General features: G+C 35.3%; 2 protein-coding genes across 5 annotated transcripts; one reads left to right on the top strand and one right to left on the bottom strand.

Annotated features, from left to right (window-relative positions):
• Positions 1–12,184: 12,184 nt before the first annotated feature.
• LOC106663512 (GPI ethanolamine phosphate transferase 1-like) lies at positions 12,185–14,939 on the bottom strand. Its single transcript, XM_014388393.1, has one exon. It carries the CDS (start codon positions 14,888–14,890, stop codon positions 12,206–12,208), a length of 2,685 nt encoding a protein of 894 aa, XP_014243879.1. The 5' UTR covers positions 14,891–14,939; the 3' UTR covers positions 12,185–12,205.
• Positions 14,940–126,840: 111,901 nt separating this feature from the next.
• On the top strand, positions 126,841–273,690 carry LOC106663505 (protein apterous-like). Of its 4 annotated transcripts, XM_014388379.2 has the most exons (6): positions 126,841–127,078; positions 142,387–142,500; positions 175,330–175,736; positions 247,617–248,044; positions 259,473–259,696; positions 272,587–273,690. In XM_014388379.2, exons 2-6 carry the CDS (start codon positions 142,453–142,455, stop codon positions 272,770–272,772), a joined length of 1,293 nt encoding a protein of 430 aa, XP_014243865.1. In that variant the 5' UTR covers positions 126,841–127,078; positions 142,387–142,452; the 3' UTR covers positions 272,773–273,690. The 4 variants fall into 4 exon arrangements, with proteins under 4 accessions (XP_014243865.1, XP_014243866.1, XP_024085999.1 ...); XM_014388380.2 differs by lacking the exons at positions 126,841–127,078; positions 142,387–142,500 and adding an exon at positions 168,893–169,018; XM_024230230.1 differs by lacking the exons at positions 126,841–127,078; positions 142,387–142,500; positions 175,330–175,736 and adding exons at positions 185,890–185,936; positions 210,846–210,885.
• Positions 273,691–288,358: the final 14,668 nt, after the last annotated feature.

The raw sequence follows: 288,358 nt of genomic DNA, 5'->3' as shown, positions 1-288,358 counted from the left end.
GTGGTTAGAGATTCCACTAAAATCGAAACCGTGCCGGAGCGGATCAGGAGGTTTCGACGCCAGCGGAGTCCCTACACCCAGGGAGATAGAGTTGTCGTCTCTTTCTAGAGAGTGCGTGGGAGATTTGTCGATGCATTTCGACCCTTTTTTGGTATCCCTTTACGCGCGGCACATTGTTAACCAAGCCCTCGGAAGGTACAAGAGGGAGAAGTCGACATGTCGTCAGAATGCTGCAGGATGATGTGTGGGCTTCTACACCGAACCTCACAGTTTAAGCAGATTTTCCGTGCGCGGAGGTGAGTTGCTCCTAACTTGAGAATCTAAACGTGTGATAAGGCCTATGTGCCAGGTGCGCTCCTCAATGTTATAAGATATTGCGACCCCAGTTGGAAACATAATAGTCCTCAACAGCAGACCTCATGTGCTATTTCTCCCGGTTATAAAGACGACTCAGATTTTCTTAATCCCGGGCATTTTATAGCGGGAGTTTCCTAACTCGCTCCGACTGAACCGGAAGCTTGTCAGCACAAGAACTACGATTCAGAATACTTAATTTTAATGCGACTCCTCTGGAACTTTACAGGCCAACGAAGAAAATTATATATTACAAAAGTACTGTTATATTCATATGTAAATGCTCTACAACTTGTTTAGGTTGAGCGATCAGTTACAAAAGTGCATCTGGCAGGATAAAACAAAAAAATCTCCTTTATATACTAATTTGTTTTAAGCAATAAAATACTTGAAAAATAATGCATAGATCATTTTGACAAATGAACTTTCCTTGTATAAATTTCCATTTAATTTGGTACATACGTGTAAAACAGTAATAAAGTGTGAGAACCTTGGCAGGGAATCGGCCGTGGCGTCAGCGTTCATCTCGATAGGCAATCGGGAGATCAGCTTTCATGCTTTTGCCATTACGAGCCGTCTTATCGGCCGAGTCCTCCTAATAAAACTGACGTCTTTCTGCACTCGATGCAACAACGCCGGCGGATTGTTCTGGATTAATAAAATGCCTTTGTGGGCTTTAATTTAATGGACGATATAATTATAATGGAGAGGCCGGCTCCGATTAACATCTCACTAAGAGAGGGAAAGGGTTTTTTTATGTTAATGCCGGCATAAAAATTTTTATTTTTACGCTTACACCGTTCCTAGGGTTGGTTTCTCTGGCGTGCTCGACATTCCAAAATAATCCGGTTACTCTTACATTTTTAAAATCTTCAGAAGAAATTTAAATTTTACACACAATACATAGTATTAAGAAAGCATTCCACCATTTGGCATTTAGTGCAAGCCGGATTACGTGCGAGACGGCCTGCCACTGATTCAGAACTTCTGACAAGGCACAGAACAGCTAAGAAATCACATAATTGGCGTGAACAAGATTGCACTAAAGTCTTGTTTTCGGATGAGTCAAGGTTTTGTTGAGGTCTTCAGGCATTACCGGTCGCACTAACTTGATCTTAATCGAGGATTCCCTAACGGCTGCGCGATACATAGAAGATGTGTTATCAGGAGAAGTTAGCCCTTATATGCCACCAATTGGCGACGGTTTTATTTTTATGCTTGATAATGCAAGACCTCAGACAGCTAGAATCGCTGGTGACTACTTGGCTTCAATCCAACGTTTGGCTTGGCTTAAATAACTTAAATCCTATCGAACATCTTTGTGAAGAATATTCAAGGAAGGTGAAAGGTCGCTCAATGATTCCAGAAGATTTGCAGAAATTAAAAATGGCGCTGTTTGAGGAGTATGAAAATCTATCGGAAAAAAACACATCATAACATCGATGCTACGTCGAATGCAAGCGGGGATCAAGAGGAAGAAATACTCGGTACTGAATTGCATATTTTCTTCATTGTTTCCAAAACATTTTTGCTAAATTATTCTTTCAATGTAAGGTCTTGGTTGAGATAAAAAAAGTCAATGTCACGAGCGGGATTCGAACCCACGACCTTCGGCTAAATACGCCGGGAAGTTGTTGTCGAGTGGATCGAACTCACGATAGCTCAAGTGGAGGAGCAGCGGCGTAAGAAAAATTAATTGAAAGAAGTAACTTGGTCAATTGACCACTAATTCGTAAATGGATTTTTGCTATAATTGTTTTACTCTATTTAAATTTTTTAAATTAATTATATCTTCTACTTTTCTTCAAAAATATCCAGTTATAATCTAATAAAAATTATGATGATTGCAAATATTTACTAAAACAACGAGGGTGGCCACTTTTTTACCTTTGATTTTAGTAATGATCTTAAAGAATGGAAGGTTATTGATAAAGAGAAGAAACAGAACGAATCCAAGTGTGATCCCTGAGGAACGCCAGAAGGAGCATCAAGTTCAGAGGAGTTCTAAACCTATTGTAATTTTTTTTAGTCATTTGACTCTCGACCTGGTCACTAATTATTTGCTTATCATTGATGACTTGTTTATGAATAATCCATTGAATTTAGTGGTCTATTGACCAAATTACTTTTTTCAATTAGTTAATCGTTTTATGTAAGGTGTTTGGGTGAAATGAAAAAGATAGTACTACGAGCGGGGCACGAACCCACGATCATCGGTAAAATACGCCGCTGCTCTACCACTTGAGCTATTGACTCCTTTTTGCCACTTTTCAAATGTCGTGTAGCAGCGGCGTATCTAGCCGAACGTCGTGGATTCGAATCCCGCTCGTGGTACTGACTCAACCAATACCTTACATAAAAACCTTACATAAAAATTAATTAATTGAATGAAGTTATTTGGTCAATCGGACCATGAAATATAATGGTTTAATAAGTAAAACGAAGTATATTTTCACTAACAGCTCTCCGTGGCCACTTCATATGTCGCCGAGAATCGAATCCTGATTACACGACATTTCAAAAATGGCAGGATGGAAAAATCGAAAGGTTGTAGATTGAGATGAGTTGGTGAAGTCACGATAGCTCAAGTGGTAGAGCAGCGGCGTATTTAGCCGAATGTCGTGGGTTCGAATCTTGCTCGTGGCACTGACTTTTTTATCTTAACCAGTACTTTATAAATAATGTTAATCTTTATTTAAATCTCTAGGTTGGTATTTGCAACTAAAAATAACGATCGTTAAAAATCATCAAGAAAATAAAGTCATAATTAAAGAAATGATTCAGGATAGTTCAACTACGGATCTCTCGTCAAATTTCACGACTGCTGCGTAAATAACGATCTTTGTTGTTAATTTTATAAGAAAGTAACACAGTTGAATCTAATAAAACAGTATTTCAGATTTGCGATAATGCTGGAGGCAATTTATCAAGTTTAGAGTCGTGGTAAAGTCAGCGAAGTTGTAAACTAAGTGGACAAGTTATGGTATAAAGGCGAGAACGGTCCGTTACACATCTAAAGAGAGAAATTACGCCGGTTAAATACTGAAGTGAACGGCTCATTTAATCCGCTTTGTAACAGCGGGTACAAGTGTAAGCGGGTATCTCATTCACCAGGTTGCACATCCCACTCGCGGAAAAAAGAAAAACAAACCCGGGCGAGCGATCCAGAGATTCAACCTTTGATCGTAGATAACATTGTTTTTCGTATAATTTTACGAAAGGCTACACTATCCGGTGGCGAGGACGATATTTGAAAGGAATTAATGAATAATTCAGCAAAAATTATTACTAAGGCGCGCAGACCGGCCGGGGGATGGACGTGTCATGTACTGTATGGCAGTTAGTTTATGGGTTACGGTCAGCGGCGAAACAGTACGCTATACCGCTTTTACAATTACGACTACTGTCTTGTAGCAAGTCGTATTTAAGAAGTTTAGAAAGTCTTACGCTAATCTTTCCAAAACCTCAATTTAAATGCAACTAAAAGTTACTAAGAGAAATAAGTCATTACTTTATCTGTGCCACCAAATTTGCAAATCACTTCTCAAGGAAAACAGTCAATTCTTCTCAGTTCATACATGAATTCTTGTATATTTCATTAATATACAACCACTTCATCCCATTATGTAACACCTTGACGAAAATCATTTCGAATAATTAATGTCACTCATTTTTCCAATTGGATATTCAACCATGTAGAAATGCGCGCTACTGGCACTTCGGCTTCATATATTCCTACAGATTTTTGTATATCTGACGACATACTACTATATATCACAGCGATATACTATATATCATCAACAGCGGTATTGACGATGTTTGCTAAATGTTAAATCGTGTTAACTCGAATAGAGAAATGTTCAATAAGATCGTCTATCCCCTTCTTTTCTAAGCATGTTAGTTTTTCCGCAATGCTGGGCGTGGCAATTGGTAGAAGCAAAAATAAAGCTATAACAGTCCTTGAAGGCTTGTTGTTGTTTATTTTGTGTTAAATTTGAAGATGCCAGAAGTTAATAAAAAAGGAAAATTAATCAACGCTTTCATTCACTCGAAAAGTGCACAAATGACACGCTTCTGTTCGTGCCGACGTACGTAACTCGTATCCTAAACTACTTTATAAGATATGTGATGTATCAATTATGAGAGTATAAGTCAGGTGAGAAATTAACAAAAGAAATGTATTGGTATTATTTAATTAATGCGTATTTAAGAATAAAACTACGTGTAAATAAAAAACAGCTGTTAAATTCATGGCTGCCATGTTGGTTACCTATGCCCTACGGATAGCAATGTGACTACATTTTCGACCTAACATCTAACATTGGCTCTGGCCTGTTAGATCGACCAATGTTAACTAGCCGATTCTTACAAATCGTGAATACCCCTGGTAACAATCATAAAAGGGAAATTCAATGTCATTCTGTCAAATCAGATGCAAAATGCTGTAAATCTTATTAAGCGGTCCGCTCCCTTTCGTCCCCAAACCCAATTCACTAAAAGTAAATTTGGGTAATGACGCAATAGTTCAGGTAAATCAAAGAACAAATTGAAAAAAAATCAAAAGGACGAGGACAACCAAAAATCTTTTCAGGCGCATCAGCAAGGGAAAAAAGATTTGTTTAAAAAACTTATACTTCAAAAATAATGACACAAAAAAAAACCAGACGACATTTTCGGTTAATGATTATTCTGAGATCGCGAGATGCGGTTTTGTGTGACGTAGGTTTTAGAAAAACATTTTCTTTACCGTGCCAACGTTTCGAGCTTTATTGAGATCATCTTCAGAGCTCAATAAAGATCGAAACGTTGGCACGATAAAGAAAATGTTTTTCTGAAACCTACGTCACACAAAACCGCATCTCACGATCTCAGAATAATCATCGACTAACGGTCACTAATCACCACACATTTCGGGACAATATTCGGGGAGGGGGTTCCGTAATGTTGTAGCTAGATGGTGTGTGAAAATGAATTTAAACATAAACCATAAGAAAACAGATCTCATACTTTTTACAAGTAGAACGAATGTAAATCTAAAAGAATCCGCTGTAAACGATAAACCCTTAACTTTCTGAAAAGAAACAAAGCACTTAGGTATAACCCTTGACCAAAGCTCAAATGGTGAAAACGCATAACTACATTCTGTACATAGCCAAGGCTCTACTAAGTATTGGCCAAAGATTATGCGGCAAAAACTTGGAGTAAGCCCCAACGTGGTGTATTGCCTACAGACCTTTAACTGTGAGACTCTGGCCACTCAAGGAGCTCTAGTTTGGTGGCCAAAACACGGAATAAGGGGATACAGAACAAGCAAATGTCTACAGAGACTTACAAAGATTATCATGTCTTAATATAACAGAGGCAATACCTGCTCCATTACGGCAATGAAAATCGCACTCTATCTTCAACCCTTTTATACGTGGATTTTGAGAGTGTCGACATACCCCTGAGAGACAGAGGAGCCACTACAAAATTCTGGAGAGAATTAAAACAAATGAGATGGCTATAACTGTACCTGATAAAAAGCGAGAGCAACTAAACTCTGACAGATCTTTCGAAGTGATCATAGAAAAATGCCCTTTGGAAGAAAGGTAGCCCCATGTTTTAGAAAGGGGCCTAGGCTATAATAGCGTATGCTTTCAACTTTCAACAGTCTGGGAGTGCGTCAATTGCCTAATGGCTGTTGGAAAAGACACAAGATTACATAAAATTGCGTTCCCGGACATGGAGGTGTAGAAGGAAATGAACAGGCTGACCAACTTGCTAAAAAAAGGGGCATCCTTCTCACCCATGGGACCAGAACCACAACTAGGTGAATCGGAGTGTGTGCTTAAGTTGGAAATGGAAAATAGACTACTCAAGCACTAGATAAAAGCACCAGGAATGAGGAAATCTAAGAGATTTATTAATCTCTAAAAAATGAAGTTCAATAAATTTTTCTACCTCAGCAGACAGGATTTGAGAAAAATTGTAACCTTCATAGCGGCCACGGCCCTTTTAACTATCAGCTATAGATGGGTAAAGGGAGATGGAAACTTGCCGACTCCGACTCCTACAGAAGGAACCAGAGACATCGGCTCATAAGAGTTGGAAGCATTAGTCCGGTTGGCCAACTACTTCGGTAATGCAATTCTCACACCAAAAGAGGTGCGCGAAGTGACACCTAGGAAAGTGCTAGTTCCACGATAAATCCATATAGGCAGCAGTGGAGAAAATGATTTTCAAAATGGTTATTCAAACCCCCAAACACCTAAAAAAACAACCTTGTTTGAAATTGTTTTAAAATGAAAGGCTTAAAACATTTGATTCATTTTTTGAGTTCACTTTAGAGTGTACTCAGATGTAACAGCAAAATAGGCTTTATACTTGACATTAAGAGGAGTAGATAATCGTGGTATCCTAGTGGAGTCTAATTGGGGTAATGTTGAGTTAGTTCGCAGATGTGTATCGGTGTGGAGGAAGGGTTCAAAGGGAACTAGACCACATTTCACCGTGGCTCGGCCGGGCGGAAACACAGTCTGTCTGCCTCGGGGAAATTAAGTGCTCCGAGATGGCCTTATCTCTGAAACGAAGGGGGGCGGAGATAGCCAGAAAGGTGCAAAGGAGACGTCTCATCTCCACACAATCCTTGAGGAGAGGAGGAAGTGAGCCGGATCTTGATGGAACTGCAACTAAATAGGTGAGCTATCTGGGCTTGGGAAAATTCTCCGCAGGTTCAGACTATCTTAGTGCCATTGTCTGCCACCCTGGAGACAAATATCATCTTCCCACACCAATCTGCATAAATTGAGAGCTGTACGACTATAAAGCCGCATTCGTAAATTTCCTGTCAATAATTTTCTAAAGTTCATTGATATAAAGATTTCTTATGTAGAAAACTATTGAAAGCACAAGAATGAAATAAGACACAAAACACACAAGAAAGAGAAGAGTACGATACTAATACAAACTGCCTTATGGAAAAATGAAGTTCCTTTTTACGTAAAGGTTCTTTGCATGTTTAAAAAACAAACTCAAGCGGCCCGTAAACGGTCAATATTATTGTACAATATAGATTGCACAATAATTTGACGGTTGCCCCTAAACGTTCAATAATATTGTTCAAAATTATGTTTGTGCAATGAACTGTACCACATGTGTTGATACTTCACAAACTGACTGATATTGCGCAATAATGCCAACAGACGGTGCAATATTTTCCAGGTTGTACAATATATTTTCAACTTTTCGTCAATCATACAATGTATTGCACAAACTTTCAATATCGTCTACCCACGATCAATTAAATTGCACAACCCAAAATATTGTGCAATAATATTGATCGTCTATGGGCCGCTTCAAGACTAACATGGAACCAACTAAAACGACCAGAATTAAACAAAAATTTCGTATCATTCTAAAGTCTATTGTCACGCAAATCTGTCGTTTCAACAAAAAACAAACATTTTACAAGGCAATAACCGATCTGAACGGATTGGAACTGTGGGGTACCCCTAAACCTTCCCATCCAAAGTCCTCAGAAGCACAGGGCTCTTTATTACGTCTCCAACCTCACAATGACCTCAAAATCCCTGACGTGCGCAAAACAGACCCAAAAACATTTTCCATTTTTTGTCAATAAACTCACCTCACCGAGTTGCACGTTCCTTATTCAACAAAATCCACCCTTATAATCCCACCAGAGACTGCTGATGAAGAAAATTTCCATGAGGACTCAAGATGTCATTTGTATTATTACCATACAACCATGAAACAGATTGTAATAAATATATTTTAAAAAATTGTAAAACACGTTGTGTTTGCAATAAAGTTGTTTGTTTCAGATGACTGTCCGAGCTGTTCAGACAGGGAGGTGGAACAAATTTGACATGGGAAACATTACCGCTTATTCGCTGTTTACTCGTGATCTACATTTTCCTTTCATAAATTCATGAAATTTGGTGATTAAGCTTTTAAACCGTAGAGTGACGAAGATAACAAAAACCAAATAGCTTAATTTCCTTAATTGTACAATGTACGAGTGGATGTTTAACGAGCAGAACCGGTAGTTTATGATCGTTTTTCGGCCACCTGTATGCTGTGCACTTGGAGGGTCGATTCTTAATAATACACACTTGAAATATGCACCCAGGATGGTGCTTTTTTTTAATGCGATGTGGGAATCTATAGATTTTGTGTGTTCAGATCTTATCTTCAGAATTCTTATCACTTATCAGTATTTCTCAACTTATCTTTTCGCCGCAGCTTTCTACCTTTAAGAAACAGACGGTGTTCCAAGATTCGAAGTCCGCAATAAGAAACGAACTTAAAAGAGGTTTTCTCAGCCATTCATAAAAACAATGCAGGGAGGTCTCAACTTTGATAAATCCGAGCATTGGAATTTCCACGTTTTTTACGCCCCGTCCGTTATTTACTCATCTTAATTAGTTATACGTGAAGGTTATCTGGGATTATTCACATCAGCCTGCGGCTTTCGGGTCTCATTCCCTTTTATAGCGCTACAAGCAACTTTATTATCTATATAAATTTCGTATAAAAAAAGTAATATGAACTAATATAAGTAAAAAAGTAATAAGAAGTAATGCATTAATTACACTCTTATCAAATTACTGTTCGTTTTTCTCACTTGGGAGGTAAACGCGAGGACCTTGGTACTTCAGGCGTCTTAAAAGATTATTAGGAAGAGTTCGGGATCAAAAGTATTTGGACTATATTTTACGGAGGTGTATTTAAAGACTTTTCGGGTTTCGAGAACAAATAGGATGTAGCGGTTGGATATGAGCATGGTTCTTGGTGGCTCGAACGAATTTGGACTGGGTTGACTGAATTCTTCGGATGTTTAAGACTTAGGGGATTGGCGGGTACGTAGAAAAGTGGCTGTGTCTCATTCGTGGCCGTGGACCGTAGAACTTGCGCATGACCTCCGATTACCTCCCGACTTCGTGGGTATCGGATGGATCGGATTTCCGAGAGCGCATAGCCAGCGAGAAGCTATGACTACGCTGCCGGCGTCCCTCGAATCTTTGGACGGAGGCGGGTGCTTGTCGGTGGCGGTCGTCAGGGTTGCCTTTACCGTAGGCATGGTACTACTCTAGGGGCTGGTTAGAGATTCCACTAAAATCGCGGTCGGAGCGTATCCGGAGGTTTCGACGCTAGCGGAGCCCCTACACCCAGGGAGATAAAGTTGTCTTCTCTATCTAGGCAGTGCGTGGGAGACTTGGCTGATGCATTTCGGCCACTTTTTGGGTATCTCTTTACGCGCGGCACTGGTTAGTGTACAATGTTAGTCCAACCTCGGAAGGGGCAAGTGGGAGAAGTCGGCATGTCGACAGTTTGCAATAGGATGATGTGGGCTTCTACACCGAACCTCGCGGAAGAAGTAGATTTTCCGCGCGCGGAGGTGAATCGCTCCTAAGTTGAGAATCTAAGCGTGTGATAAGGCCTAATCTGCCAGCCGCGCCCGCTAATGAATCTCAATGTTATATGACATTGCGACCCCAGTGGGAAACAATGTCATCAAGGGTTCGGGAAGAAAGAAGTTGGTCTAGGACAGTGGTCGGCAAACTTGTAATCAAAAAGAGCCAAATATAAACAATAATACAAAATTGAAGTTTTTCAGAGCCATTTTTTAAACTTAAGTATTGCTTTAGTAGACATTTTTATGGAAATAATTAGAATTAAAAGTATACTCTCTATCTTGCCTTTGCTGAATATGTCTTAGTTTAATTAAGGTACTTTAAATAAAACCTGGTATCATTCTTATATCGTATAAAGATAATATTTATTTAATGTAACAAGTTAAATAATATAAAAGGTATTCATAAAAAACTACAAATATTCCACTAATGTGAACAATGGCCTTGTATTTCCCTGGAAAGTAAGGGTAAGTCAGGTTTGTATGTTGTTTTTAATTTTAGGCACGATTCCAAGTTCTCGTCGAAAAGCTGATTTCTTAATCAACTCTTGATAAAGTTCATGCTTGAAAATGATTGTTCGCATAAATATGTAAACTTAAGTAAGGAAAGAACAGCAAACGTTAGTTTCTTCAGTTGATCATCATCATTCAGGTGTTAAAACTCAACATATCTTCCCTCGTCAGATCTTTCAAAGCAAACATTTGTGCTGTAATCTTAATTCACATTTATTTTTCACCAATAGCTGTAAATCGGTTTAAAGACGCTCGAATTTTGAGCTCCAAAATCCTTTATTTTTTAAATTCAGCAACTGCATTTCAAAGCTTCCATTATCAATATTAAAGGGCAAAAAATTAATTTACATTACCGTGGCATCCAGAGGTTTTTTTAAACAAAGGCTAGTGTCGCTTTGTTGTTCTTAAAGTCTTGAACCTGCTGAGCAATTTTTTTGCAATTGCAATTTTTTCTGTAAAAATAGAGACAATCCCATTTCTTGCACCTGTAGTACTTTTTGCTCCGTGTCTGCACTAAACATTCAGTGAAATAGCCGCATCCAAGAAGTCAAAGAGCCGCGGTTTGCCGACCACTGGTCTAGTGATTGGTATGAAGGTCCAGAGTGGAGGTGTCTGTATCAACTTTTTCCGGTTTCGAGGACTAAGGGGATGAGGCGGTTGTATATGAGTACGGTTCTTGGGGATTCTAAGAAATTTGGACTTGGTTGACTGATTTCTTCGGATGTTCAAGACTTAGGGGATTGTCATGGAGAGTTGGGGAAGTTGGAGTAGGGAGTTGGTATGAAGGTCCAGAGCGTAGGTGTCTGTATCGACTTGTTCGATTTCGACAACAAATGGGATTTGGCGGTCTGTATGTTGATAAGTTTGGATACGAAGTAGGGTGCTTAGGGGTTCGAAGAAATTTGGACGGGATTGACTCACTTCTTTGTAGGTTCAGGTCTTATAGCATGAAGCAGCATTTTCTCCCCATGGGAGTTCATATTGAAAACCGCTCTGGGGATTTGCACTCACTGCATCGCTCACGTCCAAACTTTCTTTGTAAAAAGATAGTTCCTACTCTTAGTAAGTTGTTTTTAACGATCCGGATTTTGAGCTTATAGTTCATCATCAGTTGTTGAGTTCTACAACCAGATGAGCTATAAACTCGAAATTCGTATCGTTGAAACCAACCTACTGTGAGTAGGAACTATCTTTTGAAAAAGATTGATCAACACACTCACAACACCATTTATCATTTCTACGTCGTATCGTCATGATCTAATTAGGGAAATCAATTATGATCAATAGTCCTTTTCTTTTTTAAATTAGTATTATTGTATTATTATTTATACATTTTTGATGGTTGCGGCCTCAACCTCCGGCAGACGGTTTTTATCCATGCCGTTATTTTATGTTGTGGCGTATATTTTTGTTTTGTAAACATTTTGAATTAATAAAGTTTTATTGTTATAGAATTACGAGACCTCCTAGGAGGCCTCTGCCCTTTCCCTGATGGATCAGGGGGAGTCACCTATCTTGGTGCCTTAGCGACTCCCAGGGTGGGCTCTGATCGGGCTGACTTCTTTGGTCATTTCGGCGCCCTTATGTTCCATAAAACTAGTCATTCTCACATTCACTCAATTCAATAAATACGTACATACTTCTACATACAAACCCAATCATGTATATCCTCTGTCTAGAATCCGGGTCGGAGGGTACTCGTTATTCCGCCCCGATCCGGCTTGGCGGAGCAGCGGTGGAGCCTTGAGATGATATGATGCTCCGCCGCCCAGAAATTATTTATTATTATTATTCGTTGTCTGAAAATCATGAATATTGCTCAATACCTATTTTTTTGGAAATCTCAAGCACAATTACGCGACATTAGGTATTAAAAATAAAGCTGTACATATTAACTTGAGGTGCAATTAATAATTTTTTTAATTAGTTTCTTCTAAAAAATCGTTGCAAATCGATACCATTATAAACTTCGAGTATTTTACTCAGGAGGATCACAGCGATCGGGATGATGTGTGAAAGTGCTAAGTTAGTTATGCTCTGGAATATTTCACCGAGAGGGTATTCTTCGCCTTTCGCGTTTATTAGAAGGTGAAAACAAGCTACGTTATTTAGATAAAGGAACCATTCTAGCATCTGATTCATGCTGTAGTTCAGCTGTTTGTAAAGAAGTCCGAACATGGAACATGTGATAGCGACTGGAATCAACATTTTGTAAGCTAGAAGTGCGATTACGGGTCCCAAGTGGTCGAAGTTTTCGAAGAAGTTAGAGGTCCACTTTTGTTGTAACAGTTTCGGATAATTGCCGGTGCTTGTCAGGATGTAGCCGGACCATATAAGTACGAACAGAAAATAGGCCATTTTTATGTCTACTTTGTTTAAATGTTCTCTCTTTTTTGTTACACGCTGTTCCCTGGCGAGAATTAACATGTCCGCATTGCGGACTTCCATACAATACAATATCATCAGAAATGTGGAAAAGACTAGAAGGCCGGTCACTTCGTTATACTCGCTTAGAAGAATGAAAGTGGCGCACAGTCCGAATCCGACATGGCAGAACCTTTTGATCCCGTGCTGGGTGGAGAGCACGGGGAATATCGGCCCGATAGAAAGCATAATCCAGGATATTAAAAATTGTATTGTTTTCGGCTCGTTTGTTCGCATGCTGCGGATGTTAAGGGCGTTCCAAAGGCTTAAACCAGTGGAGGTACAATCTAACGCAACGACGCCGAAATCCCGTAAGGGTCCTGGATTGTAATATATATAAAATCCCATTGATATTATCCAGGAGATTGTTCCGATGGTCAGACCCGAGGTGTCCATGTCCTCGTCCATAACTCTGAAATTGAGCAAGAACACAAATACGGCCGAGGTGACAACGAACAGAATGAGCAGAATATTTTCCACCCTTGGGTTCAATGTGAACACAACGACCAAGACAGATATTCCGAAGAGAAACTGTCTGACTAACGGGAACGAGATGCCAAAAACAAACCAAATCGTACCGATCAGGGAACCTATCATCCACGGCCCTGTGCTTTCCACCAATTGCCTTTGAAAGTTTGTGTTTATGAGGTATTTTACGTTTTTTAACACCCTCCACCAAATAAACGTAGCTAGAAGAAACGAAAGGAGAAGGAAAAATGGGAAACCTTTAAAGAAAAAGAAAGTGCCTACCGTGCAAGCAACAGCTGCGACAGTGATGTCGTAAATGGCATTGTGAATAACCCTTTGCTTTAGATTGGCCTTGCTTAACTGGTGCCAGAAACTGAGCTTGGGTGTATCATCTTCTTCTTTAATTATAGTATTAAAAATTGCTCTCTGCAGAGTCCAAAAAGCAAAACCAAGATACAAGTTGATAACCAGCGTCCAGATCAGCGGCTTTAAGAAACTTTTATAAAGCCGAATTTGTTCTTGGTGCATTGGGAACAAGCGTTTGGATATTTCTGCGACCTCCGAGTAATTCCTCTCTGTTATTTTATCCTTCAGCTGATTCCTGAGTGTTGTTATGTTCAAATCGACGTTAGGCAGTGCCTCCATATAATCGTTGTTTCCCGTCTCTTGGGCGTACACCGTGGCTATGTCATTGAGAAGAAGCTCGTTGCAGTAAAGTGCGCCAGCAAGCTGATTTTCGTGAATGTTTACTATTTTCCAAGGAATGACGCCGATCGAGTTATTCGGACTATCGTTGCCGAGTAGGACTGAAACGAGAGGAGCGACGTCTTCATTATTAATCTCCATTCGGCCGCTACCTTTTCGACCGAATCTTTTAATGCCCGCACCCCACGCCAAGAATGGGATATTTTCAGGATTGCCAGATTTACGTCCAGTTTTCCAGCGTTTTATCATATTCCGATCCGACGTCAAAATGAAACTCGTACTCGAATCGTTGTAGTAAGATTCAAACAGTCTAACTGTCTTTTCGATCTGTCTGTCTAAATTGACTAGCGTGTTTACACATTCTTGGAACAAATTGGATTGCCGTACACAGGCATTCACACCAGATAAGAAGAACACGTAAATCGTTTTATTATCGGTTTTGCGTGTTTTATCGGTGAACAATTCTCCGAGATTATCTATAGCGAAGTCGTCGTAAGCGAAGAAATTACCGCCCGAGTCTATCTCCTCTTTAAACTTGCGGGTCCAAGTTTTGACTAGCCAGTTCTTCTTCTTTTTGCCTTCGAATATTTCCGGAAAATAAGGGTCTCCGATGATGTAGACTTGGTCCACCCGAGAAAAGACGTTGTCCAGTTTTAATCTGACAAGCTTGGCGTAGTAGAGTACGATCGAAGGGTCGTACTGCGTGCCGCTGAGTAAAGCCATGATCCCCTGCATTGAGCCTTCTTGTGAAAAACATTTCGAAACGCCCCAGGCTCCTTCTCCTTCCACGACCCGTCTCAACAGAGAACGTTCCCTTCCGTCTTCCGCAGTCACGTTGAAAAGGAAATCAGAGCCGAGCCCTTCTGATACGAAAATGGCGACCCTTCTCGCCGACGGTTCGATTTTTATATCGCATTCCTTTCTTTTAGTAAGAGTGAATGTTTTAAAGTGAAGAATGTATACGAAGTAAAGAAACACTAGATTAACAATGACCGAAAAATAAAGAAACATTTTTGTAACATTAGGAATGATATAGTTTACTCAAAACATGTGTTCTTAATTCCAGAGATTAAATAGTAAAGGGTAAAAGCACATGGTTGTACAAATTACGTCAGCACTAACTGTGGTACAGAATTTTTTTAAATTAATTAACTAATTTAGGTAAAATTAAAAAAATTACAAAACTGACCCTACCGATTTAATAGTTTTACTTTTTGAGAGTCAAATGCACTGAGCGAAAGACCACGGATGGTCTGAAACGGAAGGAAGTATCGTGCTCATCCCTTTGAGGATAAGGCCATACTCGATTGACACACGGACACCTTGAAAGGTTACTCCATGTGTCCCAATTATCCGAGGAGTGCTATCCTTGGCCTCTAACAGGGAGCGAGTAGGTACGGCACATGATACAAAGGCATTCCAGGGACATGAGAGTGGCCCCTTGTTTCGATTTTATAAAGGAGAGTGTTTTCCCATCTTTAGAGTGTAAATATTGTATAAAATGTATGATTTTTATTGACCGTTAGTTAATGATTATTTGGAGATCGTGAGATGCGCTCTGGTGTGACGTAGGTTTTAGAAAAACATTTTCTTTATCGTGCCAACATTTCGATCTTTATTATTATATTACGTATAATTGTACAATTGTTGTATAGGCCAACAGTGTGTATATGTATATTTGTTGTTATGAATGAGTAGGAGGACCGATGACGAAACATCGCCCCTTACAGTGCATTGGTAGCTGGTATGATTCCATTGTCGGTAGCCTGCCAATAAACCAATAAATTTATTTAAAAAAAAAGATAGTTGATGGTAACAAGAGAAATGTGGTAAGTTTTACAAGGAAGTTTGTTCTATGGTTGCGAACCTTTTTTGTTATATGATATGCAGGTTGAAAAGCCAAGTTAAATAGTCAAAATATACGAGTGTCGGGCACACCTAGCAATTAGGAACTATAGTTATCTTTAAAAAAAATTAAGATTGTATTCTCAATGACAACCGGAAGCCTAATATGTAGTGACATCTCACTTTCGTTGATGTACGTTATCCAGTGTTCAATATCCGATTTGGATATTTTTTTAAATCTCCTACCGTTGCAAAGAAAATTATTTCCGGTAAGTTTAATATGGAGATTTGTTCTGGATGTTGGGTACCCTTTGTTAGCGATCTCGAAGAACTTTCCTTCTGCAAAACGACCAGGAAGATATCATAGTCTGTGATCTTGTTATCGAGCTTGTTGCCTCCCTTTCGGGTGCTCTTTGAGATTTGTGTAGATCCCCGCCAAGACGCGGGACACGCTCCGTCGCCGTAAAATTTCAGGCATCAGATAATACAGAGAGCGCCTCTATGAAAACTGCATAATTATTAAGTTTAATTACGTTTAATTGAGTTCAGATAAGTTGGCTCACGCAAGACAATGGATCTAGTGCGGCCCACATTCCCCACCACTAGTGTATCTCAAGCGTGCATCTTATTTTTTTATATTAATTATAACCTTGCCCCGCTAATTGCTACCTTCCAGGCTGGGCTCACTTCCTTCCGTTCACGGGACATCTTCCTTTCTCTTGTCTTTGACTTCTTTCTCTTCTCTTGTCAACCCAACAAAAGATCGTCTTCAACGCACATGCCAGCCTTGGAGGACCTTCGTAAAAAAATTGGACTTAAGGACCGTTTAACCGGATAAAGTTTGCTTTCGTTTCACAAAACCACCAGTGCAGCATTTCTTTTTATTGAAAAAAAAGTACTACCTTTTGTTGCTCAACAACCGCAACGTGTCCCATTATCTTAAAGAAGCAGTCGTCAAAATCAGCCATAGTCCTCGCTCCTCCCCTTATGAGCTTTGTCGATATGAATCGTTAACGTAAGCAAGTGTTAATTGAAAAACAAATAAGATGCATGACAAGTTGAACCAATAAAAAATTAATTAGCATACATTTTTTAAGTTAGTAAAAATAAAAATCATGATTTAATAAAGAAGAAATTTAGTAATTTTTAATTCTAGTTTCCTACAAAATACTACTATACTACTGACGTAGAGGTGGAAATGACCTAGCTGTTCAAAACTTCTAGAGCCCAACTTCACATTCAGATGCGGAAGGAAAAATATGAAAATTTGACCCCTGACAAATAAATACCCCGAGGTGGGCAGTTCAGCTCAATTTTGTACCAATTTGCAGCATTGAGCTTACATAAATCAATCAATAACAATATTTCGATTGCTTTATGATTTTGTTAGTCGGTTGCGATTCTGTTATGTAATCGTATTTAAATTCTATTTTGTTATGTCCTATTAAAATTTTTGTTTGGTTTTTAATAATGTTCAGATTGACACAACTCATCAGTTGAATGTTTCAACTCGCTTGTCAACACTGTCGACAGTACTTCCACAGACCACCCAATGCAATTACACAATTTATGACCTGTGACCGCTCCTTTTATTTCATAGTTAGGTAAAAACGTTACCAGAGCTTGAAGCCTGTGTGAAAATTTAATTAAAGAGATAAAAACGCATGAACTATACTACACTGTATATAACCGTCAATGTAATCAGAAAGCGTTCAATTACAATTAAAATTGATTTACTGATCACATGTGCAACAAATTGAGAATATTGCAGAACCTGTTAACATTTGGAGAAAAAAATATGTAAACCTGTTGGTAGTTAGGTAAAAATACCATTACCTGAGCATGAAGCCAGTGTGAAAATTTGATTAAAGAGATAAAAAAATACGAGCTATACTACACTGCATATAACCATCAATATGATCATAAAGTATTAAATTACATTTAAAATTGATTCACTGATTACATGTACAATTAATTGAGAATATTGCAGAACTCGTTAACTTTTGGAGAAAAAAAATATGCTAAACCTGTTGGTAGTTAGGTAAAAATACCATTGCCTGAGCTTGAAGCCAGTGTGAAAATTTAGTTAGATTAAAACATATGAGCTATACTGTATATAACCATCAATATGATCATAAAATATTTAAAATTGATTCACAATACAATAGAATTGAGAATATTGCAGAACTTGCTAACTTTTGGAGAAAAAAAATATGCTAAACCTGTTGGTTTTTATATTAAGTTAAAACAAACTTTGGTTTTGAAAATTCACCTGATTGCTTGTCGTGTTAATTAAAGATTTTATTATTGCACTTTTGTTTTCGCTGTTGGCCCGTTGTCGGTTAATTAATCATAATTTTAATTGTATGTCCTTCTTCGTCTCATTAGTAAACATCATCAATGAATTTCCATAAAATACAGATGTACTTTTGCGATTACCTCCTGACGTTATTCAACAGTGGTAAAACAATTTTACGGAATCATAATTAATTAGGAGTTAATTATTATTAATGTTTGTTTGTTTTTCTTTATCATAACTTACTATTTGAGCGGCTTGTTAATTCTATTCAAATAATGTTTTACAATCGGAATATTTTGAAGATAAATTTAATGGAGAGATTAACTCGTTAATAATACAGGTTTATTGCCTTTGGGGTTTCTTTCTAATTTCACAGTTATAATGATGTTGGGACGTTATGCTAAACACAATTGTATAATTTAACTTTTTAAGAAAAAGAAAAAAAATCATTGTTTTGGAATTCAGAAAATCAAGTAACTGAAGCATGGTGTTTTAATATACTCCACTGGTCCCTTTCATAATTTAAAAAAAGGAGGGAAAAACTAATTTGACTACACAATTGAATAAGCTTTTTGTACAATTGTACTTCCGATAACCACAACATCAAAAGCCGCCGCTAAATTAAATAATCACAAGTTAAGTAAATTTGAATTAAAAATTCATTAATTATCCTCTGAACTGAGGAGGGATGAAAAATTAAATATGTTTAATTAATCAATTATAGACAACGGTAAAAAAAGTACAACCCATTATACACTTACAAGCTAACGGTTAATGAAAATTAAAATAAAAAACGCTTACTATCAACACTGGTTTTTATTTATTATCCATATTTTAAGATAAGCAGGGTGATTCTAAAGTGCGATGAATATAAATTTTAATCATCAGGCTTAAAGTCACTTGGCGGAAAATCACATACGTTGCAAAATTTTATAACATATCTTCATTTGGTAGGCTCATAGATTATAGTAAAATATAACTGTTCAACGTGAACCATATAACTGCATGGTATCATGGTACTTCATGGTGCCTGTCTTTCAAATCTCATAAAACACATCAGGTAGAAGATGAAAAATAAAGGTTTAGCTGGGAGTATTAAATCTTTTATTAAAGAAATCAAGGGTAATGATGAACCAATAGTTAAAAAAACCGAATTGTTTTAATGATGAACTTTCTAGGGGATGGTCAAGTAAGGATTCTAACCTTTTCTCCACTTCGACTTATGTAGGTCTATTGTGGAACCCCTATGATTACGACCATAACCTTTTTTTCCCATAATGCTAAGCACTTTTCTCTTTTAAGCCTTTTCGATCACTTCTTTTGACGGAATTACCAAAATGTCTATACAGTGTACGGGCTTGTGGCTCACATTCCTGAAGGACATTGCATTTGTAACTGGTTTCTCTTGCCGAGCCGGCATGTTTCTGTTTCTGCTTTAGACGGTAGTTAAAATGTAAGTGGCATATAACTTGCCTAAATTCTGGCCCGCTGAGAAAGAAGAGTTCCTAGCCTTCCGAGATATGCCTCTTACATGTTGCCTCACCTATTGTTCCGGAACCGTTTTGTGGCATACTAAACTACTAAAAACAAATTTCCATCTGACAATCAAGATCAACGAAACCAAATCAACAAAGAATATTTACGCTAAACAAGAAAACACTCCCACCAGTAGACCCCAACAACGTTCCCATCCCAATTGCGAACCATGTACGATTCCTCGGACTCTACATGGACAAACGACTGACGTGGAACCACCATACACGAATTAAGCGCACAGACTCTAATATACGATTTTTCATGCTTAAACTACTCGACAGACGATCAAAACTCTCACTAACAAACAAAAGAAAACTTTACATTGCCCTCCTGGCCCCCATTAGGACATACGGACTTGAACTTTACGGGACTTCTAAGCATTCCAACCTCAATCGAATCCAATCCCTTCAATCTAAAATCCTCAGAACAATAGTCAACTACCCTTTCTATGTATCCATCCATACCTTACCTAAATGTCCCTTTTGTTACCGAGCTAGCCCAATCCTGCTAGAAAACGTTCCATTCAAAACTACCCTATCATCTTAATAATCCCAACAGAAGACTGAAGACGGAACAGAAGCGTCGGTGGCCCCGCGACAACCTTAACAGTTGACATCGGTCTCCTACGACGGAGTACATCTCGCTCATCTTATTGATTTCCTAACGGCTACCATCACTGGATGGAAAGAAGGGTGGAACATCTCTGCCTTTTTAAAAGGTTTTGGGGTTTGAATAGAATCTTTCAAAATAGTGCACTTTTTACTATAAGACAAAGTTCATACCCAAGTGTATCTTCGCGCTCCTCTTTTGTGTGAGGTGTGAGAATTGCCTTTCCGAAGTAACCGAGTGCTTTACATTCACAAAGGACATGGACCGATGTCTCTGATTCCTCCTGACAGAGTCGACACTTTTCTTTCTCTATTTTGCCCACTTTATTTACGCGGTAGTTAACAGGGTTGGAATAGAGGCCTATAATTTCCCTCACAACCTGCCTGTTGAGAGATCAGTTCCTTCGTCTTCCTTTTTGAGAGATTTATAAATCTCTTTACTTTCCTCATACCCGAATGTCTTGTCCAGTGGTTCAGGTTTCCCTTCTCAAATCATTTTTCTGTTCCATGGAAAAAATAACCATCGTAACATTTACCGAAGCTGCTCTCAGTCGAAAAACAGCGGCAAAGAATTTGGTCTAACTAAATAATGCTGGAATCTCAAAGATGACAATAGTTCTAGCAGGGCATGAAAGATACCGGTCGTAGTCTCTCTTCAGAATCATCGACGACTCGGATTGCCCATGCGGTCAACAAACACCTTTATTTAATGCTGTAATCTTTTTGAACGAGAACGCGCAATATTTATCAAGAAGATCTTGTTCGATGGAGGAACATGACTCTTGGAAGAAAAATACATCTTCAGTTCATATTATATGCATTTTTCACATCAGTAGTATTCCATATTTTTTTTAGTTGATCCTAAACAATGAACTGATTATGAATAGTTTGCATATGTCAAATTTATATGAACTTCTCTCAAAAAAACTACCTAAACTCCGTAGCATGCCACCTTCTATATAGTCATCACATCGTCAGATGACTGAAGAAGACAAAGTCATTTGGGTTAATTCTGTAAAAAGTTACGAGATGAACTCAACTAGGTAAACTATGGCACTAATAAATAGACTAAAGTGCATTTATTTTGTGTACACTACTTAATTAGTCATAGTAAAATTAATAGATAATCTTATTTGACCAGTTTTAGTAAATAAAATCATCAAAAAAAGATTATTCAAGTTCTAATTTTTTGTTATTACGGAATCTGGACAATCTGAAATATTTTATGATATACTGTTATATTTGTTACGTCAGAAATTATATAATTTTTGGAATATTTATTTCGACCGGCTAACAGCTACCACACACGCAAATAAATACATTTACACAATTGGGTAGTCATCAGGGTGTTTGCTGTCACGCCAGTGAACCCAACTTATCACCCTGCAAACGTGTAAAAATCAAATACCTAGGCTACTTTGTTGTGTTTGTACTCGATATTCCATCATAAACACACGCAAACATACTATAACGTTCACGCTAACAAATACATTCACTAAAATTAATGATATTATTTCAACTTATGAATGGGCTTCCTATAAGTAACGATATACGATTATCTGCGTCAGGTATGGATTGAATTTTTTTATACTGTGGTTTAGAAGTTTTTTGAAAAATGGAGGTTGGCCACAGCTTTCTGTGGCGAGAATGCCCATGAGTCAGCCTGGTGTGACCTATCTGCAGGCGAGTCAATATGATTCTTTTGTTTTCTATTTCCTCCATGGTCACGATTTTACCGAAAGTTTTATTTCATGTAGTTTTCGGTGGTCCAGCGGTTCTGCCATTCTTTCCAGAAGTGGATTTTAAGGTAAATTTTCAAATCCCCTCGACTCACTGGTGTTTCCGGGTCGCACGGCCTCCCCCTGGTCGGTGGTTTCATTTTCATCTATGCTAACATGGCCCGGGATACAAGATAGAATTATTTCTTGCCCTTGTTCTTTTAATATCTTTTGTCGCAATGTGTGGAGGGTGTAATGGACCTGCAGTTTCAGGAGGCAACATCAATTTTTTCTAAGATGATACAATAGTTAATATTTTGGTTTTGAATATGTAATACCGAAAAAGTGTGTCAAAACTTGATTTGGTTGGTGAACCAGAGTAAATTTTTTTATATGGGCAATTAATTTTTACAACGCGTTTTCCAACAATCGTTTACCTATTTTTTGCTAAATGACAGTATAAATTGTTTATGAGGTGTTTTGTTTTAAAGTTTATCTAATGATATAATATAATGGAAATTTCAAAACCCATATGGAATTATTTCTTCATAATTATTTCTTTATTACTTCTTGTGCCGTAGGGAAACAATGGAAATGATATTCTACAATTTCGTGCTCAAGTTCGAAAAAAAAGACTCATGTGCGTCATCATTATAATTAACGACATAATGTGGGTAATACAAACTTTCAAAGCTGCTGTGTAAAGGACTATTTTGGATGCAAAATCTGATTTCCAAATATTTCCCAGATTTTCAGATAAGAGCGGCACGACAGATCAGGATGAGATTGACATCGTTACTATTTATAATGGGGCTGACAAGTAGAAGACTTCCTTTTCATAAGAGATGTAATATATTAAACGAAGGAAGCGTGGGCAAGACCGTTACACATTTTTACGTTTCCGGGGGGAAAAGGCGTCTTGGAACCCTGTTCCTATCTCATCTCTTTCGATGATCTCACACCTCTAATTGCGCCTACCCCGAATATGCATTATCAAATTCCTCTTAGGTTTTAATTGGTCTTTTAATAGCGGTTAAAGCGGGTTTCCCACCCTCTAATTGCACAAGTTGAACCCGAGTATAACAGATGAAAACAGAAATTATGTACACCTCCAGCTCCCATGAACCTGATTCAAATATGTCAATGCCACTCTCTTAACCGATCCGTTTTTGTTTTATCGATTAACGAACGAAGGATGAATCGACTGTCAGGATATCAATAGTAAGTTCGAGATCAGGAGTGCGGTCAACAAAAAAAGTAAGTTTTGTAACTCATACCAAGCTTACCTTTACTGAGGTCGTCATCAGGGCTCTACAAATAATAACAACGTTAACAATTAATAAATAATAAATAACACAATAATTCTCAGATTACAATGGATAACTTACTCGTCACAACATTAAAAGTAAAATATTATAATGATAGCGGTTAAAAAGACAGTTCACATATTTTTTATTTAAGTTTTTTGGTCGAAATGAAAAAGTTAGTGCCACGAGCGGGATTCGAACCCACGACTTTCGGCACAATACGCCGCTGCTCTAACCACTTGAGCTATCGTGACTTGCTTGTTCTTAAGAATCGTGATCTTGCTTCTAGAATGTCCTTCCCACGCTAAACTAGGAGCACTCGAGCTATACCCTTCTATGTAGCCAGTCTGCCCTTTTTTTTATGGTTACTGTTAAATCTTCATTCTAGTACAATTCTTTAAATTCTGCGTACCTACAGGACGCGCAAATGTCGTTTATACTGCCGGCCCAAAAATTGCCAGAAGAAGAAGAATTATTCTTTGTTATTCTTCTACGGTGAGGGTCCACGTTTCCTACCCATATGGTCTAGGTGACTCGCTGTTTTGGAAATTTATTTCGGAATATTCTCCTTTGTGGTAGTAATCATGCATTTCCTGCCGTTAGCTTACTTCTTATATCATGTACCATATCAATTTTTGAGGTTATGACATCGCGAAGATACATAAAAGCATTCAAACCTTCTAACTGGAATTCATTCACCTTACATTCCCTAAGCATCCTAGCTCGCCCGGTGGTCTCTATGAATTTATTTTTTCCTTCATTAATTTTTACTGCCAAGTGGCGCCGCTCCATCCTCCAACGTCATGATTCTCTCAGCGCAGCGGCCGTCCGATCCACAATGGCTATATCGTTGACATAAGCCAAGTGCTGTAGCATCCTGATACCTTACGGATATATTTCTCATTAATAACTACAGCCATGAATTGAAAAGGGTTGGGGAAAGTGGATCTCCTTGTCTGTAAAAATCATAACAAAATTGATCTATATTATTCAAAATATACTAATGTGTTACTATTGGGTGTGGAGCCAACTTTGAAGCCCACACTAAAGAGGTGAGTAGAGTTGTACCCAAGTACTCCCAAATAAGATCAATAAGTGGACCAACGTGGGCTATCACCTAGCCACCTTATGATGTACATATCAATATGTGAAAAAATTATAGAATTATAGCGGCATAAAAAAAACCAGGTTGGGCACAGCTCACAAAAGTGCAAAGGAAAGCATTACAGCTGGTCACGCATGCCTATAGGACATATCGATGGAGGTATTACAAGTTATCTCAGGACAGATGCCTATAGATTTGCTAATGAATAAATGCAGTATGGGACATTAGAAATGATAAACGGCGGAGTATCAATGCTACAAACGTCCAAGAAGTCATCAACTGGGCAACGTCGGAATGGCAATGTCGGTGGGACTACCAAGGGACGCTATACATACCAGATATTCCCTAGCATAAGACAAAGAATGACAATGAAGCACTATTTCATATCTCAAACAATGACTAGCCATGGGGACTTCACAACAAAACTGTTCACATTTCGTCTAAAGGAAGACCCATCGTGTTCTTGTGGAGCACCTCAGGAGTCATACTCTCAATGAATGCACAAATTTTGATGCGCTAAGACGTAATTGGAAAAGAGAAGCTTAAAGAGGAGTAGTGTTCACATTAAAAAACATGTTTGCCACAGAGAAAAATTTTATAGCTAAAAAAAATATTTAGAAAATTATGGAACACAAAGGTGGCACCCAAAAAAATCGCGAGCGATAAATCTGTTTTAGTTGGAGTGCGTGATAGCTACGAACAAATTGTAATTCCGCCGTCCCGACCGGATACCGCTTAAGCGTGACAAAGTTCCGGAGGAGCGGAAAAGACTGCTAGGCACAACCAATTGGCCGAGTAAAGATAGATCCTGATAGAGCGCTTTGGGCGAAGGTGCAGGAAGAAAGAAATACCTAGCAGGGTGTTGGTGTGCGAGTCGGGACTTCATGCTGAATCGGCATTGGCACTTCCTCACTGATGATGTCGCATTGCCGAACGCGTTTGAGTAGTTCAAATAACGAGTTTAGGCGGACCCGATAAAGGACCATTTGGCATGATAAAATGATTGCAAATTCCAAATTAACTTGTTCTAAAGATGTCAGAAATTCACCAGTTTGCTGTTTAACTTTTTGAATAGGACAATTATTTGTCAATCCAATCAATTTATAACCTTGCCACGCATTGAAATGTACTAAAAACTTTACTCGACATTGTCCGTGTACAGAGATCGTAGAGGATAAAAACACTGTCACAAAGGAATATGATTTATTCATTACTTGTTGAACGTTGATCTTTAATACCGGATTCTAATTAATTGTAACAGCCCGACTTATCTAAATGTCTGACTTCTATATCTTGTTTCAGAAGTAATAAGTGAGCTTGAAGACGAATATCTTAATCACATTATGTCTCGTTTACAATGTCATTAGTGGACTATTACTTCCCTGCCCATTAGGGCGCCCGTTTAAATCAACTAAAATGTTTTGTTTTTTTACTTGTTTTCATTCCGAGATAAAAGAACCAACCCTATTTAACACGTCAGAAAGTCATCGTTTCAGGCTCGTTTATTCTATGAAAAAAATGTACTAGTCTATTGTCTTATCTGCAACTTCAAAGCATTTATTTCCTTCAAGTTGAGAAGGAACAATAAAACGAATTTTTTTGGTAGTCATTCAAAAGTTTTATCAATGTCTTCATTGTTGTACAATTGTTTTAATAAGAAAATAAATATGTTACATGTCTTACGACAATGTATAAATTAAAGGTTTAATTTAATTAATTCACTATGCATTTATATTAAATCAGAAATATAGAAACATATATAATTACAAGTTTTCAATATATTGGGTTGTCCGGAAAATAATGCAGGATTTTAAGTTTTCATTAAAAAAAATCTATATAAAATATTCTGTTTACGTTTACAGGATTANGAGACAGAGACGGAGAGAGAAAGAGAAAGAAAGAAAGAACGAGAGATAGAGAGAGAGAGAGATGGAGAAACATAGAGCTAGAGATAGAAGTAGAAAGCAAGATAAAAATATAGAGGAAGACCTAGAGATGTAAATACAGCCAGAAATAGAGAAACATAGAGACAAAGATAGAAATAAAGAGCAAAATAAAAAGATATAGGTATAAATTTACGTGTGTGTATATATATATATATACATGTATATATCATATATTATTAACTATCATACGTTATATATATTACTACTTACTATTATGATATTCCACTTTTTCCGAATTTTTAAGATTTCACGACCTTGCTCCAACTAAACAATGATAACTCCAAAATTAAAACGTTTTGGACAAATCCGTTAATACCATTGAAAACTACGTTAAATTTTCAATAAGATGCTATCAATGCTAAACTTGTAAACCTTCTTGAAGTAAGCGTTTTAGTAGCGAGAACTTCGAAAAATATTTTTTTTTTCCAAGTTGAAAAACTTACTATGGTAATTGTAAACTACTCTTTCCTAACCTAGAGACCAGCAAATTTAAGAAAACTTTCTCTGTTTAATATCCTTTTTAGTGGTGCGATTGCTTTTTTAATTATTTCTTTCAAAGATGAAGAAATTCAAGAAGGACAAGAAAAACCGTGTTTGAAGGATTGGTAAGGTGGAAAAAAAAATACTTAAGGAAAGTTTCAATGAAATTATTAAACGTGTTTTAATTTTGATTCGAAATGCTCTTCACCCTCCGCAATGTATTTTCGATTTGCTGCCGTCGCATTAATCCCCCAAAATCCGTATATGTAAATATCATCTTCGGTATTTAGTTTTAGTACCTTTATAGATAAAAAAATCAGGATTCGCATAAGTAAGTTATAAGCAAATGAAAAAAAACACGTTTTGCTTTTTCAACGAGCGGTTAAAATTTTTAGTTTCCCGGAAATTGAAAATATGGGTAAGTATCGGACATAAAAGTAGATTTCAAGGTGTAATCTGAACTATTAACCATAATCGTATTCACTTGAGGAGATAATCCGGTTGGCTTTGTCAAAACTGAAAACAGTTTGATCACCCATTCATTGTCTTGAAGCATTGTACCTCGTACTGTTGGGAAGTAGTGCTCAAAATATCTCCAAACTTCGAAGGAATTCACATATTTCATCAATCAACAAGTTCGTAAGCTGCAGTTTGTTTTCTTTTAAAAAATCATTTAACACATGAAAACAACCCTCCTCTTCCTTCCCCTTTCCCTTGCAAAAAAACGACTCATCTCATTCATTTTAATGAAAATATCTGATAAATACAACAATATACATTCCCATTCCCTATTATTGGAGACTTTGGCCAATTTGATATTGTGGTCCATAAACAGTGATAAGACTTCAGAGTGTAATTCTTGTAATCGTAAAAATGCTTTCCCAAGAGACAGCCTCTTCAATTCTATATGGAAAAGCGGAGAATGATGAAAGCTGTATTGTCTATATTGTCACATAGTATTGTGAAAAGTCTTGACATCAATGGCCGTGACTTGAACGGACTCATCTAACACTTTCTTAAACGAGGCTGGCATTTTTTTCATAGCTAAAGCTGTCTGTGGAGGAGAATATCAGTAATCATTGTTTAGATTTATTTATTCATTCTACGTTTATTCTTGTAATTATTAATTTTTCTTGAAGTTCGCCGAGAACCCCCTAGTTATGGTCTGCAGACCGATATTACTAAGCCGATATTACCATCCTTGGTCTTGGAGGAAAATATTGTCCCTGGTGGGAGTACGAAAATAAAAAAAATCATGATTTTCCGTTGGCAGAGATTGGCAAGATTAATGATGTTTCGTTTGTTCATCATATGTGTTTATTCCATGTAAAGGAAATTACCCAAACCTCGACAGACGGTAGAATACTTAATGCCATTTAACGTATTGCAAATTATTTATATTATCTCCTCGCTTAAATAAAATTTTCTTAATTTTTTTAAACATCGTCCCAGAGCTTTTTCTCGGTGATTAAGGTAACGAAATTTCATACAGGATGGCTTAACTTTCAAATAATTGTTGGGTATTGAGGATGAAGAGGACTTTACTAGCTTTAACTCTCGTGTTCAATCTCAGAAACAGGACGAAAAGTTTTTGTCAAAAGAAAATTAAACCAAATGGGACGAAGTCAAAAGCTGAAATTTTATATATTGCGACTGAAAACACGTAATGAAATCAGACTAGTATGCCAACTTTTTATTTCGCCTTTTCTGATCTTATCACAAGTGGAAGTCGCGGTGTTTCAATGACTGCACAACATCGAGATTTGCCCGATTGTCTCGGACTTATGAGTCCAAGGTTTAAATACATAAATGTATTTTGTAAATAACAACTGGATTGACGTCAAAGAAGTTCTTCCCCAAACTGCAAAGTTTAACAAAAATATTTTCAATAATCGGATATTATCAAACGCGAGTGAACTAAAAATTCAACTCAATTTTTAACTGCGCGGTTCTCATAAATATATAACCTAGATTATTAATTAACTTTTTAGTTCAAATTAAGCCAAAATATTTATTGTAGACAAGTAATATTAAATAAAATTAAAACATCCGACAATATATTTTAAGTATTACTCTGAGGATTTTTACCTATAGCATGTTCTAAACCGAATTTCTTATTAATGATCGTTGTTTCTACTTAATAATAATTTGAGAAATTTAAGTTTAATATGTCCTCCTAACCCGGGAGGTCCAACACTTCACCGTTGATTTCAATGTTTAAAAAAGCCATTTTAAAAAGAGTAGCCTGCCATTTGAAATAATTAATCTACTATTCGTATCCCTATACCCTGGAGAGTTAGATAAAAACATTTTGTTTCATGATAAACTAGACAAAAAATAATTTTGGGTATTTCCCATAAAATATTGTGGGAATGGGAATTACTCACCCTGTATATTGCCTGAACAGACTACTGTTTTTATTTTTAAAAACACCGAATTTTGTTTATGTGGTTATGGTTGTTTATGTTGATGATGATGTTAAGGGAATACTAAAAGGCGAAGGTTTTGTTTTCTCCAAACATTGTAGCCTTCTGGCTTGTACTTTTTTTTTCCTTATTTCGTTTTGAAATAGTAAGTCATTGGCTGTCATTGCGGTAATTCTTTTTTCCGGGTTTTCTTCGTAGCCTAGGTTGTCTTTATCGAACGGTCGTTTCGCCATCGAAGACGATATGGTTAGCAGTTTCATCCTCCTTATGCATAATTTACAAATGGGTTCATAAATCTCTGGAGGCTCTCAAAGAATTCCTCCTACTAATTAATTCTCTACACCGTAATATAAATTTTACATTGGAAATTGGCAAAGATGATTGTTTGAACTTTTGTCTGTCCATAATAAACAACCTAGTAGAAATAGACGTATTTAGAAAACCCACAACTACAGACACCATGATACCAGCGGATTCTTCCCACCCATGGTCCCAAAAGGCTGCTGGTTTCATTTGGCTCACAGACCGGATGTTAAAACTTCCGCTAACACCTGATAACTGTAAAAAANTGAGTTTATTATGTCTGTCTACAGCTGTGGGGTTCATCCAATTCTCCTTTTGTATTTTGAAGAACCATTCTGAGATGGAATCAATGTTTGATCTTGTTACAAGTACTTGGAAAAGAGAAAGTTCTGGGTCTGTACATTGTCTCGCATATCGATTTTTGTCTGGCGGGTTTTTCTGGTTGTTCACTACTTAGTACTACTTTATGTCCTACTACCCAAGATATTGTCAGGTTCATATGTTATTTTAGGTTTTGAAGAGTTTGTGTATGACATTAGTACTTGCAAATGCTTTTCTGCGATTGTTACAAAATTTTCGACAGCGTATCCCCTTCTAAGTTTTTCTACAGCACAAGGGGTTCAGTGGTTATAAAGTATACAGCTCAACTTGAAAGCTACTTAGGCTGGTTAGGATTGGTTAAGGATAGTTAGGGGTGGTTAGAATTGGTTAGGAATGGTTAGGCTTGTTACACAAAAAAGTTTTTTTTGAAAACGTCACCGCCAAAACGTAAAATTGCATTAACATTAAATTCGATAGTTTTAGTTTTTCAAATTTTTTTGTTGATAATATCTCATTGCTTTTTGCAATTTAACTCGAAAATAGAACTACTATAGGGAATTAATAAGTTTTAACATCTGGAAAAATTACTTCTCCGAGCCCATGGCAATTCCAGCTTTTGTCATTTACAACAGACGCAATCATTTTCTAGATCCAAATCCACTCGTTTTTAAATACATTCATTCCTATTTACATACAATTCACTCAGAGTAGTGAAATACTTGATATTCCTCCATCACTATTAACACTCGTTATTATATAATTAACATAATTGAGGGTCAATGGGGTCTCAATATTCCGTCATAGACCTTCTCGCACGGCGCTAATAAATTCTCTCTCAACACACCCAATGGAAACAAAACTATCAGCATTATATACAATAAAACAGCCCTATTTCCTCCAATACGAAGCCAAGGAATTGCACCCTTCAACTACTTGGGACAAATTCAGCAACCTTTTTCTACATGCAACATCACTTTAATCATGATAACTCAGAATTTTTATACTTTTATTACACAGATAAGTTTTAATATTGCTATTATTTTAATCATAAAAGCTACAAAGAACAATTGTACATAGTTTTTAAAATGTAGTATACGAAAGAATTTCTTTGGAGGAGTTTCAGTGTCCATTTCCAAGCTCTATACTTACACATAATTAGTATAAATTAAACGTATCCTGAAAATTAAAAAACAATTAACTTTATATCAGATTATTTTATGAAAATGTTAAAGCCTTATAGCGGGAACATCCGGTTCCTGATTTTGATCAGTAAAGGCAAAATTCCTTATTATCTAAAACTCATAGTATTCATGTTTTGGACAAAATAAATACAGAACAAAAATTTTTTCTCGGCTTAAATAGAGATTAATTAAACACTATCACTTCTACTTTGTTCACAGTTGGAAATACTGCTTAATTAAATTTTTGTATTGCATAGCCTGACGGAATCCCGACGTAAACGGCGGCCATTAAAATTTAGCCAGGGCTATTTATTTAATTAGGCTATTTTAATAAACGCCACTAATGCCCGGCGTTAAAACGTTGGTAATTCCAATGAAAAATAATTCAAATTTGAATCTCGGCCTGCATGAAAACGCTTAACCCAGTCAAAACGAATTCAGTTAGCAGATCCGATGCCTGTCGTGCTATCCAACGCGCAAGATTTAATAAAGTAAACCAATTATGAAAATCTGACATGCTGAACACTTCGGCTCCAAGACAATAGACAAGAAGAAAAATAGATCTCAGGGCAAGGGAAGAAAGGCAGACAAGGAGCAGATAAATACAAAACAACCGTACACTCGTGTGTTGTTTATTTCAAACTATATGCATTTTTATCGTCATAGCAAACACAACATACTTATTTTAATGTAAACCGAACTAAACTAGAAAAAAAAGATAGATTAAAAGTGTCCGAATTCTTCGTCAATATGGTAGTTTATTAATAACCATCGGAAAAGTTTCTTCATTCTGTTTAGTTTGGCGTTAGTTAGTTGTCCGTCTGAAAATTTGTGACATCATAACTGTTCTAAATATATGCATTCTTTGCGGTTATATTATAAAGCCTATTCAATACGTCTCAACCTTATTTAATTAAGACTAAATCTCTCCGCAATAAATTAATGAGATTATTGTGTTATAAATATTGACTTTTTTTGGTGTATCAGTGTTTTGCTAGGATGTTTGTGGGGTTGTTTTCAGTAAATATAATTGTTTGTTTGCATTAATTATACATCTTTGTTGAAGTAAAGTGATCAGGGATGAAGCCATGTAGGTGGAAAAACCAACTTGTTTTTCTGTTGTCCAGCTTTCGGCTGTATTTGACGCCTTCCTCAGGACTCTATTTAATTACAATCAGTGTGTGTATGGATGGGTTTTCCTTAATACTGTAACACTTTACTAAGGGAATTTATTTTCTGTATGCACCAATTACATAAATACACGCATTTAACAAATCACTTCAGTACAATTCATTGGTCGTGAGTGTACTATATTTGTATTCAATACATAGATAAATAGAATGAGAGAGAGAGAGAGAGAGAGAGAGAGAGAGAGAGAGAGTGAGAGAGAGAGAGAATGAAAGAGGGTGAGGGGTGAGAGAGAGATTAAACGTTTATTTAACCACGCGAAGTTAGGTCTCGTGGGCCTTTCTTCCACTTAACGTGAGTTGTACATTTTATATTATACATACATATTGAAGTAAATTGATCAGGGATGAAGCCATGTAGGTGAAAAAAAACCAACTTGTTTTTCTGCTGTTCAGCTTTCGGCTGTATTTGACGCCTTCTTCAGGACTCTATACAATTACAGGAGTGTTTCGTTACAGATTCCATATATTAAAATTATAATGATAATTCAACAACTTACTTGAAAAACTATTTAAAAAAAACTTAAAAATCAGTTCGGACATGTGGTCCACATAGAAGGGGCCAGATAACAACCCAGACCACCAGGAGAGATAACAAGTTATCAATCTCACACAACAATGATGCCAATGGCTTACAAATTGTCCCAAAGTAATCTTCTTTGGTCACAGAGATTTATCAACGCTAACAATTTCACATATAACAATTACCATTTATAAATAATAACAATAAATAAATAAATTACTAATAAACAAATAAATTAAAAAAATAAAAACAATACAGCAAAACAACCAACAATGACTATTTTAGTTAAGAATTGAACTATAAATAATACTCAAGTCAGAGATATTGTTATCAAATTACAAGCTTTATTGTCAGCTTTTATGTAGAACATTTCTTTAATTAACCTCTTCCCTAATTGTTGATAAGGAGCGTAACCCAGGGAAAAATTTTTGGTCCTTCCAGAATCGCAATCCAAAAAGATGGGCTCCAGGAGTTTGCAGTTATTAACAGTTACCAATCCAACATTAAAAAAATTCCAAATTTTTTTTCTGAATTTTCGTGCAGAATTGTTTCATCAATTCTGCAATGTAAGTAGGTTTCCCTAAAGAGGATTCAATGTTCTTTTAGATGGCACAAACCAGCTTTTATTACAATCAGTAATTCTGAAGTTTATAATCAACTTAGTAGACCTACGAAAACCCCCCCAAAAAAAAAAAAAATAAATAAATAAAACCTTAAATTATTTCTTTACCGTTGAGATTTGGACAGGGGTTTACAGGAGGTTTTTTGTGGCATATGGTGAGTAAAACCGCCTTCTCAAATTGAAATAAACTTTGATGGGTGTGGTTGACAGGGAGAAAATCTTATTAAAAGAAATGCTACACGTCATTAAATCTGTTGTCAATTAACTAATAAATTCAATAAATTTGAGAAGTTGAGAAGTGAAATCAATAATCTTGAATACTCTTAGCGCCCTCTACAGCTGCCTAATTTAGTCCTTTCTGTTCCTGTTGTGTCATTCTGTGTCTATAACCACCATATATATATATANTCTGTTCAATTTGATTTTTGTGTTCAGAATTTTTAAAATAAAGTTAAGTATGTGAATCTAATGTTTGTTTTCATAGTGAGATCTCTTCATCACCTAATTAGGAATGATCTGGCTAATTTATAAAACTAATTCATTAAATATATTACAAGTAGCTGATTTTACGTACTCGAATGCCAAGGGTCCGTCCTAGATTTTGTTCTGTGAAACGAGCCTGCTGGCTAAAAGGTTTGGAAAGCCCTGGCGTATAGTAAGTAATCTTGAGATAACTATACTCGCAATTTATACAATTGGTCGACAAGGTCATTAATAAACAGGAGGGAAGCGGAGGGCTCAAAGGACATTCTTCCTTCACTCCAGTGTTTATTTGAAGAAGGATCTGTTTCTGGGCACTTACATCGACGAAACCTCCGGAATTATATTCTTTTCAAAAATTGTCAGTTTTTAAAGACTCCCAAATTGAATAATTTAATTCCCTATTAGCGGTGTGAAATGTTAAAGTCGTAAATTAAAACAACTTGTACTTTTTTTCTTTAAGATCTTCCATCTTTTAAAATTATAATTGTCTCTGTATGCTTGTTATGTAGTAAATTAAATTTTATGATGAGTGTCGATCTATTGGTAAGCTCTCGAACCAGCGACAAAGGGCCGCTTAGTTTTTGTCGACGGGAGATAAATGGTATCTTTCCAAAAGGAAGGAAACCGACTAAGAGGTTTTTCCGATATGGGGCGTAATTTACTTAGGTTATATTGTCAACAGAGGCCTAATTACCCTTAGGGTTAAACCGCTAAACTTCACCTGTTTTGGCTTTATCGTTCAAACTTCCTGCCCTTAATTGTTACCGACCAATTCCGAAGTCTCCTCCATCAAATTACCCCCATGGAAAGTTCAATTCCGCAAATTATTCACTGGAAAATTAGTCCTGGTGTCTGAAAGAAGATTTTTTTAAATTTTCTTTAACAAAATTAATAATATTCACATCCCTTCACACTACTCTCTCACCAGCATTCCAATAGACAGCACAGAACATTATTAAAGATAAATGTCCCAACATAACACCACACACCATTCTATCAAAAAACACGTTCGACACTGCTGTATTAACGGATATTTTACATATAACAAGCAATTTTACAAACTACCTAGGCCCGATACTTTCAGAAATAATTATGACACATCCACTATATCTTATGATTCTTCCTTCTTGAAGGTGGGATAATAGGTCATCTCAAAAAACCACAACCAGTTTTTATCCACAACGTTTCGGATTTATTTGAATCCTTCCTCTAGGAGGATCCTTCCTAGAGGAAGGATTCAAATAAATCCGAAACGTTGTGGATAAAAACTGGTTGTGGTTTTTTGAGATGACCTATTATCCCACCTTCAAGAAGGAAGAATCATAAGATTAACTGTTGAAGTCAAAATATAAGAAAACATCGTTACATCCACTGTACACAGTTATACTACAACTTCCTTTCACATTACCCTTCCTCACTAAATACGTAGATCATATATTGACAGTAGTTCCCACAGATCAGATTCAAACTATATTAAATACATTTAATAGACTAGAAAACAACAAAACAATGCCATTTATAGATACACTCTTAATAAAACAATCCGATGGCAAATTAATCACAGATTGGCATAAAAACCAAGAAACACAGATCGCCACCTCAAATTTACATCACGCCATCTTCAATAATAAACACGGCCAAAGGGCTACTTCACAGAATTATTACCCTAAGCCATGGATCTTTTCACCACAAAAACATAAAGATATACAAACATACAACACATAATCAACAGAATAATCAACAACTACAACTCAACCCTAACACCATCTACTAGATAGATAGATAGATAATGATGTTTATTTACAAGAAAAATTATTTTACAAAAAATATTCAGTACATAAAACATCCTAGACAATAGCCCACAGGCTGTCTGTCGAGTTGCCAAAAGAAAAACATAGAATAAAATTAATAATGTTAATAATACGAATACTAATACTAACAGTACTAATACAAATAGTCATAATTTACACAATACTTTATTAATAATTGAAATTATCGATTAGGAACGCTCTGCATTTTAGGGAGTACAAAACATAATTGTAGAGACTGTGCCAGTCCTGCCCATTCAAAAATAAAATTACTCCATTTTTTCTAAAAACAATTTGCCAAACCACCTAAGTCTGAATTCGTTCAATATAGGGCACAACGTCAAAAAATGGAAGCCATCCTCATACACACCTTAATTACACAAAGCACAACGGTACGCTTCCTCATTTCTGTGGACCGAGTAATTAAAAGACAGCAACTGACCTCTTGCTTTCATTATCACACTTATCATATTCAAATTATAATTTTTATTTAAATAATGGTGATTTTCTCCTAATTCCAGATTCGGTTCTTTGTATAAACCATGGAAGACAGACCGTTGTGCTCTTAATTTTAGTTTATTTTTAAAATCAGTTCTTAAAACATCTACCAAGCTTTCCATACTATTTTTATTTACGTCGGAGTAACTCAAAAGGGTTAAACCGTGTTGTAGACACAAATTGTCAAATTCTTTTGCCAATAAATATTTTTTGTCTAGTATTTTCAAGGCCAAAATTCGAAGAAGTCTAGCAGAAGACAATGATAAAACTTTTTGGATGTGTGTCAGATACGGGCTTAATGTGTTGAAAAACCATCTACTACTACTATCTACTATTACGAATAATATAACCAATATCACCATCTACTATTACTAATAATATCACATCAAATCAAATACAGACAAACCAATACACCTTTTCATGTCATTCATTCACGACCTTTCACATAAATTAAAGACATTTCTCTCTTCTGATAAGTAATAAAAAGCGTTCAAAAACTATAAAACAATTCGCAAACTTTTTTTCCAAAATTAGTCACACTAGTAGCAAATAAGTCTGACGTAATTATCAAATATATAATCAATTGTTGAAATTGTCCGGCAACTTACATAGGAATAACATCCCAAAATCTGGATAAGAGGGTAGAGGTAATCTTTGATTGCAAAAAAACCAAACAAAATCCTACAGCACTGGCTGCCCACAATTTTGAATACCAAAAAAATTTCAACTTCACCAATCCAAAAATAATACACACAGAACAAAACAAACATAAAAGTAACTTTTTAGAAATGGTTTACATCAACAGGGATAAACACAACATCAATTACAGAACAGACACATGTAAACTCAGTCGCAGCTACGCTAATATCATTAATCAAATTCAATATCGATATCATACATATATCATCATCAAATCACACAAGACATATAAAACAATCATTACATTCCTCACCTCATTTCTACATAGTCTAATTTTTCAACAATTTAGCTTTCCTTTCCCCAATTATCCCCGCCTATATAATCCTGAAAGGATAATCAGGTCGAATCATTATCCATTCTTTTTCCATTGTCGGCTCCTTTTACCTCAAAGAAGCCGATTCCTAATATAAAAATGTTTTCTGTCCCGACTTCCTTCCTCACCCCTTCAAAATCCAACGTACATAAACATAAAACACCAATATCTATTGGCACTCAAAATATGACACCCAATAATAACACAACTACACAGAAAACACTTTGAGGGAGTAAAAATATTTTGATTGAGTCTAAAATTTCTAGCATTGTATAAATTAATTACTTGTATTATTTAAACAATATTTATAAATCCCAGGCCCTGAAGATGCAATAAAGATCGAAACGTTGGCACGATAGAGAAAATGTTTTTCTAAAACCTACGTCACACCAGACCTCATCTCACGATCTCCAAATAATAATTTCTTCATGTTCTTACATAAATAAGTGAGAAACGCTAGAATCGAGAAATTCCACAAATATCAGTTTATATTTTACGATTAGTTCTGTCCGTCTGTTCAGGCTTTTCAAATACAAATTTACAAATACAAATATTATTACCTTAGAATTATAGTCTATTCTAAGGTAATAATAACATAATCATTTAGTACTTAATTTTCCAGGCAGTTTGCTTGAAGATCGTAACTTCTTATCTTTAAAATGGCAGTTTTTGAACCATAAGACATAGCAAGATCAAGAGGACAACTTTTCACCGGATCCCTTTACTGGAGGTAATCTATCATTTAAAAAAATCAGCGTTTCATCATTAAAGGTAGCTTTCCAAAATTATTTCGTTTAATTTAAAGGGGGTAATTAAGACCGTTTAGTTGGACGTGGGGCCGATCGGATATCATGAATCGGTGTAGTTAATTCCAGAGTAAAGATGGACTTCGAGTGACGCGAGGATAGAAAAACCCCCAATTCGTTAATTGCCGGCCAGCAGAGCCGGTAATGACTGTGAAATTAGGTGGGATCGATCCAACGGGAGATAGCTACATTTTGAACCTTCCTAAGTCAATTAAAGACCCGCGGAGTCAAAAAATCATTAAAGTCCATGGAAACCCACTTGAGACTAGCCGGTCGGGACTAGTCAGACACGATACTCTTGATTTTTCTGTAATAACCATAGTGCATAGGAGGTATCAGAGGTGTAAAGCGCGTAACGTCCAACGAGCTTTCGGCCTTCAATTTACGCCTTGCAAGTGAGGAATGTTTTGTTTGAGAACGTTTAAGTTGTTATTATTTTTCATGATTTATTTATTTTTTTCCTTGAGTTAATTGTAGTTTTGGGGCACCGCCCACGTCCTGAAATTGAGTTAATTTAATTAACAAAAGTCGACTCGGTTGAAACGAGCAATTAATCATCGGTTTAGACCGGAAAACATTGGCATCACCAGGGTGGAACTTGTTGAACCTAGAAAATTACATTCCCGCTCGTGGACACAATAATCAAACCTCAGCTTTTTTAAAACTTTCATTCTTCCAGCTAATCAAACGGAAAAATGTTAACATATCATTGACTGTAAATTGAAAATGGCGTGAAAAGAATGATAATTGAAGTTATATCGTTTGAAGACGTTTTGCCACAACGTGTACGCTTTTACATCTACTGGTGAAAGTTTTATTGTTGTTTTTACTACTGCTACTGGCACTAACGTTGCAACTATTTTCATAACTGGAACCGCACAATTACAACTGGTCCTCCAAATACTACTGCTATCTACATTAAAACTTAAAATAATGCAACAAAAAATCATCTAAAATAGTGTACCTAGAGATAAAATTCAAAGGTCTAATTTAGAAGATGGACAGGAGATATGTGAAGCATTTGCCAAGCATTTTGCATAAATATATGAGTCAGTATTAATATCTAGTCAAACAACGATCGTTGATAGTAATGTAAATTGCGTAAATAAATCTAATTTATTTTGCTCCTATAATTAAACAATTATTTAAAAAGATATTGAAGATAAAATTAAAAAATTAACAAAGAACTGTAGTTCTGGCCCAGATAATTTATCATCTATATCGTAAAAAAATGTGTAAACACCTTATCTAAACCTTTAGCATTAATTTTTAATTTTTCCTTATTGAATGGCCAATTGCCTAAAGTTTGGAAAAAAAGTTATATTACCTTTGTACAAGTCGGGTGGCGCTGATAATGTTCAAAACTAATGACTGATATCAAATAATTAAGTTATACCAAAAATTATAGATGATATAGTTTGTTGCAAGTTATCTACTGTTAAATCCATAAGATTTTCTGGTCCTTTGACCAAATAAAATCTTTCAATTAATTAATCTTTATGTAAGGTATTGGTTGAGATAAAAAAGTCAGTGTCACGAGCGGGATTCGAACACACGACCTTCGGCTAAATACGCCGCTGCTCTACCACTTGTGCTATTGTGGCCAATCCTTCGAGCAGGAAGTTCGAACATGATATGTGATTAATAAATAACAAACCAAATTGTGTATTTTTTAAAATTGTTTGTCTTAACTTTGCCTCTTTTTCAGATTCTTCTCCTTTCTCTCCAAAAAATGTAGGAGAATCGGATAATATTATAGGGCTGATGACCGGATTCGTTTCCATTTGACACATACTGCTACACATTTGACACAAATTTGGATAAATGGAGAAAAGGTCGGTGCTTGTGTTATTTTACTGATCAACAGTGAAGATAAGCTATCTGGAAAGTTCTATATAGATATTATCACGATAAATTGGCAGTTACAGGGAAGACAAATCAAAAAACCGACCACCTGGTTTTTGCACGAAAAAATGGTCTATTTTTAAGATGAATATGTTCTCAGCCTTTTAAGTCACAGACCTGCGCTAGGTATAATTTTTTAGAAAAATTTTCGTTGAACAAGTTTTTTTGTTAAATATTTCCCTAGCTTCAGTTATCCAACAATAAATTCAAAAAATGTTAAAATGTCTCTCCTCTCTCTCTCACTCCTCCTCTCTCTCTCTCTCTCTCTCTCTCTCTCGCTCTCTCAATTTTAGCATTCATAAACCTATTGTTTCGATATGTTATTCGAAGCCAAACTACCACAACACTTGTGACATGGGAAGGAAAAGTTGAATTTCCGTAATGAGGTAAACAAGTGGTAATCGACAGCAGGAGCATTCCGCTTCCCAAAAGGTTGTCGTTTCCCTGTTTACATTTTTGAACAAATCCTCGGAACAAAAGTTAACGGAGTTAAAATTTGCGAAAACATGACAGTCCAAAAGTTACGCATTCCTGAAAATCGGGAGAGAAAGTGATCGTTTTTTCTTTGATAAAAACCACGATTTTTCCAAAAATCGCGAATAACTCGAAAACTGTAGAGAAATCGAGCAAAGTAGAAGGTGACTAATTGAAAGAGTACTAAAATTTCCTATCGATAGCTGTAGGACGGGACGCCGCGCCAGGACGATGACTTGGCTTTTCAGCTGAATTTGAACTTTTCGTAAATAATGCAAAAATTGACATGTTCCCGAATTTTTGAATTTACTAATGAATCTCTGAAGCTAGGAAAACATTTAAAAAATCCAACGTTTACAGCATAAAATTTTCTAAAAAATGAGACCTAACACAGGCCTGTGACTTAAAAGCCTGAGAAAGTACGCAATTTCAAATTTGGCCATTTTTTCGTGGAAACCCAGGTTACGGTTTTTTTGATATGTTCATCATCCAGCAGACCGCAAGAAGAAATCTCACTTATTTTTCTAGAGCAGATGTTTGTAATATTATATTATATATGAAAGTTTTTATTTATTCAGGTACACGAAAATTCAAAATAATACTTATAAAATGAAGAATGGGCAACCGAAAACTTCATGACGGGATTCTTCGTCAATCGTGTAGCATATTAATAACCATCGGAACAGTTTCTTCATTCTGTTTGGTGTGCCGTTAGTTAGTTGTCGGTCTGAAATTAACCAGGCACTCACACAAATGTGTCGTCGGTATCAGTCAGACACCCTTGTGACAAGAGGAAGGGTTGACTAAAGGTAACGACCCGTGAAACTGTTTCACTTTGATGTCACACGGATTCGGGCGATTAGGAGACCCCGGATCCTAGGCAATTAGGTGCCCTTCAAAAGTTCCGACTTCACCTCGGGGCGGACACCCCATTCTGAACCGAACCGACATAATTAACACCTGTGTGGATGTTTTTTTATGAGGGGAGCAGAGATGGCAGTCAAAAAATAATCCTTGACTAACTGGCATTTATCGGGCGAACGACACTGATCCTCGTCCTTTCCGGGAGGAGCTTAATTGCCTCTTCGGGATGAAAATAGTTCGTTCAAATATATTCCACCTTGCGCAGAGGATCATTCGCTGTATTATGTGAAACAATACACTTCGACAAGAAACTAAACATATATTATAGATATTGAATTGTATGGGTTTATTGGAGAAACAATTTTGTTTTCTGGTCCAATTTCTTTTGACTAACATTGTTATAACTGTGACTCACCAATGATTAATGACAAATGTTGATGCTATTAGATCCATTATGAGTACCCCCATTCGTAAACAATAACCTTACTGCATTACGTAAACCACAAACTTGGCAAACGACCCAAACTGACACTACTAAACATGAAAAACTGTACATAGACCTTCATATTCCAACCTTAATCTTATCCAATTTCTACAATCCAAAATCCTGAGAACAATAATTATCTCTCGAATACGGTTTCCAACCACATGTACCACCTGATCTTATTCCATTTGTCAAAGACCTTGCCCGATCCCGTTATTGGATACCCCGATCCGAATTAACCTACCATCTCAATGCTTTAATTCATATCCTCTACTAAAAAATATTTGGAGGGATAATTTGGAACTTCTAGATTGTGCTTACTCACAAGCACAGTGTGGGATACCATCCAGTGAAAAGTGATTAAAAGAAATAAGAAGAAAATAATACTATGTACGTTATAGATGGCTCCAATACTAGTGAAGGAACCTGATCTTGGGTGTCTCAAGCTGAATACATGCTGTGGCTTGTGCCATAGATAATTTTAAAATTGGTTACCCTGACAAAAACTCATAATATCAGGGAGTCAAGAAGCACTAAAAGCATTTGCATGTAAAAATGTGACATCCAAAATATTTGAATGCATCCAAATTATACCAAACCTTGAAAAACACAAGAAACTGATGATATCTTGGGTGCAAGAATACAAAGTGTTCTGGGTAATGAAAAAGTGGACAAACAGGTCATATGACGATCTGCAAGACTTTTTGTAAACACCAGAGCCTCTACTTGGAATAACATGATCAAACATGGACTCTTCCAACTCAGAACTCCAAACGAACTACAGAGTTGCAAGACATTCTTAAGTCAACAAAATTGGCATGCAGATGGCTCTAATTAAGCTGGATAAAACTCAAGGGAGTGAAGGAGCACTACAGAGTGACCTTTTAAGATGGCCCGGCAAAATTTCTCTAGAACCAACGATGCTATCAAAAAAACAAAAAAATCGCATTTCATATTTTTTCGCCTAGTTTCAAATGTTTACCATTTTTTGGAGAAAAATTATACTGGATACATCAGGCCAAGTTCAACATCAAAATTTCAAATACGATCCTATACATTCTGACAGATCATTTTAAAGTAATCTTTAACCTGAAGACATTGGTATAATTCGAATTTAAATTAGTCAAAAAGTGAGAAACTTATGGTAAAAAGTTAAAAAAAAAATCAACCATGTGGTTTGCTATTTCAGGTTCGAACTGGCTGCCTTGCGTAAAGATGCAAATATTTGCTCTTTTTAACTACTCTTCATCGGTGTTCAGAGCAATAGAGTTTGGGAAGAAGGGTTGACAAGCATTTTCGATCCCTAGCTGCAGTTCTTCTACTGAGGTTGCCGGGTTATGATTGGCGTAGACACAGTTTTTTAAACGGCCCCACAGAAAATACTCAAGTGGAATTAAATCGGGTGATCGAGGAGGCCAATATTTCGGGCCGTGAAGTCCTAACCACCTATCCTTGAAGTGACTTCAAATAACGTCTCACCTGCAAGGAATTGTCTGCGGAGCACCCATCAAGCTGCAGAATCATTCTTTGTAGCTGTTGCAATGGAACATCATAATATGATGTTAAAACCACCCTCAAAAATTGAGGAACTGCGCACCATTTAAGTTATTTTCGTAGAAATAAGGCCCAAGTAATTTATTTCCGAGAAGTCTTTACCAAAGTTGATAATGTGAATCAACTGACGACCAGAGTACGAAATTGTCGGACTTTCCTCAACGGTTTAGTATTCTATTAGAGGTAAACATGGATTCATTCATCAGTCCATAGGATGTATCGAGGAACGACATTTGTGCAAGGAACGATAAATGTCTGTCATAATCAGAGTCCCGAAGTCCCTTGATCCCCCCCCGGCTTGTAAATTGTAAGTCCGGAGTACATTTCTAATTTTATTTTAGAAAAAACTAAAACCTCTCCAACATTTCGGAAAGAAGAATTGGGATTTTTGCGAACACAAGTAAAATTTTTCAGTTAATTAAGGTTTTTAGTTGAGAAGTTATTGTCACGAGCGGGATTCGAACCCACGATCTTCGGCTAGATACACCGTTGCTCTACCACTTGAGCTATCGTGAAAAGGTGGGGTTGAGATGGGAAGTTAGTGCCCGAGTGGATCGAAGTCACGATAGCTCAAGTGGTACATCGTGGGTTCGAATCCCGCTCCTGACACTGACTTTTTTAGCTCAACTAAAAACCTTAATTAACTGAAAGATTGGTCAAGCGAACCACGAAAACTAGTGAATTTAATACAGGAAAATATTCAGCTCCTCGTCGAAATTACGCTGCCGGTTTCTTGGTAATGGAACAGTAAGTGATCCTTATCTCCTCATATTGCTAGCACCACGAATTGAGTCTTGAGATTTACTCGGGGGCGATCAGGTAATTTTCGGGAGCACAAGTACCATAACCAAGATTTACAATCCGAGGCAATGTTTGTACTCAGTCGGTTTTCAAGGAAATTTGAGATCACCTGTAAAAACTTAAAAAATGTCAATCTGTTGACAAATTTAAGATTGTTTTGCCGTGATGACCTTAAAATAGATCGAAAGCTTGGCAGTAGCAACTAAATTTGCTTGTTACTTCAGGACCATATCTTGATCCAGAGTTCTCGTAACTTATACTAATGACTAGTGACTAATTCATGTTAGCTCAAACTACGAGTGTAAGCGATTAATATATTTCGGTAAAATTTTTCTATTTTTTATTTTATTCCTACACCGTGCCTTTATGTCTTTATTTTTCCCGATTGAAACTATGACGATGCCAGTTGCAGGGATATTGATAATTGACGTTTACAAACGTAACCCTTCCGAACGGCCGTTAGCAGGACCGAAAACCACACCTGATCCTAATTAAAAGAAAAACTTGTTTCATATTTTTTTCACAAATACCCCTGGAATATAAAGCCGCAACTCTACGTTCAACAGTTTTATTATTGTTATTAGTATTAACTTGTTTGTGGAAGCAGGTGCACAAAGGCGGTCGCACGCGATGATCTAAGTAAACACAAAACGCTCCCGTTTCATCGTCAAAAGCCAATAATTACATCACGAAAGCAAGCCTAGGAGCTGGCACTTCACCCTGAAAACAGTGTTTAACCCAAAAGTCTACTGCTCATAACACCAATTAGTTTAGATTGGGCGTTGGGCAACTTCCTCTTCTTCTTCGGATCGTACAAAACTATTGGCTTTTGTTTTCAAGTTTTCAAACCAAATGTACAATTAGGTCTGTCGTTTACAAATATTTGTTCAAAGGGGGTTACAACATGGGACGGAGAAAACTTTAATTATCGGCATGCAGCTACAGGAATAGGCCAACTGGTTTTTCGACCTGGTTTTGCTCTTTGAAATAGGCATTCGAACATATGAACCTTAAAATATAGTCAATTTTGGGTTAATGAATCATCGTAAATTTTTAATTCATTTTTTGGCCGCTATAAGAACATTTTAACTAATAATATCAAAAAGACTAAAAATCTTAGAATAGTGAAAATAACAAAGAAAATTAAGTGAGACATCTTCTGTCCCCTATAATTAACAATTACACTTTATATACCTACCTTTTAATTTTAAATTAACCATTTTTTAAACTTCAAATTGATCCTTTTTTAACACTAAATTAACAAGCTTTAACTTCAAGTTAATTCTTTCTTTAAAGCATTAAAAAAATCAGGAGATGGTATAAAATATCGGCAAGTAAAGTAAAATCCCCAATTGTAGAAGTTTTTTTAAATATAAAATTATAAGGTTCCTTCAAGACCATATGAAAATTAATTGCAATTAATAATTGTATAAAAGTAAATATAAAGCCAAATGGTTCTTCTTTCAAATTGAGATTTTTTAAAAATATAAAGTAATTGGGCTCAAAAATTATAAAATTTAAATTTAAAAAAATAAAGTTTTTCATTTAATTTGAGAAATACGAGAAATTGTGGTTTTTAAATGTCCCAGAATTTTAAATATCTCAAAATAAAAGAAAAATCTTTTATAATTATAGTTAATTTTACATAATTTTAAATTTTAATTGTAATAAATTTTCATAGTTTTCTAAAAAACAATTTTTTGAAGCAGGAATTTTACTTTATTTGATTAAGTATTTTAACTCCTAGGTATATAAAGTTTTAAAGAATCCGTTAATTCGAAAATAGAAATGGTTAATTTGAAGCAATAATTGGTTATTTGAAATCAAAAAGAGTTATTTTGTAGGTAAAACAGACTAATGTGAAGTTAAATGAATTTTTGAGAAATTTTTTTAAACATAAAATAAATGGGTTCACAACTATATGAAATTACAATTTACATATAAAAAAATGAAAAAATCTCATTTTTAAATACCTCAAATTAAAAGAAAAATCATTTAATTTTAATAATCAATTTAATTTTAATTAATTTTCATATTGTTTTCTAAAAAAACCATTTTTTCAAATGCAGGAATGTTTTTTTAAATTTTATTATGTATTTTAACTCCTAAGGATTTAAATTTTTAAAGAATGCGATAATTGGAAAATAGAAATAGTTAATTTGAAGTAATAAACGGTTAATTGAAATCGAGTTATTTTGAAGGTAAAACAGATAAATTTTAAGTTAAACAAATTTTTGAGAGGTTTGTTTTAAATATAAAATAATAGGGCTCATAAACTACATAAAATTTCAATCTACATAGTAAAATGATATAAAAAAAAATATTTTCTTTTAATTTGAGAAATATTAGAAATTGTGATTTTTAAGGGCCCAATTCGACTGTAAAACAAATCGACGAGGAAAGTTATTAGAATATTTCTTTCTCTCAAATCAGCTTTACATAATAAATGGTTACGATGGAAAACCTATTTTACAAAAATCAAAAGGAAGGAGTAAAATTGACCATACTATCACGTCGGACGCCGTGCTAAAACATATCAATTGCTAGCGAAACAGAGATGAAGATGAAGACACTTTAGATCATAGATATTTAACATTGTCCATTCAAATTCGAGAAAATACTGAAAACTCAAATCATAAACGTATCCAAAATTTAGACAACATCCATAAAGCAGACTGGCCCAAGTTTGAAAAACGCTTGGAGAAAAATGTAGGGCAAATTTGAAAAAAACCTCCGTCCTCATTTTGGGCAAACGAAAAAATAGACAAGGGTTTTAAAAACTTGGAAAATTCCAACTGGTGTAGGTTGAGATGATGAGTTTGTGTCCGACGGAATCAAAGACAAGTGGATAGAGCTGTGGCCTATAGAGCCGAAGGTCGTGAGTTCGAATCCCGTTCGTTACACTAAATTTCATCTCAACCAAAAACCTTAGATAAAAAGAATAATTAATTGGAATAAATAATATGGTAAATTATGACTACTAAGCAAATATGGTTTCAAAAACTTGGTACTTATTTGGCAAAATTTGAAACAATTTTGGTTGCGTTAGTGGAATACTTAAAAAAAGCATGATGCTACCCCAAAGTACAACAACAATCCAACACGAATGGAAAAGTCTGTTTACTAGTGGAATCACGACTTAACAGAGAAGAGGAAACACCTAAGAAAACTAAGAACTAAAGAAGCTAAAGTTTGTTTTTTAAGAGAAATCATAAAAACTAATATCATAATTTCAAAGCACAGCATTCAGAACCTATCAAAGGTAAACAACAATCTTGGATGGAATAGTGCAATACTTGAAATCTTGTTTATAAATCATGTGCTGGAAAGTTAAAGACCCCAGTAAGCATTAATTGTATTAAGAAAGAAACGAGTTTTACACAGGGAATGAATCTCCAGGACCAGATTGCATGGTAAAAGAAAGAATTGTAAAGGCTTTCCGTTTTCGTCACCTATACCAGCTAATTTTCTTGTATATTTAATGAATGCCTTAAAAAGAGAATGTTTTCTAAAAGGATTATTTGGAGATCGTGAGATGCGGTCTTGTTTGAAGTAGGTTTTAGAAAAACATTTTCTTTATCGTGCCAACTTTTCGATCTTTATTGAGATCATCTTCAGGGCTCAAAGTGTTTATTTTCTGTGTAGATCTGATGTGTCATGCACAACTACACAGAAAAAAATAAGGTACAGTCGAATTTGGGGAGATCACTATCCTTGAAAAAAACTGAAAAAGGCCGAAAGCTTGGCAAGTGATTACAGAGTCTACTTCTTTCTCTACCTGACCAGAAACAATTTAAACAATGTTTGTAAATCCTAGGCCCTGAAGATGATCTCAATAAAGATCAAAACTTTGGCACGATAAAGAAAATGTTTTTCTAAAATCTACGTCATACCAGGCCGCAGCTCACGATATCCAAATAATCATTAACTAACGATCACTAAACACCATGTTTTTCTAAAATATGGACGGAAACAAAATTAGTCCCATTAGTAAGGAAACATCTCGTGCCGTGGGCAAATATCGGCTAATTAGACTCATCCCCTTTTGTGGAAAATGGTTGTATAATCTGTTCATAGAACGAATCCTACTTTTTCATCGAAGTATATCTTCTAAGTTATAAGTAGTTTATCTTTATAGCTCAGCCTAGCACTACGTAATAATGAAGGCCAAAAATTTTATAATATCCGAAGCAAAGAAGAAGTAATGATATCCCTAGATGTGAAAGGATCTGCCCGGTGCCTGGTATACGAAGTGAACTTAAAAGTAACAACTGTCCCAGAAATTTATATATACTCGCAGAAAATTATTTTGAAGGGAGGATCGCAGATCTGGCTACAAATTCTTCCGTAACAAGAAGAAAGAAAACCAAAGGCTGTCCTCAGGGATCGTGTTAAGCCCCTGGCTTATGGAATCTTTTATAACTTTTTCTCATGGGAAATCCACGTGTAACGGGAAATCAGATTCAAAAACTTTCAAGCTCGTTAAAGAATGCAAGTCGTGAAGTAGAAGTGATGCCCACTTAACAGGTGCTTCCTTTAAACAGTTGTACGACGCTAATTAACGTTGACCGTAAAGCTTATTATTAATACGCCAGGATGTTTATGCTGAGAGATGACGCCGCATCTCAGGCGCCATGAATATAATTTGCTAGACGAATTAAAAAATTATATGTTTTACCTCCTAGAACATTGAATCGAATAACATTTTAAAAAATGGCATGATTATTTCCAGTCTCCGCTTTATAATAATTCGCTAAATACTTAGACAAACTTAGAAACGTTGACTTAGTGATGTCTTACGGATTTGGACAAGACAATTGATCAAATAATTTTTTATATTGTTATTTACGAAGTTTTTTTTAAGGAAGTTTAAAATTACGATAGTTAAGTCGAGGTAATTTATTATTTTTCGTTGAAACATTCTAGAACTGTTACTCTCAATAATGGAATAATAAACACTCAGAAATTCCATCGTTGGTTCCTCACTGAAGATGGTACAATGCCGGACAAGTTTAAACTAGTCAACAACCCCACGAGTGAAGACGGACCCAATGCCGGTTCAGCGTGATTTTTACTTTATTTACTGAATCGGCTTTCACACTCTCTCAAAGATGTCATTAACTAATAAAAACCTGATTGGCCCAATGGGCGCCTAATTTTGAAGAAAGGGGCTCCCTTTAAGTGGATTAAGCCATAAAACAATTTAGGTGTTGTCAAGCGGGTCTTAAACATTTTTATTAGTGCGATCGCGCGGAACGCGGCCCATCAACGGCTCGAAATTTTTTTAACCCCTTACTTGAAGAGCGCAGTCGTAAAAATTAATGTTATATAATTAAGGGTCCACACCGCAAATTACGACGATAATAGGTTCCAATTTTTTTTCTTTGACGTGCCATTTATCAATGGTGTGAAACTACTAGCAAAATTGAAAAATAAAATAAACAAAAATAAGACGTACTCGTAAATGAATAATAGAAACAAATCAAATATAAAAGTACAATATGCCGAAATCACCAAAAAATAACTTTTAGACTACAAACAGATTGATAAAAATATACATAAAAATATATAATAAAATATATTTCAAGATGTTTTACCATTGACCGGGGGGGAAGTGATAAGGGCATGTAACTCACCTGCAATTATAAAATGTACTTCAGGATTTCGCCTAATAACGAATGTAGCCACCCAAATTCACAATTCCTGGTACAAGGAGGGAGGTAGGCTTCAACCAGTAAAATAGGGCCATCAGGGTACTTCGATAAAACCGGACTATCTGGACTCTATTGTAATTATAACACAAAGGACACATAATAAATAAAAAGCAAAACAACGACCTTACGTACGAAAATTAAAGCAGCCAAACTGCAACGCCTAAATAAGCATACTTACAGACCGCTTATAAATAGAGTAATAAATCAAAAATAAATATTGTGTAGTAATAAAATACATATATAAACAGATTAATGTACTCTTGGGGTTACTGCTGAATGTGAAAGTTTCGACGACAATCTGTCTGGGTCTGGAGGTAATGAAAACGCCGACGAGACCCGGGACGTTTCCAACCTCTGGATTTAACCATCCCTTTGGCTCAAAAATGCAATGAAAATACGATTAAAAGGGGGTGGCAGTGGCAGCGTCGGTGGGCCTGGCAGAGAAGAGTCTCACTGTCGATATGGAGGATCTGATTCGTAGAGGATCATCGTCATCCGATTCAAGATATGCCTGAGAGTTTGACATACGGAACTTTTGTGTCCGACATGTAGAGAAAGGTTGCTCGATGTGACGATTATGGGTGCAACTCCTTGGTTCTATATAAAGAGCGTGAAGAAATGCCAATCGATATGCTTTAGAAAACGTTCTTGAACACGGCACCGAATATCTGGGTCTGCTGTTCCGAATGTGGAGAGAAACAGGTTTATTTTATTGTATATATTAATGATGGTTGGGTGTTCTTAGCGTGTGTTGAGAGTGAATGTATTTATTGGCTTGAATGTGTATTATGGGTCGATGGCAGAATATTGAGTACCCAACGACCCAAATTGAGTGAGGTATGAATATAGGTATAAAAATAGAAAATGATTTATATAAGAACGAGTGAAAGGGTTTGAATTTAGGAACTGCATGTGTTGGGTGCTGAAATGATCTAGCTGTCGACCGAGGTCTGATCCTGCCAAAACCTGAGATGGCTGATTCGAGATGTTTGCCGGTAATTTACCGTAAATTACAAAAGTTGGAATTGCCGGTGGACTATGAAAAGTGATAAGCTAGACTCTGTATATGAGTATATATACGCAGTATACATGCACGTGCCGATTTGAGCTTATATAAATCAAATTAATCAAACAGATCTATTTATAGAAACAAACATGCACAGTGAGACATGATTTTATTTTGCTTGGGGAGGTGAAAAATTATGTTACATAATTAACAGGTCGGTCAAAAACAAAAAATAAAGACAAAAAACAGGATAGCAAACAAAAGAAAGTTAAGTAATTAGGAGAAACAACAAGCAAAAACGATTACACATACCAACCGAATCACTAACAAACCGCCATGCAAATATCACACAGCCTTAGAAGCTCTAAAAGCCCGAATAAAAAATCTAATTGGATGGATTCTTTTCATTCACTGTGGGTAATCAAAATTTTAGATAAGAGAGGAAAAGAAAAGGTGTCGTTATAAATATCATGCGTTGGCATTGCGCATTAACAATTGTAAAAATGAGAATAGATTAAGACCGCCGTACTAAACTATTCCGTTTTCATTTTTATAACGGCGTGATAGTGATCTCTTTGGATACGCATACCAAGGATGGCGGGAGGACATTGTCTAAAAATATGCAAATACTGTGTCCTTTAGTCGTCTTAACTCACCTTATCAGATGGAAGTAATTAATGGTAATTTAAGCCCCTTGAAAAGTCTCTGGAAATGAAATATCATTGTGTGCACACTAATGTAAACACGTTTATGATGCGTACTCATTTTAATTAACCTTATAAACAATCGAAACTGATTTTATTTATATCATCCTCTCTCTGAGACAATAATAATGAATGACGTTTCGATTGCTGGTCTTAAGGTTGATTTTTGGTTTCAGCATTGTGCTGTTATAATGTATCAACAGAGTCGGTGAGAAGTTAATTAAAATTATTTCAATTAATTATTCTTTTTATGTAAGATCTTGATTGAAATGAAACCGTTAGTGTCACGTGCGGGATTAGAACCCACGATCTTCGCTTAATTAAAATATTGCTATATTAGGTCTTCATAAAATATGAATTTTTTTCGAGTCGGCTGTAAAGAGTGGAATTTGACCGTTGATTTGAGTTTATGATGTTTAGAATAGAGGGAAATTGAGTTCTTTATTGCGCTGGTCATTTGAGGTGAGGATTCATGAATATAACTACAACATATAGCTCACCATGACTAGACCATGACTACTCACCATGTTTCTCTCAAAATCTCCATAGCAAAAGAATTGCCATAAATAAAACCTGGTCATCACTTAGGCATATCGCAGGATGTCAAACAATAAAAGTGAAATACAGTGTTGGATGCAACTTATATTTTGGATGCTAAATTTGGGCATGACGATAGTTCTGGTTAAGCATTGGTTTAAAAGGAGCAAGTACCTTTTTATGCTGGGCTGTAAATCGGTCGGCTCACCAAACCAGTAGCAATAAAGTAACTTTTCCAAAAGCCAATGTTTGTAGAAAGGCGACGACAGAAAATAACAAAAAAAAAGACAATGAGTTATTCATTAAGAGGAAGTTTTCATCGTGGCCAGAGTTCATAAAGGTATAATGGAAAAAATTAACTTTCGAGAGTCAGAAGGAACAATAACGGACATGGAAGAAGGGAAAGAAAAGATGATAATGGTCCCGATGCAAGTGAAGTCCACATCGACGAGTCGATTGAAGCCCGAGTAACAAGTATAGTTCCGAAGGAAGTCAAAACTCGGAAGAGTTGACTTAAAAAGGGGCAATCGTGGTGAGGGAGAGTCGAGTCCCGAAAGGGCAGAGAAGAGTCAAAAAGAGTACCGAAGGAAGTGGAGTTGGTACCCAGGGAAGTTGTCTGATGAGGAGAGTGGAGGCAAGTTGAGTAAAGAGTATAAAGACAAGACCCAAAGACCCAACTAAAAAGTATAGAAGTATCGAGGAGACCCTTGGCACGGAAAGTCGAGGCCAGGGAGACTGGAAACCTGAGCGTGTCGAGACATACGTAAAGGACATAGAAGAATTGGGGAGGCCTAAGCAAGGACAGAGACCCAAGAAAGAGCATAGAAGTGTCGAGGACGTCTAGGGCAAGGAGGGTCTAGACCTAGTAGTGTCGAGACCCAAGTAAATGGCATAGAGTAGTCGAGACCCAAGTAAAGGGCAGAGAAAAATTCAGTAATGTCAACTGACCATAGATTCACCTCCTTTCACCCACATCAGAGTCATCTGATTTCGTTTTCTCAGAAGTTGAAGTTTGGCATTCCCAGATAGTTTTGAGGTGAAGGTGTAGAAAGGTTTTCAGTGCTGCTTGGTTGTCTGAGAATATATCTGTACACATTTTATTCCCTTTTTAGGCATTTAACGTGTTCAGAGTCTATTGCAAGGAAGTCAGCTGGAAAAACTGATGAGACCTACAAGTTTCGGTAGGTCAAAATTGGTCCTTTATTCCTTGGTCCAATTTGGATCCATTCATGTGTCATACTAAAACTCCTCGATACGATTCGGCTTTTTAAACATCTCTTGTTATGTTTATATATATTGCAATATGTAAATTTTTTAAATTGATAGCATGGCTTCTTTTCCAAGCTTTTTGTCACCATACCAGGGCTTCATGAATGACCAGAGGTCCATAGGCAGGATTTATATCCCATGTTTTACTGTAAAATCTGTGATCTTTTCTCAAGTATATTAAGTAACAACCTAATTCTGTTTCGCAAAAAGTAAAAACAAACACTTTTCAAATTGCCGTTTTGTATCGTTCGCTTGATAAACTGCCTTGACTACTTTATTTAAAAAATAAATAAATTGTTTTTAGACATTCACAGCTTAATCATAGTTCTCACTGGCGGAATTCGCGTTGTTTATGCACCAAATGAACATGCAATCACGGAAGATTCAGAAGTCCTTTCAGTATGCACGATTCGGTGTGGCATAACACTAGGGCGTTTTGTCACATTATGCTGACAAGATATATCTAAATCTAAATTTGATTAGAGAAAACTTCGAGAGAGTTTCTTCATATTTAAAAGGTAAATTTTATAGAAAGTTTCCGAGTGCAATTATTTGTACAGAGTGGTTTCACCAGGCCATATCTGAAAATCCAGCGATCGTATTTGCCAAGGCCTACCCTTCGAAAAAAATAATTTACATAAATTACAATAAATTTTTTTATACGTAAAATGAGTATTTTTATAACATGCATGGTTGGGTGCACTCATTTCGTCTAATGTTGCATTATGCATTATAATCACGGCAAACATTTTACACGTTTATTCAACTCTCAACAATTTTATGGATATTATCCAAAAAGCTTTTATTTAAATTATACAACAAATTTTACAATTTAATGTTGTGAGCAATCCTCTTGTATTATCCTCTACCGACAACAATGTTCACCAATTAGTACTCTACATCGACGTCTCACATGGAATCCACCTACTTGATTGAACGAAAAAAAAACTTAGTAGATGATTCAAAATCTTCTTTTTAATACAGGCTACTCAAACGTATGGTACGGACACATGGGGATATGGCAAAGCATCCAACTCCTGTAGAATCCAATCCTTTCAGGTCAAAAACCTTCTATAGCAAACTGTACGTTCGATGTGTCCAAATTTTTACCATCCCTCTCTTGTTATATGCCATACATTGCCGATATAATAAATGCCACTCCTCATCACTGGTTATCCCAGTCCTCCCAACTTGCTGATTCTGTTCCCAATGCTGAGATGGAAGATGGCGCCATGCAAGTGAAGACAGACCCAGTAAGTGACCCTGTGCCGGTTCAACATGAGTTCACCGACTCGCACACCAATTGATTCAATCTTTCAATCTACTCTAATTATTTGTCGCTTAAAATTACTTTCGTCTTGTATAATTTTGTCAATGAAAATCCATTATATGAGTGTTAATATGGGTAGTTTAAACTATTTAAAAAATTGAAGTCACGAAAGCTCAAGTGGTTCGATCAGCGGCGTATTGAGCCGAAGATCGTGGGTTCGAATCCAGCTCGTGAACTAACTTTTTCCTCTTAACAAAGATCATACATAGAAAGAATAATTAATTGAAATATTTAAAAAATGTTTTTAAGCATTGAATATATGATTTTTAAGGTATACAACAAGTTAAGTATCCTTTTTTTATTTCTTTGGTGTCATCATGACATGTTTTTATCAATGCAGATTTTTGATGGTACGGCTTAGGTGATATTGTTTGAACATCAATCATCCCGAAACTGGTTTGTTATGCTCAAGAAGGCGGATGGCAAAAGTAGAAATGGTTCGGCGTGAAACATAGCATGTGGTGTGGGCCTTGGTAATAATAACATGGAGAGCACTTAGCATGAATGCTATCAGAAGCTCAGATCGAGACGGCTTTTGTATTCATTACCATAGTGAGTGCCTCCGAGGGGTACCGTTGTTTTTCCTTCTCATAGAGTCTTCTAGTGGACTTTTTAATTACCCAACAGATAAACTCAGAAGCCGGTATTCCATCTGGAAATGATAGATTCCGCCTTTATTTACAGGGTTTGAGGACGAAAACATATTCTCGGCCAGAATCCGAATAGTTAGACCTAATCTAGTCTGATTAGATTTCGAGGATGTGAACCGTACGACACAAGATTAATGACTTTCAGAAGCAAAAAAGACTTCCATGAACCTTTGAAAATTTTCAAATTATGCAACCTCATCGCTGCAATTAAAACCTTCAAAACCAATAAATTCAAGCATGGGAAAAAGTTGTTATTAGAAGATGTGATGTTACTTAAAAGAAATATGATAGTTGAATTAAAGAAACCAGAAATATAAAAACAAAGAAAGCAGAGAGAGAGAGAGAGAGAGAGAGAGAGAGAGAGAGCAAACAAACAAGGGAATAAAGCAAACAGATATAAAATAAGACACATTCAGCCATTTAGATTATATTATTATAAAAAATATCACAAAGAGGGAGATCAAAAGAAGTAAATGGGGAGGAGAAGTATAAGAGAAAGATAAACAAAAATTATTGCAAAAAAAATAGGTACAAAGATAGTTAGAGTTAGAGATTGATGGACTGATAAATAGGTATATANAGAGAGAGAGAGAGAGAGAGAAAGAGATGGAGGAAGAGAGATAACAATAGAGTGCTAACTTACAATTCACATGCACAGTAAGGTAAATATAGAGAAAGAGGTAGAGATGGATAGATGAAAATAGATAGAGATAGATAAAGACAGAGATAGAGATTATTATAGGTAGAGATGTGTAGATAGATCGATCGATCGATAGATAGATGAATAGATAGATAGAGATTCTTGATAGACAGATAGAGATACAGTTAGAGTTAGAGATTGATAGATGGATAAATATACATATAAAAAGATAGATAGAGTTAGAGATTGATAGATAAAGAGAGAGAGATGGAGAAATAAAGAGAGAGAGACAGAGAGAGAGAGAGAGAGAGAGAGATGGTGAAATAAAGAGAGAGAGAGAGGGAGAGAGAGTGAGAGAGACAGAGAGACGGTGGAAAGATAAATTCAAAAATGGATAGATAAATAGAGATATAGTTAAAAATTGATTGATTGAGAGATAGATATATTAAAATAGAGGCAAGATTAGAGATGGATATATATGGAGAGAGAGAGAGAGAGAGAGAGAGAGAGAGAGAGAGAGAGAGAGAGATACTTTCGTCTAGTGTTTTAATAAAACCGCAGAACAATAAAATAAAAAAATTGCCGAAAATACGTTTCTTAAGTCCATTTCGGCCAGGTGACAGTTAATCTATTAGCCTGTGTCCCTTTTCTTTTCTATAGTTGGTCGCAGCAGATGTTCATACCACGTCGGATTCTAATCATTCTCTTCTGAATTAGCTGTACTACAAGGTTCGAAGTCGAAGAAATTATTAAAAGCTAATAATTATAGGTGTCTGGTAGCAGTTAAAGAAGTTTAATGTTTTGTTAGGTTTACTGACTTGATAACATCGAAGTGTCTAATCGCCAAGCGTGTTGCTGTCGGTCGTTTTGTAACAAACGCAATGTTTAATTTTTTGATTGATTACTTACAAGTCTTAATATTGGGTCGTATTCAATGGCTTTACTTGATAATAATTGATCGATCTAAATTGAGACAAGATTCATGTTGAAAATCGAAAATAGGTATAACTGTAAGACACAAGAGATTCGAGTTAGCTTTTGTGATATGTTACATTTTACATAGATTTTTATATTTCTATAATAACATTAATAAAAGACAGATTTTTTGTTTGTAAAATAAATCTATTTATTAAAAATCAACGAATTACTAGAGAGTAGAATGTTTGGACAAGATTGCAATCGAAGCTTTGTGAAATGTACATTAATTAAACCCCCATTAAATGTTTTATGATTCTGAACAAAATATTCGAGCGTTACACTTACAATTAGGGAAATTGGGTAAAAACGGGGAATAGGGCAGACCCAGGGAAATTATTACGTTATCGCTTCCAGGTGAACTTTGAATCTTTTATTTTGTGAAGTGAAATTTTAAATAGTTTATTGTATCAGTGCTAGCGTTTAACCTTTGCCGGTCAAGGTGCAATACAAAGTGGTTTACTGCCAGTCAGGGTCGACCGAGGTTATAAAATTAAGAGGAACAAACCAAATTCTCCAGTAAGGAATGAAAAATGCACACTCTCGTCGTCGAAAGATTAAAAACGGTTTTACGAGAGAAACGGTCGTTTAAAACGAGATACGTATCACAAAGGGCTGCCCAAATGAACTAAACCGAACAAGCTTATCTAGATTGTTATAGGGGTGAAAGCCTTGTGACTTAATCCTTCGACTTTTGTCGAAAAAAAAACAAAACATAATGGCCTGTTAATATTGTAACAGATAATTAATATTCCACTTCCAGTGCGAAATATTATTCCAATAACAATCTGGTTAGAAAACCTGAACTGTTGAACATTAATGCAACACAATCTCACGTACATAACAGATTCGCGATTTCCATCTACAGAGGATGCGATCCCTTTAAGAAAAGAATAAGATTAACATTACCTTGTGAGCTTTGTGTAGATAACATTGTAAAATGTACCTACTGCTTTTATTATTCTTAAGATGCTATCGCACAGGTGAAATCGTTTCCCTTCCATATGAATGGTGTTATTATATTGCATTAACAGCTTTCGAAATTTTATCTGGCGTATTTGTTCAACGCCAATTTAACATTATTACAATTAATTGTGGTAGAGAACCGTTTGCTTTTACTTTTACAAATATTTAATTGTTTTAATGATAATTGCGTAAATGCAATCAATAAAGAAAAATCATATGCACTCCTCGTGTAATATTTCTGTTTCTTTCTGACTTAGTAGCTACGATAGTCTACATATCTGTCTGTCTGTTTCTCCCTCTCACTCTCTCTCTCTCTCACTCTCTCTCTCTCTCTCTCTCTCTCATGCCAACTTTTTCTTAATTACCAGCAAAAAGATGTTTAATAATGTTCCAAATAGTGTTTCCTCTGAGAGCAGTTTTCGTACTTTCAAAAGAAAATATCTAAAACATCTCATAGAAAATCACTAAAAATATCATAAAATCGTGGAATCATAAATTAATTAATATTATGTTTTATATTATGTGTTTTTTATTCTCTAAGTAACTATAATAATAACGAATATTAAAAAAATTAATGGTTAATTTAGGTTAATATCTAACCATCAAAAGTTCTTGTTAAAGCTTTTATTGTTTATACCTATTTTTTTTTTATACTTTTAATTGTTGTTCATTGATTTCTTTCATAGATAAATACATAATGGCTGTACGTAAAAAATATGTAAAACTTTATTTCTTCTTGTATTCTATTTGTAAAACAAATTGTAAAGACCAAAAGATTGTGCATAATTTGTATGTATAATATAAAATGTACAACTCGCGTTAAGTGGAAGAAAGGTTCAGTAGATCTAACTGTGCGTGGTTAAATAAAACGTTTCTCTGGCCGTCTGTCTGTCCCTCTCTTTCTGTCTGTTTGTCTGTCTGTCTGTCTATCTGTCTGTGTCTCTCTCTCTCTCTCTCTCTCCCTCTCTCTCTCTCTCTCCAAACTATCTATAAAGAAAAATTAAAACATTAAATTTAAGACTAAACAATATATTCGAATTTCCAATTCATAGAACTACAACGTACCTCAACTCTTTCTTAATTACCAGCATAAAGTTGTTTAATAATGTTTAAAATAGTAGTTCCTCTGAGAGAAATTTTCAAAAGTTCACAAGAAAATATCCAAAACATCTAAATAATAGAAAATAACTAAAACCTTCATAAAATGATGGAATCATAAATTAATTAATATTATGTTTTTGCATTCTCTAAGTAACTATAGTAAAACGAAAATTAAAAAATAAATGGTTAATTTATTTAAAGTAATATCTAACTATTGTTTGCCTTTTTTTATATTGTTATTCATTGAATTTTTACAAAGATAAATACATATTGGTTTTTGAATTTATAAATCAAAAATTGTTTTATTGTGAAATATTTAGTAAAAAATATTTAAAACTTTATTTCTTCTTGCATTATATTTGTAAAATAGATAGTAAAGACCAAAAGAGTCTGCATAAATTGTATGTAAAATGAACAACTCACGTTAAGTAGAAGAAAGGTCCGCATCTGTCTATCTATCTGTCTGTCTGTCTGTCAGTCTGTCTGCCTGCCTGTCTGTCTGTCTCTCTCTCCCTCTCTCTCTCTCTCTCTTTCTCTCTCACTCTATTTATCTATGTATTGAATACAAATAGAGTACTTTCACGACCATTGAATTGTACTGAATTGATTTGTTAAATGCATGTAATTATGTAAATGGTGCTTACACAAAATAAACTCCCGTAGTACAGTGTTTCTGAATTAAGGAAATACACACACACACACGTGTTCGTATGGCTGATCCTCTCTCTTTCTCTGATTTTCCATCTATGTCACTTTCTGTCACTTTCTCTTATCACTCTCTATATTTCTATTTAATATTATATAATATATGGTTTAATTAAAAAAATAACCATCTTTTTAGAATTAAAAAATATTGATTATTAAATATTTCAACTGGTTCATATTTGTTTAGCGGTCTTAATTGACCATATTAATTATTTCAATTAATTATTCCTTTAATTTAAGTTCTTGATTGAGATGAAAAAGCCACAAGCTGGATTCGAACCCACGACGAGTCAAGGCCACAGTCGACACCAGTTGTTTCATCTCAATCAAAAACAGATAAAAAGTATAATTAGTTGAATTTTCAACTAATATTTATGTATGGCTGCAGGTGAAACAAAGTCAAATAGATGGTTATTTTGGAATTTATGAATTCACTGCCTCTATTTTATATAAGTCTTTTCCGTTTCTCGCTTTTTTCCCGTGCTCTTTTGTGAAAGATAAAAAGAGACGAATAGATAGTGGCCTCTATTTATCTCTGACAATATTTCTCCACTTCTCATCTTCTTTTCTTCACCCTATGTCATTCTTTCAGGTCTTGTTTTTCCACTGAAACTTGATTTCTCCATCTTTATATCTCATCATCCTCACTCTTTAAATTTATTCAGGTCTATCTTACTTACCCGCTCCCATTTTCTCACTCATACTGATTCGTCTTAACCCATTCAAACAATGAAATTTTCTAAAATATTCAGTGAGCCAAGGTACATAACAAACGGCATCATAGCATTGTCCACATTATTCCTTATTGTAAATGCTCAATCAATCATGCTACCTAGTAAATTCTGTTTTCAAATTTAACATCATGTAGACTGTGTTTATATATAGGTTGTACCTATGTTTATCATTTTTACCATGGTCGATTATTAAATAAAATAAGTCGGCATAAAATTTGCGTCATGTAGTGGCTCACCTTGTACAATTTCACCTGTCGCACTGTGTGCGAGGTTTCTTCAAAAAACACCTGAGCGAGAACATATGACAAAAAAAGTGTCGTACAACACGGTGAATATATAATTCAGGACGAGATAGATGCAAGGGGCAATCTTTTGTTTAACAAAACTCACCGAAAAATAATGGAATAATAACTTTCGTTCAATAAAATTTTTGTTATTGTTTATGATTTTACATTTCTTTATTTAACAAATGGCGATTTCAAAATTACATTACATAGACACGAGAGTTAAGAAATTAAGTATGTTAGAAGATTTTCAGAAGCACATCAGATTATATTTTAATGACGACGAAAGGGAGAAAATTTGCCTAAAAGTATGTGCTACGTATTTACCCTATCAAACTAAACAAAATAAATTATAAAATAAAAATTAGGACAGGATGTTTAGTAAGCAGAGAATATCATGGCATCCTATGGGGGTTATTAAACTGGCGTAGTTTATACTTATCGATTGTATGTGTTTTTATCTAAGCTGCTTGCAATATAGACAAAATTATTCGACACTAAATTAGTTAGTTAAATTAAATATTAAGTTCAAATAGTTTTTAAATCTATTTGAGTACTTCTACGACGACCTACACTTGGTTTTGCTTTTAATAGTAATGTTCTATTACTTATTATGATGTGAAGAGCAGGAAAATGTTTATACATTTATTGCAAAATTTATGTGTGCCTTAAGACCAACCAAAATTGTATGATTGGTAAAACAATAAGTTTTTTATGAACTTATTAACCTCTATCAACATTATTACACTACCAGTGATTAACCTCTCTCTCTCTCTACTTCTTGTTCTTCTTCTCTCTCTATGAATATATCGGCTAGTATTTTAGAAATAAAACCAGATAAGTACACGTTGCGGTGCTTTGCATAAGAAATAATTATATACTCAAAACATGAAGTTCACGTCTCTTTAGTTTACTCGGTTCTCGCTGCTCTCAAGAAGGAAAGGGAAGGAGATAGATAGAGAGATATGGAGAAAGAGAGAGAGAGAGAGAGAGAGAGAGAGAGAGAGAGAGAGAGAGAGAGAGAGAGAGAGAGAGAGACAGATAGAGAGAGATACAGACAGATGATAGACAAATAGAGAGACATGGAGAGAGAGAGAGAGAGAGAGAGAGAGAGAGAGAGAGAGAGAGAGAGAGAGAGAGAGAGAGAGAAATGATTGGTAGTGCTATAGTGGGGATAGAAGTTAATATTTACATTAAAACATTTTGTTTTTCTAATCCTTAGTTTTTCGTTGGAGATTGAGTGAGGAAAGGCTTTTATAATCCCTAGGCTTCTTTGCTGTTAGAACTTGCTTGGATAGGATTCGGGTTGAAGACAGAGTTGCGGTGTCATCTGCATATGTGATAATGATAGTGTTAGGTTGTATAGAAAAGTCAGCCTTGCAAATTGTATACATGGTGAAAAATGTTCACTAGCAAGACGCCAGGTAGTATTGGACAGACATCTGAATCAGCGGGCAGTTAGGAAATAGGAATCCACCTAGGGAGTTATTGCCCACTTAATGTGGAACTACAATGACAACGATTGGTACAGTGGACAAGGCCCTGAAAGATACACCTCGTGTCCTCGTTCACGTCCCTTTCTCAATCCGGGTTCCTTCATTCTTCCTTGCGACCTCTCCCAACCCTTGGTTTCAAGAGGGGGGGGGACCAAGGGCAAAATAATGGTGCAGCCTTGAGGGAGTGGCAACCTCTCTAAAGTACAAGCTGTACTCGTCTCGGCCTCGGGTCGGGATGGGGCGGCTTTATCAGAGTCACACGAGGGTTAGGGTACCAGATCCTGTCTGTATAGACAATCGAAGGGTATAGCGTTGAGGACGCTCAGACTACGCTGACGGAGTCCCTCGAATGCGTAAGAAGTGGCGGATGGAAATGGGTAGAGAATCGGTTGCGGCTACTCGAGTGCGCTGTACATGCAGGTATACGTCATGTATTCGACTGGCGGCTTTTACTGTAGGCAGTCTCCTGTAGGGGGTGGTAAGCAATTCCATTTTAAACGAAACCGCGGCCGGAGCGGATCCGGTAGTTTCTACGCTAGAGAAGCCCCGATACTCTGGGAGCAGATTGGCCTTCTCTATCTTGGGAGTGCGCGGGAGACCAGACTGATGTATTTCGGTTTAGGTAGCCCTATGCGCGCGGCATACGGTCTGATGCTTAATGCAGAGCCGACCACTCGGAAAGGGCAAGCTGGGAACGAGGTTGACTAGGGCTTTCAGGGCTGAGCTGCCTCTAAACCAATCCTGCGGCAGTAACACGCACCGTAATGTGCCAGGTGCGGACGTTAAAAATCTTAATTGTCCTTTTAAGGACGACCGAGTATACGGGAAAGCAAAGTTAGGAAATAGGAATGTAGAGTATGATAATACGGGATAAGTAGGAACATTTTCAAGTTCATAAAGGAAGCCTGGGTGCCAGGCTCTATCAAAGTGTGGGCCAGTTCCAGGAATTTGATTAAATGTTATGTTTTCACATCGATTTTTAATTTGACTGAAGAGTGCCCAGTTCCAAATGTTGCCTTTTATCACAACCGTTAGCGTGAATACAGTCAATTACAGAAAAAAATCGAGAAATGAAAGATACGTTTTTATTTGGAGATTTCCCCGAGAAGATTAGAAGAAATAAAAGGGTTGGTGTTATAATTTTCTGATTCGTGGTAACCGATAAGAGTTAAACATTATTCCGACATGAGATGATGTCCTTTCTGGGTCCTGCGTCACGGGCCGACGCACGCTTCCACAACAAAACCATACAAACCTAGTCGTCACTCGTTTCAAATCTTAGAATCAGCCTGGATCTTTGCCCCGTTTGGGTGTGTGTACGGTATACGGTTCCACCGTATTATTGCCCTTCCTATTCTATTCAGCTTTTAATTGTCACTCAACTCTCTTATTACCTCCGACAATTAAACATAGCTCGGCGGAGAGCTGATCTCTATCGCGGGGTCCCCCGCCCGAGAATAACTCCTTCGACAACACGCAAACCTACAAAAACGTAAAATGGGCATTGGAAAGGAAGTGTGGGAGATTTTGATGCGACTTCAACAAGTGCGCCCCCTCCCTATGAATTATTTATTATTCAAACCAGAAATAAATCACAGTTTCGTGATAGCGAGCATTGGACACAGCGGAAAAAATTGGCGTAGAAAACACTTTTAAAAATTCCTGTATAAGTAATTAGACGACTTTGAATGTATTATGTTTTTTTTTATATCCGATGATTTATTTCGCAAAATTTTTAAGAAACGATACATATCAAACCAGCAAATTTTCGGCTGTTTACCTTTGACTGTGTAAAACTGGTGCCAAAATGCAATTAAAAAACGACCATGACATCTTGGCTAAATCACGCCAAAAGAAATATTTATAGGTCTTTCACACATAAATTTCTTATTTTAATCTGAAATGTAAAATTTATGTATGCCAATTACATATGACAAATTTATTTTTATCAATTATCAAGTTACTCGGGGTAATGTTGTCTAATATTATTACACAAATGACTTTAATTAACTAATACATGATACATAATTATGAAAGAAACCTTTTACAGTCAATTCAATAATATCCCCCTTCCACTGCAGAACGTTTGACGTCGAATCCCCACTCACGACTAAAGCGTCAAGAGGTTATGACCAGTAAGAGAGGAACTAGAGTGACGAGTGTAAAAAATTACCCATGTGGTAGGCCACGGTTTTTGTTATCTTGATGTAAGTTCATATAGGCAAGTGATTTAGTTATAGTGAATAATAGAATATAATAATATAGTTTTATTTTTTAGTTAGAATAATAGTTTTGATTTAGTTACAGTGTGTGGATACTGATTCAACTTTAAAGTGGATATATGTGTGTGGGTCTCTCTCTCTCTCTCTCTCTCTCTCTCTCTCTCTGTGTGTGTGTGTGTGTGTGTGTGTGTGTTTGTGTGTGTCAATAGAAAAGAAAAAAAAAACAGAAAATGTTGAGGGAACAAGTGTTTTTTTTTTCAACGTCTTCTTAAGGAACCTGACCTAAAAGAAAGGTAGATTCCAGCAAGCAGGAGAAACAATGGCAAACCATCTAATTTAGTCGTATCATCATATCATCATGATTGATTATTATTATTTATTGATTTATTTGTGATCATTCATAATTTCAAAGAGGGTGATTACGATATTTCTTCTTCTTTTCGAATATATTGAAAAAAAAAGATCCAGAAATATTTACAACATTTTCACCGCATTTACAGCCAGCAGCATCCACTTAAAAAGGTTCGGCGAGTTCCACCTTCAATACCCGTTAAGATAACAAAAACTTGCAAAAACTGCAGAAAAACCCGACAGAAACTAACTGAAACAAAAGTTGACAAATTTGTTTAAAATACGAATTAGTATATACTAAAAATTTGATTACAAAACCCTTTTTCACAGAGTTAAAACCACTAACCTTAATACCAAAGTTGAATGAGGATAAATGCCTTGAAAAACCAGCCAATGCTGGCAATCAGTCTGAGTGATTAATGGATAAGGAGATCTCTCGAACAGTAGGCTATGAATCGAGGGTACAAAACTTTTGGATCGAAAACGGGTCAATATGTTGGAAAAAGAAATTTTGAAGACTTTGTGGGTAGTGAGGTCAGAGACGTGGTAAGGAGCTTTGACGATTTGTCTTGTATGTTGGATGGGCTAGCAGAACCCCTCAGTTTCACAACAAATGTCCACAGTGGTCGTAATAATATCTAGTTAGTTTAGTGTTATGGTCCTACAAATCTTTCTAGAGCCTAAATCTTCTGTTAAGTTTTTGGCCCTTAAGCCTTGGGGTTTCACGTCAGTCTGCTGTCTAGGTATATTCCGAAGTATTTGCCTTGAGTGGAAGTCGGTATCGGTTAGGAGTAGTGTAAATATCATACATGTTAGAAGATAAAATTCTTCCGTCGTCCGCTTGACTATGCTATTAGGATGTGACGGTAGGTCAGAAGTATGAGTGATATAAAGGATGGGATGGGGTCCCTTGTAGAGTGCCGGTTTTATTTGTCTATCTTCCGAAAATTCGTTGCTCCACCTCTGCAGCAAAGGTCGTATAGATTTATCAGAATAAGGTAACAGCTTTGACAGCACATTGACGATTGGAAAAAGTTGTATTCAATGCGAAAATACTGATGAGTGTACGAGCCCTGATAGCCAATGAAGGGTTTGTCATACATCGTCATACATGAGTCAATTCGTTGTGGAAGATACATCTCGGCGAGACATTTATTCTCTGCCATCTCCATGCTTGCAACTTCTATTAAACTTCGAAGTTGCCTCAGCCACTTGTGATGTACGTCACCCAATGTTTCTTCTTTCATAAGATTTGGTTGTAATTTCAAAGACCCGAATCCCTGCTGACACATTTGGAAATCATAATGTCTATGTTTATTAGACCCGTCCCACATGCTAACACATATTATACCAATTCCATAATTGTTACCAAAATATCACATTGTTTTAACAGTACTGTGATATAGTTTGTAAAAATAATATAATATGTTGTGGTGCCCTAATGAAAGAATACCCCTAGTATAACATAAATTAAGTTTTTTTAATGTTAAATTGATCAAAATTTATATCAAAATTAGCTACTTATAATATACAGGGTGAATTGCTACTCGTGCTACAAACTTCTCCAGTAGATTCTTCACCCTAAAATGAACAAAAAAGTTCATATTGTCCATGGTCCGATTCTCAACCATTTCAGAGTAATTTCGCTTTTTATCGATTTTGAAAGATATCACGTCCTGGCGTCGGAAAATCGTGATATCTTTTAATCTAAACATTTCTCTGAAAATCTAATAGCACCGTTGAAATTCCCGTTAATTTTTCAATAAGAAGATGACGGTGGCAAAATGTTTGGGCTAATTTTTTGTGTTTTATTTCAGCCAGAACTACAAAAAGAGTGGAAAATTGTGTAAATCGGAAAGTGTATAAAGTAATCCAGAGTTTCTAATTTTAGTCTCAGAAGGCAGCAAATTTGAGGAAAACTACCTGATTTAATAACGCTTCCAACGCACTCGTCATTTTCTTATTTAGTGGTTGTGAGACCAAGATGTTGATTTCAACGGTGCTTATAGATTTTAAGAGAAATGTTTAGATTAAAAGATATCACGATTTTCCGACGCCAGGACGTGATATCTTTCAAAATCGATAAAAAGCGAAATTACTCTGAAATGGTTGAGAATCGGACCATGGTCAATATGAACTTTTTTGTTCATTTTAGGGTCAAGAATCTACTGGTGAAGTTTGTAGCACGAGTAGCAAGTCACTCTCAAACATTAGCAATCCTTGAACCACCATTTTTTCTCTTTTTGTCATCAACATCTTGGTCTCACAACCACTAAATAAGAAAATGACGAGTGCGTTGGAAGCGTTATTAAATCAGGTAGTTTTCCTCAAATTTGCTGCCTTCTGAGACTAAAATTAGAAACTCTGGATTACTTTATACACTTTCCGATTTACACAATTTTCCACTCTTTTTGTAGTTCTGGCTGAAATAAAACACAAAAAATTAGCCCAAACATTTTGCCACCGTCATCTACTTATTGAAAAATTAACGGGAATTTCAACGGTGCTATTAGATTTTCAGAGAAATGTTTAGATTAAAAGATATCACGATTTTCCGACGCCAGGACGTGATATCTTTCAAAATCGATAAAAAGCGAAATTACTCTGAAATGGTTGAGAATCGGACCATGGACAATATGAACTTTTTTGTTCATTTTAGGGTGAAGAATCTACTGGAGAAGTTTGTAGCACGAGTAGCAATTCACCCTGTATATAGTCTACCTTTGGTGATAGCTTTTTTTAGTAATATGGAAGCAGAAATGATGTAGAAAGGCCTTTGCCTTGAAGTAATAAAGAAAAAGAGACATTATTTACTAATTAAAAATTAATTGGTAATTAAGCTTCATTAATTATGTAAACCAAATTAAAAACAAAATAATCAATATAAAAGTATGTGAATCCTTACATCAATTTTGGTGCCGCTTTGAGCTATAATTTTGCCCTCAAAGCTGACACTTTGAAAATTAGTTTTGTTTTAATTACCAGGCCAACTGCCGTGGTTCCTAGGTGCTCGAGTTATTAAGCTTTTTCGATTTTCGACCTTGAGGGCGGACAACTTAATTTTAAGCCGGGTCAGACTAATTGAAACTTCATTCATAACGGTGGAAGGCACGCCTTCCGGTGCATTTATAAAATATGCATAAAACCCGGCCGAATCAGATCGCTTCTGCAGCGTAACAGACGTCTCACGCATCACCGGCCGCCGAAGAAACATCCAATTTGTCATGCCTGTCAAGTTTGTAATGTTCTACTTAATGTAAACCGAAGTCCTGCCTCACTGGCGAGATCAAGTTTTACAGTTACGCACTATCGTTCAAATATGTGAACTATTGGCAAGTTTACATATATTCAACGACCAATTTTTTGTCATTGGCCAACATTCTACATTTCTTCATTTGTCATTGACAAAACAAATGACATTCTTGTAACTACATACAATAATTTCTGTAAGTAAGTAAAAAAAAGTTTTCTTGACATAATAATTTGCATAGTAAAACATTTTTACAAATTTATACTCTACTCTCCCCATATCTCTATCTATCGGTCAAACTATCACTAACTCTAACTCTATCCCTTTCTATCTATCAATACATCTATTTATCAATCACTAACTAACTCTATCCATTTCTATCTATCTATCGATATATCTATCCATCACTAACTCTAACTGTAACCTTTATATCTATCTGTATATCTATCTATCAATCACTAAACCTAACTCTATCTCTTTCCATCTATCTATTTATCAGCATGTCTATCTATCATCACTAACTCTAACTGCGTACCTTTCTCACTATGTAACTAACACAAACCCAAATGTTATCCCTTTCTATCTATCTATCATTATATCTATCTATCAATCGCTAACTAACTATATCCATTTCTACCTATCTATCAATATATTTATCCATTACTAACCGTATACCTTTATATCTATCTGTACATCTATCTATCAATCACTAAACCTAACTCTATCTCTTTCCATCTATCTATTTATAATTACATCTATCTATCAATCACTAACTCTAACTGCGTACCTTTCTCTCTATGTATCTATCACAAACCCCAATTTTATCCCTTTCTATCTATCAGTATATCTATCAATCCGTCATTTACTCTAACTATATCCCTTTATATCTATCTATCCATCACTAACTCTAACTATATCCCTTTCTATCTATCTGTATATCTATCTATCAATCACAAACTCTAACTCTATCCCTTTCTATCTATCAGTATATCTATCAATCCGTCATTAACTCTAACTATATCCTTTCTATCTATCAGTATATCTATCTATCTATCTGTCTATCTATTATCCGTCTTTTTATCACTCTCTAACTTTAACTTTATATCTATCTATCTACCAATCTCGAACTCTTTATATCACTCTCTAACCCTAATCTCAGACTCCCTCCTCACTCTCTCTCACTCTCTCTCTCTCTCTCTCTCTCTCTCTCTCTCTGAGCATATATATGTGTGTTTGTGTTTTTGGGATAAAAGAGGATAAGGTCACGTCGTGAGGAGATCTTTTTTCCGGACTTGTTTCTTGTTTATCAGTATATCTGTTTCTATTTTGATGAACATCTTTTAATCCTCCGGTCTACGTTACTCTAAATCTTTTTGCCCATCAGCGCGGCTCCCTTGACTACAGGGAGATCCTATATCGGTGGACCGTGCCAATAAACCAAAATTTGTGGAAATGGAACAATTTATCTTGACTCCTTCCTCAGTCTTTAAATGTGTAAAGGTGCGGCTTGAAGAAAGTAAGTGGTTGTTTCTTTTTTTCATTTGTCTTTGATTAAGTTAGTATCCTAAGTGGGGTTTCCCATCTTACTTTATCTAAGAAATAAACAGTTAATATATTTACCTCTTGTTTCAAATTTTGTATTTATATCTTAAATGTCACCTTCCTATACTAGAGTTAAAACACTAGAAAGCACGTACTGTCTGAAATGTAATGCGAAAGAGTTAGATAAAATCTATTGGACGGATACTTCATTGCATTATGTCATTTAATTGGTTTTTAACTAATGAATAATTTTTGGTCACTTCAAGCGGACATAAAAATAATAAAATCATTTGTAATACTACTCAATAAAGAATAAACTGTCTTAAAAGGTAACAACTTAACTATTATTTAAAACTTAATTAAGAAGCGTTTGGATGCATAATTGCATATCAAAGCATGCAGTTGTTAAAAAATCGACTTCCTCAAGGATACACGATTGTAAAACCGAGATAGCTGATTTATTTTGAATACGTATATTTTTATTAAATTACCACTTGTTAAAGTTTGTTGTCGCTGTTTTCGACCTTTTAGGAACAAACTGAAAAAGTGCATTTTGCATAAAACACAATTAATTTTTTTTAACAACCATATTTTTAAATTTACTAGAAATACTAATTATTCCAATTTAAACTCATAAAAGAGTATAGAGGTCTTTCTTGCATTAAAAATGTAAGAAACAATATGTAAAAAATTAATAACAAACAAGTAAAATTCACAATTTTTGGGGACGTATTCAACCTTCCCGAGTCGATTAACACCAAGCCATAAGAAGAAAATAAATTTGATTATTTTTTATTTTTTTGATATAAAAAAATATAAAATTTGGCACAATGCTTGACAAAATGAATAAATAAAGTATAAAAATAAATGACTCATTTATGTCAGCATTCTGACACCCATTTCGACCTACAGTATTGAACTTCATGGCTCAACCAAACGCGCCAACTTGCAAAGTATCCTTACAATCCAAAATCCTCCGAACATCGAAAATGCTCCTTTCTAAGTAGCCAATTTTACCATTCACAATGACCTCAATATTCAATATACTTGACGTAGCAAAAAACAGCTAGAGGGAGTTTCACCAACAATTATCCGGTCACACAAACCTTCATGCCAGAAACTGTTCTTCCTTCATCCTCCCCATTGCCAAGTTTGTTTTTTAAAATTTACATATTCATTCAAATTTATATTAAATTTATTTAAGCTTAGCAATTGGTGCAGGTACTATTAAACAAATAAATAGAAACTTTTTATAAGGATGCGCCTACATCAAATCTATGCGCCATGGTCCATACTTGACGGCTAAAAATTTTTTTAAATAGAAATATGTTTGTATGAAAGTCAGGCGTTCCGGTGTCTTTTCACTGGAAGAGCTCATTTGGAAGTACGTTCTTCCATCTCAACTGTCCCAAATTCTAACCCTGGACCATCCAGCGATGAGTCGCTGTGTAGTCACCGTACTTTTTATAAAAAGCACCATTCTCAAAATTAAAAATCTGTGAAGTTAGTTGGCCATAAGTTTTTCCTATTTTCCATTCCTTTAGCGAATAAACAAAAAGTAAAGTTTTTGAATTTAAACATTAATTTGTTAAATAAAACTATTTATTGGTGAAGTAAAAGACAACTTTTTATGGTAATTTACAATTATTTTAATAATGGACGTTTCAGGGGTCAGCACCCTATTTTCAGAAAAAAAATCCCAAAAATAATTATAACCAGCATTCAACACTATAATTATATAATTATATATATAATCTACATTACGTTATTATAATTTTTCGGCATTATTTCAAAAACATCGAGTTAATTATGTATCCACACCAAGTTGAATTGTTTAAAACTTTAAAATCACAAATGTCGATATCTACATTGGAAATATATTGTGAATAGGAGCTTGGTCGATCACTTGTACAACATAAATAAAAATGGTTCTTTAAACTTTTTAGACTTAAAATTGAGAATCCATATATGTTTGGTGGTCATAATTGTCTAGATAAATTATTTCAATTAATTATTATTTGTATCTAAGGTCTTGGTCGAGATGAAAAACTGCCACAACCGAGATTCGAACACACTCATTTGAAAAACGGCAAATATAAGGAAAATTCGAGGGTTGTAGATTGAGATGAGGAGTTGGTGTCCGAGTGGATCGAAGCCACGATAGCTCAGGTGTTTATAGCTGCGGTTTAGCCGAAGGTCGTGGGTTCGAATCCCGCTCGTGACACTTTTTCATCTTGACCATTTTAGATAAAAAGAATAATTAATTGAAGCTGAGTAGTATATTGCGCCATGTAGGAGCTATTGTATCTGTATTTTATCTGTTCATCAGGGTACTTGATTAGTAAGCCGGTTCAGTGTTAGAATTTCTCCTACGGTTATACATTGCAAAATACTTTTACCTTCGGGCAAATTTTTAGATTTTTAGTAGGCGTGTTGATGTCCCATCTGCTTCTTTGCAGAATGTTCACGTGCATGTTGTTATACCAGATTTTTCAGAATCTCAGATGCAGTCCTGCTAAGAATCTTGTCCGGATTCGACATGTTTTACTTCTTTCTTGATGCATTCTGTTGTTTCTTTCCTTTCAAAATTTGCTAGAAAATTCATGGATTGTGTACGTCCAATGAATGATGATCACTGTTTTCTCATTTTCATTTTGTCGTTTTGTTTAAGATCTCGTTGATATTGTGAATTCCTTTGTTACAGAAGGGCTCAGGACCTATAAGCGGTTTAGCAGCCTCTTTCCTTGGAAAGGGTCTGCTTTCTCGTTGCCTCCCACATGTCCTGTGACAGAGCAGCGAGTGACTTTATTTTACATATTTAATCAGTTTAGTTTACTTTTGTTATTCAGCACAATCTTTGAGCTAATTACGTTTGAAAGCTCTTACGGCTTTTTGACTGACATGATAGCTACATTCTTTTTTTGTACCATTTTTTCTGATTGAAAAGGGTATATCTCTCAATTGCATGTAGTTCAGGCTAAAATATATTTTTCCATTGGTTTTGAGCATTTGACTCCCGTACTTTCCTGCATTCCAGATCCGTCAGCGTATCAGCAGATGCTGCCGTTCTCAGACCGCATTACTTTTTCAACTTTTCGGCATTCAGATAACCAAAATGAAACTCTAAGGACAAACCTGAGAATCGTAAAATACTAACATTAGACGTTCAAATCATCTTGGACTTTTTCAACATTATTTTGATTAATTTTGTCTTAAATATATGTATTTTTCAAACTCTTCTTGTAACTTTGTTCTTAAGCCGAATTTCTGTAATATTGTGTTACAATTGAGATGCTTCATAGCTTACGATATCAATCAAAAAGTGAGACCGGGAATAATCTCAGTGGGCGAGATATGGACAGGGATTAATTGCCGTCTTAACTGCTCCTTTCGCTCCTGTGCTTGGAAATAACAAACACAACGGGTCGTTTTGTATAAAAAAGTTATAAATTTGTCTAATTAAACGAATCCCGCTTGAATGAATATGCAAGAGTGGTGCCACCCGTCGTGAACTGCCGTAAACGGGTGAACGTTTAGCACCTTGTTTCACCAAATTAATCGTACCGTCATTTGCACACTTTCATATAAGGATCTCGGTGAATCAATCGGTTTTACCATCGTTAAAAGATAAATTGACACGAATTTCAAGCCTAAAGAAAGAAACCAAAGTCCGACAGAAGAAACGTTTATCTAGACTTATTTCACTTGAACAGGTGCTTCCTTTTTTTTTGGCTTTAAATTTTGTAACCGCCGTTAGGAAGGAAATGAAATTCCAATTGCTGTATCAATATATCTTTATTTAAGCTACTTTGCGAAAGTATGAAAATGTTCATCTCCGGCCTCATTACCAGATTAGTGTTAAACGTGGCATGGCATGTATATGTTTTCCTCCTATCTCATTAGCATCTAACCTTTGTAGGCCCATAATTATAATAGGAAATATGAATAACAGCTTCTTAACGAAGACGGGGGCTGGCTGCTTGAACATTAAAAGCTCGGCACAAGTGTTTGCACCAACAAACGGCTTACTACTCCTTTTAAAAGTTAACCTATTTGATTCAACCGTCAAAATGATATTCCAATATTATGTACATTACGCCTATAGACATTAGAAGTAAATATATATATATATAATTAGATAGATTGATAGATAGAGGGAGAGGGCGAGAAACATAGATAAAGGTATATATACATACATATATATATATATATATTTTNTGTGTGTGTGTGTGTGTGTGTGTGTGTGTGTGTGTGTGTGTGTGTGTGTGTGTGTGTGTGTGTGTGTGTGTGTGTGTGTGTGAAGTAATGCTTCAATGATTTTATTCGACAAATTATAAGTGCGCAAAGGTGAACGAAGAACACCTGGTTGATTAAATTTACAACAATGATTTGATTAAAATTTATCTTCGATTTAGATGCCGGTTTAACGTGTGACGTTTGAAACAAGATGAATAACGAGAACAGGCGGACCGGAAGATTTGAAACTGCTAATAACTATATAATTTCTCATGTGGAAGCTATGTACAGAGAAAGGGTGCGCGGAATTTCGTATGAAATATATTCATTTTTTTAAGAATCAGAATTTTTTCTGTCAAGTTTCAAAGCCTGCTTAAGTATGAATTTGGGCGAGTTGATGCTGAAATCGGGAGGAAAGGACCTGTGATTGCTTTGCATGGATCGATTCACGATCTGGTTTTTGTCTAATATTTTGCGTTGCATATTTACTATAACTAACTTCCCTATTTGTGACCGACACCCTCTACTACGTGTCAGCGAGAGTTTCTTGGCACGTCTTTTCTTTGAGTTTGTAATAGAATATTTTTCCCCAAGTATGAGTCTTTCACTCTATCCTTTTACCGACTTGTATGGTAGTTCGAAATTTTACAGAAAGGAAATTTACTTTGAAATCTGCTATTCCTTCAGCATGGCATGGCATCTCGAGCAGTGTAAACGCTGTGTAAATAAGTGGTCGATTGTGACTACAGCATGAATTCGAGAATTAAATACCAAGAATTTACCGTAGGATGGACATGTCGTTTTTTTTCTATGATAGTCCTTAAGAATATATCATAATATTAATTTTTATAGGTTTAAAATTTCAGTATAAACATTCAACAGGAAATCGTAAAACAATTAACGACCTACTGTAGTTTTTAATCACCTACGAAAAAAGCGTATATATTATTATTTTAATCAGCTAGGTAACGAAGAAAATTCGATGTTTTAAAGGCTCTACCTTTGTTCAATACTAAATCAAACGATAATATCGGTTTTGGGAACAGGTGTCAGAGGGGTAGCTAAGCCCTAAGCCACCGAAGTTCGTTGCCCTTGGTATTTAGGGCACTTCTAAAACGGATAACACTGCACACCATCATTACACTAATAATCATCAAGATGTCAAATTTTTTTGCGGTTGTTGAACCTTTTAAGAGTTCGCCAACCAGATTTTCATTCATTTTTAGGAATGAAAACCTAAGAAACTGTAAAAATTACTAAGCTGTTAGTTTTATTATCCGATTTATTGTTTATTTTATGATACAATGATTTTAATATTTCATTCGTCTTTTTAGTACTAATGCCATAATAAAATTCAAATCTATTACAACAAGAGGCCTAGAAATGACCGAGCATGTAGTAGTTATTTCACTAAATGTAAAGGGTGCTTTTTGATCGTTGACCGTAAACGTTAAATCAGCTCGGATCTTTTCAAAATCTAATAATGTTAACCAACTAAGAGAAATTACTTCTCAAATCATTGGTTTTCAGTGACAATCTCGAATATAATAGGTTGTCCTTAGGGTTCTTGCTGTACACCAGGTTTTTGGAGTGTGCTTTATGGTTCACTTTTAAAAATTAAATTACCTGAAATTTAAAGAGTTTGCAGACGAATAAGTCCTTGTATGGGCTAAATGTCAGCTGAAAATTCAACGCCTCTAATGAGCTTTATTAATTAGTCAAAAAATTAACGTGGATAATATTGACAAATTTGGGAGTTTGAAAAAAACAAATTAGTCATTTGGTTTGCTATTTATTAATCACATTTCATGTTCGAACTGCATAAAGATGCAATGATTTCTTCGTTTTATCCACTCTTCATCCGTGCTCAGGAGCGATAGAATTTGGGGAGAAGGATTGACAAGCATTTTCTATCCTTTGCCGCAGTCCTTCAACTGAGGTTACTGGGTTGTAATTGGCAGTCACTGTTTTTTAAATAACCCCATAGAAAATAGTCAAGTGAAGTTAAATCGGATAACCGAGGAAGCCGTGAACTCGGTGATCGAAGTCCTATGATCAGTTGCAAAGAATTGTGTGCGGGGCATACATCACCTGGAGAATTTTTTGTCGTTGCTGCAGAGGAGCATCATCTAATTGGTTCGTAAAACCTCCCTCAAAAAATTGACGAACTAAGCACAATTTAAATTATTTTTGTAGAAATAATGACGAATTAATTTATTTCCGAGAAGTCCACACCAAACGTTGATACTGTGAACCACCCGATGATGAAAAGAGTACGAAATTCTCAGATTTTCTGCCCACGTTCAAAAATTCCAACGGTTTAGCTTTAGTATGCCATTAGTACTGAACGGATTCATAAGTCCGTAAGGTGTATGGAAGAACGTTTTCTTCAGACTCCCAAATCGACAGTTCTGCAAGGAGCGTTAGATTCTCGTCATAATCAGTGTTCCGAAACAAATGAGACGATATGGCATAAAATTGGAAGTTCGGAGTACATCTCTAAAGTTATTTTTTGAAAAATCTAAAATCCTCCAACATTTCGGAGAGAGGAATCGTATTTTCGTTAACGTACAGTAAAATATTCAGCTCCTAATGAGAGTCATAAACAATTGCAGAAAGTAAACAGTAAGGGTAATTAATGTTTACTTTAGTGAGGAAGCCAATTATTGAAATTACCAACGAAACAAACGAAATACGTTTTTTCATACTTTGTAATTTTTTGACCAATTTAAAACCAGATTGTACCATTGTTTTCAGCGTAAAATATCCTTTAAAATGATGTGCCAGGCCGAGGATTGCAGACCTGAGGTACCCTATATATTTTTTCTCCAAAAAAAGTTAAAAATTTGAATATAAACTTATCTAAACTAAAAAATATTAAACACGTATTTTTTGTGTGTTTTTTTCATAGACAGAAGAGATATGCAGCCGTGCCATCAAAAAAGGACACCCTGCATATAATGACAAGCTCAAATTTTGACTGATTCAAGTCATGTCTCAATGAGTAGTCGTCAACATCAGAAAACCACTATTAAACCTAGATTCTATATCAGCAGTCTGTCTGTCTGAATGTCTATTTTGTTTATTCAAACAATTAAGCAATAGAAGATTTTCAAGACAAAAGCTTAAAATAATTTCGAGTAATAGTGCCACCGAATACAAAGTCTGTTGGAATTAAGCTTTTTTGAATTCACCTAATTAATAACACATAAACAATAACACATAAACTAGTGTATTCCCATGTTTCAATCTTTTCATGTTCAAAAACAAATTTTCTACTGTTGAAGGAAAAAAATGCTGGCCTGATTCTATTTTCAATTTTCTTTTATAAATGACCATCAATGTCATTGAAATGTGGCAAACCATCGAAAAGAAGGTGTGATAGATTTAATAATATATTTATTGGCAAAATTCTCGCTGGTGCCTTTCATGTCAATAAAGCTCAATCCACAAATCTAATTTATGGGTTACAATAAATATATTTAGCAGTTTTCTTTTATACAAAACGTGTGGTGATTAGTGACCGTTAATCGATAATTATTCAGAAATCGTGAGATGCGGTCTGGTGTGATGTTGGTTTCAGAAAAACATTTTCTTTATCGTGCCACCGTTTCGATCTTTATTGAGATCATCTTCAGGGCTCAAAGTGTTTGTCTTCTGTGCAATTGTGCCATTCTTGCGTGTCGTGTTGAGAGTGCCCACACACGACTGGCATTCTCAACACGACACGCAAGAATGGCACAATTACACAGAAGACAAACACTTTGAGCCCTGACGATGATCTCAATAAAGTTCGAAACGTTGGCACTATAAAGAAAATGTTTTTTCTGAAACCTACATCACACCAGACCGCAAGAGTGAGGACCTGCTAAATGTAATATATGTATAGATTTGTGTCGAATTTATTTTTACGAATTTAAACTTGGGCAAAATGCGGCCCAAACGCGCGTAACATCAATACAGTTTGGGGGGAGGGAAGCGTCAGCGATGGTTTCAGAGATTTAAAGGTCGCGGTAGGCCTTCCGTTGTGAACGATGGCCAACTCAAAACGTTGATTGAAGGAAATTACGTAAGACACCACGGGAAATTGCGGAAAAGATTAATGTTGACTATTCAACGTTGTTCGCCATCTGGAGAAAATTGGTAAAGAAGCTCGATTGGTGGGTGGACCGCATGAATTAACCAAAGCACAAAGAAATCGACGCTTTGAAATTTGCATGTCTCTTCTTTTGCGACGCCAAAATGATCCATTTCTCGATCGAATCATCAAGTGCGATGCGAAATGGATTTTGTAGGATAACCGGAGACGTAAAAGTTAGTGTTGGACAATGATGAACCGAAACCAGATCCCAAAAGAGTTATGGTGACTGTTGGCTGTTGTCTGCTGTGGTTACTATGATTTCCTGACTAATGGTGAAACTATCACAGTAGGGAAATATTACCAAGAAATTGACAAAATGCCCGGGAAACTGCAACGTCTTTGTCCAGCGTTGGTAAACCGTAAGGTGCCGATTCTTTTTCTCGATAACGGCAGACCAAATGTCGCAATGCCAACCCTGCGTAAACTTAAGCACTTAGGATATGAAAGCTTACCGCCCTTCAATATTCTCCCGAACTCTCGCCATTTTAGTTTTCGAAGGCATTTCGATCGTGTCTTGATTGATAAAATCTTCAGAGAACGCGGTAAAGACAAAACGCCTTCCAAGATTTTATTTGTGAGTAGAAATGAAGATTTTTAAGTCAGCAGAATAAAAGCGCTTATTGTATGTTGGCAAAGATGTATAGATTGTGATAGCAAATATTTCGAATAAATTTTATTTATTTTTATAAAAATAAAAAATAGTTTTGTCTGTCATTTTAAAACCTGCATTATTTTTGCACCGGCCCACTATCAAACCTGCGAGCCAAAATATTTCTCCGTGATTTTCTTTGCAGGATCGTATTTAACCAAAACCGAAAAAATTTCCTTGGCCGGGAGACGGATAGTGGTTTTGGCGGCTCCTTCCTCCTGAGGATTACCGTATATACCGCAGGCTCCAATTACATTGTCTCAGCTAATTAAATTAAACAAATGGACAGAAGGGATAAGACCTTACGAGATTCCTCGTTTTGCTCGGGCAAAAAAGGGTTAAAAAGTAGATCGGCCTCCGACGCTCTGTAGATTAATGTGGTCTTCCTTTCGAGCAAATAGAGCAGGTGTCTTTTCCCACCGATTCCTTTAGTTTAGATAATAAAATAAGACCAGCTTCTAGATCTTCCCCTTATGTGACCTGCCAAGCGATATGTGGCGGTTATTTATTGTTTACATACAAACTAAAAGACAGGATCAATTTAATTCTCAACCGGTCGTTCAGTTCTCCTCCTCTAAAAACATGGTTAAAACTTACTATTTTATTCCATTCACTAGTTTCGTGGTCCGCTTGACCAATTAATATCTTACAATTAATTAAGGTTTTCAGTTGATATAAAAAAGTCAATGGCACGGGCGGGATTTGAACCCACGATCTTCGGTATGATACGCCGCTGCTCTACCACTTGAGCTATCGTGACCTCGATCCACTCGGACACCAACCTCCCATCTCAACCACATTGTGTCAAGTGCCATTGACTTTTTTATCTTAACTGAAAACCTTAATTAATTGTAAGACTTACCATTTTATATGAACAATATTAAGAATTCAATGTAAAGTGGTAGAGCAGCGACGTATCAAGCCGAACATCGTAGGTTCGAATCCCGCTCGTGCCATTGACTTTTTTATCTCAACCAAAAACCTTAATTAATTGTAATAATAAGAATCTAAGCAAAAGAGTATGCAACAGCAATGAGGAAAGAAAGAAAAATTTCAACATTAATAATAGTAATTAATTAATAATATTAATTAATTAATGTTTCTTTTTCTGTAAGGTCTTGTTTGAGGTAAAAAAGGCAGTGTCATGAGCGGGATTCGAACCCACGACCCTCCGTTAAATACGCCGCAGCTCTACCACTTGAGCTATCGTGACTTCGATCCTGTCGGGAACCAACTCTTGATCTCAACCTACAATTTTCCCTCTTTTTGACGTCACGATAGCTCAAGTGGAATGATGTTATCAGTTTGAGAGTTCACTAAGTTTAGTGTATAGACCGGTAAACGCTTTAAAAAACCCATTTTTAACCTGTAATGACATTAGCATTCCAAACCGGCGAAAAAACACCTGTTTTCTGCAATTCATTATAAACGTAAGGAGATAATGTGTTGAAATAGTATAAAATCGACAGGTATAATGTTCAAAATCTCCGCACATTTCGAATATAATATTTAACTTTCAAATGACTTAGGATATAATTAAGCAAATGTGCCAGCCGTTGGCGCTTGTACGCCCAGTGGAAATAATAATATAACATAAGTATACGTTACGCCCTATAAACCGACTTACATTTTAGCATCGTGAAGGGGCTTGCTCGACCGGCTCGTCAATTATTATAAATAGCCGTCAATTAAAATCGCCGGCGACTGACTCGGAGCATTTTTGAGTGTCAAATTATATAAAACCATAAAACAATATTACTATTACTTGTACACATTAACTTTGATAACATTTTACCCGCCACACCCACCCACTATCAGGATCCAAGGCATGACAGCTATATCATGGAGGGCACTTTGCAAGATCTACCTGCTGGATACTCGTGTGTTAACAGCTCAAGACTTATCCTCAGTCGGATGAAGAAGATTTATTCAATAATTATTAATAACCGACATTTAAAATAGCCGGCAACTGATAGAATCTTTTCTATCCGAGTATGAAATTTTACATCGTAAAATCACTTTGATCTGATACTTTTTATAAAGTTGCGTTTTCCTCGGTGGGACTATTGTCGATTAAACACTGTACACTGATCATTGGTTACCATTTTGCCATAAACTTTGAAAAAATGTTCTAACGTTAAACAACTTGGTTTAAACTCATTTCAGTACTGAACTGAGTTCAACTTAAAATTGGCCGTTTTTGCGATTGAAGTTAACGCATATCATCTCGCACATTCATTTATGCCCATCAAGTCGTGTCATCATTACACCGAGAAGTTCATATAATCGTAAGTTTTGACGTACAGACTTTAATTTTTCAATAGTAGACCGGCCATTTCCATTTATTTGATTATAGAATTTATTAAATTATTCAGAAATCGTGAGATGCGGTCTGATTGAATATAAAAAATATATTTTGCATTGTATAAATTCACTTTTTTCACACCCTACACGTATTTGTTAAATGAAACAATGTTTGTAAATCCCAGGCCCTGAAGATGATCTCAATAAAGATCGAAACGTGGACACGATAAAGAAAATGTTTTTCTGAAACCTACATCACACCAGACCGCATCTCACGATTTCTCAATAATTATCGATTAACGGTCACTAACCACCCTCATAGAACTTATTATTTTCCCATCGCCCATCTGAATTTCTTATATGTATATTATATTGTTATATAAGTCGTTGATTCCAAATGAAATAATGCTCATGATAAAATTCTATTGGTTTTAGTAAAATTTTTCATTACTACTTTACTACTATCACAAATGTGAACAACTTTTTTTTTCAAACACGCTATTTACATCGCCTGGTAAACCGAGGCAAAAGACAACATCTTGATTTTGCAGTGATAAATCAGGAAATTCAAAAGTTAAATAATACTTAAATACTAATAATTTTAGCATCAACTTCAAATACAATTATGGCTTATCTTTGTTTAGTTTTTTAACTATTTTACAAGCAAAAACAACTAAAAACTAGTTGAATTAAATCTGAAGAACAAAACTTAAATCATAAGATGGTGCTTTAATAAAAACCCGTTCGTTAGTAAACGAAATTTCATTTGGATAATAGGCCAAGGGTGAATGGGTGAATTTTTACAAATGTGTGTAGATGAACAACAGACGTCGAAGAATTGGTAAATGTAATTGGTAGTGCACAAAAAAAGGGTTTCTGTAACCAACAAGACCATTTTCACGAATGAGACAATGATAGATTCTTTAATAGATGCAGAAATTCAACAAAAACTTTCTGCAGTATTCAAGTAAAAAAAATTGAGGGAAAAGTGGAAACACAAAAATACTATACAATAGTCTTTGGAAAGTGGTACAACAACCAATGGGAACAATTAATGAACGCTATCAATAGTTATAACCGTACAAAGATACTACAATCTGTTCTACCAACTAGTGGTCGAACTAGGATCGGTTGAACGATGGTCCCCAGATGGTGCAATGCTCCCTTCGCAGAACTTGGTTCAAATTTTCGTGAACACGGTTTTAACCCGCCCTTTTGAATTCTAAAAAAGTGAACAGGTTGAACAACCCTCTTGGATATTAGCGGTATTCACGATCTCTGTGTTAACCCTGTTAAGTCTGTTAGGTCCTGTTAGATCGAGAAAAATGATGATGTAGACTTGTAAGAGTTAACATTGTTCGATCTAACAGGACAGGGCAAATGTTAGATGTTAGGACGAAAATGTAGTCATAATACTGTCCGTTAGGGCGTAGGTAACCAACATGGCAGCCATGAATTTATCAGCTGTTTTTTGTTTACACGTATTTTTATTCTTAAATACGCATTAATTAAATCAGACCAATACATTTCTTTCTTTGAATTTCTTACCTGTCATTATACTTTTATTCATTATAGATACATCCCCTATCCTAAAATGCTGTAAGACGTTACGTGAGGTTATATGTTAGGTATGTCAGCACGAATTGAAGCGTGTCATTTGTTAGTACTTTTCGAGTGCACAGATAGCATTTTGAATGAAAGAGTTGATTAATTATCCTTTTTAGTAACTTCTGGCTTCTTACAATTTACCACAAAACATAACCATAACGAACAACAACAAGCCTTCAAGGACTGTTATAGCTTTATTTTTGGTTCTAACAATCGCCACGCGCAGTATTGCGGAAAAATTAACGTTTAACATGCTAAGAAAAGAAGGGGGCGTTCACGATTTTACTGGACATTTCTCTATTCGAGTTAGCACGAGTTAACATCTTATAAGCATCGTGAATATCTCTATTGTTTGCATTTTTTACAGGCAAAATTTGTATAAAAAGAGGGGGCCCATGTCTTTCCTCATCGTCAACCCTTACAACAAAAAACTCCTAGAAAAGGTCTAAGGTTATAGGTGATTATACGATCCGCAGGAGATGACGGTCTAAAGATTGTAAAAAAACTTTGTGCTATATCTTTTTATATGTGCGCCGAAGGATGGAAGGATCGTTTTAGCAGTCGTAAATTTTCATTAATTTGCAATTTAATTTACAAAGAATTTTCGGTCGTTTCGTGTAATGTGCGACTGGAGCGATACGTGGGGCACGCTCGAATGCGGCATCCTTATGCTAACATTTAAGGAAACGGTAATGGCCACAGGCCGCCACCCCGTCGCGTGGATGATGTTGTTCAATTTATGGTCCACGGGGTAAATAATGCGCTTTTAAAGGCCACTACTGTTTCTTTATTCCAAATTAGTTTCAATGAGTAGGTTTTATTTCCAAGCTCTCCATCCTAAAGCGATCCTTGCCCCACGAATTGGAGACACACGAAAAGAGTTTCACATTACCACCATTAAAACTCATAATAAAGTAAAAATGGCCTTAATTTACGTATTTTGGATCCTCTCAGGCTTCATTATATGCTCTTAATGTCTTCCTTATTTTTTAATTAGTATTAAATTTATTCATAATTATTCATTAAGAAGAATTATTGTTGGAATGGAATGTGTAAAACATTGTAAAACAAAAACATTATTTTTTTTAAAGGCAACTTCCTTTTACGAAACGTGCATTCCTTCGCGTTCAAAACTCTTCTAATAGTTGTTCTGATTGGAACTTGGATCGACATATAGATCTAAGAAATATTTTTATTAATCGACCTAGTAGATGTGTCTGTTCTGTATTGATGCTGTGTTTATCCCTGTTGATGTAAACCACATCCAAAAAGTTACGTTTATGTTTGTTTTATTCTGTGTGTAATATTTTTGGATTGTTGAAGTCGAAATGGTATTGGTGTTCAAAATGGTGGGTAGTCAGTGTTGTAGGATTTTGTTTGGGTTTTTTGCAATCAACATATGTTGTTTTACTTTGTTTTACATTTCACTCAATGTCACTCTCAACACGACACACAAGAATACCAGAAACACTTTGAGTGAGTACAAATAAGCAAGCTTCTTTTCTTCACGGACTTTCACAATAATAAGATATATTTATGGAAAGAATTTTTTTTTAAAATTTGATATTACAGATATAAAAAAGGGCAAGTTCTTTCATCTAAGACATGTTAGTAGCGTTGATAGATCAAACGGTCCGCCACTTGTTCAAATTGCGCGAAACATTGCGTGAACCGTCTCAGATTCAGTAAAATTATGTTCACGTCTATTTATGATATGGGATAAGCAGGATGTATGTTGCTGAATATTCATTGATGGTTTCAGTTCTATATGTATCCTTACTCAGTACAATAAACAAGGATTTACACACCCGAGTGAGCTAATTACTAATAATGGCTAATTAAATTAGTTTATGTTCCGCGTGAATTAATCGACTGAGCGAATCTCCTGAAATCCCTTGCATTTACTTGCTAGAATGGCAAAGCGAAATAGTTCTCGTTAGAAAATTTTCCTCATGGCTGGCGACATACGTTATAGTGGTATTCACGATGCTTATAAGATGTTAACTCGTGCTAACTCGAATAAAGAAATATCCAGCAAAATCGTGAACGCCGCCTTCTTTGCTTACCATGTTTACGAACGTTAATTTTTCCGCAATGCTGCGCGTGGCGATTGGTAGTGCCAAAAATAAAGCTGTAACAGTTCTTGCAGGCGTGTTGTTTGTTTTGGTTTTATTTTGTGTTAAATTGTAAGATGCCAGAAATTAATAAAAAAGGAAACTTAATCAACTCTTTCATTCAAAATTCTATCTGTGCACTCGAAAAGAACTAACAAATGACACGCTTCAATTCCTTCCGACATACCTAACTTGTATCCTGAACTCTAACAGCCTACAACTTTATAGGATATGGGATGTATAAGGTCAGATCGGAAATTAACATAAGAAATGTACTGATCTGATTTAATTAATACGTATTTAAGAATAAAAACATAAAAGCTGTTAAATTCATGGCTGCCATGTTGGGTACTTACACCCTAACGGATAGCAATGTGACTAGATTTTCGACCTAACATCTGTCTAGCCCTGGCCTGTTAGATGGAACAATGTTATCTAGCCGATTCTTACAAGTCAACGTCATCATTTTTCGCGATCTAACAGGACCTAAAAACAGGAGCTAAAAGACTTAGCACATAGATCGTGAATACCCCTAATATTCCAAGAAAGAGTCAAGGTAAAAATCTCGTTCTGGCGCATACCGTAATAATCTGAATTACATTTTATTTACTGAATCCACCATGGCAGTATCGACAACATTTAACTCTGTATAGACAGTTGCATAAATGGAAATGTACATATTCCTTACAATATACCCCATATACATCCAATACATAAATAAGTATGCATTTGTGTGACACAGTCATAAAAAACTATGTTAAATATAGGAAAATACAAGATAATGCGATCATAAAATAATTCATTTTATATTAACATTCTTGCATTTTGTTACAACAGATACTTTTTGATAGTCCATACCATGCCAGACTACAAGATATATAAGAGTTTTTGACTATACACCAGCTGCTATTCGATGTAAAAGCACGAAAAATTAATCAACTGTTTCATTCAAAATAATTTATATGCACTAGAAAAGTACTCACCAATGTCAAGCTTCAATTAGTGCCGACATACCTAATTTGTATCCTGACCTCCAACAGCCTACAACTTTATTGGATATGGGATGTATCTAGGTACTATGAATGAAAGTATAAGATCAGATCGGAAATTAACAAAAAAACTGTATTGATATGATTTAATTAATGCGTATTTAAGAATAAAAACAAAAATTAGCAGTTAAATTCATGGCTGCCATGTTGGTTACCTACGCCCTAACGGATAGCAATATTACTACATTCATTCGAGGTCACGATAGCTCAGGTGGTAGAACAGCGTGTTGGTCACTGTACGGAAGGTTATAAACTAGTCGACTGCTAGTAACTCAAATCTAAACCTAACAATTTCCTAATACACAAGACCCAAGAAACAAAAGGTATACCTACATTCTCGAATGTATTAGGACATTACGGTACATTTTTATTGAATTATAAACAGTCATTCGACACCTTGCAGTTCGGGTAAAACCTATTTCATGATGCACGGGACCAGGTAATTTATTCGCTTCGCGACTCCTTGGCATGATTGTTTTGTTAATTCCCACACGTTTCTGATGCAGAAAATGATTGTTTGGACCAGCTTAATTACTCGAGTTAAGTACAAAAAATTACGTATATGTTTATCGTCTGACTTAACAGACAAAAAAATTCAGTCCGGGCTTATAACAAGATAATTAAAGTGTTTAACCACACCTGCAGAAATTTCCGTTTTTTGTTCATTTTTCAACTTGGTACCGTTTATTGAGACGCAATTTATTATATATGTATATTTCTTGCTTTTTATATAAAATTTTTTTCACATTTTTTATATTTATGTTATAACGAGTTTCATATTGTCTGACACGGTTTATCATGAAAATTAAATTTATTAGACTGCAGCGTAATAAAACGGTAAAGCTAGGAACACACTTACCTGATGCTACGCCATGCAACGCTACCCGATGCTACCCGACGCCTTCCTANGACACACAAGGATGGCACAATTACACAGAAGACAAACACTTTGAGCCCTGAAGATGATCTCAATAAAAGATCGAAACTTTGGCACGATAAAGAAAATGTTTTTCTGAAACCTACATCACTCCCGACCGCATCTCACGATAACTGAATAACTATAGATTAACGGTCACTAATCTCTACACAATTCTACAGCATGTTCAATATCACGAGTGTAGTACTACATAAAAAAAATCACATCTGCCAAAGAGCTTTAATAACTTCTAGGCTGTGTTTATACTAGTAATTTAAATACCTCTCTCTCTCATTATTGCCATTGTTATAAATAAACAACATCAGATTTAAATTATTAGAGAAAAATTACGCTTTTGTCGTAACATATTTGCAAGTAATGAGTTGTACTGGGGTAATAATGTGCCATAACTAAACGACAACGTCTGGCATTGTTCTCTTTTTTCGCTATTCAACTATTCATTTATTGAACTATTCAACAGATATTTTATGGTTTACATGTCTTTAAAAGTATACATGTTTTGTTTTTAGTCGAAGCAAGTTAATGTAAATAGAATAATTAACTAGATTGAACGAAACTGTATAGTTGAACTTCCAGACCTATACCAACGCGATACGGCCGTCTGACGCTAAAAGTTCAATATAAAAAAACACGATTAAAAGAAAATGGCCGCTTCGGTCGACCAGATGCGTGAAGAGCATTGTCTGTAAGTAGCCCTCGAAGGATCTGCCAAGAAGAAGTATCATCCTCACCCATATTAAGGATAGCCCATGCTATGTTGACCCAAGGACATAATTTTCACCAAGGCCCGCTATGGGTCGAGTATGTAGAGAAACGTAGAGCGATGCGTCTCACCTAATTGAAGAGTGTGATTTCTTGTCCATATAGAGAGGAATGCCTCCATATGTGAGAATAGTGCTTGACCAAGCAGAGACTGTCTAGGTCACCTCTTCCGATACTTGGAAGAAACAGGGTTGATTTATTGTATACGATAATGATAACTTGTGTCACTATCGCGAGTTGGGAGAAAATGTATTTATTGGCAAAAATCTGTAGTGTAAGAAGGCCGATAGCGAAAAATTGAGTACCTCATCGACCCTCAATTAGGTTAGTTATAGGTGTGTGGGCCGATGGAGAAATATTGAGTTCTTCCCTGAGTGCAAGGTAAGTAAAAGGTAAGAAAGTATTTACGTAGGGGTGAATGTGTGAATGGATTTAGGAACGGATTTTGTTGGGGGCTGAAATGACATAGCTGTTGTTAACCTCGGCGGCGGGTTTTTTCGTCGACTGTTCGGAGGGCGATGTCGCGTTTATCTTTACCGTGTGTTTGGTTTTACGCGGAGGGGTCTAAGTCCAAGAGAGCATAGCCACGAGCGGCGGCCGCCTCGCCCACAAAATGCACAGATTGTCAAAGTGAGGAGGCCGGCTGCTCCTCGGCCTCCTCCACTTCGGGTTCGCCCTCTTCCTCGCCTTAGGACGTCTCATTCGGCCGTTGTTACGCCTCCTCCATCTATAGGAAGGAGCTTTACAAAAGCTGGAATTGCCGGCGAACTACGAGAATTTATAAGCTCAACTATGAGCATGCGTGTATGTATATAGCTTATATAAATCATTATAGTAAAACCCCTTAGAAGCAAGGGGGGTTTCCAAGCACAAAATAATGGTGTAGCCTTGAGAGCGTGGCAAACTCTGTAAAGCACGAATTGCATTCTTGTTTCCATGTGCACATGATCTCCATATGTGAATATGGAAGATCGGACGAAAGATGATTAAAGCATGCTAGGATGCCAGGACTCTACAGAGTTCCTCGAATGCGAACAGGAATTGTTGGCTTTTGAGTCAGCCGCAGACGGCGAGTGCTCAGTCAGTACCACAGGAGGGCTAGAGTATCCTGTTTGCAAAGACGAGGGAGGGTGCATACCCAAACCGAACAACGGGGTAGTTCAAGAAGTTCCAAGTTCAGAAGGGTGCTACGTGAGAATGGAATCGTGGTTGGTCGATGATGAAGCCTCCGGCGGGTACTTAGAGAAGAGCCTATTGTTCTGTGCTGCTTCATAGGCTTCCTTTACCGAAAACAGTCCTCTAGGGTTAGAAATTACACTTGAAACAAAACCGCGCCCGGAGCGGAGCAGGTAGTTACAACGCTGGTAGGGCCTTTACACTCAGGGAGATAGGGTTATCAGGGGGAGTAATCAGCTGATGCATTTCAGAACCAAGTGAACGGTTTTCCAACAGCTATGCAGCACTTGGTCGGGTGCATAGATATTGATCCACCCCTTCGGAATGGGCAAGCGGGAGAAGTCACTATAATCTGTGGATAAGTGGCTTCTAAACCCAACCTCACGGTCCAACACTGGACCCACTTGTGAGAGGAGCTGTGCGCACGTTAATGAACTTCAGTGTCTTGATGACATTGCGACCCCCAATGGGAAACATATATGGTAAAACACCATCGACTTTAGAGATGTAATCTACTTAATTTTCTTTTCGTAGTTAGCATAAATTAAAAATAATCACTTTATACAATTTTATTAATCTCGCTAAGATAAAGATCAGCTATAGTTTAGACTCAGCATAACCGATTAGTTTTAAGAAACATTAGTTGCGGTAAGTCGGCAGCGTTTAACCAGCACCGGAAGAAGAATACGAAGATATACTAACTTGATTTTTCCTCGGTGTAATTTTCTACTCAATTTCAAGTTGAGCTGTGCAGATCGTTCCTCGCCTATAAATATCAACATCCTCTAGGCGAAGAATTTTCGAGGCCCGCTTTTAGGACCGTCGGTGGCGCTAAACGTCGGATGTAATTTAGCAATTACGTCCAGATCCTGTTACATGTGATACCCTCGGGATAGAAAAGGAAAAACTTGCCCCACTAATGGCATTCGCTCCGCATAACAGATTCACAAACTGGCTCAAAAAACATAATAATTCAGCGGAAAAAATTGCCCAACTTGTGTTAGAGACCATGGAGAGTGGACGTTAAATATTACCAGCGAAGCATTAATTTATGTTTATGGAATCACAATGAGAGTAATAAACAAGAGATATTTTGGTAAGTTATGGGTTCATACTTTAGAAATAACTTCCAAATTATTCCAATATAAAAATTCCTTTTATGTAAAACTGGAGTCACGTACCTCTTTCGCCATTTACGCTTTTTAATGTTTCAATTCAACATTACAATGTTTATTTCATGTTGACATGACATAGATCAGTGAAATCAGCTTGTTTGAATTCAAATCAGGTGGGAGATATGTCAAAGTATTGAAAACAGTAGAATTAGAATAAATTGGAAGTAAATATTAAAAGGTTTAGTATATTTTGTGTTATAAAAAATCATGCTGAATAATGTAATTTCAAGGGTATTTATTTCAAGGTTATGCGGTATTGTTACATTATGTCATCATGATGCTTAAAGCTGTAAATAACAGCCTAACTACTCCTACCAAGTTAGATAAACTTACGTAACCACACCTAATCAGTTTAACCATATCTAATATCTAACAAGTAAGATCAAAGTCCCAACATGTGAGATCCAAAATAACCAAACCAAATAAACCACGACCACCAACTTAAATCAACCATCTTAGCAACCAACACCTATTTTACATGTCATTGAATAATTGCAAAACAAACAAAAAAACACAAGCATCCCACCGAATACAAAATAAAAATGAACATTTAAAAGGTTTCATTGAAAGACTGCTGAACTTCACTCCTCGGTTGGAAAACTTGTAACACAACCGTGGTAGAAGTATATTAGGGTTATCTTAGTATACTGTAAGTAGCAGAACATACGGCAGCTCTTGAGGTGGTTCGTCAGAAAGCCAGACTCAGATTGGCTTGACCATCCCTAACTCCCCAAAAACATTATTTCATTATTGGGAAGAGATCGCGAGGGAAGCTGTTTTACAAAGATCGGAAATTGGTGCGGAATTTTTGTAGTTGGATTTTGCAACTACTTTTATAAAAAGAACATCTAGATTACTATGGACGGGTCATTAATAATGAATCTAAGAATTGGTGATTGAAGGGTACGCATTTTGTGGAGAATGGATAGTTTGGTTGGACCAAATAGTACAATGTTGATTTCAGTCGCTGGTCAAGATAGCTGATTCGGTAGGAAAGAAAGGTGATGTTAAAATAGATTGGAGGTGGAATGCTGCGTCTGAGTGTAAGGTTATGTTTTGAGAGTTTAAAATTTGTTGATGAAAACATTAAAATGCCGTAGGACGATCGTGACCTTCTAGAGCAATTCCACGTGCCTGCAAATCCTCGATCGAAAGCCAGTTCATCAGAGGGAAATACGCCTGAGCAGCATTCCTTCTCCGCAAGGAAGCAGGGATGATGTTACATGTTGAACAGTATAATGGGGATGCCTCCGAATTGAAGATTCGAGGATGGGAGATCTGACCACGCTTTTCAAGTGGTTTACCAAGATTGTTACTGGCACTGTATTGCTTTACCTTCTGTACAGGAACTATATATGAAGGGCTCAAAAATGAATTTGGATATTGCCAAATTCGTACTATTTACTTTCCCTAGCTTATTATTTTATTTTTCTTTTTTCTGAAGGAAAATTTAAATAAGGGATTTTGAAAAATAGCAAATTAAAAGATTTTAACTCCATAATTTTGTTTATTTACCAAATAATTTTTTAAACAATTAAAACCGTGTATAATGCCCTTTGTTCGCTAAAACCTCTGTATGTTAGGCATACAGTTAATAAGGTTTTCACTAATTTCGTAAAAAATTTCACCCCTCATGTTGCAAGCATTCGCTTGTTGTAGGCCAACTGGCTGCGGATGCTGATCGAAAAGCCTTCTCTGCAACGCATCCCACATGGGCTCAATGGCGGAAGGGGTAGATGGGAAATTCTCAAGTTTTCTAAACATTGATGAACAACTCTGTCCCTATGAGGTCTGGCATTGTCATCCAGAAATAGAAAATCACTGCCAATGAGATGCCTGGTTTAAGGGATGCATTCCTTAATAATTTCTTGGACATGATAGACTGCGATGAGGTTGCCTTCAACAATATTGGGTCCAGTTCGTCCTCCATTGTAAATTCCAACCATTACACCGCCTCCAAGCTGCACTGAAGGGAGCATGACCTTGGGCACTGTGCCCATCCCCTGTTCTCGGTAGACTCTTCGGCACCAGTTATCACTACACAGACAGAAACACGTCTCGACAGTAAACATAACAGCCTTCCAATTGGAGTTCTCTTCTAGGAGCTCGTTGCACCATATTAAAAACCATATTCTGAGATGCTGGTGGTGGGCTATTGCTGCAGGTCGTCCCAAAATGGCATACGATGTGAGACCAACTTCCCACAAACCATTACCAATCGTTTATGTTGATAAAGTCTTTACCAAAACATCTAGTACTTCATTTAGTATCTGGCAGGGACTGTAGAAAGGTTTCTGTCTCCAGCCATGACAATATTTCTATACTCCGTCCGCGACGTAATGCTCTGAGATACCAGGCCTCCTATTCACACTTCCAGTCACACATAATCGGGCTAAAGCCTGGGAGACCACACTGTGAGAATCGCCAATCTGCGATATCCACTTGTATGGTATGGTAAAAAAGGATACTAGGAAGCGGGGTTTGCGCAGGGTGACCTGGATGACTCAATAATATTGCGAACTTCTGGTCTAAGATAATGTCCCCTTCCATGGTTAAAGAGAATATAACTGGATTAAAATTAGAAAAGACGAGAAAAAGTGTTAGTCAACACAAGTCTATGTTGATGTTTGCTAATCTTAAGTAAATCCGTTATTAAAAATGAGGATTAACATTTGTTTGACTTGGTTTGTACTTTCTATTTTGTTTTATCTAATTAACAACAATATATCGGTTAATTTAATTGAAATTAATGAATGAGAATAAATTAGAAATATCCCTATTCATTTTTTATCAGTTTAGAATTCTCTTAAGATGAAGCGTGATCATGGTGGACAAGGTATTGTTTTCAACATATAAGATATGTCTTGTTTCGTTATCGCCGTGTTTCGTTATGTTGACGCCAAATGAGCTTACTCTATTCTCGGCATTCAAGACTATGCTCGTTTTACACCGTTTGAGGTATTTAAGTTGCAATTTTGTGATAGAAACTGGTTTACGACAGCCAGATGCATATATCAATATCAGTATCTAGAGATTTATAATATATCTGATCAGCAATTTTTGAAAGAAAAGCAATTGGGAACTGCTGTGATATAAGATTGAGACGCCATACACTCTCAGCGTCGCGAAGAATAAAACAATTTTTCTGAACAAACATTTTTGTACCAATTTATTTTATTTACTATTGTTTCATTTCACCTCTTCGAATGAATCACCATCCAATGATTTTAATTGTGTACCAATAACCTTGAAAATATTGCTGTTCTCATCTAAGAAAATTATTCAAGAAAGCCTTGATTTCTTAAGGCGAATTCCTGGGATTCGCACTGACTGTTTTCAAGGCTTGAGGCCCGCTTCCTCCCGAGGTGTACGGATGCAATGATGATGTATATCAGCTGAGCTTCCGCGTTTTCTCGCTTTCCCTTGAAATTAATTATCGCGTACTTGTCGAACCGTACGTTATTCTTCCGTTACCAAGGACAGGCGATCAGTTTACATAGGACGCTCCTGCGACGTTTCAAACGACCCAATTGTTTACCAACGTTCCATTATTGGCTAAAGTTTTCTAATTTTCTTTACTACGTTCATAATTAATTCTTTTTGCAGAAGTGTACAGTATGCAGAGTACAGCTATAGAGATAAGTGAGGTGGGGTGGGTCGATTCACTTTGTGTAAAGGGTTGTTCTACTTACAGAATTATTGTTAGCAACTATCTTCGCATTAAACGCACCCTATCAGGTTGAAGAAATTTCAAACACATTTCTATGTACACACATGAAGGTATAGAGATAGGAATAGAAGAGGCGGCCTCAAGGCCTATTACACCTCGACCTGAATAGATCTATTGTGCTCCTCGGCAATCAGCCTCCACAAATTTGCCAGTGGTTCTTTAGTGTAGGATCTTGCTTGTGGTTTTTCTTGTCCTAGTTGCAAGGACCTTCACCCACATAGACCTTCGCAGAAACATAAAATGTGTTCTGCGGTCTCTTCTTCTTCATGGCAGTATCTGCAGAATGTTTCTTCTGTCTGTATCCTATCCGGTGCATGTGCTTTCTTAAGCACCCGTGCCCTGTCAGGAGTGCCAACCAGAATCCTGGTTCGGTTGTGGTTGCCTTCCAGTAAATGTTTTGTAATTTTTGGGGATGATCCTACTATGAATCTCTTCGCGTGCCTCATACCTGTGGTATTGTTCCACCAGGTTTTGGACTGATTAAGACATGACACATTTTCAGATGTGGCAGGCTGCTAGGGTTCTGGGCCCGAGAGACCATGTTGGCTCCCTTTTTGGCCAACATGTCAACCTTTTCGTTGCATATATGCCCCGAATAGCCAGGGACCCGGCCAGGATCAGGTCATTTGTATCACTGACTTCCGTCAGGGCCGCCATGCAGTTCCAAACACTTTTTGCCTTCGCCTCGCAAGAAGCCAGATCCGTAAGTGCTGCCTGGCTGAGAAAATGGCTTCCAGGAATGCATTCCTAGCCTTTTTGTTTCTCTGGGGCATTGTTCAATCGCTATAATTTCAAACTGAAAAAAGTTTACCTATGTTTACTGTCAGTTCGGTCCTTGGGTTCATCCCGAAAGTTCCAGTTCTCCTACGTGAAATGTACGAGTGACTTGTAATTCCACCGCTAACCCGACGTTAAAATGAAAGTTGATGGATTTTCATGTCAGTAAATTTTTGATCGTGCAAAAACACGAATTACAAAACAATTAAATATTACCTTAATACATAACGCGAGAAAAACGATTTTAATCTAGGGATTAATTTGCACGTTGAATATTATTTAGGTAAATGTTTAAAATAGAAGGTAAATCAAAATATTATTTGTGCTTTTATCTCCATGTTTAATTTTACATTTTTTACTTCAAAATTCTCAAACCAATCTAGTCCCCTACCTTTGTTGAAACTGTAACACTGACGTATTTAAATTTAAATTTATATTCAGAAAATTTGTTCGAACTAGGCAAGTGTTTTTAACTCTCGCTTAATCATCACAAGTATGTTGGTAAACCCCGCTTATTGACAAAATTTCAGTCTTGTTTTAGGTTTGGTAAGGATGTTTCTAAGAGAATACAAGCTGTTGCGTATCAAGAGCACTGTCGATTGATGGTCCTCGGAGGATCTGATTCGTACAAGAAGGGTCACCCTCACCCGATTAAGAATAGGCCAAACGACGGTGACACACGGACACTTACTTTTGACCAAGGCCTGCGACATGCTGAGAAAGGTTCCTCGATCTGCCCCACCTAATTGAAAGGTGCAGTACCTTGGTTCCATACAGAGAGCGCACAGGAGAATTGTGTTGTGTATGAGAATTGTGCTTGAGCACGGCAGCGAGTATTTGGGTCCCCTGTTACGATTCTTGAAGAAATCGGTGTCGTTCTGTTATATACAGTAATAATAGTTTGTATACCTAGTTTGTGTTGAAAGTGAATGTATTTATAAGCGTCAATGTGTGATATAAGTCGGAATATCGAGTACTCCATCATCCTAATTAAATAAATGGTATGTAAATAGGAGAGAATTGATTTAAGAATGAACGTGCGTATGACTGGGTTTGGAACTGCATACGTTGGGTGGTGAATTGACCTGGCTGTTGACACCGACCTCGTTGGTTGGTGGATAACATTGAGATCTGTCCCAGGAGTGCCAACACTCGAGGTGGGTGATTCCGGCAATTTACTGTAAATTGCAAAAGCTGGAATTGCCGATGGACTACGAGGTGTGGCTCAATGTTGTATTTACGTACGTACATGTGCGGATTTAAGCCTACACAAATCCAAATCCAAAACCTAAGTGAACTGAGTCATCTTAAAACCATTCTCTACCTCTAAAGCCTTCTCGTTTAAGAAGATCACCAATGTACAGCAAACAACTAAAACCTAAGATTCATTGTTAATGGGGTGGCTGAGTCAGATTGTAGCTTCTTTTAAAGTTATTTTTTTAAATTCTTTTTATTAACAGCCCATCAATAACATTTATTGTTATCAGACAACGTATTCATTGTTTGTAATTCTTTCTTATAATTAGCGGATGTAAATAGGAGTTTCACAATACGATCCATGAGCCAAATAAATCCAACAACTTTATGAAAGTTTGGATGAGATGAATCTGTTGTTGGGATTTTTCTATATATGTCTACTTCCGGTTATTTATTATGGACACCTTTAAGGCGAAAAAGTTTAAACAACCTTCTTTTTTAATTTCTAATGTAAATTTTATATTATGTCATTTAATTATACTTTTTATCTAAAATCTTGGTTGAAATGAAAAATGTTGCAAGCGAGATTCGCACCCAAGACCTTCGGCTCAATACGTCGCTGCTCTAATTAATTTAGCTATCGTGATTTAGTATTGAGCCGAAAGTCGTGGGTTCGAATCCCGCTAGTGACATAACTTTTTCATCTCAACCAAGACTTAAGTTAAAACGTATAATTAATTGAAATAATTAAATAGGTCAATTATAACCGCTAAATATATATGGGTTTATATTAGGGTGTAAACCATTAAATAGTTGGAGGAAATCAAATTTTTCTAATGTTACAGACCATATACATACAATATTGTCTAATGCGTTTCGAATAAAATATTTAATTAATGCGTTATTTGATTAAGAGAATTTTTTCAAAGAGATCCATGATTATTTCGGCACAAAGTGAGAACGTCGCGTTGGCGGTGGATTTACAAGTCACTCTTACAATTCACGTCGAGAGACGTGTTTGCAATTTCTTCAACTTGATGAGCGTTTTATGCTCGAAATCCGAATAGTTGCTAACAACAATTCTGTAATTAGAACAATCCTTTACAAACAGAGTCCTGCTTGTCTCACATAGATAAATGTTACCGCTTATCAAGCCCGTTGCTAATTATCGTGTAAATGTTGTTTTAACCATCTTCATCGTTCTCACTGGTAATTAATTCAGCCAGAGAACGCCAATTGAATTAAAAAATTTTTGTTTCTAATGGTTTCGATTTAATTTTGTGTAAGTGACCGGATACACCGTTGAACAATAATTGTTTAAAGCCTTGTAATTAATAACAAAAGTTACAATGTAAGATGCGCTTTCTATTCGCTTTGATCAGATAAACATCTGAGTTTCCTTCTCTTCAATTTAAAATTACATGGTATTAACTCTTAAACTGTCAATTATATTACAAATTCAAATAGAATTGTCTCAGGGAATTGGTACCTATACGGTACTAACTTCTACAATAATTTTTACACACGTTAATTTTTTCCGCTTGTCTATTTCACACGGAATAGAATTATACTGTTGCTTCTAATAAAATTAATTTGGGGTGGATGTGAACGATGTTATCTTCGCTGATTTTTGTTAGTCCAGACGGGTTTCGACATTTCGCCATCTTCAGTGTTAGTGAAAAGCCCTACTTAACCCATCAAACACACTGACAAACAAAACCAATACCGACACAGCCCAGGACCATCCATGGCCCCGTAACTAAAAATTCACTCCACAGAATTCAACTAATAAAATAATTATTTAAAAAATAACCTGAAATGTCAATAGTCAAATACATTGAATGTATACTGCTATCACTGTTAAATATATGTGTTTTTTAATGTAACCTATAAAACTATTTGTGATCTCACAAGCACAAATTAAACTTGCTGAGGGCAGACCGTTTATTTTATATTAATTTGTTCTACATTATCATTTAATTTTTTCTCAGAATAATATATTAAATGCACAGAAAATAAAATCATTTTGAAAAAAAAAATCCCTCAACAGAAATCATCTAACAAAATATAAATTTAAAAAATTACCTAAAATGTCAATAGTCAATTGAATTTATACTACCTCCACTAGTTTGTAAAAATCTTTTTTTTTGTAATGTATAAAACAATTTGTGAGCTCACAACTACTACACTCAAGCACAAATTAAACTTACTGAAAATAAACTGTTCATTTTACATCATTTTGTTCCACATTATCATTTAATTTTTTCTCAGAATAATGTATTCAATGCAGGGCAAATAAATCAATTTTTGTCTTGTCTAAATCACTCAAACACTGAAGATCGTTCACCCCTTCATTACCCTTCATCGGGAACAGGCAACCTACTGAGGTCGTTCCTCATCTGATTAATTGTTTTAATCGTTTTCTATCTCATTTTTCGCCGTCAAATACGATGATTTATTGGAGAAAGCTGCTATTTCATCAGTGATTTGCGCAGATAGGATAGTTTTTTGGTTATTTGGAGGTCATTGCCGAGGAACATCCTCTAATATTGTTGGTAAACGCTCCCTCAAAACATTGAAGAACTAAGCACACTTTAAATGATATTCGTAGAAATAAGGACGAATTAATTTGTTTCCGAGAAGTCCACACCAAACGTTGATACTGTGAACCACCCGATGATGACAAGAGTACGAAATTCTCAGATTTTCTGCTGCCCACGTTCGAAAAGTCCCACGGTTTAGTACGCCAATAGAAGTGAACTTGGATGGAAGAACGTTTTCTTCAGGCTCCCAATCGACAGTTCTGCAAGTTGCGTTATCCCCACTGCCGGCACTCTCAAAAATGACACATCTACACGGGAAACAAACACTTTGAGCTCTGAAGATGATCTCAATAAAGATCGAAACGTTGGCACGATAAAGAAAATGTTTTTCTAAAAACCTACTTCACACCAGACCGCATATCACGACCTCCAAATAATCATCAAGTAGCGGTCACTAAACACCACACATTTTTTTGGATTGAAATTAATGTAGAAAATGTATTCAAAGATTTAAAGTGACTATTTGGTTGGTAACTTCTGAAAACAAACTGATCCGAGAACATTACGTGCCCAACACTTCATGTGTTAAACAAGAAGGGATAATTTAAAGTTTTTAGTTTGACAGTTGTTGAATTATATATCAAAGACCTTTGTTACAACGTGATAATAATAAATATGCCCTTTACCCCGCTTTGGTCGGGTGGTAAATGTAAGCTTTAAAATCGTTTTTAAATAAATAGTGCTGGCGTATAGTCGTATATCAAAGGATTTGAAAGGGCGATCACGAAGGAGGCAACGAGAATAAAGTTGGGTATTTCAATTAGCTCCGAGGATTGTTAACGAGTGGTAAATCATTGAATGTTGAATGAAAGAAATTCGCTCCGGGGCAAACCGACATGAATCACGACGAGGAGTCACTCTGTCCTCCATTTCATCACCATAGTCCTTTTGTTTATTCAGCCACTAAACATACTCGGATCGTTCCCCGACGCCATAATTCTTCCCGCCAATTACTCAGTGGGTAAAAAACAAAAACGAAAACGAAACAATATCTAAAATGAAATGATAAATCTTCTTCAACCCCTCGGCGCGGATGTCGTCATCCAGAGCCCTCGAGATAAATAAATCATTAGCCGATATCGGACATATCGGATTTATGTTGGTTTTGAAACCGAGGAAAGCCCTCGCTCTTTGATTTACAGCTTTCAGGGCGAGATATGCTTTTTGTTGAGATAAGAAACGTCTCTCCTCCTCGGTGGGTTCACCTCCGTGACCCCCGGGTATCTCCGATTCGTTTCGACCTCTTGTCTCTACAGTCGAGATAAACCTAAGCACTTCACGTTCTATTATCGCATAGCTAAATAATCCTCGCTTTGATACTAAAGCAGGATTTACGTCTTTACGGTTGGTCAGTCGTTAATAACGTCAGACATAAAAAAAATGCAAAGTATTTATAATAAACTAAATATTTTTTGTCAGACGACAAATCTGATCCTCCATTCCAACTTACTCCAAACAAAATAGTTGTTAAGTAAAGGAATTTAGTTCGACAACTGACCTTTTCCTAAAATTCTTAAGGAAAAATCTTCAGGAATCAAAATTCACCAAATATAATAACTTTCTTTAACATGTATAAATTTTGTTTTTGTTGTTTTGTGGTTTTTAGTGACCGTTAATTAGTGATTATTCGGAGATCGTGAGATGTGGTCCAGTTGAGGTAGGTTTAGAAAAACATTTTCTTTATCGTGCCAAAGTTTCTATCTTTATTGAGGTCATCTTCAGGGCCTGGGATTTACAAATAATATTTAATTTATTTGGGATCTGGTTTCTGGTCAGGTAAAGAAAGAAGTAGACTCTGAGATCACTTGCCAAGCTTTCGGCCTTTATAAGACCATCATCAGGGCAGCATCCTATTCTCATATTAAAATTACAGAATGACGAAAAAACCACAACGGCATCGACTACGAGGTCTCGAAGTACATGAGGCTGGTTAAGTTGAAATTACGACAAGTTTTTTTCAGTTTTTGTCAAGGATAGTTTCCTTGACTATCGACTGGACCTGCATTTTAGGGAGACCACTATCCTTGAAAAATAAAAACTGAAAAAACTTGTCGCTATTTCAACTTAACCAACCTCATGTACTTCGGGACCTTTTACACAATGTCGTCGGAGTTTTTACTCATTCTGTAATGTTAATATGACAAATAGGATGCTGCGCTGATGATGGCCTTATAAAATCCGAAAGCTTGGCAATTGATCACAGAGTCTACTTCTTTCTCTACCTGATCAGAAACCAGATCCCTAACACATTAATCGTCGTAGTAATTTTTTCTTCATCAACATTGTTTAAATTATACAAATACATGTAAGATGTAAAACAATAAATTTATACAATGATAAAAATTTTATACCCAATCAAAATATTTGTATTCACAAAGTGTTTGTTTTCTGTGTATAAATACTTTGATTTTAGAAAATGTTTCTCTAAACCTACGTCACACAAGATCGCATCTCAGGATCTCCAAATAATGTATAAAATATTTAAAGAAAATACTTAAGATGATGAAAAGGTTATCATTTTAGGGAATAAACATATTAGGATGTATGTAAATTTTGGTGTTCTATGAGTAATATATGTATATGTGAATGGTGGAATCCTTGCTGAATGATCTGCGTGTTGATGAAGGGAATTGTAATTTCAGATCCTCATAACTCGACTTTGCATACTTTATTAGACTCGTTTCTAGTGAAATTATGTTCAACGCATTTGAATTTAAAATTCGTAATTTATGTGACAACTAGAACAGTTATTTCTTTAATTAAATAAAGTATTCACCTTTTTTTATGGCAGTTTATACTTTTGTAGCTTTTTGCGATCGACCAGGTTTACTATGTAAACTGCTAAAAAATAATTAGGGATATTTGTAATTTATTCTTATTCTATTAATTTTAATTACATTAACGGATATATTGTTGCTAGTAGGATAAAACAAAATAGAAAATGGAAACCAAAAACAAACATATGTTAATCCTTATTTTTTACTTTTTTTTACTTTATTTACTTAAGAATAAATCCATTATATTTAGTGGTCTATTGACCATATTACTTCTTTCGATTAGTTAATCTTTTTATCTTTTTAATGTAAGGTTTTGGTTGAAATGAAAAGTTTGTTTACGAGCGGGATTCGAACCCACGACCTTCGGCTCAATACGCCGCTGCTCTAACCACTTGAGCTATCGTGACTTCGATCCACTCGGACACCAAAAATGGCAAAATTCGAATGGTTGTAGGTTGAGGTGGGGAGTTGGTGACCGTGGTTCGAATCCACTCGTGACACTAGCTTTTCCATTTCNAATAGACAGCAAAATTCTCCAGGTCTTTAGCGTAAGAGGGAGTGAAATAGAATGATTTATTTTTTAATCCCTAAGTTAAGAAGATCACAGAAGGTGTCTTAACCCGAACTAATCTCCAGGGAAGAAAAATAAAAATCCCCTAAAGTTAAAACTGTAATGCCTGTTTTATCCAAACGGCTCTAAAACAAGACCTGACCAAAAAAAGTTAAAACTATCAAGTCTTAAGGTTAGCTAGTGGGGGGGGGCTTTTCGACTCTTCTGCTTCTCCATCGAGATAGGGCATTCAAAACTGGCCTGGGTCAAGTTACCCGGGCGATAAAGCCCAAGGTTCACGACCACAAAAGGTGCCGGGCCTCCTGGAGAATGCGATCTGGGTATGACGGAGATTATCTCACGATCGGCCGACTTTCTACCGGAACGCATAATACAAAATCATCATACATAAAAAAATTCCTTTTTGACAATGAAAGAATAATTAAATATACATGTAAACGATGGCGATATTTTTTGTTCATGAGCGTCATACAAGACCTCACACAAAAATAACAAATATTGAATACTTATTTTTTTAATTCGAAATGTCTGTTACAAAAGAAAATCGATATCGGTGATAAAATTTACTACAAACGACTCTTTTTTTATGTATTGTTTAATTTTAAATATTATTTAATATTTCTTTCAAGTATAGATTTGCCAAAAAGTGTTTTACAGAAACATAGAAAAACATACACATACTTTAGCTATGTTGCAATGAAACAAATGCCTCTTTCAAGAAATTTTGGTTGAGTCTGTTCAAACTATTAATTGTATCAAGTAGCCGCCATTGAAATCGAGACTTTTCACAATACTATGTGACGATGTGGGAAGCTTTCATCATTCGCGCGATTCCATACAGAAGTGAGGTGGCTGTCTCGTGGGACTTTCAAGATTACAGAAATTACGTTCTGAAGTCTTATCTCTTTTCATGGTCCACAATGACAAATTGGCCAACGTTTTCCATGATGAGAAATGGCAATCTATACTGTAATATTTTGACAGATATTTTCATGAAAATGAATGAAATGAGTCTTTCTTTGCAAGGGAAAGGAGAAGGAAGAGGAGGAGTGTTTTCATGTGTTAAACGATTTTTTAAAAGAAAACAAACTGCAGCTTACGAACTTTTTGATTGATGAAATATGTGAATACCTTCGAAGTTAGGAGATCCTTTGAGCACTACTTCCCAACAGTACGAGGTACAAGGTATGCTTCAAGACAATGAATGGGTGATCAAACTGTTTTCAGTTTTGACAAAGCCAACCGGATTATCTCCTCAAGTGAATACGAATATTTGATAGACAGTAGTAAGATTTTAACTCGTGTTAACTCGAATAGAAAAATTTCCAGTAGGATCGTGAATGCCCCGTCTTTTCTTAGCATGTTAAACGTTAATTTTTCCGCAATGCTGAGTGTGGCGATTGATAAAACCAAAAATAAAGCCAATAAATAAATAAAGTCCTTGAAGGCTTGTTGTTGTGGGTTTCAGTTTTCTTTTGTGTTAAACTGTAAAATGCCAGAAGTTAATAAAAGTGGAAAATTAATCAACTGTTTCATTCAAAATAATATATATGCACTAGAAAAGTACTAACAAATGTCAAGCTTCAATTCGTGCCGACATACTTAACTTGTATCCTAACGTCTAACAGCCTACAACTTTATAGGGTGGGGATGTGTCTATTATGGATTAGAATAAAAGGACAGGTCAGAAATTAACAAAAGAAATGTATTGGTCTGACTTAATTAATCCGTATTTTAGAATAAAAATGCGTGTAAACAAAAACAGCTGTTAAATTCATGGCTGCCATGTTGGTTACCTACGCCTTAACGGATAGCAATATTACTACTATATTTTCGACCTAACATCTAACATTGGCTCTAGTCTGTTAGATCAAGCATTGTTAACAAGCCGATTCTTACAAGCCTACGTCATTATTTTTCTTGATCTCCCAGGACCTAACAGAGTTAACAGGCAATTATCGGGTTGTCCGGAAAATAATGCAGGATTTTAAGTTTTCATTTAAAAAAATCTATATAAAATATTCTGTTTACGTTTACAGGATTACTCATTTNGGATATATCAACAATTCCATAAGTAGCACCTGTTTTCACAATATTAAAATAAACAATCTAATATCACTCTTACAACTAATTAATATCTAAAACATACTACAAAAATACTCAAAAAACGAAAACTAAATTATTGCGGTAATTTAAAAAAAATATAATAATGATAATTAACCAATATAAAAAACCTATATCTATCTCGAAGAATAATCTAATAAAACCTTTATGGCTAATAAATATGAACAGCCTACTGTAAAAAATAATTCCAAAACAAAAATTATATTATTACAGAAACTTTAAAAAGAAAAGTAATAAACAATATGAATAATCTATATTCATCTAGATAAATAATCTAGTAAAATTTTACCGCTAATAATTATCTAATGCATAGTAGAAAAAATAATTACAAAACAAAAATTAAATTATTACTGTAACTTTAAAAAGAAAAAAAAAACAATGATGAATAACTAATATGAATAATCTATATCTATCTAGACAAATAATCTAATAAAACTTTTATAGGTAATAATTATGAAAAACATATTGTAAAAAACAATGACAAAACCAAAATTAAATTATTTTATTAATCTGGAAACTAAAAATAATAACTTTAAATTCACTAATTTTGTGGACCGCTTGACCAATTAAATTATTACAATTAATTAAGGTTTTTTGAAAAATGGGAAAAAGGAGGGAAAACTCATAAGGTGGGGTTGAAATGGGGGAGTTGATGTCCGAGTGGATCGAGGTCACGATAGCTCAAGTGGGAGAGCAGCGGCGTATCTAGCCGAAGATCGTGGGTTCGAATCCCGCTCGTGCCATTAACTTTTTTTCATCTCAACTAAAAACCTTAATTAATTGTGAAATTAATAACTATTATGAATAATCTATTTCTAACTAGATAAATAATCTAATGAAACCTTCATAGCTAATAAATATTAAAAACCTACTGTAAAAAATAATTACAAAAAAATTATATTATTACAGTAACTTTAAAAAGAAAAGTAATATACAATATGAATAATATATATCTATCTAGATAAATAATCTAATAAAACCTTTATAGGTAATAATTATGAAAAACATACTGTAAAAAAACAATGACAAAACAAAAGTTAAATTATTTCGGTAATTTGAAAACTAAAAATAATAACTATTATGACTAATCTATTTCCTGCTAGATAAATAATCTAATGAAACCTTCATAGCTAATAAATATTAAAAACCTACTGTAAAAAATATCTAAAAAACAAAAATTATATTATTTCAATAACTTTAAAAAGAAAGTAATATACAATATGAATAATCTATATCTATCTAGGTAAATAATCTGTTAAAATTTTTACAGTTCATAATTATAAAAGGAAACTAGAAAAACAATTACAAAACAAAAATTAAATTATAACGGTAACTTTAAAGAGAAAAATATCAATGGTAAATAAATTTTGAATAAAAAAAAGTGCACGAGAAAAATATTACTAATCTTCCAAAGAGAACAAGCAATAGATAATAATTACATAATGGGACATCAATATATGAAAAAGAAAATATGGAATTACCTACTACCAAAAAAATGTATTTTCTTTTTATATATAAGAGGGTATTTCAACTAGTATGAACCCTCGTGATGTCAGTGCTCCGAGCCCATTTGTGTCTGGTTCGAATGCAGGGCCTCTGGATTCGAACCCGGTGCCTTTACCTTACAGTGATGGGCACGTGTCAACGACTAAACCGTTGTGGCCACCGACACCCCTAAACAAAATATATTATTGAAATGTTTTTATATTTACTCAAGTGTATCTGTAGCAAGTTATTTATAGAAATGATTTGAGTTGGGCTGATTATGTTCCCTTCAATTCACCTTTTGGAAAGTATTGTTCTACTCACAGAAAAAGTAACAACTTCTGCTGCCTAAAAGGTTTGTGAGTAGAACTATTTTTCCAAGACAAAAAACGTATGTAGGTAAAACAGTTCAATTTTAAAAAATAGAATGTACCAGCACTAAAATCGCATAGAAAAGATAGAATATAAAACATATAGAAAATAATACTGATACTTGCCTATCACAACCCATAAATAGTAAAAATTATAACGTAAATTTAAAAATATAAAATCTGTCTTCAAAATGAGCCAAGATTCATTGGTTAAGAGTAACGGAACACCCATGTCCACTAGTCGGGCTTCCGGCGACTTTTGCTTGGCATTCGGCGAATCCTGCATGTCAGGAGCCACGTTAACATAATTCGTATTAATGGGCCATTATACATAATTTTCGATTATTAAACAAGTCAAGCCAGGAGGGCAACTCGCACCCGCCAAGGTTAAGGGGTGGCGGAAGTCGTTCACCCATTAGCGGTATCCGCTCTTGTAAGCTCTTAAACGTGGCAGAATTATTCAATTTTGCGTTAATTGCCTGGTAAATTTATTAATATACAACGCCTTGCTGCAAACAATTTCTTGGTGGGAGGGCTGGCAATCAGGCCGGTTGTTATGCAGTGTTCAACAGGATTTCTCACCTATTAAATCCTCGTCGCCTCTTAGCTAATGCCACCTGAATCTGCCACTCTCGTGATTTACCAACACTTCATCGGCTAAGAACGCGCTTAAATTAAAATTCTGACAAAAATTGTTTTAAAAGTCAATGAAAAATGTATGAAAAACGATTCTACGCTTCTTCAGCAATTGCATATCATTGAAGTAGACTTTACGATTGGTAACCAGTCACTTTCAAAGAAATCAGTGGATGTTTCTTTACAGAAGTCAATAATTTCCCAAGTTAGTGTACAATATGATATACAATTTAATCTGTATTTGAGAATTTATCGCGTTTGTGGTCATTGAATTAATACACTTTATTATACATACGCCAAGGTTTCGGCTCTATACTTCACCTTGCTCAGAGCACAACAACAACATAAAACGAAAAAATGTTACAATTTTTTATAACAATTTATCCCATTTTTTTAACATAGAGACAATCAGATCAATTAGTGTAGAGATATTAAAAAAAAATTAAGCCCAAAGTATTGTTACATTCTTATTCATGATCTTGAAACCGCAAAATGCATTTATATGCCCAGAATATATGCCCAGTGGTGACACAAGTTTTGTAACTGCACCGCACTAAGCAACAGGATGAGATTATTCCTTACATCACTTACGTTCTACGTAGATAAACCTCGATGCTCTAAGGATGCTGTCAGGGTTAATTTATCTGGCACGGAGGACCATCATGTACCGTACATTTTTAGTAATGTAAAGAAAACAGTATTGTAAGCTCTTCTAAACGATGATCTACTAAAACAGTTAGTTATTAAAACTACTAAAATAAGTACCGTAGCGTACATGATGGTCCTCCGGGCCGGATCAATTATTCCTGACAGCCATCCTTAGAACATCGGGGTTACGTATGTAGAACGTGGACAGGCATAAGTTATCAACAACATCCACCTTTCTTTTTCTTTTTTTATAGTTTCCATATAAACCCTCAGGGTGCCGGTGTTTTTGAACAAAACCCAAGTATGTCGGATTCGAATGCAGGGCTGCTGGATTCGAACCCGGGACCTTTACCTTACAGTGATGCGCGCCGTTTCAGTGCCTAAACCGTTGCGGCCACCGACGCCCCAGCTATCCACCTTATCGCAAATATATATAATTTAATATAATTGGATATCTGCAATGACAACGCCCAATTGTTCTATCACTGTAGGTTTTAGATCATCTACCATTAAAACGAACTACTGATTGGAATCCGTAGTTAATGATAAAAGGGGGCAAAACAAAGATGTTTACAAATTGACAAAACGAAGTGTTTTAATGGTTGGATTCAAATTCTTTGTTCAACAACTCTCTTCCAACATTGCAATTCATCTTCAAAGAAATTTGAAACCATCTATATCAATGTAAATTATGTCAATTTTTTAGACATAATGTTTTCTCTTGATGATGACATTAAAATCTTGGCATTAATCTCTTGGCAGTAACAATTGAATTTTTTTTCATCCATACCATACCGCGATCCAGATTATTTGTGAATAAAATTTGAACCATTGTACCGCGGAGTTAGGATTCAGCTAAATATCTGATCACCATGGTCGTAAGTGTTAACGAAAAGAATATGCATGTACATACGTTATATCAGCGAATGCCGAGACGAATTCATCGGACAGGCAGGACAAAAGTTAAAAGACAGATACAAACAACAGGCGACCTAACAGAAAACAGCGCGGACCCTTAACAATACCGTCCGGCATGAAGAAGTACAAAACGGACAAGAAATGAACACCTGGTATCATAAACGCACAAATGAACAACAATTCGCACACATCGTTTACACCAAAACATTTGACAAATTAATAGAAAAGGATGGAACAATAAAATAAAAAACAGACAATCCTCCAACAGAACACACGACCATATAAAATTGACTTGACATCCTATAAATCTCACACTCAGAAAATTACGAAAACCTTTTAGATTAAAGGATAGAAGCCTGGGAATTAGAATCATTGAACTATTTTCCCATAACATTAAACTTTCTTTACTAGATTCCATAAAGGACCTAGGGATAATTTTTGATTCTAAGTTACCGTTCCTTGAACATATAGAATATATAAAAAACAAATGCCTAAAAATGCTAGGATTCATTAAGCGTAACATAACTAATATAAATAACATTAATGCCATTAAAAACCTATATTTTGCTTTTGTCAGGTTCTACTTAGACTAAAACTCGCCTGTTTGGTCACCCTGCCACAGTAATCATGTATATACATTAGAAAAAGTGCAAAACAAATTTTCAAGATTCTGTGGACTCAAACTACAAAACTACAGATCTTCAACCAGATGGCCAAACAATTATTATTGTTCAAAATAATTATCAATGTAATTAAATGCCCCTCTCTACTTGAAGAGATAAAATTTTATGTACCTGCCTATAGAAATAGACAAACAGAGTTTGCTATATACCATAAAAACAATTATATGAAAAATGCTCCCCTGGAAAGGCCTTATATAATACTAAACTCTGCAAACGACCAACTAGATATATTTTACCAGTCACAAAACTATTATAAAAAAGAATTATTGTCAATTCTAAAGCACTGAAGGAAATCATGTATATATAAGATATTTATACATAAGATATAAGATATACATTATATATATATATAATTAATTAAATGACCGTATCCACCATTAGGTATTGATCTAAGTCATTCTCTGACTAGTTTTCAGGTCGCTACAAAAATCTTTAGGCACACGGTTCTTATTGAAAAAAGTGGACAAATTTTTCTGACATTCAAAAAACAATATTTTAAATTTTTATTCAATTATAACTTCCATTGTGTTTTCTTTGAAAAAACATCCCATTTTTTAGAACAAATGTATAAAGCCATTTAGTTCTGAAAGATTTTTTTAACCAATTGGTTACTATTTTGATTTATTGCAAAATTTTCAAGTGAGGTTGTCAAATTTGTGGAAAGTCAAATCTTCCGGAGTGTTCAATTAGATGTCTATGTAACATAGCTGCTACAAACTGCCCACGTGTACTTGTGATTCTTTTAAATGGAGATAATAATGGTTTGCATCAAACTCCACCTTTCATATGTAAGCAGGACGCACACACCGCCTCTATACAGTCTTCCTAAACATCTGATGAAATAATTAATGCTAATTTATCCTGCTCAATTCATTAGCCCATAATTTTAATTTGTTGTTTTCTTTAACGACCACTACTCTCCTCTGAGAAATAATTCTGTTGAGCGGTGTTCTTCGCGAGGGAGGAACTCCATTTTTTGGCTGATTGTCCCATTCTTTCGGATATTCGGGTTCTCTTTCTGGAAACTAATACAGTTTGGAACGTGTTTGATCGCAATTTCCCAGATTTCAGTTCAGACCTGGTTGGCTTTTTCAAAGAGACCACTGTAGTACAGCAGAGAGCTCCTGGAGCAGTTTAATTTTTAATTAATTAAACCAAAAATTAAATTATACCAAAAATATTAGATGATATAGTTTGTTGCACGTTAATTACTGTTATAAATCCATTAGATTTCGGGATGATTGACCAAATAACATTTATCAATTAATTAATCTTTATGTAAAGTATTGGTTGACTTAAAAAAGTCAGTGTCACGAGCGGGATTCGAACCCACGACGCTGCCGCTCTACGACTTGAGCTATCGTGACTTCGATCCATTCGGACACTAACTTCCCATCTCGACCTAACCTTTCGAATTTTCCCTCCTTTTTTCCATTTTTCAAATGTCGTGTATTCTATCCACGGAGAGCTTTAGTGAAGATATACTTAATTTAACTTACTAAATCCATCAGATTTCGTGGTCCGATTGGCAAAATAACATTTTTCAATTAATTAATCTTTATGTAAGGTAGTGTCCGAGTCGATCGAAGTCACGATAGCTTAAGTGGTTAGAGCAACGGCGTATTTAGTCGAAGGTCGTCGGTTCGAATCCAGCTCGTGACATTGTAATTTTATATTGAGAAGCGATAATAGTTTTAATTTTATTATTGTGTTTGTATATACATAATATCTTCTCTTCAAGTGAATCCTGGCTGGCCACCACCTCGAGCGGACGGTTTAGTAATCAATGGCGTTTAAGAAATGTTTTGTTTTAATTTGTAACGACGTTTTCTTTTATTTCGACCTCAACAGTTTAACTTATGATTTTTCCTTCTTGAAGGTGGGATAATAGGTCATCCTAGATCTAAGATGAACTATTACCCCACCTTCAAGAAGGAAAATCATAAGTTTTAATTTGTGTTAGTTAATTAGAAAATTGTATTTACTTTTAAAAAATATTTTTTTAAAATTTATTCATAATAATAGTTCACAAAATTTGATTTTTAAATTTTTATACAAAATTGTTTTTTTTAAACTTCTGTGGTTGTTTTGTAAACTTGGTCCGTATATTTTCTGTATAATAAGGGCAGCTTTATAAAGATAAATAATATTTGATTTGATCTATAATTTTAAGAATTTATTTCGGGTGACCGCTCCTCCGTCGTTTCCTGATGGGAAATTTATTTATGGTGATGTGGTGGTTTTTAGTCTGCAGACAAAAAAAACAAACAAAAAACAACTGGTAAATAATCAATGAGATAAAGATGCATATAACGGATAGTCGTGCTACTATGTTCTCTAGCATTAGTAGTAAATTGAAACAGGGTGATCAGTGTGAAAAGTTTGGGTGAAATCGAAAATGGAGTAGAATACCACCAGAGCACGTATCCTACCTCTGTTCAATTCGGATTTATTTGTTCTTGTGTTTTTCGAAAAAAGATCGGACCTTATGCCTTTGAATCGCCTTTTCGCCACTTTTACCAAATTTATTCGCAGTTTTGACTACTTTTTCGAAAAGAGCGCCAATAAGCAGCAAAAATTTCCTATAGGACTACGCCATTTTCATTTTTCGCAAGGGCTTAAATGTCATTTATAACAGAGGATATGTAAAATTTATCACAAATCCGGGATTTTTATAGGAATTCAAAAATTTGCCTTTCTTTTAAAAATAATCTTAAAGACTGTCAAATCACACAAAAAATTCTTCGTTTAATAAGCTTTTTAATGATGTCTGCATTGCTGTGATTGATACTTCTTTGGGAGGAAAAATCAAGCCTCAAATGTGAAAAAACGTGGTCTCGGTCGAGAGAAGTGGATGGAAGTAGTTTATCATGTTCGCATTCCTTTCCTTTCTTTTTATTCTCATTTTAGAAAAAAAAGATTTTTCAACGACATGAGGCCCAACCGCATTAACCGTCTGAACGCTTTCCTATGTGCATAGGGCGAGGTGGTACCACTGCATGTCCAACGAAATCCCCTGATCTCAACCCTATTGATTTCTTCGTTTGGGGTTGTCTCAAACAAGAAGTCTGTAGGGTACAGGTCACCAGCAAAGAAGAGCTAAAGAGAAGAAGAATTGCTGCAGCGAAAAAGAGCTTAGGGAGAAGTTTAAATCTCTCATTTACTGCGGGAGCTATTCGGAAACGATCAGGGTTGTGCAACGGAAAAAGGGGTAGGCAGTTTGAACAAATTTTTCCTGAATACATTATTGTTTCGTTTAATCCATTATATTTAGTGGTCTGATTGGCCAAATTACTTCTTTCAATTAATTATTCTTTTTATGTAAGGTTTTGTTCGAAATGAAAAGCTAGTGGCACGAACGGGATTCGAATCCACGACCTTCGGCTCAATACGCCGCTGATCTAACCACTTAAAATATCGTGACTTCAATCCATTCGGACACCAACTTTTCATCTCAACCTAAACCTTTCGAATTTTCGCTCCTTTTTGCTATTTTTCAAATGTATAATCAGGACTCGATTCTCGGCAACAAATGAAATGGCCACTGGGAGCTGTCAGTGAAGTTATACTTCGTTTCATTTATTAAATCCATTATATTTAGCGGTCGATTGACCAAATTTATTCTATCAATTAACTATTATTTTTGTGTAATGTCTTGGTTGAAATGAAAAAGCTAGTGCCACGAGCGGGATTTGAACCCACGACCTTCGGCTCAATACGCAGCTGCCCTCCTGAGCTATCGTGATTTCGATCTAAAGTTTTGTTTAATGTACATGGTTTTAATGAGAATGAAAAGAATAAGAATGGGAACATAATAAACTACTCCACACCCTTCCATTAGCCGAGACCATGTTTTCTTCACCTTTGAAGTTTAGATTCTCCTCCCAAAAAGTATCNGTAAGCAGGACGCACACACCGCCTCTATACAGTCTTCCTAAACATCTGATGAAATAATTAATGCTAATTTATCCTGCTCAATTCATTAGCCCATAATTTTAATATTAACTTTGTTGTTTTCTTTACGGTACTATCATTTTTGTGTAATGTCTTGGTTGAAATGAAAAAGCTAGTGCTACGAGCGGGATTTGAACCCACGACCTTCGGCTCAATACGCAGCTGCCCCTGAGCTATCGTGACTTCGATCTAGAGTTTTGTTTAACGTCCATGTTTTTAATGAGTACGAAAAAAATAGGAATGGGAACATAATAAACTACTCCACACCCTTCCATTAGCCGAGACCATGTTTTCTTCACCTTTGAAGCTTAGATTCTCCTCCCAAAAAGTATCAATCACAATAATGCATACATCCGTGACCGGTAGCATCGAAACTTTTTCACCAATTACAGACATAAATTAGTTGATAACTGAAAATCCTGCCAATCAATTTAATTATACTTTGCCCTGAATATAAGAAAAATCACGAAAATAATGCTGGAATCGTCGCATCGCCTCTTTCCATAGCGTCTGGACATTTCCGTTTCTTTTAATTTTTTGTTTCCTTTCCCCAACCCGTCAACTTCTAACGATATATAATCACGCTTACAACCCATGGTTTTTAATTATTAGCTAATTAAAATAATGTAGGCGGCTACCGTTTGCTCATGTTTTTTCAGGCATCGTAGTTAGCCGGAAAGTAAGAACTCGCGTGTCAAATGCACTAAGAGTCTCATCGTTTAATTTTCAAAAATGATTTCTTATTTTTCTTGAGTTTAATACCAGTATATATAGGCTAAAGCTGAATTTATCATTCTTTGCATTACGATTTATTTAATGTGGGGGTGGGAGAGGAAGTCTGGACAGAGCGTAAAATAAACTTTATTTCGTGCCTTTTTTTTAAAAAGGAAATAAAAGATTTTCTCTATCTTGTTATGTTAAAAGGTGCAATTGTTTTCTTGATATACTGCAGAACATAATCACTTCAAACACGATAGACTAAACGGAAAACCTTAATTAATTATATTGATTTAATAGATCAAAATATTGTATGCAACGTTTATATATATATATATGTGTGTGTGTGTGTGTGTGTGTGTGTGTGTGCCTAGATTTTTCTCCTCGACCTCATTTATCTCTCACCAAAGTAATTTTTTTAAATGTTTAAAATTTTGATCTTATCTTTGATAAAACTTCTTTTTTTTTTCATTGAAATAACCTACACCGATACGCGTGGTATATATCGGCTTGAGATAACACCACCCATTTTTTTCAGTTTTTTTTGTTTTTTTGCCCGTCCATCTGGACGAACATGGAGCAGTTCAACCCTTCCATTAGCACTATAATTATTTACATATTATTTGGTTTAATAATAGGAATATAATAGGGGAGCAATGCCCCTGTAATTATTACGGCCTGGAAGGATAACACATACTTGCCGGGACGCTTCCTCCAGGTTCGCCGACTGTGAAAAAGGCTCACGATCGCCACTCGACCTCCGAGGAACTGCGGGCGCTTATCGACAGGACGAATTAGAATTAGGAAGAGCAACATGAAAAAAAAATTAATAGAACAATTACTTGGATGACTTTGCATGACTTTACGCCACTTTACAAAAGATACACGTTACATAAACGACTAATTTTAAACCCTTGAATTTGATTTGTTTTTGTCAGTCTGAAGCAAGTTATCTATCACTAACTAACTCTATCCATTTCCATCTATCTATCAATATATCTATCCACTACTAACTCTAACTGTATACTTTTATATCTATCTGTATATCTATCTATCAATCACTAAACCTAACTCTATCTCTTTCCATATATCTATTTATCAGCATGTCTATCTATCATCACTAAGTCTAACTGCGTACCTTTCTCACTATGTAACTAACACAAACCCAAATGTTATCCCTTTCTATCTATCTATCATTATATCTATCTATCAATCACTAACTAACTCTATCCATTTCTATCTATCTCTCAATATATCTATCCATCAATAACTCTAACTGTATACCTTTATATCTATCTGTATATATATCTATCAATCACTAAACCTAACTCTATCTTTTTCCATCTATCTATTTATCATTACATCTATCTATCAATCACTAACTCTAACTCTATCTCTTTCTATCTATCACTAACGATAATTCTATCCCTTTCTATCTATCAGTATCAATCTGTCATTAACTCTAACTATATCCCTTTCTATCTATTTGTATATCTATCTATCCATCACTGACTGTAACTATATCCCTTTCTATCTATATGTCTATTAATCTATCAATCTCTAACTCTTTCTCTATTTTTTTTTCGTTATGAACTATGCATATTAGCCATGTGACAATTCATATATGTGTGTTCAAATTTGGGGGGTTATTGTGATAAAAGGGCCAGAGGCGACGGTGGGAATCGAACCCACGACCGCGGCGTGAGAGTCTCTCATGCTAACCACTCGGCTACCGCGGTAGCCTTACTTAAACTATGGCTTACAAGTAATGTCGAACCTGAATTATAAGAACATTAAAGATCTCCAAGTCTTGAAAATACATACTTAATCTAAAATTTGATGATCCTGTGTACGAAAAGTATAAGAAATTATCTGTATTAAAAGTTAAAGAGATGCAAGAATTCAAAATATTAAGCATGTTATCTAGTATTTTGAGATTAAAGGTTCCTGAAAGTTTGTATAATAAATATATATTTTTCACAAATGAAAGCAGGCACTCTGATTCAAAAATAGTTATTCCTTTATGTAAAACAAAGATGTATCATAACTCATTCTATCTGAAATCCATAAGACTGTATAATCAATTAAACGAAAATATATCTTTATCAAGCTACAGTAAATTTAGAAATAAATATAGACTAAGATTGTTAGACAAAAACTAATGAGAATACCTTTTTATAAAAATACAAATAGTTTTTCATTGATATTTTAGTTTATTAATTTAAGAATTCCAATCGTTTGAGATATCCATTAAGGGGATTGTGATGTATTATTGTCAGATAAAATGTGTAAATGTGAATTAGTGAAAGAAATGTATTATATACCTATAGAAAGTATATTTACAAAAAAAAGTATAAAAATAAAAATAACTCAAGTCTCAACTTAGTGTCTGTGCGTGCTAAATAATAAGTTCTACTAAACATGTGTAAATCTCGTTAAATGTAAGAGTGGTTTATGTAAACCAAATTTTGCGAGAATAAATAAATCATTAATCAAAAATTTCTCTGTCTCTCACTCTCTCTCTCTCTCTCTCTCTCNTCACTATCTCTATCCTATCTATCTACCTCTCTCCCTTTCTCACTATCTCTAACTATCTATTTTTCTCACCCTCTTCCGCTCTTTCACTCTCACTGTCTCTCCATCCATCTCTTTCTCTACCTATGTAGCTGTTGATAATTTATCTTTTTGCTCACTTTTTAAAAATGTTATAGAAATCATTTTCTATTTTATACTTTCTTTTATCTTACAGCCAACACTTTAAAAGGGTGTAAAATTCAATTTTTCTATGTCAAATAAAAAAAATGGCCAGGCGTGATTACTCGGTCCATCACTGTTTTATTATCCGATGAATGAAAAGGTGCAAGATGTTTTCACGACTCCCTAACACAACAATTAAGACCCAAATCACGTCCTTTTTGTGAAGGAATTTACGAACCTTTACCACTGATTAGTATAAAAGAAACGGCTTACACTACTTTTAACATGTTGAATATAATATTAGCCAAAACGGTCTTTTTAGAGCTTATTTATAGATCGATGTTGGCCTTAGGCATTAGACAAATCATGAGAAAATAATATTAATTATATGGACAATCACGAATAGTTCAGCATAATTGTCCACAGAAGGTCCATCTGCTGGTATTGTCAGATTGAAACAGTACAGGTGAATAAAGATTAACATTAAATTTGACAAATCCAGGGCTTAACACTGTTTTCGTACAGTCCATTTTTGGGGATGGTTAGGGATGTCCATTTTTGTAACAACGTATTTCAAAGAAACAAGGTCAAAGTTTTCTGATTCGTTAAATCTCCAAGTTATCGTTGAAACTAGTTCACTATGTACGACGAGGACAAAAAGCAAAGGGCGTCGAACGGTGAGAATAAGCTGCTAAACAATTGACAGGGCGGCATTCTGGTCCACCCCAGATTTTCTCCCTCTGAACGACCCCCTCCAGAAATTATGCTAATCCTCATGTTTTTCCTAGGACTCCATGTTGTTTCTGCCCTTTATAGAAATTTAGAGACTCAATTATGCTTCGTTCTCCATGTTGAGAATGTGTATTTTACATTACAATCGATGCGGGACCGTTTTTAAAGTTTTCAATACGTTTGGGTTGAGTGAACGTCGTTTGCACCGAATGCGGGAATGGCGGTAGAAACTACCGAAACACAAAATTACTTTTTAATAATATGTAACCTTGCATATAGTTATAAGACAAATAATTTTCCACATTACATATGAAGAACGAAGGATACATCGCACATCCACAAGAAATGTGATACAATTCAAAAAAAGAAAATTTTACAGGAGAGGCAAATGGAAGTTTATTTTTTTGGCTTATGTATTACGGTTTTTGGCAATAAATCATCATTGACATCAACATTGTCTTTATTTAATTAATGTAAGGTCTTGGTTGAAATGAAAAAGTTAGTGTCACCAGCGAGATCCGTGGTGCCATATTGGTTTCTTAAACTTTTTCATTTCAACTAAGACCTTACATAAAAAGATTAATTAATTGAAGTATGTAATTTGGTCAATCATACCACTTAATAAATGTATTATGTGTAGAGATTAGTGACCGTTAATCGATAGTTATTCAGATATCGTGAGATGCGGTCGGGTGTGATGTAGGTTTCAGAAAAACATTTTCTTTATCGTGCCAACGTTTCGATCTTTATTGAGATCATCTTCAGGGCCTGGGATTTACAAACATTGTTTACATTTAACAAATACATTTAGGATGTGGAAAAGTGAATTTATACAATGCAAAATATATTTTTTATATTCAATCAAAGTAATTCTACTCACTCAAAGTGTTTGTCTTCTCTGACCATCACGACACGTTTCGATCTTTATTGAGATCATCTTCAGGGCCTGGGATTTATAAGCGTGGTTTAAATTATACAAATACTTGTAAGATGTGAAAATGAATTTATACAATAATTCACACAAAATAGCAAATTTATGTTTAATCAAAGTATTTGTACTACTTCAGGGCTCAAAGTGTTTGTTTTCTGCGTAATTGTGCCATTCTTGCGTGTCGGGTTGAGAGTGCCCACGCTGGGGCACTTGGGCACTCTTAACACGACACCAGACCGCATCTCACGATTTCTGAATAATCATCGACAAACGGTCACTAATCACCACACATTTATGTAAGGTATTGGGTAAGATTTTTGACTTATGCATTAAGTACACGCCATTACGGTTGTTCGCAATAAAAATTGTCATGATCCATCTATATTGCCTTTCGTTTCTCAAAGACAAGTGAAAACACAATAACTTAAAACTCCAGGTGTACTGCCTCTAACAACTTACCCCTTTTTGAGTTTTGACACTTTTATTGCATTTATTCGCTCTCAGTAATTTAAGTTAGTTTATTTGCATAACGATAATGGTGTTCAATGAATGTCTGGATGGTTATTAATTTTGGGTTACTATTACAAAAAAAAAAAAAAAATGAAATCGTGAGGAGCGGTCAAGGATGAGGTAGTTTAGAAAAACACCTTTTCCTAAAGATGACGCGAATAAAGGTCGAAACGTCGGCAAAAAGATGAAAAAGTTGTTTTTTTCTGAAGTACCTCATTCTGCTCGCTCCTCACGATTTCAACAAGTTGTTAATTTTTTGTAATAGCAACAGACAACAAACAAACGTAACAAACAACCTTAAATATCCATATTGTAAGTTTTGGTAAGATTTTTGAAAGAAATGTGCTTTCGTCTTGAAGGCAAAGCTAATTATTTATTTGAATTCAAAATTAATTATGAAAATAACTGATTATTTGAAGGTCGTGAGATGCGGTCTGGTGTGACGTAGGTTTTAGAAAAATATTTTCTTTATCGTGCCAACGTTTCGATCTTTATTGAGATCATCTTCAGGGCTCAAAGTGTTTGTTTTCCGTGTACGTGCCATTCTTGTCTGACGTGTTGAGAGTCACACAAGAATGACATATGTACACGGAAAACAAACTCTTTGAACCCTGAAGATGATCTCAATAAAGATCGAAACGTTGGCACGATGAAGAAAACGTTTTTCTAAAACCTACATCACACCAGACCACATCTCACGACCTCCAAATAATCATCAAGTAACGGTCACTAAACACCACACATTAAAATAAATGTTTTATTGATTATTAAAAATGATGTAATTCAAAATATCATTGAAATAATAATTTAATTTATAATAAATAAATTATAAGGTAAAATTTAAAACACAACATTGTTAAAAAATTATGAAAAAACAATATTATAATGAAAAATGCTATTGAAATAAAAGAAATGATAAAATAATAATTCAGGAACACGCTAGATCAAAGTATGGTCTTGAGGAAAAAAGCAAATTCAGTTGTTACTGCCAAGCTTCGACCTACTTAAACAACAATACAAAAACATATTTGTATTATTGATTTAATAATTGTTTTTCATAATGTGAAATTCATTAAGGCCCTGATGATGACCTTTAAATAGGTCGAAAGCTTGGCAGTAACAACTGAATTTGCTTTTTTCTTCGAGACATTCATCTAGAGAGTGCATGGGCGAAAAAGGGGTCGTTAATTCTAACACTGAAAACTAAAATAATTCCAAATATGAGTACTACTTTGCGCTTTCATTGAAGATTAAAACGCAGCATAAGAACTAAGTATGTTGTTAGATAAAATTAAGGTCACGCGATCTTCTTTTTTTCGCATAAAATATAATTGTGATAGTTCAGTATTCAAAATATTTTGATTTTCTGTAGTTTTTTTACCTGCAAATTTGAATCAAAGTAAGTGAAATCTGAAGAGCCAGAACTATCAGCACCATAGATCCTACTTTTCTTCTCATTACCCGTTATTAAAGTGCAACGAGAAGATCCGATATCAAATAACACTTTGCCCCAAAATAATTGCCAAATAAGTGTAATTTGAAAACTGACAGACTTCATTATCATTGTTGGTGGTAGTTTCCTTCTTGTTGGTTGTTACCAAATTTAGAATCAGTTTTAATTTAAAAGTCATTTTTACAGCTATTTCATATTCCGATGCTTTAAGGTTCGCCATAGAACTAAGGTATGCCACTTACGGCAATTCAAAAGTGACTCTGTGCTGCTTAGCAGCTAAGAGTCCACCTACAGGTGTGGACTGTCGACTTGTGTCCCATTACTTTTCAGTTTGCGATGTGAAATGTTAATTATATATTTCACAAGATTTCTGAAGAATTTGAAGTTTTATATTTGCATTTTGATGCTTTCTATAGTCAAAAATGACAGGCGTGATTTTGGCAGAAGGAACGGTCATTCAATCCGGTGTGAAAGCACCGTGGTGGTTAAAAACGGTAAACGTAATGCCAACCAGGTGGTTAAGAGGGTAGATCCAGGTCATGCCGAGGTGATCCACCTTTAAACAGTTTAATTTGGAAAAACCAGAACGGATTTGGATTGCCAGACGCTTTGGCTACCACCCACCTGGCAGGTGCTAATTTTCAATGCCCCTCCGGACGAAGGAACTTCGGTGAATGTCTTCCCAAATTCCAAGACCTTCGTCCACATTTCTTAAGAAATTTAAAAAAATAAATCAAAAATCGGTTCAGATCATGATTCCGAATGAACAGTCAAAAAATAATTTTGGAGGGCAGACCTGCAAAGTGGTCCGTACAATCCTTGTATTTCTGCGATCTTAGTAATATTTACATATATAAACCTTACATTCATATTTAATTATTGGACATAAGTAGTAGATATCGTTTATAGTTTTATATTCCTACTTTTCGTTAAGGATTTAAAATGTACTTTCCTTCCTACTTCTAAGTCGTCAAATATTAAATATGGCATAATATAAACTATAGAGATTTTTTTTAGAATTAAAGCGCTTTCATAAAAATAAAAACAAACAATACTGTGAGTCTTAAATATGGTCGATAACTATCATCCATTCTCGCTCTCCACATTAGTGTGTTTATATCATGAACAGCCTCACCCTGCTTATATCCTTCACAAACCAATAAGATGGCGAAATGCCTCTCAGCAAATGCAAAGCTCAGCAAGCAGTAAGAAAATAGTCTAATATATCGTCGGCTCATCATAACTTACAGACTTGACATCACTTAAATCGTCACATTAAGTTCAAAATCCTTAACATCATCACATCATTCGAAGTCTTCAATCTATAGATAGGATGAATGATGGAGTGAGTGGGGTGTTCAATCCTTTTTAAAAAAAGATAGTTCCTACTCACAGTAAGTTGTTTTCCAACGATACGGATTTCGAGCTCTTAGCTCATCATCAGGTTGAAGGATGTCTACAACCACGTCTCTCGAGATGAATTGCAAAAATAAGACACAATTGCAAGACTCATGCAATTCTTGTCGAGAGAGATGGTTGTAGAAATCCTTCAACCTGATGATGAGCTAAGGGATCGAAATCCGGATCGTTGAAAAACAACTTACTGTGAGTAGGAACTATCTTTTTTAAAAAAGGGTCTTCAATCTATGTTGTGAGATTTTGAAGGTTGCTTTTTAGGAGGTAAAACAGTTACAACCGATGGTCCTTTTTGTATAAGATAAAAAAATAAAATAATAATAATGAGTATTATTGCTTTGCTATTTATATTAATATTAAAATAATTAAATCATATTTCAGGTGAAATTATATTTTTTGTAGATTATGTATACTGAAGAGAAAGAAGGCCAGCTTTGAAATATGTAAGAAGGGAATCCACTATCATTAAAAATTAAAGGGAAGTTTTAAAAATATAATTAAGGAATTCAAGAGATCCGTTAAAAAAGAACTATATTTTGTTAAAATTTGAAACTTTTAAAGGAAGTAAAATTTATTTTTTTAAATTATAAATTCTGGATAATATGCTTGTGAACAATTTAGGAGAAGATAAATGGAAAACGTGAGAGAGAAAATTCAAACCATAGATTGAAGACTTCCAAAGAAGTGATGATGCTCTGGATTTTGGACTGAAATGTGATGATTTAAGTCCTATTACCAGATACGACACCATATTAAATTATTTGTAAAAGAAGGGAATACACTATCATTAAAAATTAAAGGGAAGTTTTAAAAATATAATGAAGGAATTCAAAAGATCCGTTAAAGAAGAACTATATTTGGTTAAAATTTGAAACTTTAAAGCGAGTAAAACTTTTTTAACGGATCTCTTGAATTCTATCATTATATTTATAAAACTTCCCCTTAATTTTTAATGATAGTGGATTCCCCTCTTTTACAAATAATTTAATGTGTCGTCGTATCTAGCAATAGGACTTAGGAAATCATCACATTTCAGTCCAAAATTCTTGGCATCATCACTTCTTTAGCAATCTTTTCAAACTATCGTTCGAATTTTCTCTCTCAAGTTTTCCATTTATCTTCTCCTAAATTGTTCACAAGTTTGTTATCAAGAATTTATAATTTAAAAAAATAAATTTTACTCGCTTTTAAAGTTTCAAATTTTAACAAAATATAATTTTTTAACGGATTTCTTGAAATCCGTCATTATATTTTTAAAACTGTCCTTTAATTTTTAATTTTAGTTTTTTCCTTCATGTACAGATAATTTATTTTATTACTGCACATTAATTTTCACAGTAGTTTGAACAAAGTTGTTTTTGATTCGAGCAACCGCGAAACATTTCAAGCGGCACTTTGACCAAGGAAGATCAGTAATAATTGCCAGCTTGTTTTCATTCTATAATTTCTTCCTTAGCGCTGTCTTAACGTGTAAAAACTGGCGTAAAATTTGCAATTATTTTTTAATCTCAGAATAAGCCGTTTGGAAAGGGGCGTTGGCAATTATCCACCCAAAACCCACAACTATTAGTCTTAATTGAGTCTATTAAAACAGTGATATGCGGGATATTACGAAACAATTAAACAATTAGAACCGACATCAAAAAGCTCATTGTGAAAGAGGCCCGCCTTGGGATCATTACTCTATGACAAGGTGTTATTATATTTTTCTTTTATATAATTAATGCCAGTCGAGTTTGTTTTGAAAGTCAATATTATTAAATTTTTATGCTAGAGGAACCAGCCTACGTAAACTTGTTATTTTCTCTAATTGAAATCACGTGGAGGGGGAATTAAAGAAAAAATATTGTAATAAAATATTCAGGAGAGTCATGATGCAAGATTGCCGAATCAACTCGCTCCATTATAAATGAATTTATGGCACGTCCTCACGAAGACAACTTAAGTCGAAAGTTACTTGATTCGGGTTATGTTCACGTGTTTCATGAAAAAACTGTTCATCGTTAGGCTGGTTGAAGCAGTAGCATCGAAAGCAGTAGTACGTGAAGTTATAACAGTTGTGTTAAAAGACGTCTTTTTTTAGTTTGGGGGTTGATGCAGAAGACAATTTCTTTCTCCACAAAAGACGAATTAACAATAAATTTATTTAGCTTGAGGAAAGATCATAAGAAACTTTTATGGGTGAAGCAATTTTAAGGAGAAATTGGTTGGGAGCATCAGATTGCTTGTTGAAGGAACTCGAATTGTAGTATAAAGATGGTTACAGGAACTTTAGAAACTATAATTTGTTGCTGACGTTTCGACCTTCATTCGGGTCATCTTCAGGAATAAAGTGTGGAAGAAAAAAACCCCCAAATATGAACCACAAGAATAGCACCACACTTTATCCCCTGAAGATGACCCGAATAGGTCGAAACGTCGGCAAAAATATAAAATAAGTGTTTTTCTAAACTACGTCATTCTTGACCGCTCCTCATGACTTCAACAAATTATTAAAAAACAGGTAACTAAGAAACACGCATTTAGAATCTATTTTTAAAAATATTTGACGAACTGCTGTTAAAAGTTGACAGGCGGCATAATTCACTCCTGAAGACCAGCATCTTTACCTTGTTGTGCCCTGAGCTGTGAACTTAATCATAGAGAGACGGTGAGTAATCTTTATTCCACTTCCTTTTTTATACAATACATTTATATTCTTCAGTTTATCTCTGTATATATTAAACCTATTTATTACTCCCATACGATCCTCATCTGGTATTTTGCGACATCTTCCCCAACTCCTTAATAGATCCATCGTGAGCATAAAGTCGTCCAACCATCCTACCTGTACTTCTTTATATTTATAGCTTTCCCTTGCAAAATTCCCTTTTTCCAAAATCATGGAAGCAATCTTTGGTTAAATCCGAGTTCTTGATCGCCCGGGAGAAAGAAAAAAGTTCACGTGTGCTACATATTTTCAACTAACAAAGTATCTCCAAATTTCACAGCATTCTTGCTCGACAACATGACCAAACTCAACAAAAAATCTAAATTATATAATTAAATGATACATTTTTAAATAACATTGCAGCATAAGAAAAAAAAACAGTTATGCCCCTTGGAAGTTCCTTCTTCTAAACTTAAGCGTTATTCGGTCGCGCTGTAAATTTTGAGGAGCCCCTTCCCAATGAAAAAAGGTTTGCCATCGGTCCTCTGAATTCGATTAATCGAATCCGACCGCTCACCTGTTGTTTTCAGTTGGTGAAACTGCATGGTTTCCGCCCTCCGTCCCACTTATAATTTTCCGACTTTTCCTTCTGTTTTCCTCACCCTTAACTTTTCGCCGCTTACTTTTTACCTTCTTCAACCTCTGTTTTGAAGACAACTATGTGAGTGCCAGTCCTGGAACTCGAAACAAAGAAGAATCTCCGTGTGGAAGTACCGAACGTTCAGTTAACCTTATTTCTGTTGATTCTTTAACCTCTTTTTTTCCTATGTAATTATCCCCTTTATTTTTATTGATTGGTGTAACGTAGGTTTTAGAAAAACATTTTGTTTATCGTGCCAACGTTTCGATCTTTAGTGAGATCATCTTCAGGGCTCTAAGCGTTTTCTTGTTTTCCGTGTAGATGTCTGTCGTCTTGTGAGTGCCTGTGAAATATTTATTTTTAATTTAATATTTACACAGTCCGCTACATGTATGATGCCAATAATGTCATAAACGTGATTAGAAGCACATATAATAAAAGATTACGAAAAAATCATATGAAACGTAATTAAATCGATAAATACATAGGTTTACATATATAAAAGTCACGACCTTCATGAGTTCACCCTTTACCTAAAACCATGTCCTGTTTACTGTTTACATTAGTATCAACCATCAAACACCATGTCCTTCCAAGCCAAAGAAAGCTTGTATTTATTAGGGAGTGAATGAACATGACTGGAATGAAACCAATATTACCAAAAAAAAATGTACATAAAAATAAACAATACATTGATATTTATAAAAGTGTAGTCATCCTATTTGATCAGAAAATCTTAACTTCTGAATAATTTTATAATCCAGATTAACTTCTGAACTTTTTTTATGCTAGGCAATTTTCCGACAAGAAAGCGGAAGGATATTCTTTTTAAACAAATTTAAAATTAAAATAGAAAAACAGTTTAATGCTACATTGGATGTTTTACTGTATTTTGTACAAATTGATAATGTTTAGTGACCGTTAATTAATGATTATTAATTGTGATGCTGTCTGATGTTGATGTAGGTTTAAAAAAACATTTCCTTTTCGTGCCAACGTTTCGATCTTGATTGAGAACATCTTCAGAGCCTGATATTCTTAAACATTGTTTAAATTACATAAATAATTGTTCAATTTAAATAATAAAATAACATTTTCTTTATCCAACGTTTCGATCTTAATTGAGATCATCTTGTGTAATTGTGCCATTCTTGCGTGTCGTGTCTGTTGAGTGCCAGTGAGTGTCACAATTACACAGATGACAAACACAAACACTACACTATTGAGTGAATAGAAATACTTTTATTGAATATAAAAAAATATATTTTGCATTGTACAAATTCACTTTTCCACATCCGAAATGTATTTGTTAAATGTAAACAATGTTTGTAAATCCCAGGCCCTGAAGACGATCTCAATAAAGATCGAACGTTGGCACGATAAAGAAAATGTTTTTCTGAAACCTACATCACACCAGACCGCATCTCACGATTTCTGAATAATTATCGATTAACGGTCACTAATCACCACACAAATTTAAACCATGTTTATAAATCCCAGGCCCTGAAGAAGGTCTCAATAAAGATGGAAATTCATTATATTTCGTGGTCTGATTGACCAAATAATTTCTTTCAATTAATTAATCTTTTTATGTAAGGTATTGCTTGAAATGAAAAAGCTAGTGTCACGAGTGGGATTCGAAGGTAGCCGAAGGTCGTGAGTTTTTCATTTCAACCAATACTTTACATAAAAAGATTAATTAATTGTAAAAAGATGGAAATGTTGGCACGATAAAGAAAATGTTTTTTTAAAAACTACATCACACTAGACACGGTGTCTAAATAATATCTAAAATAAATAAAAATCTTAATTGCTTATGTTAAATTTGATTTAAGATATTGACATACAACAGTCGGAATTATTTGTATAACTTATAAAAAAATGAATAAATAAAAATAATCTAAAACTAATTTGTTGAAGTCGTGAAGAGCGGTCAAGAATGAGGTAGTTTAGAAAAACATCTTTTTCATTTTTTTGCCGCCGTTTCGACCTTTATTCGGGTTATCTTCCCGACATAATGTGTGGTGCTATTCTTTTGGTGACATATTGTTTTGTGTGAAAGTGTTGTCTGGTGTGTGTTGCTATAATTTTGAGTGTGGCAGTGGCTTGGTGTCCATGTTTGTATGTGTATGTCTGTTGGTTGTGTTATTCCTGTCCGGAAGAAATGTGTGTTTCTTAGTGACTTGTATTATAATCTGTTCAAGTCGTCAGAAGCGGTCAAGAATGAGGTAGTTTAGAAAAACACTTTTTTCATTTTTTTGCCGACGTTTTGAATTCTATTCGGGCCATCTTCAGAGCATAAAGTGTGGTGCTTCTTGCAGTGTCGTATTGGTTTTGTGTGAAAGTTGTGAGACGACTTCAACAAATTATGAAACAACAGATCACTGAGAAACACACATAATCTAAAACTACAACTGAAAACAAAGAACTTTTAGTTCGTAGTTAAGATCTTGTTAAATGCAACGATAGTATGAAAAGCGAACGGAGACGATGACACCTCCTTTAATGTTAAAAATATTGTATCAAATAAAAAATTTAAATATGTAAATAAAAATTTAGCGGTTTATGTAAAAATTGATGGAATGTGCTAAAAATGTTTTGATTCAGTGAACAAGTCCTTTCGAGCCAAATGAAGTTGTGGAAATAGCACAGCCAAATCAGAGCTCATCATCCGCCGTGACAATATTGAAGACGTTGTGTGTAATGAATAAAAGGGAAAGGAAATTAAACGGAAGAATGAAGAAGAAATAAAGAAAAGAGGGAGGAAAATTGGAAAAAACCTGGGTGGAGAAAAAGCCGAGCCATTTCCATTTTCCACGGCCGTCTCCGGCAGTGGGACCCTTGCGGGAACTGCCCACTCCTGTCAGGCAATCAATCAGTTCCCCCCACTTCGCCGTCGGCCCTGCCTACTTTCCCCTCCGACGGCTCGACGGCCAATGGGAGCGCAAGACCTGGCCATGCCCACTTGGTAGTTCTCGTACCTGCCGCAGAAGCGCTGTCGCGCCGTGCCGCTCTCTCCATCTCAGCATTGTGCCTCGGTACGTCTCGAGACTAGGATGAAAGTCCGTCCGTTCTGATCGCGACTGTGGTATACCTCAACTCTCGTCGACTCGCGCTTCAGTGGTCCGCCGGTCCTCGCCCTTTCTCATCCGCTTCGACAGGCCCCATTTTTATCAGTGATTTATTTTTTATTATTTGCATCACGGTGACAGTGCTATCCATATCAACCAGTCAAAAAAACCACAGGATTTGTTTCGTAAGTACAATAATTTTTTAAATATTTCATCTCAACATAAACAAAATGACCATGACACCATGTTAAATAAATCCAAAAATGAAAAGAAAAGCTGAATATATATTTAATTCGGGTCAATATTGGATACAGTTTAATCATAGTATAAATGTTCCGAAACGTACTGTGCATGTTTTATTATTAAGTATTGTTTAAAAAAAAGTTGTAATTTAATGAAAAGAACAACAAGAACATGCGGACTTTAGCCAGTCAAACGATATTTTAAGATATTAAGTCAACCGAACTTTTACGCAAATAATATTCAATCTTTCTTTAAAAAAAATCGTTAGGTTTTCGTTTGTCGTCCTCTGTGCAGTTTGTACGTTATTTCGATAGAAATAAAATTTAATCTGGGAAGAAGTAAATCGACAATAGAAGGACCGGAGGCGGTCAAATGTTAAAGATAAGAGAAAGCATTTATTAGGTCTCGTGGTCCGCTAGCCGAATCGTGGGTTCGAATTCCGCTCGTGACACTGACTTTTTTATCTGAACCAAAGCCTTAACTAATAAGAGAAAACGTTGAGCAGTTTTCGTAGGATCGACACCGTGTGCCAAGGAGGAATTGACTTAAAACGCGCGCCTTGTAAGAAGGAAAGCGGGAGCAGACCGGAAGCTTCCGTAATGTTTAACGGTATAACCAAAAACCCAAATAAACCAGAACTATACAATTTTTCCTAATTTTTCGAATACTTACAAATTAGAGACCACATAAAGCGATAGACTTTTAAGAACTAGAATATGTTTGTAACATAATTCAAAGGGGAAAAAATATATATCATACAGCTTTACTTACCTTTAATGGTAGAAATTTGGTGTAAATTTCTAAAATAATGTTTGGTGTTTAGTGACCGTTAATTCTGTTAATTAAGTCCGGTGTGATGTAGGTTTAGAAAAGCCTTTTCTTTATCGTGCCAACGTTTCGATCTTGACTGAGATCATCTTCAGGGCCTGATATTCATAAATATTGTTTAAATTATACAAATAGATGTAAGATGTGAAAATAAATTTTATACAATGATGTACACAACAGGGAATTTTTATGTTCAATCAAAGTATTTGTACTCACTCAAAGTGTTTTTTTTCTGTGTGGATGTGTCATTTAATTCTCAATATCGTCACACGAAACACAACAACACATCTACACAGAAAACACACTTTGAGTGAGTACAAATACTTTTATTAAACATAAATTTGCTATTTGTGTGAATTATTGTATAAATTCATTTTCACATCGAACAAGTATTTGTATAATTTAAACCACGCTTATAAATCCCAGGCCCTGAAGATGATCTCAATAAAGATAGAAACGTTGGCACGATAAGAAAAGGTTTTTTTAAACCTAGATCACACCAGACCGCATCTCACCGTCTCTAAATACTTTCTAAAATAAATAAAACCCTTACTTGCTCGTGTAAAATTTGGCTTTAGATATTGACATACTACGGTGAGAATAATTTATGTAAAAATAAATAAATATAATCTAAAACTACAATTGAAAACAAAGGAGTTTTAGTAATTAAGCTGTTCATAACAATTTGACAGTTAAATTTGAATTAAAAAGCAACGATAGTAGTAAAACCGAACGAAGTCCGTCACACCTACTTTAATGTTAAAAATATTGTGCCAAATAAAATGGTTAAAAAAAACTTAGCTGTTTATGTAAAAATTGGTGGAATATGCCAAAAACGTTTTCATCCACAAAACAAAATCTAAAAGAAAAGGGCTAACTAAGTAAATAAAATTTTACAGCATAATTAAATACAAAAGGTTGTTTTTTCATCAAGATCGGAATGCTTTAGAATTGCACTTTAATTTCAGTAACAAAATCCAAAGATCTATCTAAAAAATGATTCAATGAACGATTGTCCAAGATTCTGAGTATTCTCTTAACTAGGTGCTAAGTAGTGAGTCTGTAAAATGAAAATACAGATGAGAAGCTGAAACTAGATTACAGAAAATTTTTGTTTGTTTTGGTTTATAGTCGCATGCTTGTAAAATTTCCATATGCGGGATGTAGATATTTTTGTACGCACGAACGATAGCAAGCGCAATAATAGATTATAAAATTTTAGTTGGACTCTACTACGTTAAATAGAAAAACAAATACACAAAATACATTGAACATCGGGAATTTATAACTTCAAAAAAACTTACAAAGTTGAAAAAGCTAATTGTAAGATAAGAATTATTCGAGGCAACTTAAGATGAAAAAATTCGTAGGACGTAGAATATTGTCTTGATAATGTGTGATAAAAGTCATAAGTACTAAAACTTCTCTAAAAAAATTGTACAACTTTAGGAAAATTGCCAACTTGTTTGCGTAAAATCGTCAGAAAATCTGCTCATGTGCCTACAAACATAAATTATGAAAATATTACATTTAATAACTGAACATTAAACTTTTTTAATTGCTATAAATTTTGATTGAAGGAACGTGTACAAGTAAATTTGAACTGACTGAAAATACGCGATAACAGGCGGATCAGAGAAAATCCAACCCCTACAACGCTATCCGACTGCGATTAAATTGAAAATTGAAATAAATATTATATTATCCTATCTATATAAGTTCAATAAATTTAACTTTCTCATATTAGCAAATAACAACCTCTGAAAAAAGTTAACTTGCTTCGTAGAGTAGATTTTATTGGTGGTTCGGCTGGCCTACAAAAATAACGATTTTATTTTTACTTTTTCATTTACAAAAAATACGACAAAGAGTAAAAACTCCGAAGAAGGAAACAAGTCACTCAATACGTTAATTAATAAATAATTAAAGTATGAAATGCCTCATAAATTGCAGGCAACGAGAACCTGCACATCAGAATCGGTCAGTGCTGATATTTATTAAAAAGCCTAACTGTAAATCTGTAAAACCTATTTAAAAAATAGCAATTAATTTAATAAAATTATTAAAATAAAACTGAAGAATTTCTATAAAAATTTCATATATTCATTTCATTAACCAAATCCATTTCAACGAAGAACAGCTCTAAATTGGATTGGATTTATATAAGCTCAAATCTGCACATGTATGTACAAATATACACACATGTACAGACCCGATCGCAGTCCGTAGACAACTCAGAATTGAAATATAAACAGACAAATTCGCGTTTACCATAGTTCTATCAAATTCGTCCGCATGGTTTCGCTATTTGTATGGAGACTTATAAAAGCCACATAGACTATGGGTGGAAGGTAGGTGTAGCCGTATCTTTTAGTCACTAGAGTGCGAAATAATTTATAGTATAATAATAATAATTTATTTGTACATGACACTTTTAACCAAAAGTGTAAATAAACAAATTGTACATTTTTACGATCTGTGCGTTTGTTAAGCGTACGTATTTAATTAAAAAATATGCCCTTTAAACATCAAGTCCAAACCCTATTTTATAAGAATTTTTCATATTTGGTGTTCATAGTTTCGCCTTTTGTTTCGAAAAAGGAAGAAATGTCGCCAGAATCGTCTGCTTTTCTTTAAACGAAAAAGCTGGATGGTAATTGTTTAAAGCGAAATTTATACAAAGGTGACTAACACTTTTACAAACGGACTGGTATCCAAAATGATTACGAACACCATTAAAACAATATTTAATGTTTAAAAGGGGTAATTTTTTGTACTTGGATACAAAATTATATGTCATTGCCGAGAAACGAGTCTTAGCCTTTCTGAAAATTTTCCGTTTTGCCTGCGGGTGGTGAACCTGAAATTTGCTCTTTCCGATCTTCAGATGTTCGTTAACGACTAAATGGCAACCATTTAAAGATTTTCTCTAGTATTTTATTTCTCGGTTGTGAAAGTTATCATATATTATTTCAAACAACAAAATAAGCAGCTGTCGTACTTACCACGTTATTCTCAAGAACTTAACTGTAAAAACTAAAGCGTTAGTCTAAAAAAATAAATTTATACAGACAATAATGCACATATTAATGTCGTCGATCCAAAAAAAAAAAAAAAAAAATCCAATTTTTCCTCGTCTTATATTTCAATTTTGTTTTGTGTAGGTGTAATTTTACTATCAGTTATCTCCATGTGATTCGTTTTTAGTATCAAACGCAATTTAAATTATTCAGGGCAAACAATTATTTTTAAATGTACATTTGGCGATTTTGAAATAGTTAAAAATTTTAACTGTACAATTTTTATTTACAAACAATAAAAACTGTAGTAAAGGGCTTTGTGTTTCTGCCATAGTTCTATTTTTTCCTACCAATATGAAGGAAAAAGTAAATTTCACCTTTTTTTAATGCTTATCCGTTAAAAGTTTTGAATTCTGTATTGCCGTATGAAGCTGATATCTTTAATAATAATCAATGGGTCCTTTTATGTTTCTTCACGAAATTAATGGTAATTAAACGTTTACCGACAATTTTTAATACGCTGAATAATATTCTAGTGTCAAATAATGGCAGTCGGTTTAAATAAAATCAAATATAAAAATATATACAGCTTTAAGAAATTCGTTTTAATATTTACTTTTAAACAAACATAGTTGAAAAGATAGATATCAAAGAATTGATTATTTAAATGTTTATAAAAAATACATTATCTATTAATGATTAAAAATAAATCATCCTAAAAAAGTTGATTGATTGGTAGATATTAATTTTTTTATTAATAATATTATTCAACCTGGAATAAAAATGACTCAAGCAAAAGAAAAGTTGAGCACATCTATATCAAAATATAAAATTAACATAATTTTGAAGCACGTTTTGTATGGAAACATACTTCATTTTTCAAAGATTATCAATGATAAAAAGTTGCTTTCTACGTTGCATAATTTTTGTTTTTGTTTTTTGCTCAAATAGAATTTTTGAGAGGGTGGGCGATAACACGGCGGCCGTCAGGCCGATAATTTTTGCACTCTCTTCTATCATGTTTTTATGACCTGGAATATTTGCCAGTTATGTAATTTTCCAATGAAATCAGTCGAAAAATTGACATTTTCACGCTGTCGGAATTCCAAGATAGTTTGATTCTTCGCTCGGCTCGGAATAGGAAAAATGGTAAAATATTTTGAATAAATTTAGTGATTTTGGTTTAAATTGTCAAATATGGATAAGATGGTTTAAAATGTTAATCGTTTAGGACATATAATAATAATAATAATAATACCCTGAAAAATAACTAATAACTGATAACTCGAGTAATTTTATGTGAAATATTAATAATTTTTCTAACGGGGAGAAAACCATAAAAAACTTTAATAATTTAAACCAATAATTCCAAAACAAGAATCACAAGAAATTGATTATTTGGAGATCGTGAGGTGCGGTCTGGAGTGACGTAGGTTTTAGAAAAACATTTTCTTTATCATGCTAACGTTTCAATCTTTATTGAGCCCTGAAGATGATCTCAATAAAGATCGAAACGTTGCCATGATAAAAGTTTTTCTAAAACCTACGTCACACCAGACCGCACCTCACGATCTCCACGTTGGCTAACAGTCACTAAACACCACACACATCACAAGAAATATGGCAGCTTCTTGAAACAAAATCACCAGGTAATGATTGAACAGCTGAAGTTCTTGAAGAACTTCCCAAAAAGCTGTCGTATTTCTGACTTTATTTAATGCGATATTGATAACTACACACTTCCCCATACAATTGAAGCCTCCTTACATGAAAATGATCCCAACGACTCATAAAAATGTATGCTCCCGTCCTCGGGATTTAAGTTTGTTACCCATTCCTTCTAAATTATTTGAAAATTAAATCACAAAAGAATTATCTGTACTGCTATTTTGAATAAAATCATACCAGATCATCAATTTGGCTTTCAAGATTCCGTTAATTATCAACTTCACAGACTGACATATTACATTAATTCATATCTCGAGAAGAAACTGTACGCGACTGGGGTGTTTTAGGTGATTCTCAAGCTTTCGAAAAAATACGGCATTAAGGATTATAATACAATCGAAACTATAGAAAATTTTCGAAGTAAACCATGGGTCAAGACTTATGAGATGAAAGAAGTCTTCCAGGTTTGTCTCAGGGGTCAATACTCGCTCCACTGCTGTACACATTTTTTACTTGTGATATGAACACAAATCGATATGCACATAACGCCCAATGCGCAGGTCATACGCTATATTAATAAGTCATCCTTCTTTCACCAAGCTTGACAATTGAAAAATGGAGCAATCTTTGGAAAATAAAGTTGAACCCTTCAAAGCCACAACGCATCACCTTTAAACTCCGCCGTGGGACTTGTCCTAGTACAGTTCGTCAAACCGACAAAGTTACTTATTTAGAACTCACCTTTGATAGAGGATTTGAGAGGAGGAATCAAAATATTAAAGAAAACAGACATTTAACAAATGAAAAAAAATGCTTTACAAACTACTGAACCGTCGATCAAAATTATCACTAAAATCAGAACTTTCAATACCTACTCAAAACTATTTGGACGTACGGGTACCAAGTTTACGTATCGGCCAAATATTCACATGTCAAAGATTACAAAATTTTGAAACGAAGATTTTACGAATTTTTTCTGCCCCTTTTTACATAAACAATAATAGACTTCACAGAGATCTTCACATGTCAACTATTCTTTCGCCCATCAAAACCGAACACAGACGTTTGCACAGTCAATTACAATATCACATTAACGTACAAATACTATTATTCCATTCATCACAATTACCCCGTGCAACTGAAGAGAATATAGATCAAAGACCTCTTGATCGATAAATCCAGAGAAACTGTCAGTGCTCATAAACCGAAATCTAATCCGCTAGTTGTACATAAAGTTGTAGAAGTAAATAAATGAAGTAAAAAAGACATTTTTTAAAGAAAATTCATTATTCCATAGCTTGCATCGCAGTGGCAGGTTGTTAGGGCTTCCGACTCTTATTTTCCACGGTAGCGTTCTGAGTTCGAATTCCGGCTCAGGCTATTAAATTTTTATGTTTTAACAGTTTGTAAAAGTTATTGTAAAATAGTTTGACATCTCGTCCGCGAGACCCAATGGGTAGTTTGACATGAAGCTCTCCTGTATGCTAGAATTTTTTTACCTTCATACGAACTGAAATAAAGGATTTATTTATTTTTTCTATAGAAGTCTGTATTTCAAAAAATTTACAACAAAAAGTATATATATTTAATTAATATTACAAGAAAACACTAATAGTGTACATATGACCATAGGATTTATTTGAAAAGTGATATTCATTTAAATACAGCTATATAATTCGATTCGAAAACAGATAAAATCTATAAAGATTTATGAAAAAATGTGGCATACGAGGTCTACCACCCGTCGTCCATTTGCTGTTCTCGTCCATTCTATCCTTTTTAATGTTTAAGTAGTTTATGTTAACCATAGAACTTATCCGTAAAAGTTTCAAAGTCCTCAAGAATTTAGGGTATATTCCTAAAAAGCTTGAAGAAGGAACTAAGAGCTTTTCTTTCCTTCAAAATCGACTTATCCCTGATTTTTATAATAAAAGTAAGGCTGATATCAAGCAGATTATATAAAATACATTTTGAATTAATATAATATATGTAACTTAAAGTTACATTATTTACTTAGTGGTTTGGGCGTCCTTTAAATATGATTCTAATCTTCCTAAATCCTGATACCGGGATGCGTTAAATTGTAAACACATATAATTACACGTGTGTAATCTTAATGTTAAGATATTAAGATGATGATTGATCAAATCATTTGAATGTTGAGAATAAAAACTTAAAGAAAGGTTGCTATTTATCAAAAAATACGAACTAAATTTTGGCAAATAAGAGTCCATTTTTGGATTTTTATTAAAAAATTTGGACATTAGATTAGAAACGCGTCTGTTTATGATAATAGATGGTATATTGTCGGACCAGACCTGATATATATGTACGAATTGTCGATGACTGTCGAATTGTGACAAATTGCTTCAAAACTTTTCAAGTTGATCGTTTACCATCTTGCAATTGATTCGTATTTGCACAAATGACCATTTATAATTACTTCTATCTGATCTTTCGACTTCTGAACATTTTTATCTTTTAAAGCTCACGTAAAGGAAAAGATTTGAACTTTAGACCCAAACTAGATAGCTTTTTGTTTACTTTTTCTCACCCCTATTTCCATATTTTAAACGAACTGTAAGATTTATTTCAATGCTTTTTTGCTATTTCTAATGCTAGTTAAAAAAGGGACTATTTAAAAAGGGGAAAAATTTGTTTTTAAATGTTCAAACCTTCAAGGGTTGAACATATGATGATTTGATGAAATTGACCTGATTTCCATATAAATTCCATATAAAAGCCTGCTACTTAAATTCCTAGGAGAGAAAACTCAAATCCTCTGTCATATGACATCTTGCAGCAAAACCGTGACAATCATCTACTTCTGGTTTTAGTAATCCGGAATCAAACGTTGGTATTTTCCGTTCAAATAATAAATGTAACAATCATGATAAAGTTTTTGGCTTTTTTAATACATGGTTTTTATTCATAGTTCTTCATCTGCACCGCCATCGTGCTTGCATGGGGACCGTTATGTCCTTCAGAGTAGGCGCGGTATTAGAGGACCTTTCAGGACATCGAGTAAGACAGAAAATATCATAGTTCACCGGAGAATTGCCGATGTTTGGCCTAGGCCTTGATTATCTATAAAAAATAGACTCAAAACACTAAAAAGTCTTTACTATGGTATACATTTCAAGTCAAAATCCTGTCACCTTTTCAGCCACTCCATGTTTTCAAGAGTGCCTTACTGAATCTTCAGTTTTTTGAAATATACGCCATTGTAAATACAGAAGTTTTGATTGCCTCAGTTCCGTTCTACTATCTTCACTGGAGAGCGTTTAATCTTGGTATTTCTTATGATGTCTGTGATGTGAACATGCAGCTTGGTCGTTTCTGAACATTTTGGTACGCTTTCATCTAGTGCGTCATTTCATTCGGCAATTTTTTAAATTTCGTATATACGCCAAGATTTTTGGTGTTCGGTCACAATTATCGACTAGTCCTTACCATAATAATAGATTCTCTTGGGTTAGTCTTGTGGTCATAAAACGACGTCATTTGTATCAATTGCAAGCTTTCGACGGTATAGTTTGTCTTCTTCAGGGTCTTCAAGGACAATCTTAATTAATTTTACATTCATATGTTACAGATTCTTTGGACACTTACAAATACATATTTTTCATTCATATTTAGTCTTCATATTTTAGCTTTCAGTCTCAATTGCTTAGTACATTCGAGAATTGATCAAGCTCTTGTTTATAACCGAAAAAACATATAAAATTGACAAGGCTACTTTTTTAATAGGTAAATGGTTTATATACCGCCACTAGAGATGATGAACAGCCGAAACTGACAGTAAAAACCGGCGATAGGCGGACCAAGAAATCAGAAAATAGCAATCTAAAGCATGTTTGTCAAACCAATTGAAAGCTTTTCTTCTTAGATTATGTACACTGTTAAGCAGGATTTGACAACTAAGAGTTTTTAACTGGTTGCCCGAAAAAAAAATCGCGTGAATGTACTTATGTGAATAATGAGTCTAAGTGTGCAAAACAACATTTTAATGTTCTGTAAAGCGCCGATATAAAGCCCTTTAATTAAGAGCCCTAATTGCCTCGCCGAAAATAACAGGCCCTCATCAGAGGCGCGAGTAAAAAAATCGCGAATAAAAACGCGAAGGGCCAGGCCGAGGTGATAAAACAAGGTTTCTAATCTGAATCGATAAAAAGAAACAAGAATTATCATGATTACACTTTGCAAACATGACATTAAGGCTGGCAGCCGGCAATTACCGAGAAATAAGGCGAAATTAATTGAATAAAAAAAGAAATCGCGATTCCGTGAAGAATATGAAAACAAAACGGAATAAAAAAGGATGTCATATTTCACCGCCAACAGATGTCCGTTCCCCGAGCACAATGCCGTTGTCGACAACAATTAACTCCCGCCGGGAAAGGAAACAAGCCGGGGATGCGGGGTGTCGACATATATAACACATTACAAATGCTGCAGTTTAGATAGGGATAGAATACGCTTCTTTACAAACGGGGTACCCATTGTGGCCATGGACGCTTTTTGTACTTTCCCACTCGTCCGTCTAGAAAAAAAGGACACAGTGGAGATGTAGCAGAGGTCATGGCCTGAAAAATCCGCAAGTACTTTGAAAAAATGCATTTTTTGTCAGAAAACTTCTAACTCATTATGTACTACCAAAAATAAACGAGTTTTGGATTCTTGAAGCTGTTTTATAATGATAGAGTTTTAATTTTTTTGTTTTAAAAATTAATAACTTTTACTAATTGACCAATGTGAGCAAATTTCACCAGCAGGGTACATTACAGGGTTGTAGCACACTCCATATTCATACTTAGAGAAGCAGTGTTTATAATTCAAAAATGGTTTCTTTGCTGTTTGACGTCTCACGATTTTCTAATTTTATAAAGGGCTGGTAAAACCTAAATCCTCAATATGTCATTTAGGGAAAAGAGGCGTGACAATAGAAAAAAACATGAACAGTTCACTCCAAACAGGTGAAAAAGGGTAAAAGTACTTGAGAATTGAATCGAGAAAATTTTTATGTTCGTACTGCCATGTACATACATAAATAGATACATAGATGGAAGGAGATAGATAGAAAGAGATATATATATATATATATAGAGAGAGAGAGAGAGACAGAGAGAGAGAGAGAGAGAGAGAGAGAGAGAGAGAGAGAGATAGATAGATGGATGGATAGATAGGTATTTTTNACCACCCTAGCCATCGCGACCTCGATCCACCCGGTCGCCAACTCCCCATCACAACCTTCAACCTTTCGAATTTGAAAGTTGTTGAATGAAATGGCAAAAAGGAGGGAAAATTCGACCTGCTAAAATGTGTTGTTGTTGATCATTGTTATTGCTGCCCGACTTGACGGTGAATCGAATTCTTATATCGTTTTGTATACGATATTAGCAAATATCACCCCCCCCCGGTCCTGGTAATAGAAATTAACCATATTCTACCTATTACCATCTTCGATGTGGCTAGAGTTTTTTGATTTAGGTGCCAGATTACCTAATGCTTAAATGGGGCAGCATGCTAATTGATATTTAAGAGTTAATTTATGTTGCACCGGGGAGTTTTTTTTCCTGCGCAGTCATTATTACATATTATTGTCGGATACCCTAAAGCTATTAGAAAACCTATTTTATACCACCAATTTGTAAGCAGCCTGTGCATCGTCAATTTAGAAATTTAACCAAGACTATAAGGATGTTTTACTAACAAAAACAGTTTATTAAAATTACTCTATATTTCAGTATCAATTAGGTATCGAATAAATGGACTATACTGATTAGTAACTGGGCGTTAACCATTGCTAAATTGTCTATTTATTTTAAAGGTCGCCTTAATGGTAAAATGAAAAAATTCCCTGAAACAGAACTATGAACACCCTCTATAATGGGAAAATTTATGGACATAAGTTATTGTTGATGTAAACAATTTCTAAAAAAGTAACGTTCATGTTTGTTTTGTTCTGTGTTTAATATTTTTCGATTGTTGAATCAAAATTATTCTGTTGTTCAAAATGGTGAGTTGCCCATGCTGTAGAAATTTGTTTGGGTTTTTTGCAATCATAGATATGTTGTTTTACCCTCTTATCTAGATATTTGGCTGTAATTCCGATGTAACTTGGCTTACAATTTATACATTTGATGTTTTAATTTACATCGCACTTATTTTTTTCTGGTGTGGGATTTTTAATTTTGGACAAAAGGGTTTGATTAAACCTAAAATTTCTATATTGGTACTTCATTGTAAGTATAAATTCATATCTTACATGTATAATTTAAATAATGTTTATAAATCCCAGGCCCTGAATATGATTTCAATAATGTTTTTTTAAACTTAGATCACACCAGACTGCATCCCACGATCTCTAAATAATTTCTTTACTTAACGGTCACTAAATATTACACATAATCATAAATGCTTTTCTTCGCAATGCAAATTAAGGTCTAATGAACTTTTTTGCTACTCAATATACATAGATAGATAGAGACTCTAACTGGTTGCTCTTAATTATATATATAATATATATAATTATATAAGATCGTCATCAGATATATATCAATATATATATATATATATAAATATACATAGATAGATAGAGACTCTAACTGGTTGCTCTTAATTATATATATTTGTATTTTTGTATATATATATTGATTTGAGAATGAACTTTGAAAAGTGGTCTAATCTGACCCGGTAAACCTTTGGGTGTTTATACGTTCGTGTACAACATTCGGTACTCTTTTTAAATTTTCAAATCTTTCTAATTTTTACAATCCTATTATTATTATAAAAAATAATAATAATTTTTAAGGGTGTTTTAACGGCTAAGGTCATTTCACGGCCTAATATTTAAACCTTTCTTAGATTAGCTTCATCCGTTCTGAGTGCAATAAAGCTCTGACTCCAAAATTCACTCATAAACTAATCTATCAAATTGCCATCCAAAGCTGTAATTTAGCCTTTAAAAATTTTTAATTCGGAAGGCCAAATGTATGCAAAATTTTAAATTACAAACTTTATTCCGGTCCTTTAATTAGAATTTCGAATTCTTGTTCCATAACGTAGACAGACTAACATCAGTCTCAGCATTGGCTCATCGTTATCCTTTTATTCTTCCATTTAAATACCATAAATATACTAATGCTACTTAACAATAATAATAAAACAAAAATACAATAACACTTCTTTTTTTATTTTTAAAAAATTAATTAATTTTTTGGAGGTGCAATCTTTACTTATTTAAACTGCGATTTTAGGCATTGTAGTACCCAGCAATTTGTACTTTCTTTTATTTAATATGATTTCATTTTCCGCTCCAGCAGCCTCAAAAATGCCTCAAAAAGAAAGAAATCTTGCACGCAGAACTCTCATCCAATCACTAGCAGGGAAAACATTCAAAGGTATAGGAATTTGTGAAAAGGCTTAAATCTCATTATGAATTCCAATAAATTTAAGAAAGCTGACAAATGCGCTTTGAAATAAACACAGAGGACTTAATAACTCCTTTAAATCAATCGAAAGATCGAGCCTTTGCCTATAGGGCTGCAAAGTGCGACAGTCGACCAAAATTTGTTTTCCAGTCAGAATGATATGTTTTCCACTTCGAATACATCGAGGACAAGTTGGTAGGTTGTTGCCTGTGAAAAGCCTATTATGAATTAGTCTGATCCTATGCGCAAACTAGACATAATCACAATTTAATTTCTCTCAAGTTCCTCAGTTGGCCATCTAGTACAACTCGCTTTGAAAAAATTCTTATTTGCTTACATGTTCATTCAGCTGGCATTATTTAATAAATCGTCAACAGTTGGATCGTCTTGGAACATTTCGACCAGACTCGTTTAACCATTTCGCAACTTTCAGTGCATGTATGTGTTGACATCAGAAACCGGATCGTCTCAGGTCTGCCTGTCCTCGCTGTCAGTATCGGTTTTTAATCGTTCGATCGTTTTTAAATTAATTTACATTTAAAAATAAACATTTTCCCCACCTAAACGATCGACTTAGTTTTATTTTAAAAAACACTTAAATAATACTAAATCAGTACACATTATTTTCAAAAGTAAATAGTAAATGTGTAAACTTCGTGAGGTGTTTCAAAATATATCAGAATATATTTAAAACAAAATCATTGGAAGCTTTTGTTTTTTAGCCTCTAAGATGGATTCTTTATAATTACATACCAAATACACAGTTTTCTTTTTTCAACTCGACGAGGCCAAACAATAGCATTGAAATTTTGACAAATAGCTGTGCTCTGATCGCAATCTTTCTGTTTAATATGCTATTATTTTTTCCGTTCCACACTGTCTCGGATAAATTAACAAATCACTGACATCCTATCATTCATATTTTTAATTAATAATCATCAATTTGTTTAGAGTAATTTTAGACTAAGTACTAAAATCGTTTTTTTTTTAATTTTGTTTTGTCTTTCTGCACAAATGCTCTTGTTTAACGAAAATTAAGTAAATTAAAATTAGTAATGTAAATGCGCTTTTATTTTGTTTAAGAAAATAATATAAAAGTAAGAAAATAACCAAAATCGAAACGAGGCCAAAGAGAAGATGGAAGTAAAGTATGAAAAAGTTGTAAAATTCATAGGAGCAATTACATAGTGTTTAATGGTTTGTTTCTTATCTCTTGGTAAGATTATTTTGGGTTTTTTAACCAGAAGCACTGGGCGAAGATATTCGGTGCGTTTTTTTTCATGCAATAATAGCCCAAAAGGATTAATTAAAGTGTACGAACAATCAGATGTTCTCAACAGGCCAATACGTCTAAAATTATAGCAGGGTCTCGGTGATAATGCCGAAAACACGAGCGCGCACAGAGTTAGACACAATTTTACACTCAATCAAAGTATTTGTACTCACTCCAAAGTGTTCGTTTTCTGTGTAGTTTGATTGAGTCTAAAATTGCTAGCATTGTATATATATAATGTTTATAAATCCCAGGAGATGATCTCAATGAAGATCGAAACGTTGGCACGATAAAGAAAATGTTTTTCTAAAACCTACGTCACACCAGACCGCATCTCACGATCACCAAATAATCATTAACTAATGGCCACTAAACACCACACATTTCTAATTTCATTGTTTGAAATAACATAAAACCCATCCAATATTTCGGAGAGAGGAATTTGGATTTTTTCGAACGTACAGTCAGATATTCAGCTCCTCGTCGAAATTACGCCTCCGCTTTCTTTTTGCCGTAACAATTTACAATTTGTATGCAACATTGTTTTTATCGCAAAAAATCCTTTAAAATGATATGTCATGATGTATGGTAGGGTATATTTGAAATTTTGAAGTTGAACTTGACCTGAGGTAATATTTCTCCAAAAATTGATAAAAACTAGACTAAAAAATATTAAAAACGTATTTTTTCGTTCAAATTCAGCCGGGCCATCTGAAAAGGACACCTCGTATGTATTTAAAGATGTCGTCTCAGGTCGGATCTCCTTGCTGACGAATAGTAATCAACTAGTGATATGAAAGTATTAATAATATTGAATATTTGCTCCACTTAATGCTGCCATGTATTTAAATATCCTTAAACTACATGTTGTAATAAGAAATTTCCGTATCTGGTTCACATATCCTTGATATAACGTTTGATAAAAAAAATCATTGGTGATTATATTGCTATAAGGGACTGTTTTAATTTGAAATGCTAGACGAATAGCAGTTTTGAGAAGAATTAAACAATTGTTTTTTTTATTCCAGGTGTGCGGTGGCATGGACGAGGAATGGGCTCATGTAGGTTGACTAAAAGTCTCCAACACGAGCCCCATGGGAGTCTATGAGCTACACCCACTGAGCTCTCCAGGCATGCATTGGGTGAGTACAGAACGTTGTTTTTTCTTTTATTTTAGATTTGTCCAGAGGCGGTATGTGAGCTACTGTTTTCATGCTTGGAATGGCTGCGTGGGAGGCGGTCTCGACGAGACGGCTTCCCCGATTGGCTCTCGAACCGATCGCCGTCTAGGAGATAAGATCGACAGGGCATAATGCCGGACTTCGATTATGGATACATGTCGAGTTGTTCTTCCACTCCATTCCAACCGGGTATACAGCGTTTTAAAAAAAAGTTTTAAAATTAGCGCAGAAAAGTTCTTTAACCTGATCAAATCCTTTATTGATTTGGAATTTTTCAATAAATAAACATTATTGAAATAACCAGTTCCGTTCGAACTAATAAAATATGGCAAAAGAAAGCACAAACATTTTTACTACTTAAACAAGACCATTCTGTGTTTCCATTTAAAAAAAAGTTGATACACTCTGATGTTTAATGCAATGACTTTAAAATCCTTTCTTTAAAAAAAAACTTCTAACACACAACAACTAGACTCATTCTCCAATAATGTAGTCGCGCCATGTCTGAAAAAAAATGTCAACAAAAATCATAATTGACCCAGAACTTGATCCGTCTACATTCGTAGGCTTTTGGGGTTACTCAAAGCGTTTCAGCTTTGACATCTTCAGTGTGGAATTCTATTTTTTCTAATTTATTCTACAAAAACCGATTTGTACTACACAACCCCTGCGCTTTCTTCAAACTCTTTGATGAAATTCTCAAAATTGCCTTGCAATTTTTCAGAGTAAAGTACACTGGTTTTCTAAAAAACATTGATATCTTTTTAGTAATGAAAAGAATTCAAAGTTTCTATCTTTATTGAGATCATCTTTCATCTTCAGGGCCTGGGATTTTTATAAATATTTTTTAAATTTTTCAAATACATGTACAAAAACATTTTTCACATCCTACATGTATTTGTAAAATTTCAAAAATGTTTATAAAACCCAGCGCCCTGAAGATGATCTCAATAAAGATCGAAACGTTGGCACCATAAAGAAAATGTTTTTCTAAGTCCACATCACACCAGACCGCAAATCACGATCAAAAAATAATCATTAACTAACGGTCACTAAACACCACGCACAGATTGAAACCGTTTATGTTGTTGATTATGATTTCTTTAATTTTACTTTTCAACTTGTCTTAAATTCATATGAGGAATTCAAATCTGTTTGAAAACAGTTGTCTAAATAAAATTTCAATCGTCTGTCAATATAAAATTGATTAATTTTTGAATTCAAGTTTAACCCAAACTCAGATCTTTCTGAATAGTCGACGCGACAATCTAGGTGATAGTGATACACCAATCTCCCCTGTGGACATCGTCACGTGATCATACTGTGATCCGCGGATCCGCCGTGCCAGTACAATATAAATCCAAGAAAAATAAACGTAATAAAACGACCTTATAGACGTTGCTCATTTTATAAGAAATTCAGTGTTTAAATACTAGCAATTGATCTTTTATTGGCCATCGTGAAAAGTAATAAAGAGATTCGATCTGGTGAATGTTCTCTCTTAAGGTCTCAAGAAGAGTCAATTGTAAATGACGTGATCATACTTTTCTAAAGCATCAAAAATGTCGTTTGTCGACTTTAACATTACTTACGCTTGACTATAAAGATAGAAATAAAATTTCAATTATTGAACAGTGATTCTATTTTTATCGTTTCTTTCTGGTCTTAGTTATAAGTTAATTATGTTATTCAAACTCGGTCCAATTGTAATAAAAGTGATATAAAATAAATGATAGAAATTCTAATTAAAGTTGTTAATAGCTTTATGATTGATGAATATTTGTAATACATGCAAAATTATATGTTATTTATTTAAAGAACAACAAATTAAAATAAATTTACGAAAATGGTAAATCTTTTTGGGATTTTATTTTGTAATTTTATTACTGATAACGTTTTTGGAAATAGTGAAATGTTTTCATATTGTGAATCTGAACTTTGGTTGTTTACGAACACTTTGGTCCGCCTTTCCTCGCTGTGTTGTATGACAGACGCGTTTGACCATTTGGAATGAACTTTGCAAGGTGATCATTGCTAATCTGTTAACAGTTTGTTACGAATTAACCCGATTCTATTGTACGCTTATGTCAGTCTTCCAAATCAAGCTAAAACTACATTTTCGTTTTAAAAGGTAGATAATACATATAATATTGCACTTTCAAATTTTTTTTAAGTTTCCTTTTTAAAGAACTAACGTTGCTGCTAAATTATTCCTCGTACAGTCTGATTATATTATAAACTGGTCGAAATATTACGGTTTTAAAATATTACAAAGTTTGCCGTTTCACATGAAAATCCAATGTTTGATGGAAAATTGTTCCTGGTTAATTTGTGTACTCCTTAGTGAGAAAAAGTGGTGAAGATTTGAATTTCATGTAGTAACGTCCTTAATTTAAGTTTCTTTTGGTAAGCTGTGTTTTTGTACACTTTTCGCTCAATTTTCTTCCTTTTAACAGGTAAGTTTTAGTTTATCACAAACAGTTTCCCATTTGTGGCAAGGGCAGAGCAATGGAAATATTTATGTATTCAGCCTCTTCAGGATTTTGTGACGGACCATACTGAATATAGAGAAATGCTATAACGTTTAACAGACCAACCCAGTGAGGATAAAAACAGTTCAAAACGATCTGTAACGACACAATTTTTTACTGTGTTCAATAAAGTTTTATAAAGTTATTAATTATTGTAAAATACTGCCTAATCCTTTTTTGTCAATACATTTTAATAGTTAGAACCGTTCTTAAATTTTATGGAAATGAAATATTTTACGTAACGATTTATTTAACACAAATTGTTCGGCTTGGAAAAACGGTCATTTGAACATTAAACAACATTTTACCGTGACAGCATAATGGTTTATTATTCTACCTCGTTTTAACTGTAAAATTGCAATAAATTCAATCAAAACAGCAAGATAAGCAAGAAAGTGTTCCTAGAAACGGAAGTCATTTTATCTTTATCTGGAATAGTTTTGTTCCACCCGATAGCAGTTACTTTAAGAATTTTTTTAAAAATGCAAGACAGGTTGATATAATGATTTCTTTATTATATATTAATAATCAATATAGTAAAATATAAATTAAATATCAGAAAACATTATTTAATTGATCGTTAAATCGATAATATAATTTTGAATAAATTTACGAGAAAGCGATACTACAAGTTTTGATACGGCTGATTGCCTATTCCAATTAACCAATAATCCATCACAACAACACAAAAAAACCCTAGCGGCGCCCGTCGATTGTTTTGCTTTTAATTACAGGGCTGTTAAATTTTATTGACCGCCGCGATCGAATCTGGGGATAATCTGGTGAATTAGACGAATTAAATATTCGCCTTATCATCATCGGCGGTCGGACAGTTTCGAAATGGGTCTCAAACCGTCTAATCTCACTGGATATCCTATGACCCTCGATCACCCAAGCCTTTATCTAATCGAATTGTTTTCTTCATCCTCAAAACACAGATCCCGGCCGACTTAGAAATCATTAAAACTACACGTTTGTTAATTTGATGTTAATAACTCTGCCGATCGTCGCTTAATACCCATTAATGCACCAGATAACGCAAGACATGCATATTTTATAACTATTGTTTTTAAAAATATTATTTTACGAATTTTCTTTCATTTTATCCCATACCTTAAAAGATCAACACTAACTGGACCATCCAACTGATTTAGTAGCAAAATACCGATTGTAGCCCGACAATATCTTTCGCACTGCCTCCAACAAATATGATAATAAAGGTGTAAAGGCAAAGAGGAAAATAAGCTATAAACTTATAAGCGAAACTATAAATAAGCCAAACTAAGTTTAGGAACCAACTGATAGACCATTAACTCCATTTGGTGTCAATTAAAGAGAATTATCATTAAAAATGTATTTATTTCCGAAACAGAAATTACAGATAAATAGATATGCACATAAAAGGGATAGATAGATAGGTAGATGGGTAGATGGGCAGATAGGCAGATAGGTACACAGATAGAGATATAGAGATAGATAGATAGATAGATAGATAGATAGATAGAGAGAGAGAGAGAGAGAGAGAGAGAGAGAGAGAGAGAGAGTGAGGGAGTGGGAGAGGGAGGGAGAGAAATAGGTAGAAAAAATATAAAGAGAGAAAGATAGATAGATAGATATTTAGATAGAGAGAGATGTATAAATAGACTAGTAGATAGACATAGATAGATAAAGAGGGAGTGAGAGAGAGAGAGATGATGTGAAAGAGAGGAAGATAGACAAAAGTTAGATATTTTGATAGAGAGAGATATATAAATAGACTGATAGATAGATAGATAGATAAATAGATAGATAGATAGACAGATAGAGAGAGAGAGAGGAGGAGAGGGAGAGAGAGAGAAAGAGTGAGAGAGAGAGAGAGAAATAGATAGAAAAAAGATATAAAGAGAGAAAGATAGATAGATATTTAGACAGAGAGAGATGTATAAATAGACTGATAGATAGATAAATATAGATGTACCATTCATTCAAGTAAAGTGTAGAGTAGTCGATTTTCATTCAGCGGTCTTCTTTTACTTTCACTCTAACAGATACATTCACTCACTTATACAAAATTGAACCTATGACTTCTGAACCCGCTTTGGGTTTTGGCGGTGTGGGGTTAGACCTCCGTTTTGTCGCTGAAGGGTGTCAACTAACTAGGTAATTTCAGCTCCCAACACAGTTTTTAAACCTACAAGGGGAACAGCACGGGTTGGTGGGTCAGATTGGTTGTGAGTTGGTGGGTCAGGGTGGGTGAGACTAGGCTTTGGTTTTGCCAAATTTTTTTAAAAAATATTGTCAAATAATAAATTGTTCAAATCAACTAAGTGAATATTTCATTTTATTCACTAGTCCGCTTGACCAATTAGAATCTTTCAATTAATTAATGGCAAAAATGTAAAAAATTATAAAATCAATGAAAAATGGCAAAAAGGAGGGAAATTCAAAAGCTGGGAAAAGATGGGAAGTTAGTGTCTGAGTAGATCGAAGTTACGATAGCTCAAGTGGTAGAGCTGAAGGTCGTGGGTTCGAATCCCTGACATCACTGACTTTTTCATCTCAACTAAAAACTTAAATTAATTGAAATTTCATTTTATAGTATTTTTTATAATGTGCAATAAAAATATAGTCAAAGCTATTAATGTTTATCAATAACCAAAAAATTTCTAATAACCAAATAGTTTTAAGGTAAATTACAACTTAAAATTTTTTTTGGCGAAACCAGGGCCAATTCACAAGAAGTGGCGGTACAGTGTCTGATATTTTGAATGTAGAATCACCCAAAAAAGTTTGGGCCAAATTTGTGACCGACCACCTTGTCGTCCCTTGCTATACAATCAATTAGGTTATTGCTGAAGTACGTGAATGTGAACCTCAATGTACACATTTATTTTTTAATGCATTCTTTCCTGGTTACGTACCATTCACCCAGGGTGGTGGAGTACTCGTTATTCGTTCATCACCCTTCACTCATACTATATAAGTAATTTAATTGAGAGCCACACAACACAGTCTCTCTAATAAATAAATTCACTCTCAATATAAATAAAAAAATACAAAACGAGATATGCCCAGTACTGCTTCAAATAAAACAGCCTCCCTCTAAAATACGGAATCGGATGACGTGTTTAAGCATAATTGTCCTATCGGTCTGTGTCCCTACTAGCTCTCTATATGGAGCCAAGAAATGACACCCTTCACTTCTGTGGAACGTATCACTACTTGCCGGACAATGGCCAAAAAGTAAGTGCCCATGTGACAGTCCATTGCCTATTCTTCGTCGGGTGATCCTTCTTCTGGGATTCAGAGATCTTCTGAGGGATGATGCCCTATCGGTCGAGCTCTGGACAGCTTCTCTGTCGAGCCAACCCACTTTTACATTTACTTTCTCCCTTTTCAACTTTTTAATAACAATTTTAGCGTCAAAGGGCAGCATCGTGATGGTTAGGATCATTCTTCAATTATTTTTGTATGAAAGAGAAGAACTGGAGTTGTGCTTGCTTTAATTGTTAAACTAATTAACAATATAGATTTTGGAATGACGTATAAAGAACAGGAAAAAAAAGGTTCTATAAATGCCTGTTTAGCGGTTTTTTGATGTCTGTAGTATTTCTTCTTAGATATTTATATTATCATTTTAATTAAAGAAAAAATATAAACAAACGTATTTCAAAATGTCCGGTTACAAGCACTTCAAAAGTCATATGAAAACTGTAGAATAACTGCTGACCTCTTGGTAAACATGAATATTTATTTATTTTTTCTGGTTCAGTAATCAGGTTTTTTTGACATGTTTTGGCGCTATCCCATTTGTAAATTCAGGGTTGGAAATAAGGGTCGGGGGGAGTGCCCAAGCTTAGCAATACTTCCTAAAAATAGGCCAGGCGTTAAATCACCACCGCGCTATATTAACGTCACCGCGCCACATCGTGAATCACTTCACTCGATTTAATTTCCACCTTTTGTAAAATTTATTATCGGAAATGTTGCCAAGATTTGGTTTTTTTAAATATTTATTTATACGATTGCATGCTCGCCATTATTAAAGAAAACACGTTTTTTTTGTAATGATTATTGTATGCTAATAAAAGGCTGCGTTCGACAATCTCGGACTGTAACCTTTTCAATATTCAAAACTGGTGGGTGAGCGAGTTGGAACATTTTCAAAACAATACTTAGTTTATGAACGGTTCAGTTTTAAACACGCGGGATTTGCAAGGAGATAGAGTTTTCCGAGACAAATTTTCCGAAGAGGAAGATATCGCCCAATTCAACCCTGTTTTCAATCACATCTTGTGGAATGGCAGAGCTGCATAAGGTTGTTCTGTTATCGTGAGGAATTTTCGCAAATAGAATTGATATGAACCTATTTCTTTGTCTTATCAGAAACGTGAAATCCTTTTTATCCTCTTTAACGCATGCTATTTAAAATTTACAATGACTTTTTTTTAAATTTATGAACGAAAAATATTATTGCAAACCTTTAACATAAAAAGCTCTCTACATTTACACACACTCTCTGCTTCACTTTCTCTCTCTCTCTCTCTCTCTCTCTCTCTCTCTCTCTCTCTCTCACTCTCTCTCACTTGTGTTAATCTCGTTATCTGTTAACTGTAAAAGAGGTCGTTTGGGATCTAAATCTTTTTCTTTCGCTCTCTCTCTCTCTCAAACACACACTCACGCGCTCTTTCCCTATTATTTTTTATCTTCATTTTTCACTTTCTTTCGTCATCTCGTATTTCTCTCTTTCTTTCTCTTTATATCACGCTTTCTCTCTCTGTACCGTTATTTCTCTCTTCTCCCATCTTACTTTTTCTCTCCCTTTCTATCACTCTCTCTTTCTCTCCCTCACTCGCTCATTCCCTCATTATTTTTATTTACATTTATTTTTCACTCTCTATCTTTCTCTCGCTTTTCTCTCTGTCTTTCTTTTTATATCACGTTCTCTCTCTCTCTCTCTCTCTCTCTCTCTCTCTCTTCTCTCTTCTCTCTTCTCTCTTTCTCTCTCTCTTTCTCTCTATGTCTATCTCTATCTCTCTCTCGCTCATTCCCTCGCTACTCTTATTACTTTTATTTTTCACTATCGCGCGTTTTCTCTCTGCTTTCTCTTTATAACACTCTCTCACTCTATATCGTCTCTGCATAGTTATATCTCTCTCCCATATTAATTTTCTCTCCCTCCCTATCACTCTCTCTCTCTCTCTCTCTCTCTCTATCTATCTATCTATCTATCTATCTATCTATCTATCTATCTATCCATCCAACCATCCATCTATCTATCTCTATCTACCTACCTATCTAACTATCGATCTATTTATTTATCTATCAATCTATTTCTCGCTCTCTATCTCTACATATCTCTCTTTCTTTATTCAGCTTTTTCCTCATTGGATTATCTTTAAAAAACCCTGAAATCTCAATTAATGTATAACCTACGGTTCAACGTGTGTTCCCCGCCTCACAAATCAACATCCACCATCATCTTTAACATATCCGACAGGATGAATTGATAGATAGAACTTATTAAGTTTACTTTCCTAATACATAATTAAAATTTATTTACAAGGTATGTAAGTATGTAAATTGACAATGGCCGTCTGTCTAGTTGCTATATTATGCTAATTGTGTACTAGCAAATTAATTTTTGTTATTGTGTTTTATTTTTGTTTATTGTTATTTTATTATTGTATAAGTTTGGTTTGTATCTAAGAATGAGTTTATTAATATATGAGATTAATAAATGAAATGATGGACCAAGCATTTCCTCTGTTTGAGGACCTATGTTGCTCACTTAGCTGCCTTTCCCCCAGGCTTCCCTAGCATAGGGCACTCTACAAGAAGTTGGAGGGTGTCTCCTGGGATTAAGATTTCCCAGTGCTCATGTACATTCTTGGATCATCTATTTCATCATCACTATTACTTGTACTTTCCCTGTCTATATCTTTTTCCCCATTTTTTAACGGTTTAAATAAAACTTAAATTGATTAATTGCGGTTGTCCATGTATAATTTTTACATATATTTTATAATTTTATTTTTATTACGGTACGAATATAAAGCTTTTCCTGAACCAATTCTTTTGTATTAAAGTGCACTGAAAACATTTCGAATAAGTTGGCTCAGGTAATTATGTAATTGTTAAATACAGCCTTGATAATTCAGAAGGTCGAGCCTTGTGCTGAAGTAAAACAATGATCTGCTGTCAATACTCGATGCACAGTTCAGTTTTTAATTTTTTGTACTTTTCTTGCATTTGAGAGTAAACCCTCAAAACAGGTTTTTTATTGAACATTAAACCCAAATACTTTGATTGTCTAACATTGTATAAGTTCATTTTTTCCTTTTTCTCATCCTACATGTATTTGTAAAATCTAAATAATGTTGATAAATTCCAGGCCCTGAAGATGATCTCAATAAAGATCGAAACGTTGGTACGATTAAGAAAATGTTTTTCAAAACCTACGTCACACCACACCGCATCTCACAATCTTCAAATAATTATTAACCCCAAATTTCATTTTTTAGAGCTGTAAAAATTGATGATTCAACTGCTCGTGAAAACATATGTGAGAAAACTCTACATACATTAAAAAAAAATTATTATTATACATAAGATTTTAAACAAATCGTTAAAAGTAAAGCCAGTAAAGGTGATAGTAATGAGTTCATTTTGATTAGTACTGCCAATGGAGATAATAAATCTATTTTCTGATAACCCTAAATAAATATTTTTTATGATTTTAACTTTTTAATGCAACCTCTATGACTTATACTATTAACCTTTTGATATATATATATATTTTTTTTCAAATAAAAGGCTTAAAAAGATTGATGAAACAATTATTTTGTATGCTACCTACTGTTTTTATTATTTTACATTAAAAGCATCAAAACACTGAATTTAACAGATTATTATTTTTTAACATTTATGAAAAGACAAGAAGACTACAAGGGTTCAAATTTGTGAACAAACTTTGTATACATATATAAAAACGAATTGTCCAATAACTCTACTTAGCTAATTCATGGTCGAAGTCATAATTTTTAATATTTCTAACTGTAATTGGATTTTATATTTTAACCTTGTCTTTAACCGTTTAAATCATTAGAAATAATCCTGATGAAGACAATTAAAATGTTAAGGCTGATATCAATTACATCAAGATAGTTTTTATAAAAAAACACCTTAATCGTTCATCTTTTGTCGTTTAAATCTGTTCAAGAATGTGTGATCGCACCTGTTTGGTCCGTCGAGTCCCGCTCTGTAGGTAACACCTATGTTTTGTGTTTTTCTTTACGGAAACCGCCAATAAATTGAAAATCAAAACTGAAATGCTCGTACTGTCACGTTTTGGTATTTCGCCTTCATTCCTACATGCATCGTCTGTCCATGTCTCTCGCGTTAGGCCCTTGCTGACATTTAAATGAGATTGTCTAGTTTATAACAATTTATTACTTAAAGCTACTTGCTATTTCGGATAATTTGTCAGATTAATCAGATTTGTGAATAAATTAGCGTATTAAAAATTGTGAGACCTGACGTCTCCGAAAATCCAGGACGAGACTGACTAAGGTGTCGTTAATTTGATTCCGTTAATGTCCTTTCAAAATAGAGCCCAGTACAAAAAGACAAACGGTTCAAAAGTGTCGTTAGCCGGGTAATAAAATTAGACGCGCCCATACGGAGATGGTTTATGGTTTCGTCCTTCAAACTTCACAAACGCTGGATTTTTAACCCTGATCTCAAGAGGCAAACATTACACCTTTTCAATTGGTGATGTCTGCTTCTTTTCTTTAAATATAGTTTTAGGCAGGAAGCAGCGAGAACAGACTGACGGACCACCACATAAATCCTATAACGATCTTGACCTACTGATTATTCGTTGATGTCCATAAAGATTACTTATATTACACGAGATTTGATTATTTTAACGGTCCATTGTATGCAGCGTGCAGTACTCATGATATGTAAACTAGGAAAAAGTTAATAAAGAAAAATATTTTGAAAATTTTGTCGTAAAACTGCAACAAGGATTTATGTTTATTTTTTGGAATATTTTTGTAAATGTTTAATATTAATTAAAAATTGTTAACTACTTTTTTTATTGAACTGATTTATATAACTCACCTTTGTACAGACATACTCACGCTCATTCGTTCTTAAATACATTCTTTCCTATTTAATACATTACCATTAATTAAATTATCATAATAGAGTACTTATTATTACTAAATCACATTTTACACTTATTGTTTACCTAAAATAATTGAAGATCGATCGGCTTAATATTCCACCATCCGCCCTTTCATGATGTACATTCACCGTTAATAAATGCGTTCAATATACACTAGTAGAAACAAAAAATGAGATTTATCCAAAAACGAACAAACAGAGGATCAAAATATTTGCTGCAGTTTTTAAACAAAATTCTCATATAGAGAGGCGTTCCTACACGCTCTCTATATGTTTTTTTTAAAATAGATGTTTTATCTATATTTTTCAAATCTGTTAATTCCAAAACAATAAATTTGTCTTTTTCTACTGAATTTTATCATGATTTTATAGATTTTGATCGAAACCAAAGTATAATAGCCTAAATTTTAAAGGTAAAGAAGCAAAATTACAGTTACAGATAGTTCAGCTTTCTTCACTAAAATAATTGAGGATCCGTAGACTCAATATTCCATCATTGTACCCATTACCCACTACACATTCACGCTAATAAGTACTTTCAATAACTAATTCGCTAAAACAAACCCTCAATGAGATTTGTATGCATACTTATATACAATAAAACAATCATGTTTCTACCAACAATCGGAACATGGACCAAAATACTCGCTGTCGGGTTCAAGAAAAATCCTTATATCGGGTCGCATTCCTACACGCTTTCTATATTGAGCCAAATACACGATTTAGTTAAATGGTACGTTTCGATACCTTTCGATTGAATTAACCAAAGTATAAAAGCTATAAAGATATGAAATACCCACAGTACCTGAAGGAGAATAAACAATGTATAATACGTGTATTATATAATTGAATATTAAGTGCCAAATCAACTCACTCACACTACACACTCGCGCTAATAAATATATTTACTTTCAATATACAAAACATGAGATATACCAATATACAATGCAACATTTCCTCAATTTCAATGTTTTTTTATTGTTTCCAACCATAATTGTATGTTTTTCCAATCAAATTTTATTACAATTTTATACGCTTTTAATTGAAATAGTCAAAATATAACGGTAGAAATTTTGAAGGTAAAAAAAAGCGAACTTATCATATAATTGAATATTGAGTATTCAATGGACCCCTCACATTACACAACCACGGTAATAAATACATTCCCGCTCAATATTCAAAGAAACGTTTCCTCAATTTAAATATTTTTTATTGTGCCCACAGATAATTTTATGTTTTTCCAATCAAATTTAATTACAATTTTACATCGTTTGTTTCAAATAATGAAAATATAAAAGTAGGAATTTTAAAGGTAAAAAAAGCGAACTTATCATATAATTGAATTTGAGTATTTAATGAACTCCTCTCGAACCACACAATCACAGTAATAAATATTTTCTCTCTCAATATACACAAAATAAGACACACAAAGGGCTATGTACAATAAAACGATTTTTCAGTAAAAAACAAAATCATATAGGGGGGGACACGCTCTCTATATTTTTTATATATTTTCTTTTATGATAGATTTTTACATGTTTTGTATTAATTTTAATACAATCCAAGATAATATTTTGTTATTTGGAGATCGTGAGGTGCGGTCTGTGTGACGTGGTTTTTACAAAAATATTTTCTTTATGGTGCCAACGTTTCGATCTTTATTGAGATCATCTTCAGGGCCTGGGATTTATAAACATTGTTTAAATATTACAAATACATCTAAGATGTGAAAAAAATGAATTTGTACAACGTTAGAAAATTTTAGATAAAAAAAATGAATTTATACATTGGTAGAAAATTTTAGATATAAATAAAGAATAAATTTATACAATGCTAGAAAATTTTAGATTTAAAAAATTGAATCTAAAATTTTCTAGTATTGTATAAATTCATTTTATTTAATCTAAAATTTTGTATACACCACACATAATATTTTGTACTATATTCAATATAATTTTAAGTTTTTCTTCTCTATTGTTTTTACAATTTTATACGTTTCGATTGAAATAGCCAAATTTTTTGAATATTAAATCGTAATTTCACTAAGAGAAAAGGTTGAGCTTGTTTTTCTTTTTCCTTGGTCATAGACGCCGAAGTCCGATTATTAAAGGCAAAGAAGCGAACATACGCGTAAAACTGTACCTGAAGGTAAATGTATAAAGTTCTAAAAATTTATATAGGATATTGTGACCATTTTTCTTTTTATCCACATGCTTTTTAATATTTCATTACAATCGTAATGTACGATGGGGAATTTACAACTGCATTTTCTTGTGATGTAATACGTAACTGGGTCGTGTTTTCTTTGTTGCAATGCTCACTTATCATACTAATTTATATTAGTAAAAATGCATTAATATGTTGAAGAGTATCATCTGTTCATTGTTTTACTTTTTATTGGAATATAGAATTAAATTCCCTTCACTGTAGGTTTTGATGTTTTATTCATTATTCAAATTAAATATTGGATTTTTATTTTCCATTTTTAATTCTTGTTTTTTTTGGGATGGCAGGAAGTGTACACATTTGACTTTTAGGGTAAAATCGTTATCGTAAACCTTTTGAAGCACATCGTGCTTTATCAAGTACAACACTACCTACATTAAGCGGTATCTGAGAAGAGGAAACGGATGTGCACCGAACAAGAGATAATTACGTAAAGCGGTTCGTCAAAGTAAAGAGAACGGAGCGGGGATCTCGAGGCGAGCGTTTCCTTTTTGAAAGAAAGTTACACAAATGCCATGACATTGTGTGCAAAAGCGTGTGAGTGTGAGGCCGGGCGATCCGCGGTTCTCATACGACGATTTTCTTTGAGCAACGCCTTTTCTCTTTCCCTTTGTGAAGAATTTACGGCTCTCATAGGTATAACCGAAAAACTTTCAAAACTATCCGGCCGTTGCGTTGATCTTGATATCAAGCCTCTTAAAGAAGAGAGGGGCCCGTAAGCATGGAAAAATTTACATTTTATTTCTTAAAAAAAATTATATTTAAAAAAAATGAATCCATCTCTGTTTAAGAATTATTCACATAATTACTCTTTCGGAAATATAAAGTGATATGCCTAATAGAAATGACTTCAACCATGTCCGCTCGGAATAGTGAATTCTATACTTTCGGAAATAAGCTTTTCTAATTCTCGAAGACAAATGAATCTCCACAAAAGTCGGTTTTTCATATGCAATCCCATCTCAACCCCACCTTTCGAATTATCATCATTTGGCGCCGAAGAATGGAATATATTACACGACAGTTGAAAAATGGCGAAAAGGAGGGAAAATTCGAAAGGTGGGGTTGAGATGCAAAGTGGTGTCAAAGTGGATCGAAGTCACGATAGCTCAAGTGGTAGAGGAGCGGCGTATTTAGCCGAGGGTCGTGGGTTCGAATCCCGCTCGTGACACTGACTTTTTATCTCAACCAATATCGTATATAAAGATTAATTAATTGAAAAACGTTATACGGTCAATCGGACGACCAACACTAATGGACTTTTCTTATTATTAACGAAAAGCCGCATGTTAAGAACGCGGGGGATCAACGTAGCTTATTAAACCATTTATATTTTCGTGGTCAATTGACCAAGTTACTTCTTTCAATTAATTATTCTTTTTATGTAAAGTCTTGATTGAGATAAAAAAGTCATTGTTACGAGGGGGTTAGAACCCACGACCTTCGGCTCAATACGCCGCTGCTCTAACCACTTGAGTCAACCACTAGTCACGATAGCTCAAGTGGTTAGAGCACCTGCGTATTGAACCGAAGATCGTGTGATCGAATCTTACTCGTGTCACTGACTTTTTTATCTCAACCAGGACCTTACATAAAAAGAACAATTAATTGAAAGTAGCTTATTAATCTGGATGCGACGGGCGTCGCGTTGTTCGTGCTCTTCTATCAATGACGGCTAAATTTACAGCGAAACATTGCATTCTCGATGAAAATTATTTTCCTTTAACTATAACAATTTCCCTGTATTATCATCCTTCTCCAAAAATAAACTCACTGGAATGAACCTCTAAAAGGTTCAGCGCCTGTGAGCTTTGTGCAAGGATAAAGAAAGAAAGCTCCGCATTTTCTTTTCGTGAAATCACGATGTAATATTCAAAACCACGGATATTCACTCTGATCTTGATATTAAACTTGATTCGTTTTAAGGATGCAATTGTCCTTATCGGAAATTTGATAAGTCGTTGCTGATGTAGCAGCCCTGACGAAGAAAATACAATTTTTGAAAGATTGAATGTTAACTTATCGTGTATTGACGTCCAAAGATCAGGTCATCATACATCATAATAAAAAGTAAAATGTTATTTTTGAATTTTCTATTTATTTTCTATATGAAAAATTTACTTTCATCAATAAATAAAACATGCTTTTAAAAAAAATCGAAAAAGGAATTGTTATGCAATGAAACTTTTGATAAAATCTGCAGGGTACTAATTACGATAAACGAATTTTTCAAGAATTTCAGTACAAAAACATCACATCAACAACAGAAAAAATGTATTGAATAACCCAGTATGAAAATCCTTACATAATATTATTATATATTATAAACTAAACCAAATAAATACAGCCTTTAGAAAAAAAAAACTTGGTAACAAAAGAAGTATATTTTATTTTATTTCATTTTACTTTTAACCTTCTAATCAAATTATGGTTTATTATTTACTAATCGCACGAGTGAAAGTATAAATTTTAGAAAATCAATACATAAACTTGAGAAAAATACATTCATTTACATAATATAAAATTTGGAAAATGGCTTGGAGAATAAAAGTTCATACGGCAGCTTGATAAAGACTTGAACGATGGGAAAAGACGTAAAAATTGTTATATCTTTACTTTTTATTCCAAAGCCTGGGGACTTCTCAAATAACGCAGTTAGCACCTAGACGGAATGTAAAAACAAAGACAACAAACAAAAAAACTTGGAGAACACCAATAACAGTTTTCAATAATCTGATTAATTAACTAAAAAATAAGAAAAAAAACCTGTTCTGAGCTTAAATGCAGGATTTTCCCTAGACGATGTTCCAGGGTATATCCACGATGGTGGACGATTAGGATTAATAGAAAGTATGGGTCAACAATAAAACTAAAGTTTATCTCCTTTTCTTAGTGACGCTATTAATCAGAATTCTTTGTTGAGTGCTACCGGTCGACACGCTTAAGACTTGTTTTAATTGCCTCGGTTATTTCTCATTTTATCTCCCTGCTTACTTTTTAACTGCCTATCATTCGATTTTATTAATATCAAAAAGCTTATTTTATTGCTTCGAATGTTGAAGTAACGTTTTCCAAGAAGTAGAAGTCTCTCTCTTATTTATCCATCTTTCCTCCTATCGAACTATCATCATATCATCTACTCTTTCTCCCTCTCTCTCTCTCTCTCTCTCTCTCTCTCTCTCTCTCTTTCCCATCCTCTTTCTTTCTCACTTCCTTCTTCACTTTTCCTCTTCTCTCTATCCCCCTCTCTATCTTTCACACAAAAAAATATTTGGCTATTAAATTTATAATGATTAGACAGATTAATACTAAACGCTTGGTTTAGTGAAATCCATATCAAAAATAGGGACAAAAAGTTATCTTTTCACAGATTTATAAAGGTAATGAAATTCTTTGGTATATGAGTTTGAACAGAGAGAAAAAAACACCGCAAATAACTTTATCTCTTCTCATTATCAGTCAAGATTGCCCGATGTTATTATTATTATTGATATTTAGATTTAACTTTATTTTGTACTCTGAATTATTTAAAAGAAGGATAATCGAGTAAGCGTCAATAATGAAGAATCAGTGTTGTTTTGTAAACTTTAAAGTTGTACTTGCCGACATGTATCTGCATATAAATTTTTATTGATATTGTAACTCAGTGATTCATTCGACCTCTGTTCCGCGCAACTTTTGTGTGCCCCCAAATTTTAGAAATGTATATAGTAAAAATTATAATGTTTTTTTTTTTTACGAGTAAAGTTTAAATTAAAAGAAAAGTACTTTCGCTTTCTAATAATCGAGATTTAATTGTAAAATATTCGGAATAATCGATTAATTAATTTTAGATTAACATTAGATGCGATTACCCATGATAGCCAATGAATTAACCCATGAAAGCTTTAAAAATATTATTACAATTTTCTACATCTTATTTGTGTGAATTCAGATTTTCAGTATTAACCAACATAAAAACGAACAAAAGATCGAGATTGTTAAATGTAGAAGACGATATGAGAGTAGCATTGTCATTTTTACGACCGAATATAAACGCAGTTATCAAAAAACTGCAAGGTCAACTTTCTCATTAAAAGTAATTTAAATTATTATTAACTTGTAATTAATCCCTTAATAAACTACTGTTTTTTTGTAGTTCACATTATTTTATTTTACATTCAAAATTATTGCTAAAAACTATTTTACACAGTGTATTATAGGTAAGTGAACAACGTTTAAACTTATCTTTTTCTTTGTTTGCAGCCAAGTTTTGAAACGGTTAAAAGTGCCGCGACAAAAAAAAAAGGTTGAAAATCACTGTTGTAACTAATAACAGTCGGGTTGATTGGTACGAAATAAATTTTTTTTTGACAATAGGCGTTTATTTCGTCAGATCTATGATTTTTTAAAATAAATTGGTTTGGCAGTTTGTTTCATAGTTGTAAATTTAAAAGTGGATATCTGGACGACTAAGGACTTGGCGTGTCAGGAACTACTAATAATAGGTTTGAGTTGAGAATTTTCATGATGGAACTATGAAAGTGTGCTAATGACTAATAGTACCGCCTGGAGTCTTTTAGCCGATGTGGTCTTGGCTTAATGAGGGTAATTCCTTATAATGAAAGTTTATCATAAAACAATCAGAAATGTAGAAGCAAGTTCGTTGTTATAGGAAAGATCACAAAGGTGGTTAATGCAAGAGAAAAATCAGTTTCATTGAACACTTTCCATCTAGGCACGTTTTAAATAGTTATTCTAATACCGGTTTGGTTATATTTAACATTTAACAAAAAAGCGACTAATTTTTCTTAATCATTGACAAGAATTGAGAAACTTACGAATAGTCTTTCTAATCACGTTAGGTTATTAAACGTATGAAAATCTCAACAGGTCTTTCACATATATTCGTTTACAATTGTAATCTTAATAGGACTCATTTGACAGAATACAAAGATTTCGTGGAAACCTAAAATATTATATAATAATGAAATTCAGTTAATTTTCTAATTCCTTGCATACGTTAAGATTGTTTTCTTGATATTCTCTATAAGAGCTAGGTGGAGTTGTATTGTCCGGTGATCATGATCCACCAGTCAAAATTAATATATAAAAGTTTGGAATATTTTAGTGAAAATGGCAGAGTTCCGGCCCGAAGACAGAATTCCGGTGCGCGTTACGTTTAGGATGACCGCTCAAGGTTCATTACCATGTAAATTAAGGGCGATGGCCAGTTTCTAAAGGTTTCACATTTGCCCGGCAATTAGGAAGAAAGATAAGAAAAGGCGATGAAGATTTATTGTCTTTTTATTTATAACGGAGTCACTAAATCTCGTCGGAAAATGGAAGCCGTCGGTGAGATGATTTAAGGCTTTTAGGACTCTCTTCGGGTTTCTGGTGGCCTCGGAAGGCAGTAGATCATGGGCGCCTCCCAGGTCGGAGGCGCAATCTCGGAAGGGATCGCCGTCACGGAGTAAAGGACTCCCAAGCAGGAACGTGGGTGACATCCGCTTCTTCAATCCTCAAAAAGCAATTACGCCCCGCGGGAGAGGAAGGGAAAACAGCCCTCGTCCACGATAACAGCGTAACAAAATCCAACCGGCGATTGTTATTCACGGCGAGGAGTCTCGTACACGACGACGATAACCGGTAAATGAAGAGATCCTATGGAAAGACAAGCGCACCACTCTCATGTGCAATATTCATCCCTCTTAATATTGTTTTAATATTTAAATAATATATTACGGGTATTCAAGATGTTTGTAAGATGTTAACTCGTGTTAACTCGAATAGAGAAATGTCCAGTAAGATCGTGAATTCTTTTCTTGGCATGTTAAACGTTAATTTTTTTCGCAATGCTGTGCGAGGAGATTTGTAGAACCAAAAATAATGCTATAGCAATCCTTGAAGGATTGTTGTTGGTTGTTTTGGTTTTGTATTGTGTTAAATTGTAAGATGCCAAAAGTTAACAAAAAACGAAAATTAATCAACTCTTTCATTCAAAAAGCTATCAAAGCACTCGAAAAGTACTAACAAATGACACGCTTCAATTCGTGCCGACATACCTAACATATAACCTCACGTCTAACAGCCTCCAACTTTATAGGATAGGGGATCTCTTATGAATGAGAGTACAAGGACAGGTCAGAAATTAGCAAAAGAAATGTATTGACCTGATTTAATTAATGCTTATTTGAGAATAAAAATATGTGTAAACAAAAAACAGCTGTTAAATTCATGGCTGCCATGTTGGTTACCTACGCCCTAACGGATTGCAATGTGACTACATTTTCGACCTAATATCTAACATTAGTTCTGGCCTGTTAGATCGAGCAATTCCGATAGTCGATTCTAACAAGTCTACGTCATCATTTTTCTCGATCTAACAGGACATAGCAGGGCTAACAGAAAGATTGTGAATACTCCTATTATTTGCAAAACAACAAGTAAATGTAACGATAGATTTCGTGCCTATAGCTTCACAGCAGGACCTTTAGTGTTGGAGTCGACCATTTGTTCAATATCATCAATGTTTTTCTTCAAGCTTTTTAGTGTTTATTTCTTGTGCATTTCAGTATTGCTAAAATAATCTTATTTAAAGGAAGAAATTCTGATGCATTGTGCAATAGAAAATATGATAAAAAGGAAAGGCAGCGTTACCTATCAAGAGGTCGATGGGTGGACCTCAGAGACCTCCATACTAAGTTGACAGACAAACACTTTTGGGCCATTACACGTATGTGTCTGGTATGTATTGTTAATGATTGACATTCCTTGTCTCTATATAGAGAGCGTGTAGTAATGCCACCCGAGATTAGAATTGTGCTTGAGCACGGCAGCGAGTCTTTTGGTCTCCAGTTTTGATTTTTGGAGGGAACAGGGCAGTTTGATTTCATATAGTATTCGGTTGATATTTTGTGTATATAGTGAAGGAATGCATTTTTTAGCGAGAATCAGTAGTGAAAGGGCCGATGGCGGAATATTGAGTACTCCAATATTAGTTTTATATAGCTAGTATGGTTATGGAGGAATATCGAATACCATCACACCCTACCTAAGGGAATGACATTTAAATAAAAAATGTTAAAAGCGTGTGAACTGTGTGAGTTGGTTTGAACTGATCCGTTAGTGTCTGATGACCTAGCAGTTGACACCTATTAGGACCAGCGGAAAAAGGTTTGGCCCCGGACGACTAAAACCCGGGAGATTCAGAAGTCTTAACCCGAATTCTGTATATGTACATGAAATTGTAGTTTTATATGTGTACGAAGTTTAACTTATACAAATCAGTAATCATTAACGAGGCAGAGAAATCATTGTAGCTAGACTTCGTGAAGTATCCCCAACAAATTCAGTGCATTTATTATGACGATAACTCACTCATTTATTACGAGTTAGATTAAGGGAAATGGATAAAATGTGGTGTAGATGCTTGGCACAAATGGGACACAGAGTGTTGCTTCCTGAGTTAACTAAGATAGTAAGACTGCCAAGGATTTATTGTCATTTAACGATTAATTGCTCAAACTGATCTAAAATATCCAATCTGCTTCAGACTTGAAAAATCACGTTGAAAATTTAAACGGAAGATGTAACCTTAAATGCAGTCGTCTAAACGCTATAAAAATTTTTTAAAATCCCACTTTCAAAACTTGCTAAGACAAGTGTTTTTCGCAACTTTACGATTTTTTTAAAACCATTTTTTGGCCGCGAACTTAAACTCGTACGACCAAAAGCGATAAATAAAATAGTAGGTTTATAATCTTCAAGACACGATCTTCGACTCAACAGGTTTTCCCTCTATTTTTTTTTTTTTATCCGGGCAAAAGTATAACTCCTTTATAAATATAAAATACAACCAGTTTTACAATTTTCCCCCCAAGCCGGGATCGAGTGACTATTTCTTCATGGGCCGAGTTTCATAAGCCAACGTTTGCTAAATCGCAGGAAATAATTTTTCTATTTTTTGTTGTTGTAAGGCTACTTTTTGCCACATTAGATTAAGTATTAAATTACCACTAAGCCTGATTACTTGGCATTAGTAAAAAGATGCATGTGGGAAAGAGAACATCTTCCAAAAGGATTAGTTTACTTTTTGTTTTACTTTACATCATTTTTCTAAACCCCTTGTACAATTTTTACAACCTGACAAGTTTTAAATTTAAGAAAGAAAACTAGTGTAAATTAGTGATGGTTAATCAAATAAAAGAAAATATGCACATAGAAATATTAAAATGTCCCAATTGTCTTTATTTCTTGTGAAAGATAATTCTTACGTATTCATCCTTATGTTTGAGCCAAAGCTTCTATGTTTTTCCCTTGGTAAATGCAATTAGTGTGGTTTTTGATGAGTTTTCTTTGCTTGCAACGTCGAACTGATCACAATAGCATTGCTTAAAATATTTTCTTGAGCGAAGAAAGCCCAAGAAAATGATTTGCATATAATGTGAAAAGAAAAACAAGTGGCCATCATTAATATTTTTAATTATATTTTAGACAACCCTGCATTGTTTATATTTCAGCAATAGTTCCAAGGATTAGAGGTAAATAATACACAGATAAAACCAACCACGTTTGTTTACAGTTGGATTTTGTAAATAAATTTTTGAATAATCAATCTCTTCTTTACTGGTTTTTCATGTAAACTTAATTCTAACGTTCCGGTTTTTTTATTTTTTTATTTATTTATTTTTTTTGTGTGCCATTTTTATGTTTCGAATTTGTATGAGTGGTGGTTTTAAGAGATAGAGATACGGCTAGAATCATTGTTGGAACATGGAAGAAGTCAAGCGTATGTGACCAGGGTGATGATCATTTTATTACTTGGAATGTATTCAGTAATCGACATTCTACCGCTGTGGAGATCAACAACAAAGAAATGTTAATGTCAGTTACATACTGTAAAGCGAAGATTTTCAAAAGCTGGATTACGTTCGAGAAGGCCTGCCACTAGTGTAAAACATCTATCAAGGTACAGAAAAGCTCGGTTAAGTTTCGCAAGAAATTATACCAATTGGTTTGAACAAGACTGGACTAAAGTCTGCTTTTCGGATGAGCCAAGGTTTTTTTGAGGTCTTCTGACGACCGAGAGATGGTTTGGAGAAGAACAGGAGAGCGGTGCAGCTCAGCAACAGTTTCAATCCGGAGAAGCTATGGTAAATGTAAAAAATATAAATTACGCACCAAATATTTCATACTCACATAAAGTGTGGTGCTATTCTTGTTGTATCATGTTTGTTACGTGTAGTATTCCTGTGAAATGTGAATTTGAATTCTGATGTTTTTTTTAATCGTTTCACAAGAATTCAACTCTCCAAATTCTTCAATTTTTGAAACAAACACCACAAGGATAGCACCGCATTTTATGCGAGTAGAAATACTTGATTCAAAATTTATATTATTACATCTGTATTGTTGAATTATATTTTCCATTCAACACACGTTTTGTGATACACCCTGGATTCTTCCCTGAAGATGACTCGAATAAAGTTCGAAACGTAGTCAAAATAATGAATAAGGTGTTTATAACTTTGTTTATACCTTACATACTTTATTCCTGACCACTCCACAGAGGTAGGTATAAACGAATCCAGTTAGATCAAAAATATTATATCGGAGGACCAAATTCTTCTGGGAGAAAGAAACTATAAAGTACAAGAGGAAAAAATAAATAATTAAAAGCTCATCTTCTGCCCGTACCTGTTTCAAGATGGGAAGGAAATAGAAAGGTAATGAAAATTTGAGCATTAATGAAAATAAATTACATTGAAATAAGTCCGGTGAAAAAAAGGATAGGAAGGTCTCTGCGCGGGGGGTGATGAGGATGACCAAATAAGGCGATGTTTATACTTTTTCGTGTCCAGCATGCTTGGTTATGGCCAGTGAATTCTCGTTTCTTCCTTGCTTCTGGATTCTTGTGAAGAATAAATGCGATACGAGTAATAAAACAAGAAGAAACAAAATAAAAAACTTGACCACGTTGGGTATAAAAAACGAGATATAAAATGATAATTTTTTTAGCGAAGGATCTAGAATGAAATATAGTTGCACATGCAGACTTGTGATTTTTCGGGCGAAAGGCACTTACTTCTCGAACGCGTGAATCCGCGCTATTTCTTGGGTGTACTCGCGATGCATTTCGCCTACCGGACAACCAAACAACGGTTTAACATCATGTGCTTGTCATCTTCGAGTACTTACAGTACGTGAAGTTCTGGAATCAGTCCAACTTCTCGGAGCAGAACGGACCTCCATCACGTCTCAGAGAGCGAAATTATGACAAATCCGACTCGCTCGACCAAATCGCGGACGCATTAAGGTAAAACGCTTGTATAAATAAAACCGGAGGGGGTAAGATCGGCACGGGGCGATATATCCGTCCCTTGTCTAATTGGTCCGCTTGGCAGGGCGCGTTTCCACTAAATCTTGTTAATCGCCTTCTGGACGCCTCGCGGAACCCTTATGACAGTCTGTATCGCAGTTTCCCGAACAAGGACTCCCCTTTGTTTAGACTACCATTTGAGCCATGCCAAACTGCCAGGGTGAGACATGGGCCGTGACCGGTCCGTATCCTCCCGAACTCTCGTTTTGATTTACACGATCCAGTCGCGTCCACCGGAAAATTATCTCGAAGCACTTTGCGCGTGACGTCAAAAGATCCGCTGTAAATTACTAGGACTTCTGTGCCACCCGTTTGTTTCTTTATAAATTTGTCACTGAACCGATGTAATGGCGTGATTTATCAATGGCCGCTGAAATATCCATCACCTCAAACGCTACTGCTTTATCTAATTAAAATAACATTGTAGCAGGTAACTTAGACTCCCGTTTAATGAAATATTTATAAAATTTATGAATCCAATTAAGAAAATAATAAATGAGATTATTCAAACTATAACGATTTTTTACTTGGCGTATAACAAATTTTTACTTCATGAAAGATAATGTGGATGAATTCATCTGCAGCTTTGAAGTATCTCTGTATCGTAAAGTCCAGCGCAAAAGCATGGACAAATGAGTACATTTTCGATATGATTGACTGCCATGTATCTTGATTTTCTACATTGGACAAACATCAAAACAATAGATATACAGATCATATGATCGAGGGCATATCCTTCAGACAAATAATGAGAATGAACGGACCCAGAATCCATTTTCGATCTGCTAGATGATGATTTAGGGTTTTCGGTAATAAGTCAAACAGAGTTAGCTATAAAAAATATCTAGAAAAAAATTAAAAATTACATTTTAAATCTGTTTGACAGCCTGCTCCATTTTAAGAGTTGGACAAACACCAAAACTACAAATCTATTGATAATATGGCAAAAAGCGTCATTTCTAGAAAAAAAAAAATGTGTGGTTTGAAAGTTAAACGATTACAATTTTAATCTGTTTGACGGCCATTCAGCTCAATTTTTTCACTTGGATGAGCCCCAAAACGGCAAATTGTCAAAATGTGTTACATATATAAAAACAGCGATTATTCGGAGATGGTGGGATGCAGTCTGGTGTTTTAGAAAAACATTTTCTTTATCTTGCCAACGTTTCGATCATTATTGAGATCATCTTCAGGGCCTGGGATTTATAAACATTGTTTATAAAAATATATAAAATAAATATATATATATAAAACATTGTTTAAATTTTATAAATACACGTAGGTTGTGAAAAAATGAATTTATATAATGCTAGAAATTTTAGTTTAAAAAAAAATGGATTTATAAAATGCTAGAAATTTTAGATTAAAAAAATGAATTTACACAATGATAGAAAATTTTAGATTAAAAAATTATACAAGGCTAAAATAAAATTTTGATTAGAAAAATGAATTTATACAATGATAAATTTTTAATATAAAATTTTCTAGCATTGTATAAATTAATTTTGTTTATCAAAAATTCTCTAGCATTGCATAAATTCATTTTTTATCTAAAATTTTCTAATCATTGTATAAATTCATTTTTTTAATCTAAAATTTTTAGCATTGTATAAATACATTTTTTCACATTCTACATGTATTTGTAAAATGTAAACAATGTTTATAAATCCCAGGTTCTGAAGATGATCTGAATAAAGATCGAAACGTTGGCACGACAAAGAAAATGTTTTTCTAAACCTATGTCACACACGACCGCATCTCACGATCACCGAATAATAACTGTCTAACGGTCACTGAACACCACACATATAAAAACAGCTTTTCTTGCGGACGAAAGATGACTATTTTCAACCGGTTTTATAGTAATAATTTTTATGGTTAATGCTATATAACAACAAAACATCAACATATACTTGTTATTTTCAAGAATCTGCCATTCGTAACCGTCACTTAAAATATTAATAGTAAGTATTAATTCAAAATTTTCACATTAAAAAAAATTAAAGGATGTTTTTATATGTTTTCGTTGTCTGGCCGGCATGTAGGTTTTTTTGACGTAAAAGGAAATGGATATTTTCTTAACGACAACGTCGCACCCAGATCAGGTTCGTCTGTCTGATGGGGGGTGAAAATGTTATTCTTTGCCCAAATGTTTCTCTTGACGGCGCCACCGTTTCCTAGTTTGTATCAACTCATGCCATTTTTTATAGAGCCAACATCCCAAAAAACCCGAAGGGCAAGGAAAACAAATGTAAACCAGCATCAAATAAAACGCTCTGGCTGGAAAGAAACGTCCAGAAATTCAAGTCTGTTGCGTAATCGAAATGGTGGGGCTTTTTATTATTCCGTTGACCGATTCAGCTCCGGGATTTATCTCTGTTATGCAGATCGACATGTAAGCGATAAGGCGCAATTAAGATAAGCCGGCGCAAGTAGGAAAACAACGCAGATGGAATATGTGAGACGGACAAAACCGGAAGCTCACCTCCAATGGAATTATAGTTGAAAAACCCCCGAAAATAATTGTCGTTTTTGACGGAAAAGTACAAGCCTTCAATCAGATTCGAAGCTAAGTCATGCATGCTCACTACCGGAAAATTAAGTTTTGAAAAATGCAATTTCCTAATTTTGGCCCGTTGGATGATAAACCGTTAATCCAACTAGGAAATAAACCTGGTAAGAAAGGATTCATTTCAAACTTTGTGTCTTATAATAGAAAAAAATCAAAATAAATCTTATGAACCAAATAAAAATCGTATTCTTTCGTTGGATTGATTAGTTTTTTAAAAATTGACTAAATTTTATGATTAATAAATAGAACTTCACCATGGACCACTTGGTGTATGTTAAGAATCGGGCTTAAATCAAGAGCCGGTTGCTATAATCCGAATCGTCCAAAACCGTCTGGAAGTTGTGGGACATTTTGGTGAAATTACTGGTCAGAAAGTTTATAAATGAGTCTGACGTATCCGTTATTTGGATTGATAGACTCGATAAGCCGTAGCCTGAATTTCTCGGAATGTCAATATTTCCCTTTCGAAACTTCATAATCCCGGATTCGTAAATAATCCGCTCCGAACCCAGCTCGAGAATTCAGGTTGAGCTGTCGAGTACAAAACAAAAATAAATTCTGGTCCGATCTAGAGACATTTCCATTACTTTCAGGCTGTTTTACACGATTCACCTACAGGTTCGTTCATTTTCATTTTCACTTATATATTTTTTTTCAAATATTAGAAAGATTAGACAAATTCAATTTTTTATGTGTGGTGTTTAGTGACCGTTAGCCAATGATTATTTGGAGATCATGAGATGCGGTCTGGTGCGATGTGAGCATTAGAAAAACATTTTCTTTATCGTTCCAACGTTTCGTTTTTTATTGAGATCATCTTCAGTGCTCAAATGTCTCTCCGCATCTGACGATCTCTGAATAATCATTGACTAACTGTCATTAAACACCACACATTTTCTAGAAATTTTAAATTCAATAAAAGTATTTATATCTCACTAGCACTCTCAACAAGACACACAAGAATGACACATCTACGCAGAAAACAAACACTTTGAGTGAGTAAAAATACCTTGATTGAATTTAAAGTTTCTAGCATTGTATAAATTCAATGTTTTTTCACATCCTACACGTATTTGTAAAATTTAAGCAATGTTTATAAATCCAAGACCCTGAAGATCTCAAATAAAAATCGAAACGTTGACTCGATATGCAAAATGTTTTTCTAATTTGTAAATTTTTTAGTTGTTCTTTCATTTGTCGATTAAGAAAGCTCAAAACTGAAAATTCTTCTTCTAGCTTTCAAAATTTCTAGTAAAAGTAGAACGTTCTATCGTTCATATGAAAACTGACACATCTAAGACAAACGCACTGACAGTAAACCATTGCAAATCACTGCCAATCATCAAAAATCTACAGGATGATCGTAAACTATCAAACTGCAAAATATTTAGAGGACGTACGTGATATATTTATTTCACAGTTGATAACAATCTGAGTTTGGAACAGGTCAAAATATATCCTTTGAATGGTTAAAAAGAGAGTTCAGAAAACGAGGATACCGTTTACCAGGAATGGTGAGTCGTGTTTTCATTGAGACGAGGCTACGGACCCGTATGTCAGGTGGTTTACCTGCCCAAATCTTCACCCCCTTTTCACATAACACCCCGAACCGCTATAAACCGTTTGTCCGCTTTCCCAGAATCGGACTGGGGAGAAAATACCCTTTGACATTCCTCCGTAATCGCGGAGGAAACGTGAGGGGAGAGGGACCGCAAAGTATGGGAAAAGAGTCGGGCTAATAGCGAGCGATCTGTCTCCAAAATCATAACAGGGACGTGACACGTGATGGTCAGCTCGTGACCCGCGACACGACACGGCCTCCAGATTGGGATAACTACCGGTCTTAAAGAATATTCAGGATATTTGGACGGGGACTTTCACGTAATCTCTTCTTATAATCCCCGTGAAAAAAATATAAAAATAAATCTCTAGCTCAGAAAATCCTTAATCGGTTTTAAAATCAGTAGAGGAGGAAATGTGGCCAGTTTAACATAAATTTGCATTTAGTTGGATATTGGGTGTTACTGTTCATATTATGGAAAATCCTCTGGGCTTATTGAAATTTACATTAATCCTAAATACTGAACGAGAGAGAGGAAAACCTTGTTAACTAACAGGCGAATTTCAACCTCAAAAACAAAATATAGTTTAAGACGGATAAATACGTCCAAATAAGAAATGACAATTAAAATCATACTTCTGTCATGATATACTGATATGTTGTTTAAAAAAACCCTAAGCACCTTTTACGACTTGTTTTATAATTTTATAGTTTTTACCACGCAATGAACTGGAATCTTAATCAATTTAAAAAAGTGAGTATATTTAAGTATATATAAGTAATCATCAATGCCTGCTGGCTAATCAATAATAAAGAAAGATAATGAATAACGGCTTTTAGAAGGATTATATTAGGCATGATTAAGAAGGGGTTGAACCGCATACTGAAATAATGCTCATTGAACATGTTTGTACATGTTTTGCAGATTTATTGACCAACTTATGCTGAAAATGTTCTTTTGGTTGTTATCAGGGATGTGGTCAAAGAAAGATATATTTAATTTTACATCTTCGCCTATCTGTCGGAACTTTATTGTACCTTCTCCAGGGCTCTACAAAAGGATATATTTTGCATTTTAATGTGTGTTGTTTAGTGACCCTTGCTTGATGATTATTTGGAGATGGTGAGGTGCGGTCTGGTGTGACGTAGGTTGTAGAAAAACATTTTCTATATCGTGCCAACGTTTCGATCTTTATTGAGATCATCTTCAGGGCTTAAAGTGTTTGTTTTACGTATAGGTGTGTCATTTTGTCTTTCGTGTTGAGAGTCAATTTATTTTTGGCCAAATTAACATCAAATACATACATGAACAAACACATATTTGTACTTACAGATTTTTTGTCAGAAGTATATAAATTTAAGTCCTTTTATTTCACCATTGCACTTTCTTCATATTTTTAAATATTAAATTACCAGACTTTATACAATATCACAGTCAGTAAAATGCGTGTAAATAACGTTTTGCACATATCATTATTTTAGACAAGTTGTAGGAACACCTCACTCAGTTTTACCTGGAGATTGCGCAGAATTAGTCTAAACCATAGTAAAACTCTTAGCGGTTTTTGCACAGGTAAATTTCCTTTCGTTTATCCTCTTTAAGCCCTTCAGGTCATTGAGATCTACAATTGTCCAATCCGTCTTTCGGCGGAGTTAGAAAGTTAGGCTAGGCCTGTTGTCCGCAAGGGCTTCTGGGCTGCAAATCCGGTGTTAAGTTTTTTTTTACAATTGTTATCGAGGAGTTGTAATCTTCAGTTTCTGAACGGGAAACATCTGGGGTTTTCGGGATGTACCTGTGCGCTCGGGTAGGTCACAGTAGTACTGCAAATTTTGGCATGAGCTCCACCCCCTCGGCGAACGCCGTAACCGGTAATTTACGAGGTAGACACGGCTTCAACGAATGTCCCATATTACAAGGAGGCTGTAAACGGAAAACTTTATGCCCTCATGGACAGGTACCCGGTCGAGATTTGCGACCTCGGATTCGCAATATATATTAAAACGAAGCCCCCCTGCGTGTCATTAAGCGCGGTTGTAAAAATGTGATTATTCATCCACGGGCCTGCGTCGGCCGCATTCGCGCGAACACAATATACAGTAAAACTAACAACATATAACATAATTTATACAGCAATAAACGCCATTATGAGTATATGATTTATGGAGGGTCGTGAGATGGGAGCAGTTAACTAGAGGCCTTCCTACAGAATCGTATTTATATAACTGTCATTTTTACATTCTTTATTAGATAGGAAGCAGACGAGAAACTGACAAACAAACCAGCTTTTTTATATCCTGGAAGTACTTTTTACTTATGATGGAATTTCATGGTTTTGAAACAAATAAGTGTAAACAATGGGAGAATTCACGATGTTTGTAAGATGTTAACTCGTGTTAACTGGAATAGAGGAATGTCCAGTAAGATCGTGAACGCCCTCTTCATTTCTTGGCATGTTAAACGTTAATTTTTACGCAATACTGCGAGTGGCGATTGGTAGAACCAAAAACAAAGCTATAACAGTCCTTGAAGGATTGTTGTTGTTTGTTTTAGTTTTCTTTTGTGTTAAATTGTAAGATGCCAAAAGTTTTACCTAACATGCCTAACCAGACATTCTTAACTTGTATCCTAACCTCTAACACCCCACAACTTTATACGATAGGGGATTTATCTGTTATGAATGAGAGTATAAGGACAGGTCGGTCAGAAATTAACAAAATAAATGTATTGTTTTGATTGAATTAATGCATATATAGGTTAAAAATACGTATAAACAAAAAACAGCTGTTAAATTCATGGCTGCCATGGGGTTACCTACGCCCTAACGTATAGCAATGTGACCACGTTTTCGACCTAATATCTAACATTGGCCAGGGCTTGTTACATCGTGCAATGTTAACTAGCCGATTCTTTCAAGTCTACGTCATCATTTTTCTCGATCTAACAGGGCCTAACATAGTTTACAGGATTACCACAAAGATCGTGAATACCCCTGTTATTTTTCTAGTGCCTTCACACGGTGTTTGCAAATTCAACCCAATGTTTGAATCGTCTTGATTTATCAGAAAACTTCGGTTCATTATATGAAACTTAGTGAATTGTATATCTATAAACTGAAATTTTTTGTCAGAATCATTCGCTGATTTAAAATATTTATTCTATATTTGTAATGGGCCGACTATTATCGATTACCAATTGCTCGTGGCGATTCGTTACGGACCAAAACGATTTTTCTGTTTTATTTCTTTTGCAACCTACGCGAGGCAAAGAATGATTAATAACCACCTAGGAAAGGCCATGATAAATTATAGACACGCCAAGGCTATATTTTTTTATACCAGAAATGTATTTATACCCATGTTACGGTTTAGTGTTACAAACGTTTAACATAAGATTTAAATAGAATTTTATTGTTTTTAAACATAACGAGGTGATTCGTGAGCAGCTTGTCAGAAAAAATTGATGTAGTTTTATTTGATTCTGGCTAAAGTAACTACAGACAAATAGATTTTGAATAACTTGTTAAAATGTTGAAAAACATTTTTTTTGTTATTTGGCCTAATAAATGTTTTATTTATTTATTTTTTATTTGGGGGGAGGATTAGAATCGCAAGTTTTCTTAAGAAAAACGCCCTTTGATGAAATCAGATAATGGGATGGACATTTAATATTCGGGGTGTGTGATATACTACGCCATTTTACAGTTATTGTATCCATCGGTCTGTACCTATAGCACACCGGTGAGACCTAGTTCATCAAGATCTGTTGAGTAGGCATGGTTTCAGTGATTGAATTTCTCCAAGGTTACGTTGTACATCCCAAAACATGTCCTTACCTCAATTAATTGTAGCTCAACAGCTTGTTAGTTGGTGTGTTAGTGTCTCCTCTCCCTCTATCTAGAATCTGCACGTGTCGTGCAGGGCTATAACAATCTTCTTCAGATTGTTCAGATTGTTCTTCAGATATTCTGTCAAGAATCCTATCAGAATTCGAATTTTTTTCCTGCTTGCTTTAACGTATTCTGTTGTTTCCAACAGCCAGAAGGTTCTTGGATTGATTATGCCCATTGATTGAATTCCACTGTTTTCTCATATTGAATTTGTCTTTTTGTATAAGATATCGATAGTGTGATCCTTATGGCTCAGAAGGCTCAGGACCTGTCAGCTGAATAGCAACTTCTTTTCTCGCAAGCGCGTCCTCTACTCCCACATGTCCTAGGACCCAGCAGTGACTTTATTTTGTTTACCTAATCTATTTAGTTTAGTTTGGCAATTCAGCACCATCTTTGAACCAATTAGTTTGAACTGTTTTAATGTCTGTTTGACTGTCTGACAGGATTCTTATTTTTGTACTCTTGGTGTACTTCTCTCGATTGCTCCAGCATGGGAGATACTGGTGAATTTTTTCAGCTTTGTGAGTATTCGGTTCCTATTCTTGTATGGTACTTAAATTTGTTTTGAAATTTTGCTTGAGCTTAAACATACTGTTAGTTTGTGTTGGAAGTTTCTTTTTGATAATGTTAATAATAGTTTTCTCTGCTGTCCTCATTATGGTGGGGGGAGAGAATTCCTAATGTTTTGCCCATCATAGCTGTGGTAAAGGGATGTAAGCAATTTTCAAAATTTCAAAGAAGAAAATGTACAGAGATTTATTCTCAAAATTGGGCAAAAAGTTTTTAGTTTAGTTAAAAGGCCCAAATTTTAATTATACTCGTGTCAACATTTTTCCTTCGAATAATCGTACTATATGTTAATTGATTTTGTTTTTGATGTTTGATTTAGTTTTTTATTTAGTTATCAAGTTTTTTTTGTCGTGCGTGTAAAAAATTTGAGAAATATGAAAATAAGAGTTTTTAATAAATGTGCGTGTTTGTTTCTGTATTTAATACGTTCCGTGCCCTGAAGGGGCTTGTTTTCGTTACTATGCAACTACCCCGCCTAAACCCATTCGTATTTATTGTACACGTGTGACTTTTTGTTAAGAATTAATTTGGTGAATTAGAAGAAATCTTCTGGTTTTTGCCTTTTAGAAAGAAACCAATCAATAATCACTATGAAAACCAAAAAGTTACTTCCTGCCCCCAAAACTTGTAACCACGATGAATGATAGTTAAACTTTCTAAAAGTAAAGTAAAAAATCATCCAGGTCGTTTAATTTTAATAATAAAACCTTTTAGCATATAGTTTGTGCGTTTAATTTAATATATATCAGCGGCGGTGTGATCAAAAAGCAAACCTGTTCAGCGAAGCATAGTCATAATGGCTTAAACTCAGTTTTACCTATTCAAATGAGGAAAAAAACCTGGTTCCGCCAGAGCAGTTTTAACGCATTGCGTCCATATTTTAACGTATATCTGTTTTCTGATTACAGCAGCAGGACCGTCAGCAGATGCTTGCGGCGGCGTACGACCCATCGAGGGACCTGAGCCCAAACCTGCCTTGCCAGGATTCGAGCAACTCGAGCGGGTGTAGCAGCAGTTCGAGCAGCGGCGGGTCGACTTGCTGCAAATCCGAGTTCACCCCGTGCCAAGACTGCGGGTCGCCTGGGGGTGAGTCGAAGCCCAAGCCGAACCAATTGGTTCCACCTCAACAGACCGGCGAAGAAGTCATCTGCGCCGGCTGCAACACCAGGATCACCGACAGGTTCTACTTATTCGCCGTCGATCGGAGGTGGCACGCGTCTTGCCTCCAGTGTTCCCAGTGCCGAGTGCCTCTCGACGGTGAGGTCACCTGCTTCGCCAGGGATGGAAGCATATTTTGCAAAAAAGACTACTACAGGTGAGTTGTCATTTTTCTTTACATAACCCTGCCAATTTGGTTAATTTTAAATATGTAATACTATCTTATCGGTCTTGACAATCATTCTTATCCGTTTTTGCTAATGAAGTATTATACTGAAACACAATAGATTATAATGGTAGACATTCACAGTCTAAAAAAAATATTATTTTTATTCTCGGATCTTGTAAAAATTCCAGCCATAACTAACCAACAGTTATGTAACCTAAAGGTGAAAAATTGTCGTTCTCTTTACGACTTACGCACCGCGCCCAGTCTTGGTCTATTGTGCGAATAGATTATTATCTAGAGCTCATTAAGCTTAAGGCTTTTTACCAGATCCCAAAGCTTTTTCAAGGACTCCCGGGCTTTTGTTCCCCTAAGACTAAAGCTCAGCCTGTTACTCCAATAGAAGACATGTTCTGCTGTTTCTTCTTCCTCCTGGCAAGATTTGCGTAGGCTTGTTTCTGCCAATGTGATTCTATACATATGCCTCCGGCAGTTTCCAGTTAGCAGTTCAACTATTATCATCGTCCAAACTCGACGTAGATTCTAGTTACGCCGTTAATTTCTGCGTTGATGCTTTGGTGAATTTTTTACAAGCCTCTCTTCTGGAAGGCAGTCCCATTGCACTTAAGAAATTATTCACGCATTGTGTGATGGATCTTATTCGAAAATTTCCGAATAATGTGAGGTTCATTCAAACTTGTAAATGGTCCGATGGCTTTCTTGAAAAACGGGAAAAAATGAATGTAAAAGTTCGATCTGTCTTTATCTAAAATGGTCTGACTATGGCAATCGTAGCTAAACGAAAAGTCAATGGTGCGAGAAAACAAACTCAGTTGAGAGCTTTTCCGCGACGCGTAGGTTGATCGGAGTTGATAAATTGTAACAAGCGACGCTACGCGGCCCGTTCCGTTGGAAGGCGTATATGAATGGGAGTTTAACGCATAAACTTCAATTACCTGTGTTCGTTAAGTGGACTGTATATGAATGGGTAAATACCTTTATGTTAAAATTTAAAGAGTGAATCCGAGGAGGGGATTGGGATACTTTTAAGTTTGCACTTACCCCAACGAGTTCAAGCAGCTCGGCCCCAGTCGTCCTCTTCTTTCTTCGACTAGGTAGGGCCCCACAGTCTCCGGCGGATTCAGACGTTTGGTACCGAACTCTTAAGGGACACGGGCAGGTCGTCAAAACCATCAGTGGCGCACAACACGGGTTTAGATAGGCAGGTATAACGGTGTTCTCGGCTTTGGCTCTAGGCAACAACTGACTCGCCGACCGGCCGGAGACCTCCAGAAGGGTTCAAAGGGCGATCGGCGTAAACAACCTGTTTAAACTCTAATTCCGACCGTCTGCCGAGGATCTCCCACGGGAGGAAACAATCAATTTTGCCATACGGCTAACATACCATTAAGTAGAATTTACTAAGGCGGGAGCAGTCCTTTGTTAGACGTGTGCGCCTTCCGCGGATTCATGAATGGCCATGGGAGAGCGTCGTCGCTCCCTGTGTGAACGGATGCGTTGAAATTAGCGGGGGAATATTAGATTATTTTCATCCATTCACTCCGGGCCGTGTACCGTTGCCTTCATGACTTATGCATGGAAAAACTACCGGTTAAAAAACTTTGGCCGTGCTGTTTTTGACAAGGAGATCTCTATGAAGATTGCAATTTTAATTTTCACGACAGAATGTTCTTAGGTGTGCCTATTTTCACAGCTCTTCATTTTCAACACTTAAGAACTTTCAATCTTAAGAAGAAATGTTCAACTAACGGTGGTTCTTGGGCAGAACAAAGTTAAGCCATTCATTAATACTACTAAATTCATCGAATACACGCAAGTTAAAAACTGTCTGGGTCTTTTAGTTCTTTTCAGAATGACAAGGTTCGACTGGAAAAGACTGGGATGCCAGACTCTTAGATACATTGAATCAAAACTGATCTACCTGATAAGTTAGTCTGAAAAAATAAATAAAAGGCTTCTTGAAGAAAAAATCAAACAAAAAAAACAAATATTGCATTTTTATTTTTGCTGTAAGAGGTTTTTTTATTGTGCTTATATAACGAGAGATTTAACGTCAACAGAGCTTGATTCTTTTGTAAAACGCAATAGAAACATCCGATGACTGTAACTTTTACAGAATATTTCAAAGATTAACGGGAGGGAGAACTGAAAAAGTTGGAAACGTACTTCATCAGTTCGTAACCCCCATGAGATTGGTATTATGAAATCAAGTTTGAATGTTATATGTTAAATATAACGATTTGAAGTACTAACCTTAAGTTACCTATTTATCTTCTTTTCATAATAGTTAGCTGCAAAAAAATTCCTCAGAGGTTTTGAGAATAACCGAATTGAAAGTCTAATTTTGGAAATCGGGGATGTTGTCCGAAATGAATTTTCTTGTTAATTCTATTCTCAAGCTTCGTCATTTTATCAAGTCTTAGATAGATTAATACGCTTAGAGATTACGAAGATAGATTCGCTAACCCAACTGTCTTATTTTAGGCCTTTCTTTAATGTGTTTTCTCTTTTCCAATTCTATTCTTCTTGCTTAGACTGAAGTTTTCAAGTTATAAAACTTCCCTTGGATGAAATATCGGTCATCCTTCGCCAGAGAATCGGAAATGTCGAGGAGAATATCAAAGGCACGTCGTTTTCGCAATTATACGTTGACGTCCGGCCAGTGTTTCACAACATGTCTCGAGTTGCTCAAGTGTAATTGTGCACCGACAGACATCCGGTCGATATCACGAATCCTTTCACATGAACTCTCTAATGAACTGGATGTTAGCGATGGAGCCAAACATGGAATGGAGCCAAGTGCAACGAAATAATTTATAAAGTCTTCCCTTTACATAAAAAAAGTTCAAACGCATTCGATTAAGCGGGGAACACACTTACTCGATGCAACGCCATGCGACCCTACCCGATGCTACCCGACGCAAATCCAAACTCAGATTTTCCATAAGGTTGCATTACCCCCGTGCACATCTACCCGACGCTCTGCGATCCCCACTGTCCAGATTTTCGTCGGGTAGCATTGAGTACAGTCGAAGACAAAAGAACCGAACAATCATATTTTTATTCAAACATGTATTTTTGTCGTTATATTAATTACAATATACTTTTTTAATCATTCAGAAATCGTGAGATGCGGTCTGGTGTGATGTAGGTTTCATAAAAACATTTTCTTTATCGTGCCAACGTTTCGATTTTTATTGAGATCATCTTCAGGGCCTGGGATTTGCAAACATTATTTACATTTAACAAATACATGTAGGATGTAGAAAACAATGTTTGTAAATCCCAGGTCCTGAAGATGATCTCAATAAAGATCGAAACGTTGGCACGATAAAGAAAATATTTTTCTGAAACCTACATCACACCAGACTGCATCTCACGATTTCTGAATAATTATCGATTAACGGTCACTAATCACCACACACACTTTTTTATTATAAACGAAATTAACTGAGATCAAAATTGGTTTTTATTTTTTTTAAATTAATTTTAATGGGTTGGTAAAATTTTTTGTATAAATCAAAACACCGGAAAACCATTTTTTATATATTGAATTTAAATAACAATTTATTACACTGTTTTGCTCATAAAATTTAACTAACGCTTTATTAAACGGTTTTGCTCATAAAATTTAACTAACAATTTATTATGCGGTTTTGCTCATAAAATTTAACTAACTATTTTTTAAACGATTTTTCTCATAACATTTAACTAACAATTATTTCATGGATTTGCTCGTGAAATTACTCCATTTTCGTCGAGTTGCTTCAGAACAAGACACTTATATTTTTTCTAGTTTATTTCAAAATGTATGTATGTAATTTTGTCCTTACATTAATTACAACATTCTTTTTTTAATATAAACCAAATTAAACGAGATAAAAAATTCATGAGTTTTTATAAAAATTATTTAATTATGATGGTTAGGCAGAAAATTTATCAAAACACTGGAATAACTTTATTTAAAACGTGTAGAGATTAGTGACCGTTAATCGATAGTTATTCAGATATCGTGAGATGCGGTCTGGTCTGACGTAGGTTTCAGAAAAACATTTTCTTTATCGTGCCAACGTTTCGATCTTTATTGAGAACATCTTCAGGGCCTGGGATTTACAAACAATGTTTACATTTAACAAATACATTTAGGATGTGGAAAAGTGAATTTATACAATGCAAAATATATTTTATATTCAAACAAAGTATTTCTACTCACTCAAAGTGTTTGTCTTCTGTGTAATTGTGCCATCCTTGTGTGTGCCTGCGTGTCGTGTTGAGAGTGCCATTTAAATTTGTTAAAGTGTTATTTAAAACAATTAGGTTTAACAAACAATTTATTACACGGTTGTGCTCATAAAATTTAACTAACATTTTATTACTAGGTTTTGCTCAAAATAGTGCATTAAGTATAAAAGTGTTGTAGCGATTTCGATACTGATTTGTGATACACACTGTTTAACTGTACGTGGCATGCGCTTGACGTCGCATAGATGTACACACATGTGTTCCCCGCTTTAAGCGTCGTTGATACTCGTTGAAAACAGCTTTCCCAGTTGTTTTAGATTTGAGTCATTGAAAAGACGAAGACAAATTTTGCCTCTAGCCCTGAGCCATAAACTTTTAGACAATACGTTCTCCAAGGTATGCTAGATAGACGGCAAATTATTCCAGTTGAGACCGCCAGCTGGGACATCATCCAATTAAACGGTAGCCGTCTCCCGTTCCTCCCACGCGCCCGCCGCGACGCGACGGTTAATTTGCATCCCGGGACCGGGCTTTATTGTCAACGGAAGAAGTGCCGCCAATTAAGCGTAATTGTATGTTTAGTATACGGGCCAAAGCTCTGAGGGGACCCCCTTGTACCACTCATTGATTACTTTCATTAACACGCAAACCGTCATTAAAGAGTGGCGTTTTAGCCTAACGTGCACACCTCAGCTCCGCTCTGTGTGAATTATTGTGTAAATAAACGACCCTTTGCGGTTTTTTGGGACATAGCCCTCTCATGGTCTTATTTGAAATATTTTTACCCAGTTAGCACTCTAGAATACGAATTTTATAGTCATGCTGCCAAAATGTGTTCATTGAAGACTCGTTCACGTGGATAATTGTACTAAAATTTCACTTAGGCTTTTAGGACTTTCTCCACAGTAAGTTTTGAAAATGTTCTAAAAATATGAACGCTTCTCGATACTTAACTGTAAATATTAACTGTATAACTAACTGTAAAACCTGGCATACATTCAGATATATACAGGGTGTCCAAACTAATCCGCCCACCCTATTTTTCTTCTTAGCGGTTCTAGATAGGAAAAAAAGTATAATTGAGACTCCTCTTCATTTTTCATGTAGTTTGTTCATGAAAGGTCGATTTATGTTTTTCGACCTCGATTCGACATAATTCGAATTCAAATTTTTAATTTAAAATGAGAACCCCCAATTTTCTTTGAAACTAGATTTTTTGGCGAGAAAAATGAACACTGAGTTGTTAAAATCGGTCAAATAGAACCGTAGATATGATTTTTTGAAAATAGCCGGAATGCTCTTCTAGTGCGTTAGGTCACTTTATTTTGCCTTCTATTGCAAATATGTTGAAGAGGAGTGGAAAATCAGCCAAAGTAGAGGGAAAAATCTGAAAGCTACTAAATTTCCTGCCAAATGCCATAAATTTCGTATTTTGTATAGATTTTTTCTCCTCGACCTGATTTTACCCAACACTCATTTATTAAAGGACCTCGGCCCATGTTCGAAAATTCCACCCGTTGAGTAAGCCGTTATTAGTGAACTTTGCCTCATCAGTCCACAAAATCGTGGTTAACAAATCTGGCGTCTCAGAAACACATTACCTATAGTACTTTTAGAGATCCCCAGATTTCTACTTGCTCTGATGGGTTCTCATTTAAAATTAAAAATTGGAATTCGACTTATGTCTGGAATGGAAAAAAATAAATCGACCTTACATGACCAAACTACACGAAAAATGAAGGGGAATCTCAGTTCATACTTTTTTCCTATCGAGAACCACGAAAAAAATTGGGTGGGCGCATTAGCTTGGACTCCCTGTATAAACAAATGAGTTTCGTTTTTTTAGTGATCCCGGGGTCAAGCCATCATATTTCACTTCCTAATCACTCTAATAAATACATTCAATTACATGCGCAGAATTGAGCTTATGACGTCTGAATAACTCACTTCGAGTTTGGCAGTCTGGGCATCTTTCTTGCTGCCGAAGTTAGGCTTCAGAGTTGTCAACGGCTACTTCATTTCAGCCACCAACATACACTTTGTAAATTTACATACTCTCACTCTCTCCTAAATACATCATTTCCATTTACATACCATTTACTCAAGTAGGGTGATAGAGTTCTCGATATCCCATGGCTTTCTTTCATTACACATTCACTCTAATAAATACATTCAATTACATGCGCAGAATTGAGCTTATGACGTCTGAATCACTCACTTCGAGTTTTGGCAGTCTGGGCATCCTTCTTGCTGCCGAAGTTAGGCTTCAGAGTTGTCAACGGCTACTTCATTTCAGCCACCAACGTATACTTTGTAAATTTACATACTCTCACTCTCTCCTAAATACATTTTTCCATTTAGATACCATTTACTCAAGTAGGGTGGAAGAGTTCTCGATATCCCATCGGCTTTCTTTCATTACACATTCATTCTAATAAATACATTCACTTACATATACTTAATTGAACTTAGGAGCTCTGCATCACCCACCTCGGGTTTTGGCATTCTGACAAGTCTTATCCGTCTCGTAGCTGTCCACAGCTATTTCAGCCATCAACGCTTGCAGCTTTTTAAACCTAAGTGCATTCATACGAAAATACGTTCTTTACTATTTACATGGCATTAACTACTCGATATTTTATTCTTGATACTTTTCCACTATACGTTCACTGTAATATAAACATTTACCCGCATATAATAACGCAAAAATAAACCACAAACAAGTTTCTTACAAAAATTAGAACAGGGTGGCCCAAAGGCTCATATCCGGGCTCAAGCACAATTTTTGGATCACATTCCTATTCGCTCTCTATATGGAGCCAAAGAAAAACAACCTTACATAATAATCCTTGAAAATATAAAAGCTTTCCGAAAGTTTTTCGCTTTTGTGTCGTGTTTGAGGTAAATATTTTTGTCAAATAAAGGTAGAGTTGTGACAATTTACATTTCAAGTTTTATCCTTGTTGACAGGTGGTGATTTCTGAGTATGACGAGTGTTTTACGATCTTTAGAATTTTATATCCTGTAAACAGCCATATTTAAAAAAAAAGAACCTATTTAAGTAAAGTCTTGATATGTTCTTTATATAGGTGGGTGTATAATTGAAATTTTAAGGGATTTTGGATCGCCATTGACACAAACAGTTGAAAATCGTATCAACGACTTCATGAGATGTTGAACTTTTATAGATCAAGTTCTTGGAAATCTTCGATTGTGAAGGATCTGGGCTTCTCTGTGAGGAATGGAACAGAGCTCAGATTAATGTCCCACGTCAATCCTAAGCTTCTCTGTATTTACATCAGATCATAAACACTTTTGAAAAAGTTGATTTACAAGTTTGCCGTCCGGGAAGCGTGGGCGGCACCGGATAATCTCCCTATATCGCCGGCATTAAGGATACGAGGGTGGACTCGGCCCGAGGACGGTTCTCCAGCTGTTCGGACTCGATTTCCGAAAGAATTTTATCCGGCGAGTTTGCCTTTTTGGCGATTCTGCAATAACATAAATCGGCGAGATAAACGACAACTAGAAATCCAATCCGTGGGAGAAGAGTCGAGAAACACACACGGGTCCCAACACTGATTTAAGCCTTTTTTTGGATTTGCATCCGAACGTTCTCTACGTATCCGCCCCCGTGTCGGATGTGGGAACTTTCTCCCGAAAAGGCTTCCGCGGACTCCGTTAATTGCCCCAATTTGCATGCCCGGTTTTCGACTTTGCATATTTTGAAAGCCGGTAGAAACCGAAAATCTAGATCAAAAAGGTTCGTGTCCGATATACCGATTGTTCGCCGAGGGATTCCTCAGACGTACTGGTTTTAGCATTTTTATTACGATCCTCGATCAATTAGTACAACCTTAACAACTTCCGCCGACTTTATCCTGGTTTCCTCGACGACTAAACGACAATTCCCATTCTTGCATTCAAGTTGTTACTCGACGAAGAATGCGACTGGAATTTTATCGACGGTTCTTGGACGGTTTAAAAAAAATCCTTTGATCTTGTGTGATAAAGAAACTTGATATGTTCTTAAACAAGGTTGAAAATTTTAATAAAATAATTGTTTTTTTTTAACATTTCAAAACTTGAACTTAAAATTCCACTTTGATAACCGTAATCTAACACAAACAATGGATGGGGTATTCTTGATTATGTGGATTTTGATAGTTCGTAGATTCTTATCGGGCCGTCGAGAGCAATGTTCTTTACATAAATTACATAAAAGCTTTGTACTGAGATTTTTATAGTATCAAGATGCCCCATTACCGGTGACAGGATATGGAGATTATCGAAGGGTGAAGTAAGCAGTAGCGATGTTGTATCCTCCAAGCCCATTTGTTGTGATTGGAACATGATCTGTGCAAGTCGTGTGAAGTACGGGATCAAATATGCTTCACCAAAGTTTAATAAACTAATTTTTTATTGCAGTAGAACATACCTAGTAAGGTTTTGGTTGAGATAAAAAAGTCAGTGTCACAAGTGGGATTCGAACCCACGACCTTCGGCTAAATTGGCCGCTGCTCTACCACTTGAGCTATCGTGACTTCGATCCATTCGGACACCAACTCCCCATCAAAACCCCATCTTTTGAATTTTCCCTACTTTTGCCATTTTTCAATTTTTTTCTCTCAACCAAAACCTTAATTAAAGATTAACCAATCGAAAAGAATTTATTTGGTCAAACGGACTTCGAAACCTAATAAAAATAAATACCTAGTAAACTTTATAATTTTGGGCTACGGACGTGAATTATATTATAATGCACATGAAATTCTAAGCAGGATGATGATGATGATGAAAAATCGTGGACCATTTTACTTGCATTATTTTAAATTTATTTAATGTAATTTGGTATAAAATTATAATTTATTGGGTATGTGGTTAGGTGTTAGGTCGAAAATGTAGTCACATTGATGTACGTTAGGGCGTAGGAAACCAACATGGCAGCCATGAATTTAACTGCTGTTTTATGTTTTTATTCTAAAATACGCATTAATTAAATCATATCAATACATTTCTTTTGTTAATTTCCGACCTGATCTTATACTTTCATTCATAGTAGATAAATCCCATATCCTATAAAGTTGTAGTCTGTTTGACGTTAGGATACAAGTTAGGTATGTCTGCACGAATTGAAGCGTGTCATTTGTTAGTACTTTTCAAGTGCATAAATGGCATTTTGAATGAAAGAGTTGATTAATTTTCCTTTTTTATTAACTTCTGGAATCTTACAATTTAACTCAAAACAAAACCAAATAATAACAGCAAGTCTTTAAAGACCATTATAGTTTTTTTTAGTTCTACCAGTCGTCACGCGTAGTATTGCGGAAAAATTAACGTTTAACATGCTAAGAAAAGAAGGGGGCTTTCACAATCTTACTGAACATTTCTCTATTCGAGTTAACATGAATTAACATTTTATAAACAACGTGAATACCCCAAGTGTATTAATTCACGGACCACATACCGAATAAATTCTCAAATCCAAAGTTGGTATGTAACAAAATAATTTTTTTTTATAACTATAAGGAATACTTTTTCAAAATAAAAAATAACAAAATAATTTAACACTTTCACGCCTTAACCCGTTGTCCGTGCTTCTTAAGGATCAAAGACACAAAATTCATTAAAATTTTCAATCTGAACGTGATTTTTCATATAGAAAGGGATTCGTAAAGGTAGAAAAAGGTAAAAGAGGGACGGCACGGTTTAACATTAAGGATATAAACGGTTGTTTACGAGGGATCCTCAAGGGTCTGGTTAAAATAAGAGGCGTGTTTCGCCCCGGCTGACAAGTAGGCGAAAACGCGATAATTTTTGTCCTTGTCAGATATAAGTCCTGACGCCCCCACGCGCTATCAGACCTTATCGGGCCAGTGGTCGGACCGAAACGCACACTCTCGCCTCAGCCGGTCACAGACACACGAGGTAAGATCGAAACAAATCAATTTTACGCTATTTTTTTAAATGTGTTTTTCCTCTGGGGTAAAAATCAGCCGGCCTTCTGACGAAGGTGAGCAAGAATCTCCACGCAATTAACACGTAGTTCGTCCTTGGTCTGTAGGCGGTCGGGGCGGATTTTTCCTTTTCCCACGGGAAATGTAATTGGGGTGGATCGGGATGAAACGAAATCATCGATGAATTTGCATAATGCAACACCAGTTGCACTCGGCCGCCCTAGTTGGACGGACACGAAGTGTAATCAAGCGCCGGTAATCACGGCTAATTTCGAACTGCACTTTGAGCTGAGACTTACGCAGAAGAATAATTCAAATGCACTCCACCAATTTGGCCTGATCTCAAATTATCTCCCTTTCTAAATTTCCGTTGGCGTCTTTGAAAACTCTGCCATGCACCAATCAGTGAATCTGCTTGCAAATCCAGAAATTGATATTCCCAATAGAATAGCCTCAGGTACGGCGGGGTGGTGGAAAGGGTAAAAAAAATTCCCAATAGACTTCATAAGATCGAAAAATATTGCTAATTAATTAGAAAACTCAACTAAATTTGTATAATGTTTGTGAAGAAGAAATTCCGTTTTAATCATAACAGACTGCCTGCTCACCTGCGCAAAATAAACCTACTTGGCTCTGATAAATGGGAGTGTAATACTGAATTAACTTCTGATGTAGACCACACTATATTTGCTTGCCTTCGGACATTGACGGAGAGAATTTTTATCAATTCTTGATGGATAACACCAAAGTTGTGGGTTTGACCAACTATTTACAGTGTGGGGCCAACTAATGCCAGCGTGGTGCAATGCACTGGCCTGTGATGGCCTATAGTGAAGACGCGAAGGAATGATTCTTGAGCACAGTAGAACGTATCTGGGTCCCCTGTTCCGCTTTTTGGTGGATTATTTTATATTGTATATAGATCTATTTTACGTGTTTTGTTGGAGTACGTGTATTTATTAGTTGTGAGTTGCGATGGGTTTATGGTGACATAGAGTCGCTATTGCCCCTCCAGGAGTGTGTAGGTTTAGGTTCGATAGCGGAATTTTTATAAAAGTACACAACTGACCATAATTAGTTTATTAATACATATTGTGTGTAGGTCGATGATGAAATATCGAGTATTCTGCTGACTGATCTACTTTAATGAATTTATTAGCGCGACTGTTTTATTGGAGTTAGTTTACGCTAGATATTTTGGTTGCTGAAATGACCAAGCTTATGAAAGCCCCCGTTAGCCCGAGCCAAATAGGAAACGACTATCTCTTGGACATCTGGCTTAAAGAGGATATGGCGACCAGCCGCATGGTAGGTGTGCTCTCCGAGGTAACGACCCTAGGATCAGCATAACGGGAAGTGGCAACTCTTCATATGTAAAAGTCCAACTCCTCCAGTTTAAACTTGTCTTTGAAGGAAATTAGGGGCATTCACGATGTTGGCTAACTTGGCTAACTCATGTTAACTCGAAAAGAGAAATGTCCAGTAAGATCATGAACGCCCCCTTCTTTTCTTAGCATGTTAAACGTTAATTTTTCCGCAATGCTGCGCGGGGCGATTGGTAGAACCAAAAATAACGCTAGAGCAGTCTCTGAAGGCTTGTTGTTGTTTGTTTTGGTTTTCTTCTGTGTTAAATTGTAAGATGCCAGAAGTTATACCAAACATACCTAACTTGTATCCTAACCTCTAACAGCCTACAACTTTATAGGATATGGGATGTATCTAATATGAATGAGAGAATAAGGACAGGTCAGAAATTAACAAGAGAATTGTATTGGCCTGATTTAATTACTGCATATTTAAGAATAAAAATATGTGTAAACAAAAAACAGCTGTTAAATGCATGGCTGCCATGTTGGTTACCTACGCCCTAACGGATAGCAATGTGACTACATTTTCGACCTATCATCTAACATTGGCCCTGTCTTGTTAGATCAAACAATGTTAACTAGCCGATTTTTACAAGTCTACGTCAGGATTTTTCTCGATCTAACAGTCCTAACAGAGTTAATGGGGTTAACCCAAAGATCGTGAATATCCCTATTATTTGTAAGAAATATTATTTTCCTAAAGATTTCTTTAGTATTGCTAAATCAAGAAGATTCTATTTATGAATTTTTAATTTCTTCGCAATATTATTTTGCAAAGAATTGCGTTACCAAATTATGAATCTTTAAAATAACTGTTGGCATCGGTTTGATGTCGATTTTTCATATCTGTTCCGCCTTTTGCCCAACCTAACACGAGTCGTTTCTATCTCTTTATGTTTATCAATGGGTCAGAAAAAAAATCCGAAGGGCATACTTATTTTTTTTTTTTTAAGTGTGATCGTTTTGGACAGATTTTGAATTTTCCCACCGGCTTTTGGCACAGGGTTAAATTTTAAACGGCGTAATACGTGCCTTTCCGAAACGTGAGAATAAATCGAAACTAAAAACTAAAATAACAAATGATCAAATTAAGCTGGAAGTCGACAAAATCTGCCTCCCCCATTGCAGACCCAAATAGAACGGAGTGTTTCTGAGGTAATGCAGCGTGAAGTACTGTTATCCTAGAAGTTTTCTGTCAGGCGCGTCTCCTTTTCTCCATCTTTTATTGATAAGTTTTTTTATTCCCGCAGATAGACAAAAACAGCGAAAACTACGAACCCACAGAACACACCGTGTCGGGGTGTCTAGAAAGATTTCAGTCGCGGGGGATTTACACGGCAATTAATCCACGTCGAAGGCGAATTAGATGAGATTGGGCCGGCTTCCCGTGAGACATGAACAGTGAATGTCTTCATTAGAACATCTTAGGACTACTTCATTCTAACCGAGCCGTCCTAATGGACAGGCACAATACCGCGGCTACCCTCCACAATACCAACGCCCCGCTTTAAATCTGGCCTAATCACCTTTGTCGTTAAGCCTTTTTTACACACTTGTCTGCGGATTAGAACGCCATTTGATTAGTCAACAAACCGGAATCCAAGTAGGGAATTTCACCGCCTATTGATAACTTTTCGATTAGTTATTAATAGATTCGACTATTTGAGAAACTCCCTTTTATTACCAGCCTTTAATTAAACCTGGCTAATGTTGATTTCTATTTAAGAAAAATCGTTTCGTACTGTTTCACTTTTCAACGGGGAAGTTTCTATCTTTGGTTAGTAACCACTATTCTTTCAGTCTCTGTAAGAGAAAGTCGCAAGTTAAAGAAATAATTATCTGAATGATTATAGATTATAAATACAACTGAAGATACAAAATATTTCTTACCCCTTATTTCTTTAAAAATATTGGTAAATATGAAAAGTAAAATCTAGCAATTTTTTTACCACTAGATTCTTAATTTTATAACTTTCTTAGCTGTTTTCTTCTTTTTGTAATTTTTGGTGTGTAAATGTTTAAACAAAGTGGAAAATCCTCAAAAATTATAACGATACATAAACGGGGCTGAAATCCCAAATTTTTGTTGTGTTCACTGAACAAGATTTTTGGGGAAACAATCGATTTCAGATCAGAGGTTTATGGATTCAAAAAGAATGCTTCCTCCTGAGGAGTTCGGATCCCGCCCATATCGCTGGACAAAAGCTCAACTTAGTAGGCTTATTGACAACTTTGACAAAAAAAAAAAAAAAAAAAAAAAAACCCATTCCGGAACAGTTTTACTTCACATCAATAAGGCCTTTTATTATGTTTGGCGATAGAAGCCACATATATATGTGTATATATAAACATAAATATTACAGTCATTGCTATTAATTACTATTGTTATTGTGTAATTAACTATAGTTTATTGCTACTTACAATGTTTACAACCCATTATATTTAGTAGTCCATTAACCAAATTACTTCTTTCAATTTATTATTCTTTGTATGTAAGGTCTTGGTTGAAATGAAAAAGCTAGCGTCACGAACGGGATTCGAACTCACGACCATCGGCTAAATACGCCGCTGCTCTACCACTTGAGCTATCGTGATTGGTTAGAGTCGTGCTGAGCCGAGCCAAGACCTTAGAATCCCTCTCGTGACACTAGCTTTTTCAAGCAACCAAAACCGTAGATAAAAAAGATTGTTTACAACGTCGTTTTACACGCTTTTGATGTATCTATAAATTCTTGTTTGTTATATATTGGATTTTACATCAGTATTTTCTTTACCTCAACAAACAATTTATTTTTCTCTAATTTGTTTAATTTTCCGGGTATCATGTTATAAAATTTGTATAATGAGACCTCAGAGCTATTATAATAATTACTTTTTTGTACCTTGGTATTACAATGACCTCTGATTTATCAATACATATATTAATTTAAAAAATAGTGGGAGACATTTCTGAATAAATTAAAGTAGTAGGTGTTCCTCAAGGTTCAATTCTGGGCCCAACATTATTTCTTCTTTACTTGTGTGATATGCCAAAGTACCGCATTGACCCTTTTTGCGGATGACCCTGCTCTCTTGTCGACCTCAATTATCACTCGAACGATCTTTACGTAATTTGGACTCCTAAGTTATTCTTAACTACTTTCAGAAATGGAAAATAAGATAATAAGTTGCTCATATTGAGAGGTATAATAACGTTGTTTTAAATGGCATTGTCCCACAAGTTAACTACTTAGGCCTAGGGCTTGACAACGAAGTAGTTATTACGACCAAAATCACGTTTCCATCACCGTGTGGGGAGTCGGGTATGAATAAGTTGCGTATATACAAAACGGCGGTAAGACCAGCTCTTTTTTTATTCCTGTGCTGACTGGCAAGTTGGATCCATTCAAAAGTTTTATTAAAAACTGTATCATAGACTTTAAGCTCGTGCAAATAGCCCTAGTAGTTTGACTGCTAGTATTGGAATCCTTGTTCCTAAAGTGAGAAGACATCCTTATGATGTAATGACACTCTTTCGTGTCAAGTTACGCTAGTACCAATCAATTGAGATGATTGATATTCCATTGTGGTGGTATTTCGTACTCAGGAAATAATCAAAAGTAAATGATGATGATGAAAAACCTATTGATGAGTAAGAATTAGTTGAAGCCTTCTTGAAAGTGATTAATTGAATATAACGAACACCTAAATTATTTATAAATGTTTAGCGGTCATAATTGACCATATTAATTTTTTTTAATCTAACGTCTTGGTTGAGATGAAAACTGTTGTCAATGGTTAAAGCAGCGGCGTCCTGAGCCAAAAGTCCGTGGGTTCGAATCCCGCTCGTGACACTAAAGTTTTCATCTCAGCCATAATTAATTGATCTAAAGTGTCAGCAGAATGTACTATAAAAATTCTGTATAGAGTTTAGTGGTTTTATTACTGGAAAGTACTCTTTGATAGATAATAGTGTCGGATAAAATGACTAAAACAATAATAAAACAACTAGAAATAACATCTTTCTAGTAGATTTCGCTTCTGTCCCATTTACCTTCTTTTACATTATTTAATCAGGGCGATTCGTTTCGTTGGATGTACTCACCGACCCAGTATCAGAGTAAATTCATTTTTCACAAAAATGGAATTTTTTTGCCGGTTGAGAGGCGATTCCTAGCGTATAACGTGAGTAAAACAGGATAAAATGAAGGGTCAAATAAATACATCTTTAGTGCTATACATTAAAAGCTTCAATTATTGAAATTTAGACAATTTAAGGTTTAAATGACAGGTTAATTTTTCCTCATGGAAGATATTTGCTAGGACGTTTTCCCCCGTCGACATATTGGGCAAATGATACCTCCTCGTGCGGTCTCGTTTTTGACTTTGTTTTGATTGATTACGTACGCCTGTCGTGACCTGTGGGACAAAAAGAGCTGTTCTCTTCCTCGTTCGTTACCCACTCATTGTCCGTCGGACCGATTCGCCCATCTGATTGGGCCCAACAATCGTAGGATAATTCGCTCGGGGGCCGAACAGGCGCCGACTTATTCGCCCCGTTCTCACGACTTCTTTTTATTCCTCTCCCGATTCCACTTTGCCTTCGGCAATCCTTTCTGGATTAGCCCCCCTTGCCGATCGAGACGTTTTCCGATTATGATGTCTGCTAGGGGAAAATATCCCTGCCTAATCATCACATGACTAGCAAAGCATTCCAAATAGAAATACAAAAAGGGTTACTTAAGATGTTTCAGTTTTAGCTTTTAACAAAACAATGATTACATATAGGGTAGATATAGACAAACCACACGCAGCTTAATCACAAATCTAAGGGAAAAGACTGTTGCGCAAAATTTACAAGGTCTTACAGTCACTTTACCCAACCCCTGTGATCAATCTGCATCTTTTTGGTTGCAGGTCTCTTTGGTAGGCCAATACGAATGTAATAAGTATTTTCCATTCTAACAATATTCATTTTATTTGAAATTGTCTACTGGAGTCGAACTGAAGAAACAAGCTCTATCAAAACTGTGTGAATAGGCCAGATTAATCGGAATCTATTAAAATATAGATTTTTCTCCTATAAATTTTCTAAAAAAACGCCCTAATGACCGACCTTTCATGAAATGTTGTATGTAATAACTTGGACGTTCGTAAAGTGTGGAAAACGGTCGTATTATTCATATTTTCAATATTAGAAATATCGAACATTTTTTAACTTTCGATCAAGGTATGTACTTGAAGAAGAAAGCAAATTCAGTTGCTATTACCTTTTTTTAGGTAATCATCAGGGCAAAACAACCTTACATATGGTATCACGTATCATACGATCATCCCTTCCCCACTGATAGACATTGTTCCTGATGTTCCTCAAGGCTCTATCCTTGGACACATCCTGTTTCTTAAAGATTTTAACGAAAACTCTGACATTATTGCTTTCCTCTTGGAGTATAGATAAAATATCTAACAGGTTAGAAAACAAAGATTGACATATTTACGTTTTCACAGGCGATCTCAAATTTGAAGACCGTCTTAGTCCCCACATTGTCCAGGATTGTGACATGGTAAAAAATTGTCCATATGAAGCCCTTAGGGATGAAATTTCAAAAAATCCTTTCTTACCGCCTACCCACCTCATTATAAGAATGCACTGTCGAAATTTCACCCCTTTAGATCCAGCAGTTTGGTCTGTGCGATGTCTGCCAGTAATTCATCATTCATGGAACTGTTTATGTAGATTTACCTTCCATCCCTACATAATCAAAATAGTCACTTCACTATTACGAGTTTCCTTTCGATCATCGCTTCCCTACTGAGAGACATTGTTTCTGAGGTTCCGCAAGGCTTTGTCATTGGACCCATCCAATTTCTTAAAGATTTTAACAAAAACGCTGACGATATCGCTTTCTTCTTGGAGTATAGATACAATATCGAACACGTTAGACAACGCTGCTTAGGAGGTTTCATAGTGGATTAAAATTAAACATAAAAAAACGGAGACAATAGTTTTCAGGAAGGTAGACTGTTTCTTTATAAAAAAATAAAGATGTAACTGTATGGTGGTCTGAGTCGGTCAATTATCTTGGTGTGATAAACCGTAAAGTCACTTTTTTTTGTATGATAAGTTGAACAAAGGTAAAACGGCTATCCACGTATTTTCTCACTCCCTGCTCAGTCACCTGCCAATAAAATTCTCCAGTACGGCGGTGATCAGGGGTACACACCCCTCCTGCAGGCTTATTTTCCATTAATCGATAAATAATGTAATAAAAAATTTTTAGTTATAACTTAACCAGCAGTAGGTANCAGATAAAATTAGTTAAACATTTTTTTATTGATTATAAAATACACAAGGGCCAACTAATAATGTCGTTAAATTCGTTACTTTCCAAGAAATTAATTAATATATAATTAAAAATTTCTGAAGACCACAACGAATCCCAATCAACATCGTATGAAAGCTGGTTGATCGCACAACAAACATAAACATTTCTGTTGATATGTTTTTTAACATATATCTTAGGTAATGCTTTAGTTGAGAGATTTGCGATTAAGCTGCTGGATAAAACAAAAAATAAATAAAATTTTAATATTTCCCTCAGATTTTTATTTTTCAATAGAGACATTGTCTTTTTTTTAATATAAAAATCGTTGTGTTGTTGACCCTTTCTTTCTCAAAAGATGCTTCAGAGCAAAGCCAACTTTAGCAATTTTGTTTAAGGTTAGCAGGAAATCCTGTGAGTTTAGTGGGAGGGGCGGTGTTGTTCTCTGTTACTTCCCGTGTATTGACAACACTGTCTTATTTGGCGCCAATCTAAACTCTGTATCGGTAGCCTCATGTGATTTCCCGCTAAGTTTTTAACGAATTTCAAAAAAAAAAAAAAAAATCTCGCTCTAATATAACTTTAGACCATAAAGGTCAAGAGGAGAGTGCTAGGAAGTACCCAAGGTAATAAAATCTCATAAGTTCAAGTTTTTCTCTTTATCTCTCTTTGGGATCTGGGGTTTTTGTGCGAAAAAATTTTTGTTGTGAAAATATTTTTTGCGTTTTAGAACCCTGCTAGAAGTGGAATTCCAATAAAATTAATTTGTCAAAAATAGAAAATCTTTCGTTGTTTAACAATTAGCACGATTTCTTTGATATTATTTGTTTCAAGGTAAAACAATACCATATAAAAATGAGTGGTCAGATAAATTTCACAATATTTTTGGGTGCATTTAGCCTGAACCCAAAAACAGTAAGTTCATTCAGAATTCGTGCTGTGCTACAAGCGATAGATTTTCACTTTATGCCCCCTGGCTCCGAAGAAAGTTACGGAAAGTTACGGATATCACAACAAAGTGAAAGACAAACGAGGGTGGTGAAATTTAAAATTTTGAAAGTTTCCCACGACGCACGATTGCCAACTTGGAACCGCAGTCGAGTTTCATGTGGCAATGTTTTTAAAACACTTAACACGCGCAGAGACGAATATTTCTATTGTTTTATTTTCAGTTGTTTGACAAAATAAAAAAAAAGATTATTAATAATTTATTATATTTTTGTAGTCCAATTGGCCAAATAATTTCTTTCAATTAATTAAAAATTGCAAAAAATGGCCAAAAGGAGGGACAATTCTAAAGGTAGGTTGAGATGGGAGGTTGGTGTCCGAGTGGTTCGAAGTCAAGATAGATCAAGTGGTAGAGCAGCGGCGTATTTAGCCGAAGATCGTGGGTTCGAATCCCGCGACATTGCTTTTTCATTTCAACCAATATCTTACACAAAGATTAATTAATTGAAATTATTAATAACTAAAATTTTAAATTATTTTCTAATGAACTCGCCAAGTCCGCTTAGATAGATTATTTCAGTTATTTCATTGTAATGGGGAATAATAGGCAGAAAAAAGCGCAAGTTTTAGTAAAATTATCTGCAGATAATTTCTAACTAATATAAGTCCCGAACAGAAAAGCTTGCATATTCCGGCTTTAAATTTGAGTGGTCGTTCCTAACAGGAAACGGCTCATTCCCTAATTCGACCAGTTCACAAATTAATATAGCGATTTCCAATTCAAATCAGTTATGATTTATTCAATTACGACTTGTTTCAGAATGCAGCTTAAAAAATCCCGACAGAAAAAAAAACACGTAAAATTGCGCATTTTTTCACTGACTTTTAGCAAGGTCATGCAAATAATTGAAAATTAATTAAAAATCATTGTGTATGTTCATCATATTTTGTCTAGGCGTAAGTTCAGTTCGATCAGAACAAAGAACGCTTGTTAGCCTTCAATTTTATAATTAATGATCATATTGTTAGATAACATCAATAAAAACTTCTTTTAAGGTGAAACCAGTTTCCTTTGGTCAAATATTTCATATTCTATTTGATCACGATAGAACATGCATACTGACATGATGATGATCATAATAGAAATGCCATGCGTTTGAACGAGATATTGTGGCACGTAGAGAGAAAAAAAGGAAAATCATCACTGAGCGTGTGATAGGGTTAAAAAACATCGTCCCAGGACATTCACGGGCTAAGATCGATTCTTCAGAGAATTAATTTATCGTACGGAGAACCGCCTAGACACGGGTTTGGGCACATGTGGCCGCTGACAGGTCTTACCACATGCAAACACGAAAAAAAGTCAAAGAACAGGACCGCGGTCGGCTCAAATCAAGCGGGTAAAGCCTAAACCGCAAATGGGGGCTTGCTCCGGATGGGTCCGTCTGGTCAAATGAGAACTTGCGGTGACGGATTCTCAGCCACTCTCCGCTCTAATGTAGGGCACGTAAGGTGGATCAGATAAGGGCTTCGGATCGGGTTACAAACGGGCCTGTTTCAATCTGGAGGCGCTTTTTCCCAGAGGCGTAGAAAGCCGAGAAAAGAGAACAACGCGAAAATTCATTTTTGCCTCACCCTAAAATGGCTTTTCATGCCAAATGCAAAAATCCGATAGACTAACCTAAGTTAATAATAAATTTCGGGAAGCAGTCGACAAAGTTTATTTATAACTAGTTTAAAGCTGATGGGCACTAAACAGCCCGGAACCGTATATCTTATCCTGGACAGGTCGCGAAGTTCTATCACCCAGAGCAAATCCAGTTTAAGGATATGACAGGATCGGCCACGTTTCATGGCGTGTTTATTTTAAGTTATTTTTTAATCAGTGTTTACATGTAAATTTTAAAATGTCATAGCTAAAAAAAAAGAAAAAGATCGCGATTCACTAATCCTGAAAACGTTAAGCCAATGATTTGTAAAAGTCACAACTCGCGTTTTTCTTAACTTTTGCTACAATAATCGCCCTCTGGAATTTTCCCGGTGAGTGAACTGAATCAACGAAAAACGTACATTCGCCTTTTTACAATTGTTTCAAAGATTTCGAGTATTAAACATAATTTTTCATGTCACCACGCAATCCTTTTGCAAATCCCTTGCTGGACAAGTTCCTCCAGTTAATATAATTGTACGAAAGACTCTTTTGAACTCTAACAGACTACGTTTATTTCAATTTACCTTTTGCAGGTTATTTGTCTATAAAAATTATTATTTAATTAAACAGTTTATAGAATAAAAAATTAGCTAGAAGTACAATAACAGTAGCAGTTTTACCTTGTTAATAGGAAAAACGAGTCCGTTCTACAATTTGACACATTGCGTATACCTTTGTAACTTATTTATTGCTTTAATTAAAAAAAGGCTTTGTGCCATTTTTTTAAATTCAACGTTCATTAAAGGAAATGGGCCATTGCCAGGAAGGTAGTCGGAATGATCTGAATTCCGAAAGCAATTGTTTTGTAAAAGAGGAAATCTGCAACCGGAAGTCCGAAAAACATTCAAAAACTATTCAATTTGTACATTAACGAGCTATTTTGGTTATAAAGCTGTATTATTTACGTTTAAGTTGAGGATCCAATGAGCTTTACGGTGCTAACCAATACCAATAGCTTATATTTATAGATAAATTTTACTACTACATAATACAATGTAAGTTTTAACATAAACTACTTTCAATTAATTAATCTTTTATGTAAGGTATTGGTTGAAATGAAAAGTTAGTGTCACGAGCGGGATTCGAACCCACGACCTTCGACTCATTACGCTGCTGCTCTAACAACTTCAGTTATCGTGACTTCGATCCACTCGGACACCACCTCTTCAACCTACAAACTTTAAAATTTTTCCTCCTGTTTTCCATTTTTCAAATGTCGTGTAATCAGGATTCAATTCTCGGCGACGTATGAAGTGGCCACGGAGAGCTGATAGTGAAGATATACTTCATTTTACTTATTAAATCTATTATATTTCGTGGTCTGATTGACCAAACGACTTCTTTCAATTAATTAATCTTTTATGTATTTATGTATTGAAATGAAACATTTAAAAAAAAGAAAACCTAATCATTTTATGTAAGGTATAGTTGAAATTAAAAAGTTAGTGTCACGAGCGGGATTCGAACCCACGACCTTCTGCTAAATACGCCGCTGCTCTAACCACTTGAGCCAACGTTACATCGATCCACTCAGATACCAACTCACGCCGAGAATCGAATCCTGATTACACGACATTTGAAAAATGGAAACAGGAGGAAAAATTCGAAAGGTAGGTTGAAATGGGAAATTGGTGTCCGAGTGGATCGAAGTCACGATAGTTCAAGTGGTAGCATCGGCGTATTGAGCCGAAGGTCGTGGGTTCGAATCCCGCTCGTGACACTAACTTTTCAAACCCACCTTCGGCTTAAGACGCCGCTGCTCTAACCACTCGAGCTATCGTGACGTCGATCGACTCCATCCATTTGAACCAATACTTTACAGAAAATATTATTTAATTGAAAGACGTTAATCGGACCACGAAACGAAATGGTTTTTAACATAAACTATATTCACGAAGAGATTAAGAAACTAACAGATTTAGCTCATAAGAAAAAAATATAAAGAAAAACCCATAACCATTGTTTCTATGCGAACTGTAAGGTGGCTTGAGCTCCTTTTCCTCGTGCTTCGAATCTTAAGTACTCGGTCCAATAGGTCCCTAATTTCCGAAATACTTTACTTGTGAAGGTCAACTAGTTTTTTATGTCTTGCGAAGCCTATACAAAGAAGCTAGAGCATATTTAGTACTATTTGCAACTTTTTAATAATTGCGATCGGTTTGTGCTCGGACCGTGTAAAAATTGTTTGTTATCATCACTTTTGCAATATGCACTAATATGTATAGGGTAATAATCTAATTTAAACAAAAAATAGATAATTATATATTTGTGTTTTATCTTTTGTCACGTCGGTCCTGCCGACATATACATACGACTGCTTAAAACTTTGGACCCTTGAATTGCATATCATTCATTAAAATAATTTCAGCTCTGACTAATATATTTAAAAATTAACAAGACTAATATATATATATAAAGTGGAAGGTTTATGGGCTGGCAAACAGGTGAGGTCATCGCCGGCCTTCCGCGTATATATAATAAAAAGTCTTATTGATTATTACACAGATTAAACCATCCATTATATTTAGGTATTGATATAACAGAAACGAATAATTTTATGAAATTTTGAAGCACAACCTGAGTTTTATACAATATAAAATATTACCAAAAGTTTACTGGGACAGAAGGAATATTGAGAAAGTCCATATAATTGGGATTTTTACATGAAATTAAGTACAATCTTTTTACATAATCCGGGATCCCTCTCCCATCAAAAATTAAATGGTTGAAGCATTGCTTCTACGTTTATATTGGCATTTGGAATCAGCAAATCATGAACTTATTTGTTGAAAAGACTTCTAAGTAGATGTTTTTCTACATCGTATTATTCTGTCGTCGAAACACTTCATTTAAAATGTACATCATAGTAGAGAAAAATATTTATTTTGACTATCCCACGTCTTAAAGAATCTTGATAAGTAAAGTAAAAAAGTAAAAAAAGTAAAATTCTGTCTTACTGGAGGGCTTAACGCCCAATTGTGCACTGGGTGTCGCGATCGAATGGTTAAATAACCTGAAATACTTTCGGGGGGATTCGAACCCAGAACCGCTGGCGTGGCAAATACGATTACACGAAGGAACTACTCGGCCACCAGGAAAAAAAACATATGAGAAATTATACGTCAGATTAAGGAAAAAGCTCGGATTGTTTTGAATGTTCGACGTGTTATTTTAACCTCTCAGGTAACGGTAATTGGACATAAAATTTTAGCTTTTTTCTTCCACGTTTTCTCGCGTGCTATCCTCTCGATTATAAAAAAAAAATATGGAAAAGCATAATTGAATAAAATAGTCTTTATTTATCATTCTGTTCTATCTCCGCTTCATGCATGACGGGAGGTAGAAACGATCTGGATAAAAACTGGAATTAATTTTGTATTTACTTACCAATACAATTTCTTTTTCATCATTCTTCCGGTCGGTTTTTCCATTTTTATATATATTTTTTTGTTAACTATGAACTGTCTTTCAGGAGTTGCGCAAGAGTCCGAGGATCGAGACACATTGTGAAACAGCAATTTTATCTCTAGTTAAAATAGCAACGGGAGATAAATCGGATTTTGGGGCGACTTCTATTAAAAAGCGGCCTTGATCGGTTTCCCGATTTCTCCAGAAATAAACAAAAAACCTGTACTGTTCGGTTCCTATCTTTAATCATTCAACTTGTTACTCTCAGCCTGTCGTCTCACCTCGATCTCTGTAGTCTTTTGCTAGAAAATCTATCATGTTTTAGTAATGAAAATGAATCATGGATTAAAATCATTCGGAACTGGTTTATATAATGGTTTATCAGAGGTCTGATGTCCCCGAAGAACATGGTCCTCCTAGTATCTATCAACCAAGTCGTTTTCTTCATGGTTTCGATTGTTCATTTCAATGCAGATTTTGGGACAAAAAATTTAACTATTCGTCTATTCTCGCCGTTTTTAAAAGACGTCATGATCGACTTAATATTACTGTCCTTCTATTGGGTCCGCACCGTTTCGACATATCGGACTGTCTATTCAGTTCGGCCTAGATTTGAATGACACGTTGACACATAATCACATGTCTAAACCTCTTATTGACTGAAATTCGTGGTTCGCTTATTATCACTCTTTTGACTAGACACCTTTCCAGCATTTCGCCCTATAAAGTCGATGTCCTTAGAAATCCCATCCACTCTGAAACATACAATTTATCTAGTATTTTCATAGTTTGAAAGTTTTAGTCTGCCAATGCAAGAATATGCAGCAGATTTTGCTTTTTCTTGTACGCCTTATATCTCTGACTTTCTGCTCAGTATGGTGAAATCATATGGAATAAATAGAGAGGATAGGCAACAAGAAAAATCGGAATAAACCAAAAAATGGTTCAACCCTACACAAACTCTCATAAACTATTTCTAGCTGAAAATAATTTCGTAGAGTCGTGTACCTTGTTCCTGTCTACTTTACTAATATTTTTAATGTGATCTATCAGGTACAAATTTTTTATTATGTAGAGATTGTGACATGCGGTTTGGTGTGATGTAGGTTTAGAAAAACATTTTCTTTATCGTGCCCACGTATCGATCTTTATTGAGATTATCTTCAGTGCCTGGGATTTATAAATTATACAAATACATACAATATGTGAACATGCATTTATACAATGATCAATCAAAGAGTTTGTACTGACGCATCAACAGAGATAAACAAAGCATCAATTACATGTAAACTCAGCCACAGCTTCGCTAATAGCATAAATTAAATTCAATATCAATAAAATAATGTGTTGAAGTCGTGAGGAGTGGTCAAGAATGAGGTAGTTTAGAAAAACTCCTCATTCGGTTTTTTGTCGACGTTTCGACCCTTATTCGGGTCATCTACAGGGCCTGGGTAAATTACAAAACATATTTTGATTGGAAAAAAATACAATATAGATGTAAGTATAAATTTTGAACAAGTATTACATACCGCGTCCCCCACCCTGTCGCAATAATATAAAAAACAGTAGAATACAAATTTTCACAAAACTATCACACAAAACCAACACCGAAAAACAGCACCACACATTATGTGATTATGAAATATTTCGTTCAAAATTTATATTTACGTTTGTATTGTATTTTTTCCAATTAATATATTTTTTATCATTTCCTCAGGCACTGACGATGATCCGAATAAAGGTTGAAACGTCGAAAAAAAAATGAAAAAGGTGTTTTTCTGAATTACCTCATCCTTGACCGTTACTCACGACCAAATAAATTATGAAACAAACGGTCACTAAGAAACAAACATCAATAACATATATATTTAACTACGATTTTTGTGTTAATTCTGTTAGGTGGTGTTAGACAGAGAAAAATGATGACGTAGACTTCAAGAATCTGCTCGATCTATCAGGCCAGGGCCAATGTTAGGTGTTAGGTCGAAAATGTGGTCACATTGCTATCCGTTAGGGTATAGGTAACCAACATGGCAGCCATGATTTTAACAGCTGTTTTTTGTTTACACGTATTTTTATTCTTAAATACGCATTAATTAAATCAGACCAATATATTTCTCTTGTTAATTTCTGACCTGTCCTTCTACTTTCATTCATAATAGGCACATCCCCTATCCTATAAAGTTGTAGGCTGTTAGAGGTTAGGATACAAGTAGGCATGTTTGGTATAACTTTTGGTATATCTTACAATTTAACATAAAACAAAACTTAAATTCACTAATTTCGTGGTCCGCTTGACCAATTAATATATTACAATTAATTAAGGTTTTTAGTTGAGATAAAAAGTCAATGGCACGAGCGGGANGGCAGGTGTACTTCAGGGAAGCATACTTGGCCCATTTCTATTTTCAATATACACTGCAGATACAGATGTTAACATTTTAATACATACTACAATTAATTAACGTTTTTAGTTGAGATAAAAAGTCAATGGCACGAGCGGGATTCGAACCCACGATCTTCGGCTTGATACGCCGCTGCTCTACCACTTGAGCTATCGTGACCACGATCCGCTCGGACATCAACTTCCCATCTCAACTCCACCTTTTGAGTTTTCCCTCCTTTTTGCCATTTTTCAAATATCGTGTAATCGGATTGGATTCTCGGCGACAAATGGTTCGAATCCCGCTCGTGCCATTGACTTTTTTATCTCAACTAAAAACCTTAATTAATTATAATAAAACAAAACCAAAACAAACATCAACAAGCCTTCAAGGACTGTTATAGCTTTATTTTTGGTTCTAGGAATCGCCACGCGCAGCATTGCGGAAAAATTAACGTTCAACGTGCTAAGAAAAGAAGGAGGCGTTCGCGATTTTACTGGACATTTCTCTATTCGCGTTAACACGAATTAACATCTTACAAACATCGTGAATAACTCTAAAATATAAAAAACAATCATTACACTTCACACATCAAACAATTCTACTTATTCTAAATCTTCAACAATTTATATATCTTTTCTCTAATAATCCTGAAACCAGGCGCGAACGATACACCACCCCTTTTTGCCATTGTCGGACTCTTTCACCTCAAAGAAACCTCATAGAAAAATGAATTTCTATTCCTATTTTTTTCCCTTCTCCTTTAAAATCAAACACACATAAATAAAAATAAAAATAATATCTCACTCACACTCTCAACACGACACACAACAGTGATATTGTATACGTCATTGTATAAATTCCTATACACATTTTATACGTGTTTGTATAATTGAAACAATGTTTATAAATCCCAGGCCCTGAAGATAAAGATCAATAATGATCAAAACGTTGGCACGATGAAGATGTTTTTCTAAACCTACATCTCACCAGACAGCATCTCACGATCTCTAAATAATCTTTAATTAACCGTCACTAAATACTACACATATTATTCTTTTTTTTTCGTTCTGGAACAAACGATCTTTCTGTTCTGGTTGTGGTTGTTTGACTAATAGAGATGAAAGAAACGGAAATATTAGGAATATTTTGTTTACAGCAATAATATTTGGGAAATAAGAAATTAACTTTTATCTCGTCTCTATTTTAATCGTTCTTGTATAATCACCATGAGACGACCGCGAGCGCGTTTATCCCATTTAATAGTTTGTGAACGAGATAGGTTTCCTAGGAGGACACATCCCGTAGAAATAACGCCGGTCCGACATGGGAGAAATGAGCCCGGGTCGACAAGGCGGACTAACCGAAAACGTGTCATTCCGGGCTTTTCGGGGTTTCCGACACCCTGATTGGGACGATTTGTCAAGCCGCACGTCTTTATCTCCACCGGGGACAATCACTCATTCCCCGGCTCGTTTAAGAAATACGGCCGGCTCATGTAGAATGCGTCAGTTTTTTTTGTTGTCTGTCGCCGGTTATAAATCCGCAGCTATTTCCGTCACTGGACCACAGATTTAAATCGGAGCTGATGCTGTGAAAAAGCTTGCAGTAAACTCCTATCAATGACAGTGCAGCCATAATTTCTTCTTAAAATAAATATTCGAAGAGATAAAGGATATTCAGGCTGCAGAGGAGGCCTTATTCTGCTTATATCGAAATAGATCGATTTTTGTACTCTTGTCCTCAAAGTGATTAGACGTGTCCTTCACAGCCATTAAAAGCAAAAATAGGCCTGAAAAAGTACAATAAAAATTGGAAGAAAATGCATTTTTAGTCATTTTTATTTTAATGAATGTCAGGAAATATAACCTAATATTAGGTCGGGTAATTGGAAACAAAATTTTAAAACCTTTTCCTTCTGCACAATACGAGGCTCCTGTAGAGGAAATTTGAGACGAAATTACGATCTAATTTTCAAGGGAGTGATAGCAGGTTTTCATTCACGGATAGGTATAGGTATAAGGATAAAAGAGGCCACAAGGCCTTCTGCACCTCGACCTGAATAGATCTACTGTGCTTCCCTTTTTATAACTCACTGGTCAGCTTCTGGTTGTTAAACATCTCCCAAAACTTTGCCAGCTCCTTAGGGTAGGATCTTGCTTGCGACTTTTCCTATCCTAGTTACAAGAATCTACACCTACATAGACCCTCTCAGGAACATACAGGAACATAAAATGTTCTGAGGTCTCCTATTTTCCTTGGCAGTATTTGCAATGTTTCTTCTGCCTGTATCCAGTATTAGGTCTTCTTAGGCGGCCCTGTTAGAAGTCCAACAATGTTGCGGTTACCCTCCAGAAGTTGTTCCACCGGTTTTGGGCGGATTAAAGATACATTTTTGGATGTATTCTTTTTTGTGGCAAGGTGAAACCACAATAGGGTTCGGGGCCTAGAGAATTCACATTGGCTCCTTGTTTTGCCAACATCTGTCCTCTCATTGCCTCTATTTCCCGAATGCGCAGGGAATCATGCCGGTGGTGAAGTCATTGGTTTACTGACTTCTACCAGGGATTCAATTCCATAGGCATTTTGCCTTAACCTCAGATTTTACCATAAATGCCACCTGATTATCGGAAAAAAATAGCTAACTTCCTGGAATGTGTTTCCTATCATTTTTATTTCTCTTTCATTATTCCCTAGGTAACACTCTAAGCTGTAGGTCTTTTCTTCTAGTGCGTGGCATCCTTCATACAGCAAGTCAAAAAAATTTATGCAAAAATGCGCAAATCAAACTAACCTAAGGAAAACTCGTTGATCTATCATGACCCCAGCATATTTTAAAAATAATTCTCCACAACTTCATCGAAATCTAATTATAATCAAAATTTATAATAAAAAAGCATGTTCGATTATTACAATTCAAAGCGAAATTGTATGTTTATCGGATTGCAAAGAAGTCGGAAAACAGGCTAAACAGTTCTTTCCAATTTATTCCAAAGTACAAAATATAATAATTGGAACCAACAAATTGCACACTCACGAAAATAGAGATGAACAAAACCATTCTCACATTTACTCGATAATGACCTTTGTAGCTAATAACAAAAGTGGGAATCACTTATTTTGCATTTGTAGGTCACCAAACGAGGAAAACGTATCATGGTTTTCAATTGATTACCAACTTTTAAAATTCCAACTCCTCCAAACTATAATATCGTAATAACAAACAACATGGGAACCATCTCATTCACTTCTATAGGTTGGAAAGTAAAGATTCACCAAAAATTTAGTTTTTCGAAATAGTGCAAGGTAATTTTTTTCCACTACCCCATCTGTCCTAAGTTCCGAGAAGTTTAGGTTAAAAAAACTGTAAAAACAATGCACAATTTATAAACCTTTTGGTGGGTAAGACTAAATTCTCGAATTTTCAAAGTATTGCAACGCTTGCAATAAAATATAATTTTAAGCAATGTTTTAGTTTACTAGAAAATCCGTTCGCAAACCTTTTGGCAACATTTTAGTTCAATTTGACATTTATCGGAGTATTCCAGATTCAGGGAAAATCTTTTTATTTACTAAAATTTATACTAGATTCAAGTTTTACTTTTTTTATTTACCACTGTTTAGGCCTGGTATGACCTCTGCAGATATTGTAGGAAAAATGAAACAACTATTTCTTAATGGTCATAGTCAATTTCCTTCCGTCTTACATTTTGTTCTTTACATTTCAGGGTCAATTCCTCACCTTCAGATAAAATTGATCCCGAACTGTACAAAAAGAAACTATAAGAAACGAGGAAATTGAAAATGGCCACTAAGGAATAGGTGTTTCGTATCCTAAAATTTCGTATGAGATCTTACCAGCCAAAACCGTGGTAAATAAAGAAAACCCACTTGAATCCAGTATAATCTTTTACCAAAAAAAAATACACCAAATAAAAGAAAGGAAATTTTATTTTTTACGGTTCAGGATAACCTTTATCTGAAGATGGAGGTTGACCCCGAAACGCAAAACAAAATGTAAAATGAAAGAAATTTGATTCGGATCTTTATACACAAATTTGTCTCCTATTCGGCTGAATTGATTAATTAAGTACTATAATCCTAGATAATATTTGAATATTGCCACGAGGTAAACACAAAATCTGGCCTAGGCTTTGAAATGGTAAATAATTCCAAAGACCTTCGGACTCCCGTGTCAGGGGCTATCTCAACTCGAAAAATGAATTCAAGAGACCGTCTTCATATCTCTGGAAAGCCATCTCGACTCGCCCTTCTCCTCATAACACATTTTGCATACGGCGGGATATTCAAATCGGAGTAATTAAAGCCTATTGTTCTCCTGGACGGGTATAAGTAATGCTGGAATGTCGTGAGCAATTTATTGCTCGTCGTTGTTCTGTTATATTTTTACACTCCTGTACTCGTTTATACGACTAGTCATCGTTGTTGTATTTCATTTAAATAAAAATAAAAGGGAATAAGAGAAAAATAAAATATTTGCGGTGATAAACGCCGTTATCCAGCTGAGAATGGGCAAAAGACCAATAAGATATGACAAATGATAAAATTAATAGTACGTATTATGCATATTAAATATTAATTTATGCAAGTTGAAATACGTTTTGGCAAAGGGGTGGAATTGTTGCCTTGAAACAAGCGATATTTCGAATTTTTGTTTCCAAATAACCGTGTTTATGAACAACATCAAAAATGCTAAGCAATCTGTATCGAATCTCATATATTTTTGTTTTAAAATATATAATAATAATTATTATTAATATTGGCATTACTTTAAACATCCAACATTTACCAATTTTTAAGCCAGAATTATGTAGGCTATCGAACTGCTCTCTTCCGCAAAAAAAAAAACAAAAAAAAACGATTCCATAGAAAGTCACATACATAATAAAATCTTTTTAATTTTTTGTAATAAATCTTTTTCTTACCCTGTTTGTATCATATATTGAGCATTTAATATGCCTGAAAACTTACTACCTTAAACCGATAACAAACAATGGATAATAGTTTGCCACTTAAAAGTTCAGTTAATTGTATCCATTATATTTAGTGGTCTATTGACCAAATTACTTCTTTCAATTAATTAATTTTTTTATGCATGGTTTTGGATGAAATGGAACATTTGAAAAATGGCAAAAAGGATGAAAAATTCAAAAGGCTGAGATTGGTAGTGGATCGAAGTCACGATAGCTCAAGTGGTAGAGCAACGGTGTATTTTGCCGAAGGTCTTGCGTTCGAATCCCGCTCGTGACAATGACTTTTTCATTTCAACCAAAACCTTACAAAAAAAAATTTATAATTGTAGTTTTTTTTAATATTGAGCTTTGTTTTCAACTTTCTTCAACCATGTATTGTAGCGGAGAATATCTATAAAATTAACTACTATGACTAAACCGAAATTTACCCATCCTAGCCAGTTTATGATCAAAATTGTGTCATAAATCCTTTTGCACTATGATAACAACCACCTTCCTCTTATTATTATCATCCCGCTGAAAGCTTCAGTAAACAAAAACTCCACAGACAACGATTCGTGTCCCGACGGGTGAAGCTGTGGAAGGAGACCGGGGGAATTTTCGATGTCAGATAACCCTTCAGGTCTGTGCGGTGGCTCGGGCCGTCACAGCTTGAAGCCCTTGCATTTCACCCAAAAACCCCACAGGATGCAGGTGCCGACGGGTCGGCGATTTTGTCGGTCCTCCAGGTTGTAAAAAAATTAATTCTCCTCGGAGGCATGAATATTTAAAGACGACAGTTTTATGACACGGGAGTACAAAGGGGAGAAGTAAAATTGTGTCGGTCGTAGGGGAGGTAAAGCAGTTTACAACGTAATAGCCATAAATAACTCTTGTGAACCTTTTCAAAAATAATATTTAAAAAATACTTTTAAATAGAATTTAAAAAATTCCAACAACCCTACCAACGAATTTATGCCTTGCATGAAAGTCTTCTTAAGTAAGCAGCGCAATAAGCGTTTTGACAAACCTGTCATAAAGGTTATGAATTTGAGATTAACATAAATATATAACATGAAATTAAATAATTATCAGTTGGAAAACGGTTTCTTAGCTATTCACATGTTTTAGACAGGGAAACAAAAAACCCCATTAGAAAAGCCGTTGTGTTTATCTTCTCTTTAACAAGGTAGAAATTATAGTTGAGTCATTAGTGCATCTAATTTGTCTTAGATGCCCTCGTATGTAATTAGTCAAGCAATTAGAGAATACGGGTGATTTCGGGTTAAAGTTTGGCCTAATAGTACTGTAAGGATATGCATATAGAGTTGAGTTGTAGATTTTTAACTTTTTTGCTTAATGTCTAGCGACCGGTGGTGCAATAAGTGGTTATAATAGTGAGGAGCAGTCAGGTTAGTTGAATGTCAGAAAAACACCTTTTTCCTTTAATTGCCGACGTTTCGACCTTTGTTCGGGTCATCTTCAAGGCCTGGGTACACAAAGATGTTTGTTGCGATTTTTTGTAAAATGTATACAAGAAAAATGTCAAAGATGAATTTAATTTAATCAAGGTATTCTTACACTCATATAGTGTAGTGTTATTTCTGGAGGGTCTTGTTTGTTAAGTGTTTACGTGGTGAAATTTTTGTCAGATGTGAATTTGTAAAATTTTCTGTTTTTGTAAAATTGTGACAATGGAAGTTGCTATGAAATTCAAATTTTCTTTGAAGGGGGCGGCTTTTTTATTCAAAGGGTTAGTTTATTACACTTACTAAGAAGAATGTACAATACATTTTTTAAAATATTTTATTTGTTTAATAATGTTGGTGAAGCTAACAGGGGTATTCTCGATCTTTGTGTTAACCCTGTTAACCCAGTTAGGTCCTGTTAAATCGAGAAAAATCCTGGCCTAGACTTGTAAGAATCGCTCGATCTAACAAGCAAGGGCCAATGTTAGATGTTAGGTCGAAAATGTAGTCACATTGCTATCCGTTAGGGCGTAGGTAACCAACATGGCAGCCATGAATTTATCAGCTGTTTTTTGTTTACACGTATTTTTATTCTTAAATACGCATTAATTAAATCAGACCAATACATTTCTTTCTTTTAATTTCTTACCTGTCATTATGCTTTTATTCATTATAGATACATCCCCTATCCTATAATGTTGTAAGACGTTACGATACAAGTTAGGTATGTCGGCAAGAATTGAAGCGAATTTCCTTTTTTATTATCTTCTGGCATCTTACAGTTTAACAGAAAAAAAAACCAAAACAAACAACAGCAAGCCTTCAAGGACTGTTATAGCTTTATTTTTGCTTCTGCCATTCGCCACACGCAGCATTGCGGAAAAATTAACATGCTAACAAAAGAAGGGGGCGTTCACGATCTTACTGGAAATTTGTCTATCCGCGTTAACATGAGTTAACATGTTATAAACATCGTGAATACTCCTAAAATACCTAATATACCCCTGCTAACGGGGGCTTTCAACAGCTGGTCATTTCAGCAACCAATGCATGCCAAATATCTAGCGTAAAACTAACTCCGATAAACCAGTCGCGCAAATAAATACATTCACAGTAGATTAGTCGGTAGAATATTCGATATTTCATCATCGACTTACACACAATATTGATAAACTAATTATGGTCGGTGGTGTACTTTCATAAAATATTCCGCTATCGAACCTAAACCCACACACTGCTGGAGGGGCGTTAGCGACTCTCACCTCATCGCAACTCACAACTAATAAATAAACGTACTCCAACAAAACACGTAAAATAGATGTATATACAATACCAAAAAAAAAATCATACAAACATCGTACTGTTGAATAATAATTGTAATTAAGCTGTGTGAGTGGCTATAAATGTAAGCCATCCTAAAAAGTTTGTATTTGTGGGTTAGATGTCGATATGACGGTGCAATCATAGATATGTTGTTTTTTCCGTTTCCCGAAATGTTGTAATTCCAATGTATGTCACTGAACAATTTATGAAATTAATTTTATAATTTACGTATGATTTGTTGGTTAGTATTCAACTATGGAGAAGAAAGTGTTTATGGTTTTGTGGTTTTTAAAACTTATTTTGATATTATCTGGTACAAAAAATCTACTAATTTCGCAAGATAGGTATGAATTAAGGATGTTGTTTGGGTTAATGTTGAGTTAGAACTGTTTATGATTTTGTTATGTTTTAGGTTAGATTTTTGTTGGAATTTGTTTGTATGTATAATAAAACATTTTGGCGAAAAATTCATGGCTTAGCGATATGTGTCTGTGCAATCATTCTTTAGACGTGTTTATTTTTGTGTGAAGATTTTTTTTTGTAAAAAAAATTGGTGAACGTTTAGAAAAATCCCATGATAAGGAACAATGTCACAAAGTCAAAGTAATAACAGTATAATTCGATCGTCCCTAGCCATCCACATATATCGCATAGTTTCTTATCACACCTAAAATGTATTTATAAGACCATCATATATTGACTTACTCGAGTAAAACCATACAGTAATAAGTACAAACTACAAATTTCTTCTTCATTCTTTGAAATAATCCATAAATAACATATATAAAAATACATATTTATTTCGATCAAATAAAAAGTATAACAGGATAACATTAATAAATATATATGTAGGTTAAAGTTTTTATGGATATTGATATATTACATATATGTGTCATATACATGGTGATATATTACAATGTTAATTAATTATAATGATAATTATGAACAGTAAAACTTTAACTTTTTTCATTTTTAATTTTTCTTGTTTGTTTTAGGTAACCAAATTGGTTCATGTCCTCATTCATCCTCTCAAAAGTATGTACATTTTGCCATTTACCGTGTTAAACAATTACCACTGCCTTGATAAATTTTAACTAGGAATATTTTCAGTTGACGATTTTTAAGAAATTTTGCTGTTGATTTTAACCGATTATACTTTAAATTTTGGCCTGTTTTGGGTTTAAAAAGAAAACCGTCCGCTTTAACTATATAAAGACGTATTGGGTTTTAATTGGTAAGCGGAGAAGTGTATGAGTAAAGAAAAAACCAAATGTTCAAAACAAGTCCTGACAAAGCAATTAAGCGCTACGATGATTTGAAGTAATGCCAAAAAGTACGAGATCAAAGTCTAATACTTGACATTTTCCTGAACTGACTAACCAACGCTTTTACAAACAACAAGTTGATATTCTTTTCTCCGTTAGAGACATAAATTTATTTTATTTTTTCCTTTATTGTATTTTCATGTTGGAATTGGCCTATTTGTAAAAATGAACAGTCATGGGTCATGGGGTCATTCCTTAATGGAAAATTCGAGAAACACTAAAGTAACCTAAGTAACCTAACAATTCGAACCTTTTCTAATTTATAAATAAGTTTTTAGTTCTGATGATAATTACACTTTACTAATTTTTATTAGTACAGTTGTAAAACAATTATTGAATAGCTTTCCTTGAGCTTACGCAAGATGCGATGTATAAAATTAATTCTATAATGTCATATTTTCATCTGGCTTGTTATTTATGATCCTCGTGGTCGGATAATCTTTTAAAACGGTCATAAATCCACGGTTGGATTGAGTAAATTGGTTGCGTAATCGATTGCCAAATTCCATCGCCCTGGGGGACGGACTTCAGCCCCTCGTTTGTCCCCTTTTGCAACCTTTTCACCACCTTTTTATCCGAACACCTTTCCCGTTAAAAGATGTTCCGGATATATAGAAAATTGGCCTGTCGTTCTAAAGGTTAAAAAAACACTTTAAATTAACAGCACAAAACTTGCGCGAGATGGATGGCCGATACGGAGCGAGGACTGGCCTAGCACATGGCGATGTCAATCAGGCGGATGTCAGCCGAGCGTGGAACACGCAAGTGTAGCCTTGATAAGAAGACTAACCGAAATATATATATTTTTTAAATGTGATCAAACCACAGAAAAAAAATCCAAACGGTACATTTAACCGATAAAAACACAACAGAAACAACGTACAATATTGGTCCTTGTTTCAGATTGTGGTCATCAAAGCATTTAATTTGGTACCCCTAACCTTGATGTTTTGGTCTCATAGACGATTTTCAGCTTTTAACAATCTTCACTGGTACATGTCGAATAAAAGTGCTACTATAATTTTAATAGATTGTTTTATGCCTAATTTACTAATGACTCGTTCTACTTGAATCAGTTTTCACGCGTTTCTATAAAATTTGATCAATTCATAATTTGCAACATTTAATATTCCTTTTTATACACAATTCTAAACTTTCTTAATTAATCAGCAAATCCGGCAATTTGTCTGTCTTTTACGATATAACTCGATGCATTTTCTCTCGCATATTTATTTATAATCATCACGTCGCCTCATCATTAGGCCGCGAGGTTCATAAATCATAAATGTCGGCAACTTTTGCGCCAATGACACAGCATAGCCTGTTATTCCCAGGCAAAAGGCAAACGTCTTAACATTACAATAAATCCGACAATTCTTTGAAAATGAAACTAAAGCATTTTCTGTCCAATCTGTATTTTTTGTATATAAGTCGGCGATTCCAAAAGAAGTAACGATTATGTAAAAATTCTAATTATTTTAGCATCACACGTCAAATTCACTTGAAGCTAATTTTTTTCAATCTATAAAAAAATCGCGTTTGCAAAATTTAAACTTGAACCAGTCAACTTGTTCCACACGTTTCCAACCAAGTTACAGCTTGAAAGGAATGGGGCTTCTAACTTGAACCTCCAAAATTTGATTGGCTCAAACTTTAATCGATGTTTATTCAGATATCGTGGGCACTCTCAACACGACACACAAGGATGGCACAATTGCACAGAAGACAACATTTTGAGCCCTGAAGAGGATCTCAATAAAAGATCGAAACGTTGGCACGATAAAGAAAATGTTTTTCTGAAACCTACATCACACCAGACCGCATCTCACGATTTCTGAATAATTATCGATTAACGGTCACTAATCACCACACATTTAATCAGAGAATTTGTTCTCACTCAAAGTGTTTGGTTTCTGTGTAGATGTGTTATTCTTGTGTGTCGTGTTAAGAGTGCCAGTGAGATAATAATTTAATACTTTGATTGAATATAAAACTTTCTAGCATTGTATAAATTCTTTTTTTTTTTCACATCCAACATGTATTTGTAAAATTTAAACAATGTTTACAAATCCCAGGCCCTTAAGATGATCTCAATAAAGATCGAAACGTTGGCACGATAAAGAAAATTATTTTCTAAAACCTACGTCATACAAGACCGCATCTCATGTTCTTCAAATAATCATTAACTATCAGTCACTAAACACCACACACTAAAAAGTTGAAATTTTCAATTTTTTACAATGTTGAAATTACTTCTTTACCGATTTGGGCCGGGATTCATAGAGATTTTTTGTTGTGTATGGTGAGTAGAACACATCCTGAAATTGACCTGAGACCGCATCTCACGATATCTGAATAACTATCGATTAACGGTCACTAACCTCTACACATTTACTTGATCTACTTCGTTGAACGGAAGGTTCCCACGACAGATTTATGAGGTTTAAGTGACATTCACACAGCAGGAAAAATCTTCACAGGAGTAGCGATAGTAAAACTGCAGACAAGTTACATAATTTGTAGTTTGGTATTTTCTAATCATCTTGGTCTATTCTCAGTATCGTTTGATATTTCAAGAAAAGAAAAAGTGTAGCGGTCTTGTTTTGTTCCCACCCTGCTTATGCCTCTGATCTATCATTGACTATGGTTTGTCTGGCAGTCTAAAACAGTAGGAAACGACCAAACTACTGGTTCATCACATCATAGCCATCAAGAGGAGATCTCACGCTTCAAGTTTTAATTTTTTTCATATTATTACCTGATAATCCGACGAAAAACCTAACGTTTTAATATTTCAAGAATAAATCCGTCAATTCTAACTCCAGTAAGTAGTTGTAGTTTGAGCCTTTTCTGATGATCCTGGTCTGCGTATAACCTTTAAAAACATGTGCAGCGGGCTTGTTTTGTTCTCACCCCGCTTATAACCCTACCCAACTTTGTCTCCTTAAAGTATGGCAGGCCGTAAGAATCGCAAACGACCCAGCTTTAGGTTAATCACACTATAGACCTCAAGAGGAAAACAATCATACAATCCACCTTTCAAACGTTTTTATATGCATTGTTTGAATAAATAAATTTATTATATATATTTATATAATTTAATACGGTTTGACTTAAATCATGAAATATTGACTGAAAAATATACCTGTGAGCTGTGTCTAATTTATGGGCAAAGATAATAAATTGCCTAGTTCCGGAAATACTTTCGTGCCAAGACGTTAGACCTTAAGAAGAAATTTCATTGTTCAACTTGTAGTTAATTTGAGAAAAAAGGCAAACGTCTCCAAAGTGACAAGGGAAGAATCAACTTGGATATTGGCATGTTTCAAGTCACGGTACAACTTGAAAGAAATGACTGATGAGTTGAACGGAAATCTCGATTTAAACGACAAAATTTTGACTGGCTCACATTTCTCTTGATCAAGTTGGTTGAACGGAGGTTCTCAGATATTAAATGTGAGATGATGTACGGACTTGCTGTTGAACAACTTGGAAAAAAGATCTTCCATGAGATCACAATAGAAATCACAATAGAAAAAAAAGAAAATCATCGAAGATCCTTTTTTCCAAGTTGTTCTCAGATATGTTCAACTCTAGATCATCAACTAAACTGTACACACGTAACTAGAAAAAAACGGAGATGTGGAAAACCATTGATTTTTAGTTTGGATTTTTTTTTCTGATCATTCTGGTCGGCCTTTCTTCTCTATCATTTGATCTGTCAAACGCATTGATAGATATGCATCGGATTTTTCATGTTCCGACCCAACTTATATCTCTGACCCATCACTATTACGTCTGGCTTCGACCAAGCGGCAGGTTCATAACATCATTGACCTAAAGTTCAATTATAGTTACAACCCAACTCGTAATCTTTTTTTTGACCGAGGAAAAAAGCAAACGTCTTAGGCAATTTTGCAGTAAAAAATCCGTCAATTGTAAATGCTAAAGCGTGCGATAAAATTATAATAATTTTATCATTACACGTGTAGTTTCTCAAGACTCATTTCTGTTTTATAAACTTTTGTCATTTAATTCTTAATATTATCACTGTATCATGTATACATTTATTTCCACATCTTACTTGTATTTGTATAACCTAAACAGTGATTATATGGAGATCGTGAGATGCGATCTGGTTTGACGTAGGTTTTAGAAAAACATTTTCTTTATCGTGCCAACGTTTCGATCTTTATTGAGATCATCTTCAGGGCTCAAAGTGTTTGTTTTCCGTGTAGATGTGTCATTCTTCTGTGTCGTGTTGAGAGTGTCCAGAAGAAAGCCACATCTACACGGAAAACAAACACTTTGAGCTCTGAAGATGATCTCAATAAAGATCGAAACGTTGGCACGATAAAGGAAATGTTTTTCTAAAACCTATGTCAAACCAGAACGCATCTCACGATCTCCTTATAATCATTAACTAACGGTCACTAAACACCACACAAATGTAAACAATGTTTGTAAATACTAGGCCCTGAAGATAATCTAAGTAAAGATCGAAACGTTGACACAATAAAGAAAAATGTTTCTAAACCTACATCACCCAAGACCGCATCTCACGATCTCCAAATAATAATAAAATTATTATTATTTTTATTATTAATTCGGTTTTGCAATGAAACATCTAGCTGTCTAACGTCTGACTCTAATGAGAAAAAATGATAAATTGCCTAGTTTCGTAAAATGTGATACGAAGTAAGGGAAACTTGATTTAAGAGCAGGTTTCTTGAACGGGCCAGACCGCAATAAGTTACTAGGTAAATTTAGATCAAAGTAAATTCCAAAGGCGACAAATTTGATTCGTTACCGGGTTTACCTGATAGTAGTAGTATTAACGGTATCTGACCGGTTAGTAAGCAGGATTGCTGTTTACTTTATTGAACACTTTTGCCAGGACAGTTGAATGTACCAATATCGAGAATAGCCCTTGGGCTTAGCAAAGACCCGGCTCTAAGTTTTTGTGGATTTATTACTTCTGGTCAAGAGGATATTTAACCACGCTTTGTCGGCACCGCGGGCACGTCTGGCCCTTTAATAATTACACAAGGAGGAATCGGTAAATCTTGCCCGTTTCAGGAAACACCTGCTCCTCAATTGAAACGTTTGGCCAGTCGGGAATTAATTCGAACGGCCGGGAAACCGGAACTAATTGCCCGGGTGGTACTCGCGCCACCCGCGGCGCCCCTCGAGATAGGCGCTTGTTCTACCTCCTGGGCGTCTGGAGAGTGGTAGCAAGAAGATCGGAAAGGCTAGATAACGTAATTGTAAACCGCGCTGTGACCGCTATTTACAAATTAAATTCGTAATGGGGAAATCGCCCAAGTATATTGGTGTGCACCGGTGCCTGAAAAATGGGAGAGAATATGGAGAAACGTAAACCGTAAAAAAACGTAAAACCCGGAACCAAGTGAACGGCCTTAATTGTTAAAGAAATACAAACCAATTAAGTTAAGGGGTTAATAGACCTTTTTTAAACATTGATTCAACTCTATTTATTCCGATTTCTGCCAAGAAAGCGGTTGCACATATAACCGTAATAATCAGTCATGTCCAACTTCTGTATGAATAAATTTAATTTTTTCGGTCAGAAGAGAATATGCCTAAAAAAAGGAAAATCAACTGTCCATCCCATTAAAACCACAGACAATAAATCTTTCTTATCATTTTTACAAATATATTAAAATTTACTATTTATTTATTTGTAATTTGAGATTTAATTTTGATCATCGGTCAAACAAATAAAGTGGAAAAAATCTTGAATTATTTCACATTCTAAACATAAAATTTTTATAGTAAAAAATTGTTTGGAGATCGTGGGATGCGGTCTGCTGTGACGTAGGTTTTTGAAAAACATTTTCTTTATCGCGCCAACGTTTCGATTTTTATTGAGATCATCTTCAGGGCCTGGGATTTATAAACATTGTTTAAATTTTACAAATCTATAAAAAATGAATTTATACAATGCTAGAAATTCATTATGTATGTATATATTTCCCCCACATCTTACATGTATTTGTAAAATTTAAACAATGCTTATAAATCCCAGGCCCTTAAGATGATCTCAATAAAGATCGAAACCTTGACACGATAAAGAAAATATTTTTCTAAAACCTTCGGCACACCAGACCACATCTCACGATCTCTAAATAATCATTAGCTGACGGTCACTAAACACCACACATTTATTGTAAAAAGTTGAGTCTCATAAACACCAAATAAGACAAATCCCGTTTTTTTTTTGACGGGAATGATCGAATCGAATTCTCCAGGCTCCATCGCTTCCCATAGATCTACACGATATTCTCAGTTTTTTTTTGTAAGGCCTAAACATGCGTTTTTAATCTTTAATTACAATGACCATCCTGCCCATCAACGCTGATAAGGAGACCGGTGATTATCAATTTTGACCGAACTAGACCAAACAGTTCATCGATCTCTCAGGCTAGCCAGCGAATAATCCCACGGTTCTCTTACTCTTACGATACAACGAGGCATTCGATTTTAATGTTTCGTTTCATGATAAACACTTGAAAAAAATAAGCAATTGAATTACTTGAAGTTTTGTTCTGAGTCAAAATATAATGTGAACTGAAAAAATTAGCCCCTTACAGGCTAGGCCATTTTTAAAAATCTTGGTCTGGTTCTTCTACACATCCTTTGCATTTAATACAAGAAATCTCTCACAAATAGGAGGGCGTCGGCTATTATTTCCCTGACCCAAGACAGGCAGGCATGAAGCTTGAAACAGAAATTGTAGAGTTTAGATTTTCATATCTTTAGGAATATTCAAAGCCTGTATGGAAAGATATATATATCCTGATTCAACAAGGTTTTCTCTATCCTGTTAGGGCTATTCACGGTCTTTGTGGTAACCCCGCTAACTCTGTTAGGTCGTGTTAGATCGAGAAAAACGATGACGTAGACTAGTAAGAATCGTCTAGTTAACATTGCTCGTTCTAACAGCTCAGGGCCAATGTTAGATGTTAAGTCGAAAATGTAGTCTCATTGCTATCGGTAGGTCGTAAGTAACCAACATGGCAGCCATGAATTTAACAGCTGTTTTTTGTTTACACGTATTTTTATTCTTAAATACGCATTAATTTAATCAGATCAATACATTTCTTTTGTTAATTTCTGATCTGTCCTTATACTCTTATTCATTACAGATACATCCCTTATCCTATAAAGTTGTAGTCTGTTTGACGTTAGGATACAAGTTAGGTATGTCTGCACGAATTGAAGCGTGTCATTTGTTAGTACTTTTCAAGTACATAGATAGCATTTTGAATGAAAGAGTTGATTAATTTTCCTTTTTTATTAACTTCTGGCATCTTACAATTTAACACAAAAGAAAACCATAACAAACAACAACAAGCCTTCAAGGGATGTTATAGCTATATTTTTGGCTCTACTCTCTCTCTCTCTCTCTCTCTCTCTCTCTCTCTNCTCTCTCTCTATCTCTCTCTATCTCTCTCTCTCTATCTCTCTCTATATCTCTCTCTCTCTCTTTCTCTATTCGAATTTTCGAATTAACACGAGTTAACATTGTGAATACCCCTTATGTTGGTCAATGACCCCCAGGTATACTGTGTTTTAATATGTCCTGTTTATAGTAAGATTGTTCTCCCCTTCTAAATTCCTCTTCCACATCTAAACTTTGATTTTTATTGCGTGGGCATATTTTTGATAATTTTCGCCTGATGGCTCAGTTACACGTCCTTTGAATTTAATATAAGAAAGGTCTTGGCCTGTTTTCCCTAGCTCAAGACAGGCAGGCGCAAAATGAATGCATAAAGCAGAATTATTCAAAGGTTGTGAGGAAAGATATTCGATGATTCAGCACGGGGTGGCTGGATCTTCTCTACCTTTATAGTATATATTAGACAATGACCCCCAGGTAGACTGTTGTGTCGTTACGACCTGTTTATATTCAGGTTGTTCTCCCCATCTAAATTCTTCCCCCCACATCTAAACTTTGATTTTAATTATGTGGGTATATTTTACAAGAACTTGTGGGTGGCGACCAGCCTGTCGTTTCCATTATAGTATAATCTCCTTTTCATTAGAAAATTACCATATAAATAATTGTGTTTGTAGGATGCTGGACAGTCTTACGGGGGTTATCTCGGACAAGGATCTGGAGTCACGTGATTCCGCTACGTGTCTGAAACTTAATATTTTGACGTGAGGCCCCTTGATAGCTTCATCCCTCCCTCGCTCTCTCGCTTAATCCCCCATCCGTTCGTGATAAAACGGCCTAGGACTATAAAAGTTTGAGTGATTTAAGCCCGCCGGCCGACGGGACAGAAGCGGCTGCGCCGCCCTGCTTTGCAATCCCAGGCATTAACTCGACTATAAATTTATCCGGGCTTACTTCGCGGAATCCAGGGCCCCAAGAAGATATACGCCCGTTATTCAACTTGTTACGGTCTTCACCGACAAACTTTTTTTAAAACTTTATGTAAATAAATGTACATAAAGTCACCGTCGTTAAATCTGTCCTATTGATCGTACAACAAAAAGTTTTAACAGTTTTGACACCCTATCTAAAGTGATTATACGGCGTTTTTGTCAACAAACAAAATACCAACCGACCAAACCGCTAAATGTCATCGTAAAAATCGGTATCACACAAAATCGGTCCGGTTCCTACATCTTCTACATCTCATTTTACAATGACAATTCGCAGATCGTGAGATGCCGTCTGGTGTGACGATGGTTTTAGAAAAACATTGTCTTTTTCGTGCCAACGTGCACTCTCAACACGACAGACAAGAATGTCACAACTACACGGAAAACAAACACAGAGCCCTGATGATGATCTCAATAAAACAAATTGAAACGTTGGCACGATAAAGAAAATGTTTTTCTAAAACCTTTGTCACACCAGACCACATCTCACGATCTCCGAATAATCATTGACTAACGGTCACTAAACACGACTCATTTTACAATGTTGGAACACCCCCTAAACAAGTCCTTCCATCGCTACTTCGAAAGTTTCAACTTCATTTTTAATAATCTTATATAACTAGGCTAAAAATGACATTTTAAAAGCAGAAACTGTTCGCAACTGGAGGGCTTCTAGATGTTTCTCAGACCTTCGACAAAATATGGCATGAGGGATTATTATAAAAATTAGAATTATAAACCCAGGCCTATTATCTAATTATACAATCATAACCTAAAAAGAAATTTTTCGCAATAAACCAGGTATCGGAGACTTCTGAGATGAAAAAGTGCTTGCAGGTGTACCACAAGGGTTAATACTCGCTCCGCTGCTGTGCACAGTTTTTACTTCTGATATGCCCCCAAATGAGAATGCACTTACCGCCACATAATCGAAAAATGGAAAAATCTTTGATAAATAAAATTTAACCCCTCATAGTCACAACATAACTTCTTTGCCCTCTGCCGTGAGACTTGTCCTAGCTATACCCGTTCCTCAGCCGGACGAAGTTAACTATTTTGGGCTTACATTTGATGACAATCAAAATTTCCAATAATATCAAAACTTTTGACATACACATACCTACTCGAACCTATTTGGATGTGCGGGTGCCAAGCTTATGGATCGGCCAAATATTCCAATATCAAAAATTACAAAGTTTTCAATCCAAAATTGTAAGTCTAATTGTAACTGCCCCTTTTTAAGTAAAAAATAACCCACATCACAGAGATCATCACATGCCAACAGTTTTTGCATCGATCAAAACATTACAGAAGTTTTCATTGTAAATGAACAAACTCGCACTAATGCACAAATACGATTACCTTATTCCCCACAATTACCACGTGAGTGACTGAAAGTTATATGGATAAAAGACCTCTTAATTGATTAATATCATTTTATTAGTCCAGAGTTGCTGCCAATGGATAGCTTTCTCTACAACGCCCATAACGCCACAATCATAAATTGAAATCCAATCTACTGGTAGTATGTAACTGATATACAGTTGTAGATAAAAATTAATGAAAAAAAATCTCATGGACTACTGCTACGTACCACTTCCATATTGGCCAAACGGTAGCCAGTATGAATTCTTTAAGACCCCGAACGTAGGTGATCTAGCACATTGCCACTTAAAAAGATTACATCCAAAAACGGATCCTTAAGTAGAGCAACATCCCAAGTATGAGGAACGATTCATAGAAGGGTCATCTGCAAGACTAAGAAAGGTATTACTGGAAGCTAAAAGTAACAGAAAAGTGATTCTGATTGAATTACTGACACGGTTGAAGAAGGCACATGCACGGATACGACTACTGGCAGAAGAAAACTCTGTGCAGATACAAGGAAGGAGAGGACAGCAGAACACGTTTTATGTTTTTGTAAGGTTAACAACCAGAAATCAGCCAGTGATTTAGAAAAGTACAGAAGCACAATAGATTACCCAGATCGATATGCAGAAGGCCTTGTGGCATACCACTTGGTTACGGTTGGTTGAGTATGAAAAATTTAGAATGTTTAGCAACCACGGATTCATGTTTTCCACGGTGTGACAGAAGTCGTTGGCAGAAGACGTGAAGCTAGAATATATTTGTATTTTGCATTTCACTGTGTTAATGCTTTGTATTATGTATATAAAAAGGCCATAAGTGATCTTGCAAAACTTCAGAAAATCACGGACTGACGTGGATTACGGCTAGTAATTTCATACCATTTTGGTGCTTGCTGATTATGAAAAACTTAGAACTATGTAACAACCCGGTTATTTATTGTGAAAAAACTAACTTCTGGTTGAAAGTGGGCGGATATTCCTGTATTCTATAATATATTGTCAATATAAAATTGCAAAAGTCGTAAAACAAAAATATTTTTGTTTTGCATTTCAGTCTGTTGGTGGTTGGTAATAATATAAAATGAAATGTGTCCAACCAATGACATACATCATAATATTCTCTAACATCAAAGTCAACCAAAAAAAATTACACCTTCCTAAAATGATTTAGGTTATAGCACGAAGCTGTGGGAACTGTGCAAAAAGTTGTTTTTTTGCATATTAAATCAGGTCCGGTTTGTGAACCGAGCCGAGATCGAGGTACGCAATGCATCCTTGATGGCGAGACGTTCTCACAGAAAGCTGTTCACACGTACTGAAGGGAAACCCTGTTCTAGAAACGTCTTTCGCTGTTCTACGCCTGACTCATTCAAGACTAGGAAAGTAGATGTAAACATTCACATAAAAGAACCGTCTAACAATATCGAATAATCGAAAATTATTACAAGAATTCTGTTTTAAAATAAAAACAATAAAACGACCTAGGCCGACTCTTTCCTGATGAAATATGACTTAACAACCTTATAGTTGTGTTCGGTACTCTATAAAACCTTGTGTCAGCTGTAATGGGAATAACGAGATACAGATATGTTGCTATAAAACAACATGTATGAAGGTGTATAAAAGGTATCACACGTTATAAACAGTTCATAACCCTTCTGCCGTGAACAAAAAAAGAAAATCTGCTTTTATTCCCTATTCTATCTGCAGTTTATATTGCTATTTGTGTTAGAAAGAACCATTTAAACACGCAACGTTAATATTTATAATTAATTATATATTTAATGATTATTTGGAGGTCGTGAGATGCGGTCTGGTGTGACGTAGATTTTAAAAAACATTTTCTTTATCGTGCCAACGTTTCGATCTTTATTGAGATCATCTTCAGGGCCTGGGATTTATAAACATTGTTTAAATTTTTTAACCTCCAAATAATCATTAAGTAACAGTCACTAAACACCACACATTTATAGTAAAAAGTTGAGTCTCATAAACACCAAATAAGACAAATCCCGTTTTTTTTTTGACGGGAATGATCGAATCNATATTTTATATTGGTAATTCAATCATTAAAATAAAATACATTCTTCGTTTTTGTAAAATTTATCATTTCGTTTCAATTGTTCGTTTTAAATTGTAAATTTATTTGATATTTGCTGTATGTTAAACCTTTATTTTTATAAAAGGTCTTTTAATTTTTGATTATGTCTAAAACCCCGTAATAAAATACTTTTCACGACAGCAAACAATCATTGGTTTAATTGTAAAAAAAAACTCCTCATATTTGAATTTCACGTTCTCGGATCATGATGATAATCTTGTTTTATTATTTACTGACCAATGTTAGACGTTAAAGGATAATTTTAAAAATAAAACAAATCTTAAATCGCTCTGTGTCAAATCAAAGTCAAATTATAAAATAAAGACAACTTGCGAAAAATAAAACTTACTGGAAAATAATCACATATTTTCACTTCTTACTAACGACAAATGCAAACTTCTTGATATATACTGTTAAAATACAAAGATAATAAAAAAACAAAAAATAAGAAAGCGATTCAAATCAAATCCATTATAAATGAACTCAATATAAAAGCTAAGCGCGACACCAAAGAAATCTGGATAAATGGAAAGGAAACTCACTCAAAGTGATTCCTCCTCAAAAAGACTTCCACAAAAATCAGTAGAAGTCATAATAGCAAAATTCAAGAGAGCATGGACGTGATGGCATGGCTTCCTTGTTTTTCTTCTTTTCTTCTTCCCAAAAAAGGGTCAACCAAGTGTTCAAAGTCCATATTTGTTTTGCGATTTGTTAAACCATCATTACTTAAAGTAGGTATTTTTATTTTAAGAAGTCAATTTATTTAATCGAGCCTTTAATATAAAGCTCAGAATCACTTAACTCAAAGCAATTTTAGACTCTTCAATGATTGTCAGTACCTTTCATCATAACCTGGGATACAAAGAAAACCCAAGGATAGGAATTGTAGCCATGACAGTCAATGCCAAACTACGCTTTAAAAAAAGATCGAATCGACAGACTAAAATAAGGAATTATGAATGTACAATGCACAAATGCTGTAGTGCTTAGGGAATATAAACCTCCACTTCCCAGTACCTTTCATCATCATTTCGGTAATATCTGCGGATTCAAGCAAATAAATAATAGTAAAGGTACGATGACACATTAACTATTGCAACTACCTAACACGCCCAGTTTTGCTGTTGTGCGGTCGCACTGCCTTCAACTTAATGCCATACTCAGTGGGCCTTATGAAAGATAGAATAGCTTTTTTTTACATAGCATATGGACATAAGCGACATTTATTTGTACGATTTCTACTGATTATGACCTTATATCGAATGAACCATGAATCGAATAGGAACGTTGGCAATTATTGGCTACAAAGTGAAGTGTTCCCATTATTTATGGTACATTCTTTTATATTATGTCCTTTTTATCTACCAGCAGACCGTCCCATCACATGTCTGAAACTTCGAGATAGAAGACAACTGCACAATGGGTTCAAAAACTTCCCCCATCTCCATAAATCTTTGGGTCCGCGCCTCTCCCATTTAACCCGTTGCTTTTGTGTTTCTGTGTTTATTTCTTGGTACAAGACGGACGTAAATCACCCCCGGGATCCCCACGCATCCACATTCACAGATGACAAACCAAGTATTCAATTAAGCCCGGCTACACGCAACCTACCGGGCCCATTGTCCCCCGCGGCGGGGGGCCCGTTCGACGGCCGACCCCTGGACTTTAGCACGTCATTAAATAACCATTTTTTTAAATGCTTCGACTCAAAGGGACAAATTTTACGCGTATGAATTATAATCACGCGTCTCCAGTGTGATGGAGCGTCCGAACCGTCCTGACCTCCGGGTTATCTCTGTCATTCCAGCGCAGGTTCATCGCCCCTCTCCCTAAACATTGCACCCTGAGCTGGATTCAAACTCTATTTATTAGCTCACAGTTTCATTCAAAACTTACTACGACGAGAGTAAATATTCCCAATAATAAAACTTTTCTTAACTGTATGAGCAAAGGTTACTCGGCCAATCACCAAAAACACTATTGTTACCTTCTTTTAATGTTTTAAGTTAATGACTAAAAAATTACATTTTCTGGACATAAATAAACAACCCTAAGGTTGGCCGGATGACATAAAACACACAAATAAAAGTAGGGAATTCTTGTAATGTGGGATTACATTCCTTGTTTATTTGTCATCTATCCGGGAACGTGGGATTTTTCTTTCTAGACGGTTTTGGAGCATTAAAAACAAAAAAGTACAAGTTGGAAGAATGTTTATGACAGTAAGCGCATAGTACATTATGTTATTTTCTAAAAGATTAAAATTGCAATATTAAGATGAGTACTTATTGTCAGGCACTTGATTGAGTAGTGAACGACCTAGATGATTTTTTTTAAATTAAAATTCAGTCCTCGATTCAAATAAAAATTTTAAAAGAAAAACTTCTTTAAGTATGTTTAGCTTATCAGCAACACATACAAAAATGTGCTTACATCGATTGGGCCGAAATATAGTCCAGTTATGTTTCGTTAAGTTTCTCAAAGCCCGCCGTGAAAAGGCTTACTTCTACTAATCTTGTTTATTCATATATTACGCTACGATGTGCCATGATTGGAGGATTTAAAAGAATTGGTGAAGCCTTTCAGTGGATATTCGTTATTGAATGTTGATGACAATTTTAACTATGCAATAAAATACCACTCTTACAACCAAAAATGATTTTATAAAAAAAACATTTCAACAAACAAGGATTTGAAAAATTCTCCATTGCATTCGTAGAACAGAAATATTTTTAATTTTCTTACAAAAATAGTCAGGAGCTATAATAAAACCACTTACAACTCTCAATGGACATTTATTATGCGTAATTATGTAAAACGTTTTAATTTTTTGATTTACAATAATGGACCCATTAAATAGTAATAAATGCTCTCTCACCTACTACTGCGAATACCTTTGTTTGAGATATCTCAGAAAGGTAGTAGTGACACGTGGCTGAGAGATCTGGACCATAAGGAAGGCTGAGCGAAGGGAGATGCTTTTGAACTGTTAGAGAACGGCTGAGGTGTTGGAAGAAAATTCTAGGCTTGCCTTGTACTGCGAGAAGATTAATACAGTCAATACTCGAGGAAATAAAGCCAGATTGCTCATTGAAGATATTAAAGGCAAAATTGAAGTACTTTGGTCACATAAGGCTGCTCGTCGAAACCGAACTACGACGGCCGTTCAACAGCCGAACTATTTGACCAAACGGAAGACCGGCAATATAGCCGAACGTCGTCAGTTCACGACACAACCCAAATGGATGTAGAAGATTTGTTACTGCTCGAATATTCTTATTTACATACAAATGGAATGAAAGAAATAAACAAAAATATTGGAAGTTCCATTTCTAAAGCTATCCCTGACCACAGCTTTACGCTGGACATCTCTCCGATGATAGAGTTGATCACGCATGTCCCAAGAGCCTGCTCCTCAACCGCACTTATCAATTTTTCGCAATCCATCGAAATGAAAACGAAACGAAAAGGTAAGCAAAATGCAAAGAACGGCGTTAAACATTGGTGAGCGTTTGATGGCACGTGGTTGATAGTTGAATTCGAAGTAACCATTCGTCCGAATAGGACTTGAAAATTCAACTTTATTTGGATCGGAAAGTGCTTCGGCCGTACACGGCCCAACACGACCGAACGAATTGGTTCTAATGGACGCGTGCTCATTCGTTTCTTAGCTTTTGGATCATCCGGCCCTGTTCGGCCGTGCAACGGCCGAGCAAGTTCGGCCGAAACGTCTCCAGTTCCCTGGAGAAGAAACTGATGCTAGGGAGAACCGAAGGCCTAAGGAAGAGGGCCGTCAAGGGCAGTTGGATGGTATTCTGAAGGTGGCGGACTCAACATTGGGGATCTGGGGATGATGACTGCTGACAGGAACTCCATGGATGTTGTAGGCGAATGATCTTGGCAGATGGTACATGAAGTCACGAAGATTTGGAAACCACTGAACCAATAAAACCAAAAGGTTGAACGGATGGCATATCGGCCGATTACAGATCCTTTTTCTTACCTGTCAAGTTTGACTTGGGATTGTTATTCTTATTTTTATGTCAGTATGTAAATACTTGGGATTATAAATAAAAATGCAAACTGTCATAACAACACTAATCTATATTTACATCTATTAACTATGGTAATAAGCCCACAAAACAGCATGTTCAATCTTTTGACATTTTTCGCAAGTTTATAAATCGACGGTGTGTTAAGACTAAAAATAAAAATGATATAAAAAATCGAAACTATCGAAAAACATGGTATTGCAAAATCCGTATCTCAGAAGGAGAATGTTTGTCACTGGGCCGATTAGGATAGGATCAAGAAGCGCAAAACAGTTTGAACAGATTATCGTACAAGGGCCGGCTAATTGCTCAATTAACGAGCGATAAAGATTAAACAAAAAGAACGAAGCTGAAATACCACATTTCAAAGGTTGTTCATACTAATTGATTTGAAAACAAAAAACCGTGGGGCGGGAAAAATAAACAACAAAAGGCATCGCCTTCACCTACGGTAATAAACATATTTATTCTTTCGGATTGACCTTGTTAGAAAAATATTCGGCCCTTTATAAATAGACTGAAAACGCAATAATTACGTTTCGAGCCGTTAATGAATAAATATTGAAAATGACTTTCCGACCGTGTTCAGGAGATACATCCTTGTTCAATGAGCGTTAAACCGATCTTGTTCCTAAAGTTTTAAATCAGATACAATTTCCATAAGACAACACACAGGTACATTTTTTCCGTGGAGTTTGATGAATTACTTTATAACAAGCAAATTAGCACATGGTTTGATGAATGCTAAATATTAGGTTGCTCCTTATAAAATGTTCATTTTTTCACCTTCTTTTCCTGAAAGATATTTACTTCTTCGTTACTGTCAATAGATGTGGTACAAGTTCTTTGTATTATAAGATATATTCACTATGTTTGTAAGATGTTAACTCGTGTTAACTGGACTAGAGAAATGTCCAGTATGATCGTGAACGCCCCCTTCATTTTTTAGCATGTTAATTAATTAATTTATAATTTTCCCGTCAAGCTGCGCGTGGCGATTGGTAGAACTAAAAACAAAGCTATAACAGACCTTGAAGGCTTGTTGTTGTTTGTTTTGGTTTTTTTTTGTGTTAAATTGTAAGATGCCAAAAGTTATACCTAACATACCTAACTAGACGTACTTAACTTGTATCCTAACCTCTAACAGCCTACAACTTTATAGGATAGGATATGTATCTCCTATGAATGAGAGTATAAGGACAAGTCAGAAATTAACAACATAAATATATTAGTCTGATTTAATTAATGCATATATAAGGTTAAAAATACGTGTAAACAAAAAACAGCTGTTAAATTCATGGCTTCCATGGGGTTACCTACGCCCTCACGGATAGCAATGTGACCACATTTTAGACCTACCATCTAACATTGGCCAGGGCTTGTTACATCGAGCAATGTTAACTAGCCGATTCTTTCAAGTCTACGTCATCATTTTTCTCGATCTAACAGGACCTAACAGAGTTAACAGGATTAACACAAAGATCGTGAATACGCCTAATGTCATTATTGCGGTTTCGAAATGTGTTTTAAAGTGGTTTGACCCTTTATTCACGACATCCAACTACTTGACTTTTCTTTACAATCTTTAATAGCGCTATTGAATCATTTATTATAATTTTCTAATCTTTATTTTATTTCGTTTAAGAATTTGATTCTCGTACGAAATAATACGAGAATACTCAAACTATATACCTAACTACATTTTGTACGAGAATCAAATTTTTAAACAAAATGAATGCTATTCTTGTAGTGTCATGTTTGTTTCTACTGTTTCTAAATGATTGTGACATTAGGGTGGGAAATGCGGTAAATTTTCTTTGTAGAATAGCACCACACTTCTTGTATGAAATAATTGGTTCGGGCGTTGGTGGCCGCAACGTTAAGGTGTTGACACGGCGCTCATCACCGTAAGGTAAAGGTCCCCGGTTCGAATCCAGCGGCCCTGCATTCGAAACCGACATACTTACAAATGGGCTTTTTTTTCAAAAACATCGGCACCCTGAGGGTTTATATGACCTCTGCTGTTGCGAATCCTCGTTAAAAAAAATAAATAATTGATTCAACATTTATATTATTTACATTTGTATTGTATTTTTTACCAGTTATTCACCCTGAACATGACCCGAATAAAGGTCGAAACGTCGAAAAAAAAAAAATGAAAAAGGCTAAATAAAACATTATTTGTACTATTTCCCTTTGATGTGTGTATTTGCACTTTAATGGTAGGCGTATGAAGTAACGGATCGTTTGGTTTCCATAAAACAGTACGTACTACTTTCAAGCCCACCGAACAGCACGCTCATTTTTAGGCAAAATCCCTCGAGTGTAAATGCTTCGTTTGGCTTGAAGTGCTTACAACTGAAATTATGAGGACAAGATTAAAAATAAATAGAAATCAAATATGAATAAAATATGGTGTTTAGTCTTTTCTTACTTTGGACGGCCTATTCTCGTTGTTCTGGTCTGTCAGACGGGTTTCGGCATTTCGTTATCTTCCATGTGCCTGACAAAAGCTCCCTGTGACAACAAATGTCTCTTAATCCAGAAGAAGCTCAGTAAATAAATATTTTCTCAACATTGCCATTATCACTAATCGGTAAGTCGAAATTCGAAGTAGGACGACCGCCCCTCCTAGCAGGTTCCAGCAATACGGTCAAAAAAGAAAAACGCTCAACGTCGGCGCTAACTGCAAAAGTAGATCATGTTTGTTGGAAAAAAAAAAAGTTTACTGGTTGTTCAACTTTAGACAAAATATAATCATGTAAATATTAAAAATTATTGGAATTCTCCGTGTGCCTCTGTACAGTGATAAATCTGAAATTTGACTGTTCCAATTTCTTTGGTCTGCCTATCCTCGCTTGGATCTGTTAGAAGTTTCGGCATTTTGCCATTTCTACTCGCTAGTCCATTATTTCGTCCTCTTCAGTGTGCCTCTGTACAAATCACTGTTACTAAAATGTTTTCTAATAAAAGACAGAGCGTTAATAAATGTTTCTCCAGTTGTGAATGTTGCAAATAAAAAACATACAAACTAATATGAAATTGTAAAAAAGAACGAAAATAAAGAGCAACAAGGGTTAGAAACAGAACCAGTTTAAACATGATTTTCCAAAAAAAAAAAGTAATTAATGTTAAGGACGTTACCAGAGGGAAATTTTCAATATGAAATATAAACATTTTTTCAACTATTCAACTTTCAACGTTTTTATAAACTGTGTGTCAATTTCAGTGAAGAACTTCGTGAACAAGTCAGATCAACCTCGCGCTTTTTATTCTATAAGGAATTTTACCAAGATGATTTTAATATGTTTAACCTATCTAAGGACAGGTCTAAAGGTTTGTCATTGTTCGAGTTAAGGTGGTTATTCAAAATCAGAGGAGACCTCCTTTATCTCAATGGTGCACCTTTTCGGGCTAGAGAAAAGGTAATTTGTTCATTATGCAATGACCAGGTTAAAGAAGACATAGTGCATTTTATTGCAAAATGCACTATCCTCTCGGAGATTCGGCTTCTGCATCTAAATTTTGCTAAATTGAATGTGACACAGGTTATTGACTTACTGCTTAATGATTCAAAAATTTAATCAAATATGGTCGCCACGCCTGGCACTATCGCCGAGAGTTAATATTAGAATTTAATTTTTGAATATTTTAAAGCCTTGTCATTCTAAATTGCTGGCCCAAATAATTTATATATCTATACTTATTGTAAAATAAACAAAGAACAAAAATTATTGTTTATAATGTATGTTAGTAATTAATGTAATTATTAAAAATTAAATTATCAATTGTAATATTTATTTAAGGTTCAATTTTTTTTCTTTTTTTTGTACTTTTTTCTCTGTGTCGATCAAAAATTTAAGTCAAATGAAAATGGACCTCCGGCAGACGGACCCTCCATGCCGTAATTTTACTTAAAATTATATATTATGTAATGTTTATAACTTTTCTTTTTTGGAATAAAGTATTATTATTATTAAACATTTTTTCAGTTCTGCTGAACAATAAATACAAATCACGGCTGTAAAATTATATAGAATTAGTTAAAATAAAAGTGCAGTAATGTGTGGTGTTTAGTGACCGTTAGTCAATGATTATTCGAAGATGCTGTCTGGTGTGACGTAGGTTTTAGAAAAAAACAAAAACATTTTCTTTATCGTGCAACGTTTCAATCTTTATTTAGATCATTTTCCAGCTCAAAGTGCTTGTTTTCCGTGTACATGTGTCAATCTTGTGTGTGTGCTCTCAACACGACACAGAAGAGTGACACATGTACATGGGAAACAAACACAGAGCCCTGAAGATGATCTCAATAAAGATCGAAACGTTGGCACGATAAAGAAAATGTTTTTCTAAAACCTACCTCACACCAGACCGCATCTCACGATCTCCGAATAACAAAAGTGCAGTGTTGATTTCGAAAAATTAATCTACTTATCTAATTAACTAGAAATAATTTAGCAGCAATCCTTCGATTTTCATGTGCATAGTCAAACGTATGGAATCTATTTTAAAATAATATTAATATAATCATGAATTTGAAAGATATAGGCCAGTTGTAATATGTGTAATCAGGCTGATTTTGTATAAATATTAAATGGCATCTGATAGACCAATATTATTTTAAGTAGTAAATACTAAATAATAATTACTGCGTCAATGCCAATTTTAGTCTTTGTCCCAAAAGTACGGATCTTTCTTATCTATTTACTTAAATTTGATGTCAACCTGTGGAAGTTTTAATTTGTCTGTAAAGCTTTTCATAAGTTCTGAGAGATTTTGATCCTGTCAAATCAAGTATTGTGATGTGGGGGGGGGTTTCATCTAATGTAGTCGATCAGAGTTATAAGCAAGGTGAAGCAAGACTCCGAGTCCTTTAATTCATGTATTATTTAGTCTATGTTGGTTTAGTTGTATTTACGCTGCTGAATTCATTCAAGTCAATGGAATTGTCTATGTGCATTTAACAGGCAAAACCACAAGAGAAAAATTGATATCAATCTATACGCTTGTTAAATTTATGCAATTGGCCGACACTTTTTTTTGCCGAATCAGAATTATTTCCAATTTGTCCTGGAGAGTAATCATGGAGCAATAACGAGCGCGAATTGGTTAAATTTGCATAAATCGCAACAGTCCAGTTTTCATCCTATCACTATTATTTTTTTCAATAATTCTTATTACGTAACACGAAATTGGCTTTTCATATCTTGTTAATCCGTGTATATGTTTCAAGGCCTCTCCTAATCCGAGCGTGAGGAAAGTCGAAAACCCTCTGGTATATTTGGGCCTTTTTGGAAAACTGGATCCGATTTGGGGCCTGTTTACACCCCGTCTTTGTCGGCCCGAAGCCCCCGGTGTGACCTCAAGGTGTGACACGTCAACAACTAAATCCGCATTTGTTCAATCCGTGTAAATAATCGTGTTTGGGGAAATTGGGGGTCGACGTAGGCCCTGACCGTATTCAACGCTCTCGACTTCCCCCTCAGCTGCCACCCTTTAAAAAAAAAGTACCTTATACGAGAAAAACTCGAGTGTGTATACAATAATACGATTTTTTTTTTTTTTTTTTTTTTTTTTTTTTTTTTTTTTTTTTTTTTTTTTNTAAATTTAGGATTTATGATTCGCAAAACATAGTAAATAGAAAAATACTTTGCATTCTAATACACAAATTAACAACATTTTAAACCATTTTACGTTTTAGTGGACAATTAACCAAGTTACTTCTTTCAATTAATTATTCTTTTTTATGTAAGGTCTTGGTTGAGATAAAAAAAGTCAATGTCACAAGCGGGATTCGAACCCACGATCTTCGGCTAAATACGCCGCTGCTCTACGACTTGAGCTATCGTGTCTTAGATCCCGCTTGTGACGTTGACTTTTTGATCGAAGACACGATAGCTCAAGTGGTAGAGCAGCAGCGTATTCAGCCGAAGGTCGTCAGTTCGAATCCCGCTTGTGACATTGACTTTTTTATCTCAACCAAGACCGTACATAAAAAGGATTATTAATTTGTTTAAAATTCAATTATGTTTGGAAGCACGCCTTGTATTACACCTACTCTCGTGCAGCTTGATATTTGACGAGTGCGAAAAATTACAAAAAGATTCAAACAGTGCAAAATAAGTTCTTGCGTCTATGTGCAGGCTCCTCATGAAACGTAAGAATTGTTGACCTACAAAAGACAAATATTTTGAAAATTAGTAATTGCGTGGCCTTATCTTCAATAAATTTCAAAACTATGTGGAAATTAACTCAAGTGACTTGGTGTCATAGGAACACTTATGTTCAACTTGTTTTTCCATCCAGGAAAGACGGGACCATTATTAGAAAACATGGCCCCAGAGGTTTTGATCAGACCTGGATACAGACTGATCAGGTACCTTTTTATAACAGACATTAATTAAAATTTCCAAAAAAATATTAACTCAAAAAGAACATAATAATAATTAACAAAAATTAAATCTTTTTTTTATTGCCTACAAAACAATCAAATTCTTTCAATTTGAACAAACGGTAATTTTATCTCTTAAAACCTACGTACACATTATTTGCCAGACTATAAGGAAAACACGACGGAAACTCACTGAGAACTAGAATTTTTCTTTCTCTTTTTTTTATGGTTCTACACTACAACTCTCTCTTGCAAAAATGGAAAATAGCTCTCCTCTCTCTACCCTCAAAGAGGGGATGCGTTCATTCAAGCTGTAAGACAAATCATGAAGTCTTACAAAGTTGTCGTTATGAAATAAAATTGGAATGCGAAGCTTATATCAGAACGGAAAATTCACAAAACATTTTGGAAGTACATATAAATTCAGCGGAAAGAAAAACATCTTTTACTATCAGTTTTGGGAGATGGGTTTTGTATATGTATTTTTCTCCATAAGCTGAAATTTTGTTTCGCTTATTAATTTGTTAAACTTCTTAATTGCCCTTTTGTGAATTTTTTTTTAAATTTATTTATTAGCTATACATGATCTTATACTATACAAATATGTACATATGATTAATGTATCATAAAGCACAACACTAGCATTAATATCAGCACTGCACCGGTAGAACATATGCTTTGGGGAGCCAGCCATTTCTGGCACTCAATATGTATGTCTAAGGAGGTCCCGAGGCCACCGTCGGTTGAGGCGACGTGGCGGGTTGTGAGATCGGGAATGAGCAGTATGGTTAGGATGGTTCCAAAGGTTGGTGTGGAAGGTTTGGAATCTGGACCGGATCAATTCGTTGACAAAAGGAATGTTGAGGTCTTTGTGGAATGTGAGGTTAGTGACATAAGGTGCTTTGATAATTTGTCTAAGGACTTGTGATTCAGGACTGGATGCGCTGGATATTGGATGACGGCAGTCCCCACAATTCCACCCTTTATGTCCAAACTGGTCTTGGTAAAGTCTTGTACAGTGTTACCTTTGCCTTAATCGTCAAAGTCAATTTCGGTCTTAAAGTTTTCGTAGTAGTCAAAGTCTTGTATTAAGTTGTTTTTTAAGTCTTGTGTGGGGATTCCACGTCAGTCCGCTGTCAGTCCCAGGTAATTTGACTTGTGTGGAAATGCTATCTCTTTGCTGTTGATGTACAATGGCTGGCAAGACACTGAGTGTATTTTTCTTCGTTTAGTCTTGTCCTCCATTTTTACTCCAATCTTTGTGAAGTTTTGTAAACTGAAATCACATTCATTTAAAAATAAGTACATAAACGGTGTATAATAAATTGTGATATCTATCAATCAAGATTGAAAATTTTGTCTGGTCATTTAGGGATACTTGAGCTTTTAATCTAGCAAAAGAATCCAAAAATCAGTCTGGCAGACCAAAACAGGGACGTACGAAAACGACCAAACTACATACTGGGAATTGTTCAAAATGATTTTCGTCAGTTGTACCAATCATCTTTTCACAATTGCTTTTTATACCGATTTTTAAAAGAAGGAGGTGCTGGACTTTATTTCTGTAAGACCAGGTAAAAAAATTCCATGGAACACAAAACCCTCCCTTGTTACCGAGTGAAAAAACGCTATTTCACCCGTTCATTCCTTTCTGAACCCGCGGCAGGATATGCGACGAGCATAAAGTTCGGGTTAACCTCAATCCGGGTGTAGGATTCTTTTGTCCCCCCCTCGTAAAACAGAACGTACACAAACAAAAAAGTCCAGGGGCGCCCCCCGCGGTGGCCCTTTGTCAGCTTTCACAGCACGCCAGCGTTGTTTGTTTCTGTTTTTGTTTGCCGGCGAAAGGGTTGCGCCCGCCGAGGAGGCGTAACTCTTAACTGTAACCAAGCCTTTTCTAGGCAGACCCCACATACAATGTTTATTCATTTTACAATTCAATTCCGATTATAGCATAACGGAATCGTGATATTGTTTCTTTTTCGTTTACAACTGGCCGATCAAACAGTACTGCGAACGACACCCGGTCAAATCTTGCCGCCACCAGAGCTTACTCAACAATAATATAATTATTTCTTCTTTTGAGAACCAAATCAATCTGTTTATATATAATTCTTTCTATATTTGAACAATACTTCACTAATGCGTTAGATTCCATCTTCATGAGTAGTTCATTCGGAAAAAAGCTTGACCATTTGATTAGGCTGATTATATTAATTTTTAATTAACTTCCTTTCCAATATTGAATGCCAAATCAAAAATTTAATTCAGGAAATCCCCATTCTATATTTCCTTTGAGTTGAAAAAATCCGCCTTTGATCAAAGAAATTTTCCCAGATTTATTATAAAAACAGCAGAATACAAATTCACGTTTCATAACTCTTTCACACTACATCAAATGACACCACAAGAGTAGCACCACACTTTATGTGAGTATGATCATTAAATACTTGGTTCAAAATATATTTTTACATCTTAAATTGTATTTTTTCCAATCAACATATGTTTAGTATTTTACCCAGTCCCTGAAGATGACCCGAATAAAAGTCGAAACGTCGGCGAACAAATGAAAAAGGTATTTTTCTGCACTAACTCATTCTTGACCGCTCCTCACGACTTCAAAAAAATATATTATAAGTTCATTATATTTAGTGGTCTATTGATCAAATTACTTCTTTCAATTAATTAATCTTTTTACGTAAAGTTTTGGTTGAAATGACAAAGTTAGTGTCACGAGCGGATTCGAACCCACGACCTTTGGCTCAATTCGCCACTTGAGCTATCTTGACTTCAAGTGGTTAGAAGTTTCGATAGATCAAATGGTAGAGCAGCGGCGTATTGAGCCGAAGGGGGTCGGTTTGAATCCCGCTCGTGACACTAACTTTTTCATTTCAATCAAAATCTCGCATAAAAAAATATATCATAAGCTTGACTCAGCCTTCCAAAATCAAGACAAAAGTACATTTTTGTTGGACTTCCTTAGTTAGTAACTATTTTGGAAACATAACTAATGTTGTTGCTAAATTGTTCTCAGCTAAAGTTCAACTTCAGAAAATTTTGTTGTTTGAAAAAAGTCAATTTTCGTTCTCATGTTTTTGAATAAAAATTTAACAACGTTTTGAAGTGCAAACCATTAAACGTCCTTTCTTATGTACGGTTCTAACCCTCTTAATTTCGTTCTCTAAATAGCAATAGTGCCAAGTTATCACGTTTCAAGACATGGTTCAACTGGAAAGGAACTTAAATCGTGATTTAAACGGACTAAGCGACAAAATTTTGACTGATTCAAAATTTAGTGTATCAACTAAAACACTGAATCGTGAGAACCCGCCTTAACTGACGCCAACTCCAGTGATGGTTAGAATTCACAGTCGTAAAAACAACTAACCAACTAAACATAAATGACCTGATACCTTGAATCAGACCTGCTTATCTGATCAACCGCTTAAGAAGCCCAAGCCCCAGAATATAATATTGATTTGAGAAAATCAAACTATAAGTTCACGTGACAAAATTTCTCATAATTTATCAAAAGATGTTACAGGCAAATTAAAACTTCTATAGGTTGGTTCCAAATTTAAGTGAATAGATAAGAAATATATAACTTTGGGATAAAGACTAAAATTGGCATTGATACAATAATTACTGTTTAGCATTTACCGCATAAAATAATGTGTGATGATTAGTGACCGTTAATCGATAATTATTCAGAAATCGTGAGATGCGGTCTGGTGTGATGTAGGTTTCAAAAAAACGTTTTCTTTATCGTGCCAACGTTTCGATCTTTATTGAGATCATCTTCAGGGCTTGGGATTTATAAACATTGTTTACATACTTTGATTACTTATTGATACTTTGATTGAATATAAAAAATATATTTTGCATTGTATAAATTCACTTTTCCACATCCTAAATGTATTTGTTAAATGTAAACAATGTTTGTAAGGTTTGTTTCAGGCCCTGAAGATGATCTCAATAAAGATCGAAACGTTGGCACGTTAAAGAAAATGTTTTTCTGAAACCTACATCACACCAAACCGCATCTCACGATTTCTGAATAATTACATAAAATAATTTTGGTTTGTCAGATGCCAGTAGTAGCATTTAGTATTTACTATTTATTATAGTTTTAAGTCTTATTACACATATTAAAAACTGACCTAAATCTTTCAAAATCATAATTACATCGTGGTTTTGTTTTAATAGATTCCATACGTTTAACTTTACATATGATTAGTGGTAAATTATCTCTAGTTAATTAACCCAATTTGATTATGTGATGTTATAAATTAATTCTGTACAACACTGCACTTTTGTTTATAGGGGTTCTCTCAACAATTGATAGAAGTGTTTTGTATTTATTTTTCCAAAAGGACTGATAAACATTTGCATTTCGTGAAAGGTTTCCTCTTGTAACGTCCTTATACATTTTTTTTTTTTTTTGGAAAATTCTGTTTAAACTGATCTTGTTTTTAAACCTTTTGCTCTTTTTTCCTTTCTTATTTACAATTTCATGTTAGTATGTTGTGCTTTTCTATTTTGACGAGGATAAACCTGAAGAAACTTTTATTTACATTGTCACTTTTATTAGAACTTTAGAAATACTCACTGAAGAGGACGAAATAACGCTTTTGCAGTTGGAATGGCCAAATGGCGAAACGCTTCAGACTGATCGCAGCAAGGCAAACCAAAAACATTGGAAAGACCAAATGTCACGGTCATCACCCTGCAGAGCACATGGAGTCCAACATTTTTTTTTATATTTATACGGTTTCATTTTTTCTTAATTTGAAGAGGCAGTAAACATTCTTTCCTTTCTATCAATCTAATGCACTGTTGAAGTAGGCGCCGAAGTCGAGCATTTTTCCTCGTTGACCGTATTGCGAGATCCTCCTAGGAGTGGCGGTCGTCCTTCTGCCATTATCGACTCGGCCGGGTGCTGCCTACGGTCAACGCCATTAATAATTGATGTGCGTAATCCCGTTCGCGATCATTACAGTTATCCACATCTGGGCATTAACCCCGCCCCCAGGCCGCAGACAGCGCCGAGACCAATTAAATACACTTCAGCCGACTTTCCCACCAAATAAAGCCGGTGGATAAATCATAAGATTCCTTGCAAGGACGACGCAATAACTCATAGTTTTTTTCCAAATACCCCTTCAAATCGGCTTATTACGAGGTGAAAATCATGAGTCAACCGTTAGAAATACTAAATTCTGTAATTATTAATCCTTGTGCTTTTTTTGGTTTAACGATGTTTTCACAATAGCGCTTGACATTATCATACTATTTCATGTATGACACTGCTATTCCTTATCTTTTGTTTGATATGTTTTCTTTTAGTATAATTTCAATTGTTAAGTTGATATGTTATGCACAACTGTTATACCTGCCAAGTTAGTAGGTAGTTTTCAACCGTATTCTTCATCTTAGAACATCTTGGTCATCTGTTTTCGTCCTTTTATTAGAAATGTCTTAGGTCTCGTTTTAGATTTTGATAATGATAATAATTTTCACCATGATAAGAGGCTTGCAGATGTAGTTTATGCAATCAAACTGCTGATACAGTGAAACCTTGCTAATGGATTCATGGTCAATTTTGTCCTCTTTCGGGAAGGAGTGTCCTCTAAAGAGTATCATCTGACACATACACACTTAAGACGGAAATCATTATTAGAACTTTATCTTCTAGTGTTTGGCTAAGTTTTAATTTAAAAGCTAATGTTCTTATATTAGGTATCCCAATCTTCGTTACAATCAAGCACTTTTCTCTTTAAAAAAAGTAAGCTTCCGGTTCTCTTAAGTATAAATACATGCCATCAATACTTGTGCCCTAGAAAATCTTAAAAGAGGTTACACTGACAAAACACCTTTAAAAGATCGGAAAGCCAAGCAGCTATTAAAGCATTAGTGTGTAAAAAATACATCAAAATTAGTCAGTGAATGCATCCAACATCTCCAAAACCTGGGGAAAACAACAACTTGATGATATCTTGGGTGCCAGGACACAAAGGAATTTCGGGTAACGAAAAAGCAGACACCTGGCCAGAGGAGGATGTTCAAGACCGCACATAGCTTTCCAGAACCTATACTTGGGATTACAAAAATAATACAGAGTCCTTCATCGCAGAACGGATCCAAATAAAACAAAATGAGAAATGGATACTCACTGCTACATTTGGAGGGGGCCAGAATCATAGGAGTGATAAGATTTTTAACCGGTCACTGGCATCTGGTATAACATGGGCATATGTACGGATGATCCCATTTGCAGATTATGTAATAGAAGACACAGCTATCCTTATCATCTTCGAATGCGAAGCAACAGCCCAATGGAGATTTAACCTAGCTACAGAAAAATCTAGGGAATAAAATTGTAGTGGCAACAGTCAATGACCTAATACGTGTGAGAAGAAGGATTGGGTCGATTGCACTGAACTAGGGATCTTGGAAGGTGTAATAAACCAGAAGACTGCAGTGCCTGCGAGCACAAACCCCGCTTCCTAGTATCCGCAATATCTTCACCATCTGGTTCTCTCGAAGGGTTAGAGTGGGTGAAGAGAAGATAGGGTGATTTAAAATATATTAGGTCGATAATCTCTGTTTTAGTTGTCTCAGTTCCATGGACGATCTTCACCTGATACCTGTTTCACCTGTTCGTAAAATGTTTAATTATGAACGTGTGGTGATTAGTGACCGTTAGTCGAAGATTATTCAGAAATCATGTGATGCGGTCTGGTGTGATGTAGGTTTCAGAAGGTTTTGGGCACTCTCAACACGACACGCAAGAATGGCACACTTACGCAGAAAACAACACTTCGAACCCTGAAGATGATCTCAATAAAGATCGAAACGTCGGCACGATAAAGAAAATGTTTTTCTGAAATCTACATCACACCAGAACCACCACCAATCTCACGATTTCTGAATAATCTTCTGAATAATTAAATATGAAGGTGGAGAGGTTAACTAACTCAACTAAACGCACTAGTTCAATGACTCAATGATTGAGTCATAATTAGAAGTAATTTTAACAGCCAGAAATCGTTTATGTTATATAAGAAAAATGATGAAACTAATCTGGCCTGTGCCCTATTCATTGTACTGTTACAGGTTATAGCATGGCATGATAGTGTCCACTAACTAAACGTGTTAGGTACATAGAATGTATTTGAATCTGCCCTGTAAAAGAAGGTGACCTATATTCTGAGGAGTCCCTTATCAAAAGTTTCATAAATTTGTTTGATCATTGGCTTTCCTATCTGAAGATTTTTGTCATTTTGCCATCTTTAGTAGTGGGTTTGTACAATATATGCCCAATAAAAAGCGTCAGTTTTACATTTTTCTTTCAGTTAAAATCACAATGGTGGCCGGCTCGGGATAAAACAGGGTGACATCCAACCTATTCGAGTTTGGCTCCAGATCCGCGACAAGGAGACTTCAATTGAACAGTGATTAAGCCTTTGAATACTTACAATTAGACCTTTTCTATCTATTGACCAAAAAACTATTATACATTATTACAGACTTACCATAAAAATGTCTTTGTTCTCCTAATTTTAACTTCTAATGTAAAATTAATTGGAAGCCGGGTTTTCTCCAACCCCATGTCACGATCTTCCCGATTGTTTTCAAGTTGTATCCAATTACTGCCGAATGGTAAAAAAGGGGCGGTGCGACGGTGCTCCTCGGAGCCCAGACGATCAGTAGACTGTTGTAGCGTCCAATGTAATCAGACCGGGAACCCTATGTCTTCCTGTCTGACCTGCGGTAAATCTGGCCATGGGAACATTAACGTTTATCCGGGCCAAAACTGGCCGCGTTCCTAGGAAGCAGGGGTATTAGACGGACAAGACCTCCCGTCACACTGTTGTATCTATTATATGCACGCCACGACCGGAAGGGTAGTTTAGATTACGGAATCGACATTTTCGCTTGAGATGAATCCTATTATTTTCAAGATTTTAGCTAATCAAAGGGATTTTCTTCGAACCACGGACCAGATGGAAGTTGCAGGACTTCAGGAAATCTCAAATAACACATCTTTTTTTAATGCCACCTAAAGGAGTTCTCTCTCTTATGCAAAAGAATTTCAATGACCTAGAAGCACTTACCTCCTCGCAGGAAACGATTCTCCATTCCTTTAAATCCAAAGCGACTAGAAGTTTTTAAAAACACAACTTGAATTACACATGACTGCAAAATGTGCCATTCTGTGTACTAAACTGTTTTCTGTCACCGGATTTGTAGTACTTAATTATCACATAAAATTAATAAAAGTACGAGTTATATAAAGAAATACCCCATTTGGTTCAAATAAATTGTGCAATCCTATTTTTTTATTAACCTTGTAATTTTAAAACCTAATTAAAATTACATTTACATCCAAAATAAAAGGCATAAACACCCGAAATTAATTTATGTATTATAATCTAAAACAAGGGTTTTTCTTGAAAAAGATGAAAAACAAAGAACATTATAAGCATCAGTTTTCACGATACGTATATTTAACGCGCGTAAAATGCATTAAATTTTCAAAAATATTGAATGTAATAAAATATTGTTACTAAAACTATCTAGTAAAATTTAAAAAATATATAAAACTTGTAATTGTTTTGATGATCAACTTCAGCCTTGATGAAAGAAGATAAAACTTCAAAATGTCGACCAAGATTAATTAAAAACCATCAAACCAACAGCCGTTATTTAATTCACGTTACTANTCTATATATATCCCTTCTTTCTCACTCTTCCACTCTATGCTTTCATTTATTTATTTCCCTCTGCTGTCTGATGTTCTGATGTTGAATGCAAGAGTGGTCTAAATTGATCAAATTCTGCTCCATAAGTTCTTTAATCATTTCTTCTATCTCTTTTTATTTATTTCCTTTTCATTTTTATTAGGTCGTAAATGGTACTAATGATATGTGGACGTTGTTTATTTGTGTATTCATGGGTTTTTTCTTCTTGTCATTCTTATTACCATATTCCTATTCTTCTTCCATTTTTATTTCTTATTCTAAGCCTTGATTATAGTATAATATAATATTCTTAATTCATTCTTATTCAAAATTGTTAATACTATTCGTAATAAATTAAATCCACATAGCAGGCTTCATTCACACTATCCCAGATAGTGATTTTTTTTTTATATTTGGGGAATAAGCACCTCCATTCGCGTTAATAAATTACAAACGCACTACCTTAGATTACTGACTATTTTTGGGGTAATTGGACATGAGACTCTCCATTTACACTGATAAATACATTCGTTCCAATAAATAACACATATCACAAGCAGAAGGTACAAAGATCAGCAATCTGTGCCTGTTGCTGTATGCGTCCCGCAACACCGCTTATTTAATTATAAGATTCTGTTATTCCTTTCCTATGATTTTTTTAAAAATTAGCAATCAAAATAAGTATGAATATGAAAGTATGAAGTCTTTTAAAATCATCTTATTGTTGAAAATAATATTTACTTTCTTATGAGTTATGCTTTATATTATATTATTTTGAAATAGCAATAAAAATTGATCTTTATGTTCTGAGTTAATTATAAAACAATACACTGTCGTTACAAAAAACAATCGAAGATGGATTGATTATTTATTGTACAATAACTTTTATCCTGGGAGCAAAACCAAGATATTGCCAAACCCAACAGATTCCACATAGGTCCGGTGACAATCCAATTTAATTTCGTCACGAATGGTATAGGAACCGGGCTGGGTTTTGAATTTAGACGTTGGTCCGAGGTGTCCCGCAGTGTTGTGTCGAAACGATTTTGGGTTCGTGAGAAGCGTGACTCGGCTTCCAAAAGGGGAGGGTTTACGACGACTCTCATCGGAATGAAAAAAATATATATATAAAAAAACACTTAAAAGGGCAAACGTTGAAACTCAACTCTGTTATTTTAGTGGTAAAATATCTTTTCAGTTGACTTTCGATTGCCTTTGATAATTGAAATATGTTCAAATATCAAATTGGCCAACGGTCTGTCTTAATTATATAATTATGCCACGTTTGTGGAGAAGTGTATACATCAAATACTTTTTACTTTTACTACTATTTTTTGATTCTGCCCTAAACTTGTTACTATTTTGAAATTTTTGCAAAAAAATTTGTCCAGGCATGGAAATTGCTTGGCTTTAAGTTTTACAAATCATGGCAGAATTCTGAGATTTTTAAATGAGTTTCATCTAACTCTGCAGAAGGTGGACCTGATATTTAAGAACAATATGTCATCCTACGAGCTATTATTGCAAAACTAATATCGAACTGAACATCTGGGGTATAATTTTGTATTCAAAAACTCAAAGATAAGGCCATTTTGAAAGAAAAGAAAATCACAGTTCCTCTGAAAATTCACATCCCCGTTTGATGATTTTGAAACTATATAAGTTCTGAAACTTAAGGAATAGTGGGATACCTACCTTATGATGATGTTAACGATAATGATAGAATGCTAGCAAGCGGGGTTTTTATATTTTCCAAGAAATGCAGCCTTTTGAATCATTCTACTTTTCCTAGTTTCTTAGTTGGGTTAACTGACTCGATCCTTCTCTAAAATACTATGTCATTGACTGACTTTTCCTCCACATTGCACAACCTGCAAATGAGGTCATTGTTTATACCCAGGTAGATGTTTTTTCAGATAGCCCTATTTTGTCCCGCCATTTTACCCTTTTTAATTAACCATTTGTTTGCTAGGTTTGAGGGTTCTTTAATCTAGTTTAATATAGTTTAATATAGTTTACTGTTTCTTTGATTGTTCTTGTTATCCCAAATATAGCTTCTATGTTTTTCATATCTTCCTCTGGCCCAGTTTGCCTATTCATTACTAAGAAATCCGCTGTGCCCTGGCACCCAAGATATTACCAATTTGTCGTGTTTTTCCTGATTTAGGAGACTTTGGTGTGCATTCACTGACTATTTTAGATCTGATCATTTTATGTGCTAATTCTTTTAGGATAGTTTGGCTGTTTGATGCTAAAGCTCTTTTTGAAACTTCTTTTAAGAATTCTTATGGTAGAAGCATTAATAGCATATATTTCCGCTTGAAAGATCAGATGTACTTAACTAATGAGTTTAACTGTTCATATCGCTCATCAATAAGAAGAATGGTACAAGTCGAAAAACACCAAAAAACAGAATATCTAACTTTTTTACTATTTGGTTGTGTGATGCTACAGGATAAATGACATCAAGGCAGCAACACGTGTCACTTTTGAATCGGTGGGAACGAACTTTCTCCATTCGCAAAAAGTGGCATATCATAGTTATGTGTCCAGATTTATAGCATCGGTGTGTATTTATTAGTAAAAATGGCACGTTTCTAGTTAGGTTAGTTTTGAAGTTGTTTAGTGAAAGGATTTTAGCAACCCCGGAATAATTCACTGTTATTATAAAAACCGACACATCTTCATATAATACTCCTGCGTGTCAAGGGATCGCAATTTGATCATTGATATATTTACGATTTAGTGTTTATCTGCATATAACATATCTTTACATCACATGGACAAACTAATTCTAAATTCGTTGACAATCAACAAGAAATAAAGTGCCATCAATAATGGTAATGAAATCTATCAGTTTTCATATTCCACCTCTTTGACTTCAGGCAATAGTGTTATCGTTATTGGATTTTCTCGTTGCAATTTGATAATGGACAATGAGAAGAAAAGTATGATCTATGGTGCTGATAGTTCTGGCTCTTCTGATTTTACTAAGAAATCTGGTAATCATGAATGTTCAGGTTCAAAGTTGCAGATCGTATTTGTTAAAGAAAATCCGAATATTGTAAATACTGAATTATATTTTATGCGAAAAAATAAGCTTGTTCTTAACTAAACAGCATTCAAAGTTATTATGCTGCGTTTTTCTCTTCACTGTATGGGCAAAAAAGTTCTCATTTTAGTATTATTTTAGTATTCACTGTTAGAAGTATCGACCAATTTTTACTCACGAACACTCTGGATCAAGGTCTTGAAGACAAAAGCAAATTCAGTCGTTACTGCCAAACTTTCGACCTATTTTATGGTCATCAGGGCCTATATTAATTTCTCATTATGATAAACTATTGATAAATCAGTTGTACAAATATGTTTTTTGTAACGGATATTTATGCTTGTTTGTTAGGTTAGTACGTTGTCTGTTACTATCACAAAAACATTAATACCTTTGTCTTTCATTGGCCAGCATTATCATTAGAGCAAACTTTCTTAAATTACATAGCGTATATAAGAAATATGACACAATCCAAAAAGCGGGGATTTTTAAAATTTTGAGTTTTCGCATATACGATTTCTTCATACGGAATTTGAAGTAGTCTTATTGAAATTGAACAATACAGGCTTTCAGTTTTCTAAAAATTAAACCTTTTCATGATTTTACTACTCTCTTTATCGTTTCGGCTAAACAATCCTTTTCCATCCACAACCACAGCCTGCATATTTTTTCCTTTTCCGCGTAGTGTCAAAGAAGATTGAAGATTTTTCCATAACCAAAGGGTAAAATTAATATCATATTTGAGTAGATCAAATTATGGTTTCTTAATTTGTATGTTTGAACCTTTTCGTTTAAGCTCTACGATTGACATAGATGTTGTATAAAACACGGTTCCTCTTTCTTTTTCTTCTTCTTTTCTTTTTATTTTCGTCTCACACAGTTTGGGAAGGCTTAATGCATTCGCCGTGTGTCAGACTCGGATTGTGGCCTCTAACAAGACACGATTAAAACTCCAGATCCCGTGGGAATAGGCCGTTTCGGCAGTTAGTGCATTTGCATTTCCCCGTCTCGCAGGATTCGGTAGGACGCCTACAAATCTGTCACTTTTTCTTCTGGTACACTCAAGGGTGAATTGAAAAAATTGAGTGGTCGGATTTGATTTTTTTTTGTTTTTGATAAAAAAAAATTAAATAAAAATATAGATGGCATTGCTAAATGTTCTACCATAAGATGAGTAGTGTTCCAGGGGGCAAAGAAGTCATTAGAATGCTTGCTGAATAAACAATTAGTAATATCGATAAAAAAAATCAATAATAGGAGTATTCTCGATGGTTGTAAGATGTTAACTCGTGTTAACTCGAATAGTGCTGCGCGTAGCGATTAGTATAACCAAAAATAAAGCTACAACAGTCTTTGAAGTATCGTTGTTTGTTATGGTTTTCTTTTGTGTTAAATTGTAAGATGCCAGAAGTTAATAAAACAGGAAAATTAATCAACTCTTTCATTCAAAATGCTATCTATGCACTCGAAAATTACTAACAATTGACATGCTCCAATTCGTGCAGACATACCTAACTTGTATCCTAACGTCAAACAGACTACAACTTTATAAGATAAGAGATGTATCTATAATGAATAAGAGTATAAGGACAGGTCAGAAATTAACAAAAGAAATGTATTGATCTGATTAAATTAATGCATATTTAAGAATAAAAATACGAGTAAACAAAAAACAGCTGTTAAATTCATGGCTGCCTTGTTGGATACCTACGCCCTAACGGATAGCAATGTGACTACATTTTCGACTTAATAACTAACATTGGCACTGGGCTGTTAGATCGAGCAATGTTAAATACCCGATTCCTCGTCATCATTTTTCTCGATCTAATAAAACCTTAAGTTATATAACCAGGGTATATCTTTCCTCACAGGCTTTGAATGTGATTGAATTCTAAAGATATGAAAATCTGAACTCCACAATCTCTGCTTTATGCTGCCTGTCTTGGACCAATGTTATCTAGCCGATTCTTGCAAGTCTACACGATCATTTTTCTCGATCTAACACGACCTAACAGAGTTAACAGGGTTAACACAAAGATCGCGAATACCCCTAACCTCATTGTGATCTGTACTAAACGATGTACGTGTTACTGTATCTTCCAATAGTCCATTTCTTTTTTGTACATAACAATCAATCATTTAAAAAAATCGTGTTGTTTAAACCATACGGCACACTTAGAATTGTACTATTACGTGCTATACCTCATTTTCTTCGTTTTCAAATATCTTCCTTTTATATTACTTTCTTGCCTTATTGGAATCTGATGTTTTTCTAAATACTTTCATGATTTACATTGACATTTGTTGTTGCAGGTTGTTCGGTATGAAAAGGTGCGCGCGGTGCCAGGCGGCCATCCTCTCATCCGAGCTGGTGATGCGCGCACGGGAGCTGGTTTTCCACGTGCACTGTTTCACGTGCGCCGTCTGCTCTTCGCTCCTCACCAAGGGGGACACATTCGGAATGAGAGAAGGGGCCGTTTTCTGCCGGCTCCATTATTCGGAGCTGCCTCCGCTGTCGCCCTACCCTCCGCCTCCGCCCCAGCTGCCTCCGGACCCTCATTTCCCCCACCAGCCTGAATTCCACCCCCGGCTGGGTCCTCACCCTACGCCCCCGCTGCCGCCCTCCAACCCCGACCCGGTCAAAATGAACTCCTTCTTCAACGGCACTCCCGCCCCAAGGCAAAAGGGACGCCCAAGGAAGAAAAAACCGAAAGATCTCGAAGGGATGACCGCCAACCTGGGTAAGTTGCATTTATTTATTTTTTAGAACTGTCCAATTCCAAGTAGTATATTTAAAAAAATAAACTTAGGTATAACATTTAAAAAAATTGCTGATTACACTATTTACAATTCTAAAAGTTTTCTTACCAGACGCCAAATTGGTAGTTAGGTCTGCAAAATTGTCTATTTATGTTTATTTATTTATTTTTATTTAAATGTTGTCAAACCAAATATTATTGAAAATTGGTGAATTAAAAGCTCCAGTAGTAATCTAGAAATGAGTAAAAAAAAAGGTAAATATTGGATAAACCATATATGAAGGCAGAATGGGAAAATTGTGGATCTCTTACTGGATTGTTTGTATCGAGAGGATAGTTTATAGAAACGAGAGGACGTAGATGGATAAATAGATAGAGCGAGAGTGTGAAAGAGAGAGAGAAAGAGAGATGAGAGAGACAATTAAGTAGATGTAGATATAGATGGATATATAGAGAAATAGATATACAGGTAGATAGGACGAGAGTAAGAGAAGGACAGATAGTGAGAGTGAGAGTGAGAGTAAGAGTGAGAGAGAGAGAGAGAGAGAGAGAGAGAGAGAGAGACAGACAGACAGACAGACAGACAGACAGACAGATAGACAGAGAGAGGGAGAGAGGTCTGACTCCCTACATTGGAAAAGAGAGACAATTGTGTCAGACAACAGACAATTATTAAAGCTCTTTTAAAAAGTTGAAATAACCGATAAATATTACCAGTAAATGATGTAGACATGAACATTGAAAATAGAGAAAACGTAACAGATAGATAGATACCAACCAGATAGGTACATCATAAAGATAGATAAAAGTAATGGGAGGAAGTTAAAAACATATAGATGTTGAGATGGAGTGCCGGATACACAAACAGAGAAAGAGAGAGGGTGAGAGAGAGAGAGAGAGAGAGAGAGAGAGAGAGAGAGAGAGAGAGATCATCGATTGCTTCTATATTTCATCTGTAAAAAAACACTTACGGTCATAACTGCATAAATCGCTGACCGAGGAGGGGTAGAAATGGAAATTGTCATTCCTTTCCGACGGAACGGTAAACAAGCAATTGCAAGAAATTTTCATCAAGTTGTCAGCCCCAAGGCAGTCGGCCGTAAATAATCGTACACCGGGAGGGTGTCCGGACTTCAACATATTATGATTAATCAATCTTACACGTCCAGCTCCTGAGCGGAAGCAGATTTAAAAAAAACGTTAATAACATCTATCCACATTGGAACATGGTTTAGTTTTATGCGAAACGTGGGCGCATTGCGGCGATAAAAGAAAAAACAACGTAATTTTACACCCTGCATACTACTCAAAATGCAATCTAATGGAAAGTAACTTGTTCTCTAGAAATATTCGAATTTTTTGAAATGTTTTAAATGTATTTGTTCTATTGCCACGATCGAATTTCGGTTTGAAAATTCAATATAAAGTACAACAAGACTTTTAACATTTATGAGCAATCAAACTCATTAAGGAAGTACACTTCCCTCTTTCAAGCAGAAATACATGTGATGCTTGTCCCTGTAAAAACTTAAAAGAGGTTACACTGGTACACTGACAAAGAATCCTCATAATATCGGACAGCCAAGCAGCTATTAAAGCATTAGAGTGTAACAAAATTATATCAAAATTAGGCAGTGAATGGATCCAAAATATTCAAAACCTGGGGAAATTCAACAACCTGATAATATCTTGTGTGCCTGGACACAAAAGAAATTTTGGGTCATGAGAAAGCAGACACACTGGGCCAATGGAGGATCTGTAAGACCACACATACGAATTCTATACTTGGGAAAACAAATACAAATCCAGGATCTTCCATCACAGATCCAAATATAACAAAAGGAGATGTGGATAAACTCTAGGGGCGCTAGACAAAGTAAACTTATGCGAAAACGACCCTCATCAACACTGGCAAACTCACTGATGCAGTTGGAGAGGGCTAGAATCAGAGGAGTGATAGAACAATTAACTGGTCACTGGAGAAAACATCTACACAACATGGGCATATATAACAATGATTCCATCTGCAGATTATGTAATGAGGAGGAGGAAACAGCTCATCTTCATTACATAATCATCTTCGAATGCGAAATAACAGATCAAGGGAGACTTAACCTAGCATACAGAAAAAACCTAGGGAATGAAATTGTAGCAGCAAGAGTCAAAACCTAATACTTCCTTCCTTAGAAGAAGGATTGAGTCAATTGCACTGAACTAGGGAACTAGGAAGGTAGCCAGTAGGCTCACGTGCCTGGGGAGCACAAACCCCGCTTCCTAGTATCCTCATCACCGTCAAGATATCGTCAAAGACAAAAATAAAAAATGACAAAAACTGCATAAATTCAGAAAATCCACAGGATTTATGTTCAAAAATGAGCCCGCGACTGCCCCGATCATGGTTTAATAGGGGATCTAATGAGTTGTGGATGTTTGCAGCTCCCGACAGCTTTGATTGCCCACGCTTCCCGTATAGCAAATAACCTTAAGGTTACACGAAGCAATCAACTGATACGATGAATTCCGAAAGCAGTTTTATGACTGGCCTGCACGTCTCAATTTAATTTCCCAGTTACCTTCGAAGACACTAGAAAAAAAAACCCAACAGGTTTCAAGTATCAACAGGGCAATGATCATTGTCGGAAAGGGGCGGTGAAAAAAATAAAGGAAGTAAAGAGGCGTGAGAGCAAGGGTTCCACTTGAAGCGAATAACCAACAAACGACAACGACGAGGCAAAAAAAAGAGGGTGCGGGCAAAAAAGTCTTCTGTAAGGCGGTTTGAAGGCACGTGAGTCCATCCGACCACAGGCCTCGCCGCCATCCGATCGGTAGTTATCCTTCCGTGTTTTTCCTGGCGTTTTTTTATCAAGCACGTCTCCCCTTGGTGAGAATCGTTTATGGGATTTAAAGTCTACTCTAGAATTCGTAGGATAGACGGCACGAAGAATTTTCATTGAAGGTACCTCACCAAGGGTACGGTTTCACCGGTGTGACATCGTAGAATCGGTGTTATTGGTCATAACGGACATAATTCAACTGGACAGAAAATTTGATTAACACTTGTCAAAAGAAAGAGACCTGAAGTGGAAACTACTATATCATGTAAAACCTGTCTTTGGAAAGTATATTTTTCTATTTATAATAAATAATAGAAACTAGACCAAATAATTCAACAATACAATTACAATCCACAATTATGAAATACAAAATACAGCAAGTTTTATTAATTGTTTTTCGGACAAATCATCAATTCGAAACATGGCATCTTCTTTGAAATTATATTTAATGCAAAACCAATATAATCTCAGCAATAAATAATTAATTAATTACTTGTAATTCGTAAGTTTTGAGAGATGGATAAATAGATAGAGAGATAGACATAGACATAAATAGATAGACATTTAGATAGGTAGAGATAGAGATAGATAGATAGAGAGAGAGAGAGAGAGAGAGAGAGAGTGAGTGTGTTATATTTACTATATTTATTTATATTCTTACCTATATATTTCTCTAGCTCTTGCTATCTATCTCACTTTCTATCTAACTCTCTCTCTCTCTCACTTTCTCTCTCTCTCTCTCTCTCTCTCTTTCTCTTTCTCTTTCTCTCTCTCTTCCCTATAACTTTTTCGAGATTCCCTATACACATAAAAAAAAAAACAGTTTTCAAGAATGGTCTTAAAAATCACCTCTTATCGAGTTATGATTCATGGTAAAAATTCTCTGCCTTACATTTAACTTCTTTTATTGTATTCATTTGTTTTAGTTTTTTATATTACTATTACTACTACTAGATGTTTAATTTCTAGATTGACAATTTATAATTCATGATTTGTACTGAATTGTATTGAAAAAGTATTTTTGTTCACGTATTATATTAGTAATTTACTTTTTAATTATTCTGCAAATAGGAATATTTATTTCAATGGGCAATTTGAAGTAAATACATAGGTAATTCAATTTAAAACGAATAGATCAAACACGTTGATCGCAAAAATCAGGTCATTAATATTAGGTTAAATAACTAATGTTTAATAAATTGGAAGCAGCGTGAACTTAGTAACCATTGTATTTCATATTAGATGTAAGAATAGTCCTTGAGACCAAATCTTGTGTGATTTGATAAATCATCATGATCATCATCATCTCTATATACCTATCTATCTACTTTTATTCATCTATGCATTTAGGAATCTATTTTCATTAAAAGTGAGCATCGTCCTTGAGAACAAATTTTATGCGATTTGATAAATAAAGCGTTCATCATCATCATCATACACTCTCTTTCTATCTATCTAATCTATCTATCTTTTTTAATTATCTCTCTTCCTTTCTCTTTATATTCAACAAACGACAAGTAGGAATTCTCGTGACATTGTCCTTTTTTCATAATTGAATTACTCATGAGATGTGAATATTTTACTTACAAATACGACTGTCTTAATAGTTTGATAGAAACTTTTCGGCAGAAGAAAAATACATGTATAATATTTAAATTTTTTTCGAACTGAAGACGAATTGAGATAAAATCCGTCGCGACAGTATACTTTTGAATTGAAGAACTGCTTGTTTTATGACTTTTTTCCATAACTATTAATTTATTATCTATCATTCTCCAATATTTGGTTGAATTTGATCCCGTGTGATTTCCTAAGGAAAAAGTATTGAAATTTTGTTGGGTATGTAAAACCAATAAATGGCAATAATTAATTTTTGAATCTGTTGACGGCTGACCGTTTGGAGGCTTGTATGCCCCCTTGTAGTTATATACCTGCGAATATATTGTTTGTTTATTAAAAACCGTATGTTCCTCTTCCCCTCTCTGGTCGAAGATGGTAATCAGCTTATTGTAGCGGGCTATAATCTGGATTATTTTGCCGTGCCAGGAGGGGAGCAGCAAATGTCTATTGAGAGTTGATCTTTGTACAGCCGGTAATCCAAATATAATTAGACGTCGGTCGTACGTCGGATGTTTAAAAAGGAATAGCAGAGGCAAAGCGGAATTCGAGATACGGGATTTGAGGAAAGCCGATTTCGTTCTAAACTGCGGATTTAGGAAAGTCCCATGTAGGAAAAATACTTTCTATACACTTTCATGACTCAAGTAATGGAGATAAATGTCGTTGAACGGGGAACAACGAAAGAAATGTCGAACCCACGCACGTGGTTATCAAGTCTGTCTCATTTGCATGAACCTACTTAAAACGAAAAAATTTATTTTATATATTACCAGATTATTTTATAACGTAGTCACTTCAATTTTACTGTATCAGAAGAATTTGTTAGAAAATTTATTTCACCCCCTGTATTTTTATTTCATTATAATGTCCAGGGTTGTTCTAATACATTTCCCTTCATTTGACATATGTATGATCCAAAGAAGAATAGTCAATCTAAAGATACACATAGTCTACACTCGTTACTACACTCGGTGTCTACCATAATTTTCGGAAAAAAAACATGTGTAGTTAAATTTCGATTGGTACGGGCCCTAGTTTCTTTCGGATTTCCTCTCTGATTGGTTTCGGCGAACCCCGTCGGGTGACTTGTGTGGGAAAGTGCGACGGGCTGTGGCTGCGGCGGGCAAAAAGCGAGATCAACCAGCCATCCGCATAGCCCGTGCCCACTCGGGGTTCGGAAAAAAGACAAACAACCGGGGGATCACTTACAACCACTTACCCGAGACCTAGTTCGGCCCGACCACACACACAAAAAAAAAAAAAAATCATCGATGATAGCCTGGTCCCGAATTGATTCCGTCCGTGAGTCATCTCCATACCGAGGACGTTCCCACACTCATGCCCGTGATATTTTGGCTAATAGGATTTATCCAACTGATCGAAGCGATTATTTTACATTTTTGAACGAGTGATTCTGATGAATTCTGCACTTTCGGGGAAAAATCGAAATTTGGCCCAGTCAAATTGCTCATTCCAGCAAGTCTTACAAGGCAGAAATTATTTATAAGCTTGTTGGATTCTGGCTGTTTATTTATAAAATGTTTACATTCAAATTCTTACAGAACACAGATATGTGTTTCAATTTTTTAAACATATTGACCTTTTTTACAGTATTGTTTTTAATTGGACGTAACTGCTAAAATTTTCCTTAAGTATAACATTTTTTTACAGTTTTTAACATTATATCGTACTTACTAAGTTAATATGTTATGTGAAACAACAAAATATCATTGGCAAATAATTTGAAAAAAAAATTGTCCTTTATGAAAATATATTTACTGTTTTTGATAACAAATGTTAGTGTATTTATTATAACTATAATAAACTGTACAAATCACAGTTTCATATTTGCATTTCACAAGCAGTAATGAAGAATTTGCAAAATGATAATCAAGTAGACGCAGTTTGCGGGGAAATAGCTAAAATTACGGTTGACCATTGCACTTGGGTAAGCTTGAATAGTTTGGGTTTGGTGACAGTTTTTTGGCTTAGATTAGGTCCTATCTCCTCAATACAAATCTTAAGGGAAAGTTTAGAAGTAAACTTTACGAAACCATTATTTATCTTCCAGGTTATGTCTTTATCGCGCTGTTACTTCGTATCCGAAGATGATAGGGTGACTGTTTCTTTCTGCTCATTGCATAACCTACAAATGTGACCGTCATCGAATCTACCCATGTGATGTACGTGTTTTTCAGATGCGAGTGACCGGTATATATGTTTTGCCCTCTCTCACTGTAGCTGTGAGTTTGCCAGCCAACTCGTTAGAGAAGTGTCCCTCGGTATTTTAAGTGCTAGTGCTAGCAATGATTGTGCCGTAGAAAACCATAAAAGAGGTTACACAAAAAATTCTCACTGGGATTTACACTGGAGGACGAGGTGGACTCTATATCGTTGATGACAACTTCACCGCAGTCTGTTATATCTAAGAGATTATGGAGGAATCCATCCCTCTAACCAGGGATCTCATTGGCAGAAATTTTTGATTTATGGATGGATGACGATGCTTGTCCTCATAGAGGCAGAGTTGTTGATCAATGTTTAGCAAACTTGGAAATTTCCCATCTGCCCCTTCCCCCAATGTCTCCAGACCTCAATCCCATTGATCACATGTGTGATGCGTTGCAGGGAAGGCTTTTGGAATCACTATCCGCTGCCAGTTGACCTACAACAACTGAGTGCCGCGTTGCAACATCTATGTAGAAAAATTTCTTATGAAATTAGTGACGACCTCATTACCTGTATGCCTAATAGGTGAACAGGGGTTTTAGCTAACAAAGAACATATCACTATTCATTTTGAGCAGTTTATAAAACATAATCTTCAAGGAATAGTTCGATTTTTAAAGGCTTTTATAGTTTATTATGTTCTCCCTGAGATTTCGGAAGGTTGTAGCATAACCATAGGTTCCAAAGTTATTCCAATAACTCTTTTGGCCTTTTCAGTTAAAATCCCTTTCCTTTAAAACATTTTGAGTATTCTATTTGTACCAAAGGTCTATTCTTTACAACGTTGAGTTTTTAGGGTCACGTAGGGTGCAGAATTATATTTGATATTAGACAAACTATAGTTAAACGAAGATAATCTTCTGAACCATACGAAGTTGAAGAATAGGCACGAAATGAAAATCGGAAGTGCTGTTTTATAATTGAGCTCTTCAATAAGCCAAATATGAACTTACTACACTAGTATTAATTATTGTATTATGTCTGAGAGGGAGAATGGTTCGGGTGTTTTGTATTACGTTGATTCTTATTATTTGGCGGATGGGACCTGGCTCGCGGTTGGATTTTGAAAACGGCGAACCCCTCGGTTTAAATTAAGCTGTACATTTTCGGCGTAATGTTTTGATAAGAATCTTTCAAGAGCTGTCGGCCGGGTGTATTTAGTATCAACAAGGTCGTAATTCGACTCGGCTGGGTCGCGTGCCCCCGCTCTCATCCCGGCCGTTTGTCTGGTTTAGCGAGCGCGCCGGATTGAATTTCATATTAAAGGAGTTCATCATTCTTGATTTGTCCGGCTAATCTGGATGAATTGTTGTAAAACTCCATGCGTCAAGGATTAAGCCGCTATTCCAAAAGGGTGCCGCGGCTATTATTTTCCCAGCAGCATTTTTTGCCCTTATAACCTACGGGTGAAAAACCGTAGTTGCTTCCATTTCCAGACTGTCGAGTTATAAACTTTAGTTCATTCTTAACCAGTGGGTTGTTAGGTTGCGTGTCGGAAAGACGATCATGCGTGTTTTATAGGTAGGAGAAAAAGAGGGCGGGGAATGCCTCGTCGCAGTAAAAATAACATAAAAGTGAAAGGTGAGCGGAGACGGTTTGACCAAATTGGAGCCGGGATGGGTTTACGAGGGACTCGAGAGCTCAAGGGCCTCTATAAACAGAGGTGTCAAGTACTTGGACTCTAATGCTGTTGGATCGGTGATACCCGGAGCTAATACCACTCCAGCACAATGGGCTCTCCATTTATCAAAACGGGTGATTTAATCCAATTGTTTTCTCTGGGAATGTTTAAAGGAGAAACTCTTCAAACCCTCTCAAGGGAAAACTGTATTTCCATTCAAGCCTGGTGAATTTAACTCACCCCCGCGCCAACGGGGTCGAAGTTTGCTCTAGATACGAGAATTTCCGCCGTGTCGGCGGGGGTCTCGGCAGATGCTGCACCACGGAGAACCGGTTCCATCTCCATTGTGTTCAGGTTTCGCTTAATGGCGTGAGTCGGTGACCTCCGACCTCTTGCGAACGCAGCCCTTTGCAATCTAGCATCAACCCTTTCCGAGGAGGAACGCCGGACCGCAACCCCCGCTGGGCCGAGTGTATGCGGACACCGTCGTCAAAGAGGATTAGGATTGTCCGGTTAAAAGGGTTACCAAATCGGTGTGTACACTTTCATTTTTTTATTTCTCTCCGCTTCAATATGCTTATGGAACTTTAAAAAAATCCATTTACATCCTAGATTTTTTTACATGCTAAAACCCATTATAAATCCATAATAAAAAGGTGATGAAACATGATTTACCATCCTTTATCGACACGGCTATGTTTTATACCCACTAAAAAGCCATTCTATAAACATATTTGCATACCTATAAAATCTTGTGATCTCGTCTTCAAACGATTTAGAAAAGCTTAAAGCAAAGGAGGATTTCTATTTACGAAACCGATTTTTATAGTTTAAAATAATGAAATTTTAAGGTATTAGCAAATAAAAATTGATGAAATAATATTAAACACCTTTGAAGTTAAATGCTTTTTAAAGGAAGATACAGTTAGAAATTTATTAGAATTTATATTGAAATTTTTCAAAAATCTTATTGCAAAGTATTCCACATAGAAAAACCTGGAAGAATTTACTTAGGATTTTGGCAATTGAAGCCTNGTAGTTCGCTCTTAATCTTGTAAAAGTTAAATGAATAGATTAATTAAATATACGCTTCTTCATAAAATCATGAACACAAAACATTTAATGTAGCAGTTGATTAATAGTAATTACTTTAACATTTTTGTATAGATTTGTCGAGTCGGGTATTGCATGGGGCTGGTCTACACCGAATATCTTTGCGCGGAACAATTGACAAATTCTCTGTCGGCCATGTCGTTGTGATCTTATTGGAGCAATACCACGAACTGGAGCAGAAGCAGAACGGTGGTTGTCGTCTGGGTACCCAGCCACATGGTTCAGGAGGGAACGATAAGGCTTACGAGGAGATCTCCTGACCTTCGGACTAATCCAGCGCGATGCGATCCTACCCCGTAAATCTAAAAAGGCAATAAAAAACACGATTAGATGAAAGTGGTAGCGTCGGTGGGCCGGATCAGCAGAGAAGCTCTCATGTATCAAGAGCACTGTTGATGGATCTGACTAGAATAAAATAGTAGTAGAGGGGTCATCATCCCACGATCAAGTATAGACCGTGTGAGGCGTATAACTTTGACAACATTCAGTTTTACTAATAGCCCGACTGCTAACGCCATCTTGTTCAGCTGTGCAGTAGTGAATCAATCGATTGAATATTGGTGTCATATACTTTAACCTGTTGGTTACCAACCTTATGCGTCCATCTTGTAGTAGGATGTTGCTCGATTTGTCCGACTTATTGAAGGGTGCAATTCCTTGACTCCATATGGAGAGCTTTTGGGAATGCCGATATGAGAATCGTGCTTGAGCACGGCAGTTCCTTGTTCCTATTCTTGGAGGAAACAGGGTTGTTTTATGTATATATGCGCAGATATATATGTACGCTAGTGTGTGCTGAGAGTGAATGTCTATATTAGCGTGATATAGCGTTGAGGGTCGAAGGGGCAATATTGAGTACTCGACCCACAATTAGGATAGTTATGTATGTGTGAAGTTGGAGGCATATCGACTACTTCACCACTCTAACTGACAATGAGTAATGGGTTGTAAATAAGTAAAACTGTAGTCCATTTAAGAATGTATTTATAAGCGTGTGAATATATTTAGAAACTCATTTTGTTGTGGCTGAAATGACCAAGTTGTTAGTAGGCCTTGGAGCCCGAGGTGAGGAGACCGGGGCTGCCAACACCATTGGTGATTGATTCTCAACCCCTTCTGGTTATTTTTGGTAAATTACAAAAGCTAGAATTGCCGGAATTGGACTTTGAAAAGTTAAGCTCAACTCTCTACCCGTGTATGTATGTACATGCTTGCGCAGTTTTGAGCTTATATAAATGTATTTAAAAAAATCATAATTAAGGGGTAATTGTATTATTTAAAATTGTAATTAGTTATATTATCTTACCCCTTATACATGTAAAAATCTAAATTATAATTTAGAGAGTTAAGCTTTTTAAAAAGATAATTTTATTACTTTAAAACATCTATGAAGGATAGACTTGTTTAAAATTCCTAGATATAATTCATAGTATTATGTTTAATTAGTATTGCATAGTAGTGTTGTTAATTTCTATTTGAACAGGAAATTTGGATTTGTGTAATAGTTTACACCAATCAGGGCATCAAACTCACATTCTAAGAAAATGTGAAAGCCGTTGCAATTTTTTTTTTCTTTCAAATCTGATTTATTTTACGGCTCGTGCAATTGTCGGACTCCGTAGCGCAAAAAAAGCTCACTTTCTCATTCTCTTTTGGTTTGCAAAGCAGTACGCAGCAAGGAAATAAGTCAACAGTGTACAATTGTCAAGATAGAAAAGACCTATTGTACATGCCGAACGTATTTCAAGACACCCACAACCTCCACTTTCACTTTGTTTTTTCAAAAACAATACACGAATAAAACGTTTTGATGTCATTCTATACAATAAAGCTTATATTTAACAAGCCATTTTGAAATTTATTTTCAAGTCGCTTGGTTGTTTATGTCTTAAGTTTATTTCCTGTCTTTTATATACACTGAGTACAATCCGACCTGCTGCTTAATATTGATTTATTTAACCGTTTTAACAAATATTTCTCTTTTTTTTTTACAGACCTGAACGCCGAATCGTACCTGGATGTCGCGTTCGGGCCGGGTACGCCCGGGATGGGTGGACCGAACGGCTCTCACCACCAGCGGACGAAGAGGATGCGGACTTCGTTCAAGCACCACCAGCTCCGGACGATGAAGTCCTACTTTGCCATCAACCACAATCCAGACGCCAAAGACCTGAAGCAACTATCCCAAAAGACTGGCCTACCGAAAAGGGTCCTTCAGGTAATTACACCTTTACGTATAGCTTATTAATCGTTTTTTTAATGATAATTATTTTGCAACTACTTTTAAAGATTTTTAATAATAATATGTTATATTTTTGAAGAGGATATTAATTACATACTATATATTTTTAATGAATTGGAGATTTTTTTGTAATTTTATTAAGCAATTAAGAAGCAGAGTTAGTTCATTCAACGATAAATTATTGAATAAAATAGGATATTTTTATTTTAAGATTTTTGAAGTACATAGATTGAAGAAATATACAGTGTATTATAAATTATTAATTTAACATTTAATCTATGTTCTTTGTCTATAAAACTCTAATGTACCAATACTCTTGTTGGGCGTGTCTTCGATGACTTACTTTTCCTTTACCTTCAAACATAATTTATGCTCAGTCAGACAGTTTTTATCGGCTCGGTCTGGAAATTGTACGTACCATTTATCATGCTAAAAACCGCACAGGTTCTAGCAAAGAGAAATTGTCATGGTCTACCCTCTTGCTCTGCCAGTCAGATAAGAACAAAACGGAAATCTCTTCAACCACAAAAAAAATATTAAACTTATTAATTGAACGACATAGAAAAACACCTTAATTAACCTTTTGAACATAATTTTTTAAAATATTTGTAAATGATGGTTCTACTCAGAAATTTGTTGTTTATAACGATCGGATTTCGAGCTCATCATCATCAGAGTTACAAATACGTCTCTCCAGATGAATTCTAACAGTACCGCCTTTTTGTTCCGAAATATTCATGAATAACTTTGAAAAAAATTATTTCAAATCATATAACATAAATTAAATCTGTCCTTTCTGGAAACTCTATGTAGACGATATATTACATCGGTCGGGAACGCTAGATGATCTCAAAGACCTCCAATTAATTAATTATTTACACCCTAGTATAAATTTTACATTGGAAATAAATAAAGATGGCTATTTAAACTTTTTAAACTTAAAACTGTCCAGAATAAATAACCTAATACCGACTCTATCATACCAGCAGATTCTTGTCACCAAAAAGTTGCTGGATTCTAAATGGGTGCTAATTAAAAAAAAAAATTAGGAACAACGGCTACGCTTAACCTTGGCTAAAACAATGGGTATCAAGAAATACTTATCGATAGACTGGTAATAAAAAAATAAACTTTAAAAGAACCAACAATAGGACTTTCATTCAACTTAACTAAAGGGTATAAAAACAAGAACATAGCTATCATGTCAGATAGCGAAGCAACCATCAAAGTAATAAGCTCAATTATCATTAGTTCAATGATGGTGTTGAACTGAAAACCAAGTTAAACGTATGCACGGTACGCAGAACAAATTCAGCCTCTGATGGGTCCCAGGACACATGGGAGTAGAAGGCAAAGAGAAAGCCGACACCCTTGCAAGGAAAGGAGCTGCTACACCGCTGATACGACCCGAACTCTGTGGCATAGGAACCCGCACTATCAATGCGTACCTCAGACAGAAAGACAAAAAGAAAATGAGCAATGGAATTCACTCATTGGACACTGGCAATCCAAGAATCTCCTAACACATTTCGGAAGAGAATAAGTTACAGAATATGTCAAAGGAAGCAGGAACAAACTACGAATCCTAACAGGATTCTTAACACGACACTGCAAGCTAAATGGACACTTAAAGAAGATTGGAATAATCCAAGACGGCACATGTAGATTTTGCAAGGAGGCAGAGGAGACACCACCACACATACTAACAAACTGCGGTGCTACACTTGTTTTGGGCTGTACAATGTGACCATAGAAGAGATTCGACTACCAAAACCGGGCGTACTAATCAAGTTCCTTTATGAAATAGGAGTCACCAGTGTGCTTAAGGCGCAGAACGGGGATACAACAGCTCTTAAAGGGCGCAGTATATTACACACGGACTTTTGCATGTTCATCTAAATCCACAACAATCAGACTCAGCCACAACACCAAAAATGAATAATTTTTTCGTAGCTTGCCATGCATTGCTGAACCATCTACTTAAACGGGAAGGTTTAAAGTAGCTTTTAGAGGTGCGTCACTTTGCAAAACTTAAAGACAAGGTTGAGATTTTGTTAAAAAAACCAACGGTTTTACCAACGTACCTAATGATTGCTATCTTAAATATATAGAACAAAGCGGCAGAGAAATTAAAACAAAAGTTAAAGAACGTGTCTAAACAAACAAATTTTCTGAATTCAAGGACCATCTAAATGAAACAAAACACAATTTCAATTTCAATTTATATACAACAGTGTTACCCTGTTTCAAAACAGGGAGGGAATTAGCTTGGATGGAAAAATTTTAATGTAAAATTAAACATGGAGATAAATGAACAAATAATATTTTGATTTATCTCCGATTTTACAAATGAACTTAAATAATATTTGACATACAAATTAATCACTATTTTAAATTTATTTTCGTACGGTATTTATTAGAATAATATTTAGTTGTGTTGTAATTCGCGTTTTTTTCCACGTTCAAAATTGAGCGGTATTAAAAACCAGCTTCCCATTGAAAGTAACGTTAGCGGTGGATTTACAAGTCACTCAATTCATGTCGGGATTTGTGTTAGAACTCCTTCAAACTGATGATGTGCGATAAATGTTTGAAATCAAGATTGTTGTAAATAATCCACACTTTCATCATTTATATAAAAAGATTTCTGTTTTTAGGTGATTGTTTCATTTTAGTCAAGGAATTTCGGAAAAAATTGGGAAAGCTTGCTATTTCGATTGGTAAACTATCCCACAGTAATTTTACAATTACAACCACGTGAAACCCCCAAGATATAAACGATATTGTGCAAAATCTAAATTTGTTCCGTTTGTACCGTAACGAAATTTCGCAATACGACCCGATAAACAAATATTTATAAACAAAACCCATTCGGATGTCGGCTCGATAAGGATCGAAGAGATAAGCTCCCCTATAATCCAAAGTGAAAGTCCAAAGAGCATTAAAGCGGGATTTGTTTTGAAATGTCCAAATTCCATTGGGATTGAGTATGGATTCCGTGGGGCTCTCTTCTTCGCGTTTCACGTGAAGACCTCGCGCAATTAGGAACGAATGTCACAAACGTGGCTCCAAATCGTTTCAAAAAGTTCATTTCAGAAATAATGGCTCATCTACTGACGGCCTCTCGGCCATTTCGACCAATTATAACGGTTAATAACGTGTAAGTCGTGGCTATTAAATGTATCGAGGAATAAAGATAGCGTACAATATTATCGTCTTAAAGTCCAATAAATTCAATACTTCCAATTGTCTATAAATCTTTAAAGATACACACTTACACGCAAACTTGAGAACAAAGCGAAAGTACATAAACTTGACAGTTCAATGGAATGAAATATATTAATTCTCCAAGTTTTTGATCCTACTCAAATAAGACCGTTTTATTATTTGTTTATTAATTTAATTACCGTCTGTAAAAACCATACCGTTTACATGAATCCGTAGGGGTTGAATTCCCCCAGGTTCTGAATAGTTACGTACTAGTCGGAAGGAGGTCCCGGGGCCATCTCCGCTTCAGCCGCCTTACTGGGTTGTGGGCGGGTAATGTTGGACGGATCCGGCTAATAGGTTAACATGTGAGGATAGTTTTTCATGGAAGATGTGTTTAAACATATTAGGGACCATTGACCATGGTAATTTAGATTTGTAAGAAGAAGAAAGAAGAAGCTGTCCATTGAGCCGTTGCTTCGAATTCTAAGATGATATGGGTGGCTGTTTCTTCCTCCTCATAACATAATCTGGAAATGGGATCATCGTTATGTAGATGTTTTGTCAGATGCCAAGTACCGGTTAATAGTAGTATCACTCTTTTGAGTCTGGCACTTTCCAATTGCATCAAAACAACCCCTCACAGCTGCCCTCGAACTCCTTCTAAATCGACGGTAAACTGCATTAGAGTCTTTTAAGATTTAAGATGCGAAAATAACAAAATTACCCTTGTTTGGGTGATAGGTGAGCAAACGGGCAACGAAAAGGCCTATAAATTGGCCAAATAAAGTTCAATGAGGACACCTGTTGGCCCTGAACTCTCTTGTTACCGAACTGTCAAAAACGCGAATCCATTAGACAATGGATTAATCTAATTATTTAAATCCTCTGGTCAATGGGAATCTAGCCCGGGTCTAGATTAAACTAACGGCAGAACTACTAAATCTAGGACGTGCTAGGACTAGGGTAATGATTGGACTGCTAACTGGTCACTGTAGACTCCGTAGGCATATAGACTCCGAGTGGCAAAAAAAGCCAGGAATAAGAATAAACAGCGGATCACGTCTTCTGTTGGTGCGAAAGCCTATATAGGCTGAGATTCTTAATCCTGGGAGAGGAAAAGCCAGGGCCTGAAGGATAAATACAGGTGCCTTTGAAAGTTTCAAGCTTAATGAGGAGCTCTAGATAAAAAAAATCGAGATGCACAATAGATCAATACTGGTCGCGGTTCACAAGTCGTAAAACGGCCGGCTCCTTTATAATCTATCTATCTAGTCCTATCACTCCTCTGAATCTGGCCTTCTCCAACTAACTACAGCAGTGTGTTGGCCAGTTTTAGTGAGGGTTGTTTTAGCATAAGCTTACTGTGCCTTGCATTGCAGTACATATTAATCATTTCGATAATTTCATTTTGTGTTAATTAATCGGCATCCATCTCTTGTTCCTTGATATTAGAAGTCATGCCGCTTTTGCAATTTGACCAATTGTACCCTTTATAAAAAATAATCTCGCCCAAGGGGGCTGATTTTCCTCCCCTCTGGTCTTCAAGGATCCAACGACTCGATCCATATTTGCTTCACAGTCAATTACGCGTTTTAGGCTTTGGGCTCGTTAGGCTTCCTCGGAAGCGCCTCTCCCCTACGGCACAACCCGTTAATTTGTTAATATCCAATCCCTTGAACAGGTGGACCGGAGGAGTTGAAGAATTTCTTCGTTACGGCCGAGTCGCACGGGAAGGCGCATTTGCATTAACCATCCGGTTAATAATAGGCCTTACCGGTGAAACGTCACATTTCTGTTTAATAAGTTTTGATTAAAACATTTACACACAGGGAACGCGCACTGAGGAATCAACGGGGTAATTTATAACAGTTTGAAAAATTGTGAGAAAGGTTGTTGCAATCACAGAAAACACAAGTCACATCTTTCCTTTCGGCACGTTTCAATTTGTTTGAATTAAAAATGTTTTTTTATGTGTGAGAACTACCAAACAATGAAAAAAATACTCTGAATAATAACAATAATCTATATATAATTTACATAATTACTTTATTTGGCTTTCACATACGTCTACATCGTTTCTCAGGTTATCAAAAATATGTTGAAAATATAAAACTAATTCCTGTCATGCAGGAGGGTTTTTAACCTCTAACTTTAAATACTTTTTTTCAAAAGTGATCTGAATGACAATTTCAATGGCTGTGACGGGATTCGAATCTCCTAAGTGGCAAATACAAGTTGGACGTCCTAACCACTCGGCCACCAAGGTCCCCTTTGTCAAAATATATTTTTAATAACAATTTACAAAAATTTACAATAAATAAGAATATTATTTATTTAAAGACAAAAAATATCACGCGGGTTGAAAAGAGTAAAGTGCATTTAAATAAATAAATCCTTTCTTCAATATTGATTATTATTTTATACCCATTTTGTAAGTTACAACATTAACTGTACCACTAATGTCAATAATTATTAAACAATTGTATTAGACACAAAACTATAGCTTTGTTGGACTATTGTAACAAATCGACATTGTAACATATTAGCTGTTACAATATATGTAGTTAATGTGTTTCTCACGTCCTTTAGTTTTATCACTGATTCTGTAACGATTACTCGTCTTTCCTTCTTCCTTTACTACTCATTTCACATCTTTATTCTTCACCTTTTTCCTGTTTTGTTCTTTTTTTTCTCGGTTTTCTCTCTATTTTTCTAATTGTTTCGGTCATCTTTTCTTTCAAAATTTATCGATTTGTTGTCTGTTTCTATTTTCTCCCACTTTCTATCGCTCACTCTTTCCCTTTCTAACTCTGTTTTTTTTTTATCTACAACCTATTTATTCACTTAATCTTTATCTAAACTACTACTCATCCACTAATCCATCTTTTCTTCTCTCTCTCTCTCTTTTCTCTTTCTCTTTCTCTATGTCTAGTCCCATCCCTCCTTTTCCTTTCTCTCTTCCTCTCGCTCTCTCTCTTTCTCACTTGTGTTAATCTCGTTACAAGTTAACTGTAAAAACTGTCACTTGCGATCTTAATCTTTTCTTTTCTTTCTGTCACTCATTCGCTCTTCCCTCTTTATGTTTTTATCTTTATTTTTCACTTTCTTTCTTCATCTCGCTTTGTCTTTCTATTTATATTACGGTTCCTCTCTCTCTCTCCCCCCCTCTCACTCTCTCTCTCTCTCTCTCTCTCTCTCTNTTTGTTTAGTAACATATATATATATATATATATATTACTACTTATTTACCTGTTTATCTGTATGTCTATCTATGTATCTACCTTTATAACTATATGTTTATCTATCTATACACATCTATCTATGTATTTATTTGTATATCTATCTATACGTCTTTCACTTTCTGTCGGAATCTCAATCTCAATCTCATTCTTCACTTTATCTTTTCCCGTGGTTATTTGTAATTGTGATTCTATTTATGTTTCCTGAACTGCTGTATTTTGCCTTCTGAGAGTTTCTGGTTCCTTTGTTCAATTTTGGGACTCTCCAACCTCTCTATCCAGATACTACTGTCCCTTTGAAAGTCCTGTCGTGTCTATATTTTTCTCCTTTTCCCACAGAATATCCCTACTAGCTTCGTAGGTAGCACGATCAACCCGTTTGGCGGGTAAACAGTAGATAAAAAATTCAATAAACATTTTTTTTTCTCGTTAAAATTGAACTGCATTCCAGAACGGGATTGTAATTCGCCCAAGGACTGGTCGGAACGTCATCCGGATGAAGGCTCGTTATCCCGTCAATTTGTTTAGAGTGAAATCTCAAAGGGGCCGGTCTTGGGCAAATCCGGTGGACAAATTATCCCATTGGACAATGGTTCGAAAGACGGGAGCCCCGTACAGAAGAGAAAAAAGCCAGATCCAGAAATGGCGAGAGGAGTTTCTAGTTTTTCGATAAGGACTCCGTCCATCTGCTCAGGGAATTCTCCACCTGTCTGACAGATAGAGTCCAATCACACTTACCCTCCGGGTCTACCACCGGTCATCAATCTTTGGGCCCTGGGGCGATTTCGACCGGGGATCGAATAATTTCGTGTCATTTATTAATACGGAGTAGACGAAACATGAAAAAGATCGGTTTATTAGAAAAGGTGGTTAAGGTGAAGAATGTGGTTAAGAAGTTCAACTTAACTTAAGAATGTGTCCGATGTATTTCAAAACGAAAAATAATCAAAATTTAGACTTTAGATTTTTCAAATCTGCTATTATTAACACCTTAAATGTTTAGATTTTAAAAATGTCATCTGCCATAAATATATCATATTTTTAGGCATTCCTCCTTCGATAAATGAACTGATATAAGCATTCCAAACAGGCAATCAATCAAATTTAAAATTAATTAATTAATCAAATTTAAAATAATGATCTGCAGGCATATATCATTAATAATTTAAATATAACAAACTTGATCGTCTCAGATTTTTAAAAACCCTTTTATTGATATTCTTTATACCCTACCCTTCTGCAAAATGGAATAATAAGAACTTTTCAAAACAAATGGCCAACTAAAGCTGAAAAATTGTTCAAAATCTTGAGCAACATCCATCAAGATAGTTGGTAAAGAAGTGCCAAAAAATAAATCGAGAATAGGCGACTGGTGTTACTGTTTTATTTTAAATAATTAATCAATGTTAAATTAACAAATTAAAGATATCCGTTTAATCCAAATTGCTCAGAGTTTTCGAAAGAGCCTGTTTGTTTATAATGTCGCCTTGACGGTGAGCGATGCCTTGGGGCGTTTCGCTTTGTCTAACGAAGGCACAGTCGTCAGACAAATCCCCTTTATTAAAAGATTAAGGCGAATCCCTTTTCCTGTACACGGTCAGATATAAATCGCCGACCCGATTCCGGTTCCTCGTATGCCACACTGTCATGTAAGTGTAACGTCGTCGATATTTCTCCCTTTTAAACGTACAACCGCTCTTAATCCTTACGACGGTCATCCGTCATCCGACCCGGGGGACAAATTGCCGTAAAATTTTTCAAAATGCGGAGCCGGACACGACGGAAATTCAAAAATAACGCCCATTTATCTCTGTTTCAGTTACAACAATGAAATAAATGTTTAATTATCTAATTTATTATTTTTTCTCTTTATCTTCGATCTTAATTTTTACCATAAGTGAGATTTCAGCACGGACTTTTGAATATAAAATCACAATTTTATAAAGTACTGTAATATTTTTTACTTTATAAAAACGCTTTTTTTATTATATTTAATGCTCATTTTTATTATTAAATTGTAGATGTATCAATATTTTATTAAAAGTAGAAGAAGTAGTTAAATATAAGTAGAAAATATAGATAGATGGAGAGAGTGACATGAACGGAGAATGAGAGAGAGGAATTCAGGAGGCGAAAAAGGAAGGGAAAATTTGTGTGTGTGTGTGTGTGTGTGTGTGTGTGTGTGTGTGTGTGTGTGTGTGTGTGNAGAGGAGAGAGAGGAGAGAGAAAGAGAGAGATAGTATAAAAGAGAGTGAGTGAGGTGAACATAGGTAAGACAAAGGTAACTGCAAATGGAGGTACAGAAAGAAAAAAGGGAGGTAGGTGAAGAAACAAAAATTAGTGTCAGAAAGTCGAAAAAACAGTACAAAGAACGGGAAAGATAAAGAGAGAGATTAAGATAGATAGATTGTAAAAAACACAAATTAACCAACGCCGCAATTTTTAATCAAACATGCCTCATTTCTGATCCCATAATATATAACTGACTTTCTTTAATGTTCCTTAAAATAAAAATATTTAAAATTTTTAATGGCTATTAAGTTTTTAACATCAACTTGCTGTTAAAAGTTTAAAAAGTAGATATAAATTAAACGAAATTTACTTTTTGTTTTTTCCTGCTTTGTTTAATAAAACTCGACATATAATTTAAAACAAGAAATAATTAATATTTTTATTCTTATTTATCTTCATATCATTTATGATGTATGTAATTTCCATTCACCATTTGATTTTCAATATTCCCTCCTTTCTACAACAAGCAGGATAATAGATGGATTGAAATAGTGAGAAGGTTCAATATTTACCCTAATTTTCCTACTTTTTGTGCAAATCAACAAGAGCATTGTTAAAATTGTGGCTAACAAAGGGCAATATAAAATAAATTTTGTTTATTATCTTTATCCCTGAAGGTGATTATTAAAAAAATTAATATAAAACAATGTTTCGGATTTTCCTCAGGGACGTTCATCAGCATCGATCCCTCATCTCTTCCCCCTTCCGCGAAAAATAATTAATTTATCTTTTTCCTCCACCCTCCCATTAAATTCTTTCACTCGGGTGGGCCTCGTGTAAAGAGTTGTTTGCCAGCTCCTTCAGGATGTACAAACACTCCCTTGTTTGCAAGTCAGGGAAACTTGTTCAAACAGAGCCCTTCCGCAACCCCCGTCTTTTAAAAGGGCCGTTATTCGCGCAAAGGGCCCTTGCAACAAAGGCAACCGTCTTCCGGTGTCATTCCAGATTCCCTTTTTACCACCTATCCATTTTTAAAGGCTACGAGAAGGAAGACAAGGCGTTCGTTAAGTTTTAAACGTACCATTGCCTTTCCTTTATTTCTAGAAAGGGGACATTTATTAAAAACATCCCTCGTGAAAATTTTATCAAAGAAATCTTCAAATGCTGAGAATAACGAAGAGAAAACACACGTTCTTCTTCATGACTTTGTAAATTCTTAGGCAGGTCTGATGCTTCGATCGTATAATTTTTAATAACGCTAAATATAATGGTTTTTATATATGGACTTCAAAAACAATACGAAGTGTGTCCAAAGTATCGAATTAATAATTAAATACGAGGGTATTTAAAAAACTAGTGATATGGAAAGTATATTGTTACTTTTACATATTTTTTCGGTTTTTATTAACACATTCAACTAACTAATTTACTAATTATTCAGAAATCGTGAGATGCTGTCTGGTGTGATGTAGGTTTCAGAAAAACATTTTCTTTATCGTGCCAACGTTTCGATCTTTATTGAGATCATCTTCAGGGCCTGGGACTTACAAACATTGTTTACATTCAACAAATACATTTAGGATGTGGAAAAGTGATGTGGAACCTACATCACACCAGACCGCATCACACGATTTCTGAATAATTATCGATTATCGTTCACTAATCACCACACATAACTAATTTATGTAAATAGGATTGGATGTTGATGTTTTTTTTTAACAAAAATATGGATTTTTTATGAGGGCGTCTATCAGTATCGGTGATTAGAAATGAGGAGTAAAAGCCGTGTAATTGGTAAAAAAAAGGGGATGGAGACAAATTTAGAACCTCGTGTATTTTTAACCCGTATACTTTTTAAGTCGTAAAGGAAGAAAGCAAGATGGATCGCGCCCAGTTTGTTTCAGGCCGATGTTGGATTTAGTGGATCCACTTCCTCCGGTAATTAGGATGCAGGTGACCCGCCGCCAAATGGAGACGGATCGTTTTCCAAGGAAAAAAGAGCCCTGGGGCGTGAAATGACGCGTCTCCATCGTTTACTCCTTGTGGGCTCGATGACCCGTTTAGTGGGCCTACAATTATCGCGGTCGAAATAGATTTGAAGATTGAGTTCCCCAGCTTCCATCCATAACTAACCTGCCTGGGATCAAAGCGGCATAAAAATTGATCGAAGATTACTACTATCGATATTTTTACATTTTCTAATTATTACGACTGATTTGAGATGTTTTTTTCTGCAGTCTAAATGGGCACAGGAATAACAGGAAAAAACTCCCGTTGGCAAATATTTGCAGTGAAAACTAGAAAGCAATCGTTTTCCCTCAGGAAGGTTTCCACGGGATGAATGGTGAAAGCGCAGGAATAATGCCTGCGGTGACTGCATTTCAGGTGTACGCTCACCTTGTCCGCCTGATCTATGAAAACAGTCTGTGGGTACATTGTCAGTCCCGCATTCACGCGGTAGACACCGAATAACACGATTTTCGACGATAGATGTCAGTTGGCTCAGCAGACATATCGATACGACAACTATAACTATTGACTTCCTTGGACAAAACAAATTTAATGTCTGGTATAATGTGATTCTTGTTGAGTGCTGTATTACTTTAATAGAGATTCTGAACTACATCAATAGACCGACATAAATCATTTAAACAGTAAAAAGTACTTCTCAACTTCATTAAAAAATAATTATGTACGGCCGATATGACGAGGGTGCCTGATTCTTTAAACAAGTCGTTATCAGCATTTTTATCGAATTTGACATATTGGAATTTTATGTAGTTTCCCTTTAAAAAGAGGTTCATCTGATTGTAAGTGCCCTGAGAATTAATAGCTCTTCAGTTTAGAGCGGACTTTAGTCGTTTGTACACCAAATTAAATATGTCAACTAAATTTAAACTTTGTGAAGTCTATTTTACAAGTTTTAGTCGTCTGTTGACACTCAAAAATGTACTCAGGAGGCGGAAAGCGCCTCGCAATGCTTACGAAGTTTTTATAATCCAGATTCTCATCCATATCCAACAAATAAAAAATCAAGAAATATCTATTTTACAGTTTTTTTCAATAATACCAAATAAATATAATGGTATAAATAAACCAGAATTGCATCTAGTTTTATCTTTCGGGTGACTTTCAACTGATTGGTGCTGGCTGACACCCCCAGCAAATTGACGGCTTTTACAATTGTTGTGAGTGATGTCTGTTTAAAAACAAACTTTTTTCCCAATATTACGGAATGTATGGTATTAAAAGCAGATGTTTTTATATTATTGCAATTTTTGGAAAAGATTGGCATGATTGGAAGGGTGCACACTTCTGAGAATTGATGGCCCTTCAATTTTTTTTGTGAAGGATGTCTGTTAAAAAACCAACATTTTTCCCAATATTACGAAATGTATGGTTTTAAAAGCAGATGTTTTTATGTTATTGCAACTTTTGGAAAAGATTGGCATGATTGAAAGGGTGCACACTTTTGAGAATTGATAGCCCTTCAATTTTTTGTGTGAAGGATGTCTGTTAAAAAACAAACTTTTTTCCCAATTATTGCGGAATACATGGCATAAAAAGCAAACATTCTATGTTACAGTATCTTTTGAAAAAGATTGGAATGGACACTCCTGAGAATTCTTGGCCCTTCCATTAATTATTATTACGGAATAATCCATTAAATTATTTTATGACGGATGTATGTCTAGAAAAATAAAATTGCTGTCCGATATTGCCATATGCATGTGGAATATAATGGTATAAATATGGTAAAATTTTGCCTATGCCATATCTAGTTACGTCCAAGCCGTTATGCCCCTTCTAAATTATATTTCACCAACTGGTTCATAAAAAAATTATTTTGTGATGGAATGATAAGTGAGCAAAGATTTTAAATAGTTCCTTACGATACGGATTATGTTGGAATAGGTTGGCTATTCTATTTTACACTTTTAGAAAAATATTCAACTGTGTGGAAGGGGTTACAACCCCGTGAGAAGGCCTTTTGTGTCCATAAAAGTTAGGGAATTTGGTATGAAAAATTCGATGTTTGTTATTATTTCCCAAAGTATTTGGCCTATATTGAAATAAATTTTCAAGTATATTTTTCAATCCTGAAATTTTTTCATGTTTTATATGTAATGTGTTTTTCAAAATTTTCTTCCCAGTTTATTTGACTAATATTTTTTCTTTGTTCAGGTGTGGTTCCAAAACGCACGGGCCAAGTGGAGACGGATGGTCCTAAAGCAGGAAGGGGGTGGCCCTGGGGGTGGCAAGGACAAAATGGACCCCGGCTCGGGGTTGGAGCCCTACCACCACGGCATGGCGTCACACGGCAGCCCTCAGCACTACCTCAGCCCTTCGCCCCTTGAGTGTTCCTCCTAAAACGCTCCCTTTCGTCAAATCTTCGGGAAAAGTGAAACATTTTTAAATAAATTTTATATGGGATAAAAGTGCAATACTTTCAAAGGACTTGATTACAATCGGGTAGTAAAGAAAAATTACAATTGTTAAGCGCTCGTATGCCGTTAACAACCGGAAGGACTGGGCATTGTAGCCGGCATGAACAAACCCTACAAAAATAACAAGATACGTTACATAGCTCATTGAAATTAATGAATATAATTATTATAATAATTGTTTTTAAATTAAATGACATTTAAATATTTAAAAAAATATGTGAATTGAAAATGAGGTTAAACAGTGAAAAATTAGACACAGTTTTCTTGCCTAATTTTTATAAAATGGTCAGTTTCAACCTTTTTTAAAAAATAATCTGGGTAGCTGAACAAAATAGTTCTCTGGTGGTATTACGGCCATACAAGCGCACGTTCGAAAACCAAAAATTGCACAGGGTTCATGACGATTATACACATTCACATCACATCACAATAAAAGTACAACCGTCGATTTATTGTAAAAGAAAGAAGATTCTTCCCAAAAAAACAAAAAGTGCGGTTCCCGAATATTTTATGTACATAGGACTTAATTTTGAAAGGTGTTTTGTACGTGAATGGCTACGATTTTTGTATTATATTAGGGCTGATGTGTTGTGCGCGACTCCACCTGTTTAAAAGTTGACCACAAGTTTAAAAGTCACGACTTACATCCGGCAGGATCCGAAAACGTGTACGATGTTCTATTTTATACATATATGCATACATATATTTTAGTTTTATTTAAGACTTGTGATATGTACTAATTTATTCTCTAGGGAGGATTCACTGAGAAAATTGTTTATTTGTATATACTGCTATGAAAATATACATATATATATGTATGATGATAAAATTATATAATTTGGTGTAATATAATTGTCTAGTATAATAATGTAAATATAAAAAAAATAAAAAAAGATAAATTAAAAGAATATTGTTAATAAACATAATTAAATATTAGTTATTGTGTTCCTATGTTTATCATGCATATTTATTTTATTTACAAAATCCGGAGATATATAAATATATATAAAACATGTATAAATAAGCAGATAGATTTATATATATTTATGTATCGTATATACATAACGAATAAATAAGTTATTAGCACGATGTTTTGTAATAAATAAATTATTAACATTTTACATTCTGGTTGTTTGTTTTATTTTCCGACCTCACCTAGAAAAATATTGAAGAAGCTGAGAAATTAGCTGGCCCTCCGTGCAAGATAAGAAAAATAATTGTTTAACCATGAGAAAAACACAGGCTGAAGATATTAGTGAGTGGGTATGGCTAAGGAGGCTTATAAAATTTTAGATACAAAGAAGACGACAGGCTAAAAAGCCACAAGCATAAGATAATCCAAGGAGTAATAAGAATGATTGATTACTGATTACTGATTTATATAAGCTCAAATCTGCACACGCTTATATAGAGTTGAATCACTTCCGCCTATCGCCGAGGTTGTGTGCACCTGGGGTTACCCAAAAGCTAGGACATTTCATCCGCTAAAGCATGCAGTTCGTAAAAGCAAACCCTTCAATACCTCACTCACTTTTAAATACAATCTTTCTTATTTATATTCACTCAGGATGGTGGGCTATTCAACATTCGACCACCACCCTTTACACTAATTATATAACTAACGTAATTAAGTGGTAATCAATATTCCACCATCGAATGTCTACCAGTACACATTCACGCTAAAAAATACATTTACTCACACCCATGCAAGGGAATTAACGTTCATTACTATATACAATAAAACAACCCTGTTTCCTTCAAGAATCGGGATAGGGGAACCAGATCTCCGCCGTGCTCTATTCTCCAGGATCATATCTCGGTCTTATCAGTCCAGCCGAGGTTAGGCTCCAAAGCCTACTAATAGCTTGGTCATTTCAGCCCCAACGCAATTAGATTCTGAATCTATTCATTTTTTAAAATACATTCTTACAATAAATTCACTACAATAATAAATACAGCCTTACTTATTTGCAAACCTGTCACTCATTGACAGCTAGAGTGGTGGATTAGTCGATATGCCTCCATTACCCCTTACACATATCATACAACTATCCTAACACCTCTACACTTTATCACGCCAATAAATACATTCACTATCTGCACACACTAGCTGACACAACAATATCAGCACTATATGCATAAAACAACACTGCTTCCTCCAAGAATCGGAACAGGGAACCAAATATGAGCATTCCCAAAAGCTCTCCATATGGAGCCAAGGAATTGCACCCCTCAATTAGTTGGACAAATCGAGCAACATTTCTTTCATTTTCTGCGATGGACGCATACGGAGGCTTTCGCCCTGAAGTAAATGTATCATTAATCAACAGGTTAAAGTATATGACACCAATATTCAATCGATTGATTCACTACTTCAATGCTGAACAAGATGGCGTTAGCAGTTGGGTTATTATTAAAACCGAATGTTGTAAAAGCTATTCACCTCACATGGCCTATACTTGATCGTGGGATGATGACCCTTTTCTACTATTCTATTCTTGTCAGATCTTTCAACAGTGCTCTTGAGAGCTTCTCTGCTGATCAGGCCCACCGACGCTACCACTTTTTTTTAATCGTATTTTTTTATTGCATTTTTAGCTTCAGGGGATAGGATTGCGCTGGATTAGTCTGAAATTCGGTTTACACACATTATATAACTATCCTTATTGATGGTCGATGTACTCATTATTCCGCCTTCGGCCCTCTATACTATATCACGCCGATTAATACATTCACTTACAACACACACTAGGGAACCCAACAATATCAGCACTATGAACATAAAACAACCCTGTTTCCTTCAGGATTCGGAATACAGGACCAAAATATATGCTGCGATTCTCATATCCCTTGGCATCCCCAAACGACCTCTATGCAGAGCCAAGGAATTGCAACCTTCAATTAGGAGGGATACATCAAGCAACCCTCCACATGCCGGAAACATACGCGGACTTCGACCCAAAAGAAAGTGCACGAGTTTCAACCTCGCATGGACTTAATAGGATGAGGATGACCCACTTGTAGGGGCAGATCCTCCAAGGCCACCATTCGACAATACTCTTTATACGTTAAAGCTTCTCTGCCGATCCGGTCAACCGACGCTGCTACCTTCGTTTAGTAATGTTTTCAATACATTTTTAGCGTCACAGGGCCGGATTGCGGTAGTTAAATCGGGAGGTTGGGACGTCTTAACCGCCTCGTCCTTAGGGTGCCAAGTAACAACCACCATTTTTCCCAGACGCTTCTGCTCGCGGTATCAATCCAAGAAGAGCACACCGAGAGCGTAAATGGAGGACCTGTCACGGGATAATGAATCAGTTTTCTCCCAAGCAAGAAACAGGTGCAAATAGAGGTAAGTAAATATAAGAATTCTTATTTTCCTCTCCTTATTGTATAAACATGATCGGTAACGACCAAATTATAGATATATCACCTAGCAGACCAATCAGTAAAATATCGCATTATAAAAATTTAAAATCTAAAGGGAGCGGTCGTAAATTGTTTATCAATAAATGCTATTGCGTGGTAGTGTTTTTGTTCGTTCGAGAATTCAATGAGAAAAAAATAGCTTTTTTAACATGCATTATGCTAAACATATTAAAAAAATAAATAAATAAACCTTTGTTTAAGTATAGATCGGCAAAAAGTAAATTTAAATAATTTAATGAAATAATTATATACAACAAATATCTTTTGTTACCCACCATTTTTTCTATACAAAATGAGCTGAGGTTTATTATTAGGTCTCCCAAGATTAGAGTGAGTCTAAAAAAAAAATAAAAATACAATTGGCGTCCGTGTTTGTAATAACAGTTGTAGAGTTGATTACGATTTTGAAAATAAAAAATTATGGTATTTAATGAAGGAAACAAATTCCGTCATCGTTGTGCCTACGCGGAATGTGTTCACAAAGATGTATTGTTAGATTTGCTCAAAGGAGCGTAGCTAAACCTTGGATTTAATTTTTTTTATTGCCGATTCTTCGAAAGTTCGTGCATAAACCGATGCGCACATAAAAATAAGAATGGTGCGTGTTTCACACGCTTGTGATGAGTTAATACACACGGACAAAACAATGGTAATAGTGATGGTAATGAGTCAATAAAAAAAAAAAAAACTTAGCAAGGTTGTATTTATATTTCCGGTATGATTTAAAATGTATTGTTTATATAGTCTTCTCCGAATAACATTAAGGTATAACGGTAAAAAATTACAAACCCATGGAGGAAAGTGTTTTTGCTATAGTTTTTGAGTCAAATTCGTCACAAGGATATTCTCACATTTTCTCTATTTACGTTTGATTCATTTAAAAGTTCAGCCTGGTTTCTGAAGGCTGCGTCTTTAACTAGTTAGAACAATTTATTATTAATTACTCAGCTGGCCAGAGATACCGTCAATTAGTTTTATCGCGCATACTGGCGAACCGGCAGCCATAGTTCGAAGCGGCTCAAAGCTCTATTAATAATAAATGTCTGCAGCTGCATAAAACGATTCACCATTAAGAGAAAGTAAGGATTAATAAATAAGTAATTACGCAAGTAATGAATGGGCAAAAAGTGTCACTGGCGATAAGTATCGAAAATTTCAGGATGTGTTCTACGCACCATACACAACAAAAAATCTCTATGAATCCCTGCCCAAATCTCAACGGTAAAGAAGTAATTTCAACATTGTAAAAAATTCAAAATTTCAACTTTTTAGTGTGTGGTGTTTAGTGACTGTTAGTTAATGATTATTTGAAGAACATGAGATGCGGTCTTGTATGACGTAGGTTTTAGAAAATAATTTTCTTTATCGTGCCAACGTTTCGATCTTTATTGAGATCATCTTCAGGGCCTGGGATTTGTAAGCATTGTTTAAATTTTACATATACATGTTGGATGTGAAAAAAATGAATTTATACAATGCTAGAAAGTTTTATATTCAATCAAAGTATTAAATTATTATCTCACTGGCAATCTTAACACGACACACAAGAATAACACATCTACACAGAAACCAAACACTTTGAGTAAGAACAAATACTCTGATTAAATGTGTGGTGATTAGTGACCATTAATCGATAATTATTCAGAAATCGTGAGATGCGGTCTGGTGTGATGTAGGTTTCAGAAAAACATTTTCTTTGTCGTGCCAATTGAGATCATCTTCAGGGCTCAAAGTGTTTGTCTTTTGTGTAATTGTGCCATTCTTGCGTGTCGCCACTCTGATTAAACCTAAAACTTTCTAGCATTGTATAAATTCATTTTTTCCACATCGTACATACATTTGTAAAATTTAAACAATGTTAATAAATCCCAGGCCCTGAAGATGATCTCAATAAAGATCGAAACATTGGCACGATAAAGAAAATGTTTTTCTGAAACCTACATCACACCAGACCGCATCTCACGATATCTGAATAATCATAAAATTGAAACATCAGTCTCTAGGCTGTTTTCACTCAACAACTAGCTAAGTACCGACAGCATCTTCGTATTCATCTACGTTCATAGAATTGGTTTATTATCACATGGCAGAACTCAAACCAAACATTTTTCAGAAATTTAATTATTTTTCATAGGATTAGTCCAACGTGAAGCCAACTGTTCCATACTGTCGGTTGAAAGATTAAGCACCAAGGAACAGTTCGAAAGAGTGAAAATTAGTAGTGTTCAATAATGTTTCACTACATTTTTCACCTTTATTTGGAAGGTACATTATTATGAACATAAAACACATTCACATTTTTATTTACTTTACGGCTGCTTGGTTTGTTATTTTTTCTGAAAAAATATTTTCAATCAATTTTCTTTTGTAACTTACAAGTTCGTTATAATTTAACTTAGACACATATGCAGAATACTGTAGTGTGGAAGGACTTCCCTATCACGCAGAGTGAAAAATCAGTACTAAAGTATTTTTCATGTAATGACGATAGTTAATAAAACCTTTTAATAACGAAAAGAAAGAAAAGTGAGTAATTCTTGTTTAAAATCCAATGAAGTTTCGTATGTAATCAATAAACAAATGGAAACAGACGATGATTTAATAGAACCAACGAAAAAAGAGACACCTGCGACGAAATTCGAGCAATCGGTCCGAGCGAAGGCATCCACCGGGGTGCCCGAATTTTGCATACGAATTGGACAGCAAACGCTATGATAACGATCTCCCCTAGGACGAGGCCGTAACTTTCCCTCGGAATCGGTGGGCTCCGGACCGAAAAAACAAATATATACGGGAGAATAAATTTTTATGGCTCTGGAATAAAGGTCCGGGCTTTAATGGAAAACGCCGATAAACCCGAAAAAAACTGGTGTAGCAAGGTGTGCGTCCCTGAATTTGGCATAGCTTGCAACGAGTACTTCATTTTATTATTATATTCATAGGGCTAGTCGTATTGTTTCGTTTTCCTGCTATGCCCAACCTTTTAAACATTTAACACAATATGGATCAAAAAGGCTGCAACGGTTAAAGCGTGGATACGACGACTCGTGACTGTAAGGTAAAAGTTCCCGGGTTCGAATCCAGCGGCTGACTGTGTTGATGCTTGAGCAAGCCTCACAGACATGTTGTTGCGTACTAATTTTAACAAGAAGTGATTGAAGATCTTTCCATTCAGGATATTATTGATTCTAAGATTATGTGGAAAGGAATTTATGCCGAAAAGAATATACCGGTGTGAGAACCGGAATGTATGTTTTTTACATATTTCAAGGACTTAATTTTTGTAAGACATGAATCATGAAGCTTGAGGACTTTAATGGCATATGTGGTACTCAATGAGCATACCATCAATTCGTAAATGTCTCTATATGAAGGCTACTAAACCAAAACGTTTTAAGTGCCTCAAAACATTATGTGGACAGCAAAAACTTGAAAAAATAATACAGAAACGACGCTAAGTGACGACAGAAATATTGTCACTGCTGCAAGACAGAACCGATTCCATAATGCCCGCCAAATCCGAAATGAAGTACGAGACGTTCTGGCTAGGCATTTAACGATTACGAATAGTTTGTGAGAACGGGCGAGGGCCCCATCGTTTGCCCCTTTGACACGACTTGCAGCAACAGCCAGCCAGTAGCAACTCTGGAGAACATGGTGCATTGCTTCCCGTATACTCGGTCGTCCTAAAATGGACAATGAGGATCTTTAACGTCCACACCTAGCCTATTCGGCCTTATCGGACATTTTGATTCTCAAGATGAGAGCTGACGTACCTTCGCATACGACAGAATGGTGTTACTGCCGCAGCGTAGGTGTAGAGGCAGCTCAGCCCCGAGGGGCCAAGACAACCTCGCTCTCCGCTTGCCCATTCCGAGTGGTCGGGTCCGCATTAAGCATCGAACTGTATGCCACGCGCAAAGGGCTACCTAAGCCGAAATACATCAGCCTAGTCTCCCGCGCACTCCCTAGATAGAGAAGGCCACTCTACCCCCCAGACTAGTGGGGCTTCCCCAGCGTAGAAACTACAGGATCCGCTCCGGCCGCGCTTTAGTTTAAAGTGGAATTGCTAACCACCCCCTAAAAGAGACCGCCTACGGTAAAAGCCTCCAATCGAGCTCAACCTAAGAACATGGTGCAGCGGGCGCCTAGAAGAGAACACTAATTGGACTGCTGTTACGTTTACCAATGAGTTGTGTTTCTGTCGGTATATTTCTACGGCAGGCGCTGAAGAGTCTACATAGAACAGGCGATGCGTACAGAACGCCTCCATTCAGTGCAGCTTGGAGGAGGCCGTGTAATAATGGTTTGAGCCGGGATTTACACTGGAGAACGAACTGAACTCTATATTGCTGAAGGCAACTTCATCGCAGTCCGTTATGCCTAAGAAATTATCGAGAAATACTTCCCTCAAACAAGGGATTCATTAGTAGGATTTTCGTTTTCTGCATGACAATAGCCGTCATCGTAGAGGCAAAATTGTCCAACAATATTTAAAAACGTAGGGATTTCCCATCTGCCTCTTCCCCCATGGCCTCCAGACCTCAATCCCATTGAGTACATGTGGGATGTGTTACCGAGAAGGCTTTTTGATCAGTATCAGCAGCCAGTTGACCTGCAACAACTGAGTGTGGCGTCGCAAGCTCTATGGAATGAAGTTACTTATGAAATTAGTGACAACCTTATTAAAAGGACGCCTAACAGGTGCACAGAGGTTTTAGCTACCAAAGGGCATTAAACACCGTAGTAATTGTTAAAAAAATTATTGTGTCCAATAAACAAAATTATGGAATTAAAACATTTTATTTTGTCATTTTTCAAAATCCCTTAATTGAATTTACCTTCAGTATAAAACAAAATAATTTCTAATAAATTTTAGTGCAATTTATAATAAAAATAAAATAAATATACTAGAAAAGTAAATACTACCAAGTTTTTTAGAATTTTATTTAGTTTAGTTTGTGGCTCTCCATAAAAACCAAAAAAGTGAATTCCCACGGAACGTTTAATAGTGATTTTTCTCATATTGCCAAAATTGGGAGTTATTTCCCTTTTAGGATGGTCCGATTCCTACAGTATCACACTTTTTATATTTTATAACGCCAGTAAGTTCATATTCAAGGAGGAATTTGATTATTTGACCAGGTATTTGTTGTATTTCTTCCACGGTTGTATTTTAGGTATTAAAACACTTCCTCCACAATCTGCTATATAGTTTGGTGGGTTTCTATTATAGTTTTTTCTTTTCAAATCTCGCGAGAGTTTCTCTGTGCTTTATAATATGCTTTATGAAAGATACTATTGAAGGGTTCGTGTGTATTTATCTTTCAAGGGCATTGGCTTCTTCCCTATACCCCTGCACGATGTTGGAACTAAGGAATGTGTCCTTGTTTTGTATGTTTAATTTATTTAGTTTATTCTTCCAATTCATCACAGCTTTCGATATAATTCAAATTTAGTGCTTTGATGGGTGATCGGCTGTCTGTCATGATAGCTCTTCGGTTCAGATCACATGAGTACATCTTTCAAATGCATGGACTTCGGCTTAACAAACTGGTGTTATGGTGTCCATATTTTTTTTTGTCATATGAACCCTCAGGGTGTCAGTTTTTGAAAAAAAGCCCATTTGCAAGTATGTCGGGCTCGAAGCAGGGCCCCCGGATTCGAACCCAGGACCTTTACCTTACTGTGCTTAGCGCCGTGTCAACGCCTAACGGTTGCGGCCACCGACGCCCATGGTGTTCATATATTGTGACATGTTTTTAAGCACCGTATGTGGGATAAATTAGGAATCGCATATTTTCCCAGAATTTCTAGAATTCTTTGGAAAATTTCCATGTGTCCGTGATCGACGAAGTGTCCGTCCGAACCTGAAGAGCCCGACCGATTTATTCAGTGGTGGAGTCGAGTCAGGTTGATAAATGGGTGAGGGCCACCAGTCGAGTAACGAGCCTGATTTCGTTAGCTCCTTCTTGCACCTCTAATGCCCCTTGTCTACCACTTGTATTGATCACCCTCGGATCCCCTTCGCATTTGTATCATCTGATTAGAATACGGCAGTCTTTCCATTTCTAATCACACCCGGCCATCCGTCAAAACCGGCCTCCAAGACAAATCGGCGTCCAATTCCTCTACCGCCCAAAGCCCGAAAGCCGACATTAATCGTCCGGAGGTCATATTTTTCCTTTCGACGCCGTTTGTACAGACAGTTTAACAACAGACCTAATGGTCAATTCCTTACATTTTACACTTAGTTGTTTTATCTGTTTTCTTTAATAGCAAAATGGGATGATGTTTAGCAGAGAACATAAAACCTGATGCTCATCAGTATTGCTTCTCAGATTTTTATAAAACCCTTAGGCTTCTATGTTAGAGTTATCTTTTTTGACCATTTTTAACCGCATGTTGACGGAATAAAAGCGTACTTTATACAAATACAAAGTATACATGATTTAGAGCCTAGTATATGAACCAAATATTATTTTATTGTAAGTAAACTCCTTCACGACAGGCACACGGGCAGAATGTGTTTACTGACATTCGAAATTGTCCTAGGGGTTAAATTTAGAAGCCCACGTTTCCTTGAGCTGGGAATTTCTGTGCGCAATAAAACGGAAATATTGGACCGATTCCAAACCACCTACCGTCGGAATAGTTTGTCAAGTCTCGTCGAGGGACAATGCTCGTTTTATTTGGTCAGCATGCAAAACATGCTCACTGAGAGGTGTGAGCGATTGTTGAATTTTTAAACTGTTGTGTAATTTAAACCCGAAAAAGGAGAAAAGCAATAATGCTGAATCTAGAACTGTTTCAATGAAAATCAAATACAGGCCAGATTATGTAATATATATTTTATATATTATATATGTCATAAACAATTCACATATTGTGAAGATTCTCTCTCTCTCTCTCTCTCTCTCTCTCTCTCTAATTTGTCTATTTATCTCTCCTTATGGAGATGGGAAAATAAGCGAACCGAAGAAATAACGTTCATCAGCCAGAAGACCACCCAGGCATCTTGCACAATTTGAATAAAGTTGCGATATCAGGATGGAAAACCTCACAAATTGCCAAATTTCTGTTTAAGCAGGTGTTTAGATTTAGATTAGACTTTATTTGTTTTATTTTTTTTTTTTTTTTCAATATTACGGAATCCTACTCTCTGCTACAAGTTTTTCCATCGTGTACTCGTTTCAATTACTAATAATTTATTTATGAACTCACTCATCAAAGTCTTATTTGACTTAACACTTAAAACACATCCCTTTATTTGTGAATAATTTTTTTCCTGAAATGCTACCGTACCGAATATCTATCTTATCCATAACAAAAAATTTGGATTAAACCGAGTCCACATCAATATATCGGTAGTATCATTTTCTGCAGAAATTACAAAAGTGCAGAGCGAGCAGTATTACGGCATTACTATGGTATGTAGATGTTGGATGAAAAATAAACCTTCAAATTTTGTGTTTTTATTTTTTTATTCCATACTTCTGTAACCCTGCAATGAGGCCGTTTATTCGTCCTGCTTCCATTGCAGGATATTTGTACAAAGATTTTACATAATAATTCATCATAATTTCATTTTATCATAATTAACATACTTTAACATAATTATTTATAATATTAAATTAGTTAAAAAAGTTAATACTAAAATAAATTTAATTAAATTAAAAATGTTAATTTATTGTTACATAAAGATTAGTTGAGCGTGTGTGAGAGAGCGTGAGAAAGACGGAGAAAGAGAGAGAGAGAGAGAGACAGAGAGAGAGAGAGAGAGAGAGAGAGAGAGAGAGAGAGAGAGAGGAGAAATCAATCATGAAGTGAATGAAAGTGCGAAACTAGAAAAAAATGAGAACAAAGAAAAAGATGCAGCGAGATTGATTGATCAATAGCGTTTTTTTAGCCACGCAGAATTAGATCTATCTTGTATCCTACATATCCAGCAAGAGCGAGAGGTGGAGAAATAGGGAGAGAGAGAGAGAGAGAGAGAGAGAGAGAGAGAGGAAGGGAGAGAATGAGAGAGGGATAGAAAGAGCGGGTGAGAAAGCGAATAAAGGAGTAAGAGAAGAAGAGAGAGCGAAAGAGAAAGAAAAAGTGTACGAGGAAGAAGAGGGGGAGGAAGAAAAAGAGAAAGAGAGTGCGATAGAAAAAAAAGAGATAATTGAATAAGTGGAAAGGAAACTGGAGAAAGAAAACGAGAGAAATGAAGTGAGGGTGAAGAGAGAGGGAACAGGAAAAGGAAGAGATTATGATGAAGAGAAGACAGAGGAGGCGAAAGAAAAAGAGAGAGATTGGTATGGCCTGAGAGAGAGAGAGAAAAGAAGCAAAAGAGAGAGAAAGAAAGAGAGGGAGAGAGCGAAAGGGGGATAGAAAGAGCGGGTTAGAGAGAGAAGAGGAGTGAGAGAAGAAGAGAGAGAGAGAAAGAGAAAGAAAAAGTGTAAGAGGAAGAAGAGAGAGAGGGAAAAATGAGAAAGGGTGTGTGAATGTGCGATAGAGAAAGAAAGGGAGATATGAATAAGTGGAAAGAAAAATGTAGAGCGGAAATGAGAGAGATGAAGTGAGAGTGAAGAGAGGGCGAAAAGGAAAAGAGAGAGATTATGACGAAGAAAAGACAGAAAAGAGGCGAAAGAAAAAGAGAGAGAGAAAGGAAGCAAAAGAGAGAGGCAGATTAAAAGTGACAATATAGAGATAGATAAGTAGGTTATAAGTAGGTTTATTCACTTCTTTCTTCTTTTCTTATTTTTTTATATTTTTTATCGTTTATATTGAGCTTTTCGATCTTGGTAAAGAATCGAAACGAATACAAATAAAAAGTAAACAACAATAAATAAAAAATCAAACTGAGAAGAGTATCAAATAATAAAATACTTACAACTCTTAAAATTTACAGATAAATAGATAGATATATATCATAGTATATATATAAAGAATGTGAGAGACTGAGAGAGGGAGAGAGAGAGAGAGAGAGAGAGAGAGAGAGAGAGAGAGAGAGAGAGAGAGAGAGAGAGAGAGAGAGAGAGGAACGAAAAGAATTTTGTTGTAAATTGAGAGTATGAAGATAAACAAAAATAATTTGATATCGATCTGAGTTACATCTTATTCTCTGATTCTATCTGAATGAAATATTCCCTACACGTAAAAAAATGTGCAAATAGGTACAAAATTTACCATGTGTGTGAATTAATTATGCTCCGCCTGTTAGAGGATGTTTTATATTTTAATTGGAGTGTCAAGTTATTCGCAAATGAAAAACCTTGTCGACGCTTGAATATAATGTTTATTTTACGCATATAACTTTTTCCTTGTCTAATAAGGTATTGAAGGCATTTGCTTTTTAATTTAATCCGACTATCAATTGAGGAAAATGAAGAAAGAAAGAGAGAGAGATATGACAAGCGTTGAGGAGAGTTGAAATTGGATGTTCCGGTCAATTCTGGTATAGGACATGTATTAATAACTCCAATTGTTTTCTTTTTCTTCTCTTTCGACTTCCCCTGCTCCAATTCTCGGTCGGCGTAGCCGTCTCGCGTGGGACGAGGCCATTAATCAGCCCAGGGGCTAGTTGGGCTTGAGCTATGCACGGCCTACCATCCGCTGATGAGCCGTGCCCCGGACTTGCCCGGCTGGGCCCCTTTTGAAGTCGGATCTGAAGTTCGGCAGCAGCCTTGGCAAGAGAACAGAGGCACCATGTCCATTCGTCTTTGCCTCGGAAAACCGACCAACGCCAACCCAATTGTTCACAGCTTATTAACAGCCGCCCGACACGTGTTTGATCCCTTTTTGATTGTGCTCTTATTAACCTCTACTTAGTCTTTTTCTTGCTCGAATTATTGAGTAACAACGGGCCCACAGGAATGTAGGTATGTTGGGTTGACGCTGAACTCTTAACCGAAATTTATGTTTATTTACATACTATAACAAACATAGGTAAGTTGGTTATGTATGATGTGTTTAAGGAACACGAAATGGTTTGTTCATCTCAATAAAAATCAAGAGTTAATGTGATTTTTATTTTCTTCAATATTGCTGATTTTTGTTAAGTAAATTATATATACAACATCCCTTAGAAAGGATTGTTACAAAAGTAGAATTTTATGGAATATTTGGCGAGATTTAAGGACAAAAATTATAATAGTTAAAAAAATGAATGATCAATAAAAAATTGTTATGTCTTTTTGATAAAAATAAAACCACCCTGAGTGGGCCATAATACAGAGGTGCAATGTTGAACATACATTTTGCCTCTTAGGCTGGAGCAAAACGGATAAATTTTTTCTAAAGCTAGTAAGCAGCATAAAGATACTGTCTCGACCAGTTTTATGAAAAGAGTAATCAATAAAAAAAGAGAAGAAATCAAATCAGTTTCCTTTTTATTTATCACATTAACACACATTAACAACGAGTTATTGTTAGGTTCGAAATTCAAATAATTTTATTTTACAGAATGGAATCGTAAATTGTATATTATAATTTTTAACATAAAAAGAAAAAATTTGTATGATTTTATTAATTATTCTTTTAACCTTTGTTTTTTTAAAGATTTCATCTCAACCAAGACCTTAGATTTGTGGACAATTAATTGAAATAATTATAGGTCAATTATGGCCAATAGATGCATTTACGAGTTATTGTTAGGTTCGAAAATCAAATAATTTTATTTTACAGAATGTAATAGTAAATTGTATATTATAATTTTTAACAAAAAAGGGAAAATTTTGTATGATTTTATTATTTATTCTTTTAATTATAGGTATATATAATTCTTTTAATCTTTTTTTTTTTTTTAGACATTTCATCTCAACCAAAACCTTAGATTTGTGGACAATTAATTGAAATAATTATAGGTCAATTATGGCCAATAGATGCATTTACGAGTTATTCGTTGGTTCGAAATTCAAATAATTTTATTTTACAGAATGGAATCGTAAATTGTATATTATAATTTTTAACATAAAAAGGAAAATTTTGTATGATTTTATTATTTATTCTTTTAACCTTTCTTTTTTTAGAGATTTCATCTCAACCAAGACCTTAGATTTGTGGACAATTAATTGAAATAATTATAGGTCAATTATGACTAATAAATGCATATATGGATTTTGTATTATATTTATGTTTAAAATTCAAGAGAACATAGGAAACTAAAATCCTTTTTTAAAATTAATTTGGTCATAGCGTATTGAAGTTTTTAAATACTTCGAAGTTCTTAAAAGTGTTAAAATTTTTAAAGTGTATGCCATCTATACGGCTTTCATTTGGGCTTAACGGTTCAGCAAATTATTCATTTCCTTTGATTTTAAAAATGACCACAATTTTTCTATGAAAAATATCTACAAAGACAATTTAGTTAGTCTTAGTTACTTTTTTAACATTACTTAGCAAATTACGCCCATAAAAATTGATCGAAAATACGACACGCTTTCAGTAAAATAGGCCCAAAACATTTGTTTTGCAAAAAATAAAAATAAAAAGCAAATTCCATTCGTTTTAAGCACCCGTAAACTCTTAAAAACGAATTTTCATAGCAAAAAAATATACATTTGTGGGTTGGATCAGCCAGATACAATTTTTTTCACAGTGTTCCATTTAAATCATTTTTATTACTTCATAAAAACGCTGGATTTTATTCAAATTCATTATTATTTCACAGTTAGAAAGCTTGATTTCTCTTATTTCAGCCTTTAGCACTGTTTAGATTTTATGTGTCCATAAGTGGAAAAATATAAACTCCTCGAACGTTTTATTTTGTAGTTAGATTTTAATGTATTTACGGAGGCCAAATGTATGCCATTACGTTCGTTTATAGGTTTTTCAATACCTGTAAAGTTTACTGTTGGTCGTGGAGTCGTTAGATTTTTGTGGTTTTTCAATAAAACAAAATTGGTACATTGGAACAAGTAAGGTTCCCCCCCCAAACAAAAATACTACAATTTCGACTTAACATCTAACATTGGCCTTACCCTGTTAGTTCGAGTAATGTTAACTAGCCGATTCTTACAATTCTACGTCATCATTTTTCTCGATCTAACACGACCTAACAGAATTAACAGGGTTAACACAAAGATCGTGAATGC

The sequence above is a fragment of the Cimex lectularius genome, unplaced genomic scaffold, assembly GCF_000648675.2.
Source record: "Cimex lectularius strain Harlan isolate CLEC.00 unplaced genomic scaffold, Clec_2.1 scaffold2, whole genome shotgun sequence".
In the NCBI taxonomy this organism is placed as follows: domain Eukaryota; kingdom Metazoa; phylum Arthropoda; class Insecta; order Hemiptera; family Cimicidae; genus Cimex; species Cimex lectularius.
This window is presented reverse-complemented; position numbering and strand designations above follow the sequence as displayed.

Bases quoted from the DNA above. Each gene is read 5' to 3' on its own strand.
- LOC106663505 (XM_014388379.2), top strand. From the start codon at position 142,453: ATGGGAGTCTATGAGCTACACCCACTGAGCTCTCCAGGCATGCATTGG. The intron at 175,737-247,616 runs GTGAGTTGTCAT...TTGTTGTTGCAG, and splicing joins TGCAAAAAAGACTACTACAG to GTTGTTCGGTATGAAAAGGT. The intron at 248,045-259,472 runs GTAAGTTGCATT...TTTTTTTTACAG, and splicing joins AGGGATGACCGCCAACCTGG to ACCTGAACGCCGAATCGTAC.
- LOC106663512 (XM_014388393.1), bottom strand. From the start codon at position 14,890: ATGTTTCTTTATTTTTCGGTCATTGTTAATCTAGTGTTTCTTTACTTC.